At 38.6% G+C, this 269,571-nt stretch overlaps 6 protein-coding genes across 19 annotated transcripts; 3 read left to right on the forward strand and 3 right to left on the reverse strand.

The window, feature by feature from the left end:
- Nucleotides 1-9,899: 9,899 nt before the first annotated feature.
- On the forward strand, nt 9,900-115,250 carry galnt2 (UDP-N-acetyl-alpha-D-galactosamine:polypeptide N-acetylgalactosaminyltransferase 2). 5 transcript variants are annotated; one of them, XM_036574402.1, is made up of 17 exons: nt 9,900-10,186; nt 62,400-62,487; nt 64,759-64,794; nt 69,115-69,268; nt 89,860-89,958; nt 90,351-90,418; nt 90,667-90,732; nt 97,014-97,135; nt 101,222-101,309; nt 103,978-104,065; nt 105,121-105,224; nt 108,479-108,605; nt 109,499-109,591; nt 109,744-109,827; nt 110,108-110,252; nt 111,116-111,235; nt 112,324-115,250. In XM_036574402.1, exons 1-17 carry the CDS (start codon nt 10,091-10,093, stop codon nt 112,477-112,479), a joined length of 1,734 nt encoding a protein of 577 aa, XP_036430295.1. In that variant the 5' UTR covers nt 9,900-10,090; the 3' UTR covers nt 112,480-115,250. The 5 variants fall into 5 exon arrangements, with proteins under 5 accessions (XP_036430295.1, XP_036430297.1, XP_036430296.1 ...); XM_036574403.1 differs by having other exon boundaries at nt 9,901-10,186; nt 110,108-110,234; XM_036574404.1 differs by lacking the exon at nt 64,759-64,794 and having other exon boundaries at nt 69,106-69,268.
- A 2,637-nt stretch (nt 115,251-117,887) lies between these two features.
- pgbd5 (piggyBac transposable element derived 5) lies at nt 117,888-156,073 on the reverse strand. 2 transcript variants are annotated; one of them, XR_005007431.1, is made up of 8 exons: nt 155,475-156,073; nt 140,135-140,565; nt 132,149-132,283; nt 128,371-128,548; nt 125,477-125,674; nt 123,067-123,172; nt 118,727-120,667; nt 117,888-118,257 (listed from the first exon to the last, which is right to left on the reverse strand). XR_005007431.1 is itself a non-coding variant. In XM_036574407.1 (7 exons), exons 1-7 carry the CDS (start codon nt 155,797-155,799, stop codon nt 120,472-120,474), a joined length of 1,569 nt encoding a protein of 522 aa, XP_036430300.1. In that variant the 5' UTR covers nt 155,800-156,073; the 3' UTR covers nt 117,888-120,471. The 2 variants fall into 2 exon arrangements, 1 of the variants encoding a protein (XP_036430300.1); XM_036574407.1 differs by having other exon boundaries at nt 117,888-120,667.
- Nucleotides 156,074-159,875: 3,802 nt separating this feature from the next.
- Nucleotides 159,876-173,856, forward strand: cog2 (component of oligomeric golgi complex 2). The gene is made up of 18 exons (XM_036574409.1): nt 159,876-160,070; nt 160,678-160,839; nt 160,971-161,036; nt 161,169-161,249; nt 161,450-161,553; nt 161,841-161,949; nt 162,821-163,000; nt 163,803-163,927; nt 164,268-164,394; nt 164,490-164,629; nt 167,267-167,328; nt 167,469-167,620; nt 169,038-169,220; nt 169,536-169,608; nt 169,698-169,840; nt 170,567-170,706; nt 171,894-172,074; nt 173,033-173,856. Exons 1-18 carry the CDS (start codon nt 160,011-160,013, stop codon nt 173,138-173,140), a joined length of 2,196 nt encoding a protein of 731 aa, XP_036430302.1. The 5' UTR covers nt 159,876-160,010; the 3' UTR covers nt 173,141-173,856.
- A 188-nt stretch (nt 173,857-174,044) lies between these two features.
- On the reverse strand, nt 174,045-179,189 carry agt (angiotensinogen). Its single transcript, XM_036574420.1, has 5 exons — nt 179,019-179,189; nt 176,610-177,415; nt 176,235-176,508; nt 174,835-174,985; nt 174,045-174,665 (listed from the first exon to the last, which is right to left on the reverse strand). The coding sequence occupies exons 2-5, from the start codon at nt 177,376-177,378 to the stop codon at nt 174,492-174,494; spliced, it is 1,368 nt and encodes a 455-aa protein (XP_036430313.1). The 5' UTR covers nt 177,379-177,415; nt 179,019-179,189; the 3' UTR covers nt 174,045-174,491.
- A 76-nt stretch (nt 179,190-179,265) lies between these two features.
- On the forward strand, nt 179,266-234,772 carry phactr2 (phosphatase and actin regulator 2). Of its 9 annotated transcripts, none has more exons than XM_036574410.1 (14): nt 179,266-179,582; nt 179,778-180,318; nt 216,405-216,566; nt 217,003-217,089; nt 217,978-218,118; nt 221,221-221,445; nt 223,866-224,343; nt 225,461-225,624; nt 227,158-227,314; nt 228,779-228,834; nt 230,664-230,725; nt 231,676-231,813; nt 232,969-233,045; nt 233,356-234,772. In XM_036574410.1, the coding sequence occupies exons 2-14, from the start codon at nt 180,186-180,188 to the stop codon at nt 233,369-233,371; spliced, it is 1,896 nt and encodes a 631-aa protein (XP_036430303.1). In that variant the 5' UTR covers nt 179,266-179,582; nt 179,778-180,185; the 3' UTR covers nt 233,372-234,772. The 9 variants fall into 9 exon arrangements, with proteins under 9 accessions (XP_036430303.1, XP_036430305.1, XP_036430304.1 ...); XM_036574412.1 differs by having other exon boundaries at nt 217,003-217,077; XM_036574411.1 differs by having other exon boundaries at nt 179,798-180,318.
- Nucleotides 234,773-255,726: 20,954 nt separating this feature from the next.
- sf3b5 (splicing factor 3b, subunit 5) lies at nt 255,727-256,220 on the reverse strand. Its single transcript, XM_036574421.1, has one exon. The coding sequence runs from the start codon at nt 256,194-256,196 to the stop codon at nt 255,936-255,938; it is 261 nt and encodes an 86-aa protein (XP_036430314.1). The 5' UTR covers nt 256,197-256,220; the 3' UTR covers nt 255,727-255,935.
- Between the last annotated feature and the right edge of the window lie 13,351 nt (nt 256,221-269,571).

Consider the following 269,571-nt stretch of genomic DNA (forward strand, 5'->3'; position numbering starts at 1 on the left):
ACATTACTCAAGGATTTTTCTTCCACCCATTGAATTTATGCACTGAATCATGTCCAATTCAAGAAACAAAGCATGGGGGAAAAAGCATGCCGTGCCTTACAAAAGCAAGTTTTACTGTGTTTCATTACTGGCCACTTATTTTGGCTGAACAGGGGGTTCAGACTGATGAAAAACACATTTGCTTTTCTATGTTCTCATCTTAATCACGCAGAATCATGCCCGTGCCCACGAGGCATGGAAATAAGCATCAGTAGACACTCCAGCGTAGACAAAGCAAGGAGCATTTAGTGGTGCTTTAGACTTGGCTGAAAAAAGAAAGAAAAAAAATGCGTTGAAACAATCATGGACAACCTGAGACAACTAAACTGAAAGGACTAAAGCAAAACTGCACCAAAACACTCACAAGAGTAGAGGATAACAAGTGTGCGATGACGTGTCAGACTGGCCTTGAGCAGTCTTCTGGTAGCGAGCAGCAGGACAGCAGTGTGACTGAAGTCACAGTTGCAAGGACCTCCTGCCAAAGTTAAACAAATCTTTATTAGATAACACAAAAAGCCTCATATCAATACAATTAAGATTATTTTCAGAGGGCATCACATCCACATGTTCTCTTTGTCTTGTAATGGCTATAGGGTTCATAAGACAGGCAGAACATGGCAGAAAATGCCCCCCTTAAGGACAATGTCCATTTACTGTAAAACTAAACTATATTTGTAGATGAGTTCAAATGTACAGAAGGGGTCACCAGTCGTATTCACACAGTCTGGCTGCAGGTTTTCATTTCAACCAAGTGTGTAACTCATATAAGTAGTCAGTGTGAAGACTGAGACCAATTGATTAAACAGGTGGAATCAGGTGTGCTGCTGCTTGTTTGGAATGAAAAGCTGCAGCCACATCAGCCCTTTGTGGATGAGACTGGTGACCCCAGATGTACAGGATGATGATGCATAAACCCACACACTTTCAGGGAAAATAAATTGCAGCAGCAGCCAATTTTGTTTTTATAGCACAAAAATCATGTGAAGGGGCATGTTGTCCCCCTGCTGGGATACTGGGATCATCTGACTTACAGAATGCATAATTTATGTCAAATCATTTATTACCGTTGCATTTTTCAAAAATTGTATTATTATTATTATTATCATTATTATTATTAGTAGTAGTAGTAGTAGTAGTAGTAGTAGTAGTAGTGTTATTAATGATTGATTACACATCATTATAATAATCTACTTTGCAAAATCTAACAACTATATCATTTTGTTATAAATATACATGATATGCATAATAATTATTATATTTATTGTTATACATAATATGCATAATAATAATAGGAAGGAGAAGAAGAAGAAGAAGAAGAAGAAGAAGAAGAAGAAAGTGACAGAATTTAATATTTTATTGGTAAGTGCAACTGACTGGAAGTACAAATGATAAGTACACATGATACAACAACTTGTGGGCTTTAACACAGCAAGCAACATGGCTCCAAAAGTTCTTTACTAATTCTAGCTAATCTCCTTAGAAATCACATAATGCTAACGATAGTTAGCCAGTGAAACTACATGAGCAGTTTCTTCATGCTGAAAATCCAAGTAAACAATATTATTGAGGTGGTAAAGTGAGTAGCAAAGTGGGCTTTTCCCTTGCCTGGGGGGACTTCTTGCTCCAAAGAGTAAAATTTCAAACTTTCAAAATTTACTTTTTCACTTCAAAAGAAGAAAATCAAATCTCTCTCAAATCTAAATGAATTGCTTTCTTAATCACTTTCTTAACCACTGCCCATAATTACACATGAAAACAAAACTTTTTATGTACAACTTATATAAATGCATAAAGCACTGTTATCCAATGGTAAAAATAAGATCAGCTGACCTCAGACTTTTCCAGGTCGTTCAGGTGAGAATTAGTTAGATCATAGCCAGTCAGTAAATTTGACATTTGATCAGGAGAGGAAATAAGGGGGGCGTCTAACCCCGAGGGGCTTTTCCCTGTATGTTTCACTACTGATTACAAAAACAGGCCATTTGAGAAAAAATGCTTGCATGCTTACAAAATGTAGCAAACATATTTGAGCATTCAGTAGCTTTCAGTGCTAATGAGAGAACAGACAAACTCACTAGCCTTGGAAGCAACAAGTCCATGCTATCCATGCTAAAGTATGAGAAGCAGTACATGGAGTTGCTCTTATGAGGAGCTGATCATCAGTTGAGCCAGTAGGTCTTTAGTTGACACTTTCAGTTCCCTCACAGGTGGATACACCTCTAAAATAAATATTAATCATGTCATACATGTGAGTGCAGCAAGTAAGAAAAGAGCTGTCAGGGTAAAATGTCTTACCTCATGACAGTGAATAGATGTTCTGTAGAATCTTAACTATAAAAATCCATCTGTTTCTCTCTACTAATGCTTAAATGAAATTCTGAGTTATAAGCCATACAAATGAGGAGATCATAACTGCTTCAGACTCTGCTGGCTAAAGCTGTGCAGTCCCAGGAGGGATCATTTGTCTTGCCCACCCTGTCGAGAGTGTTCTAAGAAGCCTTCTTGTTAACCCCTGATTACCATAGTCACTACATCCACAGTGAAGGCCTGTCTAAGCACTATGCCTGCCTTGACCACCAAGACAGCCTGGATGGCAGGGCCCTTGATATGAGTTGTGTTCCCCAACAACCCAGTCAGAATCCCATCCAGCTCTTTGTTTGTCCAGGGACAGACATCATTTCTTTACGAAGTGTGCTCAAAGTCATTTAGCGAAGCCATAATGAGAACTGAGACATTCCGCATTCCCCTGTGCCAACAAACAATTTTCTAACACCATCAGCTCTCTCAATCATGAAATTGGGGAACGTCTCCAGATTGATTTGATTTCTGCTTTTTCAGTTGAGAAGAATTAGTCTTGAAGCCTTTAACTGACAGAAGAGAAGAAAATCACACTGAGCTGTCCACAAAGCTTCGGTTGCTAAAACATCAGAAAAGAGTACGGAAGTCCAGAGAGGCCATGAGCTGTTGCTATAATTTTCTGGATTGTTATCTTGAGATAACAAGTTAATTATCTTGTGATCTCAAGATAACAACTTTATTATCTTGAGATCACAAGATAATTAACTCCGGAAGTCCGGAGAGGCCATGAGCTGTTGCTGTAATTTTCTGGATTGTTATCTTGAAATCAGGAGATAATTAACTTGTTATTTCAAGATAACAACTTTATTATCTTGACAAGAACTTTGTTATCTTGACATGATAAGGTAATTAACTTGTTCCTAAAATTCACTCTCATGGTGTTATTTTTTTCTTTGTTTGTGAGATGGATAGTTACACTTCATGGATAGAGATGGATAGTTACACTTCATCCTCTCATCAATGTTGTAAATAATAAGCAGCTTTTACATGAGGGGAAGGCGGGGCCCTTGCGTAATTTGTGGGGCCCTATGCAACGTGCGTAGTGAGTTTTAGGCCGGACTGGCTCTGGCTTAGATTTACTTGGACTACTTGGATTCCAGAGCCAGTTAGTACAACTCTAGCTCCACTGAAAAAGAGAAAAGGATTGACATGCTTGACTGGAATGGTCAGACATGTCTTCACCTGCCGAATCTTCTCTCCTTTGAGGCCGTCTGTGATTACGCACTCCTCAAGGCACAGTAACCAACAGCAGCAGGACCATAAGAAACCTAAGCATCTCCTCCACCAGACCCTCAGCTTCCCTGACAACAGACACCAGGATTGCTGTTGTCAAACTGCTTGGAGACCTCGGCTCACAGAGAACAGAACAAAATATTTCCTCAACTTCTCCACATAAGAGAGATGATTCTGCATCTTCTTCAGAAAAAGCCTGCAGGTATCCGGATTCTTGGATCCTTCACAGCCTCAGGCAACAACACCTGACATAGTTCATCTGTCAACCAGCAACTCCTCAATGGGCCTCAGCAGCTGTCATAGTTTAGCGTATGTCTGAAAGAATGCAGACACAAGTGCCAGGGCTTTCTTCACGTGTTTTTCCGTGTTGTCTGTATCCACCCACATCGGTGAGATGAGCTTGTTAAGATGACTCAAGGATTCAGTGGTTTGGTGCAAGATGAGTATTCAGGCAGCTGTGCGAGGCTGGTATGTAAGGCTGTCTGTACGCACTATGCGATGCATTCTATATGCACCAACATTATCTCTCCAGCCTAACGGGATTCCAGATGTTTCAAATGAAACAGCTCGGCTTCACTTTGCTTTATTTAGTGTCTACTTGATGCTCGGGTCATCTGTATGGCCTCGAGCAGTAATACGCTTGTTATACTTCTCTCTTAACAGCACAAACCCACAGCAAATATGAAGAACAATGGGAGAAAAACTGAAAGCCACAGCATGAAGAAAAGTCTTTCTCGTCATCACCATGTCCGCAGACAAGCTTTGACAGAATCGGTGCAAAAACAAGCTGCTGCCTGCAGGTTTCTTGATTCTCCTTTTCATGGCACAGTTTCTTCCTTGTAAGCTGATAAGCGGTCAGGAAAGAAAAGAGCTTACTGAAGAACTGCGTTCATTTTACTCTGAATCTCCTTTTGAGAGGCTTCTGTATCTATACGCATTCTCCTCAGTCTACAACCCAACGGCATGTTTCTTAGCTGATAAGTAGGCTGGAAAAATGTTTGTAAAGTAAGGTAGATACTGAGATTTTACAAATATTACACATCTTGAGTAGAAGATGCTCTGCAGATTTTTTGAGAGTAGGCCAAGTTACAGAGCCTAGCTAAGAGTTTCAGCAGCAGCGTTTACTTAGCAGGACAGGGCACAGCGAGGACGGTACAGGTCAAGATCCCATTGCAACAGCTTAAAATAGAGGGCAAAGGCCCAAACTATGTCCTTTCATTCATAATCTGTGGAACATGAAACAGTGCTGTGGAAATCATGAATGATATTGACTTTACAACTAAAATAAGATTGAGGCAAAGATAGTTTCCATATGGTCCTAGATGAAACCTGCTTGATGACCGATAACAAAAGACCTACCTGTCAAAGAACACTTAATCAAAGTAAGACAAATTGGCACCATTATTGTAATGTATTTAATAAATAGATCTTTTTCATGTTTACAAACATGAAACATGTTCATGAAACAATAATTAAGCTCTAAATTACCTTCTAAAAAAATTAAGAGCAGTATTTTTGTTCTGAGATTGAGCCATAACAGGGCCTCTAACTTTTTTCAGAACCGTCCCAAAAAATATGTCAGCCGCCCCAAAGTGAACACTGACTGACCAAATATTAATTCCCAAAATGCATATATTATATTGATTCTCAAAAATGACAAATGTCAGCTAGCAATACACAGCATACATGCCCAGCACACACACGTATCCATATAGACTCAGACACACAGTGAATACAAACACATCTATGGTACATCAATACATTTATGTGTATACAGTATTTATGAATGTACATGTATCAAAAGCTCTGTTACTATATATTTAAAGTTTAAAAACCATTTTATTCCTTGTAATGAACTGCATTAGCAAAGCTATATCAACTCTTATGCTCTTATTATGTATTACATATACAATTATTTTGTATTAATACTGGAACATTGCCTTTTTCAGGACCAATGTGCATTGTAATGGGCATCAGAAATAACTAATAAACAGTAATTATAAACAATTATCATCATTTAGGTAGAATAAGAACAATGCAAGATTTTCATTGTGCCCTAGAACATAATTCGAGTCTGGAAGGGCGCTATGAGATCATTAACACAGCTAATCTCGACTAGTCTCTACTGTCATATGTGAGAAGATTCTAGAGAGACTGTGAAACTCCAACAAATACAGCAGGACAATCTTATATAAATGTCTAATATTTGTTATATAAAAGTCTGTTTTGACTTTAATTGTCTATGTTTAAGGCAGCGCATGCTAAAAAAATGTGAACGGACATAATTGTTAGCTTGATGCTAATATTACATAGAAATAGAAATATTACATAGAAAGTTTCTGGACTAAACATTACTACACTTAGAGTGGACATTAATGGCCATCACATTCATGATTTTATGGCTATGTTTTACAGACATTAAGTGTTAAGTTTATGTACGCAACTTAATCATCTCTGAAGCATCCCAAAGCAGTTTAAACGTTGTCCCATGCATAACAGGACAGCCTGGAGCCCTGGCCATAACATTTCCTGAGCCATGCACAATAAAGCAGGGTAATAGTCTTACCATTGCTTATAATATTTTGAGATTTCCTGCTGTGAAGAATGTAATCAAAATAGGTACAAAATCCCTCCAGCTCTACATTTGTACTTCCTGCTGAAAAAAGAGCACACACCAGTATGAATTCCATGCTGGTCTAAGCTGGCTTATGCTGGTCTGGTGCTGCATGGCCTGGTTGACTGACCAGCAGCATCTGAAACACAATATATGCTGGTTTTCTTGCAGGGCTGTAATACTACCTAGAAATAAGCAGTCCAGTTAAACAATATCTGAAAACAAAAAAAAACATGAAAGACAATGGGACAATGGGAATCTTTCGTATATTTCAGCATTTATTATAACCTCATTGGTAGGCCTTTCTCTGATACATATACAATTGTCATAAATGTACATGATACAAATTAACTATGCAACAATCATGTTTGTTCGGGCAACATATTAGTATGTGGACTTTGTCTATAGCATATAAACAAACAAAAGAAACATGTACTCATGAAATGCTAAGCACATCCAGTACCATGAGAAGCTATTTAAGGTTGTATTCTGGCCCAACACATATATACTTTTTTGTGAAAACGAGAGGTTTTGGTTCCCTTTTGGCAGACTGTAGTACGTTGTTTTTTCCACACGAGTCCTTCCTTTTTGTGGTTAGGCAGCAGTTAATAGCCCACCATCATTGCATGACTTCCATAATTGCACCTTAAGTACAATTTTGAATTTTCTGAAAGGAGATTACCTTACAAGTCTTTATTGCACCCACTGTCACATCTCATCTTCAGACCTCATCATGTCTATAGTGTGCAGCATCAGTTTAGGATCATCAGCCGTCACAGTGACAATGGCGGTGAATCGGAGAACACTGCTGAATATGATCTTCAAAATGAGACGTAATTGTGTAATGAAGGCAAATCTGACAGTTTTTACAGCCTGTAGCCAAGTGTGAACATCAAAAGACTATGGCCTGGCATTGTACCCAGGCAAGCATCCCCAAATGAACACAGCTTGATTGCAGAGATATTATATAAAAGCTGTGATTGCCTTGTTCATGAAGAAAGTGAGATGACAGACGTAGAAGGAATAAAAAAAAAAAAAATGTTTTTGTCCATACAAGCCAAGTAAATTATTAATAAAGGACAACATACAATCCAATCTAACCACTGCTGACTATATTTAATGTGTATTTTAATCTATTTCAATTATTTGTTTTTGCACTGTTTTGGATTGTTTGTAATATGCATTAAAATGCCCTTTTAAAAAGATAACAAAATAACATACACCGTCGCTGTCAAAAAAAAGTATGTCCAAAATAGTAACTTTATAGCAGAATGTAAAAACATTCTTTATGTTTAACATAAGTTAATGTGAAGAGATTTTATTCCACGTTATTTCGTAGCATGTCTAATGGTCTTTTCATCATGAAACAATATTAATGTCAGCTGCCATGTTTAAATGATGTAGAAAATTTGGCAAAAATTAACATACTTTTTTTTTTGGACAGTGACAATATGGATCAGAGGCCAAGGTCAGCAAGCTCAATACAAAAAGTCAGCTAAAGTGGTATAAAGCCCCCCAGCATTGGGCTGCCAAGCAGTTGCACTGCATTCTCTGGAGTGATGCAGCACCATTGAATACCACTGGGATGAGCATGAGTGGCGTTTGTGATCCAGAACTAATCATCCAATATCAGTACCTGACCTCACTAATGCTCTTGTGGCTGAATGCAATCAATGTTCCAACATCTAGCGTAAAGCCTTCCCAGAAGAGTAGAGGCCTTGTTAACACTCTTGATTTGTGTCTACAAATGTTTGGACATATACATGTATTTTTATTGTTCATTGTTTTTAGTCTATGATGTTAAGGTATAGAATGCCAACTTTGATTCAAGGGTATTTTCATCTATACTTAATGAATCATATTAGAATCACACATTTTTTAATTGTTCTCCTCTCTTTGTGGAACCAGTGGCGTAACTACCGAGGGGGGAGTTGCAGGGGGCACAACTTCACTGATGCCCAATGATGCATGGAGGTCCACAGCAACTGGTGCACCTAAAATCTGTATTGGGCCCTTCATATAGATAATGACACGATTGTCCCGTGACTCAGAAAGATCCAATTCCTTAACAACACACCAACACACTTCCATCAACACAGACAGCCCTGACATATGATGTATAATGCACCCACGGTAACTGTTTTCAGACTGATCCTTTACAACCTGCAACGTAATATATTCATTATTTATTTTTCTAAAATCTTAAATAGGCAGTCTATTGTAAACATTTGGGTGATAGATAGATGCTAGTGTGTGGGCTGGCATGCCTTGAGGGCATCAACTTGTTTGAGACATAACAATAGCAATTAAACCAGCAAACTACATTGTCTTTTTTTATTAGTTTAAAGTAATTTTTGTATGTGAGGATCCATATATATATTACAGAAATCATTATGCCTCTGAAGGCCTACAAGGACCTGAGGATTCCTCATTGCTAACTGGACAAACGGCTACTCAACTGTTACTGCATCATCATTAGTTTATACACAAGATAACTAAAGGAAGGTCTAGCTTTGATAATAGATGTGGATTTGTATCTGGAGTCTGTTGTTGTTGCCTCTCAACATGTGTCAATGCCAGTGAAGGTCATATTAGTCAAACATCACACACCCCAGAGGGTTTATCACAAGGTGCAAAGCAGGTTTAAGCCCTGAGAACAGAAAGGCCGGGTTACCGATTGCTTTAAAGCAGGACAGAAAAAGAAAAGTGTGGAGAAGAAAAAAACAAAGCACTTCTTCACTACTGTATTATACACCATACACACTCACAATATGACTCATCAACAAAGATGAATATATATGTTTGGGAATTTTATTCCTAAATAACAATCCAATGGCAGGCAATCAGCCAAACTCTCCATTGCTTATTGTTGTCCGTCTGAAACTCTAGGGGGAGTTCTGGGTGTTCAGCAGTTCACAGTACTGATTTAGATTTTTGATTTATGACAGTTCGTGAGGTGGGTTTATCATTATTTAAAATTGCAGTAGTTTAGCATCTTGAACTTGTTAACTCATCTCAGGCTTGTCAGTAGGGTCTGGAAAAAACAAGCATTTGCAAAGAGCACAGAAATGCGTTGTCTTTGCATATTAAAATAGCTGTTAAATTTAGTAGAACTGAGCTGGAACACTTCCATGTGCATTTGAGCAACGTTCAGAGTATTTATCAAGTCATTTTAAAGGCAGAAAGCAGAGCCTGGAGTTCATTCAGCCAAAAACGAGGCTCTATTTTCACACTGCACAAAATAACCCGTGATTGATGTGCATGGAGAAGATGGCGAATCGAAAGCGGAATTTACAAGTCACATTAAATTTCATAGAGAGCGAAATGCTCTAATCGTATGAGATAAAAAACGTGTGACTTCGGCTTTATTTTTAATTTGATAAAGTTTACTCATGGTCCTTTCGTTCTCCTTAACCTTTAATCGTTCACGCTTACGAATCTAAAGCCTTTCGTGTGATTAACAGACACGCCGAGTCGGGACCAGGTCTGTGCGGACGAGGTTTACGCTTACGCGGCCAACAAAGGCTGTGCAGTCCGTGTTGCGGAGGTCCAGGCTCGGTATAGCTGTGCCCACCCCCGCCCTCCTCCGCCGGCGTCTCTGCCGAGTGTGATTGGACTAAAGTCGGCTCCCCTTTCCCCTCTAACCCGGTGATGTTGGCCGTTTCCTGCTTCTTCTGCCCAACTAGTGGCAGAGCTTTTCTCCTCTCTCTCCAGCGCTGTAGCTACGGCGAAACACGCACACACACACATTCACACACTCTCAGCCTGGACATCAGTGGCTTTACACGAACGAAGGCAGAAGCCAGCCACTGAGAATAGCACGTCCACGGAACACAAATCACAGCGATGCGGAGGAAATCGAGGATATTACTGTGTTTCGCCGTGCTCTGGGTGCTCGGAATAGCATATTATTTCTATTCGGGAACAACGCTAAATCGAAAGGTAGGACTCTGAGCTGGTTGCTCTTGCTAACGATGATCAGTGTAGGTTAACCCACTGTTGAAGAAGGCACGCTGTTGTTGTTGTAAACCTCTCCAGCGCGGCTGTTTTAGCCAGAAACTGTTAAATGGAGCCAACACTTCACACACAGAGAGGGGCTGCTGAACAGAAGAATGTGCCAGACTCTTTTATCGGTGTGTATTTGCCCTCAGCACTGATAGTATTATCGCCGGAGCGCTTTCAAGCTCCGCTGTGATTGAATCGTGTGTGCTGGGGGAAACGGCTAGCCGCTCTCGCTAGCCGAGTACACACTACTCACATTATAAAGCACCCTTTGCTGTAATTTAACGTCTGGTAAAAGACAACTCTGGCCTCAAAAAGTCGACTTTAAACGTTACGGTGATAAAACGATGTTTGGTTTGGGAGCAGAGCTCCGTGACTGCTGCAGTCTTCGCGGTTTTACCGGCGAATGTGCTAACAAAGCTACAAAGTAGTGCCGAGCCTCACTTGTTAAAATAACCGTCCAGCGCTCCGTGCCCTGTTCTAGATCACGGAACGAAGTTGACGTTCTCTGTTAACGCTAGAATGTTCTTTCTGCATTAGAGTCAGTGCAGCTACGTCTATTCTGCAAAACAAAGAGCTTTAAAATGATGGTATGAACTGTGCGGTATAGAGGACAGAGCAGTTTCACCGAATCTCCTCACAGCTCTCTGCCTGCTGCACTGCACGCTCTGCTGGAGCTGCACACGATTTAGACGTTTCTCCTTCGTCCACCTCATCCTTACCTAGCGGTGTCTCCAGTGGACAGGCGTGACTGGATGGGCATCGTGTTGAGGATTTGTGTGAAACTTTGGTAGCTATTCGACACTCCTCGCTGGAGGACCTCTTAGCCACGATTTGGGTCACGGCATAGAGTAAAATACACACTCTTAATGTCCAGGTTCTCTTGAGAGATATTATTACTGCAGGATGGTGTTGGTTTAAGTAGGAATTCAGGATTTTTCACGTTTGCTGCGTGTAAACAAAGTCACTCGGAGTGGTTTAATGTGAAGTGGTTCATTGTAGGGAAACTTACAGACTGATTTCTTTACAGTGGTAGTGGAACCAGGGTACATGATGTGTACAATGCAGCTATATCCTATATAGCTGCTCAGATTTCTGTGTAATGTTGATAATTGTCAAATAGTGTAAACCTGAAAATAAGCTTTCTTTGGGTACAATTTTGCTTGCATGTCTGTCTCTACTAGGGCTGGGCGATACAACAGTATGTATCGTCATTGCGATAAATTATGTCACAATACAGTCTGCTCTTCTGAACATAGTCAATACTTTGTATAACACTGACCAACTGTGTGTTTCTTTATGAAGAGAGCAAAATTAGTCCCGTTTAACTGGATTTAGCGCAGAGAAGTATGCAAAATATTAAATAAAAATTCTTGTGTTCACAGTTTTTGATAGTATTTTTAAAACGTAGCACTACTGGTTCTTTCTTCTCAGTTCCAACTGATCAGATGTCTGTAAAAATAAATATTATGACCTACTGTGTGTCGTGAAAATTTCTTGAAGTATCGTGACGTTAGATCTTTCCCACATCGCCCACCTCCACCCTGAATAAACATACATTAGACCAAAAGCTTATCTCAGAACTACTGTAAAACAGTGTCTCACAGCGTATTCAGGACCATTTTGTGTAACGACTTTTTGTGTGGTAGCTTTTAGAGGAAAAACACTTTGGACATCTGGTTCCTATCACCACCTTTAAGAACAGTTCTAAATAAGTTTCTCTAGAATGAAGCATTTCACATAAATGTTTTCTTAAGTTTCAAATATTCCACATATATCAACAATATTCTTATTTTTGTTTGTTTGAGAGTTGCCAACAATTGTGTTTTTTGTGCCTGTTTTTTGACACTTATGTTGTTGGAAGTTAGCTAATAAGCAGTTTTTTCAGCTTCTGTGCAAACCTTGCGTAGACAGCGTTGTCCTATGACTTCGGTAACATCTGAGCTGTGGAGTAATGCTCGGGAAACACAACTGATGTATTCCCCTTGTGGAACGAGTAGTAGGGATGGCTGATGGCTCACTCTTACATGTGACTTGGATCTGGTGGCACAGTTTAGCCTATGCAGTTTGAAGTTGTGCTGTGAATGTGCGAAGCTGGGATTCATGATGGCAACATCATCACAAAAGCTATACTGCTGAGACACCATACAATCAATTATGCTGCTTATTGTCTACGCTTATTAAGAAGAGAGGGTTCTGCGGTTAGAGGAGCCTGCGATTAATTAGTTCTAGGCAATTAAATAAATCTCTGCTACGTAGAACCTGTGGAAGATCCTTGGTCTTCATTTTTGTCTTTGAAGCATGTTACACATTACACTGAAGTCTTTTGTTGTCCAGTCATGCTGATGTAAAATGGACTGGGCTATAATCTACGGATGGATGGCAAACTCTAATAGGAGGGTTACAGTGTTGTTGAAAGAGTTCAAAATTTTGGCTTTGTTTTCTGATGACGCTCTGAAAAAGGAGCCAGGTGCTTTGATTTTGAGGGGCTGCTGTGCATTAGAGCTCGAACAATAGGCCTGTAAAATTGCTTTCGACTCATACTTAATGATGATATTGTGGTGCATTATTAGTTAATGTTCCTTATAAGCAAACATGCTTATGCCGTTGTACAGGGAGTGCGTTTTTACCAATAATTAAGCTTTAGTTGAAGTGCTGAGAATGTCAGTTTTTCTAGGAATGCGGCTGAATCTGTAAGGGGAAGTGTGCTTTTCTGTTGGTGTTAGTCACCAGGTTCAATGGACTAATAAAGAAATTAAAATGTACTTTTTTAAAGAAACAGAAATGTGATATTAGATGCTAAAAAGACAAAGTGACCATCTGATGAATGGACATGAATTGTCCTGAGCCATTATGTTTACCAGTGTGTTCAGTTTCTGAGCTCCTGTGGTTATAGCCATATCATTTAAAAAAACAGCAATGAGAACTTGCTCAACGCTAAACATTCCTCCTTAGAGAAATCTTGCTTCATATTTCTCAGAGATGTTTTTACACTTAGTCTTGTTCTCTTGTGCAGAGCTGATGGAAACACAATCTGATTTGCATAATATTTTTGCAAAAATTGTTATTCAGTTGAATTTAATTTGACAGTTGGATGAAAACCTGGCTAGTGATACTTTTGCAAAAAACAAACACTTGGTGTTTTATAATATGGACTGAAAGGCCTCAAAATATACAAGTACAAGTCAGCAAGTTAATGTAATAGGCTACGTAACGAAATGTCATGGTGACAAAAACGTTGGGCCTCATTTACCAACAGTTCTTAAGAAAAATGTCTTCTTAAAACCCACCCACGAGACGATTTTCATATTCACCAGTGTTTTCTTATGTGGGACTTGTTCTTAGGTAAGAATAGAATCTACACACTACAGAGCACAAAGGCACAAACGATTCTGCAGTTTAAGAACACGTCAGGAGTCTGACGTAGATATTGGTAAATGAGGCCCAGTGTCAAACTAGAAAGACAAGTAAGGTTTTCTAGCAAGCTTTACACGTCCAACTGGCTTTGTGTGCTTCTACTAGTATTTACTAGCAGATATCAGGATCTGTAAAATATACGTTTATTAGTAGTAGTTTTTCAGTAGTTATCCTCATAATTGCTTTAGGTTTATAGTAGTTTTTGTTTGTGTGTGACATTTATGTGTGCCATTCATAGCTAATATATGCAAATACGTTGAGCCTGTAAGCAGGAAATGAATGCTTTTGTATACCTACATCAGTGCTTGCCATCAGACAGCAGCAAGTAAAGCAAAACTGTTGCAACTTGACCAGTCCTGAAAGCCTCATTGTGTACTGTGGCATGGATGACTGAGTGAACAGCTCAACAGCTGCTCTTCAGCTGTAGCTTGCTCATGTGTGTTGGATCTCTGAATGCAGGCTATTGACTCTGCTGTTCCACACAGCTTGTATTCCTTAACTGCATTGGGGATGATCTATTTATATCCCAAAATTACACACACTGAAATGTTCGGTTTAGTGAGGGGCTACATGTCCTCTTTGCTAACGTCGTTGCGTATCTCTATGCGAACCGTGTCAGTTATGCAATAGATTTCGAGCAGATGTTGCAGCTTGTGTCTCGGCAGTAGGAAATGAGTTCCTACGTCCTCATGAACGATGAGAGGAGGGGAAGGCCCTGGGAGAAGAGCGGCAGAGTGCCGTGTGGAGCCAGTCATCACTGATCTCACTGTCGGTAGCTCAGATCTCAAATATTTCCCCTGTTTGCCATGAGATGCTATGAGATTAGTTTGAAGGTTGTGCCTGTCCCTGGATGCAGGCAGGATGGGGGTCAGTCAGGTGGCTTTTATCTCCACTGAGAAATGTGTTTGATCTGATATCCGCTCCACAACACAATTATTGACAGGTAGATTGTTCTGCCCCCGCTGGACGGATTACTTTATTTGGCAATACAGTGATGGAGCTGTGTGGTTCTCAATCTTGTGTTCAAATTCTGTTAATGTCAGAATGCACCTGGAAGGGAACTTTCTATGCATTTGCTTTACATATATATGACACAATTTTATCAGTGGAGTCACATTCAGTGGAGTCACATTCAGTGGAGTCATTTATTGTTATCTCGGTATTGGGCTTTGTAATGCTGATATCGTAAAAGGCTACAGTATGCATATATGCGATGTGCAGTATGCGCCCTGACTAATCACAGATGGTTTGTGGATGTTTTGGTGCATTAAGGGGTTCACATGATCCAAGAAATGTAAATTATTTTGGTCAAAAATAATGCAGACCATGTAACCATGTCACATCAAGGGTTCCCCAGTGTGTATTTTACATAGCAAGGCATATGTATGTAATGTAATATATTCTAATATGATATTTTGCCCATATTGTGTGAAGCAGGTAGGTTCTGTATGTGACTAAGGACTGTGCAATATGATATTTTGTCCGAATTGTGAAGTCATGTAAGTCACAGAATCTACCTGCAGTTTCTTTTAAGCCTGTTTTAAATGGAGTTAACGATATAGCCAATTATATAAAAGTATGGTGTCATTTTAAGCATATTGGATTGTTTTTCGTAGGCTTCACTTGTTATCAGAGGGGGCTCACTTGTTTTTTTTTCATTACTCTTTACAACTGCACAGATGCTGCATCAAATGGAGAGAAATTCTAACAATTTTTTGGGAGTTTTGCTTTGTAATCCCTTATAAGTTCCTTATAAGTACCTCACCTTTTACTCTCCTTTGCTTGGAAGTTCATTCACTCCAGCAACACTAAATTACCAGAGATAAACTGACTTGTTAATGTTTTCTCAGTGATGGCTGTGCAGTAAAAGAAGTCTGACGCATGTCTTCTCATCATGGGTAAAAACAGGCAGTCATATGGAGAGCGTGTGGCTTTTGACGTCCTGACCTTTGACAAGAGTCTGATTTTATGCTTGTCCATAAAAAATCTTTACAGAGAACTTTTTTCTGTGAACTCTTTCTTTCTGGAAAAGCCCTTCGGCAGAAGAGATGACTCTGTTTGGTTCAGGGTTTATGAGATCTTTAGAGATTACCTTCCCCAGGTCTCGCTGTTTCTCTTAGCTCTGAGCTGAATGCATTAACGCGATTGAAGTTATGACTAAGCTTTTACTTCTTTAAAGATCAAAAGCCCATAGTCAGACAAGCAGTTTTATATGTGATGTGTGTATGCAGAAGGTTAAGGTGTGACGTGACCTCTGTGCTAGCGTGTTTGCTGAGTGGACAGTTTATGATGAGTTACATCTCTGTGTGAGTGTTGGAAGCATCCCATCCTGATTTGGCAGATACATTTGTGTGCAAGTCCTGCCATATAAAGTATACTATATGTCCAAACGTGTCCAGGCACACCTTTTGATTACTGCGTTTGGCTGTTTAAGGCGAAGCCATTGCTGTCACAGATTTACATTGCCTGCACAGCTGTACCTCCATAGAAAAAACATTGGCAATAGAAAGGAATGCTCTGGAGAGCTCGGTGACTTTCATTGTGGCACCATCATGGGATGCCCCCCTTTCGAACAAGTCTGTTTGTCAAATTTCTGCACTGCCGCAGCTGGTCGACTGTAAATGACATTGTTGATAAGTGGAGACATCGAGGAGCAACAGGAGCTGGACAACAAAGTGGCAGACCACACAGACTCTCAAAATGGGGACTGCAGAGTGCTGTGAATCATGCTTTGCTAGCTGGCAGCCCAATAGACAAGTCTGGTTTTGGCTAAAGAATGCTACCTGCCTTGCGTAATGCCAACAGTAAAGTGGTACTGGAGGAGCACTGGGGCTGTTTTCATGGATTGTGCCCCCTAGCTCCAGTTCCAATACCTAATGCTGTGGCAGACAATGGCAGTCTGGAGAAGTGTGCTTCCTGTTTAGTGGCAGAAGTTTGGGAAAAGCCTTCTCCCATTTTGGCATGACAATGCCCCAGTGCATTAACACAGGTCCTTACAGAAATGGCTGTTGAGAATGGACAGGAAGGACTTGACTGGCTTGCACACAGCCCTGACCCCAACCTCCCTGAACACTTTTAGGATGAATTTGAGTGCTGTTTGTGAGCCAGACCTAATCACCCAGCATCAATGGCCGACCTCACTAATGCTTCTTGTGGCTGAAATGGAATTGAATCCTTGCAGCAGCCATCCAACGTCTAATGGAAAGCATTTTCAGAAGAGTAGAAGCTGTTAATGCAGTATAGGTGGTGACAAGACTGATAGTCGGGATGTTTCCTATTGGTATGTTTAGATCTGACTGGTATCTTAGCTCACGTTTCCACTGTTCCTGTATTGGTGCATCCATATACGTTTGATTTTGGAAGAAATGTTGGATGACTAGGTATCGAGATAGATTTATAAGTGTAAATCAAAACAACCCTATAAAAAGACTTTCTTTGTGTGATCTGTTCCAGCATGTAGAATCAGGAATTGTTGAAACACATCTACTGCTGCCCCAGTGCTAATCTGCAAACACACACTGTCCCTGTCGAAACAGAAACCTCATATCCCTGAAATGGTGACTTTGATGAGGTGACGAGGTTTTGATATGACAGCAAACACGTTTGAATCGTTTGAAAGTGTTGCCATGCCAGAAACCTTCCTGCCAGCTGTAGGATTCATGGTTGTCAGTTTGACAGTTTAATCATGGTTGGAGATGGAATCTGATCCTACTGTATCATTTCTTTATTTTTTACAGTATGTGGATTGAAATCACTACCGTCTCCCCTTCAGGAATGAGATTATGTACACTTCAGTTATATTTGCAATGCATTTTGAAGACTAATAATGCCAAACATTTCATTTCCGTAACAGGAGCGTACACCTCCTTTTCTGTGAAATCAAGGGTTATACTTCTGCTTATTAGCTGGCTGATCACATGACCGGCTGTATGGCTTGTCGTGGTATCTGGACAGAGAGTAATTCATGTGTTGCTACAGCCACACAGAAACCAAGAAAGGCATTTCTTTAGCTCATAGACATCTCTGAAGCTTTGCTCCTTTTTACAGTGGAACATTGCAAATATGCTGCCACTACTTAATATTGATTTCTTTTAATATTGTCTTAAGGTTTAAAGGGCATTTTCAGAAGTATAGATGAAAAGACACTAAAATAATAGAACCCCATTTCCAAAAAAGTTGGGATGTTGTGCAAAATGCAAATAAAAGCAAAATGCAATGAAGTGCAAATTATTTAAACCCTATATTTAATTGAAAATAATACAAAGACACATATCAGATGTTGACACCGAGATTTTATTGGTCTTTGAAAATTGTATGCCCATTTTGAATTTGATGCCAGCAACACATTCCACAAAAGTTGGGATGGGGGCTGGTAAAGTTGTGTAATGCTAAAAAAACACCTGGTGGTTAATTGGCAACAGGTCAGTAACATGATTTGGGTATAAAAAAGCATCCCAGAGAGTCTTTCAGAAGTAAAGATGAGGAGGGGTTCACCACTCTGTGAAAGACTGCACGATTAAATAGTGCAACAATTCAAGAATAACATTTTTCAACATAAAATAGCGAAGAACTTTTGGTTTTGATCATCTATGATTCATAATAACATTAAAAGATTCAAAGAATCTGGAGAAATCTCTGTATGCAAGGGACAAGGCCAAAAACCAGTATTTGTTGGCCATGATCTTTGGGCCCTCAGGGAGCACTGCATTAGAAACAGGCATGGTTTGGCAGTGGAAATCACTGCATGGGCTCAGAAAAACTTCTGAAAACCACTGTCTGTGGAAACAGTTTGTCACTGCATCCACAAATGCAAGTTAAAACTGTAAAACACAAACACATTTATTAACAGGATCCAGAAATGCTGCCACCTTCTCTGGGCCCAAGCTCATTTAAAATGGACTGAGAAGAAGTGGAAAAGTGTCCTGTGGTCCGACGAATCAACATGTAAAAAATTTTTTGGAATCATGGACGCCGCGTCCTCCGGGCTAAAGACCACTCAGCTTGTTATCAGTGCACAGTTTAAAAGCCATATTTATGACTGTATAAGGGACCATTAGTTCACATGGCATGGGTGACTTGCACATTTGTGAAGGCACCATTAATACTGAACAATATATGCATGTTTTGGCAACATATGCTGCAATCCAGATGACGTCTTTTTCAGGGGGTGCCTTGATTATTTCAGCAAGGCAATGTCAAACCACATTCTGCATGTATTACAGCAGCATTGCTCCTTATTAAAAGAGTCCAGTGCTAAACTGACCTGCCTGAAGTCCAGACCTGTCACCACTGAAAACATTTGGTGCATTATGAAATGAAAAATACGACAAATGAGCCCCCAAACTGTTGAGCAGCTGAAATCCTATATCAAACAAGAACGGGAAATTATTTCACTTGCAAAACTACAGCAGTTGGTTTCCTAAGTTCCCAAACACTTACAGAGTGACATGCCCGTCCCAACTTTTTTGGAACGTGTTGTTGGCATCAAATTCGAAATGGGCATATATTTTTCAAAAAACAAAGTTTCTCAGTTTCAACATTTGATATGTTGTCTTTGTATTATTTTCCTTTAAAAATATGGTTTAAGTGATTTGCAGATCATTGCATTCTATTTTTAATTTTACAGTGCCCCAACAAATCAGACTCTGACCCCTTATTTTTGTAACTAGAAAAAAAAATTGTTAGTTTAAAAAATGATGAAGGATGTTTTTATATTCAGGAATAAATCATATTAACATTGGGCTGATTTTTTCCCTGAGCCGGTTCACTGTTTTCACTGAGATACTTGGCAACAAAGGATGTAATGCTGTAATATCTGCTTAGATAAAGGTCTCTGTGGGGATTTGTAGCAATCATTCCTGTTACTTCCAGCGCTACTCCCTGGATGTTTCAGCTGAGGAGTGGCATTTGATGAAATGTTAAAAGTCCATGCTCCACTTTCCAGTTTCTCTACTGAAACCTTTAAACAGTATTGCATAGGCTTTCCGTAGGTCTTTTAAATGTTATGTGCAAATGGCAGCTTGACTAAATCTAGCCTAAGCTGCTCAAAGTACTGAGGCAATACTCCAGATAATCCAGCACAATAAAAAAACATATTTCTGCTTGTGTGTTCTTGAGTCATGGCAAGGATGTCTTCATCAAATTTGGATTTTGCTTGTGTCTTGAGCATCTGATGAGCTTTTCGCTGAACTGGCCTGAAGACCCAGTGTCAGCTGGAGTGTAGCATATTGTGAAATTCAGAAGAAATGCGTAGTTGTCAAATCTAATTCTAACTGGATCTTTGTAAAGCACTCCCTTAGTAGAGTGTGCAGTAGATTAGTGATGTCTGCATATATGCACCATGTTCGTTAAGGGTGTTAAATTCTAGATTTTAGTTCTAGAGATTTTAGTTCTGCTGTGATAATTCAGGGCATGCTTGGCAAGACCTGAATCTTTTTTACTGCTATTGACTCAGGAACATATGCTTGTAAATCAGTGTTCATTTTTGTTTTGTGGTGACGTTTACGATGGTGTTAATCTACCATTCAGGGCCCAAGAGCTTTAATTGCATCAGAAGATGCATTATACTACCTTGGCTTTCAAAACAGCTTGTTTATCACCTTTTTATGCTCTTATTTTTCAGATATTGTATTTAAATCACTCTGTGTTAACCAGAAAATTTCTTGAGACCTGAGCATCTGCTTTGTGTTGATTGCAAACGCATCTGTTCAAACGTGTTTGAATTAAGATAACAGATTTAAGTGTCCATATGGATTTCACATATACTCTGAAGTGTGTAATCTCAATTGTCATGAATAATCTGATTAGTTCTCAAACAGACATGAAAACTTGATTCCATTTGTGGAACTTCTCTTCTAATACAGAACATATATCCTGTGTTTGAGGCTCACTGATCCCAAGTGCTCAACCTTTTCTGTCTTTTCAGGGGCAGTTAGATTAATCAAATACATATTTTTAATTATGCAGCCTAGAGTTTTTGAACTTCACTGGTGCATCATCACATCAATGAGGGCCTTAAAATCCTGATGATTAAAAGCTACTGCAGTCATTTGTGTACTTATTTTGAGTGTATCTCTGACCACGGGCTCAAGATTGCGTTAGTCACTCGCTCCCTTGCTTCACTTTGGAAATGGCTTTGTTTGGACAGATAAACCGATCCAGTCCATCAAACTTAATGTTGTTTTAGCTGCAGTCACTTCAGATGACTAAGATCAGAGAATTTTTGCGCTAAAGCTGCTTGTCTGACATGAACATTCTTTGCTCTAGGAGACGGGAGCATGACACAGATGGTGAGGTTTTCTCAGTAAGTAATACATAGATGGATATCAGCGCTTGGCTGAGACATCAGTATTAATATTTAGTGATTTTTGTATTGGAATTTAATGGAGCTGTGTGGGTGAGAACTGAAGGATGCCACTAGTAACAACAACAACAACAATGTGCTGTGCCAAGAGAGCTAAAATACACTTTGTAGTATAAACTTTATTGTTCCCATTTTCTGGTTCGATACGACTTTCAATTCTGAGGTCAGGACTCAAAGCTCTAATAATATACTACACTGATTGGCTTGGCTCAGATAAGTAAAGGCTCTCAAAAAGAACTTTTTCAGTGCTTGCTGTGCCAGCCCTCCAACAAATTAAACCCCAACAATTGCAACCCCTAGAATGTGTAAGTGACTTCAGGAAAAAAATAGCATAAGCCCCGCCCCCTCTCACTCCCTTTGCATTTCTGTATTGACATCCTGTATTGGTGTCTCATATTTGTTCCGTATCAGTCGGTCTCTGAAACAAAAGCATTGTTTCACTGTTTCAGTGCACTGTGCTTACATACTCCTCTTCACACTCAGTGAAGCATAAGACTGCTATCCCAGCATCCCTCGGGACTTCTCTTTGCCCTTCAGTTGTTCACCACAGGTAGTTCTTGCTCTGCCTTGTGGGAGTTCAGTCAGAATGCAGGCCTGGTGATCGTCATTTCTATCCTTAGTTTGTGTTCTGGCCATCTATACCTACTTCATCTTTAAAATCTCCATGTGAATAAATGTGTGGATAAAAATATCAAACATGAAAGCAATACGTAGAATCTCTAGGTAGCCTCTTTGGCCCATTTAATCAGGAACCATGCTGCCACTTTTTTCTGCACAAATGTGATGTTTAGTGTGCAGGGTAGTGTGTATTTTTCATCCTGTCACTTCCAGAGAAGAACGTTCTGCACTTGGGAATGATGAGTGTCAGATGTGAATATATTCCTGTGTTGAATCTTAAAACAGGCTGGCCTGGACAGGCCACCCAGTGCCCTGAGAGAGCATGTTAGAGGGAGAAATTGGCTGAATCCATACAGGAGACTGGCTTGCTGGGTTCATTACAGCGGCTGTGACAGATTGATTGCTACCAGAGACATGGTCCTGCCTGTGGAACACTTGTTGTCGAAATTTGCTCTCTCTTCTTCTTTTTGGACATTTCAGTCTTGGTAGCCTAACTAAAGTCTGTCTACGTTTCCAACCAGCAATTCTGTACAATAAAATGCTTTACCATGTCTTCTAACTTCTAACTGTTGAAAATGGCACAGCTTGACTCTATTTTCCCATTAATTTAAATGTTCTCTGAGCTTGCTAGAGCAAAAATCACCTGAAGAAATGTTCAAATCCATCAAAGCATTTGGCTAAAATTTGAGTTTTTATCACTTATTTCATATTAAATTCAGTCTTTTGGCCAACAGTTGGGACAGTTGAGTAAACTACTATGAAAACAATAGAAAACCCAAATTCGATTTTAAATAAAAGTTATGAAAGTTCCATGAAATCAGAATTATTCAAATAGATACTGTGTTAATGTTCATCCAGGTTACACTATATAACTATATAAATTTCATTAATTTAGACCAGGCATGTCAAATTGGGCACCTTCCGGGTCAAAGCACTGCAAAGATTAGCGTTTACCCTCATCTAATGCTCCAAATTCAGTTCACGAAGGCCTTGCTACTTTGCTGTTGAGCTGAATCAGATGTATTTAATGAAGCAGTGTGCTGAAGTCTGCAGTGTTGTGGCCTGCGAGGACGGTAGCCTGACACGTGATCAATCAGAACATACTAAATTTAGTTGTCAGACGTGAATGAATTATGGAGAAATCAGTTGTGGAGGTGATGTTTGGTCATTTCTGATAAATATCATTAACATTTTTGCACCTAATCAAAGTAAATAGTGTGTATTTGAACAGCATTTTAAACGTAGAGAGGAAACTCAATTAATGGCACCGGGTCTGACTTCTTAACTTCTAAAAGTGGCAAGCCATTTGTTGTGTAATTGCTGTGTAATTTGGTTTGTTTGACTTGATACAAATGAAGCAGCATCTTTTTATTGTATTTGGCTGATAGTATTTCATTTTTATGTACTCAACTACACTTTGGCCTTTTATTGACATGCTTTTGAAAGGAGGTTGGTTATGGGTGTTGGCATACTTTACAGCATATTCACTTTCACCATTGCTTATTTGGACATCAAATTCAAGGCCATGCCATGTTTGGAAGGGCTGCTCCCAGCCGAGTGCGAGTGCTTATCTAATTCCTTGCAGACACTTCCAAACGCTGGACTTTGTGCCAGGCCTGTGGCTTTGCTAAGTGCTCTGCATGCATCTTCATCACCTGACAGACCCACCGCTGAATGGTTTCACTTTGTCATTCAGAGAGTCATCTCGCACTGCCCCCCTCCCACTGACTCACAGACAGGAGCCCCACTGAGAACAGATCCGTTGGCAGCCATGGCACTTCTCTGCTTGGCTACTGTGCATGCAGCGCAAAGAAATGATCAACCTAGCATGGCGAGGACCAACAACTGTGCCTTGAGTCATTCCAGCTGCTGCAGGTCAACAAAGGCAAACAGACATCTGAAAGTGTACGTAATGCTTTTGTTTTCTTTTTTCGATATGTGATATGGATTGCCATGTGCAGCCATTTAAAAAAATCTGTAGTTGTAAATTGGCAGCATCTTGCATATCTGTAGGCCCAACTGTCTCATTTGTAGTGGCTTCTCTTTGCAAAGGTGGTGATAATTTTTGATTCTATTACTGCGGAACGAACTAGGAATGGTTGTGGTTATTTCAGTATTTAAATATCTATCCAAAGCCGTATTAGTGTTTAGGTTTTTGGGTATGACCTTTGTACTTTGGAGTACAACCTTTATTTGTTTATTTTTTGGCAGTGCTTGTGACATTAGATTTACAGAGAAGTAGGTGACATTTCGCCTCATGTTAGATGAAATGGTGACATCTAGATGGAGCTGTATAGTTCAGACAAAAAGAAGACCACAGCTGATCTTTCTGCAGGTTTGCTGGTAGTGTTAAGTCACATACTTTTAAAACCAGATATAACACGTTACAACTATTTCTGTTCAGATACTGATATTTAAACCTTACATTGAAACCCTGATATTAAGTATCACTCATTTCACTTAGAATGAACATCTAAAACTAGACTGTCATACTCAAACTACTCAACCCCTCTAATACCCCACAGGAAGAAACACACAGCTAATAACATCACTTCACACAATGTGATTGTGAACTATTTCGGGCTAGATTTGATACAGAATTGAATAGGATTCATTCTTTTTTTTTCTCTTTTAAAATCCAGTCCACTATTTTCTGATGATTGCTGTAACACTTGATGGCATTTGGATCGGTGCCAGCTCTACTTAAAGCAAAAGAAGTCAATCTAAACAAAAAGGTATGGATCAGCTCAGCTCCTATGCTAGCTACACAAATGTTAAACATTTTATGTTAATTATTTTAGCAATAAAAATTTGAGATTGCACTGATCCAATATCAGGTATTTGTATCAGGCCAGTATCAGCAAAAGGGTATCTAATTCTGTAACAAATCTGTCCTGAAATAGCACATACTCACATGGTGAAACATAATGGTTAGCTGGGTATTTCATCTTGTTGGGGGTGGAAGAGTGTTGTAGCATTTTGAGCACCATAGTCTATTTTTAGATGCTCATCTTAAGTAAAGGGGTTTAATTAAAAACTCATTTTAATGCAAAAACGGTTAAAACACCCATCTCCATTGGCAATAGTGTGTTAACAAAAACAAACAAAACAGTTATTGTATTTGAGTGTGGGTAGAGGATAAAAGGTTACAGTTTGTATTGCTACCACATTTTTTTTCAGGAAAAGGTCATTGTAAATCTCCCCTCTGTGTCAACACCGCAATTGATATTCCGAGTGCTCCTGCTCTGCTGGTAATGGAAGCTAAACACAGGAGATGACGCTGGTCGTGGCGGGACAGGTGAAGGACAGCAGCGGCGGATGGCTGATCTCTGAACTGCCAGACTGAAGCGCTGAGCTGCCAGGCCGTCACTTCGCACTTGTCTCTGCTCCCCAAAGTGATGGCCCTGTGTACACCCATTACAGATTAATCCCTGGAAGCTTTCCACCTCTCTGAAGCACTGCTCTGGCATGTTAGTGAAAGCAAGCCAAATTCATTGACTGGATGTCGGATCCGGTTTGGAATAAGCAGGCTTTACGTGTAGCATATTTAATTTCATCTTGAGACAGATGACCCCATGAAAAATACCTCTGGCCGTACGAGAGGAGAACATCTTTCATGCCCCACAGATTCTAAATATGCTTAGATTTCTAAATGTGAGTTCAGTGTGCATATTTTGGGATTCAGAGGATGTTCGTACACATGAGAAATGTTGTCCGAATTGTGAATGTTTCAGTGCAGTTGTGTATGCTAACAGACTTGGCAACCAATGAACAACTTATTTTGACTTCGTAGAGACAGGAATGGGGATTGCTTCTGACTCAGACCTAGTCATTCTTGTGTGTACTTGAAGATCTGTGTGGTGCAGCTGGAATTTAGCTAATTCTTGTTGGCACAAGGCAAAGAGGTAATTGGAAAATGAGCAGCAAATCTTTTGGAAAAGGTTTGTCATCCTGCAAGGAAATTGTTGCAGCTAGATGAAGGTGACCCACATAAACACCAACACATGTGGACTTGATTGATTTGATAGGCCCGCTGTTGCAGTATAGCATAGATGTTCACATTTCTGTGGCATTCATATATAAATATATGGGGAACAGTTTGTTACATCTCGTGATAATCCAAACACCCAAGTCTTTCCGCGTTTGAGTGTCCTGCTGTTTGAAAAATGTTGGTGTTTCTTTTTCTCTTTCATCTAAAGATCTAATGATGTAATTTTCTGACTTTTTCCCTATACATAAGGGAACTTCTCTTCCACTCCACAGACTGATGTTAGTTTTGGTGCCATTAAGCTTTCACTACAGATGTGGTACTGCAGATATGATCATATCTTAGTGTTTGGCTAATGCTGAAATATATGGAGTTGGATTCATGCCATTAGAAGTTTGAATTTAAATGCAAAAATCTGAATTAGAATTTATTATTTTGAATATGTATTATACTCTCTGAAATTGAATTCTGAAGGAAAATTGAATTTTAAGGTTTGTAAGAGAGCAATATAAAATCTAAAACTGCTTTTCATGGTTGACATACAGTTGAAAATCAGAGAAACATTCAGTATTTCTGTTAATTAAATTTTTCATGTTCACTTTCAAAATAACATCCAGATGTCTTGCAAGCAAAAGCAGTCGAACACCAAATCTCTTCAGCAGTGGATAATAATGCTCGTTTTATAGACAGAGTGCTGTGGAATTGCCAACAAAGTGATGCTTAAAGCACCAGACCTGAGTGTCAAACATAGTATGAATGTATTTTGTACATGGTTCTAGTGTCTGTCTGCCAACCCCAGCAATGCCAGTGTGCCTAAACACTACTAATATGCCAATACTGTTTCAGGGCCACTGCTGTGCTGAGAGTGGAACAGCGTTCAAATAATATCTGGTCAGTGGTGGTCCTGCGGTGTTCCATTTCTGCTGATAGATGGGGTGAGGGACAATAAACTGCAGTAACAGATGGGCTGCAGTCAGTAATTGCAAGCATACTTATGTAGTAGTTGTTTCTGTTGAAATGGTCATTGAGCGTAGTCTCAAATGAGGAGGGGAGGAAGTGAAGCAGGGACGAGATTCAGTGTTCGACTGCTTTGAAAAGTAACGGATGAATTAATAGAAGTAACAAAGTTCAGTTTCAGGTTTTATATTACTCTCTTAGAAACCCAGTTTCAGTTCAGAATTCAGTTTTGGATGGTATGATTCAGATTCAAAATGACATTCAAATTCTGAATTTTGCAAATTCGAATTTCTGATGGAAATAATAAAGTCCTTACAAAGTCTAATAATGTAGTCTCATACAGTCCAAACAAACACTGGTGTGCAAGTAAACATAGTAACTGCACCATTTGTATGATAAGAAATGATGTCTGATGCTTTATACAAGACCCCCTATTTTGAAATCAGATCACATCATTCTTCAAGACAAGAGGCTCAAAAGTAGAACATCTATTTTTGTATGCAAGTCTGAAGCTGAGGTCTCTCGAGGTGCTGCACTGACAAAGCAGTTAGCCGCAGCTCGGCAGCCATCTCCTCCTAAATTAAAAATGCTTCATCAGCATTTAACCTTGCTCCTTAGGGCGCATGCTTCCACACAGCAGACGATTTATCAAATTTCATCTGTCAATTGTGATACAGCAAGGCATCACTGTAACTGGCTTTACTGAAACAAGCACTCTAATATGATTACGACTGTAGATACTTCTCTAACATGGGAGCATTTGACCTGTCAGATATGCGTCAGTGCTCTGGTGGCCAAGTGGCTACCTAGGTCAAAAAAGTAACTTGCCCTATATTTTCAGTGTACAGATCTGGAAGGATATAATTTTTTTTTTGGTTTTTTTTTAAGAATGCTACCAGATGGCAATGTATATTTTCTTTCTTTCTTTCTTTCTTTTTTTAGTTAAAAGCAAGTCCACTTATGACAAACATAATAATCTGCCAACATTTTAAGCTGGTCTTACTGTAAATGGATACTTTTTCCTCCTACGCATGAAGTTATTGAGTTCTCCTTCATGTCTCAGCATGTTGTAGAGCTTTTCCATCTTGCATCTGTAATGGCTGTCCAGAAAAGCGAAATGATGCAAGCTGTGAGAGCTTTTAAAATGAGCCTGTATATTCTAGTTTTGGATTTAGGAGCTGAGAGTTCTGCTGTACGGTGTTTTAATGTGACTGGGCTAGAAGGCGGACAATATGGCAAAAATATAGTGTCAAAACAGTGCCACAATAATAATAAAAAAAGGCTATGAAAAACAGATTTTTTTTTTTAATTATATGCAGTAATAAACAATTTTAAGCTGCACTATGTGAGATTTGGTGATTTAGAGACCTCTCTAGTGCACGCGATATGTAGACAAAGGTTTTGTAACATTGTGCTTCCCAGAGCAGTTGAACCTGATGTTTGCAAGCATGTCGAAAGAATATTCAAAGAGAACTCCGGACGTGTCTTATAAGGATGTAATTATAGACTATTGTCGTCATACTTTGTCGGTATAACGTTGATTTTACATTTGAGATTGTAAACATTGAACCAGTCCTTCTTTTTGAGTCTGTGGGTGTGACATTAATACATAAAGACGTATGATGTCCAACCACACATCTCTTACTTTTAAATAACTGTTTCAGGCTTTACAGGGTGATGCAGTATCGCACACACACACCATATTATAGCGAATTTTTTTGCCTCGTGACTCCTGAAATAGTAATGCAGCTTTAAGAAGCAAGTCAAACAATTCATAGAAATAAATGGATAGAATGAGAGAGAATAAGACTTAATGTCTAGGCCTGCCGTGATCATGAGGTTTTAGCAGATGACTAATTGCCATATAAATTATTGCATTTAACAATTTGATTATTTGATTACTATTAAAGTACAGGCTTAAACTGGCCAAATTGGCTGATTTAGCTGTCACTGTGTAGCTCCCAACTGATGACAACTTGAGCTCAAATCAACAAACATTTCTCTAAAAGTGTTGAAGCACCTGTCAGAAGTTAGAACTTTTATTGCATGTGTGTTTGCCTAAAACTCATTCTGCCTCAATTCACACAATTCACAATAATATGTTTGCGTTGCTTGTGATGTAAACATGTAATTGTGAATGCTGACAACTGCGGAAAACAGTCGCGGCCAGCTCAAATAAATGCGGCCAGGCGATTATATAATACATGTGACCGGTCTATTAATGCCATCACTTCGAATTAAACACTTGTTACTATGGGATCAGAAAAACGTATTGTGATGTAGTTTGTTACAGTAGTGAAACTGCTATTTATTGTCTGTTGCTCACCCCTAACTGGACTGCAGCCATTGGGTCAGGATGTGGGAAAGCAGTTATTTAGGTCTTTTGTAACGGTGTGAGCAGAGCTAGAACGTGTGTCCTCTTTTAACTATCTGTTTTTTCTTCAGGAGCCCTGGGGAAGAGTTCATTGTGGAATGTTGGTTTTATTCTGTAAATTGAGAAAGTGAGCAGGGTACCCCACAAACATTTTTTCCATTTATGGAAAGAGTGTATTTTTAGGCCTGACTTGCTTTTCCTCCCCATCTCGAGGGCTCTGAGAATTGGTGTCCCTCTCCTGGTGAGTGAGGTAATAGTTTTCAAAATCGCACAACTGAGTTAAGTAGAAAGAAACGCGAGATGTTTTCCCAGCATACACTGGCTCCTGTAGTCTGAGTTATTTGAACTATTGACTTGTGCAGTCGGCTCTGTGATGCCTAATTCGTATGTTTGCAGTAATGGGGCAAGTGTCTGCAGTATTACTGAAACATTGAAATTTTGTTTTCAGAGCACAGGCTTGTGAAAGGTTGTCTGATCCCATTTGCTGTTTAGATTTAAGGGACTTCTTTTCCAGGTGAGTTGTGTAGAAATACTCCCATCATCTAGTGAAACCCACTCCCAAAAAGATTTAGGCCACTGACAGAATGTTCTACAAGCTACTAGGGCTGTAATGATCAAATTTCAGATGATGATTGTCATATAAATAATTGTTTTATAGTGGCCAGATTGGCTGATTAGCCACCTTACCTGCTTGCTATGTTTTCTCAGTAGATAACACTGGTTCTACTGTCACTGTTGTGCAAGCACACTTACAAAATGTCTTGAGTTACACAGAGCTGTGTGAAGTGTTAAGCAAAGCTACATGTTCTTCATGAGAGTGAAAATATAAGCAAGCCAGCATACATGCTTAAAACTTCAGAATTAGCATCATAACTACAAATAAGCTGCCTTCTAAACGTGTTAGAGCACCAAGTTAAAAGTTATAACTTTTTTCATTCTTATGGGCCCCATGATACTTTCTTTTATTTACATTTGTTTTCCCTCAATCCAACACACCCAGTTCACATTTTGATTGTTGCAGTGTAATATGACTGTGTAAAATGACTGCAGTCAGTTTACATGATTGCTGTCATGTCCAATAATTGCGATTAGGCGATTATGTAATGATTGTGACGGGCCTACAAGCGACTGTTTAATATACTGGTGATACAGAAGTTGATTGATCATTGAAAGAGGCCACTTTTGAAAGTGAGAAATCAGTAATCCATTTAATTTGTCTAAAACTGAGAACTGCTGCAAAGCATGAGTGAAAAATCCCTGTGGAATTGTGCAGGTAGAATGTGAGTCATATGAACCGGACGAGCCTATTACCAGGCTCAAATGAAAACGATAGCAGCTTGTTTAAATGCGCTGCATGCATGTGTCTGTTGGGGGGATGCAGTAAAATCAGTAAAATCACATAAAATCATTCTATCAATTTCACAGTTTTGAGGCGGTGCTAACGTGTGCTGACATGTTTTGTATAATCATATGGAAGAGATGCAAGAGGCTTCCTTTCTTGTTGGATGCCCTGTTTTTTTCTAAAGGGGGAAATGCTTATTACTGATTATTTAATCAGAGCAATAATAAAACATGACTAATGTGAGAGAGTCTTATTCATGTGTTTGCATGTTCAAAAAGGTTGTTTGTACAGCTTTGTTAGATCACTTTCTTTACATATCAAATAAGCACAACAGTAGCATTCAGAAATGATATTATTAAGGTAGTAAAGCTTTCTGTTTCTGAGTGAATCAATTTCTGCAAGTATTTTTGTAAGCTGTGTGTTGATTATTCATGGGAATTGTGGGTGGATACTAACATTTTTCATAGATCCACCCATGCTGTTACATGAACATTTCCAAATGTAGATGACTGGATTAGCATTACAGAAAAATAAACAGTTATTTGTGTTGGGTTTCAGATGCAGTAGAACAAATAATTTGCAGGTATTTTGGCATTTTAGCAGCCCAGCGTCACCGAAACCTTCTGCTCTTCCTTAGTGCAATAAATATATAATCAAATATCAATTTGACAGTCTTCAAATCTGTCTGGTCAATGTCTGTGTGTAGTTTTGATACTGATATGATTCCCATATTATCGTGCATCCCTTGTACTGTGTATTCATGATTGCTTGCCCAAGCAAGCAGCGTCATTGTGGATTCGTACTGTAATAACAAAAATGTGTTAAAATGGAGCACAAATACTGCATATAACCAATTAACTTCTTGAGATATATTTTCCTGTGTTGCTAATACCGCGTTTCGGCTTAAGATGGAGATGTGCAATCTTGTCTGAGCTGCAGGGAGAGCTGTATGTTTGACCTTCAGTTTCCTTGACCTGCTTTGTTGAAGTGTGCACCTTCTGGCTTGCCAGGTTGTAGCATTTCTGATGCACCGCTTATGCCAGAGCAACACCCACACTCGGCTACTCACTGGGAAGAAAGTTGGAGCTTGTCTTCTCAGCCCAGTCCCTGCTAAGCCCCCTGGGCTTCGAATCCGAGCGTGTGGAGCTGGTGAAACGTCTGAAACTTTGCTAGTGGTACAGCTTTCTCTCTCCTCCTCGGGCGACAGCTAGATTGCAAGTGTGACATTAAATTGCTTCACGGCTGACTTGAGCCACTGAAAAGGCGGCAATTCAAACCCCTATCACTGGCGATCGTGGTTATCTCCAGCAGTAGTAGAGTAGTTGTTCCCCTGTGGGTTTGATCTGCTGGCAATGCCAAGTGTAGTGTTATTAATGATTAGTGCGGGTTTGCATATCGCACTGGTTTAATGATCCAGTCTAAGAAAAGTGTTACACAGATGAGGTTGATATGCTGCTGTGTTTCCGTATCACACTTACCCCTCACTGACCTGGTTGTGACCTTTTTTTTTTTTGTTTTCCTCTTTTTATGTAAGGGCATGTCAGTTGCCTCATACTGGATTTCTCCTTTCCAGTTTTACTTGTCTGTTGAGTGTTTTAAATTGCTCTGCTTTGACACACATCTGACTGGTTTTCAGCCTGTGTAACCGCCATGGCTTGGTTTAGTTTTCCTAGGGGAGCTGAATGGCCAATAACTGTCTGCACTAATGACTTCTTTCACTGAAATTACAAAATAAATGATTGAAGAGCTGTGACACTTTAATATTCCTGAGCTGTCAAATGCAATTGGTATTGAGTTCTAGAGATAAGGGATATCCTGATTTAGTCTTTTTGTCCTCTGATCAGCTCAGTCCCATGAGATTGAGTGTCGGCCAGTACTGATCAAATATTTGTATTTGCACAGATAATATAGCTAAAAGTGCATAATTCTAGTACAAGTTAGTAAAAGCAATCAAAATTGGCTAAAATACTCTAGGCTGACGATTAGACGTTTATTAAAAACACCTTATTATTGGTATGTTTCTAGATTATAACCCAATTTGAATGGACTGAGCTGAGGATTTGGCTCCTTACGCATAATAACCATTTTAGTGTTGTGAACGTTTCAGTAACATGTTCAAAGTATCATCTTAATGAACTTTGCCCGTTTTCTCTGCTTTGAATGTGCTATTACTGCTAAGGCTGGTTTAAAACCAGAAGTGGTGCGGCTGCTAAAGCAGAACTGCTTAACACTTTTGTTTTTGCACCAGCCGTGACTAGCAAGTGAAAAGAGTACTTTGGTACATGCTTATGGTGACACATGGCAAGCATTAAGAGATTTAACTCAAAGCATAGTAGCTCACAGTTTACATGCAGCTAGTTAAATGGTATAACTAATTACATTACAAAGGATGTTGGCCTGCTAGTGAACTTATAACATGCATTGTAATGTAATTTCTACAATAGGGCTCTTTTCTTTTAGGTCATAGATTCTTGTTGTATCTCTAGGTAATTTAAGCATCCTTTCAGATTCTGCTGTGTCCATCACTCTGGATAGGAGCAGCTGCTAAATGTATGTAAACTCTTATATATTTGAAGTTGTAAAATGACCATGTACAGATGGACTTTGTATATAGACATCTGTGTTTTGGACATACTGTTGTATTTCATTCAAAATGTATACTGTCCTAATATTGTCCTCAAGGCAATATGTTATCAGAAACACGTTTACATCTACATACAACTACAACTACTTCTAAGCGCTTTTTATCAGTTCAAGGCCAATTTTATTGCTTTCACTGATCTTTCAGTTTCACCAGGGTTTAAAAATATTTAATTAAAAGTTCTTATTTTGACGTAAAAAGCAGTGGTTAGATGGTGAGATGCGATAGTGTTAGCTTAATCCCTCCTCTCTATATCAAGAGCTCCAAAACTGATCTTATTACAGTGCAATTATGTTATTAGTGCATTAATTAGGCCTTTATTGTAATGGTATAAAAAGATTGTTTAATCATTAAGAGTCATTGTTTGTGTGGCTGCTAATCATGCAGCGTGATCACAATTTCATAGCCTGCCCAGGCTTTCTCTTTCTACTGCTAGGGATTTGTTGTTGCATGTTTTATTTCGAGCCTCGTCGTCAGAGGCCAGATCTCTGCAGCTTCTTGAGCTGTCCTTGTGTGAAGTCATCATTTTTATGCTTGGTGACAGAGGCTCAGGTTCAGATGCGTCATTTTTTGAAAGGTAATATGCTGGAGAAGTTACCACAGGATGCAACACTCCGGTTTTACAATAAAGCTTTGTGATTCAGTGGCTGTTTTCTGCCTTTAAGTTTCTGCGACTGGACAGGAATATGCCTTATCTGTAACATAAATAAAAAGGTTGAACCTCCAACTAAGAGTAGGCAATAATACAAATAATATAACATCACAACACTTGAAGATGTTTTAACACTGCCCTACATGCATCATGGTTTTATATTTCTGAGGTTTGATATTTTGCACCTGTTAAAATGCCTTTAAAAAAAGAGTTTTTTTTCTGCCCTGCATTTCACATACTGTACAGCACTACAGCCACTTAAGTTATACTGTTTTATACTCCGGACCACAGTTGTCACGATACCATAATTTGGCAGTTGATACCAATGCAAGTGAAATTGGACAGTTCTCTGTATTAATTTGGTACCGCTGCAAAACCAGAAATGCTTTCTTTGCAAACTCATAATATTAAAACACACAATGACTCGCCGTTCTAATGCTAAACCATCAAGCTTAAGACCAGAGCACAATGACCAATCATTCTCAAACAATTACCGATATAGTAATGTTGGCAGTTGTCTTTACAATGTCCAGCAAAAGACCTGGTAAGCCCAGTGAATCAGAAGGAATTGAGAAAAAAAAACTTGCATTACCAACAATAACACAAATTTGGGTTGGTTTGGGTTTGTTTGTTACATGTGCCACTCACACCACGTCATACACAGCAGAACTCTAAAAACAATACAAACATACAAACAATACAAAACCAAGCTACTGCTGAACATGAGGTTAAGAGAACACTCCGAAATGCGTGTGTGGATATTAAATGATTATGCTGCTTGTTGGTGACGCAAGCGACAGTGTGATGCTTTGACTAGTTGCAGTCCGGAGGAGGTCTTGGAACAGGTGCTGGTTAGGAGTCCTGTGTAGTAATCAGAACAAAGAGTGCTGTACAAAATTTTCCTTACTCAAAAAGATGACTTTTTGACTTTGCAAGGTGTTTGTTTGAAGTATACTGGTGGCCAAAGTACTAAATAGGACTGAAAGATGAATTGTTTGTATATTGAAATCGCAATCTAAAAGATTGTGATTTTTTTTAAATAGCAAGAGCTGCGTTTTTTATGATAGCCTGCATTTCCATCATTATTGTCTTAACAAGTTTGAAGTGGGCAAATTTAGCCTAATAGCACAGAGCTTGTAAACCACCTGTAGATGAGTTATACTAATCAGGAGAAACCAAACGGCCATGTGACATCACAACTACAATTAACTGTCAGTCTGGGGCACTACATTTAGTGTTGAAGCCTCAAGCCTGAAAAAGTGGATATACTGGTCTTTAAGTGCAAAAAATAGACCTGGAGCTTAATTTTTGAAGAAATTACTTGCACAGCTTGTACAGGTATTTCTCAAATAAAAGACCCTGACTGTGATTTGAATATATAGAAAATAACTGCAATTTAATCACAAAAAGGTATTTTCCCCAAATTGTTCAGCTGTAGTGCCGTGGCAGTACTGGTCGCAGTGTGCATGCTGAGTTCTTTACTTGCAGCCTTTTAGACAAGATTGTGGTATCAGTTTAACTACATGGAAAACAGAATTGCATACATACATGACTGATATCACATCACAGTAAAGTATGTCATGTTCCCACCCATAGCTCCAACTTGAACTCGGCCTCATTAGCGTATTTTCTAACACAGAAAAAAATGAATAATAAATATAATGAACAAGTCAGAAAGTCAGCTACAGATTTTGAAATGTAGTTTATCATACTACACAGAGGTCCTGTGTACTTCCAACTTGTGCGAACCTCACAGAGACAAATGTGTTGTGGACAGTCTGTCATTACATGTCCTCAGATTTCCTCTCAGAAACAAACTGCAGTTATGATTGTTTTGTTTGTCTTGGTCTGTCCTTGAGCCTCTCACATTACCATCCATACCAAAGGTCAGAATTGTGGCTAATCTTTTGGAGATCAGTGTTATCTATCAGCTCTTCTTCTCTGAAAACTCAGAGAGAGGCGTGGCGCTGAGTGAGCGCCACTCTCTCTTCCAGTTCTCAGCTTCTTGTCTGAATGAGGAATGGTCAGTTACAGAGTTTTGGAACTACAGGCTGTAAGTTAATCTGCAGATTGAAGTCCCTGCAAATGTAGGTTAACTCCCCTTTTTGCCTGCAGTTTTGTCTCTAAACTGACACGACTCTTTAAGCCGTTGTCTGAATTTTTTTGCAATTCCAAGAAACATGCGCTTGAAGATTCCAGTAGTCAATCCTCGGAAAAGCCTGACTGACTTGTAGCTGGTTTTTGCCGCCCGCTCTGTAGCCTTTTCTCCCGTAACCCGGCTGAGTTCTGCCTGTCAGAGGCCTGGCTCTTCTCACGCTTCAGAAAGCTCCTCAGTCAGCACTGACAGATGGTTAGATGAGATTGGGTCAAGCCTACACACTTGTCTCAGTGAGGAACCTCTACTGTGCTCACACAGCAGTGTGACTTCTCGCAGTTTGCTCTCCGGGGAGTTTGAGCCCAGAGTTCTGGGCTGTCATATTCAGCTCTGCAGCCTGAGAGCCAATGGCCATGACCAGCAGGCACTCCTGTTTCTCGACTTACCTCGGCCTGCTGGAAGTGGGCAGTTTCAAACAGAGCGTGAAGAAAGTGTTACTGTGGGACAGTCACAGTCTTACCTTACTGCTACTTGGCTTAATACTCCGTAAGTCTCTAGAATTCTTCCACACACCATCATTGGTAACCACCTCAGACCATCTGTGTGCTAAAGCTGGGTGATAATCAGATTTTCCACCGATACTGTTCAGTGTTGTTGGCATTTCAGTCAACTTTAATGTTCAAATTGTAAGACAAAAAATTTATTATTTTAAATAAAGTAAGATCTGGGTGTTTTGTTTGCATTGTACCTCATTCACATTTACCTTTTGGAAGAAGTACTGTGATGAGGCAGGTAACAAGCAGCATTGATTTTAATAAAGGTGCACACACCACTGCTGTCATGCGCCTCCAGTCAGCATCTTTCAGTGCTGCTTGATGTCCTCGCATTACTGCATTAAATTAAATTCAGAGCCAGGCCACGAAAAGCTGTAGTAGGTGACAATATAAAAAAGGTGATATTTTATATTGATACTGATAATGATATTTTTTCTGTAAAATCAATAGGCTGGCCGAGAATAAACTAATACAGAGCTTGATGTTTTCTATGCTTTTCTGTGACACTTCCTTCGTGCTATAGCTGTGTGAAGCCGATTTCACACCAGATGCGCCATGCGTGTTAATCTGGAACCAGTCCGTGACGCTTGTTATTTCACACTGGACGCGACACGCATGTTGCGAAACAAGAGTGGTTGCTGTTGCTGTTTGTGTTGCGTTTTCACGTAATATAAACTTCTGTATTGTCCATTTATTACTCACATTAACTTTACATAGATGACACAAAGAGATCATCAATAAAATCTTGAATTGCTGCCGTAACTGTTGCCGGCTTTTTCACCAGGTGATGACGTAGGGCTGTATGAAGAGGAGATGCACAACATTAACCCACTCAAGGGATTTCAGTCAAGTCATCTAGCCAAGCTGAGTGTGTTTTATTCGTGATGCAGAACATAGATTTTAAACATGTAATTGTATAAATATCAGGACTTATACATGAGTTACGTTGGATAGAGTTAATATCGGTACTCGTAATCGGTATTGGCTGATACTGAAGGATCAGGTATTGGAAGGGATGAAGTGGTATCGATGCATCTCTAGGTGGAGCACAGAGTATAGCCATATCATGTAGGGATGAGCGATTGTAGTAAAAATATCATATGAAAGACATTCTCACAATACACAACAAAACACAGACACAATGCACAAGTGGTGCCACTTTTAAAAAGTGCAGTCAAAAGTCAGCAAAATGTGGAATTTGTATTCCACATACTGTATTGCGCTAAATCCAATTAAACAAACATACATACTCTCTCAGTAATGAAACGTGCAGTTGGTCAGTGTTCTTTAAGTAATGGACAATCTCCCTAATATGCATAGAAAATCATCTTGTTTATAACATTTGTGAATTTATCACGATCACCTCTCAGAATCTTATGGTTCTTATGAGCACATATAACATTAAAAAGAAGTTTTTATCTCTAGGTAATAGTTTTGCTGCAGGACTCTTATTTCAGAAGAGTGCGAAGTTAACTCAGATAGTAGCGTCAGTCCCTCTTTCTGTGACAGCAGGCAATCACAGCAAGCATTTTACACGTACAATTTCACTTTAATTAGTTGTAACTGGTATGTTGCCTATTTGAATTAGACGATGCTTGAAAAAAATGAGTACCGAGAACGTAAGCGGAGCAAAAACGAAACGAAACACCCAGGAAGGGTGATGTTTTTGTAGATTGTCACTCATCCAGCTGTGTACAGCATTGACAGGTTGTCTGCAGACATTGCAAAAAAAAAGGTTGATTTTATCACAAAGCAGCCACGGTAAAGAATGCCAAGAGCTTATGCTCAAGCTAAACACTAGCAGTGCTACTAGATGCTCATTCATCACCAAGGCGCTTGCGAAAGCAGCACCATATCTGCTGAACGCTAGCCTCTTATTCAGTTTCCATTCACTTATTCAAGATAATTTGTTGAATGTATGAAAGTCACAACAGTAATTATTTGATGTTTCCTTTTTTCCCTAAATTATTGTCTTTTCATATTGTCTTCTTATTCTATACTTCTCATTTGATAATAACTAGTCACAATGTAACACAGCAGTGGAATAGAGAGCCAGTTTCTTAAACACAAGGTTATTTCTTCTTTAACTTTCTTCTTGCGCATATGCTGTTCTCTTTTAAGGGCAGATGTCACATGCTTGTTCCGAGGCCCCAAGCTTTTCTTTCTCACCTCTAATTACACAAATCCTCACCAAAATTAGCTGTGTAACAAGTACAGTGCGGCGACAAAACTGAAGCTGCAAATGTGCTGCTGAGTATCAGATTCTGTTCTACACCCTTTACATTTTCTCCTCTCATTCAGGGTGCATGGTGGACGCATTCTGGTATTAGCAGTGGGTAAATATGAATACGAAAGAGATATTAAAGCCAGTAAAAGGGCACATGCCTTTCATGGAGGCGGAGAGGCATGAGGAAGTACATGACCAGAGATTCTACATAATGTTCCTGAGATAAAGATGAGACCAAACGTACATGGTTGTGGCTAGCTGAGAGTTCTGTGCTGATGATGATGACGCTTCTGTGAAATTACATTGAGGCCTATAATTATAATTACAGTAGGGTAGAATTCTGAAAAGTGGTTTCAGGCCGAACAAGAACTAAAGGTTAAGGGCATCTACATGTTTAATTTCAGTTCGGTAGAAATCGTAATTACTGGCTAGAAACTTTCAGATGTTTGTGCAAAAGCATGTAATATTTAGCATGTTCTTGAGCCATGTGAGTGCCTAAAGCCTAATCTGATCCCAAAACTTGCATGTTAACAGAGCTGGAACAGCCGTAAGCCTGTTAAATGAACCTTCCTCCTCCTTGACCTCTCAGCAGGCTAGATGGACTCGTGGATCAATGCGGCTCTCTGTTCCTCTAAACTCTGTATTGTTTGAGTTTGGGGTAATGTTTTTCCCAGCCACCAGCCTTGTAAACAAACACATGACACTGGCTGCCTGGCTCTTTACATTGTTCCATGAACCTCTTGAAATAGGCCTCCACAATAATACATATTGTTGGAGAAGAAACAGAAGAGAGCAAACAATTTTCGAAAGCAGAGTTCTCAGTATGATGGTATGAATGGGCTGTTTATGGCCTAAGTGGGTTTTTTTTTCGTTTGTGTTTTATAGCTGTTGCTCTTTGAATCGCTGATGTGTCTGTTCATTCAGGAATGAACACGAAACAAGTTGATTAAACAGGAAACAAGTTAAAGGATTCATGTAGGTTTACCATTGCTCACCTTTTTTTTTTTTCATGTTTTTGGTTAATGGAAAAAGTCACCCTCCCTTACAGGTGTGGTTTCACCTGAGTGGACAACTGCCTGGCAGCTTGGAGCCCTAAACACTGTGGATCATTCAGACTTAGCCAGAGGCATTCAGGCTGCGAGCCATTTTAAGCGCCTAGTTCCCTCCGAGGTGCTGGTTTCAGACAAGTTAAAAGTCTTTAAAAGTGCACTTGGAAAAAGGCTTTTTGTAATTTAAGGTGACCAGACAGAAGCAATTATTCTTGCTCATTGGATTCGTATTTTAGTTGCTTCTCTTCTAAGCTTATCTGTTCCATTTAATAGCTTAAGGCTTTTGAGGTCATTAAACTGTTGATCAAGACAGTACGATATTCTTTTCAGTTGCCATAAACTGCCCTCATTATTTGCCTCTTATTTCAAGACATGAAGACAAATTTCAGATTCAGAAAATATTTTAAGTGCTGGTTCCAAATTGCAGCTGCAAGGCTTTGAGGATGTGAAGATTGATGGAGTATAAGAAGAACTCAAATCTATTAAACTGACATTATCCACTGGAGAGATGTGAAGGTCATGTACATTTTTACGCCTGTGGACGATTGAGTTCTTTGCCTAATTGGCATCTCTTGAATGGATATGGAAAAACTGACTGTTGATTTAGTTAAAACCGACATGGAATTGACATTTGTTTGTTAAGTAAATTTTAAAATGTTTATTTTTTTTTTTAATAGAGTTATTTTGTGGAATAAACAGTCTTATTTGAATTGCTATGAATTTTGTTTGGAGTGAAAGGCTGTCAACTGATGTTCAGTGCCATGCATAGAAAGTAGACTCGGTATGAAAGAGAAAGGGGGTGAAATGAGGTGAACTATAAGAGGTTTCTTTCTCACATAGCACCTGGTTAGTAGTGGATCTTCTGGCATTTGTTTTGCCATAACTGTTGTACTGGTATGCCACAAAAGAATTCAGATACTGTGACGTACGAGCTGTGCAAACCATGCTAATGGTATCCCATTTGGCTGAAAGGCTGAGCCAGGGATGTTTGTCATGTTTCAAATGACAATGAAAACACGGCAGACCCTCTGTCACCTTCCACTGACTAGTTCTCTGCATCTGAATTGGTCCACTTTGTTGTTGAGGCAGCGGTCATAAAGGCCTAACAGGGACACCAGAGTATTTGTGTTCCATCTTGGGTGGCCTTCTTCTCGAAGCTGCCTGACTCAGTCAGTTGTATCAGATGAAGTCGCAGTCTCATGGCCTTGTGTGCACAACAAGCAGTAGACTAGCTGGTACTGAATCACGAATGACTGGAATATTTTTCGAATTCCAGCAGTGTCTGGTGGTCAGAGGCCCAAGTGTACAGGACACACGTATGAAACAAATGACTTGAGAAGCTGAAATTGGCTTCATGTTTTAATTTCCAGTTCTGGCTTAAATGGTACAGCAGTTACAGTCTGGCGTCCATACAGGTGCTGGAATGTAACTGCCGCTCCATTTGAGGTGGAACGGAAAATTCTAACAAAAGGCTGGTGAATAAGAAGCCAACTTTAGCCTTGTAGACATCAAAACATGAAACAGCATTTAGCACTGTGTTTTGCTGGGGCCTCTGGGCTCATGTTAGAAAATAATATTGACCTAAGTTTATCTAGATATTGTCCAGGTTTGCTTTTACTGTTTTATACAGTTAAAAAAAAACAGCTTTACTTTGGTTGTTAAAAATGTTTACAATTAGAAGGTGAAGAGACATCCCAGAATAATAAACCACTGCTGACTTACAAAAGCAGGTTTATTTAAGCTGAAATGGCTTCGTCTGACAAAATCCATATACTGTTATATAACTGTGATGTAATTTTTTGGCCATACTGCCCACTCCTACAGCTGGTTGTTATTTATTTACTATTTGCTGTGACAGCCTAGAATTTTATTTTCATATAGGCTGTTTTTCTGGCTGTTTACAAGCTGTGGGTGGCCTTTTTTGGGTACGTTTGAAATAAAGCTTGACAATACAAATACTAATCAGATTACTTATTATTTGATTACTGATAAATATTAAAGATGCCCGTTTCTGCAGGTCCTCTGACCGATAGCACTGGCTGGACACTGAGTGGCCCTGCAGCTTTAGCCAGCTCATGAGTCTTCCTGGAAGGCTTTATTGGCAAATTGAAAGCAGCGAGCGGCCTGGTGGAACAACGGCGTGCTGATTGTTTCTCAGCGCGCGTCTTTGCTTCAGGTCCTGGTTACTATAGTTACCAGCGAGCTCTGGACCCTGCGAAGTCATGCCTGTTTGATCTACCAGGGAAGGCCAGCCTGAAATCGTTAAGCGTTTAATGTGTTGTAATAAGTTACAGATAGGATTTAAAAACCCTGTTATCTGAAATTGATGCATTGATGGTGGAGTGTTTCATTGTGGCATTCGCTCTAAAGTGATTTTACTCTTCAAAAACATTTGGCAAATGTGCACACAGGCAATCAGATAAGAGGCTAATATCACAAACTGTCATCTGGTAAATGTGCACACAGATGATTGAATAAGAAGTTGAGATACCAAATTGTTTTCCTAGGGGTTCAACCACTTAGCTGTTCACTGCTTGTGGGACTGGAAATGTTCCAGCAGGTTTTTCACCAGTGGGGCTGAAACTCGTGGTAGAAATGGTGACTCAGAATGTGCAACGCAAAAGCTCATAGTCATGCTTTTTCAAGTAATTCTGTTATTAACACTAAGCTTTAATGTTGAAGCACGACCAGCTTCTACTTCTGTTTGCCTTTTATCCTTAGCGAAAAAGCAGGGATAATAAAAATGTATAACTGAGACATTTTAAAGCATATAAATGTTCTAAACTTACATTATATTTGAAATGATAAGCCGTTAAATAAAATAATCAGCAGCGAATTCAACACCAAAAAAGAAATGATCAGCTGTGTCATTATAAAATAGGAACCGTTTAATTGTGTGGATTTTGTGTTAAACAAGAGCACAAAAAGAAGACTTGTTTCTTCATGTGAAGGGAGTGTTATCTACATCAGTATCCGTCAAAATAATGTTGGTGGTTTCCTCCATAATTGCGCAACTCAGACGTCAAATTTGGTTAAAATTTTCTGTCCAGAGGGAAGTATGAGGTCACAGTTTTTAGGTAATCAGTGAAAGCCTCAAAAGATCTGCATTTCTGTTTAAAAAGGTTTTGGATCACTGTTTTCAATCTCTTAAACCCAGTTTGCTAACATACATCTGCAAAATGATTCTAATTGAATGGTTATACTTTACAGCATTATAGATTTCAGCTAATGCGTAGAAAACTGTATAAAATTAAGAAATGTTATCCAGGTGTCCAGAATGATGAAAAGAGCAGTTGATGATTCTGTTAATGACTAAAAGCTGTAAAGCATTGACAATAGAGTTATTTGGGATACACAGTGATATTGGAGTGATATCTGTATTGGCAGATATTTACATTTAAAAAAAATATTGACATCGGACAGATGCTTACAACTGATATTTTAGCGCGTTTATTGTATTCTGAAAGAGCAGAACATGTAGGTGACACTGGGCTAGTCAGTATTTTATTCGTTTTACTGCATTAGTAAGCCTCTACAAATAAATGCTTTATTTCTTTGTATTAATAATAAAGGTGGGTTTTAGTCCCAGTTTCTATGTTTTGTACATATTTATGATTAGCATTGGCAGATATGTGCATGAAAAATGTTGGTTCACAATTCCTCTATCATTGCATTACTAGAAGTGATGATAACATTAACATCCAGAATACTTCATATTTGAGAAGTGGTAATTAAATCTCAGGGCAGATATTATATCAGGAATGCACTATATATTCCTAACTGCAGTACATTATTTATCATGTAATAACTTTCTGATATTACCAAAAATCTTGAAATAATAAATAAAACATCTTAAAATGCCTTTAGTGTTTCTCGTTTTACAATAATTCAACCTAAACTGTATACGTTTTGAATAAAATAACAGCAGTTGTTAATATGACAGGTGATTCCAAACTTTTGTAGTGTAGTGTAATTTCAGTGGTTTTTCTCCAATGTCGACTTCAACTTTCATCAGAGTTTCCTGTCCAGTGGGAAGACTGCGGTAACTATTTTGCTACAATTGGGTGAGAACTGTATTTCTGTTCTAAACAGCAACATAAAAAGTAACAGTATCAGCTTCTTGTAACCTTCCAACAAGGAAAAGAAATGAGCAGTAGTTCACTAAGAAGTTGCAGGGCTGCTTTGGTGATCTCCACAAAGACTTTTTTAAAACATCTTTAATAGAGCACAATGCACACAAGCAGATTAGTTTTGTCTCTGATTATGACCTGGATCAGGCATCTGTTACCACCAGAGTCACCCAGTTTGGAGGGTCGCTTGAACACACATACGTTGATTCACTTCTAAGTGTTGTATTAAATGGCCTTATCTTTCAATTTGTAGCACTGAACTAAAGTGTAGTTCTCTAGAGGGCTAAGATAGCTTGATAGCAGGCTACCTACTGCCCGTACGTGCGGCCAGACTGCATGCTGGATGCTAATCTCCCTCAGAAGATTGACTCCAGGAAGATTAGCGTGGCTTATTCTTTTTGGTCCCTAAGCTACAACTTTCCTGCTTGGGTTATTTTTGTGTATTTCTTGGCGTGATCACAAGTCTGAAAGGAACACTTCTCTCCATAGGCTCTATAGATCCTCTGCAGTGCTTTGGAATGTATGGCCTCAGTGCGGTAGGTGCCTGGGCCCGAGCAGGCTGATGTTAACAGCCTGATAATGGAGCTATGCCCAGTGCTGATGCATCAGAAATAGATTTGGTCTGACAGCAGGATCATTACTGCTCCTGTAGTGGCAGCTTGCTACAACACTCCTGTTAAAGCATGTGCACATAAAGCTACTTCCATTTAGATTCATCATATGTAATGGGGATGTTTGTGCCAAATCTCTGGAAATGTTTAGTGACAAATATAGAAATGTACTGTGCCCGAAAATTGGCAAGGGCTAAAGTTGCACATTACTTTTAGGCTGGCTTTACATAGTAAAACTTTCATGCAACTAGTCGCATGTTATGAGTTGCCTGCAACATGTGTTATGCAAAGCAATTCAAAAACAAAGTTGCATGCAAATCATTGATTTACTCCACTACAGCCAAATTTGTAGCTTATGTCTTTGATACACCATATCATTCTTGCTGTGAAGTGATTTCATTTACATATTTGCATCATTTATCTTTTGGAAACTGTTTCTTGACATGATCATATGATGAAACTTCCATGTAGTTGAGACACTTGCAGTTATCAAGGGCTAAATATTTGACAAGGGTCAGTTTCCCAGACCCAGATTAAGCCTAAGTCTAGACTGTGATTCACTGTTGGCAGTGCAGTCTAGTCTAAGGCTAATCCGCATCTGGGAAACCAACCATAAATATTTACCATCATCTAATGTTCTCAACCAGTTAATGTGAATATAGCTTGTGTTCAGTGGAAACGTATTCCCTTGTGGAAGCATGACTGGCTGCATACAATGCTCTTGCCATTTGTTGCCCTCTGGCAGCACATCTGTGTTACTATTGATGTGGGTTTTCTGTGCAGCTACAAAGGCCTCCAGTGGACAGTCAAGCTGATGGAGCAACATAATACTCTCAGCCTTTTATGTGGAGCTGGCTGCCTTTTTACAGCTTTTAATTGTGCACAGATTTTCTCAAATAATATTTTCCAAAACAGGACAACAAAATACTATGGAATCTGAAAAAGTAACAAAGTCGTCTCTCACGATGTGCACCTTCCAAACCAGCAAGACGTTTGTACACCGAAAGAGACTTTCCTCGCATGGTGCGGTCTGTTACACACTGTGTTTTTGGACACATCAGTGCAGATCTGCACAAACAAATGTAGAGTAATTCAGATTTTGAGATTTTGGCTGCTTCAGCTAAACTTCAAAAGACAGTACATAAGGGCCTTCATTAATGCATTCCATCCAACATGTTTACAGACAGCACTGATCGTCCTCTGAGTGTGCTGACAATCTTCAGGAGTTCCTGTGCGAACAAATGCAAAAATTCCCATTGAATGAAAGTCTTTTCGCTTAATCAGTTGTGCAAATCTTAAATGGGGTTAACAGTTGCAGTTTTTTTCTTTCATTAAATATGTCTATAGACTTTCTCAGTTCCAGGCTTAAAGTGATGGCTTGCCCAGAAATCAAATTAGCCTAAATATAGTTGTTCAGTTTAGTTTTATACTAATTAGCATCGTATAAATTGCCTACATGAATTGTGCTGCTACAACAAACAGTGTTGATTTGTTAGGTAATCCGAAATAGACTAGCTTACATGGTTTCTGTCACTGTCAATAAAAATGAGCAAAAGGGACTTTTGAGTAGCGAAACCATCTAAACATGAGTCCCTGGGGTTGCCACAGCTGTCCGAATCTGGGAGTTGAAGAGAGCATATTTGGCATTACTCATTCTGGTTGGGTTAGATGGCCCTCCTTCTAATTCCCTGTAATCACTCAACACAATTTGAGCCAGTGGCTGCCTGTAGCAGAATTGATGTTTAGTGTTCTCCTCTAAGCGTGTTGAGCTGTCCAATGACCCTGTGTTAGCAGAAGTTAAAAATATGTGGTGGCTGGCTTAGTAAGTCTTAGAGGAAACAGGGGCTGCAGAAGTCTTGGAGTCGACTCTGATTCTAAGTGATGGGAATTCATGAAGTCTGTTCTGAGAATTGATTCCACACAAAAATCTTGATTCCAAAAACCAAGACATACAGAACGCCTGTCACAAATAAATAGTACAGTATTAATTATATTTGACATTAGTGAGGAAATTTGGAGAGCTGACACCAGATAAATGAACCTAGTTGACTAACAAGATGTTTTGGCGCTGGCAGTGTTGTTTGATTGAAAGCCAATTTTTTGTTACAAACATGACATTTTACTTTGTTTTTCACTTTATTCAATGTAAAATACAGCTGGACAATCAATATGTGAGTTATGGAAAGATAGTTGGTTCTCAAAGTCATTTGAATCCAGACATGATCTTTGGAGACTAAAAATCAGCCCTGCTGTGCTAAAAAGTCTCTCACATGCTGCTGTGGCAGGCAGTGGTGTATTCAGCTTCTGAGACAACGTACATACTGCTGGAAAGGATTTGATGGCATCCATGGTGTCAGCTGGACAAATATGCTTCAGGTTGCCTGGTGCTCTCTTGAACTTTGGATGGTTTAATGATGGTGTAAAAGTCTTTGTCTTCTGAAGAAGCACTACTGTTGCTTGGATGTGTCATGGGTTGATCCTTCAAATGTCATCTAATGTATTCACGACCTATATAATACACGTTGAAAGCGTAATTGCAGCTAAATTGGATGAATGACCTACAGCAATAAATTTAGCTTATATTAAAACCACAGTTAGCCACTCCAACCTGACTGGCATTAGAATAGACCTCATTTTAAAGGTATGATTGAAGCTATGATTAGTGTGAGAAGGTCTTGCAATTTAAATTGTACATATCCTGCACATATTGTTCACTTTCAGTTATGAATCGTGCTTTTATCTTATGCAAAAAATGCAAGATCTAAAGACACATCTTTTACCAAGTTTGTGGATGGCTTCATCACTTGGCTAGCATGTCCTGAACTTGGAAGAAGGATAGATGAGGCAATTAACTCTAGGTCGGCAAGCATCTGTCCAAAGCGTTTGTCAAGTCCTGCTTGAAGGGCTCACAGAATTTGGAGGGAAGATGAAGATTGTCAAGCTTAACCTTGAAAAGGGTAATTTTGGGTACCAGCCACCCCATCTGGACAGTGGTCTCTGCTTGAAGAACACCAATGACCTTGGCAGCTGGACTCATGGTCTTTGCATACTCAGCAAGACATGATAGTTCAGCAGATGTAAACCTGTCAGAAACAATGATAAGAGAGACATATTTTCAAAAACTGATTGCAATGAAGGTCAATATAGTAACACATTTGATCATGTACAGATGCTTTACATTTGTACGTACATCGGAACCTTTAGCACACTACGCACAGCTCTAATAGCTCCTTCTCTTTGCTCCCTTGTGATACTCAAGATTCTCTTCACAACAGAGAATTCTCTCTAGTATCATTTGGCTTTAGGTGCTGAAGCTTGCATTGATCTAGGATGACCTCTGCAGCCATGATGGATCTACTACTTTTGTTCCAAAGAGTCCAAAAAAAGCAGAGGGAGAGACTGCAAAAGCATCAGTTGTAGACACCAAGTTGAGATGGCAGGCACAGCAATGATGTTTCGGCAGTTGGTGTTCTAGGCCATCACCCTCATTCAACATGGATCCAACCTCAACAAACTCTATATCTACATCTGTCTGCTCTTCGTCATCTTCATTCTCTTTTTCTGCCATTTCACCCTTATGTAGCACTGCAAATTCATGTGGTTCTGGATTGTTGTTTTCATCCAGTACATATAAACCCTAAATGCCTTTATGAAGTTGGGGCCATTATCCTTAAAAGTACGTGCAGCCTTCTCACCTTCAGTACTCTGAATGTATGTCATTCAGTGAGCCAGCAGTTGCAGCAAAAGTATGGGATCCCTTGAGCTGTTTGCATATAAAGGCAGCAGAGCATCTCTCCAGAGTGTCAGGATTTATCCAGTGTGCTGTAACGCCGATGAGACTCCATCTGAACACAGCCAGCAATCTGTTGTTGTGGCAATAAAGTCAATCTCATGCAAGGCAGCCTTCAGATTCATGTCCAGTACAGCTTTTTCCACTTTTGCTTTCACTGTCCCAGGTGACATCACAATGACATCTGGTTGGAGACGTTGCAAAAGATTTTTAAAACCCAAATGCTCAACAACGCTGTGGGGTGCAAGCCTTGTATGACAAAGTTACAATAGCTCCATTAACGTTCCATTGTCTGTATCGCAGCCAATCACAGGTTCATTCTGCTCCCCACTCTCCCTCCCCCCCGTTTCATGACCAGTATTATTCTGATTTGTGCTTTATGTGCCTGAATAGAATTGCTTGATTAAAAAAATGCATAAATAAATAGAGAAAATGGATAAATAAAAAGGTCGTTAGAGCTAAAGTAACAAACCTGTTTTGAAAATGTAGTTAAAAGTACAGATTTTTCTTTTGAAATGTGATGAGTAAAAGTAGAAAGTATTAAGTGACAGACATACTCAAGTAAGGTACAGAGGCCAAAAAAAAGTCCATTAAATACAGTAGTGAAGTTCTTGGAAGTACGTCATCACTTACCGCCTGTCGTGGCTTCAAAGCCCTGAAAATCTCTTCTGCAGTGAGAGTTGGGAATTGAGACTGTGGCCTGTCAGGCTCAGCAGGACTCTGCTTGACCCTCCGCTTGTGCTTCTGCTCTTCTGAGCTGTTGTGAGGGGGCCAGGTGCTCTTCATTAGCCATCTCAGCTTGGGCCAACTGCCAAAGTTTCGTTTCCTTCAGTCAAGAGGACAACCCCCATGACAAGAAAAAAAGGCTTAGGTTATGCATGGTCATGTGCTTGAGCTGTTGTTTGCTGTACATACTAAAAATTACAAGAATTCCATTTACAGGAGGCTTAATAAATCTGAAAAAGATAATGTTCTGCCTGCACTGGCAGAGTTACAATCACTTCTGTCCTGAAATACAGCCACCTGAGATTTCGGATCAGACAGTGCAGATCATCTGTGATAAATGAATAAGCCCCCAGATAAAGCAGGTTCATTTAGGCAGCGGGTAAAATCTGAATGGTGTCAAGAGGTTTAATCCATTCAGCTGATGATGAAGAGCTTTGTGTTTTTCATTGAGAACTATTATAATCTTGGTTTCGAAGACATTTTTACCACCAGCTTAAATAGCTCATGGCTTAAAAAACCTGTCTGGGACTTTTTTTATATGTGCTATTGAAATCCACTGTGTCGTTCTCCTCGTGACTTTAGATCTGAGGTTCCCAGCCCTCGTCTTTAATGCCTTTTAATGTTTTGGTGTTTTTCCTGTTCACTTAGCCAGTGATGCATCTATACCATTTTTTTTCTGACCCACTACGAGTATGTTTTTTCTGAAATTGCCATAATGAGTAACCTAAAATCAAGTAGTTGTAAATATAATTAAGAATGTACCCTGACAATTAAATCATTATAGTCTACACTCTTAAAAAGATGGTTCTTCAAAGGTTCTTTCGTAAAGAAAATGGTTCTGTATAGAACCATGAGCACTCAGATAGCCCCCTTGCATGATTAAACAGTTCTTTGCTTTAAGAAAGGGGTTCTTCAGATTGGTGAAGAATGTGCCTCATATGGTTCATATATCACCTTTTTGAAAAGGGTTCTATATAGCACTAAAAAGGGTTCTTCTATTGTTACAAACTTGACATCATAACTATAGCAGAACCCTTTTTGGTGCTAAATAGAACCCTTTATAAAAATTTTCCATCAATCTGAAGAACACTGTCATGATGCAAAGAACCATTTAGTCATGCAAAGGGTTTTTTTGAGTGTTTGTGGTTCTATGTAGAACCTTTTTCTTTACTATAGAACCCTTTAGGAAATATCTTTTTTAAAAAGTGTAGCTGATTTTAAATTACACATTTGTAATGTGTAAATGAACACATTTCCAATAAAGCTATGTCATTCAACATGAGAATTCTGAGTCAATGTATATATGCTGATACATACATACATTTATACAATGAAGAGATTAGGACTGGACCCACCTGGATTAGCATTACAGAGAAATAAAACCTTTGTTTCTGTATGGTTACAAATGCAGTAAAATGAATAAAATCCAGACATTTTTAGTTGCCTAGTTGCTCTGCTTTACCAGAGTACAATAAATACATCATCAAATTGAAATAGCTTGAAGGTTTGAAATAGCTGCCAAATCTAAACATCTGTCCAATACATATTTCTTTTTTTTATCTACAGATATGATGCCGGAATCATTGTGCATCAAAACTGAAAAGGCAAAATTCTTGCCTCCCTGTATCCGTCCATCAAGATGTAATGACCTGCGCTTGTCTCTGAAACATCTCATGATTTTTTGATTGTCATCGTACACCAACATGCAGCAAAAAATAATAGTAACCAAAAATAATATCATGTCATATCATTTCCCACTCCCACCACCCCCACCTGTCATCGAGTGAAAACGTTCATCTGATAACGTTTCCCTCTGAAATATGACACGGTATGAGAGAAAAATGCATAATCATTTCTGGTTCATGTTGACTTTAGGCACCATCTATTGAAAGGTTCTTTAGGGAGCCAAAAGCAGTTTTCCAGTGGAGCCCTTTTTGGCACCTTTATTTCAAAGAGTGTACACAGTGTTGATATCAGCTCACAGCAGCAGTCAGGAGATGCCTGACTAATGCTGTGTGCAAACAGGTAGAGTTCACTGCTAATCCTGGCATTAGTATTTCTGTGTGCTGTAGGTTGGGGTGGTTTGGGTTGAAAGATGGTGACTGTGTGTCTGAGCAGCATACTGCAAGTCATGAGCTCAGAGACTTCAGAGGAAGGACACATCTCACTTGAAAAAGCAGTTTCACCATGAAAACAACAGCGCACTGTGTGGAGTTCAGACTGTTGGAAGGTTCTCAGAATCGCGGGTGTTTGAATTGAGTTTTTTTGTTGTTTCTTTCTGTGCTGTATTCCCTACAAGCTTTATGAGGACAAACGACAAATGCTTTCCATTTATTTTCTACAGCTGCTTTGTTTTAAAAGTACAGTAAAAAATTCTCTTTTTAAAAAGCTTCAGTACAAAACTTGAGTGCAGGCAGTGGCTGTGTGCAGAGAGCATGTTTAAAAATGGGGATAAACGTAGAGATGAGGTCAGCCGTGCTGTACGGACAAGCAGAGGAGGCTGTCCGTGCACGCTTAAGTTCAGGCCCTGCTAGTTTGGGTGACTGAGTGGAAATGTTTGGTTTGGAAGATTCTAGGAAAAAAGTGATTCTAGGTATAAACTTCCATACTATAGAATCTTTACATTACGTCTGAAGGTTCTTTTGAAGTGGAAAAGAAGTTCTTTAAACTTCACTTGCACATCTTCTGTACTCTATGATTAAAAAAAAAAAAACTACAGCTCTTTTGATCATGCATAAAGTGTGCTAAGATCAAATAGCACTTGATCTGTAGGCCATAAGCCTACTCAGATGATCTCGCTCCCTCTGAAAAAGGTAGCAGGCTAAAGGTAATGATATAAGTAGCCTATATTTATGTTTAAATAGACCTAAAGTGTGTAATTCAGGTCCAGAAACAAAATCCTGGGAAGGGTTTTTGTGCTTTCTGGACCTAAATTACCCACTTCTGCCTAGTGTGCATAACCAAAACGCTGAACAATATTGTTAATCATCTCTCATAAGGCTGTCAGATTGTCCAGTGTATGTTGTTGCTGCATAATCTGCATCCCTGCCTGATTACATTGCATTTCATTTTTACAACACTTGCTAATCTGACCACTCATGCTTATCTTCTATCATTGTATCAATAGATTATCTTAGAGAAACATTTAATCAGAGCTGCTGTAATGTTAGTGTATCATAAGCATGCCCTTTATCGCTGTTAAGCAGCGTTCAATGCAGAAACCACTCTAGAAACAGTCTTATTGTCTTCCATAGTTTTAAAGCACATAGCATTAATATCTTTTTATCTGTTGGTGAATGGGCGAAAAACCCCCTTTAATGTTATTGTCACTTCAGTTTAACATACGGACATAGTTCATAGTCTATAGCTGAATCTCAAATGGCTCTCTACTCCCTATATAGTGCGCTGCATAGATCATGAAACTATGACTTTTGCACCCAAACAGTGCACTAAATGTCAGGTAGGGAGATGTGCAGCTTTGACTGAATATAAATGTCTTTCCTGCAGACATATAGTGGACTTTTTGAGCATAGCTGTAGCTGTTCATGGAATGAACAAAGCTGTCATTTCACAGCCTAGGTAGTGCACATTACCAAAGATGTAGGGAGCCATTTGAGATTGAGTCTATATTTTGACCAGCTTTGTTCATTCTATTGTTATTGTAATGCCCATACAGGGCTAAGAAAGCTGTCATACACCAAGCAAAACCACTAAGGTAGATAATCACACCTTAAAGCTCTGTTTTCACTGACAAACAGGTAGGAAAGCATGCCAACCGAGCAGGGAAGAGTGCAAATTACACATACGGGTATTACTGGGGATTATGAATGTTTTGTTACCACTCAACCACCCCTATGAGATGCCAGCACATGCAGTAAGGGTCAGGTTGTAGTGGTTGGTGGTGGTAGAAGTGATGTTCGATGCACATGTGTATGCGTTGCAAATCAGCTGGGGACTCAGATCAGGTAAAGATAAAGTTAGCCTAGTGAGTTAACCAGTGAGGTAATGCTGAAAGTATACTTTGAAGCCTGTTTTTGCCTTTGAGCTTATAAAGGTGATACATTTTTTTATGAAGTGGTCTTTGTTGGGGTCTGTTTAGTCTTATCTTTTAAATGATTGTTTCAGGTTTTGTTTCGATTCAACACTATAAAGAACCATCTGACTCTGAAGAACTATATGGTTTTGGTCTCATGGATGAACCAGTTGGGGGCTCAAAAAGAACCTTTTTTTAAAAAAAGGGGCTCTGAAGAACTATTAAGAGTTCTTTTGGAAGCTTTTTCTAGGAGGTTGTTGAACAAAAATGGTTCTTTGTGGTGCCGTCTTTATTTTTAAATGCCTAGACAGACCTGTGCATTCAACATGTAGCAGCCAGAGTAGTAGCACGCTTCAGAAAGAGGGAGCATATCACCCTTTCTTCTAGCATCATTGCACTGAGTACCATCACCTTTTAGAACTGATTTCAAGCTCCTTCATATATCTGTGAGAACCTAAATGGATATGCTCTGAATCAGTTGTTAGGGTCATTGAGTGCTGGCTTTATGACATATAAAAGAGTAAAACACAAAGTGGTGAAACAGTTTTTAATAGTTCTACATCTAGTCAAAATTTTGGAACTCTCCAATCTCTGATATTCACCAGGCTCTGTATACTAGAAGATAAAAAAAGATAAAGTAGTTCTGAGAACATCAGACCATTTTGTTATGTGCGCTGTCAAATAAATAATATTAAATGGGCCTGTAGCCCAATTTTCAGTTATTAAAAGTCAAGTAGAAAACATCTTATTCCGTACAGTGTGTTTTTCTTGGCCCTTATTATGTACGTCTACCTCAATATGTAATGTGCTGATGAAAAAATGGTTCTCATTTTCTGTAGCCACCTACCTCTGGTTTGGATCCTGTTTTTCAGAGTGAGTGTGTTGCTCCTGTCGTGCCACTGTTCTGAGAAAACTAATTTGTTCCACTCTGTAGCCCTCAGTAATGAAGGGATTAAACAGCGCCTTTATTTTTGGTGCAAAGTAACATTTTAGCAGGTTCGAATCTGATGGCGATGACTGCTGAAGTAATATGATATGCCATCTTTTTTTTTTGTCAGTTGAGCCTGTAAACATTTTAAAGACTTTGGCCGTATTTCCTTTTTGCAAACCCACTAAACTTAATTTGCCAGTTCAGAATGATATTGTTATGGCTCCAACTCATTCATAGGCATATTAAATCTGAGTTTAAAAAGGACCTCTCTGCAGCTCAGGGCTTTCAGAAAATACATGCCGCACGTCAGTCTTACTTTGTAGCCTCAGTAAGCTTCTTGGAATATAGCCTATGAAAGGATTTCTTCAGAAATCCTATCTTCGTCTGAAATCACTTAGATTAGGGACTGGTTAGAAGCCTCCAGTCAGCCTGATGGCACTGTGATTCATCAGCCCGCCTAGCTGAATGGTCCTCAGTGCTCTAACACCCAAAACATCCTCAGTTTTGAACCATGCCAGCAGCTGCTGACAGCCAAAAAGTGTGTATTGTTTAATAAGTAAAAACTTTGAGTTTGTGTTTTATCAGCAACACATGACAGTGGTGTTGTTATACACATTTTATAGTGCTCCAATTTCAGAACATTAATTTAGCAAGAAACAGTTTGGATGGACAATGACCAATAAAAGTCTTTGGAACTGTGTTACATCATTTTTGAAGTGGAACAACAGCTGTTAGTTAAAGTGTAGAGAGTCAAGATGTTATATCAAAAGGGCTTTTAGTCCTTATCCTTGAGATTCATGCTCCATTTGAATTAGATTTGTTGGCAGAGCCACTTTTTCTCCCCTTGATTGCCATGGCAGATATATTTTGGGTGACAGCTTAAGTGTTTACTTTGTTTCAAGACAATAAGTTATATGTGAGGGGATGAGATTTCTCCAAGAGACCTTCGTTCCACACAATCAATAAAGATAATTCTAGTGCGGTTTCCTCTACTGTGTTTCACTGATGAAGTGGTATAAGTTGGATCATGGGCAATTTCTGTTTTATTTTTCCTCCAATCTTTCCACTTTGTGTCACTCTGGTGCAGGTTTTTAGAATCTTTCAGTCCAGGAAGGCGAAGTCCAGTATGTTAAGTGGTACACGGGCATGGATGTCCAATAGCACGGCTGAGATTCCAGCCAAAAACAGCAGGGTGCAGTTCTGTGTTTTTACACACTTGAAAGCTGACCTATGGGGGTAATCATTAAAATCGATAATGTGGGGGCTCCTGACTGTTGCAATAGGCCAAGAAGGTCACGTCCTATCTCTTGGAACCATGTTCGATTCCTAGCGATGACACAGCTGTCCAGGGCTGTGAGTCCAAAAGAGCACAGTTGGCCCTGCTTCCATTGGGTGGGATGGAGGACCTGCCTGCTCTGTCAAAACAGAAACATATTAGCTAATTGTGTGTGTGTGTTAGGTCACATACTGAGCTGAGCTGTATAGCTGCCATATGTGTGCGTGACAGATTGAAAAGATGTGTGGCAATGTGTGTAGCTCTGCTGAGGGATAGTGGGGAATAATTTACACTGGGGAGAAGATTAGTGAAAAAAAAAAATAAAGATGGCATAATACTACTTTTTATTTTCTGATACCGTTATTGAAACCTTGAGTAACGACCAGAGCCAATTTTTATTTTATTTTTATTTATAATTGAAGCACCTAAGATGAGCATCTAGAAATAGGCCATCATACTTACTACTGAATCAATCTACTACCTCAAAGGAAGAAATACACAGTTAGTAACATCACATCACACGGTCTGAGTATGTGCTATATTAAGATATGTTTATTGGCTCACATTTATTGTCTCTGATATGTGATCTATCACTTTCTGCTTACATTTGTTCAAAACCTATACCTGGTATTGAATCAGGGCAGTCTTTAGTAATAATCAACAAAATATAACTAGACCAGGTTTAAAGGATAATCCCACTGACTTTTCAAAACTTTTTGCATAATTCAGTTGTTGAAATGCAACCAAAGTCTTTCATAGTGATTTGGGCTACAATGCAAATATAGCCTTTTTAATTATTATCCAGAATGACTAGTAAACCTACGTGTCTTCTGAGTTGTTTACATGTGCTATTGTTAATGACAGAATAGTTGTATGTGCAAAAAAAGTTTCTTTTAAAATGTTACCTTAGCACTCCTCCCCACCATGAATGTATTTTACAAAAACATTATGAGCTGCAGCCTGATCACAAAAGTATTATAAATCAGTGTCTCAGGCATCAGACAGTTTTTAACCATTTCATGTATTTACTTTCTGTGACGTAGCTTTTCGAGGCATTAAATGCTTCAAACATCTGGTTCCTATTGGTATCACTGTAAACAATTCTGACTATATAGCTTTCTCTTGAATAAGGCATTTCACATCAAACTTCTCTGAAAGACTTTGTTTACATATTATCGATGTAACTATAAAGAGGTTTTGAAAATCAGCAGAATTCCCCTTTAAATATCCTCTTGTGTAGTTCATTGGGGGGAAAAACGCCACCCTAAAACTGGGCTAGTAACTAGAAACTAGACAAGAACAGTAACTAGACTAGGCCTAAATTTCTTAATTGTCCTGACTGAAATTCTGCTAAATGTTATGGCATGACAGGTTTTTATTAGTTTAGCATTTAGAAATTATTTCAAAATGAATAGAGATGACATATTGGTATCAGTAGGTTTTGGGCTGATATAGCAGAAAATGCTGGATCGGAGGGCCGATACTGTAACAGATCTAGTCAGAAACATGATGTTGTTAGCTGTGTATTTCTCCCTGTGGGGTAGTAGAGTGATTGAGTAGTTAGATGCTCATTTTAAGTAAAGTGCTTCAATTACAAAGCTTAAAACTTTAAAGCTTAGTACTTTTGAAAGAATAAAAGAATTTCAATAGCTGTTTTTGAGAAGTGGTATTGTGCCATCTCTGTAATCTTCCAGATTCTGCGAAACCTAACAATTACAGCTTCCCTAACTAAGGCCTTGTAAAAGGGTCACCCAAAGTCCAGGTGTTTGTTCTTAGACCGTGCTGGAGGACGAGCCTCTTGTTCTCATGAGAGCTTTGTTTATGATCTCAAGCAGCGTCGTATCTCATCCTGAGAAAGTGGATGCCCTGCCAGTGTCAGCAAAGTTTTATTTTCTGTGCCAGCTGCATCCCTCAGAATCCTGGCAATTGTGGAAAAATCATTCAGTACACATTACTGTGTTAGACATCTACAAAGTAATAGTCATTGAACCATCTGTACTGGGATATGAAGAGCCTATTATCTGTCTGCAGCACATAAATAACATATTTGGAAAATTATGTTCCATTTAATTCAATAGGACATTACTTTAACCTCCTGGAAGAGGTCATCTAATCATCTTTTTGTTTGCCCTCTTTTTTGACGTGATTAAATACACTGATAACCAGCTTGAAGAACACAGTATGAGGGGAAATGAGGTACACAGTTGTGAGTCATAACTCAGCATCTTTTACCTGAGTGCTGTCCAGCTGAGCCGTGTTATATGTCCTGATGTTTGGGAGTTTGCTTCTTCAGAGAGTTGCTGACTGGGTGTGGGGGTCCAGATGCTAAACCAAGAGGTGTTTGGATATGGTTCTGCAACAAATTCTGCTTGGGCTGTGTTTATTTTCCTACTCTCCTTTCCTGCTCTCCTCATCGGCCTTTTCTTTGAGTTATTACCAGCCCTGTGTTTTGTTGCATGCTTACTCTTTGGTTGTTTGTTACCTATTGGCTTGGCCCTTACCCCATTGTCTACATACCCGTATTTTCCACCATTTGTTATCAGTGCAGGCAACATGAATGAATTATTGCTTTTTCTACAGCCATGGGTTGAGTAATCTTCACCAGCTTTCTGCTGACTGTGGACCATGGTATGCTCTGGCTTTGGAGAACTCCTGCCTGCTTACTCTGTGATTCTCTTTTTTGTTTGTGCACTGTAGAACCTGATGAGTGAAGTCAACTCAGATGGTTTGAGGACACTGATTGCGTTAAACCATTTAATTAATTCAAGTTGTTTGAACTTTGAATAATTCCCTGAACTGAGTATGAACAGAACATACATTTATTGTTCTGTACACTTAATTGAGTATTATGGACTTGTATGTAAAAGCTGTACTAACTCAATACAATTAAATAATTCAATTAATTGCTACTCTAAACTAGACCTTCGTTGTGCGATTCAATATGAATTTGTTACAGACTTTATAATAGTGTCTTAACCAACTTAATTTTAATCTGTTACAAACAGTTAAAACAAGTAGGCACCCAAGGGAAGGTAGGCTGGGGAGAATGACGACACACAGGCGGTAGGGTAAACAACGTGGAAAGACATGCCCAGTATGCAAATGTGTGATACCAAGAGCCAGCAGGAATGATGTGAGTTTTACTCAAGGAGGTTGAATTGGCTGAACATTTATCAAGTAAAGCTGACATGTCTATACAGAATAATCCAACAGCTTAACCACTGAATCACTGCATGTATTTGGCAGCCTTCATTTTTAACATAGGTAGTTCTGAATAGGCTAAAACTAGGACTAATACATAAAGTAAGCAGTCTGTCATTCATTGCAGGTGTGGATATATAGTTAGAAAAGGGGAAAATTGTATGACTTTATTTGTGTGTAAAGTCAATTTGAATGAAAATAATGAATATAATACGTTTAAATAACGTTACCCTAACTCAAAATATGTTAAAAAAAACAATCTTACTCAAAATGACTGGGTTACTCTCTCAACAATTCATTTGAGTTAGTCTGAATTTTTCAGATTACATTACATTAACTGTGTCACATTCTGTAACATAGTTAATATAACAAGTTGTGTTAACTTATTATTTAAGATGTGCAGGTAGGTTTTACAGTGTAGCTTCTGGATATCTGTAGATTTTACTTCAGTACTGATGGTGTGTGATCAGTCAAAGCCATTTGGTAACGCTAGTTTACAATGACAAGTATGTGAAATGTATCATCTTCGCCCTTTGTAGATATCCAAGTATTTTTGAATTTCCAAAAAGTTGGTAAAAGAAAATGCAAATCAGTGTTTCCATCAACTCATGAAAATGACGTGACATGCTTGCAGTGAACAAAAGTCTCACTCACTGTATGTGCCATATACATCGGAGGCATTCGAACCTTCAGTAGCTCCAGTTAGAGCAGTTTTGAAAGCCCCCTGTCAACTATACATGGCTGTAGCCCAAACAGTTCAGACATGCCGGGAGGAGCGGGCAGTGGCCCATTTAATGAGGCCTGTCCCTGTCCCTCTTTGCCGTCACCCACCCCTGCGAACGCCACCTCAGCAAACAGTTCTGAGAGGATTCAGTGCCAAACACATGACTGTCGTTTCCGCTATGGCAGCACTTGGAAAAATCTGTTTCCATTACGTTTTTCACATTTCTCCTTTATTTATAAACCAAATTTTCCAGCTCATCCAAGTGTAAATAGACATTTGCTAGCCTGTATTTCAGCTCTTTTAATTCAAGGCTTTTCTTTCCAGTTTTTCATTTCATATTTTTAAAAATTTGCATAAAAGAGGTGACTGAGGAAAATCCCTTTAAGAGTACTTACATGTTGTAAGACTACTTTAGAGTACTTAAAGATTCCACTGGTGCATTTGTTTGAGGTGTCAAGGTTAGTGCCGTTTAGCATTATTGACAGGATTATTTTTCACTTGCATGTCCTACACAGACTGCATGTGACAGATGTTTGCTGCTGATATAATACTGTGTTAAAGAGTAAATGTTCTGGATGAACAGACACACTAGCTGTATGCAGGACACCTTATTCTACCATCAGTTTAACCTGGAGTCTGTCTCATGAAGCACGTTCAGCTTAGACAATGTTCCTGACTAACTTTCAGCTCCACAAAACCTAACAAATGCAACCGCACTTAACTCGTTTTTACGACAGTGATTAACATCTTTCTCTGTTAATCCAGCTGGTTTAGTCAAGCTGTGATTAATTCTCATCTGCATATACTTGAAAGCATGACATTTATGGCAAACAGCCAATTGCAAGAAACATCAGTACGAGTCAAGTGGCTTGTTTTTTAAGAAAGAAAAAGAAATCACACTTTGTAAATATGTAAAAAGGAAAGCATGTATAGCTGTAAAAAGCGATGCTGTTGCCATTGCCACTGTATTGGTACCTATTAGAGTAATAATTGCTTTGTTTTCTTGATATCTATGTAGTTTGACTTGATTTCCCTGTTTTAAAGGGAACTGTAAAGGACCGAAGGGGTCCACCTCCGTCAGAAGTCTGTCCCTGATTGGACCAGGAGCTGTTTATGATCCTAAATCCTAAACTGAGCCTGCCCTGGAGCAGTTTAGGCAAACAGCATGAGTTGTATCCCAGTAAAAAGTGATCCCAGTTGGGAGACCCAAAATCCAGGGTTAGTCCTTAGAAGTAATTTAGCTTAATTTTGAAGTGAAATTGATTTAAATGTTTTTATATTTTGGGGCCTATGAATTCCACAATGAAGAGAACAAAGAATCTGCTATCAACATTGAGTTTATCAGTTGTGAGTTTAAGTGTTGGCACAACTTTTAAAGCAGTTCTGATGACTGGAGTGAATGAACAAATGAAAAATTCAAAAAGTGAATGAGTTTGTAAAAGTTAATGAGCAAATTCAAATTTTTTTTTGTGATTTTATTGTTTGAGTGCAGAGTTTAGTAGAATTTTATTTCCCAAATGTCATCCAGTCTGGTTATTACGCTTGGGCAAGTGCAGAAATGAAGGCTTTTGTGCTTATAAATCAGCTTGAAATCTGCACTGGATAATGCTGAAAGTGGATTAACCACCCAATTGCCAGACGATATTTCCACTCTTATGGTTTCCCAGATCTGTCTTTTTGATGTTTTAATTTTCTTAGTATATGATTCTACTTGGTCCCATAACATTGCATAACTCATGATAAAAAGCACTGGTATTTATGCTAAAACTGCTTGTTCGGCTTTGTATACAAGAACTAGATGAATATGAACATGATAAACCCACAATACGAATAGAAAGCTTACCCTTTTGACACTGAGGCGAAAAGAAGGAAAGCATTAAACAAACTCTGGGATTCTGACTCTAGAGATCAGGCCTGAAGTGAGGAACATCTCTCTGATTTGACTTTTAAATCACACTTCAACAAGCTCAGTGAACTTTCATCTCAAAAACAGAGGCAGATCTGTGAGAAATTGACTCAGGCTTGTGTTTTTGTTCTCTTAGACTTTACATCTTTACTGTGTTACCTAAACTACTGATAGACTGATTGGCCTTTAAACTAACTGTATTGTTTGTTTTATTTCAGCTCTCCACGAGCTGTGAGATCGGTAGGGATGCACATTATTTCAGGCCTATAGAGTTTTTGATTCTGAAGTTGTTGGTGTTTACAATGTCTTGATTGTGATTATATACAGCAAACCCAATTCCAAAAAAGTTGGGACAGTATGTAAAATAAAAGATAAAAACAGAAAGCAGTGATTTACATGCATTTAACTGAGAACAGCACAAAGAGACATTAAATATTTTATCTTATCAGCGCCATTGAATTTTGTGAATATATGCTAATTCCAAATTTGATCACATTTCAAGAAAGTTGAGACAGGGACAATGTAGGACTGGGAGGCTTGTGGAAGGATCATGAACACCTGTTTTAGAACATTTCCACAGGTAAACAGATGAATAGGATACATGGTTTATACATGATATAAACGAGCTTTCATGAAAGGTACGGTCACCACTGAGGGAATAGTCTACAAGTTTAAGAACAAAGTTTTTTCATTGCGCAATTAGAAGGAATTTAGAAGGTATTTCTGCATGTACAGTCCATAACATTAATGAAAGATTCAGAGAATCCAGAGAAATCTCTGTGCATAAAGGACAAGGCCGAAAACCAGCATCGATTGCTCATGACCTTCAATCCCTCAGACGGCCCTGCATTAAAAAACATGCTTCTGTAACGGATATAACCACAAAGGCTCAAGAATACTTTAGAAACCCCATGGCAGTAAACACAGTTTATCAGTGCTGCTGACTAAGCAGCTGAAATGTTATATCAAGCAAGAATGTCCAACAACTTCAACAAAGTGTTCTTGGTTCCCGAAGGAATACTGAATGTTACACAGTGGTAAACAGGCCCCCGTCCTAACTTTTTTGGAAAATGTTGCAGGCATCAAATTTAGAGTAAGGATATATACAAAAACAATAATGTTAATTTGTTGAAACATTAAATATCTTGTTTTGTTTGTTTTCTATTGAATACGGATGAAAAGGGATTTGCAAATGATTGCTTTATGTTTTTATTTACATCTTTCCTGCTATCCCAACTGTCTTGGAGTTGGGTTTGTACATAGATTGGTTTGGCTCAGATAAATGAAAGTTCTCAAGTAGAACATTTTTCAACGCTTGCTGCGCCAGCCCTCCCAAAATAACCCCCCAAAATCACAAACTCTAGACTTTAGAAGTGACAAAAAAAAAGCCATTATATTTTGTACTATATTGAAATTGTTACACCCTTAGACATCAGTTATTACCTTGTACATTTTTTCAACATTTAAAGAATCCACATTTTTGATTTTTTCTGCTTTTTGTGCTGTTGACGTACTTAATTTATTCCTTTTTGTTTTACCCCTTAACAGGATGACTGGAGTGGGTTAAATTCAAACAGAATTCAAGCACCTGTCAACACAGACGACAGAGCCCATAGCATGGAAACGCTTCCTCCTGGTAAGAATGCACCTGAAAAGCTGTGTGTAATATTATCACTCTTATCATTATTATCTAGATTAACTTCCTACAACTTAAACCCTTTCATAGCCACCAGTAATGAAGTTGGGGGGGCTGTTTTAGCAGGGGTCTTTTGATGTAGTCAAGCTCCAAACACACCTGAGCCGGGTTTTCAGCTACAATAGAGGAAAAATGTGAACTCAGTTGGGGGTCTTTGAGGACTAGGCTGAAATTCGCTATCTTGCATGACGGGCTTGTAAACGCTAGGGTCTCTGCTGTTTTTCCATTCAATGGCCTGCAGCTCTTTCTCTTCTGTATGCAGCGTGTATATGAACTCACTCAGGAAGATGAAAAATGCAGCATGTTACGGCGGTCCCCAGGCTGATCACCCAGGCTGAAACTCCAGCCCTGCTCTTACCAGTTTGTGAGCCAGCATGCTCAAGCCAAAGCAGATCCAATTTACTGTGTCTTAAGCCTTGGGTGCCAGCATATGTTGACTTTTTATGGTCTGCACCGCAATTCTTGCAAAAGCACTATGAGGTAGAGATGGAAATTGGAGCATGTTTATGTTCCGAGATGACGACACATTCTCTCTATGGCACTGAGGCCCTTAGAGCGCTGCTCCAATTAGTTCATCATACACTTTAAACTATGAGTTGCGAGGCGGAAGTAGGGAAGTAGATTTATGCATTGTTGCATACCACATGATGTGCTCCCCATCTGTTGCTGTTGCTTTAGGGCCCAGTTTCAGGGGATTATCAATAGTCAGTTTCTCAGTTCCTTTTGTTATTTAGGTCAGACAGGCACTTGAATTTGTACGGAGTGAAGAATTCATGCAGCAGCACCTCGTTTCCGTCGCAACAGTTGAGATTTGTGACGCAAAGGCAGTTCTGCCTCATTAAAGGAGAGGACAGGTTTTCTAATTATAGGCAAAGCCTTGCATTAGGTTTTATGTTTGTTGAAGCCATTAATTTGCATCTTGAAGATCTACTGAAGACCTACATCTAAGTTGAGAGACTTGTAGCATGACTGTGGCTTAAAGGAAGGAGAGAGAGAGAGAGACCAAAAAAAAAAACACATTCCTAACAAAGACCACATTTTCATGTACAGACTAATGAGATTAGGGCAAATAGTTGGATTTAGACGGTGATGGTGAGTTTAAGCACATTATGGTTTAGTTCAGTTCTTTCATTGACACACTGTCATTTTGATTCATGTACGACCTGCTCCCTGTCCTGGTGTTCTACGCATTTTTTTGTATGTTATTTTATTTTGTTTTTATATGTTGGCACAAAGCCAGATGATTGTTTCCAGGTTTCCTGTTTTACTTTTTTTTTTGCTCCTCCCAGTTGTTATGAGTGGTAATGTTCATGTAAACATGACCGCTGTGCGTTATATAGGCCATTACTCATAAACCATGTACAAAACAGATCTAATTTATTAGGCGAATATAGTTAGTGGTAGGGATGGGCGGTATGGCAAAAGTATAATGTGTAATACTTCTAGATAAATGATATGCATTGCAATATTTTGTTTTCCTGAGGTTTGATTAGTGGGAAAAGATTGAAAAAGAACTGGACGCCAGATTCACAAAAACGCCTTAAAAAAAGAAAATCTTCTTGAATGTGCCTTTTTTTATTAACTACCTACTTAAGAAAAAAGATAAATTGTTATTCTTTAAGAAAATTCTTACTAAATTTCTTTATCTCTTTTACCTCTAGTACTAAGTGGTATTCCTGAAAAAAGTTCTTAAAAAACTTCTTAACTTTACTGCAGTCTCCTGCTTGTCTTAGACTGTAAGAACTAACAGGGTAAACCTCTTAAACTGTAACTTCTAACTGGCTTTACAAAATAAAATTGTTAAATATAAACCAAGGAGGACTTTTAGCTGTTTTCCTCCAGCACCACATCTAGCTAAATGTTTTTGAATATTTGGTTTGATTTTATTGCACTTCATCTAGCTGCCCGGAGCTGATGTTATTAAACTGAATAACCGGTTAACAGGAATATGGTATCATTTCTGGTAATCTGTAAAATGTAACATTATATTGATGGTCTACATGACAAATAATGTATAACCTACAAATGCAAACATTTAAGGTATTTATTTATTTATTTATTTATTTATTTATTTTACTAAAATTGCATTTAAGAACACTACCTCATTCACCAACTGATCGTAAGAAGAAATTTCTTATTAAAACCACTTATGCAGTTTTCACAAAGATTCTGACATTCACCAATGTTTTCTTATGTGGGATTTGTTCTTAGGAAGAACAGAATCTACACACACTCAAGAGCACAAAGGTGAGAACAATTCTGCAGTTTAAGAATGTGTTTTGAATCTGACATAGCCTTTTTTTAGGACCTTTCTCAAGAACAAATTTAAGAAAAAACTTTTATTGGTGAATGAATCTCTTAGTGTTTGCTTTAGGATTGTTTTCAATAGTTTTTCTTAGGAAAAGCTGTCATGAATCCACCCTCAATATTGCAACGTTACAAATATCAAAAACTATGAATACCAGGCTTATTTATTTAACTCAGTGGCACTCAAACTAATGACACCCTCTTTGTAATGAGACATGTCATTGGTCAGTGCTCTTTAAGTACTGACTACATCCATCATAGCCTCAGAAAAGTATATTATGATATTTATCATGATAAATATATATTGTTTGTAGTTTATAGTGTTTGGTGTTAGGTGCTCTGCTAATCTCATGGATTAACCAGATGGTCTGTTTGACTGTTAGTATGTTTGAAGTATTGTGATTTCTTTATCCTGTGCTTTTCATTTGTGGCTGTATACGGGCACATGAGCACGTGCTCACATCTCTGCATTAGGAATCTTGCAGTAGACTGTGTCGAGGTGGACTGTGAAAGCCACAGCCTAGCGGCTCTGTTTTGTCTTGAGCAGTTAATTACTCTGATGACAGCTCTGTCTCCCTCCACCACAGGACATGCCATTGACCCCTTAAAAGAGAGTCCTTCAGAAGTGCTGTTCCAGAGAGCTTCCACTGTGCTCTCTTTAGGTGTTACACATGATAATGATGACACTCTTGGATACTGCAGCTCTGTCTGGGCTTTGTCACTGTCCATTTGACCCAACATGCCCAGATTGATTTTCTGTCCTTTGCTACATGTCTGACTGGGGTTGGACGCTGGCAAATGTATTACATTATCTGATATCTGTAAAAATGGACAAAAGTTCATTACATAGCTAAAAACAGTTCTGTCTGCTTCTGTCCATTTTTATAGGTAACAGCATGTCCTACACTGTCAGTCATGCAGTGTCAGTGTACAGCATCTCTGTTGAGGTCCTTGACAACTCAACAAAGTTTGAGGCAAGTACAGTGCCCTCCACAATTATTGGCACCCCTGGTATACATGAGCAAAACAGACTGTAAAAACATTCTGTATTGCTTATTTTTTTTCCTGTCTTTTGTTCAAAATATTAACAAAAGTCTTACCTTTATTTGAAGTATAATAATTAAAAAAAACCTAAATCTTATCCTGAAATACATGTTTTTCTTAAGTCTGTATGCCCAAATTGTTGGCACACATTGAAATTCCTATGAGCAAAATCTAACTGAACTGTATAATCATTTATATTTCATGTTTTAAAGTTCATCTGAGCAATTAGGAACACTTAAATGGTCAGCCATGACTTCCTGTTTCCTGTTGGTATCACAGACTCCATCAAGTACCAGCAGAACTAAAATCAATACCTGACTACCTCAGCCAGGAAGCTTAAACTGGGCCATAGTTTGGATTTTCCAGCAGGACAGTGATCCAGAGCACATCTCAAAATCAACACAAAAATGTTTCACTGACCACAGAATCAAGGTTTTGCTATGGCCATTCCAGTCTCCTGTCCTAAACCCCATAGAAAACCTGGGATGAGCTGAAAAAACCTCGGAATCTGAAGGATCTGGAAGAGGTTCAGTGTGGAGGAATGGTCTCAGATCTCTTGCCATGTGTTCTCCAGTCTCATTAAGCATTACAGGAGAAGACTCAGAGCTGTTATCATTACAAAGGGAGAAAAAAAGGGGGGCCAACAATTGTGGTGCACACAGATTTTAGAAAAATGTTTTTCATGATAAAAATGTAGGTTTTCTTTGAATCATTGCACTTCAAATAAAGGTTAGATATTTGTTTCTGTTTTAAATGAAAGTTCAAAAATATAAGCTATAAAGGTTTTTTCCAGCCTCTTTTACATATCTTTACCAGAGGTGCCAATATTTGTGGAGGGCACTGTATGTGAAGCAATTTGCATGATCTCAGTTGTTGAGGTGTAAGTAGAGAGGGGAGATATGACAAAAATGTCACAATACTTTGAGAAGTTTTCACATGAGATATACAAACACTATGTATATACCTGCCATCAGATGAGTACAATACACGATCAAAAGCTATAAATACAGTGATATGTATTCAACAGTTCACATACTGCACTGCACTAAATCCAGATTACCAGGACTAATAACACTCTTTGTAATTAAACATACGGTAGTTCAGTGTATCATAGATACTAACGGTATATATGATACACTGATAAAAGCATACTGTGATGTAATTTATCATGACAAGGGTAAATATCATAGTATTGCCCAGGCTTTTGGTAGAAGCTTCCGTTACTTGTTGTCTACATTAGCCTTGTAGTTCCATTGCAAAACTAAAGAAACACGCCTTGGCTGATCGATCACATTTAGGGTTTAAGTTGTGTAAATTGCATTTTTTGTCATCAATTCAAGATCTGACACTGTCAGACAGAGACTGTTTAGCAATTAATGGAAGCACTGAACCCCCTGAACTCTATTAACCAAGCCAATTTTAACAGGTGTGCCCTATAGCTGTTGATTTATGCATTTATAAAACAGATTCTATTTAGACACAGTGCTACTGTAGGCACAGTAAGCTTGTATCCTGTGTCGACAAATATTGTTAGATTTGATTGTGAGTCATGCCATTTCAAGTATAGGCCAGCATTTCTTGTTTTTACCTTTCAAATGGAAAATCTCAGCAAGATCAAGCATTCAACCTTATACTGAAGTGCATAATCAACAAATGTCTTTAAATAGAAGATAAATTAGATTCCATTTTCAAAGCAAGTCCACACAACAGCTACTGTAAATGCTCTGAAAGAAAAAGAGTTTGACATTCGACTCCTACTTCAATGTGCCTCCTGTTTCCTGAGTGCTTCTAATAATCTTAACCTCGCTTCTTTTAGAGGTCTGTTTTCAAATTACCTTGGATCGTGTTTAGTCGAGCGTTTGAGATGTGATTCTCGCTCATGGCCATCGCGCTAACTAACCCTCCTTCGTTAAAGAACTGTCGTCCAAATGGCAGCGGTCAGCAATGACTCATCTTCCTCTCTTGATTGATTTAAGTGCCGTGTCAATAACGAGCAAAACTCCAATTGGTACATAGAATGGTAGTTCTCTTTGGAATAATGTTAGCGTGTGAAGGGCTGTCCTTCTTACTTTGTACCCTTTTTAGGCCTTAGCCATTGAGTCATATTAGCTTTCTCCTGGATGGTTAGCATCAGTAGCGGATCACTGTCAGACAGACAGGCTAATTATAATGCAAACGACAGCTACCGCAGGCCTGCTGTATTAATTGCTTGTATGCTTTTGTTAAAGAGTGATAACAGAATTGAACTCCATCGTATGTTTCACAAACCTAATTATCATCACAGCTGTCTTCTCTGATTAATCAATAATAGAGCCAACTGATGTTTCTCACACTGACATGGAAAATGTCCTTAATTTTTGCTGAGAAAAAGAGATGTACTGAATGGTATTCCAGTAACATAGGATTGCGAGAGTGTCCTGTACATTGTGGCTAATTCTCACTTGCCTGCTAAATCTCCCCATCACATGATGGTACCAAGCTCGGAGGGTGAGAAATAGCATGTGCTTCCTCTAAGTGACTAGAAGCACCACCACATCTTTTCCAACTGGTGCTAAGATACCAGTTGAATGCTCTTGGAGGAGGTAACCCACACTGGCTATCCTACCCACCCAGGGAAAGCAAGGCTAGTTATGCACTCTTGGACTCCCAAATATGGATGGCCATGGATCACCGTGGTCAGTCTACCGACAATAGGGTCAGCGCTTAGACGGTTGTGCCACTTGGCAGCCCACTATTTTGTCTAAGCCTCTTCAACCATTTTCTTCTTGTGTTTGGCTTATTAAATACTAAGTATGAGTTCCAAATATTTCTAAGTTACCAATATGTAAAGGAATCAAATAGACCGCCCACTTTCTTGCTTATTCTTGTCATGCAAACTGGCATTAGTGCTTTTACGTATGTGGAGATTTTGTGGAGAGCTATAATAGCCTTGCTTTAGTACCATATAGTGAGAAGGAAAGTGTCTGACAGCTTGGTGGTGTCTAATGATGCATCCTGTCATTGTGCTCTCACACACTGGAACAGATTAGTGGAAGTTATCCTCTGCTGCAAGAGCCAATTCATTTATTTACATGGACAGAAGCCAATGCAAACATTCAACCTTCCTTTAGAACATACAACCATCTGCTTACTTAGAGAATTTATGTTGCAAGAAAGTAAGTGCCTAGCTGTGTACAGTATGTACCCTGACGTCCTGTATGTGTATGGACTTTCCAGGCAAAGTGAGGTGGCAGGACTTTGACCAGGACCTGTACGTGGGAGCTACAGTGGTGAGGCCGGGACAGGATCCCTACGCCCGAAACAAGTTCAACCAAGTGGAGAGCGACAAACTCAGAATGGACCGTAGTGTCCCAGACACTAGACATGACCAGTAAGTCCCAGTCCATTCAGTTGCTTTCAGGTCAGATACATCAGATTCTGTTACTAGAGAAGGAACGATGTAAAAACTTGTTTTCCAGTATCGACGTGAAAACCTTCAGTCTTAGCCGTAATCTTTACAGATCCATTTATTTAACTTTGAATGAAGCTGTTTTTACATGACACACTTACGAAGAGCACTTAAAAACAAAACGAGAAACAGTGCATCACAAAGCACAACCAAACAAAATCTGCAACCAAATCACAGCTGTGATGTTACTCTTGATAACACATTATCCAGTGTTTAATAGTTTTTCCAAGTAAAGAAAAATAAAAGCAAGAAAATAGTTATAAAATGTTTTTATTAATGCCAAAAAGTACTAACAATGCAAGTGATTATTGGGCCTTTTTCACCAACCATTAAAACCCACTTACTCAGTTTTCCTGAAGATTCATCAGTGTTTTCTTATGTGGGATTTGTTCTTAGGTAAGAACAGAATCTACACTCGAGCGCAAAGGTGTGAACAATTCTCTGGTTTAATAACACATCACGAATCTGACGTAGACTTTTATTTAGGACCTTCTCAAGAACAAATTTAAGAAAAAAACTTGAAGATATTAGTGAATGAGCCCCACTGTTTTAATTATTAGAATACTAGATTATTACTGTTGCTGTGCATTCTGATAATAAAATGTTGCCAGCATAATACCTAGTTACTGACATTTATCTGTTAACTTGTAGATTTGTTATTGTATTTTTGCATCTATTAGGATCGTCACTATTTTTTTGTGTCAGTACACTGTTACTGTCCTTGTTTGGAAGAAACGGTGATATACACATTCTTTTAGGCACAGAAGTGCTTTAGTTTAAAAGTGGATGTTCTTAATAACAGAAGATATAGTGCAGTTTAGCCCACTTCTCTGTAGCACTATGCAACGTTGAGCAACATGTTCTTGACTTTAGTTGAAGCGTCACTTAAGTGTCTGTTGCCCACCACACCCACTCTACTCTATGAATAGTGATGGTGGGGGAGATTAGGAGAAGTGCTCGGACTCTGCAGCCAATTTCAACACAGAGGAAGCCACATCACCAGATCAGGAGGTGCTTGTGTGGCATCCTGCTGGGAGAAATATAGAATAATCACTTTTTCTAACAAATTACACCATCAATCAGTGTCTTTCAACTTTTTCTAAATGTTCCTTGGTTCTCCACGACCTTGAGCTGTTTTTTTTTGAGGAATTAAACAGAGCAAGGCTGTTCACTGTGTTCTGTTTGCAGCTTTTCCTCTTTGCTGTACGTGTTACTAATTTGGGTCGCTCAGATTTTACACATCAGTTATATTTTCCGTGAAGGCAGAATCTATTTATAGTAAGGCTGGCTAAAGCTTACACAATGGTGAGACAATTAAGGAGGTGTAGGCAGCATGTCTTTTCTTTCAATTAGACTAGTAAAAAGTGGGTGCTGTTCATTTCAGGCCTTTCAATTGCATTTATTCTGCACCTCGGAAAGGGGTTTCTGAAAGACCTCACCGAATAAACATATAAGGGACAAAAGTTAAAGATGATTTTAAGACAGGGCCCTGATTATGTTCCTTTTGTAGATGGAAGCAGAGATGAGCTTTCCAAGATCTGCTTTTTTCTCTGAGATCTTAAACCGTTTGGCCCAAAGGCTTATTACTTCTACTACACATTACTGGGGAAGTCATTGATGTAAAATATGGCTCTTAGGAAATGGTCTAATGAATAGAAATGAGACTATAAAGAAGCTCTGTTCTCATTGAGTGGTAAGGATGACTCCCTGTCAGACAGAATGATGAGAGACAATTGTGTCCATCTCTTAGGTCACATAGACAGGATTTATTGTGTTCTGATGTTCTGTGTTGCTTTAGCAGCAGACTTTGCACTAGATGTTGGACCATTGCTGTAAGGGTTTGATTGCATTCAGCTACAAGAACATTAGTGAGGTCAGGTACTGATATTGGATCATTTAGTTCTGGATCACAAACGCCACTCCAACTCATCCCAAAGGTCTTGGATGGAGCTCCATCAATCCAGAGAACACAGTTCCACTGCTCCACAGCCCAATGCCAGGGGACTTTACACCCGTCTAGCCAACAGCTTACAATGACAGTGAACCTTTTGGGAGGCATTGAATTTGTGGTTGAAACGGAAAAGAGACACACTGCTGTAATAGGTTTTAATATCTTCACAGCCTGTACTGCGTGAACTGTCATCTTAACCTTCAGTACCTGCTGAAGCGCTCTAGTGCTTTGTCGGGTCTGGTCAGGTCAGGTCAGGTGGGTCTTAAAAAGTCTCTTTTTACTGCTTGCTTTCAGGTTCAGTGTCCTTGCCAGTGTTCATGCCGAAAGATGTATTTCTTTTCATCTTTTATGCATACGTTGTTGAACATCTGCGAACACTTACCTGTATCTGCATCTGGCAGCTGTCAGTTTTAAAAATGATTATCATCATGCATTTATGTCTGAGATTTAAGAATAAAGCTCTTACTGGGTTAAATCAGTAATGGTAAATGTCAAGGAAATGTGTTCATTCTACAGCAGGTCAGTTGTCTCCTGTCTCAGAAGCGTTATTGATGGTGCTTAAAGGTCCATAACTTAACATTTTTTACCATGAAGTTTTGAGAACTTGAGCTAACCTGCCTACCTCCCATGTAGCAGGTAGAAAATGGCAATGAATTGTTGGTCTCGAGAGTGACTGAGCTTGAGCTGTGTCTGTCGTCAGTTAGGAGATACTAAATATTGATGGCTAGGAAACTGGATAGGTAGATCGGTCAGACAAATTGGTAACGCCAGAAAGGTTTAGATGTTCATATTGACCATTGTAATTTTCAAGTTGTGATCATCTGTGTCTACTGCTCCCTGACTTTTACTAAATTTTAGTGTGACATTGTGACATCAGATCATAGTACAAGGCACAAGAAAATTCTGAGTATATCTACCTCTTAAAGCAAATAGCGGTAATTTTTGAGCATTAGACTGTGTTTCATCTCTGTGAGCTGGATCTTTTTTTTTCTTGCTATTCCGGCGAGTCAGGCTTTGTTTTGGCAGCAGGTATTCAGGAGCCCCCTTACCTCAATTGAGTATTTCTAACTGGAAAGGCCATGGTAGTAATTTTGACTGTATATATTAGACCGTGAGGAGTTTTGTTTCCTGCTATTCAGCCAAGGTTAGTCAGTAGTCTACTCACCTCATCTTATTTATACAGAATATCTGGAATAACTGGCAAATTCAGCTATCCAGAACAGAATAAAACAGTAGCAACAGAATGGAACAGGTCAGACAATACAGACTGGCAGAAATTGTTATAAGGTTTTGGTTGGCTGCAAATATATGGTAATTATGACACTATATCTTGACAAAGATGAATTGTGAACACTTGGGCAGCTATTAGGAGAAAGTATAGGGTTGAACATAATTGCTTTTATGTTTTTTGTGTTCACGTGTGAAAGTAATTCATTTGAAATCCAGTGCTTTTTACAGTAAAACACTGTGAATTATATAATCTATGTCGTCAACTAGTACGGCATGGTTATGGAATGATCATTAAATAATAAAACCCAATTTAAACACATGACCTCAATGACCCTTCTAGTAGTTATGGAATTATGGACTTTTGAAATGCTTGCACTCTTATACTTGCATACAATAACTATTATTTTTATGGCAATTAATCTTAAGGGAAAATTTCATGATCATGATATGCTTTGTGACATTGAGGGTGAAAACAGAGGTTGAAAACCAATATGTAATGAAATGGGGTCATGTGTACAGCTACAGTGCTAGTCCTGAGACCTATGGTGTTGAATTTATCTTTCTGTTTTAGGCTCTTTTGCACAGCATTCACGTAGTTGCATGTTATTTTTAGAGCTGATGGCTGCTTGAAATCACCTAAAGTTTTTTTTTTAGTTATTATTAAAAAGATACTTTTAAATTTGTTCAGACTTTTTGTCCTTATTTTGGCATTTTGACTGTTTTGGGACTAAACACACTTTCAACACATCCTAGATGGTCTCACTGTTTTGATTAAGGAATAAAATGAACTGGTTTCTTATGTACTCTTGATGTGAAAACTGTGCAAGCACAGTGGTGCGTAGAGTTAAATCTGTAGCGCAGTTCTCACTGGCAGGCAGTGTCACTGTTTATCTGTTGTGTTGCTGCTGCAAAGTGACTTTAGTTTTACGCAACCCCTTTTCTCAGCATGTGTCATGTGTCCTTTAGGAGGCAGCTTGGCAGGGAGACAGCAGAGTCTGTTTGTTAGTCAGTGCGCCTTGGACTCGTTATTGTTATTGTTCCTCTTACCAAATGCTTAAGTCTGTTTAGCTGCAGAACACTCCCAGGACTGCCTGATTTACTGCTGATATGCAGGACGCTTCGTCTGGAAGAAGGATGCCCTGCCACCAGTGCTCTACCAGACACAAAGTCTTTTCTGAGTATCACATGTCTGTCAGCCTTCTGGAATTAGTCTCTTGACACTGCCATGGTCATATTACCAGATTTGAAGACTCTGAAACATAGGAAGCTGCTGTGTGTTAACCAGTCAAGTGTTGTTTCCAAAAAAAACGAATGAATGGAGTAGGCCTGGACCAGAAATTGGAAGAGGGGTATTCATTAGGGATGTGTTTCCAGTTCAGTATCCGAATATTGAAATCGCTATCCAGGTTTTTCCATCCTACCCACCCAGAGAGAGTGAGACCAGTTGTGCTCTCTTGGACTCCCGGCCACGGATGGCAGTAGCGTCACCCGGGAACGAACTTACGATCTCCTGGTGATAGGGCCAGTCGAAGGAAGAGACAGGTCTGGACTTCATGAAGGCCAGTCAAGCACATACCCACATACAATTTTAAATGTCATCTTAATGGCATCATTTGTTGCTCCAAGATGTGTTCACTGTTAATGGTGCCTTCACATACTAATACCCCCTCATACCACAACTTTACACGTGCACCTATGCCATCTGGATGGTCCTTTTCTTCTTTGGCCTTGAGAACATGACATCCATGAACAATCTTAAAAGTCAACTCTTCAGACCACAATACATGTTTCCACTGTGCATCAGTCCATTTCAAAGAAGCTCGGCCCCAGAGAAGTAGGCGGTGTTTCTTATTGGATGTAACGACAAGTGGTGTTTATTGACAATGGTTTGCCTGAAGTATTCCATGTAGTGATCTTCATCATAGAAACATGGCAGTTTTTAGTGCAGTGCGTGGTTCTGAAGATGCAGCCGCCATTACTCATCTAGCTCAAAAATGTCAATTTCCCTTGTCTGTTTTTGCGTAATAACTCAGTTTTCCTCTTTTTTCCTCTATTTTGTGCTATTGATTTATATAGCCTCTTAACACTCGCACCTAAAAAAGTAATCCTAAAGCCCTGTGATAATTTTGGCTGAATTTATCATTTTTTTTCCTCCAATATTTAGTTACCTGCTGTTAACTTCTCAACTACTTAAAACACTTAGGAATAGTCAAATATCAGAATTAGTCAGAATGCAAATGCCTTATGTTGAGTCTACACTACGCTATTTTTAGTCCGATCTTGAACTCTGATTTGCCCCTTCTGACAAGTTTTCACAGTCTAAAGTGGTTTTCCGGGTCAAGAGCTATGATGGAGAGCTCAGGTGGTTGACTGTGCAGAAGTGATTGGAGGAATTGCGATATTTTCAGACAACGTTTGATTTTTACAACTTAAAACAATCACAAGTCCTGTAATGTGAGATGAACAGCGATGTAACTAAACGAGAGTTTCAGGCAAAAGCCAATGAGAGGGCTAGGAGAGAAGGGAATAAAGGCAAAGAGTAGAGACGTGTATGCCCACTGTGTGTGCAGTGGAGATAGAGGAGCTGCTTGTTGAACACAGACAAAGAGTCAGTCTATTTACAATTACAGTTCAACAGTCAGTTTGTAGTAAAATATTTCTCCAGCTGTCATTGTGATATCTGCATTTCTCAAACACATATTTATCCACAGTTTGTGTACTTGATACACTTCTTGTGTGTGCATAAAAGCACAAGCAGGGCCAGTTTAGTTTTGTTTGTGTTGTGTGATTTGGGGTTTTGAGTGCCTTCTCAAAGCCAAAACTTGTGCGTGATACCCTCTTTTTGCCTTATTGTCTAGTGTACGTGCCCTTACGACAAAAAGACAGAAATTCAGGAAAGATTAACGTTATACTAAAGATAGTATTTTTGTCCTTGAAAAAATGTCTGGGTGATAAAATTGGTCAAAAGAAACCGACTGATTCTGTAAAGAAATCAGAATCGCCCATAGAAGTTCATGATCAGTGCACCCCTATCCAGCTGTGCAGTAAAATATCCTAACTTTTTCTACCATCAGGTTATTATTAGAAAGTCTCTTGTCAAGATGGTGTAATTTACTGTCTTGAGGAAACCTAGTTCACAAGTGGAGTTTGGTCTTTGTCTTTACAGTGTATATATCATATTGTCCTTTAGAACAGTGAGTACAGGGCAGCTTCCTCTTGCCTCTTTCTTGAGTGAACAGTGGATCTCCAGGAACAGGGATGAGCCCCCCTAGTCTTGCAAATCACACCTCTGCCGCTCACAGAGAGTCTGGTTGGTTTCAGTGATGGACATGGCCAAAAACTGCTGACAAAAAAGTGGCAAACAGTTGCGCAGTAACACCAAACAAAGTCTTGGAAAGCGTTGGTGGACGGGACTATGTGCTGTGCCAAAATTCTTATTGTTATCAAACTGTTTCGAGTGAGAAACTGCTACTGGTGACTAGCTAGAAGTTAGCTTCATATTGATTTTTTTTTATTTATTCAGCAAAGACAATACAGATAAACATAAAAATACCACAGATATTACATATGAAAGGCTTGATCAACAAGATTCTTTCCTGTCACAACCAATGCATGAAAGTGTGTACACAAAAACATAGCAGTGTGGATAGCCAGTCAGAATTTAACTGACAAAACTCTGATAGTTATGCTCATTTCAATGTACAGTATTCATTATACAGTCTGTGGACAGAGCTTTTGCGTCTAGGCTCCTTCAGGTGAAGTACATATTCCACTTGGGACACGATGAGCTCATGTTTTTCTTTGGAATTCTGGAGGCACATCAGTCAGCATGACCGTCTGTTCATATCGTGCTCTTTTGCCCCTCATGTGCGACCTTTTTAAGCCTGGCATTTTCACAGCTCCCCAGACTGAGCAGAGCTTTGGCCCTGTTATTGATTGCTTTCACAAGTCCACTCATTCTGCATTCGAGAAGAACTGAAGTCTAGGCTTTGGCTTTGGGCTTTGGGGAGGACTTGCTGTTGCTGCCAGAGTAGTAGTCATGAAGTCATAGTCCACATCATGAGTAAACGTTTATTTCAGCTTTGTGGAACTACTACCTGGACCCTATAATTTTGACCTGTATTGTCCTGCCCACACTCTATTTTGGCCCCGTTTCCTCCTTTTGTTTCATTATCTTCCCGTCCACTCCCTTTACGTGAGAGCTAAGTTCTCGGTGATTGATGCATTTATTCTGGAACGTTGCATAATGTTGGAATATACATGTTTGTCAGTTAACATAGACCCTTGTTAAGTAAATGCCTACCTTCTACACATTAAAGCTTTATGTGATTTGGTTGAGCTGTTATAGGCAGCACTGGGTATGCAGATTTACAATGTCTGGCGGCACTGAACATTTAAAATGAATGTCAAACATGTTCCCTGCAGTTTTGGCATGTGAGGAACTTGCCAACTTAGTTTTCATGAGATTGTCTGGATTTGGTGCAGTTTTAACTGTGAATTATAGAGGACGTCATCATAAGCTGCAGAAAGGGCTTCTTAATGGTGCTCCTCAACATTGCCCTGCGGTTATTTTGTTTGCTAGATGGCCGTGACTGATATGTATTTGAAACACGGCTCCTCATGACCAAAACAGGAAAGCTAATTACTGTTTGGTGGTGCAACATGTTTTACTGTAGGCTATTTTAAGAGCTTTGCCAGAATGCAACTAACCCTGAATTCTTGCTCCTTAGCCAGTCCACCGATCCGAAACGCTTGTTGTAAGATATTTTCAACATGCACCAGTAAGCATGCATTGCTCTTAAATGTTTTCATGTTTTCTATGTTTTAGTACTACGTTTAAAGATTTCTTTGTTTTAATCATTCAGAGTAAACAACTGCTCTTTGGTTATTTCAAGTAATTAAGGCCTATACGTTGTTCTATCTGTAGACTCAAAAATGCCTGCAAGGTTTTATGTGATCGCCCAAGTTCTGCAGGAAGAAAAATCAGAATCTGTGTCTAATGGACTAATGTGATGGCTTGATGAAAGAGTTTTCAGATTGCTGCCTGATAGAGTTTCTTTCCGTTTTTGGGGGAAGGGAGAAAACAGAAATGCCTCATTGTGCAGATGAATAGACAAAGACACTAAGAGGAATTTGGGACGAGGCTCAAATTGGAAGTAGAAAAAAATGTATTTAACAGTACATACTGCTCATTTTGTGGAAAAGCTTCCAGTAATGGCCTAAATCATGTAATGGTTTTCTTGAATGGTCTCAGGTTCCACACAATTCATTCAACGTCCATTTTTGCAAGTACAGAGTCGTCACAGGACACAGCCAGTATGGAAGGGTTTTTATTGTTCATTAAATTAGACATTTAGCCTTTCTTCCTTATGCATCTTTTCATATTTTGTTCTTATTTTTCCCTTCTCCATTTTATTTGTCCACTCTAGAATGTGCTCTATAGCAGTGCAGGTGTATTTTGTAGAGACAGTGTATGCTGATGCTCCCGTGTGATTTCTTACTGGCTATTTGTGGTCAGCATTTTTTGCAGTGCTCTTGTATCTCCAGCTTGTTACCACTAAAGCAGTATGTTATGCTGTCCAGTTGTTATACGGATGCAGCCCAAGTCATAAAGGTGGAGGATGTCATAAGAATGTCAAACAGTGTCTTTTAATGCGTACTTATTATACTCGCCTGGGGTGGAGCTTGTGAAAGGCTGTGGATAAGGAGTGAAAATTCCCCTGCACATTTGTTCTTATATGCTTGAATTTCAAATAGAAAGTTTTCAAGAGAAGGAAAAACATTCTTAACTTTTAGTTAGAGATGGCATATCAGTATTGAGGGTATCGATATTGGTGTTGGGTCGACATCAACAGGAAATCAGATATCAAAGGGAAAATGAATGAATCTGGTCCAATTCTCTAACAAATCTTTCCTGACATAGCACACACATTGTGTAATGGGGTGGTGTTAGCTGTGTACTTTTAGGGTAGTAGAGTGTTTGAGTAGTTTGAGCATGATAACCTACTTTTAGATGCTCTTCTTAAGTGGAGGGCTTCGATTGAAAACAGCTCATTATAAAACTAAGCAACTTTGAAAGAAGAAATGTCAGATTGGTCTCTGTATCTGCTGATATTCAAAGTTTCAATACCGTTGTCAGAAAAGATAACTTTTAATATAAATTAATGTAATTACATCTTCTATTACCATTCCTATTGGTCCATTTATCATGAAATATTACAACAACCACCAGCAACAATGACCTCCAACTAACAAACAGCAACCTTTATTTACAGAGCACTTTTCATAGCAGCTCAAATTTCTTTACAAACAAATAGTGAAATTGAGTAATAAGTAAAGAGCAGCTGGTGTTTTCAAATGATGTAAAAATGCAATAAAAAAAACAAAAAAAGTATTATTATTAAATTTTAATTGAAATTAAGTTATTATTAATGTTTTTTTTTCTTACTAATTTTGATATGGCATTTTTTTAAAAAAATGTAATTAAATGTGACAATATTTGTGTGTAACAAACAGTTGAACGCAAAGGTTTGGGTGCTCTAGGTCAAATTACATGTTCTAAATGAAAATACACTATGTGGACAAAAGTATTGGGACACCTACACTTAACACCTGCAGGAACTTTTATGGCATCCCATTCTAAATCATAGGCATTAATATGGAGTTGGTCCCCCTTTGCACTCTTCTGGGAAGCTTTTTACAAGATTTTGGAGAGTGTGTGTGGGAATTTTTGGCTATTCATTCAGAAGAGCATTTGTGAGGTCAGACACTGATGTTGGACGAGAAGACCTGGCTCGCAATCTCTGTTCTAGTTCATCCCAAAGGTGTTAGATGGGGTTGAGGTCAGGGCTCTGTGTGGGCCAGTCAAGTTCTTTCACACCACACTCACCTAGCCATGCCCTTATGGACCTTGCTTTGTGCACTGAGGCTCAGTCATGCTGGAACAGAAAAGGGTCTTCCCCAAACTGTTCCCACAAAGTTGGAAGCATACGATTTTCCTAAATGTCTTGGTCTGCTCAAGCGTTAAGATTTCCCATTCACTGGAACTAAGGGGCCAAATCCAACCCCTTGAAAAACTACCCCCATAGCATTATCCCTTCTCTACCTAACAGTTGGCTCAATGCAGTCAGGCAGGTAACGTTTTCCTGGTATTTGCCAAACCCAGACTCATCCATCAGACTGCCAGATAGAGAAGTGTGATTTCCCGTCCCCCCCAACACTTGGTATTGTGCATTTTGATCTTAGGCTTGTATGGCTGCTCAGCTATGGAAACCCATTTTGTGAAGGTCCTAACATGCAGTTCTTTTGCTGATGTTGCTACCAGAGGAAATTTGGAACTTATTAGTGAGTGATTCATCAGAACATAGGCACTGTGCGCTTCAACACTCTCCGGCCCCACTCTGTGAGTTTGCGTGGTCTACCGTATTCGTGGCTGAGCTGTTGTTGCTCATAGACTTCCGTTTCACAATATTAACACTTACAGTTCACTAGGGCAGATCCTGAACTTAATAATTAGGAGGGGTGTCCTAATACTTTTGTCCATATAGTGTACATTAACGTCCTCTTCAGGGAACAAACTTAAATATGACATCTGCTTTTAACATATTGGGAAAAAAAAATAGATAAAATGCACCATAACTTTTGCACAGGTCACATTTTTGTTTGTTTTTTTTCCCTCAATATGTTAAATTCAGCAACAGTAACTGTGCATTAAAATGTGCAGAGTTGTGTTCCCTGTAGAGGATGTGTGAACCTATTCTCATTTCACATCAACATAACAATGTAATTTGACCAGGGGTGCCAAAACTTTTGCATGCAACTGTGTAGTATTCAGTTTTCCAAAGATTGTATGCAGACAATATGCTTTTTATATTTTGCACCTCCCACACCCGAATACAAACAAAAGAAGCAGACCGTCTTTTACTGCAGCGATGAAAATAACTTTTATTTGATCTTCATTATTAAAACAGCTTTTTTTGTGATGGTGCTGACAGAGAACACATGGTCTTTGTTTATTCCTGAGAGAGCGTGTGTCTGTGTGTTGTTACCTCTCGTGGCGGGAGGCTGTGTGTGTGTGTGTGTGTGTTAATGGGGATGTTTTTGGCAAGGCCTGCTGCTGTCTCAGAGGGGCCGGAGCCCACGTCTGCCGCTCAGACAGCACTGCAGCTTTAATTAAACAGAAAAGCACACCGGCAAATTAATCTTTAATGCTGAAGGTGAGAGTGTCTAGAACTGCCATATTTGTGGAGGCGTTTAGCTTGGGTTTGTGTGTAGATACAATGACCCTTGCGTGTTTTTCTCTCTCTCTCTCTCTCTCTCTCTCTCTCTCTCTCTCTCTCTCTCTCTCTCTCTCTCTCTCTCTTCTCTCTCTCTCTCTCTCTCTCTCTCTCTTTCTCTCTCGGTCTTTAATAGATTCTGTCCCATATGTTAATGTGTATGTTTGAGTTGGCATTCAAGGTGCTTAAGAGAGGTTACAACCTAACAAGAAACGGCAAGTCATTAAAAAACATTGCGATCCAGTAAACAGAGCTCAGAGGACTGCATTATGAAATAGCCACACAAAAAAAAAACATGGTTACAGGCATCACATTATCTGAGTTTTGGCACAGCAGAGTTTCTCAGGGAGCTGTTGGATCCGAGCATGTGTTTCAGTAACAGTGGCAGTGTGAGAGAGCACTTTCAGACTCGCTGTAAGGTAGCAGGCCTCCCCAGGAGAAAGGCCCGGGAAGCATGCCATTGGGACTTGCTCTAAAAAGTGCCTGTCCTCTAGTCAAAGCTTCTATTCTATTAATGCCCTACTGCACAGTACCACCCCACACTGCTGTCAGCATCACAGCGGTGGAAACGTGTACTGCCCCCTCATGGCAGGATGGAGAAAAATTGAGGGTCATGCAGATGGACAGTTATCTACTGGACGTTCCAGTCGAGGTTTTTTGCACCAATGTCAGTCCGAGTATATGTACTGACTTCAAGCTCATGTTATTACAGCCACACAGTGCAAGTTTTACATAGGTTTAGCATTAGTTTCGCATTAAAACCAATTTTAATTTAGATAAGACATGATAGGCTGCCAGTTACTTTGAAAAGCTACAGTAAAATCATGCAGTTTAGCCATTTCATTTTCCACTTGAGAATGTGTCAAAACTGCCCCACTGCAACTTTGAAACTGGCCATTAACTTCTGGAAACATGCCTGACTGCCACAAGTTATGAGTAATGTCTGCTTGTCACCTCTATGACAGTGGCATATATGGAGTGCTATAAGAGAGAGCTTGATGGTAAAACACCCATTAAAAATGGCTTAAATATCCTTAAATGGCTTATTATTATTTAGACTGATATTTGAGTGAAATGTGTTTCCACAGTGCAGAGTTCACATCTTTCCATTGAAACACACAGGCTCTCTCAGTACATTTGAAAAAGGTCGTTACATAGCAGCTTAATTTTTGTAGGTTGTTACATAGCAGCTTAATTTTGTACGCCGAGTGAGCTTGAACCTATCAGCCCAATATGCTGAAATATGCTAATGAGAGGATTATGATGATGTGTCAGGAAACTTGCTTACAGCTACAGGACATGTCTGTGCTAACATAGCTTACTTGTTTGAAATGTTTGGACTGTGCAGTAAACAGCTGTTGATAACTAAAATTCAGATTGTGTCAAAGTTATATTCCACATCTATTTAATAAACTGTCAAATACAGCGCCCTCCACAAATATTGACACCTCTGGTAAACATGAGCAAAATGAGCTGTGAAAAATATTCTTTATTTCTTATCCTTTAGATCTTTGATTCAAAATATCAACAGAAGGAAAAAAAGAAGCACAATGATTGAAAAAGACCCTCAAATTTTATTTGGAAATAAATATATTTCTCAAATCTGTATGTGCCACAGTTGTTGACACTCCTTCATTTAATACTTTGTGCAGCCTTCCCTTTGCAAAGAAAACAGCTCTGCGTTCTTGTAATGCTTAATGAGACTGGAGAACAGCATGGTAAAGGCTCTGAGACCATTCCTCCATACAGAACCTCTCCAGATCCTTTAGATTCTGAGGTCCACAGTGTTTACTTTCCTCTTCAGCTCATCCCACAGTTTTTCTATGGGGTTTAGGTCTGGGGACTGGAGTGGCCATAACAAAACCCTAATTCTGTGGCCAGTGAAAAATTTTTGTGTTGATTTTGAGGTGTGCTTTGGATGATTGTCCTACTGAAAGATCTAAACTACGGCCCAGTTTAAGCTTCCTGGTTGAGACAATTAGAAATTGATGCTGGTACTTGATGGATTCTGTGATGTCATGTATCTAAGTAAATTGTCCAGGGCTTTTGTAAGAAAAACAGCCCCACAACATCACAGATCCACCACCATACTTCACAGTGGAGATGAGGTACTTTTCTGCATGGCTATCTTTGTGTCCACACTAAAGTCAACTCTGGTGTTTGTTGCCAAAACTCTACTTTGGTCTCATCTGACCAGAGAACACAGTCCCACTGAAAGTTCCAGTAACATTTGGCAAACTGTAGGCGCTTGAGTTTGTTGGTCCTTGACAGCAGACTCTTTCTTCTGGCAAACCCCCCAATCAACTTGTGGTGTTTGATTGTAGTTTGGGAGACATTCTGACCCCAAGACCTGACTGTCTGTTATTCTGTGATCATTGGAGATTCACTCAAACAATCCTCCTCACTGCGAGGGGTCAGTATAGACATACATCCTCTTCCCAGCGGATTCTTAACGTCTCCAGTTGTTTTAATCTTCTTAATTATTGCTCTGATAGTGGAAATGTGCATTTTCAACGGTTTACCTACTTTCTTGTAGCCATTTCCTGATTTCTGCCGCTCAACAACCTTTTGTCACACATCATTGCTGTATTCTCTGGTCTTTCTCATAATGATGCATAACTGAGGGAATCTGGTCTGTGTTTCATCTCATATATATGTTCCCCAGTGAAACAGGGAGTCATGGCTGACCATTTAAGTGTTCCTAATCGTTCAGGTGAACTTAAAAACATTAAATATGAATAGGAATATACTTGTTAAATTTCACTCTTAAGAATTTCTACAGGTGCCAGTAATTGTGGCACACATGGATTTAAGAAAAATATATATTTTGTGACAGGATTTAGTTTTTTTCTTTAAACTATTATACCTAAAATAAAGAAGGATCAAAAAGAATAAGTCAGTAAGAATATTTTTGACAGCTCATTTTTCTCATGATTCCCAGAGGTGCAGGTATTTGTGGAGGGCACTGAATGGTGTAGACCTGTTTAGTACCAGGTAGCATTCTACTGCTTAGCTTAGCTTAGCTTACTGTGGCTTCAGACAACAGCACAGGTTAATTGAGACTGACCGAAGTTTTAGTGATGCAAGTGTAGAAGATAAAGCCTCAGATCCTCAGTGGGTAAGTCTATGTCCGTATGAGTGAGGATGTTAGCTGAAGGTACTTTTGCTTCAGTATCCTTGTTAGCACTAGAAGCTAGCATTAGCTTAGCAAATAGTACTAAACAGCTTTACACACATCCACACAGGTTCATTGTGGCCCATTGAAGCTACCTGCTGCGTTCGGGTGTTCGTTAGAAGGTTGTACATACCAGATGGTTAACTACTAAATATGACTTCATTCCATTTGGGTGCTTGTTGAAAGATATGCCCACCACATGGATAAAGAAAGCAATGAGGTCTGGAGAAAACATACTCTGCTTTTCTTAATAAAAGTGAAGGTTTAGGGATGCTCGTGTGCTATTTTAGTAGCTTTTGGGCATAACAGTAATAATTAATAGTTAACAATTTATTAGACAACACAAATTGTTTTGTCTGTTTTAAACTATGACTTTAAGGGTGCTTTAAGAAAGTATCGGAGTTTGATCAGGCTTGATATAGCCAATATGGATCCTTCAAAATATGCCTGGATTGGTGATGATGCTGATCTTGCAGATTGGATCGGGACATCTCTCTTGTCTGATCTTACTCATTATATTTGAAAGCAGTGGAGAGCTCAGGGTGCCAACTTGCACATGATGAGTACCAGACTGTGATGGAGGTGGTGATGTCAGACTCTGTAATAGCTGGACAGAAATGAACCAGCCGCTCTTGAGGCAGGTTGAACTTCTTCAGCAGGCACAGGAAGTAGGATTTCTTTGTGATGGAGTTGTTGTTGTTGTCTCAGTTTGGGTCCTTGATGATTATTGTTCCCAGAAGCTTGAAGGACTCTACGGCCATCATGGTCTTGTCGAGGATGGTGAGGGCTGGCAGGGGTGGGGGGCTTCTGAAGTCCATAGTCATCTTCACTGTTTTGAGCATTTTCGGCTGCAAGTTGTTGCTCGTCACGGTCTCAAATGTCTGTGTGACATAAATGTCTCATAGTGTCATCTGCAAACTTCAGGATTTTGACAGAGGGGTCTGTGGAGGTGCAGTCATTAGTGTGCAATGAGAAGAGCAGTGGGGAGAGCAGACAACCTTGGGGGGCACTGGTACTGATCGTTTGAGTTGCCGGATAAGAATTTTCCTAGCCTCACCTGCTGTTCTGTGCCTCTGAGGAAGCAGGTGAAGTGCTGGCAGGTAGGTGAAGGCAGGGACGCTGAGCTGTGGAGCAATTCCAGAAAAATAGTATTAAATGTAGAGCTGAATTCTAAAAACGACCTGTTGGCCTGATATGCAAACTGCAGAGGGTCTGTGGTGTCCTTTGGTTTTGTTAATACCAGTTTCTCAAAGGATTTCATGATTTCAGAGGCTAGGCTGATGGGTCTGTAATCATTTAGTCCTGTGAAGGCTGCTTTTTTTTCTGGTGTTTCCCTTGCTTTAACACAGCTGATCCAACTGATCAGCTATTTCACAAGCTGTTCCTGAGTCAAAGTGGATCCAGGTGTGGAAAACACTATTGTTGTATTGATAGATCATGGTGCCTTCATGGGAATGGGTTAGATATTCTGAGTAGTGCCAAAATAATCAAATTGGATCATATTGAAATGTGTGATTTTATGATGATTAAACGATTTCCTAAATAGCTGTAACTGGATTGACCTGTCAGTGCTCTGCCCACGTATGTTTTCTTTTGTAGAAAGCCTTGTGAGTTTGGGTGATTTTTACAGAACATGGGGAAAAATCTCAATCAGCCTAGTGAATTTAAGTTGGAGTTTAGAGTCACTACATAATGTTGAGTTTTCAGTTTGAGGTGCTGTGCTACTGAGCAGGAATAGCTAATTGAAAACAGGCAGATTGGAAAAATAGATTAAATTAGAATTTTATGTTTTGACAAAAAACAAAATTTTGTGCTGCAGTTTCTCGTCGGTTCTCAGGTTGGATTTTTGTCAGTGTTCTGTAAAACTTGTCTAACCTGGTTACAGTTGCTACACAAGGATGCTTTTGTGAGCAGAGTGGTTTGGCCAATTAAATTACAGTTCTCATAGCCAGTTATGTAGTATACACAGACAGAGTTAGGGGATTCCACTGACGTGTGGTGGTGTAGTAGTGTCGAGGTGGGTATAGATGGACATACTGTGCTATCCAAGGGATCTTGTGTGCATCCATGTGCTGCAAATACATTTCCCCTCTTTTTCTTGGATGCATATAGCTATATTAGCTCTAACTGAAAAACAATCATCAGTATAACGTAACATGTTAAAGAAGCCAATATAACACTATGAAAATACATTTTTTGTTAAGTGCGTTCCTTCATGTATAAAGTGCAAGTAACACTGTAAGATGTAGCTTAAACCTTCTTCACAAATTCAAATAACGTGCTTTACTGTGTTTGCTTCATTCCCATCCTACTACTGCAATAGGTTAACTAGCAAGCTACATAGCATTACATTAGTTTTGGCAATTACCAAGTTTTATCAGTGACTATAGAGCACCACAGCAGGAAAAGAATGACATGATGCATACTGGTTATATGACTCATGATAGGAAGAGCCTAAAGTCTTTGCTCTTGACAAGGTTTAGGTTTGTTCATCTCTATTCAACACCAACCAATTTACCTCTATTGAACTGTTGACACTGATTTATTAATATCCGTTGACAACTCTATTGGCTAACTAGCTAGGTGCAAATATGTGGCTCTGAGTACATTTAACAACAGCCAGTTAGCAAAACAGCAGGTTAAGCATCATTATGTTTATTGTTACACAAGTCAAGTCAAGTCAAATTTATTTATATAGCGCCTTTTACAACAGATGTTGTCACACAGCAGCTTTACAAAGAATCCGGGTCCACGCCCCCAGTGAGCAAGCCTTGGCGACAGTGGCAAGGAAAAACTCCCTCAACAGGAGGAAGAAACCTTGAGAGGAACCAGACTCAAAAGGGGAACCCATCCTCCTCTGGTCGACACCGGATAAGAGGACAGACACAAAACAGTATAAGTGGATACAGTTTACACAAGGCTGTCAAATTCAGTAAAAAAGTATTTACATGGAATAGGGCCAAATGTTTGACAGTCATGGCGTAAGCAACAAAATGCTTTGGAATAACTTTAGATGTAACAGGATAAATAACCACAAATAGTCTAGGCTACTTTAAGGTTGAGGCATAGTTTATAAATTCATTTAGGTATTTTAGTTTAAATTAAATCATCACTAAACTGTTGAAAGGACTCATACTCACTTAAATTATCGTTGAAGTTGATAGAATGAAACAAGTAGGATGTGCCACTTAACACGCCACCAAGTGCAATGGACAAGCTACAAGCTTCTATAGTTATTCTAACAATTTGTCCTTTTTTCTAATGTTTTGCTGTGTTTTTATTGTTAATTCAGCCTTACTTCAAGTGTATTTTGCAGACTCTTTTACTCTTTAATGTCATGAGCTCTGATAAGGTGATTTAGGCAGTCAAAATATCATACCTATAGTTTTGATGCTGGAAGCATTTTCTGATAAGGTGAATTTAGGTGAATCAGAGCATCCTACCTATAGGTTAATGCAGGGGCTTCTTATAAGCACGCGCTATGGTAGGACATTCAACAACATAGGACAATTCGTCAGAACACCAGTCCAATTTAACCCTTGCCTGAGTATATGTAGTACTACACCGCTGGTCAGGCTGTAACCTCCGATTACTCTCCGTTGAGTGCAGGGGTGTGTGTGTGTGTGTGTGTGTGTGTGTGTGTGTGTGTGTGTGTGTGTGTGTGAGATGCAGCCTGCTGTCTGCCGCTGCCCCAGGCTCTCCAGCTGTTGCATCAGTCTTGATGGCATCAGCACAGAGAAGAGCCTGTGCTTTACTGCTCTTAACCACAGGCATGGAGAAAGCAGTGGATTAGCTCCATGGCTGTCAAATTAAAACCTGCAGGGCGTGAGTGGTGTGACTGTGCGTGAGTGTGTAAAATCTCCCAGGAAGGGGAGGTGGGGGTGGGTGTGTGACTGTGATGTGGAGGGTTGAAGCATGCGTGTCCGTCCCTGTCACTCACCGCTCCAGCCGTGCAGTAACGCTGCGTCTCTTGCACAGCCGATTCTCTATGCTTCAGTTTAACACGCCGCTCTTCGTGTCCCAGCCTGTACGCTTGCATCAGACACACACCAGCATTAATGCGTTTGATTTGTCACCGTGTCTGAGCTGCCTGTGCCTCGCCTGCCTTTACCAGATGCCATAAAGATACGTGAGAAAAGTGACATGCATTTCATAGTTTGGTTAGAACGTTCTGGCTGAAAGAAAGCAGAAATGAATTTGTATTAATGTGTGAACACTGTGATTCAGCAGATCTGAGGGTCAGATTACAAGGCGTGGTGGCCATTTAATGAAGGCTCATCATGACTACAGCCCGAAATATGTGTTGTTTACAACTTACTATAATTCTGAGTCTTTTAAAATGTTATGAATACACAGAGCTCCAAAAGAGCGCCTCCAGCAGAGACATTCAATAACAATCATCTGATCTGTTACACTGTTGCAAAACCCCTATTCAGATCTTTCTATCTGTCTACCTCTTTCTGTCTATCTCTATTTTTGTCTATCTCTGTGTAGAACTGTCTGTCTATCTGTCTATCTGTTTCTCTGTCTGTATCTTTTCTGTCTGTTTCTTTATCTGTCTGTTGGTCATTGTGCCTGTTTATCTATCTGTGTGTCTGTCTTTGTTTTAGTCTGTTTAGTCTGTCTAAATAGCTGCTATTTTAAATCATATCTTTATGTTTTAAACAGAGTTGCATAAAATTATGTTGCATGTGTTTTTATTTTTATTGAAAGTGCTATATGAGTATAAACTGTGTTGAATGTTGCACATTGTAAGTGAACACTGAGAGGACTTCCCATTGATAAAGGGGCTTTCCGATCAGTGAAGTTTTCTGGTTTAAACACTATAAAAGCCTTCTTTTAATGATGTAGTTTGAAGGTGGGAGAAGCTTTTCAAAAAACTGCTGGTGAGCTATTTATTCTCCACTACCTGGCTATGGCAGAAGGATAGATAACATTACTGCTAGTAAGACAAACAGCACTGGAGGTTCTCAGTGCTTGGATCAGACAATATATAGTGAGAGGAATTGCCACTGTCTTCCAGGTTTGTCAAACACTAGAGGGCGTTCCTGAGCGAGTCCAACATGAATGGTCTTCTAAGGAGCTTTGTGCAAAATCATAGTTTACAAAATTAATTTAATTAATACACTAGTTTTCTGAACACAGAACAGCATGCAGTATTTCAACACTGCTGTAATATTTATAAATGCTTTTCAACTCCAGTTACAGGACTATAACAGTGCCTCATTGACCTTAATGACTTTTGTGAGCGCAAACTGCTTCACTCGGCCAATGAACTGGCCAACTTGCCAACCAATCAGCACTCAGTAGCAGTAATGCTAATGTCCTACTGCCCAAAACCTGTTTGCTATAGAAAAACAGAGGTTTTCTATTATTATTTTTTTAATAGGTTACATCCTTCTACTTTCCAAAATTAAAGGATGTTTTCACACAAGTGTTTAGAAATATATTTAATTTTTATTTTTAGCCATTTAGCTCATTTTCCCCCATTCACTGAGAACTCGCAAGCTTTTTTTTTTTGTTTGTTTTTTTGTTTTTTTACATTATGTGAAATAGGAAGTGGCCAGGCTCCCTTGGCTGTAAGACATATTTTCATAATGCATGCTAGGTACTGTACACTCTTTAAAAAGGTGGTTCTTCAAGGGGTTCTTTAGTAAAGACAGGGGGTGCTGTATTAACACCAAAAAAGGTTCTTCTCTTGTTACTGTTACTTATTGTACTGTTATTGTTACTTATTGTTATTGTTGTTGCTTGACATCTTAACAATAGCAGAACCTTTTTTTGGTGCTGTGTAGAACCATATACAGCACATTCTCCATCAATCTGAAGAACCGTTTTCTCTCTCTCTCTCTCTCTCTCTCTCTCTCTCTCTCTCTCTCAGCTGCCGTCATAAGCAGTGGAGGACAGATCTGCCAGCGTCCAGTGTGGTGATCACATTCCATAATGAAGCCCGCTCTGCTTTGTTGCGCACTGTGGTCAGGTGGGTCTGCCTGTTGGCCTCCAGCATTTTTCAGCATTCTTCCCTCCTTTGCTGTTGTGCTCAGTGCTTTCTGCTGTGTTCATATCTATATTAAAATAAATAAAGTATGGTATATTAATCGAATAGCTGCAGCTGCAGAGAACACCATGTTATTTCCAGCCATACAAATTATACAAAGTCAACAGTATGAGACATTTTCACTGGAGTTTGTAAACCAATATGAGAGTTTTCATAATTCTGCTATATATGTTTCAGAAATATTATGAAATATGCTGTGTTTATGCAGACGTATGTATGCCAGAAGTTTGATGTAACTGGACCTTTGAAAGTTTTAGCCCTGCTCTATTGCTATGTCCTATAAGAACCTTTGAACCTTGAACCTTTCCCCACAGCGTACTGAAGAAGAGTCCTCCCCACCTGGTCAAGGAGATTATCCTTGTGGACGACTACAGTGACAACCGTAAGTGTCCTGTCTGTAGCCCTGAAACCTCACCTGCATTCACATCTCTATGATAAAACTAGCTTTATCATTCAAAGTTAAGCTTTATCTGTTATGTCCTGACGTTACTTGATTAGAAGGCTGGAGAAATGCATGGAGGGAAATCTACTGCTCTGTATTGTGGAGCTTACTTTCTATGCACGGCTGTTGGGGTATCCACCATTGTTCAGCACTTTTGATCGTACTCCATTTCACTCTTTGTCTCACAGCTGAAGACGGGGCCTTACTCGGGAAAATCGAGAAAGTCCGAGTCCTTCGGAATGATCGGCGAGAGGGTGAGTGTTTTACCCGCAATGCACAGGACACTGTGGTATGTCCTCCAAATTGTGTGTGTGTGTGTGTGTGTGTGTGTGTGTGTATAGATGATATGTGTATGTATATATATATATATATATATTATATATATATATATATATATATACACACACACACATTTTAAATATATATGAAAATGCACTTTCAATATCTATTATAATTTGTAGAAAAACATTACCGGATAATGACACCAATGATTATGAAGGTTATGCTAAACTGTACAGCTGTACTTAATATGCTGAGTCATTTAATGAACGTTCATGAGTAGATTGCAGTCTACTGAAGTGTGCAATTTCAATGCCAAAGTGGCTCTGTAATTGTCTTTGATATATTAAAATAACATAGCATATAATTCTTACTTATGACTGATTCATTCCTTCTACTGTGTAGTCCTGGCCGTCCACTGAAATGAAGATTGTAACAGTTTAAGCTCTAGACCAATATGCCATTATTATAGCACAGGAAAACTTTTTCCAGATGATTGCTGTGGTGATTTTTAAGAGCACTGTGTAATTTCATAGGGGGGCTAAGGGGCAGAAAGGTTTATAGCAGGCATAGAACTAGAGCCGGTGTGCATTTATAATAAACTCGTAAAAGCCCTGACTCAGCTCTAAATGGCTGCATGTAGTTGTGCAACCTATGAATATGACTTAAGAATTTTAACAGATTCTTTCTAACATTTCCGCTGTTTTACCTGCCTAGATTGCTAGTTAACATTCTAGCCAAATTTGCCTAATTGATCAGATTAATAGATGAGACTCCAGTTAAGCCGACCTTCAAAAAGCCGTCTCTTGATTTGATACCTTTATTGTCATTCCCCTTTAACGTCATACCTTCTGTACGAGCATGAACCTTATGAAAACACTCTAGTCCACTCTATTGAAGTGTTTGGATAGAACAGAACAGCTGAAAAATAAATGGTCTATTATGAGAGTGAGTGTATTTTTGGAAGGTGTTATGAGTATCTGTCCAGCAAGAAAATGCAGTTTTGCAGCCAAAAAAAGACCTGCTTATTGTTCTCCTCTCCCTTTCAGCGTTGGCAAAACAAACTTCCTTTAGTTGCAGACAGGCAGTTTTGGCCCTCTGAGTTGCACTAAGGTTAAACCAAGGCACTTATAAACTTTACATTATTATTTTAAGTCTTGATTAATACTACTTTGTCTAAATCAAAATGGAAAGAGGCAACAACTAAAGCTTTAACTGGGCCTGAAATTTTGATTAGAATCCAAATATAGTCTGAAAAGGTTAGACGGTGACCAGCACCGTAAAGAGCTGCTTGTTTTTAGCCTAGCTTTAAACCTTATTTTAAGACTTACTTTTTTTTTATTTTATACTTTTTCTTTTAAGATTTGTATTTATTTATTTATTTTTTTTTTATCTATTTTGTTAATTGTTAATATTTTTGTAAAATGCTTATGTGAGGAGGACTAGGACATCGAGACACTCAGTAAATAACTGGAATCAATGCAAGGCACTGCTGGAATGTCAGCCTCAGCTCCACACATCGAAAACTCGCCTCAGGACGGCCCTCGGGGCCTCATGTGTAGCTGGACAGATTGCCCAGACTTGTGGAAGGACATGGGGAAACGCGGTGCACTGGGCAACAGGGCCACCTGCGCCTGGGCAACTTCCATGCTGAGCAGAAGTCACTTAAACCAGGCAAGACCTCTGAAACTTATGCTGGGGACTCTCGTGGTAACGCTCACGCCTATGGAAAGTGGAGTCTAGGAATGCCAGCATCACAGAAGACGGCCTGGATCTCCACTGCCTTAGCCTGAACTCACCACAAGCAACAGATTCAAAGTACTGGGCTCCTCCCTTGACCAGTGTTTTAGTAATTGGCGACGCAGTTGTGCGGAACCACACTCCAGCTAAAGGTCTGTTTTATGCCTCGCTGGTGCTCGAGTCATAGATATTGCAAAACACTGCACACTATTTTCAGTAAGTATAAGGATACTGGTGCTGTTGTTGTGCATACAGGAGTAAATGACACACGAGATAGAAAGAGGAACAAACAACAGCCAGAGATGTAGTTTCTGGCCCACTACCAACATTTAGCAGAGGAAAGGAGATTTTGAGCAGACTCTACACGCTGAATGAGTGGCTGAAAATGTTGACTGAGGACAATAACTTGGATTTTATTGACAATTGGAACACTTTTTGGGAAAGACCTTGTTTTTATCACACAAATGGACTGCAACTAAGTCGCCACGGCTCTACATTTTTGTCATCAAACTACAAGTAGGCAGTCAGTAAATTGTGTGAAAAAAGAGAATGATGGATACTTCTCTATTCAAACTGTAGTAAGCAGTCACAATGCAGCACATGCAGGAGCTAAAGGAATAAATACTTGAAGTTAGTTGAAGTTTATAAGCCTACTTATTGCACTGTAACAATTTTAGAGTGCTGCTGCTTAATGTAAGAGCACTAACTAACAAAACCAGCACTGTCAGTGATCTTATCTGTGAACAGAAACTGGATTTTGTAATACTGAAACTTAGCTTAGTTCAGATAAGGCAGTGTCCCTGATTGAAGAATTATGATTTGATTGTACTGGAAGTCAGGAAGGGAGGTGGTCTAGCTGTTGTTTTTTTCCAGTATTTTTAATTACAAAAACATTTCATTAGGAACAGTTTCTTCTTTTGAATATCTTGCTGTTCTACTTAAAGGTCAGGAGCCAGTCTTGCTGGTGGTTGTTTATTGTCCACCCAAATACGCACCATCCTTCTTACCAGAATTGTCTGAACTACTGTCTGTCTGTGTAACTAATCATGACAGGATTCTTCTAAACAATGATTTCAATTTTTATGATGAAACCTCAGACAAAAATGCTACTGAATTCATGCAACTTTTAAACACATTTGATTTTACTCAGCACGTAACTAGTCTGACACCTTCATGGTCACACTTTAGTCATGTCAAGGTTTATTTATTAACATGTATGAAATTTTGGATATCACCATCTCAGATCACTAATGTGTGTTTTTTAGTATGTCTGCTTATGTTGATATGAAAGAAAAAACAGTATTTTAACACATCAACATGGCTGCCTTTAGTAACAATCTACATTACCTCCTCTACACATTAACTCAACAGTGCATGATATGCTCAGCAGTTTTCACTGTATGCTAAGACCTGTTTTAGATACTGTTGCAGCAGAAAAAACTAAAGAGAAATCCTTGACCACAAAAATGCCATAGAAAAATGAACAGATAAACCAATTGAAAAGGGACGGCCACAAAGCAGAATGGAAATGGAGGGAAACTAAACTAAACTAAACAATGCAGTGCAAACAGAGAGACAGAAACACTACTCAAACCTCACTAATGACAATGGAAACAACCCAAAAGTTTTATTTTCAATAACTGAAAATGGCCTCTTAAATCCTAAATTAACCAATGATTATCTCACTGGGGTTTCAACACCAAATGTAATGAATTTGCATTATTTTTTGCTAGAAAAATCACTAACATTCTGTCACATTGTATTACTTTAAAACTACCAGTAGTAGACTTTATTCAACAGCAAAACACGCAAAAAAATATGAATAGTTTGAAAAAGATTACTGAGAACCTCAACATGTTATCATATAGCTGAATTCCTCTACCCGTGTTTTAGATTCTATTCCAACAGCATTTTTTAAAGATGTATTTGACAGATGAACACAATATCCATTAAAATCACATTTGCTTCAGAGCAAAGCACAGCCCTGAAACTGCTTTAGTGAAGGTTGTGAATGATCTGAGAATAAATGCTGATGCTGGTGATATTTCTGTACTTATGATTCTGGATTTAACTGCTGTATTTGACACCATAGACCTCAGACTACTTCTAAATTGGCTTGAGAACTTGGCTGGTCTTTCTGGAACTGTGTTAAACTGGGAATTTACATATTGTCAACTGAAAGACAGTATTTTGTAAGCATAGGTGAACATGTCTCAGATACACGTGATATTCTCTGTTTTCAGTTTTCTTTGTATGTGCTGCCACTTGGTCTGATTATTAAGAAGCATGGCATCAGTTTTCGTAGTTATGCAGATGATACACGACTGTATAAATCTGTAGCTCCGGACAATGTTGTTGGTAATATGTCTGTCCAGGATCATAAGCTGGATGAAAAGCAATTTTCTAAAACTTAATCAAGACAAGACAGAAGTAATTATACTCTGTAGTGAAGCAAAGAGGAAAAAGATGCACAAAAGAAGAAATGGAAATGGGAAAACTTGCAACAGCAAGAATATTAACACAGACTAGAAAACAAGACCATATTAGACCAGTTTTAGCTTCACTGGCTGCCTGTTTCCTTTAGAATCGACTATAAAATGTTCCGAATCGTGATTTAAGATCATCTAGTGCGAGCCTGCTCCATATTCCACGCATAAAACTTAAAAAGAGAGCGGAGAGGCAGCGTTTTGTTTTTATGCACCAAAGATCTGGAACACATTACCAATAAACATTCATCAGGCTCCTCCTGTCAATGGCTTTAAAAATTAGTTAAAAACATATTTCTTTACTTTAGTGTTTAACTAGTTTTTTTCCATTGTTTTCCTTGTTTTTACTGGAATATTACTTTACCTGTCTTGTTAGTTGTATTTGTATTGTATTTTTATTTATACTTAGATTTTGTGCATTTTAATTTTAATTATTATCAAAACATCCCCTTTTCTGCCATTGCTTTTATTTATTGCATTTTTTGGTTTATTGTTGATTATCTTTTTTCTCTTCTTCCTCTGTTTTTACTTTGCATTGTGAAGCACTTTGAGCTACATTTTTAATGTATGAAAGTTATTATATAAATAAGAATATTTTTTTTATTTGTTTTGTTTTTAGAAATAAACTACACATTCCTAATGCTGGTGCCTGCGTAGTTACCTCAGCGACAATGTTGCATCACTTAGCGACAAAGATACCTGTCATCACATCATCAATTAACAAAATAAAAAAAAAATGCAATTACAGGCTTATTACTGTACAAGTTTAAGTTTAAAAACTGGGACAGAACAAAGGTCAGTACAGCAACATCTCAGTTTTTACTCGTACTGGCAATTTATTCATCAGTCAGAGCCTTCAGATAGCATTCCAGAAGGTTTTAAGCATGGAAAACTTTAAGCTGTGTGATTTGTGGTTCACACTCTGGTCTTATGGACCTCAGTGGTTTTGCTGCTACACCATGTGTGACTCTACACATAACCTGGCAGCAGCTGGATTAAAATTCAGGGCCCACGAATGGCTACAAGGCCCACAGTATAATATTATCACGTTACTTGAGCTGCATTGTGATTCTTTTATATATTTTAAAGGTTTGTGATATGCTAGGTTTTGCAATTTATTATGTTTGGCTGTAGATTACTACTCTAAAGAATACTTTATTCCTTTTTTTATTGAAGCAAATCAGAATTGTGTAGTAGACAGATTTTGTTCATTGATTTAACAGATGCTTTTATCCAGAGGAGTTTACAGTGGCTGGCAAAGGTATTGATAAGAGCTTTGACCAGCAGTATTTTGGTAATCTGTTAGTCTAACAATGGTTTTAATAGGCATTTAAATGATTCCTAATTAAATAATGAAATATCTGTGTATCAATACTGTTTTTTAACAATATTGCGATAATGCATTGTACTTCATTTACTTCTACCACTCCTAATAAATGCATGCCAGAAAACACTCTAAAAAGTGTCGGATTGACTATGAGAATGTGAAATTTGAACCCGTTTGAGAAATGATGACCAAACCCGACGTGAATGCCTGGGTCCTCTCGGGTCCACACAAATATTTAAAGCTGTAGTAACAACTGGCGTAAGGACTGTGGAAATTATTAGTGACTTAAATTTGATTTGCTTGTATAGAATTACTGCATGTCCTTTTATGTTTATAGGGGCTGTTAAGGGAGGATTCTTTTGACGTCTTACAGAGATTGTGAAAAGGATGATAGCTTAATGGATGAATTATTGCATTAGTGTGCTATTCAGCAGCATTACTTCCTCTCAGCGGCCGTAAGCTCCACCATTTGTCATAGTAGTATTAGGTTTTGTGAAAGTACCTGGAGTCATGGCTGTATCTGAACTGCTGGATCACCGTGTAGTTTTTCTGCTAATCTGATTAGAGTTGAGATGTGATGTCAAAATGTGCAGAGAGAAAATTCCCCACGGCGGTTAGATTAGGGGCAGAGATAAACACTGTCTGTTCTTTGAGCAGCCGCGGGCAGCATCTCATGTCTCTTTCTCCCTTTCTCTCTCTCTAGGTCTAATGCGGTCTCGTGTCCGAGGGGCAGATGCAGCCACAGCTACTGTCCTCACCTTCCTGGACAGCCACTGCGAGTGTAATGAACACTGGCTGGAGCCTCTGCTGGAGAGGGTTGCCGAGGTTAGTGTAACTTCTACAGGGCATCTAACTCATCTAGTACACACAAGCACTCTTACAGATGGACAAATCCCACAGGCTGCACAACCTGCGTTTTTCATTCTCACATTTGACAGACTGTTCCTGATTAAAATGGCGGGAGAGGAGCTCTGCTGTCATGCTATCAGAGCGGCTCAGTTCACTAGTTGAGCTTTACTGCTGCTGCGTCGTGAATATTCATGAGGGAAGTTCTGTATCTGTAGAGTTGCTTCAACCAGGCAATGCTTCTCTAATGAAATGGTGCTTTCATAGGAGACTGTTCTTTATTTCAAGGGCCCAGATCACAGGAAACTGGATTTTATTGCTTTTGTGAGTAAGAGTGTGATGTACTTTGGAAACACTGTTAAACGTATCATTCACTCCGTACAGTCCACACACAGTTGTATGGAATAGTCTGGGCATCCCTGGTTAAATGACGTTTTACCTCTTTTAAACACATCCTCTACAGAGAACTTGCAAAATTTAATATACTGGGAGGGGAAAAAACAAAGCATAAAATTTTCCAAATTATTTTGTGTTTTTATTTGAGCTTAATATGTAATATATAATAAGCAAGTACATAGAATTGCACTACAGAAAGTGGAGTACAATTAGCGGAAAATACTATATTTCAGTTTCAACTTATTTTCAGTTAGAAAATCAACACGTAATTTGACCAGGGGTATACATACTTTTGCATATGACTGTGTATAGAAACAAACCTCCCCTTTGATGTTAAAAAAACTAGCTCATTTTACATATATCTTCCTCTTCAGCCCGCAACAGTTCACACTGAAGTTATAAGGATTGTTTCAGCCTCTGCTGCTTTTGATCAAGGCACAGTGTTAGGGCACAGAACATGGTTCGTTTGCATATATTAGTCTTAAAAGCACAGTAACTAGAACAGCCTGCCTAATGCTTGGAGATAAAGAGAATTTTTTAAAATTATGATGTAAAAATGTACAAATGTCCTAAGGTGGCCTTAATAAAAAAAATACAAGAAAAGTACAGAATAAGGGATTACTCCTAGAATATGTCATATAATTAAACCTCGACTTTGACTTGACTTTCATTCTCTTGAAATAATTAGACCTATTTAATTTTTTAGAGTGCAGTGCAAAAGCTTTAGACACCTGAGAAAATTGCATTTAAAAAGTTGTTTTACTGGGCGGTAAGCATTCATTCACTCAGGAAAAACTAAAATTAGAACAAATACGAATAACATAATGCACATTAATACATAATAAGTAATGGTTTTATGTATGTTAATGTGTTAATATAACTCTCTTTGTGGCAACCCATTATTACTTGTTATTATCCAATACCTGGCTTGACTAATCAGTATTTCATTATGTTAAATAAAGTGTATTGTGCAAAAGCTTTAGGCACCTGAAAATTCGATTTAAAAAGATTTCACAATGTAAAAAGTGTACTTAAAATATTCTCACTAACCTATATGTTACTGACTGCAGTATTTTCTGATACACTGCTGTTTATTCATCATAAATGTAGTAATGAGTAGCAGCTTATTGGGTTACCTTAGATGAGGTCGGGGCAACGTTAGTTAAAATATTTTCATACTTCACTGTACCCACAGTGTGCTGAGGGTGTGTATGTTTGCCGAGCAGGTGAGTCACTCTTAAGCGAAAGAAAAGCCATTGATGAACAAACACATCCTGCCTGGCACAGGACCAGTCAAACAGACACACCTTTATAGGATAATCGAATAATCCTGCAATTTGGCTTCAGTTACCTGCAGGCATCCCTGAGCTGCAGCTCTCTCACGATGATATAGATGTAGCAGTTCTGTCACTTTGGCTTGGTTCCAGTTCTGATAACTGAAAAGCTCCTTTTCTGTTGCAGAGCATTTTAAAAATGATGCAGCGCCTCCTGAACCTCAGTTATGCTTGAACTTTTTCAGCTAGTTTAAGTTTTTCTGAAACTGTTGGAGGGAAAATGAACACGACCAATAAACACCATCACTAACAAACAGAAGTGTGTTTGCGGCTGTGTCAGGATTTGAGAAAATATATTAATTTGTTTCTCTATTTAGGAGTGATTAAGTGACTCAGAGTAATAGGTGTGTGTGCTGCAGATAAATACATATTGAATGCAGCCTCTGTGCTACTCATCCACTAAATAGAGAGTATAATAAAAGTGTTGTGTAGTTTAGTATTTATTACCGGACTTGTATTGACCACTGCTGTAATTATACCAGAACTGCAGCAGCATCTGTAAAATGGGCCACACACACTTGAAAATCTGTTTGCGCCCTGGCTGAGCTTTTGCATCATAAATTTCAGAGCAAATTCGGAAAAGAACTTGCAATGAATCTGCTTGAATTCAGTTTAACATGAATCATTTTTTAATTGGGGCTGACAATCTCATGTTTTAGATTTTTTAATTAAATTTAATTTTTATTGTCAGTTCTGACAGTATAAATTTTTTTCACAGACAGATTTTAAAGGGCCCATTTAATGGAAAAATGAATTTTGATGTAATATTGAAACATTGTTAAAGTTTCATAATGTACCTCCCCAGTCAGTATGTCCATATATAGAAACTAAGCTGCAAAAACAGCCCATTTTAAATGAATTGTTTTTGTGATGTCACACACCTGAACACATTTACATATTCAGCCTACAGAAGATCTAAAGAGCGTTTCAGTCCATGCTGCTTTTTGAATGAGGACCAATACGAATAATCCTGCAAGGGTAGCCAATCAGAACAGCCATGATTTACATATATTCAAGTGTTGTTTGTTTTACAGCTGAAGATGCTCTCAAATGTATATGTGCCCTAATATTGATTACTGTCTGTGCTGCTGTATTTATGATTACAAATGAAGAAAGTTCTCTCCTCTTCCTCGGCCCTGTGCTCTGAGCATTGTATGAGTTTCATAATGTACCACAACACCTGGAAAACAGGCCTTACAAGCATCCCTAACATCATTTATTTCTTCTGTATTATTCAGTATATCTGGTGTGATGTGTCATTGCATCATAAACATGTTTAAATAATTTAAGGGTGATTGATTTTACAAAGCTAAATGTCTTACAGATGTCTTACAAATGACTTACATATGCATCATATATGCATGAGTGTGTGTGTAAGGAGCAAGAGGGAGTAATTTGATGTCTGAGGAGTTACGGCACAGTAGTAAGTTATGGAACCGCTGCTGTAGAGGAGGTCATAATATTACATGTTATATGTTGTTTACTTAATTAATTTGTTAATTGAGAAATGTAAAAAAATGTCTTTAAAACATTCTCAGTAAACAAATATTACTGAGTTTAGTATTTTCTGATATTATGCTGTTTACTTACAGTACATATAATAATAAATAGTAGCTTATTAGGTATTTTTTCAAAGTTTCAGTCGACTTGAAAATCAAGAAAAAATCCTTAATTGCCAAATTAGTGCGAAGTGCTAAGCCCATTTTTAATGATTAGTTTTTTTGATGTCACAAAAACCTAATGAATAGACATATTCTGCCTACAGAAGTTAGGAGTGTGTCAGGCCATGCTACTTTTTGAATGAGGCACAATACAGGGTAGACAATCATAACAGCGGTCATTCATTTATATTAATCTTAAAGGGACAGAAATATAAACAGCTTTTTTAATTCTAAGCAATAAAGAGAGCTTAGAAAATGGTCATGTATGACCACAAATGTTAGTGGAATTTAGGGAAAAATGACAGTTTAAAAAAAAATGTAAGATTTCAGACTTTTATGAAACAAAAAATAAGAACAAAGAACAATAGTAACTGGTGTGTATGACAAAGTTTACATGTTTGAAAGTGAAATAGACTAGTTAAGCAGAGCTTTACTCCTTCAGTTTGGTTACTCAAAATAGCATCACGTTCCTGAATATAGTTTTCTTACACAAATCAGACGATTTATCGGTACTAGTTTGTCATTAATCTGCTTATCTGCAGTGTCACAATCCCAATCCTAATAACAAGCCTCTTTTTAGAGAAATGTCACGAACAACTTCCTTGTGTTCCTGATGGTTGATTTGTGCTGACTCGAGCGCTGGCCTCCTTTCTCCTTTTATCTCTCACTGGCAGGACAAGACACGTGTCGTCTCACCCATCATTGATGTCATTAACATGGACAACTTCCAGTATGTTGGAGCCTCTGCTGATCTGAAAGGAGGTAAAAAAAACCTCTCTCTTCAGAACTCCTGCATGTTTCTTTTGTGTGTGTCTCTTCTCTCCCTCCTTGCTTTTCCCTTCTTGTATCATTGGAAAATCATTCAGTTAGGGCTTGTGTAGTACAGTATGAACGTCTGTGTGCACCTGTGTGCACTTATATTAACCTTAAAGTCTTAGCAGGTTGATAAAGACATGAAGTACTCCTGTGTTTTTCTGCCTAGTCTTCTGTATTTGTAGTATACGATTAATTACAACATACAGTCATTTCTTAGGGCTGGCCCAAATAATTAGAATACTCAAGTATTCATTCGGTATGTTTGTATTCATAGCCTTATTTAATATTTGAAAGCTTGTCTTTTGTTAATGCTGTAGACTTCACCAGAATTCTGCAACACTCCCGTGGATTCCTGACATTTTAGAGTTAGTCTTGTTTATCACTGTTTAAAACAAAGCATTAGATCATAAATCCAGAGGGAAATGGCAAATACAACCCCATTTCCAAAAATTTGAGACGCTGTGCAAAATGTGCAGATCATTGAAACACTGTATTTAATTGACAGTAGTATAAAGCCAACTTATCAAATGTTGAAACTAGGGAATATTATTGTTTTTGTTTTTTTTTTAAATATATGTTGAATTTGATTCCAGCGACATGTTTCAAAAAAGTTTGAACAGTAGCTTGTTCACCACTGTGTTGCATCACCTCCTCTTCTAATCAACGCTCTGTAAGCATTTGGGAACTGATGAGACCAATTGCTGTACTTTTTAAAGTGAAATGTTTCATTCTTGCTTGATATAGGATTTCAGCTGCTCAACAGTTCGGGGTCTCCTTTGTTGTTTCTGAATAATTTTTTGTACATTTTTCTATATTTCGTAAAAGAACAGAAATCCCATTCTTTGAAAAATTCTTATAATAAAAGCAAAAGGGCAAATGCTTCATCACAAGCCCCTTGTGACTCCTCTGTTTAGGACAGGAAAAAAAGGAAAACTAGGGAAAAAACAGGCAAAACCCTTTTGAAAGGAACTGATCGATTTAGTTAGGGGAATGAATCCTATTGCCTCTGTATCTGAGTGTGATCCCTCATGCGGTTTGATGTTATAAGACCCAGCTCAAGTACACACTGCATAAATATCACCCTGCTCTGCCATTCTGTTTGGTCCTCTCCTCCTTCTTCATACATTACACTGATTAGACTGCGATTTCCTTTCCTGATGTAATTCCCAAATTGAAGGCCACATCCCAGCAGGAGGCCGCAGGGAATTGTGAGGTGGGCGGGAGCTAAAATTAAATTCCCATTATCTTCCATTTACTGCCCTCGAAGGCTACGTTCTGATTAAACCTATCACAGCCATTTTATTTTCCTCTTTTATTTTCTCCTAACAAGTAAAATGGCTGAGTGTGAGTTTGTTAAACTGGGCTGTGAGAGCCAGAGCACCATCAGTATTGTAGGAAAGTTCAGGGTGGTCAGAGTGTCCTTTTTCCAGCCTGAAAGCCGGGGTGGCCACAGCACTCCAGAGCTATTAGCCTTAGCAGATGGTGGCACTGAGAAGGGAGCAGATGTCTGTATTTTTATTTGTATATTTTTTTCTCAGATCGATAATCACTCTGATTTGGCCGTCTTTTTGGTTCTTAAATCACTGTAAAATAAAAATATGGTCTGAATGTTTGTTGAACTAGTCATGATGTATTTAGCACAAATAAGCCTCATTGATTTCTGTTTTCAGCTGAGCTGTTAAAGGGGAATTCCATCAATTTTTCAAACTTTCTGCATAATTCAGTCGTTAGGATGTAAGTCGTTCAGAGTGGTTTGATGTTCTAGAGAAACTGACCAACTCGTATTTCTTTACAGTGGGGGTGATTCACACTGTCTACAATGCAAATATAGCCATTTTAATGACTATCCAGAACATCCACTGAATCAACATGTGTCCTCTGAGTTTTATATGTAATGTTGATAATGATAAAATAGTGATAATTCTGAGAAAAATGTTTTATTTATGGACTGTTTTGCCTTTCATGTACCACATAACCAGGAAAGAAGTTTTAGGCCAAAATCTTACCTCACAACTGTCATTAATCAATGTCTCAGACAGCAGGCAGCATATTTATAACCATTTAGTGTAATAACTTACAGTGATGTCGCTTTCAGAGCCAATAAAACACTTTAAATGGTTCCTAGCACAGTTACTGGGAACAATTCTGTATCAGTAAGTTTGTCTAGATCGTCACTCTCTTTACATCTTAATGATTTAATAATGCATGAATTATTAACAGTGACAGTATAATTTATACCAGTTTTATTTGAACTCCTCTTAAAGGTTTATTCTAAATTAATGCCCCATGTGTTTTGTCAGCCTGCAGTGGGCCAATTTTAGTGAAGGCGTATCAGTTGCAATAAGATCTAATGTGTGGTAATTGGTTGCTTCAGGCTCATGATTATTGGTTTAGACACTTCATGACTGGACAGTTCTACTCTGAAAAGCTCCAAAACTCAGTCCCATCTTTAGACACGGGAAGACATATAGGTAATTATCCCAGTGCAGCGGCAGTGGGCTGAGCAGTCACGATGTCTGGCCTCGGTCAGCACAACTTGGAGGTCTATTTTTTTCTTCACACCAGCTATGGGGAAAATTATGACTTTCATTTCTAATCTGATGTATTTCTGCAGGTTTTGACTGGAATCTGGTCTTTAAGTGGGACTACATGACTCTGGAACAGAGAAGAGCACGACAAGGGAACCCTATCGCCCCTATCAAGTAAGCTTGTTGTGTTTGTGGTTTTTCCTCATTTTCTGCTTTAGCAACTGCCTGTAAATTCAATTATCATTTAGATTAACATAGATCATGATATATAGCATGTTCAACTGGAAGCTGTTAATTGCTACACCAATATTGCATTTAATAATGTGAAATAACACTGTCAGCACAAACTGAGATAGCAGCAATATATCAAACGCTGTGGAATAACACTGATTATCATGCTTGTTCTCCAAACAACTGCAAATTTAATGATATAATAAATAACGCACATTATGGGTCGAATGCAGAGTCACACATCCTCTCTTGTAGATGAGATTAATTCATTTGGAAAGGCAAACACACTCTTAAAATTATTTTAATAGACGCTACAGAAAGCTCTTTGTCAGCGATGCCGTGTGTTTGCTTGTGTTTGTAAATGGATCGGCATCCAGGGAGTGACTGAGGAAGGATAATTATTAGCTCAAGGGAACAAAGACTAGTGATGTCTCTGCTCTAAAAGAAAACAGCACAGCAAATACCTTTAAAAAGCGTTATATAATAGCTGCATTATAGTGTGATGTGGGCGCTGGATTTACAGTGTCTTGGTTTAGAAGTGGTGCAGTGACTTTATGAAGCTTTTTTAACACAGTGATCAAAGTACTTTGCAACTCAAAGATTTTATGAGGATGACAATGATTACTGAACCGTTGAAAATAATGTGAGCATAAAAACTCATTTGAGAGAAAGAGGAAAGAAAGAAAAGAGCAAATTCGCCTTGTGTGAGACTCATCATAAACCTTCACAGAGGTTTCTTAATCTCTTGTCAGCATCAGCTAACTTTTTATCTTTAGCTAACAAGTGATGTTCCTTTGATAGCTCAAATGGAAGTGAAAGTGTTATTTTGGAGAATCAGACTGAATAAGGGTGTCCTTACTAGGCACTGCTTCTGAGGCGCAGTGGTTCTGTACAATAAAGACACGTGAGACTAGAAACTAGGGCATGGCAGTTAAAAGATATGTTTGAATTGGCATTTTGTTTAACAAGCCATACGATGTGATTTTCCCATATCTTAGGACTCCTATGATCGCTGGGGGCCTCTTCGTCATGGACAAAAGCTACTTTGAGGAGCTGGGAAAATACGACATGATGATGGATGTGTGGGGTGGTGAAAATCTCGGTGAGAGGAAAATCTGTGCTGTCTGTGTTCAGCTGTTACACCCAGGCCAACGTGACACAACTTGAAGTAGCACTGATACATCAATCAGACATGATTATGTTTTCCATAATCTTAAAGACGTTCTTATCTACAAGCTTCTGCTTACATGCTTGCAATTTGTTTCTAAGACAAACATAAACAAGCTCTTAAAAACATAAAGGTGCCAGAGAGGGTTTTTCGGAGCAGTGCCATACACTCTTAGCAAAAAGGGTTCTATGTAGTACTTAAAAAGGCTTCTTTGACTCAGTTCAATAGTGAAAGCCTTTTTGGTGCTAAGTTGAAACATTTTTAAACGGGTTCTTTAAAGAACTATTACTGGTTTCCCATCATAGAGAAGAACCATTTGACCATACAAAGAACAACTTATGCATGCAGATGATTCTTTGAGTGTTCATGGTTCTATAGAGAGCCATTGCCTTTACTAAGGACCCCTCGAATAACCCTTTGTAGAAGAACCCTTGAGTGGATGGTTCTTTTAAAAATGAGATGTACAGTCATCTCCACAATTATTGGCACCACTGGTAAGATGATAAAAGAGGGTTACAAGAAATTCACCTTATGATGAATCAGCTTAATCTCAAACTGAAAAAACTATAATTTAAGTAAATTTATTTTTGAAAAAATCTCTTATGAAGTAAAAATTATTTTGAACAGTATCATATGTGCCACAATTATTGGCACCTCTGCATTCAACACTTTGTACAATCTCCCTTTACCAATAAAACAGCACTTACTCTTCTCCTATAGCATCTTATAAGGTTGGAGAACACCGAGCAGGGAATTTGAGACCATTCCTCTTTACAGAATCTCTCCATGATTTTGTGTTCAGTAAACCATTTTTGCATTGATCTGGATGTATGTTTTGGATCATTGTCGTGCTGGAAGATCCAGTGATAACCTGTTTTTAGTTTCTTGGCAGAGGCAGACAGATTTTGATTTAAAAATATCCTGGTATTTTATGAGTCCATGATGCTATGTACCTTAACGAGGTTCCCAAGACCTTTGGAGGATAAACAGCCCCACAACATCACAGGCCCTCCGCTATACTCAACAGTGGGCATCAGGTTCTTTGCAGTGCAGTCATCCTTCTTTTTATGCCAAACCCACCTGAAGTGTTTGTTGCCAAGAAGCTCAATTTTCGTTTCATCTGACCATAGAACACAGTTTGAGTCAAAAGTTCAGTAGCGTTTAGCAAACTCCAGGCACTTGTGTTTGTGGTTAGATGACAGGAAAGGCTTTTTCCTGGCAAGCCTTCCAAGTAATCTGTTGGCATGGAGGTGGCATCTGATGATAGTTTTGGAGACATGATGACCCCAAGATGCTACTTTTTTGTAGCTGTGTAACAATCCTCCTTACTGTGTGTGGGGGCAAAATAAACTTTAGTCCTTGTCCAGGCGTGTTTGTCACAGTTCTAGTTGATTGGAACTTTTTAATTATTGCTGTAACTGTAGATTTGGGCATTTTCAGGTGAGTAGAAGTTTTTTATAGCCATATCTTGACTTATGAAGGTCAACACACTTTCCCTTGTTTGAAATGTGTGTTCTCTGGTTTTTATATATATATATATATATATATATATATATATATATATATATACACTCCAATGAAACAGGAAGTCATTAATTACTGCTTGACAGTTCCTAGACACTCTGATTAACTTAAAGTAAAATATAAATTGAAAAAATAACTGTTATTTTTATCTCAGAATAAATTATAAATTTACTTCAGTTAAAAGTTGGATTTTGTCAGTGCAAGATTAAGCTAACTTACCCAAAGGTAAACCTTTTATAACCCTTTTTACTCATCTTTACCAGGAGTGCCAATAATTGTTGGGACTGGATGAGTTGAAGAACTTTGTTAAAAGTCATCCTAAAGATCTAAAGATTCTGTAAAGGTTGTAAACCAATTCAAGAGTTTTCCTAAAACCATATGTCTAAACCAAGAGCCATTTAGCAACCTTTATTTTCAAGTGTAATGAGCATATGTGGAACTTCAGCTTTGTTGGAAAAGCATTCTAATGAAGCTGCTTGAGTGAATGCCAAGAGAACCTAAGGCTGCACGAAGACAAAGAGGGGTAATTTCTAAAATAATCTGTAAGAGCTATAAAAAGTCTACAGTGTAAACATTTTGATTTATTTAACACTTTTTGATCTCTGAAATTTCTGCTTTCAGTTTTATTCAAATATGTAAAAACTAAGGAAAGCTGTCCTTTGAGTAACTGTGTCCTATAGAACTGCTACTATAGACCAAACGAGGCTGTGGAAAGCAGAGCTATAAGTGCTGTTGTCCACTGTGGGTGCTGCATCCCTGTGTAATGACAAGAAATCTAAATGAGGCCTGTAGGGTTTGTGGAGTTGGGCAGAAGGCTGTATAAGACAACATTGCAGTTGCATCCTAAAAGTGGGTGTATCTTTCAAGCTGCCCAGAAGAGTTTAAGTCCCTGTGAAAGAAATTTCCAGCCCACGCGTCTGCTTTCCCCAGTCTGACTGTCCACTCAGGTCATAATGGCAGATCTGTTGCTTTTTTTTTCCTCCTGTGTTTCTGGCTCACAGATCTGCCTGCCTGTTAAATAGTGCAGTGTAAGACTCCATGAGGTAGACTCATTTTCAAATTTAGAATCATGTCTGTGGCATTGATGGATACCGAATGAGGGGAAAAAGCCCTGACTCATTTCACAAACGCAGCATTTATTACAGCTGCGGTGGGTTTGGAAAAGGTCACAGGAATCCAGCAAATAATGCCTCCACTGCAGACTGGAGGAAAGTTTCATTTTCACAGATGTAACAGGCTGAAGGCCTGGGAAGCTCTGTGGAGAGAACTGCAGTGTCATGGAGTTGTAACGTCCTTTGCTATTTTTAACTACACACAGGGTCATTATGGCTTGTATGTGTGTGTTATATGCTAGTATCTACAGTCTTTACAGTCGGATACAAAAGTTTGGGCGCGTGTGTGTGTGTGTGTGTGTATATATATATATATATATATATATATATACACAATAACAATATCACTGTTATGTTGCTGTTATTAGTATCATTGTTGAAGGTTTTGATCATGTAAAATTATTGTAGCTGATATAAGTTTTAGCTCCTTATAATAAACTATATATAAAAAAAATTAAAATGTTATATTATAAATATTTGGGCCCGAATGTGCTGTAGCTGTGCTCTGAATGAGCTCCACAGCCTCACTGTCTAACTGTGTGTGTTCTTCAGAGATCTCCTTCCGTGTGTGGCAGTGTGGGGGCAGTCTGGAGATCATTCCCTGCAGTCGAGTGGGACACGTCTTCAGGAAGCAGCATCCGTACACCTTTCCTGGAGGCAGCGGCACAGTGTTCGCCAGGTAACTGCTGCACACTGTGCCTGAAACAGAGTTGAAGCTTTCTGTACTCTGTGCTTGGTACAGTCAAGTATTTCTCACTTCTGGTCCTAGGGTACCACAGCCCTGCATAGTTTATTAACTAGTTAGTTATAAATCAGTTAATGAACTGATAAATCAGCCCTGATGAATCAGGTTTATTGTAGCAAGGAGAGCACTAACCGGTGCAGGGCCAGTACCAGGATTGAGAAGCACTGCAGTTATTAAAAAGAAATAGAGATGTTTTTGAAGTAAACCTATACAGTATTTCATGTGTTCTTCTAAAAGACCTAAGCTTTCAAGTCCTTTAAAGTGTAGCAGGCAGAGAGGGGTCAGAAAACGCAAATCTAAGCCATATATAAATTGATTATTCAGTGGAGCTGAGATTTTATCAAACAAAATGGTGCCTAGAGTGCAGCATGGCTCAGTTGATGTGCTCCACCCAGTGGCTGGAAGTGGAAACTGGCCACAGATACATAGTAGATCTGAACACTAAACTCCTCCAACTAATGTGCACATATGCACAGCCTCAGTATCTCACTGTGTGTGTTCTTCATAGATGAAAGATCTCCTTCCGTGTGTGGCAGGATGCGCACCAAGTGGACTGGCTGTAGTCCTGTGTCTCTTAAATCCTCAGGAATATGCTAAACATGATAGCACAGGGAAGCGAATATGGAAACAGAGCCCATGGTGCTTTATCATTAATCTGGATTCTAGCCATTTCCCTTCAATACATCAAGTTTACAGTTTCACTTAGCTAAAACTGGCTGTTAGAGCAAAGTTAGTAGAACAAATTGCCAACATGCGATTAAGGCCTGTCAAGCAATAAAAGCTTGACCTCTCTGCCCTGCTGGTGGGTGTCCATCTGTCCCCTGCAGGAACACCAGGCGAGCAGCAGAAGTCTGGATGGATGATTTCAAGAATTTTTACTATGCCGCTGTGCCTTCTGCGCGGAACGTGCCCTACGGAAAGTAAGTATGACCCTGTTTCTGATTGCTGTCAGATTTCAGGTCAAACTGAATGCTCTGGTTAAAGGAGAGGTCTGTTCTTTTCTTTCTTTGCTGTTCTTTTCGGTCACTTTGCTTTGAATTGTAAGATTTAAAAACTTGTTGTTGCCCAACAGTATTCAGAGCAGGCTGGAAATGAAGAAGAGGTTGGGCTGCAAGCCGTTCAAGTGGTACCTCGAGAATGTCTACCCGGAGCTTCGGTGAGATCTAAGGAAGTTCACTTTACTGTGCATGCTGTGCAAGTGGCTGTAGTTCAGCTAGTTAAATTGTCATTTACAATTTAAATTGCCTGCTTCACCTAACCTACAAAGCAGGTTCACATGATCTGCACATGTGGAGTCTCTTTGTGCACTCCAGTCATTTTGTATGTAAAGAAATCAGCTTAAGCAATACAGGACCTGGAGGTATGAGTTAATATGCTATTTTGTTCACAGGCACAGAGCTGTGTTCACTTTCTTCTGTTGTTTGTCACTTGTTCAGGGTCCCTGACCACCAGGACATTGCCTTTGGAGCTCTGCAGCAGGGAGGGAACTGTCTAGACACACTGGGGCACTTTGCTGATGGTGTGGTGGGGGTCTATGAGTGCCACAACGCAGGGGGCAACCAGGTATCATTCAGGGCGCAGGTACAGTACTGTACAGTTATAGGCATCAGGAGTGCACTGGGTGAGCACATGGCTGGCGGTGGGGTTGAAGGGTCCATTCACACTCAGAGGGGAATATGGGACAATATTGAAGCAAACCTGCACTGTACTGTCACAGCAATTTGTACTGCTGTAGTTTACATTGTATGTTCTGAAATACAACCCTCGAAGATTAAATGCTTTGAGTATTTACAGTGTAATGTGGCTAAACTGTGGAGATATAGTTTCTGTACATTGTCTGTCATTTTCCGGGTCACTGATAAATAAAGCACCATTTAAAATGGATTTGGTTGTTAAGGGGGTCCTTCTATTGCTATTGCTAAAGGAGCTCTGTTTTTCGCACTTTACAGAATAGGGTGAACTTGAAGCTCCCTCAGCAGTAGTAAACAGAAGGCCCCCTTAACAGCCTAATCCATCTTGAATGGGGCTTTATTTACATTGATTTTATCAGTGACCCTGAAAATCACAGATGGGGTACAGAAACCATATCCACACAGTTTAGCTAAGTTATACTGTAAATACTCAGTGTTAATAGTCCTGTTCTTATTCACCTAATAATAAAATAATAAAATCTGCCAATAGACACAGCCATGAAGCATGGTAATGTTGAGTGTGATGCCTGTGCCATAACACTGATTTTAACATCCAGGCTACAGCTTTGCAATTCAGGCTATATGTGAAAATTTGTGGGCAAGTACATAGATACATTTTACTGTATACGCATTGGCCAAATACCAACAAGTGACATCACACAGCTTCCTAGTAAAGCTGATCCAGCTCCAGTAGTGCTCTGCTCTTAATTTGAAAGGTTGTAATTGTCTCCTCCTGTTGCTTCATTTCCTCAGGAATGGGCCTTAACTAAAGACAAGTCTGTGAAGCACATGGACCTGTGTCTGACTGTGGTGGACCGCACGGCGGGTTCCCAGATCAAACTGCAGGGCTGCAGGGAAAACGACAGCAGACAGGTCAGTGAAGTGACCCAGCCTGGCCACGCTCTGTTCAGCCGCCAGGAGTTTGGCTGTCTCGGCTGCATCTGGTAGTATTTCAGTGATGAGTTGAGTAGATTACTGGTGCACAGCACAAGCAAAAGGAAGAAGGCTGGCATCTCATTTTGCCACACAAGGGAATATGAAGGACTACTAGTATTTGAAGCATCTCTCTCCAAAATGTGATGATGAAGCCTGAGCCCAGCTCAAAATAGCAATAATGCAATATTCTGGGATATAGACTCATTCAATCAGACTTATTTATTGGGTGCATGGCAACTAATAAAATAAGGACCATGAAATATACTTTGATAAGCTGCTTTATTTTGAACATACTTTTATAATCTAATGAGCACTTGAACACTGTATGGCAATTGGCTAGTTTGAGTTAAAAAAAGGCGAATTTATTATTTGAAGAAACTTCTTTGTAAATGTAAAAAGTGGATATTTCATGTTGAGCTCTGGGTTTATTTTATTTGAACTGGTTATCAACTGAAGTGATCTGACTTACAGAGGAGCTGACAATGTTTCCATTTTTGACGAGAGACACAGACTCTGAACAGATGAGACACATCAGTTTTGAACTTGAAGTGGGAAGAAAAATGCAGTTCTCCCTCTTTTTGTAACAAGCCATGTTCACTTCACTACTCGGATAAAAAAAATGTAAAATCTATGAAAATATATGAAATCTAGCCCTGCAGCTGCCTTCGGCGAAAGTCGTTAACATAAATGTATGTGATTGTATAAACCGCAGCACAGAACGGCTTACATGTGTTCATCGGCTTTGCTACACCATTTTTTCAAGTGCTCTGTTTATTCCACTGAAATACTTTGCTGGGCTGTGGTCAGCCAGTTGACAATCCCTGCACTATGATGTGTAGTGGGTATATATGTGGGCACTCTGTAGAAGTGTTGGTTGGACCTGGGATTGCACAGAAAAGTATGACCCTAACAAATCATCAGAAAGCTCAGCTTCTCTTGTTCAACCGGAATTACTTGATACTTGATGTGTCATGAAGGTCTTGGTGAAGCTGATGACTCATCCTCTGTTTATGTCTCCGTTACAGAAATGGGAGCAGATTGAAAATAACTCTAAGCTGCGGCACGTGGGCAGTAACCTGTGTCTGGACAGCCGGAGCGCCCGCAGCGGGGGTCTGACGGTGGAGGTGTGCAGCCCCTCCCTCACCCAGCAGTGGAAGTTCACGCTCAACTTGCAGCCCTAGTCCTGTCTTCCCCCTTCCCCCCTGCCCTATCCCTTCCCCAGGTCCCAGAGCAGCCCCTCCCCCCGAACTCGGGGGTCAGCGCACTGCTGTCTGAGGAACACTGCCCCAAACGCAGTCTGCCTGCTCACAGCCCCCAGGGGCCATGGGGCCACGCTAACGGACGACAAAAACAAACACAATGACTTTTTCCATCCAACTATATACCTCACCGTTTCATTTTTTTGGTCCAGCTATTGGAAAGTGAATCTAAACTTTAATTTAAAAAAAAAAAAAACAACAAAAAGAGGTTTTCCTTCCTGTTTCTGACGCCAGCCAAAAGGATCTGATTTCTGTTGTTGCCGTTTTTTTTTCCTGATTTACTTTTTTCATGTTTCATTTTTTTTCCATCACTTTTTTCCTTTAAACAAAGGTGACTTACTCTGCTGTTCTTTTCGTTTCACGTAACCAATATTGTCGAATGTAAGTGACTCCCCGAGGCTCCCTGCCCGCGCGCCGTGTGTCTGGAATTCTAATGAAGACCGTTTCACGTCAGCTTTCTTTGCTTTTTGTCTCTTCCGCAGGGATGAGGGAGGACATGCGTGTGCTGTACGTGTGCACTTTCACGCACACTTAAGACTGTGGAGAGTCTCCAGGCCTCGTTTTTTTTTTTTAAACTGTCTGTTGTACACAGTAAACAGTATCCACACAAAAAAATCAGAGGCCAGATTTGTTTTCAGTTTTATGTATTTTTTTTCTATAGTTTCTGTCAAATTTTCATTCGTCTGTCTTGCGTCTTGAAGGTGCAATGTGTAAAGATTTGAACTGCTTCCTCTTTGGGCCTCTGGAGCGTTTCGGAGGGGAACTGAGGTGTGGAACAGGGTGCTGCTGCTGGACCCCACACCTTGTAGCACTGGCTGCTACTATTCAGCATCTGCCCCCCATTTGCTAACAGAGTTTTTCTGGTTGTCCTTCACTTTTTCCCCCCTTCATGTAATCAGACCATTTTCCTGTCATTGAGATATTCTAGTTCTAGCGATACTTCATAGTTTTTGATAATTGCATTATGTGGAATAATCAAGTCAACATGGTAACTGTAACAGTTTTCTTCTGAAATGTTTTTTTTTTCCCCCCACTCTTTGTCAGTGTCCGGGGGGTAATATCATATTAACCTCCTGCAGAAGCGTTAATGTGTTGGTCATATGATAAAACAGAATTCCAGTGACAGGAACGTTTTCTTGTTGCTTGCACAAACTTGTTTATTCTTACATCACAGTCCTAGTAGTTATTGTATTAATTCTGATCATGAGCTTCCTAGCGCAAGGCGGTGTCGGACATGTTTAATTTTGTGTATTGCACATGGTGTTGTTACTTGATAATTTCTTGTTAACCTAGTTTTCAATTGTTGAGCGATATGGGGTGACTACATCCATAGCCTTTGACTATATCCATGCTACTGTAAACCGAAAGGGCGACTGACCAGCTCTCAGCATGTGCGTCTGGGCTAGAAGCCGCTGTTACTCAACTGGACTTGGAAAGCATCTGTCTGTCTCTGTCACAGGTGTGAATCTCACAATCATGTTGCCATGTTTTCCTCCTCTACAAGACTCTTCTCGGCTTGTTCATAGCTTCGACTACGGTACTTCACATGATGCTGTGATGCTAATTAGTTCTTGGGAAGCAGATATCTTTTGTTTCACATTTTCAGAGTCAGGATAGCCCTGTAGCATTCTGTAATTTATTCTAGACTAGACACAATGAGTCTGACATACTGTAATCGCCATGTTCATGTTAGTCCTGTCCTGCATATGTTTTGTCTCCACTACACACCCTGTGTGTTCTTCCAGATACAGAGGATCATAGGTCCTTGGACATGAACTTGAGGACACTGAAAACACAAGTGCTGCCTTTAGCTTGCAGATGTTAGCGGGCAGTGACTGTCCGGAGAAGCTCCAGGTTAAGGTTGAGCAATTTGTGGAAACAAGAAAACCTGCCTGGGTTTCTTTCCAAGTGAAATAAGACTTGCTGTAGTGACGTATTGCGAGATGCTGATCTCTCTCAGCCTAACAGTGCCCAGAGCAGCAGTTCAGAAATGGCAAAAGAGAAGATGTACTTGTATTAAACTTTGCCGTTGACCTTGAAGCCACCTTTCGCCAGTTAAAATGGAGAAGCCAGTGAACTACAATTGCCTATAATCATTTTGTCATCACGATGCCAACATTTGTGCAGTGACTGAAACAGAGTGTTTTGTGCTTTGCTATGGGAGGAAACCTTCATTGGATATCCTGGAGTTGGGCCAAATTCTGAGAAATACCTTGATGATGATGACGACGATGATGACTAATCTCTGATTTGGACGAAGTGTTTACATAGCACAGTGTGCCAAAGTTATTTACTGTTGGTTCATTTGTCTCAGCATAGTTCAAGTATAGGACAGTGTCATTGACTGATGTGATGAAGGACATGCAACCCCACCAAATCCCCTCCCCCATTTACTTAGGCATAATAATTTTGGGTAGTTTTTTATTTTCTTTCTTATTTTTGGTTCCTCTAAGTCTTGACGTTACAATTAACGGCAAGGGAGACATCATGGGGTCAACAGTTGTACAAGTGTATATGTGTGTATATACAAAATGTATGTCCATGCATGTACATATATACACATACAGTTGCAGTTAATAGTGATTTGGTCAACTGTACAGCGCTTGTATTTGTTCATTGTTTTATAGATATGGCAAAAGGTTTACTTTGAATGAGGAAAAAAAATTAACTTAAATAAAACTTTATATATATAATCAGCGGTGTTTGTTGTAATTATCCACGTTTAAACGTATGATAAATAATCATGAGTGAACATCTGTATTACTTGGTGATTGTGTTTGTTTTTGGTAACACTTTATTTGGAGTGGTTCATTGTAGATGATTAATAAACTCTTAACAGATTATCAGTAACACATCAACAACATGTCAGTGAAGCAGCAGTAGTGAAGCATCTGAATACACAGATTCCCAACACAGTAAATTTCTTATAGATGTTCTATTGATACATTACTCACATTAATTAGATGTATTATTGTTACTTCCATAATGCAAAACCAACCTTACCCAACCTTACCCTAACCCTAACCCTCATATGACATGTTACTGAGAGTCTGTGGAGTGTGTTTTTTTTTTTTAGAATTGCAGCCTGATGAGCACTTTTAAAGCTCTATTTTGCTGATAGAAAAAGTGCTGTTGAGGGGAAGAAAATGAAAATGCAGTGTTTACATGTAAAGTATCTCCCCTCTTCAACCCAAAGGCAGTTTGTGTTCATGTTAGCATTGGCAGACTTTTTTTTGTTGTTTGTTTATTTATTTAAATCCATAACACCAAGACCACACCCTGGTCAAATTACATGTTGATTTTTTTTAGTGAAAATAAGTTAACACACCCTCTACAGAGAACACAATATTTTTCTGCATATTTTAGTGCACAGTTCCTATTTATTTGCTGAGTTTAACACAGGGGTGCACAATTCTTGTCCTAAAGGGCCAACACAGTTTGGTGAGTTACCTCCTCAGACACACCAGATTACAACTTATCTGTTAATTGCCAGGTTTAATGGGTGTTAGTTTAGGGAAACCTCCAAACTTTAGTGGACACTGGCCCTCCAGAACTGGAGCTGTGCACCTCTGGTTTATCATAATGGAAAAAATGAAGCATATAAAATGTGCCATAATTTTTGATCAGCCAGCGTATGTTTTATTTATATTTGCAGAATGATAAATTCTGCCATTGAACAGTAGTTGTGCATTAAAATGTGCAAAAGTCTGTTCTCTGTAGATGTATTAACTTATTTTCACTTCAATCAACAATATATGTCATTTTACCAGTACCCAAACTTCTGCATAGAACTGTATCAGTGGATCCTTCCTCTGCATTGCTGTGGCGTTGCTGAGTGCCACATTCCCCCTGCTGGACAAAACCTCCTCTGGGCATCAATAACCTGGCTCTTATTCACTGGAAAGCAAAGGGTGATGATAGAGGCACAATAGGATATCAGTGATGAACAAGAAGCTATTTGATGCCAACCCTTCACAGGCCATAACCGCCCATGCTGGAAATGAGAAATAATAAGAGATGGAGCTACTTACCTAATATTTAAAAGGAACATTTATTATTATCCTTTATTATTATCTTTTATTGGTATTGACCAAAGTTTAAAACAGTGGATTTTACAATCCATTAGGCTGTGATAGAGGCTGTTTCTCATTAATTCTCTTTAAATCCCAATGGTTTGAATGTGATGCACAATGATGTTTGATATTTGCTCAGCATGGACGGCTGTATAGATTGGACAGATATTACAAACCGATATTTACAGATGTATTGACTGAACTCCAGAAGAGCAGAGTACTTAAGTGATGCTCCACTGTAAAATTTCTGTATTATATTAATTTTACTGCATTTCTAACCCTGTAAAAATCTATTTCAGATTCCTCTGTAATGCTAATCCAGGTGGATCTTTCTACAGTTTATAAATATTTATGTACTGGCGTCAGCAGATATGCACATGAAAAATATCAGATATCAGCATCAGTCCTTAATTCCCATATCAGTGCTTGTTCTCCATTTTTGGTACAGCAGTTTGACTCTAAACTAGTGTGAAGAGAAACTGAACATGGGCAAACCAAAGCTACAAAGCTCTTGCCAGTATTTGTGCACATCTCTGAACCAATGCGTAGGATGTAGGTCACTAAGATACGACTGCCAGAGATGCAGGCATGTCACTGGACTTGTTGGCAACAAAAAAAAATGTTGCTTATCAGAATTCACTCAGTATTCACCCTTTTCTCCCAGCAAAGCTGGTCTCTTTAGCATTTGCATAATCAGGATATTGCAGTGTAGTAATAGAACATTTATATGAAGATCCTTTATCATAAGAGCAAATAACAGATTCACACAGTGGTCACTTTTAACGAAATGGTGTTTTAAAAAAAAATCATGAACATTTATTAGTGTGCAAAGTGATGTAAACTTACACTGACAGGAAAAGAGAGAAAGGACGAAGCAAGAAGGTCAGTGTGGTGGTCAGACAGGTGGTGCAGTCACTGAGAGGGTGAAGATAACATTACAGGTAACATCAGCACACAAGCAGACAAATACACTCATACAGGTTATTCATCAACACTCACAGTGGAAAGACGAAGGAAAGGACACTGAAGGCTTTTACAGCAAGAAACATTACATTCACAACATTCATACATCGCTGTGTAAGTTCATAGATACAGATTCTGTACAAGAGTGAGTTCCTGTTGTGTTAAGCGGTTATTTTTTGACAAATTTTGGTCCAGTATAAATGACCGGGTCATAAGCAACTGTGTATTTTTTTTTTCCCCCTCACATAAAGACGCTCACTAGCTTGCTAGTCACCAGCCTGAGAGAACTTTTTTTTTTTTGAGGCTGCTGATGAACAGCAACAGTACAGATCAGTTTCTCACTCGTTTTGCAAATGCTAAGTTTTCTAAGTTATCACTTTATTTTTTTTAAAGCACCCAAACCAGTGTCTACTTTCTTTCTCCTACAATATAACATCTATTGCACTACAGTACATCGTCGTAGTTACAAAACCCTGAGGTTGCCCAGGACAAAGTCCTCACAAGGAGAGGAAAGGAGAGGAGAGTCACACCACAGAAGTCGGACTAGTCCCAATCTCCTACCACTGAAGTCCATTTTCTTTCTCACGCTCCGTACACACCCGACAAAAGGCAATTCCATCCAAACCGCAGACAGGAAGTGTGGTAGTGACCCCATACAGTTGCTCTGGAAAACGTTACAGTTTTGCGAATCATCCATTGCATCATTAGTAGAGAAGCAGGAGTGGCAGTCGTCACCGTTTAGATAAGATTACTGAAAACGCAGTTGGTTAGTACAAAAAACATCGATGTGAAGTGGAAGCTATACTGAACCCAATATGTACAACAATCACAAAAAGAAGAACAGAAATGTACACAACATAATCACAGATCATTAATGAAGCATTACTAGTTCCATTAAAAGTATATCTCAAAAAAGACATCTAGAAAAGGATAAACATTTCTCTCGATTCCCAACAAAAGATACAAGTACAAAATAGGCCAAATATACTGTATAACCTCAATGAAAATATTGCGCTTTTGTACAGACTGGACATGAAACTCTGAAAGTGCATGCACAAGCTTGAACAGTACCAGAACGGACTGAATAAGAATGTGTGATAATTATTTCCTATGCATGCTGTCAGTTTTCTCACCAAATGGCGATATTGGCCAGAAGAGCAGGAGTAGATGGGAATCTGCTGTCTGGAATCACCTTCAACTACTGAGTGCAAAGCAGATGAGAAGTGAGCACTCGGTATGGCTTGGGTCCAATTAGAGTCCGTTATTTCCCGCATGTCCAGTCGTAATGCGAAGTATGTCAAAGGTGATCGCTCTCACAATAACAACTAACAGTTGCTCTGAAAAACATAAATAAATACATAAACTGCAGCTCATTTGCCATGCATCTACTTTTTACTCATTTATATGGAACCAAAATAGTATTTCAGAGTGCATCCACTGATCACTGATCAAAAGAAAGGTCAGTGGCATAGGTGGCCGTAGCACAGTGATATGGAGGCAGGGACGTTACTACCTGAGGGGACGAACCAAAGCTTAAACACTGGCTTTGCGGTAATTCTAAAGAGCCTAAAGATGGCTTTAACCAATATTCCTCTGATTTGGTTTCATATGGCATTACTTCTGTCAAACGATTCATACAGATAAAAAGAAACTGCCTGTCACATTCCTGTCAGAACTCAAGGGCAGATTTCATCAGTGCTTAAAGTGTAGGACAGAGCAGCTCACTGACGAGCTGAAATGATTTATTATGCGCGTCATTTTAAAAAGACTGCTTTTCAATGCCGTTTAGTAACCTCCACATTGGTCTCTCTTTTTCTAATAGACTCATAAGCTGGAATAATAACTTCATTCAGCCGAAAGATCACATTTACATTGACCCCCGACATCATACGCACACAAAACGCGAGGATGTGTATCTCCATTCTGTGTTGGTCTGTGGAGGAAAGAGAAGAAGGTCATTCTTCTCTGGCCTCGAATTCCAGGACGTGTAAAAGATAACTGGAGAGGACATGGAAAATAAAGGAGCCACGTCTGTCCATATGCCTCTTAGTCAGTGTGGTATTGTTTAAATGTTTATTTTGGGGTTATGATGTCATTTTGGTATGTACTGTACATTTCCCTTGGAATCAAAAGTGCAAAAATACAAGGGGGGAAAGTGCATCGGTTTTGTCACAGATATTACACTTCAGTAGTTACTGGACAAAGTAAAGAGCCACTTTACTTAAAAAGTGGCAACTTCATAAATAAGGTTGCATCAGTAAGAGATCTTCATGAGAAACCGTAGATATTTAACTATATTGAGAAAAAAGACAAGATATTTGGGAAGACTGACGTTTCCCTTTCAACAAAAGCTGGAATCTAACTGATAAATGGCACTACATTCTCCTTTTGCTGATTAGGATATTAATCGCTGTGAGTGTTTTTGCCAGTGCTGCATGTTACGGTCGATATGCTGCCGACATACAGAGCTAATCCACAAAACGTTTTACCTCAGGGTTCAAACTACACAGACACTACGTCACTCTGGTTATAAAAATCATTGCACATTTACAAGGGCACATCTTCATTTTCATCATGCAGCAGAAGGGAACACAGAGATAGATGAATGGTTTATGTACAGGGCTGCAGGAGGAGGAGCCTTATTGTAGAAAGACTGCGGCGTTAAATATGAACCCAGGTTTAGATATAAATGTACCTTTTGGAAACCAGACTTGGCACAGGTTTCAGTGTATCACAGACAGAAGGTGTTTAAATGTCATTATTGAGAGCCTAATGTGCTGAAGCTCAGTAACTGTTGCTGTATCAGTGAATAGTTGGCTGTGTTTACCAATATATGTGTGTGTGTGTGTTTGTTTATGTTAGACAGCATTTGGTCACTTCACTGGGTAGGTGAGCAGTCGTCTAAGTCCAGAAGCTCCTTGACCAGCCTCTCTCCGAACTGAGCACGGCTGTAGCGTTTGCTGTGGTAGGCGTCAGACATCTTGTAGAGGATGTAGGCATTGTTGATGGCGATGCTGATGGTCAGCCAGAACACCTGCTGCCACGTCTTATTGGGCTTGTGGAAAATGAAGTACCTGCATTTGCAATTTAAAATACATTGTCCTTTTTAACCCCTAAAACTTCTTTAATAGGCACATAAAAAGGCTCATTATTCAGTAATAAATAGAAAGCAATACAAAATGATGGAGTTATAAGTAGGTTATAAGAGTGAGTGAATGTTAAGATTTATTATTCAGCAACAACTATGAAACTAATATGTATGTTATATAGTTATGAGAGTGGGTAAATTAAAGTGTTGGCTACATTCGCATCCACAAATATAGAGTTTAAGGGTTTAATACACCTCATATTCATCTATTTCAGCTACAGTCACTATCACTACTGGGTGAGACATTTTTGGGGATGCAGTACCCTCCGGAATTATTGGCACCTTTGATAAAGATCATCAAAAAAGCTATGAAAAAAAATTCTTACACTGTACAATACTGTGCAAAAAATCCAAAACCACCCATCATTTATTCAATCTCCAGTCAAAACGGTCATTAAATGCACATTGTTATATTAGTTTTTTAGTATTTAATGTGCCCACACTTTGCCTTTATTGCAGCCTCCATTCTTTTTGGGAGACTTGCTTTCAGTTTTTCAAAGAAATCTACAGGGATATTTTTCCACACTTCCAAAGTTCAGTCTTAGAAGTTGCATTTTGTGCTTATCACAATCCAATAATCTATTAAACGGTAACTACACCATAAGACCTTTTTTCATTAATAGCTGAAATGCATTGTTCTGTAATAACAATATACAACAGCCTTGCTCGAAATGTGAACACATCTTTCCAACCTGTAAAAAGTTAATTTTATCGTGGTCAGTTCGGCCTCTGCAGCAGCCCTCTGGTTCAACTCTGCTATAGGCGCGGATGACATGTCTTCATACCAAAGTATGTGACACGTCACAGTGTGCAAATCAGTCAACCAACGTTACCACCCCCTGATGACGCCCTACTTGTGCACAGAGCCATGTAGAGAGATGGTTCTGCTCATGCCGTGCTCATAAATATGAAACCATACAAGTCTAGAGCGAGGGAGAACATCGGCGCTGTTTTGGATGTTTTTCCATACATAACGTCTCATCCCATTTAGCATATAATTTAGTGTTCTACTTAATTATTATTAGTAATTATTAGTGTATTTGATGATATTGTAGTTTTTCGCCTTTTAGACTTAACTAGCCTTATACTGATAACGTTCAACGTATGATTAGGTAACCTGACGGACCGATTAAGTGAGGATTCTTGCAAGTCTCCATAGAACTGCTGATAAAGGCCATGAACAGCTTGCAGAATGTAAGGACTTAGGGCCACTGCAGCAAACCCTGGATGACCAGTGGGGCTGTGTACGTCCAACCTGGTCTGTGAACAACTTGTTTGGTACGATACAGTCTCCCTGTTATACTACTGTGCTTGCAATCAAACAGGCAGCATGCAAAAAGCTAGGCTGTGATGCTGGTAATGCTAGTAAACGGCTAGCATAAGCTAACTAGCTTAGGCTACAAAGGTTGGGTTAGCTTTTTTTTCTGCATTAACTTTTAACATACTCCCACCACCCTACTGCAAATGTTCTCAACCAGTGAGAGATTTGTACAGTGCCCACAAGTGCACCTGTATAGAAAGAAATGTTACCCTAATGGCCTAATAGAAGTATGTTTTTTCATAGCTTGATGAACGGAACTTAGACAGAGTTCATAAAAATCCACTTTATTCTTTCGGAATTCAGTGCATGCAAGAAATCAGGACTCGGGTTATCTCAAATATGGACCTGCTGAACAGATAATTAAAAGCAAGCTGTCACAGTTTCAGGGAACGTTGTACTGTTCAGACGCCTCTGCCGCTCACTGTTAATCATTTTCCGGCACTACTTTAACTCTTCAGCGGCTTGAGTCAGTGGCTCATACTGCTGAGGCTCAAGACGCACTGCCTAATCAGAAATTCGCTCCCTCGTCGAAGATATGGCTATAGTGGAGAAAATCTTCGACCTCGTAAGACCTCAAAGTTGCATGTGCCGTTTGATTCTGTCACTCTCCATATTTCCTGGTAGCTAACATATGCTAGCTCTAAAAACACAGCAGCCCAGCCCACCTGGTTTCTTTCACAGCCCCGCCTCTAAACCCAAACATTCCTGCAGTGCACTCCCAATGTGCCCCTCCCCCTCCCGTGTTTGAGCATTTTTCAAAGTTGACCCAGGGCTGAAAATAGTGGGGTGTAGTTACTCTTTAACCGCCCCAGAAATGTCTACTGAAAATGAATAAGTTGAACTTGTGGCCATTTTGACAGGAAATTAAATAAATGCAAAGAATTGATTACTTTTTCAGTATAACATCAAGATAAACAACAAACACGTCTTAGCAAAGGTACCAATGATTTTGGACGATGTTATTTGGCAGAGCATAAAGAACAGACGTAATAAACCCTGCTTACTTGCTGTATTTGTCATCATATTTGCAGATGTAGCTCAGGTGCGCTGCAAAGGCTTCCACAGCTAGGGGACATGGAATTTCTCCACTTTTCCTCTTGATAATCACCCCTAGAACCAGAGCAGAAGTGTTAGCATGGCCTACATACACAGGATTTACATCTGACATGCGGCCAACAAGACACAGATCTTTCTTCTATTAAGCAGACTCTTTGAGTAAAAGGGCCTGGTGTGTTACTGAGTAAATACAACAAAGCTTCAGCAACACTTTGATTGCAGTTTGGCAAAATGAAACCAGTGATTACTAATAAACTAACGCTGCTAGAACGACTGAGAGCTCTTTGCTATCAGATGTAAACCATTAACAGGCCTATGATGCTCTCCGGCTAAAAGGAGCTCCCATCTGTCGCATTAAGGAGCTTCCTGTATATTACACTGATATACACTCTCGTCACAAACAGCAATGATGCATGCAGACTGGAATAAAACAGGGCACCATACAGAGTGCAGTGAGACTGGGGAGAATGTGGTGACAGCGGTTGCTCCTACGCAGCAACTTAGTCTGCTTTGGTTAAAGTGATAGTTCAATGAAAAATCTAATTTATAAAATCTTCCTTCCTCACCCCAAATGTAGTCAGGCCAAGACACGTTTGACGTCCAAAGCTGTCTCCTTATTCATGTTTAGCACTGCTACGAGGCTAATGAAGCTATCATATGCCTAAATCATTACACATTTGCCTCAAATAGCATCGAGTTGTTAAATATTCTTAACTAGACTTTTTATGTCGTTTCTGACAAAACAGCAATAGCAGCAGTCTTAAAGCCTGTTGTCCTTTTTTTACACTTCATCACTGTGGAACAAAACCATGTATCTCCAAAATGGTAATTTTATAGGAGAAGAGAAAAATTTTCTTAACTTGTAATGAAAGTTAATGTATTAGGATTTTATCCACGTTTTTCTGGACCAGTTCTGTTGCTCCATTCATCATAAAATTTCAGCACAATGTAAAGCGTAACTAGACTGTTCAAATAATGCAAACAAAAGAAAAATGACAAAAACGGACAGACAAGGTTTTTGTGTGACAGCAATGATTTATCCATTTTGCAGATACTCTTATGTGGGATTTAGATTTTAAAAAAAAGGATTAGACTTCAAAAATTTGCAAATTAATGAATTAATGAATTAATAAATGTGCAAAAATAGGCCACTGACCAGTTCATTGTAACCACTTAGTTGCCCACCAATGGCAAACAGAACTCTACTGGAGTTAGTGGAGTTGGAGTTTCAGTGTCTTTGAGCTTAGCAAAGTGGTTTTAGTATCTGCTGAACAGCAACTTTCATCTGTCGTGTTTAAACATGTACATGTCCCAGTTTTTCATTATTAGCAAAAGTGTTCAGGTTACATTTTATTTTTGTAATATGAGTAGAATTAATCAAATGGGGTGAAAGCCATCTTACAGTTTCAGGATATTAGATTAAAAAATCCAACCTGATCCCATTTTCACCTTTATTTTGCACTAGATGTGTAGGATATTTATAGAAAACCGATTCCATCATTTCTTAGTGGCTGTCAATCCAGTATCTGCCACGTAAGTCCATCTACAAACTTTAATCTCTCAGCTGCATTTTAGCTCCATCCAGCAGCTTTTGCAAATTCTGCGAATTCCATATAACTATTTAAGTGCTTCATAGCTGCTCAAATCAGAGAATAACAATTCCCTGTACAGATATCACTCTATATAGTCTTCATGAAAAGACTGCTTTAGTCTAAATAAAATTACATAATTACCTCTCCTGGAATAATGTCAAGACTTGTTATATCATAAGAGTAATTCAGAATTCAGATGAACAAGATTAACATTAGAATGCCTGAAATTTGGAGAAGTTCTATTGCATTAACAAGCAAATGACTGTGTCCTTCCAATCAGGCCAAAGACACATAGAATACAGAGAAAAATACTTCTGGATTTTCAGAAGCCCTGCGGTCTCACTCAAAAAAACTCTAGTGCCAGCAAATTGACACATCTCCTGTCAAGCTGCTGTCAGACTGGATCAGCGCATCAACTGAAAGAAAAGTGAAAAGCATGGCAGAGAACATAATGTGATGAAGCTTTGCGTCTTATAATCCATCAACTTGCTCGACATAAACTTAATCCACTCACATCAGCATAAAAACCACTTAGCTCCACTTCCTGAGAGGAAGCTAGCAAATGTGTTTTGGTTAAGGGCTTACATGTGATAACTGTCCATGTCACATCCTATTCCATTGCTCTTCAGCTGAAATGGACATTTTTGATGATGTACTCGCAGCACTTAAAAAAAGTCTATTTGAAAGACTTAAGTGCAGTAGAATCCACCTGATGTCTCCTAAATGAAATACACAGGCTACTGAGATGAAGCTGCTTGGTTCATACCTTGCTTGGTAGGGGGGTACGCATTGGTGAGGAACCGGAAGTTGCCCTTGTTGTACCAGCTGATGAGAGACATGTTGCCCTTCATCTTGGTGCGGTACTGGCCCCGCTGCTGGGGGGCCTCAGGATTGCGCAGCATGGACGGAGGCAGACCTGTACAGTCACTCTTCCTGGTGCTCAGCAGCCCACAGCAATAGATCTCTGAACAAGACAGCGAAAGGAAGACTTACAGCATTTGACTACTGTAAATGTAGTCTGCAGCATAGTCTACAAATAACTGACTGTGTTTTTCTCCAAGTTATTCATTTTTCTGATGTTTCTGAGGAGATGTGAGATAATCCAGGAACCAAAATAAATTGAAAAAGCAGGTGTTTCCAAAACTGTTTAAGTTTAAGAAATGATTAATGATTAATGATTAACACCCACAAGACCTGGTGGACCACCTGATACTCTCAGAACAATGGACTGGCCACTCTAGAGTCCAGACCTCATCATCACTGAATGTGTTTGGGGTTACTTGAATTGTGAAAAGCACAAAATGCAACCAATTTCTAAGACTGAACCTTGCAGGTGTGGAAAATATATATCCCTGCAGAGTTCTTTGAAAAACTGATATCAAGTCAGTAATAAAGATAAAGAGTGGACACACTAAATATTGAAAAATTGAAAAAAGTTTCTTAGAAATTAGTGAAATCTTCTGTTAAATATGTTTTCTTCTTTTTTACAGATGTTGAAAAATAACCATTTTGACTGGCCATAAAGTAAATGAAGAGTAGACTGACTTCTACACAGTACTGTACATCATAGTAGGAGTACATCATGTATTCTGAAAAACTGCCTTAACTGCACAACATTTTCAAAACTTTAAATATCACTGCTTGCTTCCATACTTGTTTGGCCTGTTTAATATGCATGAAACACTGACACAAACTCAACCAATAAAATCAGATTTAATTACAGAACAGTTTTACTGTTCAGTTCTACACAAAGGGACGTCTGAGCTGGTCTGTGTTGTGTATTTAAACAGCTGCTCTCCATATAGTCATGTTAGACACAACACTGACCGCTACACTGAGGCCAGTAAAGATCTGATTATTTCTCACTTCCAGCCTCCTCACCAGATCCAGCCTGATTCTGATGTTCATCAAACGAGTTTGTTTAATAGGAGAGCTGTTTGCCTTGAGGTAAAGAATCTAAAAGAAGGCTAAACTGCCATTTAACCTTGCTGACATGAACACAGTAGTGCTTACAGTTCACTGTGCCCTTGTTCTTCCATGTTGCTCTAATTACCAGAAGGTACTGTATATACCGAAATGATAGAACTAATATATGATGACATACTCCTCTACTGAAAAGTCAAGGTCAACTTTTGACTAGGTCAACAGTTGACTCTCTCCATTTGTAACTTGCTTGTCTTGTTGTGGCTAATTAAAAACTGCAGGGGTGGTGGAACATCAGCTGGAGAGGAGATTAGAGTGAAACAAGGAGAGAGAGAGAGAGAGAAAGAGAGAGAGAGAGAGAGAGAGAGAAAGAAAGAGAGAGAGAGAGAGAGAGAGAGAAAGAGAGAGAGAGAGAAAGAAAGAGAGAGAGAGAGAGAGAGAGAGAGAGAGAGAAAGAACTCTCAAAATGAGACTGAATGAATTACAGTCTGAATATTACATAAAGCCTAAGAAATGTGAACACATCCTTTTGGAAATAACTGTGGTGATGTAATATATTTTATTCATGTAGAACTGATGTATATATTTGAATAAAGTAAAATTAATGTATTCATTTTTTTTTCAGTGCATCTAAAAACATTCAAAACCGAACTTGCCAATGTTACCACACTGAAGACAAGACCAAAATATATTATTATTATTATTATTATTATTATTATTATCATTATTATTATTATTAGTATTATTAGTAGTAGTAGTATATATATTCCTTTATAGTAATTTTTTACATTAATTGTTTTATGAAAATCTTTAACGACAATCGCATAATTAAATAATATAATACTGACTAATACATTTTTGAAAAGTAATTCAGCCTTTGTTTTGTGGGTGTTTCTTCTCTTCAAATGATGCACAAAAATACAATCTGTAGGCTAACAGCACCTCCAATTAGAGAAACGTCCAACGTCACACATGTGCTCATGTAAATGGGTAAAGCCCTGTCTGTGTATTTTATTTATCAAAAAACTAGCCATTGTCTGTTGTTATAGCAGAGCTCTGGAATTCAGTTATTGATGCCTGTTGAATACCATGAAGTATTATATTTTCAGAATTTTACAACCTATCTGAATCACCAGAACACTTCAGATAAATGGAAAATGCTGAATTTTCCTCAGACTGAATGTCACACTCTGGGAAACCCCGGCATGGTTTTTACAATGTATTTTGCAGCTTTAGAGTTAACTTTTCAGTAAGTACTAAAGCCTATCTCTGAATATTACTGGATTAGCCTGTTAGTCATTTATCATCACCTGAGTTAGTTATTAAAAAGCTTTCTTACATAGGAAATGTTTACTATGGTTTCAGGCCTTTTAATTCATTTTTTAATTTATTATTGTGATGGCAAACATACTTGCAATAGTGATAGCCAGCATATTTTCCTCCTCCAAGCCGGTGCCAAGGTACTCAACTTTACAAAGCCTCTGGCTGCGCATGAGTTTATTTTATCAGAGTAGGGAAACGCAGAGCATAATCTGATTGTGAAGTTTTATGAATCGATGCAGAATTTTTCAAGAGAGAATCACCAAGCATCTAAGAATCGATTGTTTTTCTCATCCCCTGCAATACGTTCCAATGGATTTTGACACTTTATTAGGCTGCATTGTGCAATGCAAACCATGACTCGGAGAAGGAAGGAAGAGATAAAGTGATAGTGACATGAAGTGCTTGAGTGCTCACCCTGCTTCTCAAACTCCTGGAACAGGTTGAGGCTCGTGATGCTGGGGCCAGTGAAGATGATGGCACTGCGGCCAGCCAGGTTCTGACAGAGCTGCTTAGCCACCAGGCTGTGGAGCTGTGGCTTCTTCAGGGTGTCCAGACCATCTGGACCAGGGGCTTCTTTCAGATGGACATAGATCTGCAGAGAGGAGGCATTATATGCTCAGGCTTAGTTCACTGGGACTTGTTTCTTATATATGTCATGGTAAAAATGTGCCATATCCTGGTCTGGTCAATTAATCAAGACATAAAAATCTAGACATCATTCACCTGAAACTAACTGGGACAAGCCAGTCTTGGCCTGTTCCCCAGACAAACAACAGCAGTCCTTTTCTCCACTAGACTCAGATCATTATATTAAAGGGCTTGGATTTTCTTTTAGCCAGTAAATACTTGGCCAGAAAAACTGCCCAATTTATTAAGTTATTTTATAGTCAATCAAACTTCAAATACGGAAAGAGACAATAAAAACAACTGTGACTAATGGGAAAGATTAAAATGGGGCTACATTTTTAACTTTTACAGTTCTGTTTTAAAACGCAGGCCTATCTGATATGGAATAACATATTAAAAGCAGTTTTCCAGAACAGGAATAAATGATTAAAATATCACAGGGCAGCAACAAATCATAAATAAAGAATAAATTCTAAGGTTTTCTTACATCTTGTCGTAACCCAAATCAGTGTTTCCCGCTCATAGGCCCCTCCAAGTATATTGACTTATTATGCATAAACAAATGCACACTTCCCCTAACATGAGATGCAATATCAGCTGCTTGTGTTTTCTTTGGTTTCTTTGGTTCGATGCCACATATAATCTTACAATATCGCAAGATAATACACAACTTCTTTCTTTGTTTTAAAATTCCAAACCATATATGCCTTATCTGAATACTCACAATACTGAAATGAATTTGGATGTATCAGCATTTAAAAGTTTGGAGTTACTGTTCAAAGGTTTGGAATTGATGTTTTTAACAATATAAAACTAATTTTGTTGCAGACAAGGTGTATAAAATTACACTAATATGTTAGTCTGGTGCCTCTTCAGGATTTATGATGATTACTAGGACACTAGCAAGTTGTAAATAGAAACAAAGAAAGGTTAGGTGTGTCCAGCTCAGAATAGAGCTGCAGATGATTTTGAAAATGACTGAGAAAGCTGTATAACATTGAGAGGTTAAAATAAAAGTCTAAAAATCTATACTTTGTCATATTTCAAAAGTGGAGATCAAATCTCAAGATAACATGATAAAAATGAATGTAAAGGAATCCCAGTATATTATTTAGCATTTTATTCACTTCTGCTTCACATAATTAATAATAATAATAAAGTAAATGAGTACAAGTTATCAAAATAGTAGTCTAGTTATATTAGTAAAAGTCATAATTATTAAAAGTCAAGATTAACAATCAGACCATGCTACCTAAAGACAACAATCAGGGTAAAAACAACACAGCAGTGGCAGCGTTTCAAAACACAGTAGAAAAGATCCAAATGGTACAGCATATAATCATATTTGTGTAGATTAAGGCACTTCTCTCCTGCCAGTTGTTTGGTTGAGCTCTGGATGAATGGCCTGAGTAAGCTTCAGGGCAGAGAGCATTACTCAGAATGGACAGCTTGTGTTATTGAGGCAAGCCCTTGCCAACACTGGGCCTTAGTGTAAAACCCAGATACATCTCTCTCCAAAGCCATACCTCGACTGCCTCATTACACTCATTCGTTCAGCCTTATGTCATATGACATACACTGTTACTCCATACGGTCCACACTGATACTATAGCTCTATCACGCTGCTGCTTGCTGTTGTGCCCTTTCATTTTAACATTATGTACATAATACATTAGTCTAGAGTTGTTCTCTTCTCTTTCTGCTTCCAAAATGATTAAATGTCCACATTTAAACTTGACTGACTGCCAAGTGCTGATCTGTTGGCAGTGAACTGGCACTATTAGTAAATGGCTGAAGTGAGGAGGAGATCCAGGACAACATAGCAACTATGACTGCAAAAGCACCCTTGTCTTGGTTAAATAAAATGTTCTTGCATCAGTTTGCCAGAAATCTGGCAAATGTCTGTGGTGCTGATGGTTTCAATTCACTGAACAATCCTCTAAAAGAGCTTTTGGAGAATGACAGAGACCAAGGGACTCTCAGCTACAACTGCCAAGTGGACAAGCAGTCTGTTTGGTGGATTTGAGCCACAGTAAAAAATTTCAAGGAAGCATGAAATATATTGTTGCTGCCGGAACAAAACCTTGTATCTTATAATAATGTTTAAAAAAGGGTTTTGTTCCAACAGTGACAGTATAGACCAATCAGCCACCTACTTGTTTCTACACTCATTGTCTACTTTATCATATAGGTCCACTTTGTAGTTCTACAATTACAAACTGAAGTCCATCTGTTGCTCTGCACACTTTAATTATGGAATATTGAAATTTGCCAAAACTACCTACTATGTACAGAGACTGAATTTCCACACTAGGGGGCAGCCTGCATTCTGATTTGATGAGTATTTTAATGCTATGCAATGTACTATCAAAAGCACTGCAGTCACTAAGTGTAAATTATGCCGTGGTCAAGAGCCTAGCTAGTAGCACTGTCTCTACTCTGCTAGCAATGGAAACAGATAGTGACTTTCAAAAACTCTGTAGGCATGCGGTTGACTTGTGCCCTCAAAACAACTACCGAGGCCCACAGCATCCATGAAGGAGGTCCGGCAAAGTGACAGTGACCGGATCAGATGCTCTGTTACGGTTTTACTACAAGGAATTGTATTTTGGTCTACTGGACAAAACTGTTCAAGTAATCCGTGCTCAGTTTCAGGAAAAGGACGTGGAAAGCCTAATCGCACTGAACAACATTCTCAGCTATAGAACACACACTGAAGTGGAGCTGGCATTTGTTTGTCATTGCTATGGATTTCTCAAAGAGGAGATGAGTAAAGAGCTGTCCTTCGTCAACACTACGCAATCAGAGGAAATCAGCTTCGATCAACGATTAGCACTTTTTAAAGAGTCAGATCTAGGTGATAGCCTAGTAAACATCGGTAACCTCTGCAAATTGCTCCTGACAGTTCCAATGAGCAGCGCATCATGCAAAAGGAACTTGCGTCAACTGAAAACTTATATGAGAAACATTGTGAGTCAGAAGAGACTGTCTGACAGTGCAGTGATGAATACTGAACGGGACACTGATGTGGAAAAAACAATCAGTGCATTTGATGCTGTGCCTGGAGGGCGTCATCTTGCACTTCACTAAGGTAGGACATTGTTTATACTTTGATAAATATGGGTTATTTGCAAAATATAGGTTTTACATTTACTCTATAGTTGACTGAGATGTGTCCTTGAGCAAGGCACCTAACCCCCAGCTGCTCCCTGGGCGCCATGGATAGGGCTACCCACCACTCCGGGCAGGTGTGCTCACTGCCCCCTAGTGTGTGTTCACTAGTGTGCATGTACGCAGGTGTTTCACTGCACGGATGGGTTAAATGCGGAGGTCTAATTCCTTTGTGTGCAAGCACAGTTGGCCAATGGTTCTGAATTTGAATTCTAATTTAAACGTTGTCCATAGTCAGGACCCCCACAGGATCATCACAAACACATGGAAGGACAGAAGTGCCTTAATCTACAGGCATATGCTGTGCCATTTGGATTTTCTGGTTTCACACACTGCTGTTTGTGACACATCAAGAATGTGTGTGTGATGGCTGTAAGAATGTGATTGTGGTTACCTGACAGATAAAGCCAGTGGAGCTGCACTGTCGCACCCACAGGCTGAACTTCCTCTTTTTCCTCTTCCGCAGTTCCCTCTCTGTACATGTGGTGATGAAGACGGGGTCCTCATCGATCAGGGGCTCGTGGAGGACCTGAGGGAAAACAAGATGGTCAGAATGAGCACAGTGTAATCAGTGGGACACACACTGCCATTCAACAGTCAATGGTTTAATGAACAGAACTGTGGATGATTCTAAAATGACTGAGAAAACTATATACCATCAAGATTAAGAAACATTTGATACATGACCGGTATCATGATACTCTGCTTTTCTGATATTTGATAAGTTGGAGCAGACAAAAGAAGGAACATTTAAAAATACAAATCAAAAATTCATGATACAATATTGTTATTGACTATTGACTGTTCTACACTGTACTGCACTAAATCCAGTTAAACAGGATTAATTATGCTCTATCTAATGAAACACTGAGTTGGTCAGTGCTCTCGAGATACTGATAGAATCAATGATATGCTCAGAAAAACATACCATCATACAATTTATCATGATACCAAAAAATACTGTTCAAACCATTACAGTATATTATTTATCACTTAAATTTTTGTTGTACCCAAGAGAACAACTAAAACACCTTTTGATGTCCATTTCCTAATATTTACATTTTCACAGTATAAGTACTACTGCATGTCTGGGCCAGTGTGTCATATACAGTGGTACCCAAGTCAACAGTGTTTCAGTGCTGACTCACTGATCCCCGACAGCTGCTCGTGAGTGAAGTTGTACTGAGCAGTGGCTCCCTGCCAGTCGTCGGATCAGGACTGACTACGGAAATTCACTGGGATCTAGTTGGCGTAGCGCGTGTTGCCAAGGCGATGTTGCCATGGAACTGGGAAAACCAAGAGAGCAGATGGTGTTTCATTTACTCATGACAGACCAGCCACTGAGGTGCTGTCTCTCAACTGCACCACACTGGGGACCCTAAAACACACCAGTGATGGATGGATAATGTGAAGCCCTGAACACCAAGCTAATGTGACTCTTTCGTTTCACAGCTGTTCAACCAGAACGTCTATGTAAAGAAGAAGTTAAAACGCAAGCCCTCTGGCACTGACAACAAAAGAACAACCCACGGTTTCAAGAAGAGCCTAATTATCCACACATCTGCTCTTTTACAGCAAATTACATGGTCTCACAGGGGCATTTTCAGTAGGAGTAGCTGGGCCAGAAGGCTGAGCTCTGAGGTGAGGGAGCTGCTTTCAAATCATTACCTTAATTTCTTCACTCTGGTGTTAAAATTTGAAGATCAAGAAAAGAAAAACAGCTATAAAAAAGCACATATTTCTTGTCTGGCACAAAAAAAAGCACCAAGCAATGTTGGTACTGCTCACAAAGTATGGTTGACGATTCTTTCTAATTAAAAAGGAATAAACAAAAAAATCCACAGAGGATGCATTATGATATCGGAATTATTGGCAGTGGCAGATTATTGTTAAAAATATGTTATCGGCACTGGACAGATGTTTAGATTCAAGTGGTCTTTCAAACCAATATTTGATGAATGTATTTATTGCGGTCCAGAAGAGCAGATTGTTTAGGCAATGCTGACCTGCTTGCTAAAATATCTGCATTTTATTTGTATCACCGGATTCATAAACAAACTGTCATTGTCCAGAAAAGACAACATGCATCTCCACTTTTTTTGTTTTTATTTTTCTACATCATTTAAACACAGCAGCTGTCCCTTACATTGTGTGAAAATCTCATAAAGAATGGGCCAACAGAAATGCTCCAAAATTACTTGGAATAAAATCCCATTACATGTATTTTCATCAAAAGCTAAGAACTTTTTTGTCTTCTTCTATAAAGTTACCATTTTGAAGATATGTTTTTGACACCAACAATATGTTACATCTCTCCGTAATGCTAATTCATGTGGATCTCATCCCAATTACTACATTTGTAAATGAAAACATACTGGCATCAACAGATACAATAGCATTCAAAAGTTTGGAGTCACTATTCAAACGTTTGGAATCAATGCTTTCAAATATAAAAAGCAATTTGGTACCAGACAAGTGTATAAAATGGCTCTAATATGTTAGTCCTGATATGCTGTCCTCTACAGCTTTATGATTAGTATTAGCACACCAGGAGGTTGTAAATAACAATAAGAAAATTTTATTTGTGTCCAGAATGTGAACAGATTTCTAATTGATTTAAAACAACGAAGTTGTATAACATTGATAACTGTTTAAATAAACAGTTTAAACTATAAACTGTTTAAATTATAAATAATAAGTTTAAATAAAAATAATATCTATACTTCATCATATTTCAAAAGTAGAGATCAAATCTCAAGATAACATGCCAAAAATGAATGTAAAGAATTACAGCATATTATTATTTATCATTTCACTCACTTTTTGTTAACAGAATACTTGATCTATTGAATACATCATCTACAAATATCTTTTGACAAATTATCTGTAATATTTACATCAGTGTTTGAGTTGTTATTGTATATAAAATTAGAAAAATAATTAATATGGTAAGTAAGATTTTAAATGTTGAAAGCTAGTGTATGTACATGAAAAATTTTGGATATTGGCATGAGCCCAGAAAAAACATAGCAGTTCATCTTTAAAACAAATAGTTATCTGAATTTATCACTGTTTATCTTCATTAGGGCTGCCATGATTAATCAATTCAAACTAAAATAAAGTATAATTTACCTTCTCAATTCATTGTGATAAACGGATGACTTTTAATGAAGTGTTTTTAAAGATTCCTAGTTTATTTTATTTAGTATTTTGAACTTTTTGAAAGGTTATGTATGCTTTGTTGTTGTTTAGTGTGATTCACTCTGATTACTCAACTAACCATCAAAATAATCAATACATTACTCTATCTGATCCTTATTAGTGTAATTTCTGGTTTACTGTTATTCTTCCACAGATTCCTCCACAGAGACACTTAGCTCGTCAGTCTTGATTTCCACTCTGCCACACTGCCTGGACAGAGAGCAATACTGGAACGTAGTTTGGGAAGACAGAATGTGTTTCTTATCCAGACTGAGTAACACTGAGTAATACAGTGTGACAGAAATTGCTTCAGTGTGTCCATGATTTCCACTCTATATCTGGCTATTTGTTTGTATCTATGAATAGGCAGTTCAGTAAATGTACACATCTTATCCATTTATGACAAAAAGGCCTGAAATTAAGAATTCTAGGGAAAGTTTGTCACTCGTGCTTGTTTTAACACTTAAACGTTCACTTTCAGTTACACTGCTGTGGCTTTCTCCTCCTCCAGCCTACAAAAAAGCAGTTCATCTTCATCATGTCCTGCTCTTTTGATGCCACATTAATTCTTGCCCACATTCTTCAGCTTCCTGTTCTCTGCCAGTTCAGCATTAGCCCGTAATCTAAAGATCGCCTCATTTCTGGATAAAGGCGGGGACGGAGTTTAAGCTCTCAGGAAGAGAAGCCGTTTCTGTATCTGAGAGCTGGGACAGGACGTGGCTGGCGGGTCCGGGTGGGGTGGGGGGTGGATTCATGGGAAGTGCAAATGGAATTGGCAGAGTTGGCAGTACTGCATTCACTGTGGCAGGTCAGGGAGGTTATTTATTATTCAGAAACAGAATGCATTATCATTCTGCATCTCATAAGCATCAAATCAAGCACAAGGTTGCTTTCTTTACAGGAGACATCCGAGTTACAAAGCAGCATATTAAAAAACACCAGTGCTGACATTCAGATATAGGACCTATATCCTACATTTTTCTTGTATTTTATTTTTTCCATTTATAACATTTGTGCAGTTTTGTGTACGGAAAAATTGTCAGAATTAAGACATTAATTTAAGACTGATATCTGTAAATGATCTTTGCTCTGATTGGCTGCTCTGTATTGTGTCTCATGCAAAAAGCACTCAGAGCTGAAACACTCCTTAGGACTTCAGGGTGAATGGGCGTGGCTAAACTGCTGTAGGCTGAATAGGTGTTTATGATGAATATGTGAATATGTTACAAACAATGTGAATATCTTAGAAACAATGAATACAAAATGGGATGTTTTTGCAGTTTAGTTTCCATATATGGACTGCATGGACTGTGGAGTGAATTTAGAATTTTACCAGTGTTTATTTATTACTTCTTTATTTCCTTTAACTCCTCTATTTTAAAAAAAAAAAGCAAGGGAAATTCAGTTTTCCATGATATGGGCCCTTTAAAGCAGTGGCTCTTATACCGTCCTCAGGGCCCCAGGCTGGTCTATATTGTTGCTTAATTCCAAACACAGAGGGATAGAGCAAAAATGTGGACCATATGAGGGCCCTGAGGACTAGAGTTAGAGATTATAAAAGAGTAGAGAGATAATAAAGTATTCCTTTATTTCCTTAACAGAATTTTTCCTTTCATTCTTTACTGAAGGTGTTATTATGTTCCATGATAGCTATCCAGAGCAGGTAAACAATCATTATAGAGGTGGACAATATGACAATATTTTATTGTAGATGTGATAATATGAGCATATTGTGCATTTCGTACCGACCAAGAGGAAGACTGCTTAAAAAGAGAGCATATTTTTCCCTGATTAACTGGATTTTGTGCAGTACAGTATGTGAGATATAATATCTAAGATATTTAATAAATCAGTATTATATACTTTTTTATTGCTATTTTTAAACAAGGCACTATTAGTGTAATGTGTCTGTGTGTCAACATATTGAAAAGTCCTTTAAGTATCATGATACAATATTTCTGCCATTTCACCCACCCCTAACTGATTATATAAGGTAATACATGATTATATTCAAGAGTGATATCAACACTGAGTATTTCTGACAGAGAATTATTACAGCGAGTTTATTTTGAGCTAAAATCTGGTCATTTACAAAGAGGTCTGTCAAAGGAAATCATAAAAATGTCACAGGAAGCCTGTAAGCTCCTCAATTGTAAAACAGCATAACTCACCCATGAGGCTCTGAGCTAGAGTTTCAGTAACATTTCCAAATCTCAGCTCTGACAAATAGGCCATCTTTCCAACCATGTAGAGGACTGAATACTCCTCTCTCTTTCTGTCGCTCTCTCACTCACTCACTCACTCACTCACTCCTTCATGGTCGTAGTCGTACTCATAGTGTCCTTTGATCTTTGACAGAAAATGTACACGCTGTGTGGAAATTTCTGACCGTCGTGGAGAGACAGGCTTGGACCAAATCCTGTCACTGACCACATACTCTCAGCAGTCCAATAGGATAAACAATTTTGACCTGTGGAAACCTTGTGGATGAACTGCTAATTATTAAGCCTCCTATTATCTTTGGGGTCTTGGGGGTCAGTTGACCCCAATCAATGTTTAACGTCTCCAAATAAATAATTGACAATTTTTTGCTTCATATTTAATGACTTTTCCTAATTTAATGGGCACAATGGGGTAAACATAACATTAACATGATGATATGTTTTGAATGTCCTGTACACATTTTGTACACATTGGTGTTCTTTGGGGTCAGTTTGACCACAGGCTGTTTAACTGCATAAAACATAAGAAATATCAATATTTCACACACTTGTTTTAAGGATAAAAGATGTTAGTAAATTTAAAGATAACATGAGGGTTAAAGGAATCCATCAACCAAGCATGTCAACATAGCTAACAATGAAATGGACTTTCAATTAGCAATTATCAAGTCATTTGCATAATCCTTACTGCTAGATATTCACCTTCATTTCTCTGTTAGCAATGTTTGCATTCTGGGCTGAACTGCTCCTTTCAGTTCAGATTCCTACAAGCATATCGCTGTTGTCGGAAGAAAACCTTTGTATCTCCAAAACGGTAACTTTACAGGAGAAGGAAAAAACCTACTTTACTTTTAATGTAAGTCAATGGAGCCAGACTTTTTTCCAAGTAATTTTGGGTCATTTCTTTTGGTCCATTCATCATAAAGTTTGCACAGAATGTAAAGGGCAACAGGCATTTTCAAATTATGCCAAAAACTGAAACAAAACAAAAATGGAGATATGAGATTTTCTTCCAACAACAGCGATATGCTGAATACAATAACTTTAACATTGCAGAGTTAAAATACACTTAAAGGGCCCATATTTTAAGTTGTATGCACTCATTGTTTCAAGTTTCAAAACATACCTTAAACTCTCAAATCCAAGCAGAATTCACTGTTTCCATGATTTTTTGTAATGAGGCATAATAAAGGGCAGCCAATCAGAACAGAGTTCATTAAATTTATATTAGTGTTAAAGGCACAGTAAAAAACAGCCTGTTTAAGGGACAGAGAGAGGCTGTTTTGAGACTGTTTTGCTACATAAAACCATATAAATAAAATGCAAGACAAATGTAGGATATGGGCCCTCATATAAGGTGAGTCTAGTCACTTCTTATAATAGCCTTGTGAATAACCTCTGTAGGTTTAGAGACAGATAATTTGACCCTCCTTCTGGTCTCTAAAACTCTGAGTGATGAACCAGAACGTCTGACATGTGGCAAGTCTGCAAGCGCTTCTAATTACAGCTGGAGGGCCAAAGTTTCGACTTAAATCCCCAACCCACTTCCTGCTGGCACAGAAACATGTAGCCGCCTCGCTTGTCCTAGTTTCTGATGATTTAATACAGCCAAGATTTGGTGGGAGTCCCTGGGTAATGTCGTAAGCTGGCTTCTGTCAAGCTACTGCTTAACTTGTTATATGGAAAAAGAAAAGTGAATTACACATTAGAATGGTCTGAGGTTTGTTAACAGCTGTTAACATGTTCTGCTTGTTGTTTGGTTCATCGAAACAAAATCCATCGGAATCAACAGGGTGTTTACTTTAGTTTTCTTTTCCTCAGTGTACTGCTTTAATGTTGAGAAAAACAGCCTCATTAAGACGACGCCTGCTGCTGAAGGAAGTTTCTAAAGTGGCCACATAACAACAGATGAGATCATGTGAACAGCAGAGGACAGACTAGAAAAGCATCACAGTGGTTTGGACGGCTGCTATATAAAACAACTAATTTCAAACCATTTGACATGAAATGATGCGTTATAGAAAAACTTACCTAGATTTCTTTACAGTGGTGGTGAGAGAAACCAGTGGTCACTATGTCTACAATGCAAATATAGTCATTTTACTTACTATCCAAAACAACCAGTGAACCTACATGTGTTTATGTATAATATTGTGAATGTTAAATTAGGGACAAATCAAAAATTATGTGTTCTTAAATGTCCTACTGTGCCTTACAATGTCGTTCATTACCTCTTTGTTCTTTGTCTATTTTTAAAAATATGTTTTAGGCTAACACCTTATTTTAACTAACATAAGACAGTGACATTATGCAGTATATTCAGATATGTTTTATGTAATAATTTCTGTGATGTAGCTTTTAGAGGCATTAAATGCTTCAGATGTCTGATTCCTATCACCACCTTTGTGAACAATTCTGACTCTGGAAGTGTCTCTAGAACAGAGTATTTCACATCAAACAACTCTGAATGACCTTGTTTACATCATAATGAATAAGTTTTGCAGAAATTCACAAAAATTGGTGTTGTTTCCCTTTAATCATCATCCTAACAATGGCTTTCACAACAATGCAAGAGGCTGAAGTTTCTCACAAATTACTCATTTCAATTGTGTGCTTTGAGCATCCTGACCAATCACAGATGATTCAGATGAGAAGCCATGAGCATCTTAGTGCAAGACATTCAAGTGATCCAACGAATATAAGCATTTTGGTCAAAAATACCGCAGGCCCATTGTTATCCACTCCTCAAATGTGTTTTGGATAAATTGCAAGGAATACTGCAACTGCAGTATCTTGTAATGTAATCACAATTTGGTATTTTGCCACCCTAACCCATTTACCAACCTGCATCTGCCTCAGAGACAATCATCCGAACAACTCAAAGTTTCATGACAATAGTAAGTAATAGGAGCCCAACATTCAATATTAACCCCAGAACCCACGTGTGCACTACATACCTGTGTTTGCGAGGGCCGGAAGGTGCAGCTGAAGCTCTGCTGCAGTGAGTCTAGGAAGGGCTGGATCTTGTAAAGACCCTGGTTGCCACCTTGGCTTGAACGGAAGGCCACAATATGGAAGTATTTGAGGATCTTCTCGAAGCGTGCCTGGCTCATCTTGAGCGCTATGCTGCGGTTGCTGAAGAAACCGCTGCTCCAGATGCTCAAGACAGATTCACAGCGGTGCACACTGGTGGAGATGACAAAGCCCAGGAAAGCCTTCATCTCGGCCGGAGTCACATTGGTCCAACCCTCGTCGCTGCCAAAGCGTTCTTGGTATTTCTTGGCGTACATGTTGGTCTGAGTCACCATATTCTGGATCACATTGTCTGGTACAAACAGCTGGAAGAAGTCCATGGCTGTGGCAGTGGCCGGCATTTTCTGGGTAGGACCTGTTTTAGGAAATTAACAGAGCTGAGTCAGTGCGTGCTGGTACAAAAACAAGTCTACAGTGTACTGTACACCATTGTGAACTAAGATTTGAAGTAGAGGAATTAAACTGTATCCCTTAAAGCAACAGCTCAGAGAAACTGAAATTTAACATTAGCTTCACAGCTCCAGTGCAAAACTAAAGAAGCAAACTCCACGTCTTTGATGACTAACTACATTTGGGTGTAATAGGAAAAAACATGCATATTTGACTTTAGTGCTGAACCATCCCTTCAACCTTTCCTTATTCAGGCATGTACTTTTTGCTCCTAGCTGGAAATTACACTTTGCTTTTATTTAAAAGTGACTTGATCAACTGGCAGTGGTACATGATGACAACAGTGCAATGCACTTGTGTATGACATGTGCCTGGGAGTCAATCCCAAAAAGAGTCAACTCTCTGATTCCATTCATTTGGGAATCTACAATCAACTTAAAGGTTTTGGACTCTAATCCACACAGAGACATTTAAGTCAATGACAACACCCCCATGCACACGGACTGTGATACATTATGCTGTCACTGTCTAGACAGCCAGTATGAAAAATGCATCCTTCCACAACAAATGCATCAACAGACTGGCTGTATTTTGCTTTGGACAAAGTGGAAGAAGTAAAATGTTCAATTTGTAACAAAAACATGCCTCACAATCAGTTTCACCAGTGCTGAAATACCTACCTGCCCGAAGTTAAGAGAGGAAAAACAGGGTGTGTTCAGCTAATCCCCAATATTCAGCTAAGTTCATTTAGCTAGCGTTAGCTAACTAGAATTAAAAATACTCACATTGTGTATCCCTGAAGAACAACTGAGTTGGCAGTGCATGATGCCATTCATGCCATTAATCATAATAGTGTATTACGTACTTAATATTGTCCTTTTTTGTTGTCAGATCTCCATGTTTTGCTTTGAGCATTAATAACAAGAACTGAGAAAATTATTTCATGTATTATTGTGTAGATCAATTCAAATTACTTGGAATCGACATCAGAGTCAACTCCAAAATCTCTGTAATGGAACAGCTCTACATGGGCTCCTAGCAAAAGTCACATGTCCAGTCTATTCATTAAAGCACAAAGTATGCTATCTGTACTGGTACTCAGAATCAACAGGCACTTGAGTTTGTGTGCTCTGAGTGCTCCTGGTTGGGAAAAACAATGTCAGAGCCTCTCTACTCAACAAAGCTCGACAAGCTTTATGTTATGATCCTTCACTGCAACTAGGCAACTAGCTTCTCTACAGCCAGTTCACCTGTTCTATCACTGCAGCAAATTCTCTGCACCGAAAAACAACAGCAGAGGTCAACTGCTCTGCATCTAATGAGCTGATGCCCAGTGTCTTCCTAAATGGGCAATCCAGTCTAAAACTAGAGTTTAATATTGTTTATCATCTGACAGAATTCACCATTTCATATTAGTTTCATTCATTACCATTCTCTCTTTGCAGTACCCAGCATGCCCTGTACAAAAACATCATACAATTATTAGGAATTCCTGTGGTGTCAACGAATCCTGACTGCTAGCCTAGCCGCTAATCTACAGGCTAATAAATGCAACCAAGTTAGCATTAGCATAGCTCTTAACATTGTCATCAAACAAAATCATAAAGAGGACAGCAATTCTATCTTTACTGGACAAAGAGACAAATGCCTTTTTTCAAAAATTCAAAAAATGCTTTATACCTTTTTAATCAGAGAAAAGAAGCCAAACTGAGTTAAGGTATGTAGCCAGGTAGCTTTGCTAACATTAGCTTTTAACTTGTTGTCCTCCTCATCGGACAAGTCATTTCTGTCATTTGAGAAATCCGTTCTCTCCTTCATAACGATGATGTTACCACAGTTACCACAGTTATACGGCTGCAATAAGACCTTCCTAGCAGTAATGTTAGCTTTCTGATTTTAGATATTTAAAAACAGCCCCGAAGCAGTTGTAGTTTTTTGAAAACGTCCTACAACCCCAGAGGGGGTCTTAGTCTTTAAACTGGAAAAGCTCACTCTAGAGACTACTGTAGCACCCTAATTGGAGGAGACTAGTCTCAAAACACGAAGATATCTGTTTAAAACATGTTCACTGAGTTACTGCCAGTTTTGCTGTAAAAAAAACACTTACAATTCTGATTCAAGGAGGCCATTTTTACCAGCATTTCATGTTTGTACCACAGATGGAACGTAACTGAAATCCCTTATCAGAGCTACGGTACTAGATGTAGAGTCTTCTAATGATGCATGTAGGTTCTGTCATGGCGATGAAGAGATAACGAACTATGGGACTGTGTGGAACCATGGTAAACAAACTTTGGGTTAGCAGTGCTATCCAGACATCTAGCCCACTTATCTGCATGGCTTAGACGAGAGATCATATTGCATTGATATTGCTATATAGTGCGATATGCACAATGCTCAACACTTGATGTCACAAGGTTAAAGATTCGCGGGCATTACCTTCATCAAAAATAGTTGTTGGATCGATCAAATAGGATCATGATTCATCAAAACACCCACAGAAATGCAAAATCATATTGTGCATCTGATTTAAACATCTTATATATATAAAAATCTTGTGACTGCTTAAAGGGCTCATTGACATATTGTAGCCTTTTGCAATATCAGTGTTCAGGTCAGTATCTTGTGTTATAAAGTCCTTTTTGACAAACACAGCTTGCTTGATTTGCCTGTAGCGGCCGATTTCAGGGCCGAGCATCAGTCCCTACGCATTCCCAATGAGGCTGAGAGGGCGTGGACACCCTAGTCTGTTGTATTAGGACTGTATATAGGGAAGTAAACGATGTCATTATTCTCTGACTAATGCAGAAGAGATGCACAGCCTTCTGACTCACAGCTCTGCCACACCTGTTATTAAATGGTTGAAACTGTTTGCAATAACAAACCAGTGAATGTCAAAAACAGCACTTATTTCCTTCATGATTGTCAAGTGATTTTGTGTCGTCATTCTTCGAATAGGGACAGTCATAAAACAAGGCAATATGATAAATAAAGGTGATTGGAAGACCAAAGACAAACAGCATTTACACTAACAATACTAACTACTGTAAGTGTCTTTTCACAAATAGTTCTTTTAAATGAACCAATCATGAAATCATGATTTCAGGTTCATGAAATCATGAAATAAATGAACCTGTTTCTCAATGTGGCTCTCCTAATACACCATGTCTGTGTGGCAAAATATCATGATATGTATTGTTTATTTTGAAAATATCTTTAAATACTGTGATATGATTTTTTTGCCATATCACCCACCACATGTACGTTTACTGGTCATTTTGAATAGCAAATACAATGACTGCATTTCTATGACTATATATAGTCATATGCAAAGGTCTGCGCTCCTCTGGTCAAATTACACATGAAAATAAGTGAACACATCTTTTACAGAGAACACACTTCTGCACATTTTAATGCACAACTACTGTTTGCTTGCTGAATGTAACCTATTGGAAAAAATAAAGTATAAAATGTGCCATGTGCAAAAGTTATCCCTCACAAAAAGGTCATAAGTTTCAGACTTAAATAACACAAAGGTGGTTTAAACTTCTGAAAGGTTTCAGTGCAGATGAGTGCCGACAACACAACAAGGGGATACAATGTGTGGGGTTTGGCATTATCCCCAACATAGCAGTGTCACGAATATCATCACAAATGATGTTTTATTCAAAATAAACCTGGGTAATCATTAATATGTTAAAGTTACTGGAAACAAACAAATAAACATTCTCATTTGTACAAAAAAAAACATCTCCGGTGTAATTGCAGGTGTTATTATAGATCCCCACTACATCATAGCTGTTGCCTGTGATATAAAGGTCATGAGGTCAACACTGCTGCATTACATTTACCAAGAGCTTCAAGCCCGGCTGAACTTGTAAAGACCCTTGTCAAACCAGTGGCTAATAGAGGTCACTCAAGCAGCAAATAATGAGCGTACATCAGTGCTGTGCGCTGCAAGTCTTATCAGCTAATGAGTATATGCAGTCCAGGAGCAGCCATCACACAGAAAGCACATCAAAACACACTCATCTGTCTGCTCCTTCTCTTTTATCTAATGCGACTAATGGCCGTTCTGTCAATCAGAGGTGATAAAAGGAGCTCAGGCGAACATGAAACAAATAGGCTGCCCAGTTGGGGAAGTAGCTCAAGCTCAGATTAATGTATTCTAAAGAACAGAGGATGTTAAGCTGCAGTGTAAAACCAGAAAATGATACTTAGATCCAGCAGTGTGCTACCTGTTTACGCTCAGCATTATCACACACTTTTAAACATGCGCAACATAACAGGGACCTATCGATATACATCTTTCAGCTCATAAAATCTCACAAAATCTTCGTATGTTGAGGTTCCACAGATTTATCAGCATCCCACCAATAATGCATCTGGAGGTTTGGAGACCTCTCTAGTGTAATTACATGCACATTGCGTTGCAGTATTTTGTAAAGTCAGTTGCGCTCCGGCCCCCGCCCCCGAGCAGATTGATCTGATGATTGTGAGCATGATTTTTGAAGAGAATTCGAAGATAGTTCTGTTAAAGCTTGTAAGTGGGAGGATGTAAGCGAATTAGCTACTGTTATCATCATATCCTCATCAGTAAAATGCTGACTTTGCATTTGAGACCTAAACTTTGAGCCGGAGCTTCTTTTTCACTGTGTGTGTAACGTTAATGCATAAAGATGCATGACATGGTCCGAAAAACTCCCATGAACACTGACCCAACACCTCTGACTTTTAAATGATTATTTCAAGTTTTCCTAGTTTTTTCCTAGTGATGTAGTAAAGCTACTTCTTTTCATTTTAACAAAAAAAGTGGCCTTCTATATATGAAGGCTTTTGTTCTGCTTTAAATGCCACTTTTTTGGCTCATATATATTGTGGGGAGTGTGCTTTACACATACAAGAAATACAAATGCTGTATTATGATTAACCTCCCCTTTTTTAGAAAGAAAATTTGTTTTTGAAGGGGGCTATACATCAGCTGTTATTCTTTTCAAAACTTTTCATATCCAAAAACTGTTACAAACAGATAAACAGCATTTTGGAATGAACCTACTAATTAAGACTGTTAGTCTCTGCTGTTTACTTGAGTTTAGGAATTTGAACATTGAGAACTGACAGTCTTAATTGACACCTGACAGTCATATCAGTCAGTAAAGCACTGCTTAATTAAAACTACTGGAGTCTGGTATCAGAATTTTCAGCTTCTTAAAAATCAGTATCTTCACATCTGTCAGGCCCTTGAGTAGGAAGGCACTGATATTTGAATCGTGAGCCAATGTCAATAACCGATATTTTTCGTGTATATATCCTCCAGTGATAATACAGAAATATTCATAAAATGTAGAAATTGAGAATAGATCTACCTGGAGAGGCGTTACAGAGAAATACAACCTTTATTTTTGTAAAGTTTCAAATGCAGTAAAATGAAAACAATGCACAAATTTTCATCATGGTAGCCCAGCATTGCCTAAACATCCTGCTCTTCCAAAGTACAAGTTAAAAATATTAATATTTTTTAAGCATATATCTGCTGATACCGATATGATTCTGATATCATCATGCATCCCTTCAGTATATGGTTTGTTAATTGTTATCACAATATTAGTTTTTGCAATATTGATATCATTTTTTTAGTCAAAATGATGCAGGTACATTTTTAACCATGTCACCAGTGCATTTTTAACATATTTTAAAAGGCATATTACAATGGCAATGTAGCAGTAAATGCAGCAATATAATCTCAGTATGTAGCAATTTATTCATATCATGCAGCCCTGCTGCACAGTGTGCACAGTCAGAACTCCACATGGCGTCCGTGTCACTGTTGCCCCACGTCCCCAGGGGAGCATGAGAGTAATGTTGTTTTAATGCAGCCACTGTAGCTAAGTACCATAAAGCTGAACCCCTGCAGTATAAATATGATATCATAAGCCGTATGTACACCAAACAGTAACAGCCTTCTACTAGCAATAGAAGTTGAAGTGTTGTGTAATATTTCGCCATTCATAAGCTAGCCATAAGACTTCAGAAACTGCATAAGACAGGTAAAAAAAAGACACCTCATATCTAAGATAGGTTGGAATATGGTTTTGTGACTAAGAACCCTCTCTGCATCTGCCGTTCCATAACCCTGACTTGTTATATTTCCCTTAACCATTTGGAACGAGTTCAAATTTGTTTTACCTTCATAAAACTGGAATGAAATTACACTCATATGACCACACTACCACGGCAGGGTGCTCATCTCCTATTCTATATCCGCTCTTAAGCGCTGTGTACACAAAACACTATGCGAATAACTGTGTTCAGCCAAAGCCTTAACCTAACAATACAGCTATTACTCCACCAGGGAGCTGAATTCTATATATAGCTGTGAACGGGCTTGTGTTGCAGGCAGAATTACACAGCAATGATAAAGTCCTGAGCACAGCTTAAAAAGATTATCTAGCATTTCACTCATTCACTGCAGATTATCTTCTGCAAACTGGCCTCAATTAACATTAAACAGCAGGCCATTAGAAGTCGTGGTGAATTTTCTCTGAGATATGTGGATTTGCTCTCTCAAATGGACTCCTGCTGCGCACTTTTTAAAATAGTGTGAAAAGAAGCACAGATAGTTTGTCAAATGATACCGATCTAACCTCCTAAAGCCTCCTCAGGAGGATAAACCAGGGGAGTGTGTGGCCTTTAGAGCATCTAAACATTAAATTTACAGTGAAATACAGAATCAAATTGCATGTTAGTTTGACAAATAGCATGCGTCTAACCTAAAGACTTAAAGCTGAAGTCCAGCTTTCCCCAAATGCAGCCCACGAGCCAAGATATGTTTGATGTCTGAAGCTTAGCTTTTCAGTGGGGCTTCGAAGCTAATGTAGCTAACAAGCAATGGAAATGTATGATTAGCATTAGAAACTGCACTGAATCATTGTGCTCAGTTGCTAAGTTATCTCAAATAGACTTGCTTAAAGTGATTTCTGACACACCGTTATCTATGGAAATGGCCAAAAACATTAGCATAGCTAAAAACAGTATCAACCATCTTGAAGCCAGAACTGTCGCTATACTTCAGTTTTGTGACTATTATTATCTCAGAGTAAATTGCTGTATATGCAGGTCCAAAAAAGATGATGTAAAAATAGATACTACACTTTTGCAGTAAGACCCAGGATACAGATATTATCGTAGATTTCAACCCTCATCGCTAAAGTACTTTCATTGCAGCATATGCATTTTTTGTGTAATACTGGACGATATGCTAAAGTAATTATTTTTCCATTAAGCATAACCCCCTCTGTCCCTTTGATGGGCTTCGAAGTCCTGCTGCAGTTGGCCGAGTTTCTGCCACTTCCCAGAATGACAGAATGACGCTGCAGGGCGGCTCCTCCAACAGACAGAGCAAGGACTGCTTCGGGTAGAGTGGCAGCCGACCAGGAATGTAACATTTTACAAAGAAATCGTATGTTTTCAGAAATGTACTGTCCGTTGTTATTCACAACCTGTGCAAGAGAACTGGATAGTATTGTTGTTAGGCCTGTGCCCAGTAACACTTAACTGGGTTAACCAGAGTGACAGTAAAACTCATTTATTGCCGTAAATTCTTATTGTTCTTTATTAATACCACATTTTTGGTACCAAAAATGGATGAAATTGTAGAAATGCAGCTGTTGAGCTGCACTGGCTGAACACGTTCTGTTTTTTGTTTTTTTTATTGTTATCCTTCTGTTCAAACTTCTGCACCAGCTGCTTGGCTTTTCTAGTGGCCAGGTCATGCAGGAAAACAACACCTGGATCTCTTCCACAATAGTGGACAGGACACAGCTGTTAGTATTGGTGGAATATTTCTAAAGCAAACACAATCAACTGCTCAGTGTACATTGAAGTTGAGGTGGGAGACAATGCAAAAGCGAAACGTCACAATATTTGAAGACATTTTCACAACACTCAAAACGTATCACGCTATTTAGTTTGATAAGTTGGAAATAGGCCTGTCACAATTATTGCATATGGCAATTATTTGAGCTGACCGCTACAGCTGTGACGATCATGACATTTTAGCTAACAATAAATTGTCATTTAAATAATTGCAATTACCGGTTGATTCGTCTTTTCTTGCTCATTGTTCGCAATTATTAAAATACAAGCCTATAGTGTCCAAAGTGGCTTACTTGCTAGCTATGTTTGCTTAGTAGCTAACACTGGTTGTCGAATCAATACTGACTCACACAGAAATGTCTACAGTTACACTGAATTTTGTGTAGAGTTAAACAAAGTTCTTCACGAGAGGGTACCGAAATCTAAACACACTAATATCTGGCTGTTATGCATTAGAAAAAGAAAATGATAATAATAATTATTCCTGTTTTGTATTTTTTGTCACAATTAGAAAAAAGGTATCAAAAAAAGTTATTATGGTATCGATGTCGAATTGAAAGTATCGTATCGTATCGAATATTTTCAAACGATACCCAGCCCTACTGCCAGCACACATGCAGAAACATTAGAATTAGCCGCACAGCTAACAAATAAAGAATATTTAAAAGATTTATTTGTTTTCATAACCCCAATGATGTCTCAATGAATGCATTAACTGATTTTTTTTCTGTACATTTATTTGTCTCAACCCAACACACCCAATTCACATTTTGTTTATTGCAGCCTAAGAAGACTGTGAAATCTAACAACTGTGCAAAATAACTGCAATCATCCTAAATAACTGTGAGTAATTGTGACAAGTCTACTAACTACAAATCTTTCAACAGTTGTTAGCTTTCAGGATACTATTTTTACATCACGACAAACAGACAGTTAATAGGTTCATGAAGGAATAAAGTGAAATCAGCCAGCTGAACACCTGTACTTTATAAATTGCATACAATGAACATAAAAAAGACAAGATAAGATTTCATGATCATGACAGGCCTAGCTGGAGCAGACAAAAAAGCCCCGGTAGTGCCCTACTTAAAAAATAAAAACTTATTCAACGTTTCACATACTGTGCTGAACTAAATCCAATTAATGAGGGCTAATGATGCTCTACACTCAGTACACTCAAACATTGTTTTTGACTGAGCATAACCTTGTGAAATAGACTTGAATAAGCTGTACTGATCATAATAAGCTGATGCAAGCCTAACATTCAGCCCAATGTGAGAAGACAGACAACAGACTGCAGTCGTTTCAAAGCGCCAAGCGGCCCTGACAGTGAGGTATCATCAGTGACGTGGAACATGCTTTCAGGTGGTTATAGTGTAGTCTACAGTCTACACTGCGATCAGATAATACAGAACGGAACTGCGCCTGTGGCGGATTGGCTTAGGGTACCACCTGTCAGGCGCCGTGTTGGAGACCAAGCCCGGGCCCAAAAAACCCCTCAACCAGATGGCCCGTTTTCCCCCACGGTGAATGACAGAAGTTTCCGGGCCACCACAGCGGAAAGATATGGCATTTATCAACGGCCACAGCTGCTGGGTCAGATCAAGCTTTCAAACAGAGGACTGATGGGGAAGGGTAGCCACAAGGTGAGCCAAAATCAGACACTCCCTCTGTCCAAGCTCTGTCTATGCAAAACATGTAAAAACTGAATTTGAATCCTGCTTCCACTAATGGATCAATATGCGTGTTGTTTATGAACATTTTATATTAGAAATGGAACAATAGCACTTTTTCTTCTCTGATATTGAAATATGGAGTATTAGCTGATACCAGAGTCATAATAAAGAAGAGGGAGACGATTCACTGGTTGAAAAATGAATGAGAACACTCGTAACACACAACATGGCGTCTGTTTACAGGGAAAGTCCCAGCCTTCTGTAAGAAGAGCTAATAAGCTCGCTGGTAAAGCAGCAAGTGGGAAAAGTTCTCCCTCTGTGTGGATGAGCAGCAGCCAAAACAAGCTGAAAAAAAAACGTTTTTTTGTGCATTACTTATGTCAGACGCTACAAAGCATTTATGTGATTTCTGTCAGATTTCATGAATGATTTCAATAATGATTTGAAGCATTAATGTTAAAGTTTCAGGTTTATAGGTCTCTTTCGATTTAAAGAGATTGCAGCCTGGTCATGTATGACCGGAAATAACTGATAAAGATGACAAGCAAGTGAGCAGATTTTCCTATAAACACTTAACTGATATGGATCTATTCTTCTTTATTTAAAAATTACTAAGCTTTAAAATGAGCCATTTTGAGAAGGCCATCCAAAAGTACTATGATCAAACTGCTCGGACATTCTGCTACAGGAAGAAACATTTAGGTAACAGCATGACTTGTACAAAACCGCAACTTTTTTATTCAGTTACGCTTGGTCAAAAATCAGAACACCCCTAATCAGACTATTTAAAAAAAGAACAGTATTTCTAGTGTGGCTAGCTACTTGTTTTTTATTAACTATATGAGGTTACTGTTGTCATCATGTGATTTACTTTACTCTGCTTTCCGTTATGATATGTTCTGTGATATTAGATTTTGAATCAGACTGGATTTGTTCTTTTTTCCTCTAAAATCCGATCCAGAATTTTATGCTGATATTAGCCGACACTATACTGGTTATGTGCTTGTATTTCAGTGTACATTCAGGCTATGTTTCATTTCAGCTTAAAATCTGTATCCACTGATGATGGCCCTATTCCACTTCCACTTTTCCGATTGAAAACAATACCAATCCAATATTTTCTCTTTAGAACTACTAGGCTTCATAATGAGATGTTTTTAGTTAAAGCATTTCACTTAAGATGATCATTTAAAGTAGACTATCATTCTCAAGCTACTAAAACACTCTACTAACCCACAGGAAGAAACACAGCTAATAACATCACATAATGTGAGCAATATTTCAGGCCACATTCGTTACGTAATTAGATCAGATTTATTCTTTTTCTCTTTGATATATGGTCCATCATTTCTGCTGATATCAGTTAATACCCATACATACCAATACACCATCTCTAATATCCACATTTACAGCATGCGTGCACTGCAATAGTCTCATTTTTGTTACAGCCTATTAATACATGCCCAATTAAGTGCACACAAGACATTGTAGGCCTTGTCTTCAAAGCCCTAAAGGCACTACAGTGGGTCACTTGCATGATCGGAGGCTTAATGTCAGTGCTACAGCCAAGTGACTCGTCTTTGTTAACCATGCAGATCTACAGTATGAAGCCCAGGAGCTACACATGACCTATCTATGCCTCCATTGAACCACTGAAAAGTATAGTCTACATATACACAATACAGAGAAGCAAACAGAAGCTTGAAGCACAATATTCCATTTCATGATTACATTGCAGTACACTGCAGATAAAAAGAAACTTAACCGAAAATGTGGAAACATTAGTTTACAGAGAGAAAACTGACATTGACTTATGTGCATCATTGCACAGTCATAGCCAAAGGTTCAAGGCTAGCTACTACATAAACATGTCCGTATTAACTGGGCCATTCTCTCAGACAGGCCTTACTAATCTTCATAGTGCATTATGACCATGATGCTTGTCCTTATTATAGCACTGGGTTAAGTCTGAGTGGTTTCTCTTTCATCAGCCATGTGATGAGGTGTCGTTTAAGTGTTTCCATTCATTTGCCCTGCTCTCGCTCTCTCTCTGATCATCATCTATCTTTCATGCTGGCAGGTGCTCAGACAATTAGAGATCTTTACAGTCTCTGGCTCCATAGACAAACACCTTTGATGTGGACACCTTTGAGTATCACTTTGGTATGAAGTGATAGAAGGGCACATGTATTTCTCACAGCTCTCTCTGTACACCACTGAAACACACTGGATCAAAAATACATTTTAGTTTACTCACTGCTGTCACAAAACATAGCACAGATTATTGGCCTGAAGCTCCCACTAACTTTTTCTCATGAAAAATAAGGCTGTTACTAGAGGTGGGCGATATGACAAAAGTGTAATAATACGGTACCTCACAAAGTGTTCACGATACACAATATTTGTCAGAATTTTTTTTTTTCTGACATCTGATATGTTGGAAAACACAACGTAATGCTGTATGTAAAAAATGATGCCAAAAACTATGAAAACAATGATTTGTATTCAACATTTTATATACTAAACTAAATCCAATTAAGCAAGACTAAATATGCTCTCTTTGTGCTAAAAAAGACAATATACTCGGAAATATAGTCACACTCATACGATACACTCAGAAAAGTAAAATGTGACATAGTGTGAATAAATATTGTCATATTACCAAGTCTTAGCTTGTCACTATTGATGATTTATTGATATATATATATATATATATATATCGCTGCTGTCGGAACAAAAGCTCATATCATGAAATGATGTACGTATCATATTGTCATCAGCACACATTTGCTTTAAAAAATTTAGATTTCACCAATATTTCAAACAGACATTTGATTGCAAATTTATTGCATTCTGGAAGAGCAGAACATTTAGGTGACACTGGGCTACTGCGTCATCATTTTATTTACTGCATTTGTAAGCATCTACTCATTAATATTATATTTCTCCGTAATGCTAATTAAAGTGGATTTAGTCTCAATCTCTATATTTCATTATCATTCATGTATCAGCATTGGCAGATATGTGCACAAAAAATATCTGCTATTGGCTGAACAATACTATACTATGCAGGGCCTTTCAAACACTCCAAAACACTTTACTGAAAAAGATAAAACAGAAGACTTCGAAAACACTACATGAAAAAAACATGCATAGATATATGTGTGCCCATCAGTCTCTGTTCCTTACTGCAAGAAAGAGCATTATCAGGATATCTGCAGGTATCAGTTAATTCACTTTAATACTTTTTAATGCCACTTTGAGAGACTGTTGAGAAATCTCTAATGCTGCTTTGAGCCACTCATTCACAGCTGCACATATTATTATACAGCAGTATCTAATGCAGAAATCTTCACTTTATAATTACCCTGAGTACCACTGCTAAGATAATGCTAATTGAATTCTTCTATGGGGATCTCAATGCTAATTTCAACGCAGCTAACAGTGGTTTACATTAACTTCTCGCACAGGGTTTAATAACACTAAGGCCAGCTCTATTTAAACAGACATCTGAAGGATTTGAAACTTGTAACGCACATTGAAGTGGAATATTCCTCACTTTTTACGTTTTACAGTCCTTCAGTAAAGCCTAACTCTGTGTATTACTGGAGCTGCACAGCCTATATAAACAAAATCTTTTGCTTCATATCACTGTATCAAAAAAAATGTCATTTTTTGTCCAAAAGATTTTCATTTTTCTACATAATTTGAACACATCAGCTGCCCTTTACATTGTGTGACAATTTTGGGAAGAATGGACCGATCGAAATGATCCAAAATGACTTGGAATCAAATCGTTCTTACATTAAATGACATTGAGTGTTAAGAACATTTTTTGCCTTTTCCTGTAAAGCTAAAATTTAATTTTACATGCATTTGTGACATCCTGCTGGTGTGGGTTTACTCTTCTTCAGTGATTTGAGTGATAACAGCTCACCCTTGTGGAAAATCTGACAAACACTGTTTTATAATGACCCGCTAATACCCTGATTATCATTCAAGCTACTCACTAATTGGAATTTCACAGAATATACATTTTAACGGATTATTTTTACATGCCCTAATATGCACACCTACACATTATCTTATATGGGATATGAAAAAGGTGATATGGAAAATGGTGCACCATAACATTTCCATTTAACTCACTCGTGCCTGGAGCAATGCAATAGTCCGTTTTATTACAGAGCCAATGTTTTTTGAACATTGACTCATAGCTCACTATATCAGCCAAGGGAAACCACAGACAGCCCACTCGCTGCTGTCTTCAAATTTTCCACATAATTCCTCCACAAACTCACCAGGCTATCTAAAACAGAGCAGGTTTTCATCTGTAAGTGTGACTGCCTTTATCATAAGCATGACTGTGTGTTATTCTCATGCATTTATGACACTGACAGACGTTTATGACATCATGACATTGACTGAGCTGATCGTTACACATTTTAATGATATTTTTCTCTGTATCATGTGAAGTTGAGCCCTCGCTCTCTGTATGAGCTCTGAGCTGTACTCCTATCAGACAATAACAAGAGATCACATTTGAATTTCGGACAGGCACTTAAACCACATGCAATTTGACTTAATGACACAACTACCTGCTATGCAAAATGTATGCTGCCAGATAGACTCAATAAATACATTCACTATTAAGTAGAGAACTCATAGTTTATGGAGAAGCTGTATAACCAGGTATAGTCCTGCATAATATATGGCGTTAAAAATGTCCATGTACATGTTCAAAGAATTGGCCGTGTATGTGTAAATATCTCCACATACGTGTAAAATTACCATGCACATGTCAAAAAATCTCCACATTTCTCCACAAAATGACCATGCAAATTTCAAAAGTGTTCATTTGCATGTAAGAGAGGTTATGCACATATAAAAAAAATCCATGTACATGTAAAAAAAGGCTGCATATGAAAGAAGTGTCCATGTACAATGTAGAAAAGGCCTGTACGCATGTGCGAAAGTCCATGTACATGCAAAACTGCACATGCAAATATACAAACATTTCTATGCACAGGTAAAAATGTGCATGTGCATGATGTGCATGTAAATAAAACCCCAAATGTTCATGAAAACGAAAAATAGAAAATGCAGTATGCAACACCTGCCACATTCACTGGTAAGCCTGCTATCGTGCTGTTTTTTCAGGTGGTTGCACTGGCAGTCATTAAAGTCAGTTTACCTGGTAAGAAATACCCAGAGCCCATCAGCAGGCTCCTCTGGGGAACGTGACAGATGTAGCCCACTGCATTTACTCACGACCCTCTATAGCACACCATGTGGGGTCTCATCCTCCTCCTTACTGACTTACCGTGCGTGTCCTTATACTGGGCCAGGCTGATGTCTTTCAGGGTGTCCCTCCATCCCTCTTCCTCCTCCACCTCCTCCTCCTCCTCTTCCTCCCGCTCCTGCTGGCTGCCTCCCGCGGCTCCACTGCTCGCTGTCCCACTCGATCTCCTCACGTCCTCGGCCTCTCCGCCGTTGTCGGAGTTGGAGTCCCCCGTGGTGCTGTAGAAGGGGTTCTCGCTGCTGTCGTCTCCAGACTCACCGAACACGTCGTCCGATATCTGAAGGCTCTCGTAGCGCGAACGGGCCGCCTCCAGCAGCGACAGGCCCTTTCTGCCACACTCCGCCATCACGCGTCACGATCCGGCATGCAAGTGACCTCCTTACGGGCCAAAGCTCCAGCATGCAGCCGCGCTCGCCCTGCCTGCGCTCCGGCAGAGGCTGCTGCGCTGCCTGCGGTCACTGAGACTGAGAGGAGACGGGGCGGCGCTCAGACTGGAGCTGCTGATGCTAACAGAGCTCAAACAGCGCGGATACACTGAGAGGACAGCATCCAAAAACTACTGCTGAAACAGAGAATCCGGGCTGGGTGTCTCTCTCTCTCTCTCTCTCTCTCTCTCTCTCTCTCTCTCTCTCTCTCTCTCTCTCTCTCTCTCTCTCTCTCTCTCTCTCTCTCGTGTATTGAATCGCCGGCTTCCTCAGAAATCACCTGACTCGGTCTCGCTCCGCTGTCCAATAGCATTAGTGTCTGAACAGAACGTCACATCTTAACATTTTTCATATACAGGCTGAGAGAGATTATATATGTATGTATGTGTAATATATGTATAGATATTATTTTTTTTATTTATTACATTGATAAGTACACACATTCATTGAAGAGATATACAAGTATATATATACAGATGAATATATATATATATATATATATATATGTATATATTCATCTGTATATATATGTGTGTGTGTGTATATATATATATATATACGTATATATACACACATATATATATATATACACACATACATGTGTGTGTGCAGTGGACCACATTGATAATCTGTTGGGGTTTTTTCATTTAAACTTGGAAATGATAACAGAAAGTTTTATGATTTTGCAAAAATTAAAACAGAGTTAACTGAAGTAAAAAGAAGGAAAACAGTTCTGCAGTATTTCTGTTTGAATATTCAAATTTAGCAAATTAAGTCTTTCTACAAAAAGGTTAAGAAATTTATTAAGAAATTCATCTAAATATTTCAAAGATTCTACTTTTCACTCAAATTGTTATGGTGAATAATTTTCAATAGCTATAAACACTTCAGTGTGCCTTGGCCTAGGTTCTACAAGGCTCTGGAACTGCATTGAACTGCATTGAACTGCATCCCCTCAATTGGCCATGGCATATGATTTAAATCATTTGAATTACATAATAACATACTCATAAAACCATTCATGCTCTGTGGATGGGGGAATTGTCACCCTGGAAGAAGCCACTCCCATCAGGATAGAAATGGTTTTTCATAGGATAAAGGTGATCAATCACAATATGTTTGTATTGATTTCCCTCTAAGGCAGGGCTGTCAAACTGGATTCCTCTCGGGTCCCAGGTCTGCAAAGATTAAGGCCTTGCTAATTAGCTGATGAGATCAGGTGTGTTCAGTGAGGCAAATTGTTAAATTCTGCTGAGCTGTGGCCTGAAAGGAATGCAGTTTGACACCCCTGCTGTAAGGGGACAATGGACCCAAACCGACCAGCATAACAGAGCCACCAGACACCCCTACTGTAGTAGTCAAACATTCAGGCCTGTGCCATTTTCTTTGTGTACACCACACATGTGCTCGCCCACTTGCAAAGGATATGATGACTGATGACTCATCTGACCATCACTTTTATAAACAGCTCTGTGGACCAGTACCTGTGGTTTTTACACCACTGACTTCTCAAATGTGCATTCGTGTTTGTAATGAGGGTTTTATGCACCTCAACCTTACTCTAACTGATCTTTTTGTGTAGTTGCTGACTGGGCTATTCTTGCTGATGCCATGTGATCATGTCCTGCGTTGCTATTCTCACCTGAGGAACAGTTAATCTTCTGTTTGTCCGCACATATCACACTAGTGTACACATGTATGCTGCATTTAGGTCAATAAACGTGAGCTTTTGTCTCTCCCATAGATTTAGGTGCAAATTTTAGTCACTTTAGTCACTGTTGCTATTGTAACTCTAGACAGAGCAGTCTTTGTGACTGAAGCTCCTGCCATCAGTTCACCATTAATATCCTCTTTCAAAGTCACTTTGATGTTTTCTTCTTGCCATTAATACATACATACACATACATACGTGTGTGTGTATATATATATATATTATATATATATATATATATATATATATTATATATATATATATATATGTATATATATATTGGTCCATATGTATATAATTAAAGAAAAACCATGAATACATTGCACTTCACACTTGCAATTGTACGGAAGTATTAACTTTAGTGTCATTATTTTGTGGGACAACATCCAACCAAATCCGGGCAAAATGAAACTGCCACAGCAACCTATCAACACTCATTAGACACTACATCACACTGAACACCACCACACAAAGGAAACTTTTTGCTTTTATATACTTAAGTATGTTTCAATATTGATACTTTTTATGTTTACTCAAGTATATTTTTTTGCTCTATACTTCTACTATTAATTAAATAATATTTTGATATAGTATCCATATTTTTTCCTGAATATAGTTTCTCTGTACTTTTTCCACCCCTAAACTTAAAATGTCTGTACAGATATATTATTTCAATGCGTAGGTAGATGTGCTGTATATGGATCATTCTACTGAACTGGTTCAAAGTCAGAGTTGAAACATTTCAGACTTTTAACTGACTTAGACTTTGGACTAAAATCATTTTGCTTCAAATGATGCTCTTAATCATGTTTATTTTATTAAAATACTTGACTGAACATTCCATTTTGTTACTACCAAAACAATCATAACACTACTAAAACTTTACCAAATGTTCCCAGAGTGACAATTTTTGCTAATTTTGAGCATAACTTACAAACGCTAGCCGGTACATGATTAGCAAACACAGCTTTGAACAGTTGTACACACATGAAATCATAATATTTTTCCCTAAAATGCAATGTTCACATTAATTGCAGTAAATATGTGTTTCAGTAGTGACAATTCTTAATGTTACACACTGATATTCAGACTTTGGGACACATATACTTCAAAACAGTTGAATCTAACTAGGGATGCAGTCTCACGTCTCACTAAAACGCAGGGGTGTGGCTAAAATGAGGCTCTGCTTAGAAAACACATCTATCTACACACACACACACACACACACACACACACACGCATACACACACAATTTCTAAACTGCTTATCCTTCTGGGTTGTGGTGGGGTGCTGGGGTCTATTTCAGTGCTCACTGGGCAGAAGGCAGGAAACACCCTGGACAGGTCGCCAGTCCATCACAGGGCAGACAAACACAATTTATTAATTTATAAAATTAGCAATTTAGCATATCCAGTCGGCCTGACTGCATGTCTTTGGGCTGTGAGAGGATACCAGATTACCTGGAAGAAACCCACGCAGACACAGGGAGAACATGCAAACTCCACACAGTAAGGACCCTGGACGCCCAGCCAGGGAACCGAACCCAGGCCCTTCTTGCTGTGAGGCAATGCAGTACTTTAATAGTTTAATTTAACAGAAGATCTTTTTGGCTATTTTGTTTTGTTGTATTTGTAATAAGGAATCGTAAAACATAAGGTCCTTATAGAATAGCTGAAAATTAGGATGCCATGACTGGACGGATTTGTGCATATGAAATTTGCCCAATAAGGTTACTAGTTTCATAACCTTATTGATTTTACATGAACTTGTATCATAGTTTAGAAGAAGACCATCCTCTCATTTATAGGAATAGACTTGTGCAAGGGCATGAATACCATTAAGGAAATTTCCTTCCAAAATTCCTTTGAGAAAATGCAGTTACAATATAGGTGAATGATTGTTTCACTGTGGCTTCAGTTTAAAGGGAATCAAAAGGATCTTTTAAAGCCAATGTTTAAAAAAAATACAAAAAAATGTAAATACTATTTTCACAGGTGTAAGATTAGGAGTTAGGGTTCAGGACAGACACCTCCCAATAGAAAGTACCCTAAGTAAATGATGATTTTGTATATATTTAGCTATTTACTATCTCAAGTAATGCCTCGGGTTTAAATAAATTATAACATAATCCTCGTAAATATCTAAGGTCTAATATGTTTTTGAAACTTTTTTAAACCAATTCGGTGGAGTGGTCGAGATACTGTAACTTCAGGCTGGAGTGGTGCGCCGCTGCTGGAGCCCAGCAGGGGGCGCTGGAGGGGAAAGTCCGTTTCAGTTCTGCTCGATCGTTCGTGCCATGTTTGCGGAAGTGTCTACATGGAGCTGATGCACATTTATGTGATTTAGTAGAAAAATGGACTTTAAAACCTCAGATTTTCAGCAATAAACACACACTCGGAGCATTCCTGTATCTACTCAAGAATGATGAACCTGCCGAAGGGACCAGACTCTTTGTGTTTTAACAAGGAGGAATTTATGAAGGTTGGTTGTGTGAATTAGCGAGCAGCAGAGTGAACCACGGAACAGAACAGGACAGGTCAGCACGGCGCAGACAGCAGAGGAGACGTTTATTAACACTGTTTTACAGAGTAAATCCCTTTACTGCAGCTCTGAGAAGAGAAGGTGGAAGGCAGTACGACGTGTTTCCTGCTGTCGACGCTTAGCTAATTTCCAAATTTTCATTTAGACGCTGAACATCAGGAGATTTTGCTAGGTTAGCTAACTAGCTAAATACATTAGCTAAAGTTTGTTGAAGCATTAACATTTTTGGGTTATAGTCAGTAAACTGCTTCAGAAAATGAAATCCTTAGGTAGCTAACCAATCCTAAGAACGTCTACCCGTAACCAGTGTTAGATATCTTACTATGAATATTTATAATCTTAGCTAGTTAGCTAACCTAGCTAACCAATAATAAGGTCTCCTTAGTAATAGTTATTATTAGTGTGTGACTTGACAGAATAAACTCATTCTATGTTTTAAGATGGATTTGTCATGCTAATGTACAGAGTTAGGTAAGGCAGCTAGTGCACCTTTCTCCTGTCCTGTCTCTGGTCCACCCTCCCTGACCACATTTCTCTGTTTTTGCAGGATGACTTTGACGTGGACAGATTCGTGGCTGAGTGCAGAAAGCATGTCCAGCTGGAGCAGATGCGGGAGGACCTGGAGCAGTATTACAGGCTCCTCAAAACTGCCATGGTCGAACTCATCAATAAAGACTATGCTGACTTTGTCAACTTGTCCACTAATCTTGTAAGTGTGGCCTGGCTTTTTATTTGTTGTTTTCAGTAACTTCCTTCAAAAGATGAGTGAGAATTGGTGATTTAGAACATGCCATCTGTTTGGCTGTATGTGTCCGTCACCTGCCTTATTTTTGTGTTTAGGTTGGAATGGATAAAGCCCTCAACCAGCTCTCTGTCCCTCTGGGCCAGTTGCGTGAAGAGGTGCTGGTAAGCTTATGATTTTGCAAGATTATTATTTTGCTTCTGCCATTCTACAATTTAGACGTTGTATCTCTTTTTGTTTTCTGGGACTTTTTTTTTATTAGCATGCCTCTCATAGCATTTTCTTCACTTGAGCAGAGTCTGAGATCAGCAGTCAAAGAAGTAATCCAAGCCATAGACACACAGTTGTCCAAGCAAGATGACATTCAAAAGAAGAAGGTGTGTTTTTTTATTTATTTCTTTTGTGGAATGTTGATTCAGGTATGAAGATATGAAGAAAATTAATGGAGAAGGAGCATCAAAGTTATTTTGTTAGATCATGTTGGAGTAGCTTGAATATTTTTTCAACCTTGAAAGTTGTGGGTGCAGCTTCATGGTGCTTTTAACATGAACTTCATCTCCTTTACACTTTGAATTAGATCTGTGTATTAAGGCTCATCCAAGTTGTTCGATCAGTGGAGAAGATTGAGAAAATCCTACACTCTCAAAACACCAAAGATACAACATCTCTAGAAACAAGCAGGTAACTTCAACTTTATTAATGTAAGATGTCCCAGCTGCAGTCTTTAATGGTGATTATGACTTGCAAAGGCATAACAATGAATCTGAAATTATGTTCAAGGTTTCGTTCACATTTTGTTTCTGTGAAAGTGCAAAGGAGTAGCAAGCTCAGTAGATTCAGGTTAACCTCTTTATGAAGCAGTTTGCAGTAGACTAAATGAACCTTCTGAATACAGGCAGAATATCAACTAAACGCTTAGCTCACATTCTTGTTCTTTAACGTCACTGTTTATCTGGTTTCTTTTGAAGTCCTCTCCTAGCGGGTCAGATTCTGGAGCGAATTGCCACTGAGTTTAACCAGCTGCAGTTTCATGCTGTCCAGAGCAAAGGCATGCCGCTGCTGGATAAAGTGCGACCGGTGAGCTCTGTTTTCACAACCGCACTGCTTCTCTCACCATTCAGAGGAGCTCATTTCAGCCACAGTGTAGCACCATCACTTTGATATGAACCGACAGCAAAAATATCAATTGAGTATGTGGTGAAAGAAAAATGTAATAGTTTTATATAGTTAGTCCAAATCTGAGGTCACATTAAAAATCTGGGATTTCATTTAAACCTGGAAATAAACAGTAATGCTTTAGAATTCTAACCAGTTTAAGACAAAGAAAAGTTCAGTTAAATGAAGGAGAAATATTCAAGATTCTGCACTATTTCTAGGTCACTGTTCCTAGACCGCACTGTGTGAATGTGTGTGTTTTGAACACGTGTGGTGTTTAAATATATATATTTATACACACACACACAAACGAACACCAGCACAAGTTAATCAATGTGCTTTTTGTACACATAAAAGGTGAAATACCAGCTCAAGTTCAAGACCTATCATCAATGTTGCTTAACTCAGTCCTTTTTAAAGTCCTTTGGGCAATTCCCTACATGTGGCTGGGAGGTCAGCGTCCTTCCCTCTCCCACGCCAGGGAAAGTCAGGAGGAGCGCGTACCACGTGTTAGCAGGAATGGCGGCTATTCTGCCTCTCCTCCACCACAAAAAAAAAAAATACACACATGGATTTGCATATTTACATAAAAGCTCAAGTGTATTTGTATAAAAGCTCAAGGTGATGTAGATAAAAAACAAAACATGGTAAAAAGAATAAAGAGTAATACACAATGTAAAGTAAGATATATTTAGTGGAATTTGGATGAATGAAATACAGCGATGGTAGAAAAGAAAATAAATAAAATATAGTTGATTATAGATTGAGGCAGAGTGTGTTGTTTGTGTTGCAGAGGATTGCTGGCATTACTGCGATGCTCCAGCAGTCTCTGGAGGGTCTGCTCATCCAGGGTCTGCAGACATCAAACGTGGACATCGTGCGGCACTGCCTCCGCACCTACGCGACCATCGACAAGACCAGAGATGCAGAGGCTCTAGTGGGACAAGTCTTAGTGAAGCCTTACATGGATCAGGTATGTTTTTAAGGCTACTCCTGAAGTTGAATAATGTGGCATTTTGTTGGATCTTGGTCACAGAAACGCAATGAGCAGTCCATTAGTTCCAAACAGAGCCATTACTTTACATTCTTGCCTCATAAACCAGTTAAAGTGTTGTAGATATGAAATAGCCCAAAATTATTTACCAGAGGTTCTTATGATCAAAATAGACCCAAATGTAATGTTGCAAGTTAGATATGTCAATACAGTTAGTAAATTCACTGTATATAACTGCATAGACATTTTAGCTAGCTAAGTTTGTTCTTGCATCTTGAGATGATACAAACAAAATCATGTGAGAAGCACAGAAGACATTCAGAGCTGCGGTTATTACAGGATGAGTCTACTGCTTAAGAACAAAAATACCATATACGTCCCATGGACATCTGTAAAATACATTACCTAAAATCATAATAAATACTAAGCTTGTGGGCTACACTGACCAAAAAATTAACGTTATTAATCAAACATTTCTGTTCTGGTTCGGTTGCATTTTTCATTCCTAGCAAAATACCTTCCACTTCCAATTTTCATTTTCATTCTCGGGAGTATTTCGCAAAGGTGGGTTTCTGAGTTAGCCAGAGAACCTAAGCCCAAAGTTGAGAATTGTCCATGAGGAATGTCCCTCAGGCTTGACTGTAGTCTTAAATTATCTCACTAAACTGAAAAATCTTGCTTTGTTAAATAACCCCTTGCAGGGACCTTTTATTTTAACGGTACCACCTATTTACATACCTGATGGGATCTTGCTGACTGAAGCACCTGTTGTATTTAATAGGTCATAACTGAACAGTTTGTAAAGTCCAGTCCTAACGGTCTTCAGTTGATGTACGCAAAGCTTCTGGAGTTTGTGCCTCACCACTGCCGACTGCTGCGAGAGGTCACAGGAGGAACCATTTCCAGGTATGTTGTGTTTTGTTATGGAGCATTAGACTTGGAAAGCTAGAAATTCTTCTGGAACTGCTCTTTATAGTGCAGCATACAAACTATCGACATAGTACAGCTATGTTAAACTCTTGTTTCAAACCAAGGGTTTCTTCTTTTGTAAAGTTAATCTAATGTATATTTGAATTGGGTGGGGTTGTTGATTTTGGTGTAACCTCCAAAGGTGAGTAAGAAGAGCCATTGATAAAAATAGGTTTTCCGTTTTGAGGAGCAACAGCCAAGATAACTATGTCACTGTAAATCAGGAAAATGATGATAATACTGAATGTGCAACATGATACTGGATATTTTTTCCTAGTGACAAATCTGACATCGTGCCAGGGTATGACTTCCTAGTTAACTCTGTCTGGCCTGAGATCATTAAAAGTGTTGAGGGGAGGATGTCTTTCCTCTTCAATCCTGGCAACCCTGATGCTTTTTATGAGGTAAAAATAGTCATATATACATTTACATATGCAGAACTCTGATGCATTTATGCAGAATTACCTTTAACTGTCCTTTTGTTTTGGACTCCTTGCAGAGATACTGCATTAGCATGGACTTTGTACGGAAGTTTGAAAGACAGTGTGGCTCTCAGGCTAGTGTGAAGAGACTCCGAGCACATGCCTCCTACCAAAGCTTCCACAACAAGTGGAACCTCCCTGTGTACTTTCAGCTACGGTGAGTGACGGAGTGTGCAGAACATGCTTTATATTCTGGCTCTTTTTCTCTAGTGATTTTGTTAGAGCTGATGCTGGTTTAGTCTTCATCCACATGTGTCCAGATAGTTGGTTCTATATAGCATGGAAAAGCGTTCTGCTATTGTTACAATACATATAACAATGGAAGAACCCTTTTTGGTGCTATATAGAACACTGAAAAGTTTCCAACGTTCTCCGTGCTGGAGAGTGTTTTTAAAATGTCCCTATTTTTAGTGAGTGAAAATGGTGTTTTTGTGTGGATGTAGGGCCAAAGTGCAAAGAAAAAAAAACTACATTTTCAAAAAATATCCGGATAAAAGAGCATGTGAGCGGTGTGGAGTGGGAGTGAGGCAATGTGATTCTTGCTTGGGGCGCAGAGCGGATTTTCCGAGAGTCTGAGCATCAGTGTTCTCTCTCACTCCAAAACGGCTCCAGTATTGCTCCTTCCTGTGAGCTAGACGGTCCTGTTTTTCCACACTGACCACCTCTGAGTACGAAATGAGTGATGCGGCAGTGGCTCTACAGCTCGCACACGACGGCCATTCATACACAGTGTGTGCACTGCAGAGCTATTCAGCAGATATACATTCTGGAAATTCTTACCGATCACAACAAAGTCTACAGAGATTACACAGAGACAATGTCATGTTGTCCATTTTGCCGCACAAATGATAAAGTAGCGCATGTTAAAAGCACATGGATTTGTTTCACTGTAAGTATAGGCCTTCCAAAAAAGCCTGGGTAGCATAGTGTTTAACTAGTTTTTCATTTATTAACAGCCATAAATTATATAATTTATGAAATTAAGTGTGTAGTGTTTTGTCCATACATTCAAGGCATAAAACAAATATCATAAGAATGAATCATAAATTGAGAGAATAGATAAACAAAAGAAGGCAATATTTACGCTGTTAATATTACTGCTGTTATTAAATATGGCAAAAAAGAAATCTAGTGGAAGATGTGATTTAGTATTGTAGTATTTAACTAGGGACATTTATTTTAGTATAATTATTCAAAGTCTTTAGAAAGTAAAATTTGTTCTTGCCTAAAATGTGTTTAGGTATTGGAGAGGATTTTAAAAGGGGCTGGTTCTTACACTCTGCTGTACTGTTTAACTCCCCCTGATTTGTTGAAAAAGTAGTTAAACTTGTTAAACTTGCTGCGTGTCCTGGAAAATGACTCGGCTCGATAGAACATGAGTAATATTTCCATGCCCATATCTGAAATGTAATTTGTCAGTGGAAGCTCCTCATGGATGAAATATTTTATGCAGTAGGTTTGAATGGGTGAGAGAGATCGATCGTTGTTTAAAGTTTGGACAGTGTGTGCTTTGCTTTGTTTATTTTGAGCCTCCACTCGTCATAAAGTCCATTCTAGTAAACTCTGCTTGCTGTATTTGGTTTGTTTTCCAGACGTGGTTCAAATGTTGTCTTATTGTGCAATGGATTATGGCTATTCTTGGAATTATAATTCTTATTTGCCTTGACACTGGATGTGTGTCCATACTGTTGTGCATAGTGTCTGGTTCCATTTGTTGAGTTTAGTAATATTTTGCCAAAAGTCATTTGTTTGTACTGAATGAGGAACTTTTATTACTGTTTTGACATGTGTGCATGAGCTGCCCTGTTAAGTCTGATACAATAATTTGAAAGTCCGAGGCATGGGGTCAGATTTTGCAGGAGTTTTTCACATCACGTCACACTTCTTTACATAATGCAGTCATGCGACATGCTCAAAAAGAAGGTCCGGCTCGATATCTCAAATACAAAATCAACATTATACTATTGAAGATACAACAGTTGTAGATAATTCAATTACATCCTCAGAAGACACGTCCTTCATCAGGTTTTGAGTACTCTTTTAACACGCTCGGAAACATCAGATTCATGTGCTCAGAGAAGATGTTCGAAGCACGACCGATATTGCAAAATGTTCTTCCACACAGTGCATTCAAATTCCACATCATCACCAGAGAGATCTCCAATTCTTACATAGAGTAGGTTTAAGTATATGCTGCTATTATGCAAATTATTGTTTTTTATTCACTTTCAAATTTTTTTTTATTTTGCATATATTTCACCTTTCCATTTGAACAGTCATTCTAATCTACCTTTAGTTAAAAAATGTATACAGTAGAAAAGATTGCACTTAATTATGAGCGCTACACACTACATACATTGAATGGGACTGAATGGGGGAAAAAACGCTGTATTACATGTCATCTGTGCAGCATATAGTTTTTTATAAATGATTATGTAATATTATGATCATTATATTACCATCAGAGAAAATGGAAGCTGTGGGGTTTCTGTAATGCTGACATGCGGTATTTTGTAACTGAATTTAGGTCAGAGTGATATAGTTAATTCTGCAGATGATAATCGTTTGTCTAAATTTACATTATTGTCCAGTCTTACTTGCTCATATGATCATTTTTCAGTAATTGCATTCATTTTTTTGCTTGAAAAGTGAATAGTATAAATTCATAGTCGCGTGTTTGTGAAAACACCTAAACCTTTGAGGAATAAGGCTAATTATTGAGTGCAATATTTCATTTGTGAAATATACACAGCCAGTGTGGTCCTTGACCTCTTGGACTGGATCTGTTTTTTAGGTACAAGGAGATTGCTGGATATTTAGACAACGCCATTACAGATGGATTAGAAGCAGCTCCAGGTCAGTTGAATCTGAGTCTCCATACTGTGAATACAAAAACTGCATGCTCTGGCATATTTGGCTCTATTTATCATGCTATGCAAAATTAACCCACGTTTCCTTCTCTGCCTCTTTGTATATCTGGTTTTGTTTGTGTAAAGTGGGCAGCCGCTACCGGCTGCAGGTGACGGAGGTGTTATGGAGCTGTGTGTGCAGGTGTTGGGCGGAGCACATCTACCTGCCCCCGCTGGCTCATCGTTTCTGGAAGCTTACGCTGCAGCTGCTGTCCAGATATGCCGCCTTCCTCACGGAGGTACAGCACTGCAGCACAAAGGCTGAAACAGCCATTCCTGATATCCTGGCTTTAAAGCTCAGTAGCTGGTTAGAGCTGTACACTATGAGCTAGCAGACTGCTGGTTTAAATCTAAACCAGCTTTTGGAGAGACTTGGCAAAAGAGGGTAACAGGTTACACTGGTTCCATCCCTGTTTATTTAGGGATTCTGCAAGTCTATGTAGAGCTCTGTAAGCTCTCCTTTAATGCAACGTGGTCATTCTTTTTAGCCTTGGTTGTCTTTGTTGTCAGAAGTATTACTGGTGACATTATTCTGAAAACCAGCTGGTAGTATGGCACACTGTCTTCAGTGTTCAAGCCTCAAGCCAGAAAGAAATCACAATATTGGTTAGAAAAAAAACAATTAGGTATGTCTACTAAATTGTTCTGTCCTAGCTTAATATTAAAATTAAAATTAATATTAAAATAATGTAGCGAAAGAATAGATTTATATTTGCTTTAGGCTAGCTTAGTTAAAATTTGGTTAGCTAACTGTGCCAGTATAACTGGACACAAAATGTCAAACAACACAAATTAGGCTAATGCAGGCTTGTTTTATACCTGGATGTGGCAAAAAGAAATGTTACCGTGACACTTTTATACCAGTGGTTAACTTTACATTGCTGTGTTCCTATGAGGAAAAAAAAAACAAGAGAAAACAGAAATAAATGTTGGAGGCCTCACATTCAACTGGTCTTGAGTCCGCTTTGCACCAAGACCAATATTGAAACCAATGTTGACTCTGGACAAGAATACTACCACTTTTTAAAGTACACAAATTAATGTAGATGCTTAATTCACTCTAGTTGCTGCTTAATAGTAGAGTAATTAGCAGCCAGTTAACCAGCTGGTGGCTTGATGATGCTTAATAAGGGCATGATAAGTGCTCTGGGAAATGCTTAATTCCCCCTAATTACTACTTAATATTGTAATAAAGGGCAGCCAGTCAATTAGTGGTAATTGGCTTGATATGCTATCTACCAGCTATTGGCTTGGCACAGATTATGCAGCTGAACACCTAAATGTTGTGCAAAAGATTGTCAAATAAAAAAGTCCTCTGGAAACTGTTCATTTCACCCTAATTATTGCTTAATTGTTGTAGATGGTAGCCAATTAATTACTAATGACTAGCTTCTTAAGGCTTTATAATCATCACAGGGGCATTATAATGTCCCTCATACTACCCCAGTTGTAGTCGATCAGCCAAAACATGTTTGGTGCCGAAAGCGCTAATGTAGCTAACTAGTAATAGAAGCTTATTGTGACTAGTTAGACTCTCAAACAGACTCGTTTTTGTGGTTTTATTTGGTGTGAGGGGGAAAGTTTTTGTCCAATTTTTGTCCAAACCATCACCTAGTAGTATGTAATAGACTCTCTTCTTCCTCTATGGCCATGTAGGTCCTAACAAAAACCCCGCCTCCAGAAACTACCAAAGACCCAGTGAGGCCGCTGCCAAGCTCTGCCTCCTCCACATCAAGCCGCACCTCTCAAGATGCAGATAGCGAGAGTGGAGGCCCCACGGCGCTGTCCACCAAGCAGCTCGTCTTCATCGCTGCTGATGTGGACCAGTTACAGGAGCAGGTATTATGGGGAAGACATGCTATGCATTGAGGGTTGCTGATTAACAGAGATGATGAAGTATTAGTGAGTAATACACAAACACAAAATTGTTTTTTTGGTTTTTTTCTCCTACAGGGAACAATAAAGGAGAACAAACTTTAATATGCAAATTTTAGTGCACAATTTCTATTTATTTGCTAAGCTTAACATATCGGGGAAAAAATACAACATAACATATTAAATGTGCCATTTTTTGCCCAGAGCACACTTTTTGTTTAACTTAAGATCTTGTAGATCATCCTGTTGATTGTATTATTATGAATCTTATGGTTTTAGATTCCAGAAATTTCTGTGATGATCAAAGACAAACTGGAAGGAATTGGATTCAAAAACTTTGCCCTTGTTTCAGGTATGGGTCAGTGCTGATGGATAGTTTTGAAAACAACAAAGGAGCTCTGGAGCTATACCTTCTTCCCTGTCTTTCTGCTTGATTTTCAGATGCCTTGGATGACTCCAGAACCGCCTTGTCTGGGTGCATCCCAAAGCTGAACAATAGGATGAATCAAAATTTGACGGAGAGGAGCTTCCGCTTCCTGAAAAATGCTTCAGAAGTCCCACGACTTTATCGAAGGACCAACAAGGTCAGCTGGAGCACTGGGCTTGCGGTCTCTAATGACAATACCAAATAAACTAGGAATGCACCAATCAGGAAAGAAAGACCAATTCCAATTTCTTTACAGCCAGTTGATTTTTATTAATCTTTTTAAACCAAAGCTCACACTGTATAGAGTAAATGAACACATAAGCACACTAGCACATTTCCAGTACTTTCTGTTAGTCAAACAGCTGCCTGTTTAAATAACATGAATCAAATAAAGTGCTACAGTGAAAGTAAGAGGCACCTGGCTATTTAGCACAATGAGTCATGCATAATTATGCTATGACATTTTGGTGTAGAAGTTGTAGCAGCCTTCAAACGCAGCATGAGTGCACATACCTGCCTCACATTTTTTACCTCGTGAAAGTGCAACGCAAATCTTGCAAAATCAAACCTAAACTGTAAAAAGTGAAAAGCAAGTTGGCTGATTGCTCATTTTTTGCTTTGAGCAAAAATCTGCCAGCCAAGGCCAGGAAATTATTTGTCATTGAGTCAATGAATTTTTGTAATGTTTGTGTTTGATTGATTGTTGTCATCTTTCCCTCCCCCTACCCCTTATTTTCCCGTGGAACTGCTATGATGCAAGAAATATTTCAGAGAAATCTGACAGTAAAGTGTATCGTATTGTATCGAATTGAAGCACCATGTCTTTATTTGTCAAATGTTACCAAACAACACAATTAATTGCTGACTTGGTCATCTTTGACAGGAGGTGCCCACCAGAGCCTCAGCCTACATGGATAACGCTTTGCGGCCGCTGCATCAGCTGGTCAGTGACTCGACAGGGGTGGTGAAGGTCTCAATCATCCACGAGTGGCTTCGTGTTACTATTTCAGACTGCACCCACAGGTAGTTTGCATATATATATAGTACTGCACAAAAAAGCACCTAAGCACATTATTTAAGGACATTTATTTTGGCAATAAGTATGTTTGTGTGTGTAATAAAAACATATCATTAGAATAAATGCAGTAAAATATAGCAAAATTATTATTTTTTTTAATTACTTGATCTCTCATGAGTAGTAGAGGTTGATATACTGGTGGAAATTCCTCTTAAGGTATTAGTTTTATCATTACTGGTATGCACATAAATGCAGATAATGCAAGATACAAACAGTACAAAAGAGAGTAGAAGGAAAAGACTTCTCTTGGGGTTAGCTGTTAGCCCTAGCTTCTCAGCTGAAACTAATAGTGTGATCTGTTTGTAATATTTACTAAAGTCCAGCAGCATGTGGTGGTCGTGGTTTAAAGCTTGAGAGTAGGAGACACACCTATGAGACAAATGACTTTCAGATGTAAAACAACATTCAGCACTGTTTTTATGAGACTCAAGTTTGTTTCCTATTTGCCAGCTTCTTTCTCGAATTTGCCCATTGCACCTTAAATGGTGGAGCAGTTACATTCTGGTGCCTGGGGCCCTAGCTAACTTAGGCTTTGAAGCATTTTTGCAGCGCTCCGAGCAGCTGCTGTGGGCTTTACATACACTCGTCTTCATCTCAGTAGTGCTAAAAAGCAATGTAGATATCTGACTAAGTGTTGTTCATTTCTGTTTTTACTGTTTTGCCCAGTAACATTTAGATTTACTTCAGTTGTTAAATATGGTTCTTATTAAAAGTGAAGGGACATCCAGAATAATATGCCATTGTTACTCTACAAAAAAGGTTTACTTAAGCATCCAAAATGGTTTTATTTGAAACAAATATACATAAATACACTATACCATGATATATACTGAAGCCATCAGTAATCTTTATTATACCATGATATAACTTTTTGCCCATATCACCCACTACTACTCGTGAGCTAGTTTGGAAAAACAAAGTTTGGTTCCAGATTTCTCCTCAGCACCACCAGCCATCACAAAAATTTGTTAAATTCTATCACCAGGACCCTTTATTCAGCATAATAAATAGAAAGTATATGTTCAGGACGGTGACTTTATTTGATAACAGGCTGGTTATCAGATAACACTACAGGAATGTACAGTAAAGCTTCTAGCTCTGCTGTAGTGCTAGTTTCTTCTCTCTTTCTAAGATACTTTGAGACCATATCTGATGTGCTGAGCTCCGTGAAGAAGATGGAGGAGAGTCTGAAGAGGTTGAAACAGGCGAGGAAAACAGCCACAACCAGCACAGCAGGAGCCAACACTGGGCCCTCTGACGACACTAAGATCCGTCTGCAGTTGGCTCTGGATGTGGAGTATCTTGGAGAGCAGGTACAAATTTCACGTCCATTTTTATCAAAAATCCAATTTTCTAGCTTAGTCATGTGAATCCATCTTTAGGCTACTACATTTTAAAAACTCTAGCCAGGGCAGGGGAAGTGTAGCCTTCTCTAAAGTGTCAGAACATCAGTTTTTTCCTGTTATGCATTCTGCAGAACAGTAGAGCATGGTAAGTGACTAGAGCTCGAAATATCTGTCAGAACCCGACAGGGCCCAACTGCTCATGTCATTTAATGATCTAATGATGGCTATTATTGTCCACAACATGTTAATGTAACTGATGGAATCATTAGAAATATCAGGTTTTATTGAGCGATAATGGCACTATGGGTTATGATGGGCCAGTTCGGGTCAGTGTGGTACAATTTTGTTGAGCTCGGGTGAGTTTCAGACTTAGAACTTGATGTGGTTCAGGACGCACCTTGACAAAATTTTGTCAGGCTTGGGTCAGGGTTTGACCCAAAACCTGGTGCTGTGGGTAGGGTTGGGTCAGGCTCGGACAGAAAGTTCTCTGGCTGTGTTTGGTTTTCGGATCAAAATTTCAGGCCTGTTTTAAGCTGACAGTGACTCAGAAGCGCAGCTGTGTTGATTCATGCAGCTGGGGTTGATTCATTCCTACTAATAGGTTAACAATAAAGCTTAAGCTGAGGTAGTATTTTTATTGTCATCACAAAACTTTTAACTCCCATTTTTTGGAAACACCAGCTGCCTTTTACATTGTGTGAACATTTTAGCGTGAACAGACAATTAGAAATGGTCCAAAATGACTTGGAATAAAATCTTTTTTCATTCGTAAATTAAAATTGAAAACAATTTCCCTTCACAACTGAAGTTACTACTTTGGAGATACCAGTTTTTGTTGTAGCACAGTCATGTATGTATATTTTAAGTGCATGTTTAAGTATTTCACAAGGCTGAAAGCACATTCTGCCTTTGTTACATTTAACAGATTCAGAAGATGGGTCTCCAGCCAAGTGACATCACCATGTTCTCCTCTCTCCTGGACCTGGTGCAAGAAGCGCGTGATCTGGCCACAGCAGAGCAGGCCGGCTCCTAAAGGTCACCTTCAGGGTGCCCTCATCCTACGTAGACAGGAGGTGCTCAAACCGAATGGCTTCAGCAAGCACATGCTCTAAGTGGTGAAGGGAGAATCGTTCGTAAGTTGCAGTTCTTGGAGCCCTGTAGGTCGTATTACAGATATGAGGCAAAAATCACAGCTGATCCCAGGACTGTAACCTCTGCCTGTGCGGTGAAGAAGCACACTACAAGAATGTGTCTACATGTTCATATGTTATTTATTGTTAAATCTTATCTGATAATATGTGAAGAAATAGGCCTCATATCAAGGTTAACATGGTTAGATTGTATATTATGCAATGTGAATTCTAAAGGTTTTAGGATTCAAGACATGAGGACTTCATTTGAAGTGAATTGGCAGTGGGGTTAGTATGTCATGAGGTGTCATGGTGTTGTTATGACCTGTCATTCACAGTTACATCAAGTAATGACAGCTGATGTGACAACTTATGACACGGAACCTAGTCTTCTAAAACTGGTGTCACGACCTAAGCGTTATCTGTCAGAATCAATAACACTTCAGCCACAGTGTCACCTCTGAGGCCTGCCAATCAACATGAAGCCTCACTGGATCCTTCTGGCATTTTAAACACCATGTTAACATGGCTGTTAGCATTTACATGTTGTTTTACTGGACAAAAATGGGACTTCTGTAACTTTTAACCATAGCTTTGACAATAAAATGTTTGGATAATATGCCTCACTTTACTGCTTGTTAATGTTTTGCCACCATGGCCTCATAGGGTAATTAGAGAAGGTCAGTAACTGTATCTGCAAATACACTTCAAAGCTTTGCGTTTTACATCCATTTGAATTTCTGTCTCCTCTGCTGAATTTAGTGTTTATTGTATAATGTCGTGTTGTATGTGGGTCATTTAGGAAGATCACTTTGAAAAGAAGTTCTCAGACTTTAATTAAACGATTTTGCTGTACAGAGCACGTAACGTCAAACAAAAACTCATTGGTACTGCAAAATATACAATCCTGACATTGTCACTTCTAAAGGAATACTTTAGTCAGGTGTATCACACTGTAAACCCATAAGAAAGCAAACTAATTTAAGTACTGTAACCTGTAAACTCCTGAACATGATATCCAAACCATGTCGAACGTTTCTTCTTGTGAATAGCATCTTGGTGTGACACTACTTCTGCTTTATTGTCTGTTCCAACTTATCAAACGAAATGAAAGAAAAAGTATCTTGATGTTATATTTCTGCTATATCGCCCACCCCTACCTTCTATTTGTATGCTGTAATAGGTTGTAATGAGTGTAAAGCAGATGAACGACAAGCCATATTTTTCATAAATACGTTGCAGCTGTGATGTACTTTATGCAGTTGGATTCTTTATCTTTCCGAGCATAAGTATGGCGTTGGAGTTGCCTTCTACAATTGCAAAAAAGAAGGGTCTGTTGACAGTGACTTTGAGGGGAACTCTCTCATCCTGAGACTTCGGAACCTTTGTTCCTTCTTCTGACATCTCAAAAAGCACCTTGTTGAACACCTGTCAGACACACAGAGGTAAAGAATAGTATTAAAAATAAATATAGCTTTAAAAATAGTATTTTTCCATTTGAAATGAACAATGCAGCACTTGTATAATTTGTGCTGAACTGATTTTAGCTCAGATTAATGTCTGTTGTTTTTATTTCTCACTAAAGGTGCAATTTTACCTTATCAACTGTGAAATTCTCCTTGCTGCTGAGTCTCTCAAAGCTGGCATCAGAACCCAGCAGGTACTTTTCAACAGCCATGTCAGATAGCACTGATCTCAGGTCAGTCACAGCTGTCATTGAAAATTTAGGCAGTGACAGTTCCAGGTATCTGTGTGGGGGGGAACAGAAATATATAGATTTACACGTAAACATTTTATAAGTCACAAGTAGGGCTGAAGGATTTGGAGAATCTGATTAATTTCAATTTATGGACCAATATTTTGATTGTTTTAAATTGTGATTATTTTGTATAAATAAAAGGGGAAATTAAAGTGAAATTTACTGATTTTTCAATATTTCTGTAGAATTTAATCATTTAGACATAAACAAAGCCATTCAGAGTGGTTTGATGTGAAATGCTCCGTTCTAAGGAAACTTTCAAAGTCAGAATTGTTCAGAAGAGGTGATAGGACGTGATGGGTACCGGGCATCTGAAGCATTTAATACCTCTAAAAGCTCCCTTATTGAAAGTTTTTACATGAAATGGTTATGAATACACTGCCTGATGCCTGAGACATTGTTGTACTCTAGTTTTGAAATAAGGTTTTGTCCTGAAACTTTTTTTTTTTCCATTAATGGCAGTGAATTGCATGCAGTGCGTCACAAGGCAAGATAGTACCCAAAGAAACTTTTTTTTGTTGTACTACTAATTAATTACTATTATTAACATTACATATAAAATCTTAGAGGACATGTCTATGTTCACTTGTCATTTTGATAGGAAATAAAATGACTATATTTGTGTTATAGACATTATGACTTCTGGTTCCTATCATTACCACTGTAAAGAAAGAAATCGGTAGGCTTCTCTATAATGAACCACTTCACATTAAACCACTCTGACTGACTTTGTTTACATCTCAATGATTGATTTATGCATAAATGATTAAAAATGGGTGGAATTCCTTAAAGGTCGAGGGCTTTTTTCTGAGCCAAGAACGCCAGCATATCCACTTTATCTGGCTTGAGGTTTAAACACTGAACTTAGTGTGCAGGCTGCCATGTATGGTTGTGTTGTTCTGTACACAGCACATGGGTGTTTGATTGCTTTTGACTGCTTTTGACAATTAAAATTGCAGCTCTTACGATTTAAAAATTCACAAGAAAACCCTAACCTAACCCTAACCTAGAACTAGTCACAGGGTCCCTCTGTTTCGGTTGTACCCAACAGACTATCTATGGAATTATTGATCTGTGGCTGCTGCCGTAAATGTTTGAAGGCCGAGCTCTCTGGCGTGAGCATGACCCTTGGACTGCTATTCAGCTGATTTCAGTTTGACTAATTTTCTCGGTACTTCTTCCAGTATTTGGAGAATAAGGGAGAAAGCCAATTCAAAGAAGTGCCATAAGCTACTCACCTCTTCTTTAGATGATTATTCCATGTAGATATGACTTCGGTCTGCAGTTTTTTTTCAATGTCTTGCACTCTGGCTCCCTCATGTGGGAGCACTAGAAGCATGTAAGTCCGCTTGCTAAGGCTGAGTTTGACTACAGAGCACTTCCTGCCAGGGTCATTGAGATGCATGTAGTCACCAGTGTGTGTCATTAGAGGTACTTTTACAGTAGACGTCTCATCAACCTTGAAGTCTTGCATAGTAGTCACCTCTGGCTGGAAAGCGGTCCCCCAGTTGCCTAAGAATGATGATATTAAAAAACGTTAACCTTCAAATATCATCAAAGAAGAGCATGATGTGAAGAGATGATAAATGACTTTAAGCACATTAACCACACACCTTTGAAATGTACAGAGCTTGCAAACAGTAGATTTGTTGTCTGGTTGATATCTGTAAAGAGGCTCTTGATCTTGCTGTCTGATGTTTTCTGGATGAAGGAGTTGACCTGAGCCTCGGCCTCTTTGGGCTGAGAGAAGTCCACTGCTCGAACGAAAGAAGCATCTGAGAACTCCTGCATCCCACGCACAAAGTCTTTGGAGAGGTCCGCATCGCTGCGCACGAAGGTCCAAACAAGGGTCCTGAGCTCATCTTGAGGGCCGTCTATTAGTGAGTTGATGGCCTGAAGCGTGCGCAACACTGTGTGGGCGTCTATGAGGTAAACACAGTTGGTTTGTCCAGAGTCCCAGTGGAGTCCCAGCAACGCTTGGAAGGGAACGGCCGTTATCTTTGATGCCCCAAGGTACAGAGTTGTGAGGGCTCCAAAGACATTGTAAGGGGAGAGCAGGACGTTTGCATGCTCCTGTTTGCGGCTGAGGGTGTGATACATCCGCAAGCCCAGAGAGTTCTGCAGTTCAGCCAGCACAGCGGTCCGCTGGGTGAGGTTCTTCAAGACCTCAGGGCCAGTGCCGGGTCGAGGGTCTGGCTGAATGCTGTCTTGGAGGGGAGTTAGAGGGTGGATGGTCTCCAGAGGTTTAGGGTCCTTACTTTGGATGACCTCACAGCTAATGTTGTCATAGCTAAAGAGTTGGAAGGGATGGACGTAGACCCTGTTGGCCATTCCATTGGCAAGACAGGAGATCATTACAAGAGACAGGAACGCTGCGTTCATCTTTGTTTGCTTGTTTGACAAAACCCTCAGCGTATACCTAAAGGTTAAGACAGCATAGTTGACATGGAGCCAAAACTATCATGAAATTACACTGTATGTGGCTTTAGAGCATGAACTGATATTAAGATCTCTAAGTGGGTCTTGCATACATCACTCCCATTCAAACACACTAAAGACCAGGGGTCTATGTGCTAGTGAACTGTGTTGGAGGGCAGTGACCCAGCTGAGTGGGTGGAGAGCCTCGCAGCACACATCTCACACTAAGCTCAGGTGCAAGAATAAACAATCAAAAGGGCAAATATGACTCCTATGCTGTTGGTTTAGACAGTATGTTGACTGGAGTGAATTCTTAACCACTTTGCAGGAACACTGAACTGTGAGGAGTGTGATGGTTACAGTGTGCAAAGTGGATTTAGATTTTCAAATCTTAAATTTTCATCTAAATTTGTGGATTTGAGCAGAGAGAAAAATGAAGACATTTTGAAAAAACACTTTCCAAAATTAATTCTTATCTTGACTGATTTAAACCCAGTTAGCCCATATATATATCGCTGTTGAAAACCTCGTATCTCCAAAATGGTAACTTCACAGGAGAAGGAAAAAACACACTTTACTTTTAATGTAAGTCAATGGAACCAGAATTGTTTCCAAGTAATTTTAGGCCATTTCTTTTGGTCCATACATCATGAAATTTACATACAATGTAAAGGGTTACATGCATTTTCAAATTATGCCAAAAACTGAAAAATGACAAAAATGCTACAAGCTTTTCTTCCGACAACAGCGATATACACACACACACACACATATATATTATATATATATATATATATATATATATATATATATATATATATATATGTATTTCACATGTGAAGTCAAAAAACGTGATCACATGAAAAAACAATAAAACACTTGCAACATCATGTGAATAACACATCATAATACAATAAAGATGATATGTCCTTCCCTGAAACTGTATGTGATCACCTTTTTTTTCACGTGATCTGTTTCCATGTGTGAACACATTTTTTATGTGACCATACTTTTCCACATGTGATCACACTGAAAACGTGTGGGAAAATAACCAATTGTTTAAAATTCATAAATTCATGTTTTTTTTTCTGTAAGGGAGAATAAATACATACATATGTAAATCACAAGAAAATGTAAAAACTGTATTATATATACAGTACTGGAAACTTCTGAAGACAATAAGACAATTCATCAGAATCCTGTCATTATTATTTTCCTGTACCTTCATAACACATACGTCAAAGTGTGCGCCAAGTTAAAAAAACAGCTTGTCCAGCTCAAGGATATGTTTTTGTTGGGAGTTTGACAGTTTAAGTCAGGGGTGTCCAGTCTTAAAGTTTCATTCCAACAGTGTAGGAGCTCACCTGATGACTTTTGAAGACTAAGACCAACTGATTCACCAAGCAGAATCAAGTGCGTTTCTGCTCTGTTGAAAACCTGCAGCCACACCGGCCCTTTGCAGGTAACACTAGACACCCTGCTTTAACAGGTCTACCAGCACGACAAGCTTGATCATCTTAGACGAATCTAACTAAAAACCATCAGTCAGCATTTGAGACCAGCAAAGATCAGCTAGAAAAGATGTTTCTGCAGGGTTCGCTTACCTAATGATGTGCCGCAGGTCCTGCAGCTGAAATGAGGTGCACTGAGACCTGCTGTGAGTTTTAAAAAACTGGGTAAAATCATGACTAACCCCCTCAGTTACACATTAACCTCAGTGTTGAGACACCGATCCTCTTGATGCAAAGCTTCAAATTGGCTTTTGTACCTTTGTGCTGAAAAACAAACGGGAAGACCACTTTTGCATCAAAGCAGTATATTTACCCAAAATGTGATGTCAGAGGGGTTGAGAACAGTGATTTCATAGGTGGCTGACAGGAAGGTGCAGGGGAAATGAGATGAATCATGTTCTGTTTTAACAGTTTGTTCTTTTCCAAGCTGAGTGGAGACGCCTGTAGCCACTGTTGTATTTAGTCAAGTGTTTCTGAGGTTAAAAAAACAACAACAACAAAACAACAGAAAGCCTGGAATAGTATTTTTTTTTCAAAGCTGTCATCAAATGGATGTAGTGTAAAAATGCAGACCCCTCACTCTTCAGCTTTTGCACTTGTGAGGAAAGGAGAAGAGATTGTGTGAAAGCAGAAACTGAGGAAGGAGGCCTTACAGAAGTGAGTAATTAGTCATTGCAAATGTCACAAAAATGTCAGTTGACTAATATGCTGCTTGTGTTCATCTCAAAAATAAAACCTAACCCAACTAAAAAGGGAAAGATAGGCTATGGTATTACTGATGTTAAGAGAGTTAGGGAGGCCAAGCTAGTGCTGGTAGTTCGCCTTCTCACCTGACCTGTTTTCTTATGCTAGTATCTCATCTGCTGCGCTAGGATTGGCTGATTGGACGGCTTCTGAGGTGCAGGAGGCGGGGCTTGTCTGAACACAGGCTGCTTAACCAGGACCACAGATTTCTTAATGAATCAGAGGTGTTTCATTCATTTGTGGCCTTCAAGTTTGCCTAGTTGTTGCTGGTGTCTGGGCACAAGTCTTGTAAAAAATGGCTGCAGTTTAGGTTGTTTAGTGGAGTTCCTCTTCAAGCCCAACCCCCTCATGCACAGCTGGACTTCCCTGAGTTCCTTGTGGGTGGCTGCTTACACCTCAGATGAGCCACACTGCAGAAGACAGGTCTCTCTCTCTCTCTCTCTCTCTAACTCTGCCTCTCTCTCTAGCTCTCTCTCTATGTGTCTTTGTGGGTAGTGCTCACTGAACTCCTGCACTATGAGCAGTGAAGACAGTTTTCCTGATGTGCAGCCCTTCTCTGCAGGATGTCCCACATACAGATGGCGCTCTCAGAGCGACGCCTCCGGCTTCACGTCCAGGATCTTCAACAGATTACGGGGAGCATGCTCAGGTAGGGTGGCTTACATCTGCTGCATTCATGCTGGTTGATACTGCATTTTCATATTACATCGAGTGGTGGGTTTACATTTTAGAAATATACAGGTGTATCTAATAAACTGGCAGTTGTAGATACATACACAAGAAAGTATTTAGAGATTTGTGACATCCTTAAAAATGTATTCCTTGTAACAGGAAACCAAATACCAAACTAAGTGGCATTTATTTTAAACAGACCATTTAAAGACTGTCATAAAGGTTTTATACACTCGATCCCATCAATGACAACAAACTCACCAACACTGTTGTTAGATAAACCACAGACTTTGACATGCTCAGTGTTTTATAAAACCCTTAGCGCAGTCTCTTTGGAATTCTGCTCCAGGATTTCTCCACACAGAGTCTAGCATCTGCTTGAGCTTGGGCTAAAGGTGTATAGTTTATTTGATGTATGGGTTGTTGTGCCATTGTGGAGGCAAATGGTGTCTTTTCGTTTTTATTTGAAACAAAAGTTTTCATGCTTGTTTTTTTAGTTTAAATTGTAAAAACGCATCAGTGTTATTGTCTCTTCTGTGGTAAAATGGCTTTAAGAATTTTAAATAAACTTTAATATTTTTTTTTAATATTATATCTTGTTCCAAGATCCAGAAAGTCCCAGTTAGTAAATCCTCTTTTTATTTTTCTGATGAATTTGGTCTGGATATTAATAGCTTTATGCGTCACAAAAAGACAGTCAGTATCAGCAGTGTTACTAGTGTTTAAAATGGAAATAAAATAACAGAATAAAAGCAATATTTGTCATTTTCTACATACAATGTGAAACTAAAGTGGCAGTGGTCTATATTTTTGGTGTTAAACTCATGGTATTTTATACACACACACACACACACGTATATATATATATATATATATATATATATATATATATATATATTATATATATATATATATATATATATATTATATATATATATATATAATGTTGTCGGAACAAAACCTCATATCTCCAAAATGATAACTTTACAGGAGAAGAAAAAAATATACTCTACTTTTAATGTAAGTGAATGGAACCAGAATTTTTACCAAGTAATTTTGGGCCATTTCTTTTGGTTCATTCATCATGAAATTTACACACAATGTTAAGGACAACAGATACATTTAAATTATGTCAAAAATGAAATACGACAAAAAAGGTTTTGTTATGACAGCAGCGATATATATATATATATATATATATATAGTAACTTATCTGATCTGATATTCAATACAGACAACATTGTATACTTGAATTACACATTAACATTTGTACCCCGTTTGCCACTGCAATGGTATAATGATCCGTATATTAGGTATAATAATTTAATCCCCTACCTAAAGTTTTCATTTGTGATCCAAAGTGCTCTGTAATTAGTGGATAATGGTCAGGTAATCAGGGCCACTACCGGACATCTTTAGGAATGATTGTCTCCCTCGTCTTTCAGCTGAATCAAGGGGAGCCTGCAGTAAGAAGAAAATGACTTCCAAATCTCAAGTTAGGCACACAACAATGAAACATCAGCCTTGGCCTACATACAAGTTCCTGTCCAAGCTAAGGCTACCTAACAATAACCACAAAATGTTCAGCTGCTTGACTGTGGGTTTTAGCTTCAAAAATGCTGATGCACTTTCTGTTAGGCTGCTGGAGATTTTTTTTTTTAGCAATTTTAAACATTCAGCATGGGTAGATTATCGTAAACCCAAACTGGAGTAAACGTGTTGCTGATTCAGTAAAAGAATGACTGAAATGAAAGTTGAAGCAAAACTAAAGCTACCAAAATAAACAACTTGAGTAGCAAAAGAAATTGTCATGTAGGGCAAGATGATGATATTGATTATAGTCGTGATAAATTACATCACATTCTGCCACAGTGTGCTTGTCTGATCATGTTGTGAATGTCGTTACGATAAGCTGTTAAAACTGAACAGCTGCATGTTTTGTGTCAGCAACAGCATAGTAGTTCAGATGCTGTTGCCATTAAAATAGAATGAAATTAAGCTTAAAATAGTTGCTAAATGTGAATACCTAAACTGGAACTGGGTGAAAAGTAGGTTTTTCACGAATACAAGTATAAAAAGTGCACTCAGTAAAGATATTTAAAGGCTTTGTCCTTTTCATAGCATGTGTTATTAGGCTATATATGTATCATTAATGTGAAGTTTTTTTAGATGTTCATTAATTTCAATAACAGGTCCAAGTGTATATCTGAAGTAAGCTGCAGATCATATCTTCCTCAGCTGCAGACTTTCCTTGGTAACACTGCATGCCAGTTCTTTTACAGACCTTGTTTTGTTTGCACATCATAGATTCCTGATAGACATTTGTGGCTATGAGCTTTACGGGAAAGGCAGTGCTGTGAAGGCTGAGCAGTTAAATATAGTGTGGCTGTGTGACGCATCTTCCTCAAGCCACAGTCTGAAACCACTAGAAATGAGGCTTCTATTCACATCGCAGACACTGTGACCAAATGTTATTGTTGTCAGTACCCCATGACAGATAATATCAGACAAGTTCTGTCTGTATAGAAGTTCTGGCAGTCAGTGCACTGATGGTGGCAGAACTCAGAACAGTTGCCTGTTGTTCTGTTTGATTGGTGAAGATCCTGAGCTGAACCTCAGTTGAAAAGAATGGTTTACCAAAAAAACCCTAATTTGCACTGCTTTCCTCCTTTACCCCAATCATAGTCAACCAGCCAAGACGTGTTTGGCATCTGAAGCTCGCACTGGAGCTGCAAGGCTAATATACAGTCGTGTGCAAAAGTTTGGGCGCACCTGGACAAATTACCCGTTGATTTTCTATGTGCACATTATCTATAGCGAGCACACGTCTGCACAATTTAATCCATAGTTACTGTTCATTATTTAACTTTATTTTTAAATTTAAATTTCTTAAATTTTTCCTTTCTTTTTAAAATTGAACTAAAAATGAGTATTTTAGTAACAAAATATTGTGTAAAGTTATAAAAGACATTTCCTAAGAACTCTATGTGACACCAACCTACCTCCTTTAATTATTGCTGTCTGCTCTTTTTGGCTCTTGGCCCACCACAAACATTACACTTTGGCTCCCCCAAGACAAAAATCGGGGCACCCCTGCTTTAGATTAGTCTGCAAAAGAAAGAATCACTCGAATTTTTGGTGACCTTTAGGTAGTTGAGTATTATGCTTTTATCTGTGCACCATTTCTGCAAACTTGACGGTTTAAACCACTTCCTGACTGCTAACCTTTTTAACCAACAACACAGCAACACCCTCCTCGCCTTATCAGTCTGCCCTAAATACAAGACTGTCTGCTCAACATTTTCTTCAGAAGTTGTATTGCTGTTCTGTAGCTGATCTACCTCAAAATAGGCTACACACTGTTCTGCTGATAACATTTCTCATACTCCTTACTAACTATTTTGTATGATTGCTTTCAGTTGCACATCAGAACAGTGCAATGTTATTTTCAGTTTCATAGACAGGCCTGTAGTGAGTCTCTGCTGCTGAGGTGAGGCACTGTTGCGGAGGCTGTGTGAGAAATTGCTCCGTGGCTTTACTCAGTTTGTGTGCTATGTTGTATTTGGGTGCTGAACTTCCACAAGCAGCCACACGGGGGCAAACAAGTGCTTTCAACAGAATATCATCCATGGCATCAGTCAGGATTATCTGAGCATTCATGTGTTTGGTTGGTCTGTTGGTTTGTTTTGGAGGCCTTTTGTAATTAGAAAAATTAGTGACACTGTAACAAAGGAAACATGTGCTTCCTGTTAAAAGTTTGGGTACACCTAACTTTATGGTTTTAGTACAAATTATTATGCACTGCCAAACAGAAAATACTTTGTGTGGTAAAACACATTTTACCAGGTTTATTCAACTACAAATTCCTTGAGTTTAACAATGCAAAACGCAAAACAGTGTTCTACATCAAACCTCAAGAAAAACTCAAAGGTACTGTCAGGTGTGCACCAGATACTATCAGGTGAGCACAAGATACTATCAGATGAGCACCAAGCACTATCAGGTGAGCACCAGATAATATCAGATGAGCACCAGATACTACATGATAGTATCATGTGCTAACCTGATGGTATGGTATCTGGTACTCACTTGATAGTATCTGGTGCTCGTCTTGATAGTATCTGGTGCCCAGATGCCTACATGATGCTCACCTGATGGTATCTGGTGCTAACCTGATGGTATCTGGTACTCACTTGATAGTATCTGGTGCTCGTCTTGATAGTATCTGGTGCCCAGATACTACATGGTGCTCGCCTAATAGTATCTGGTGCTAACCTGATGGTATCTGGTACTCACTTGATAGTGTATGGTGCTCATCTTGATAGTATCTGGTGCCCAGATGCCTACATGATGCTCACCTAATAGTATCTGATGCACACCCAAAAAACAGACTTTCAGAGGTTTCATAGACTGTATTTTCAATTAGAAAATCAACAAAACATGTTATTTGACCAGGGGCCAAACTTTTGCATGTGACTGTACATCAAATTATTGGAGAGTCCAGGCCTTCATTTTAGATTTGAACATTTTTACTTTCAATTTTTTTACATTTTACTTGAATTTTTTTTTCAATTTAGTACAAAAAATAGTGGATTTTTTAAACCATTTCACATTTTAATGTAAAATGTAGCCTGTGTAAAAGTTATGGCAGATGTTATATTTTATAAAGTTTTAGTTTGCTCACTATGTTAAACTCAGCAAAAAAAAAATGCATTAGTATAAGCAGAAAATTGCCATATTTAAGTTTGTTTCCTGTAGAAAATGTGTTAACTAACTTACCCCTAGTTAATCAACAAAATGTGTAATTTGACCAGGGGTGTTCAAATATTTTCATATGACTGTACATGAATGAAAGACCTTACAGTACGTCTACGCTTTTAATAGCTTTGACATTTCTCTATATCTTTAATCAGCACCAATAACCATCAGGTAATAACATGTTTTTCACAGATGTGTATCAGGCTCATAGTCCATGCACTGATCATCCTTCGCCGCAGTTGTTGCTATTAGACATTTTCAATACGAAATGATTTTCTAATCAGTCGTGACCTTGAGAGAGCCTATTAAACATTTATAGTGTCCTGTAGCAGATATGACTTCCCATAACTGCCTAATGCTGCTCACTTTATTTGCTCTCTCTATCAGCCGCTGCATTACAGTCCATCCGACCACGCAGACAGTGTGACGTCCAGGCAGCGTCGCAGCAGCCACTGTTTAAACTGTTCTACAGAAATACACAGAAGTGCAGAAATAAAATGTGCCTTTGCAAGTGTTGAGAATGTAAATATGCCTTTCTGTGTTTCTAATTGTGGCGTTTGGCATTTCGAGAACAAAAGCTGCGCTCTGCTTTCCTGGTGATTTCAGAGCGCTGGTGTAAAGAGCTGGAGAAGCCTGGCGGAGGCCGGTTTGTTTGGATTAATTTGTAGGTTTCGCTTCCTTTGATGCGGCTGTGAGGATGCTTGCTGTTCACTATTAGTCACATAATGACAGAGAGGCGGACAGTGAGGGGGCTGCACTCTTCTAGCAGAGCCAGAGAGAAAAGAGACAGGCTGGATAAGGGGTGCTTAATCTTCTACGCTCCCCGTATACTCTCATAGAATCATTCAAGCCCAGTTAACGATCAGTGTACTAGAGTGCAGTGTAGGGCTGTAAACATGCATTGAGGCATCGTCAGGGATGGGAGGATTTCTTTAAAAATGTATTCTGATACAGATTACTGATTGCCAGGAGTACAGGAAGTCCCTACTTAGGTAAGAGTACTGTTACTGTAGTGATAGTAAGCAAAAGTATTGATAAAGGAAATGACTCAGGTAAGAGTAAATAAGTTATTTATTGGAAAATTACTTGGCCACGTCATTGTAAATAATCTGGCCGAACAAAACTACAGCAAAACATATTACAGAAAGAAAGTTTTCAGTCCTGAGATTGTAAAAGAGATTGCTCAGTGAGAGAGAGAGAGAGAGAGAGAGAGAGAGAGAGAGAGAGAGAGAGAGAGAGAGAGATGAGATAGAATGATGATGTTCAACATTACAGCACAACACTTTTTAAACTCTGTTCGAGTGATGCCCTGATATTTTGGCTCATCTTTGATCTGAGGTCATTTCTGTTTTGTCCATGTTCTGTTTTGCTTGTGACATAATAATTTCACATAAACAGTAAACCTGCTCAAACCCCATCGCCCACAGTCTGACCAGATTACTGTTTAGGCCACTAAGTCTTATAAAACAGAAAGTGAAAAGCCAAGTTAGCTGTTATTGTCCAGTTCTGTATTAGACACGATTTCTTGTATTCCAGCCTTATACGGCTGTTTACCTCCAAAGCTGCGACAAAGCTGTATTTTGTCCAGATAAACCGTATGGCTTGACACCTGTGTTAACTAAGGTAGCCGACACTTGCAATAAAACAAGTGCAAAACTTTTAACTTTCATAAATAGCCAGAATGTTATTCTAAAGCAACAAAGACAGAAGAAAAAAGTAAAAACACAGTACCTGTTCAGCTAAGATGAGCTAGCCAATCAGCTAACAGCTGCTCTCTTATGCTCTTAAAAAAGACGGTTCTTCAAGGTTTTTTTAGTAAAAGGAATGGTTCTATTTAGAACCATTAAAAGTTTAAATGGTTCTTTGCAGGTTGAAATGGTTCTTCAGATTGATGGAGAATGTGTTGTATATGGTTCAATGTAGAATGGTTTTGAAAATGGTTCTTTATAGCACTAAAAAGAGTTCTTCTATTGTTACGATGTCAAGTTTGTAACAATAGAAGAGTCCTTTGGTGCTGTATCAAACTGCATTTTGAGCACTGTAGGGACCACTGTAACCCGGAGACAAATTCCTTGGGTGTGGATCACACTTGACAAATAAAACTGATTCTGTAAACAATAAGGCAAGGCAAATGTACAGTCCTTAGTCATAATGACTGTATAAGCGTGTATTGTTCAACAACGTTTCAACAACATTAACAATGTAAACGCACAACTTTCAAGAGGGCAGACTATGCCCTAAAAACATTTTTCAAAAAATATGCATGTATGTGTGCGTGTGTGTGTGTGTGTTGTAGTGTTCTACACTACTGAAAAAGACATGGCTTTTTTGCACATTGTTGTGCTTTATTAAAGACTGTATTTGGCCACAGCCACACCTCACACATGAAATGGTGTTTGCTAACAATTCGCTTTAGGCTTAGCTATGTGTTGCTCATTTGGTGGCCAGCAGCAGAATGCCGTGATTCCTCTAAGACAGAGTTGTCCCAACTTTTTTCAAAAGGGGCAAGAATGGACAATATTAATATACCTGAGGGCCAAAATATTATTCAGAAATTATTTGAAATATTCAGTATTCAAAACATGAAAAATACAAACATGTAGATCAAGTAATATTTAATTTACAAACTACTGAATTTGCTCAGTTTCATATTGTATTTTAATATTAAATTAATTACAATCTCTTGACATGTGAGGCACACATTTGTTATGGCTCTCGGTGAAAAGTATTCCATCAACCCAAAATTGCTGGTTGTCACTGTCAGCTGCACTGTTTGTGTGTTGTCAGTAATTAATTTGCAGATTAATTGTAAATTAATTGTAGGTTTACAGTACTGCTGCCAATTGAAAGGAACAGTTGTAATGTATAGGCCGGAGCGCTGATTAAAATCAGCCCGTGGGCCATGTTTAGCCCTGGGGCCGGACTTTGGACACCCCTGTTCCAGGACAACCCAGAAATTGGATAACCTGCCTTGTAAAATAACCCATAAGATAAACACTAAGAAACTGGGAATTTAACATGCTGAACATTTTGTGAACATGCAACAATATGTATTGCATAATTTAAGTATCACACAGCGGCTAAAATATTATGATTCTTACTGAGTATTGCGCAGTTCAGAGTACATGGCATTAGGGGTATTTTGGCACATGATATCTCTGCTGTATTTATTGTCCTGTACTCAAATCATGTATAGTTTATTGTCTGTTTTTTTTGTAGTTGTTGTACTACTGTCACTGCTGTTCCTGCTCCTCTGTTGCCGGCCTGTGTTAGTTGTGTTAATTAACTGGGGAGCATTCAGATTTTAGGTGTGTACAGTAACCATGAAAATCTGGACTGGAGTTTAAAGGGTTAATCACAGTATGTGTAATATCTCCCAAAATAGAAAGCGTTTCAGCACAGGGTGTGTCAGAGGAATCAAATGTTACAAAGACATAAAAAAAAACTGAACAAGATTGAAGGCTGATTTTGGGCCCTGCTGTGCTGACAGAGATGATTCTTATGATGGAGCTTCACTCCTGCAGGCTGCTGGTCTATTGCTGCTGTCTGTTTCTTGCTGCCCCCGCAGGTTAGTGGGGGGCAGAAAAAGAAACAGCCCCGAAATATCTTTTTATCTTTTTCTCTCACTCGCTCACTGCTTCGCCCCCCTTCTCTCTCTCTCTCTCTCTCTCTCTCTCTCTCTCTCTCTCTCTCTCTTTCTTCTGTTGTCTTACTCTATCATTCTGTCTCTCTGAATGTTCAGCTCTCCTTTAGTGCTTTTAAGAGCTGTGGGTGTTCTCGGCACAGGTTTAAAGGCCACGCGTATTAGAAAGGCCATCTTGCCTTTCAACTGTCATTACTTTACCCCAGCTTACCTTTAGGACTCTAATTTTATGCTGTATTTAACATAAAGGACATGTTTGAAGTCACTCTGAGTGGGTTTGAGTGATATGACGATACTTTAAGACATTTTTACAATACACGACACGTATCATGAAGATTAGGTTGTTTTAGTTTTGATACACTGGAACAGCTGAACAATTTAGGGAAAATATCTAATTGTGACTTTTCTGGCCAATGTAGTGACTGCAGTTTACTGAGTATCATAAGTATGATTATGTTCTATTTTTCCACCAAGAACACCAGCACGTCCATTTTTTGGAATGCTGAATGCAGTGTGCCAGACTGTGAGTTCACAATCTCTGCGTCATTAGGTCATATTTCTCCACTTAAAGGGGAATTTCACCTTTTTTTCAAAATTTCAGTAGAATTAAATAGTTAAGATGTAAAAAAAATTTGAATGGTTTGTGAACTTCACTGTAGAGTGGAGTGTAGAGTGTAACATAAAGAGTCAGATCTGCAAATACGCTGCTTGATGCCTGATACTTTGTTTTACATAATTTTGCTGATGTTTGATAAGCTTTTGGCTCAAATTGTATTTTTTTAAATAAATCTACAGCAGAGAAGTGCATGCAGAACATTATAAGGCAAAATAGTCCCAAAGAAATCTTATTTTTTACAATAAGCAGGACCAATGTAGTGAGAAAATCATCACTTTAGGCCTTCTGGAAGTCCTAGATACATCAGTGACCAGAGTACGAGCGAGTACATTAACATAAAAAAGCTCTATATTAAGGCTTGTTTCTGAAAGAGTCACTGTGAAACTGCTACAAGGTAAAATATCTACTAATATGCTGTCACAAAGCTTCAAGTAAAACACTTTTGATGCTTTTGATGCTTCAAAATTAATGTGAATCTCCATTAACTTAGCTTTAAAAAGCTACTGGAATCCCACAGGGCTGCTAGCAGAAATGACAAAAAAATGAATTTATACAATTATGACTTGAACTAAAGGCCTAGCTCTAATAGTCACTGTCCATCACTGTATTTTACCATCATTAAAGTTACATATAAACACCCAGAAGATATGTGTAGGTTTATTGGTTGTTTTTGGTAATAAATAAAATGGCTGTATTTGTGTAGTAGCTATTGTGACTCCTTGTTCTTGTCACCACCACTGTAAACAAATCTGTGTGTTTCTCTACAAATGAACCATTTTACATCAAACCACTCCAGATTATGTTGTTTACATCTCAGTGACTGATTTATGCAGAAATTTTGAAAAATTGGTGGAATTCACCTCTAAGCAAAATATCTTCAATGCTGTTTCCTTTTTTCAGGAAATATAATTTGTCGGAATTCTCAACACTCCGACATTCTGCACACATCCAGCACTGAGTCTTTTCAAATAATGTTCATGTAAGGCTCATTAGAATAGTATGGAATGCCATTAGAATAGCATCTCATTAGAATAACAAGGAATCTGAGAGCGTTCCTGCATGCTGAATATCTCCACATCCCTCAAACTCCTTGGCCCTTGTCTGTGTGCTCTCTCAGCTCATCCTACAGCTTTCCAGTGGGGTTTAGCACAGGAGACTGGAGTGACCTTTTCAAAAGCTATTTTATGTGGTCAGTCTGGCATTTTTGCACAGAGAAATTCTTTGTGTTATTGGAAGATTCATTGACAGGCCATATTTAGTCTCTCTGTAGAGGCGACTAGATTTTGTCTCTAAAATATGCTGGTACAGAACAGTCTGTGATGCCATGCAATTCTAACAAGCTCCCTGGGCCTTTGGAAGCAAGCAACAGAACATGTCCACCCCCACGCCTTTTAGGCTTTTCTGCACTGTCTTTCTTTTCAGGCAAATGCACCTTTGGTATTTGTTAACAAAAACAACTCAGCATTGGTCTTATGGACCATAGAAACCAGATCCAGTCAAAGTTCCAATGATATGTAGATGACTGCAGGTTTGCGTTGGGTTTGATGAAAGGTTCTTGTACTAAGACTTATTTGGAAGGAGGTCATAGTTTTGGAGACTCCATAATGCTCCAGCTGTGATCCTTGGAGAAAGGTTTACCTCTTGAGCTGCCCTCCTCAGGGGACAGGGGCAAAATCCGCACAAGAACAGTACTGTGTAGAAGTCAGAGACCTCCCTTCATGCATTTTATGTCCAGTCAAAATGGCTTAGTCCTTCATTTTCAGGAGACATTTCTGAGGAGATTTGATAAAAGATGATCCATTTGAATAATAAAGGGGAAGTCAAAAGTGAAAAAAACTGGAGTTCAAATATTATTAAAAGACACTGAGAATATGAGGCTCTTAACAACTGTGCATGACCTCGTAGACCACCAAACTGTCACCTCCAGTTTGTTTGAAACTACTTGGATCGTGAGAAGTAGAAAATGCAACTAACTTCTAAGACTAAAAATAACTAAGACAAGAAAAATATCCCTGCGGTTTTTTTCTCTGAAGAAATGAAAGCAGGTCTCCGGAAATGAATGGAAGCTGTATTAGTGTCAACATACTGAATATTTGTTTAAATTTACTTGTTGAGCTTAATGGCCTGAATGACTCAACAAATAAAGGGTGGTCTCTGACTTTTTGCATAGTACTGTATGTCATATCTCTAGTCTTAAACTACAATGTTAGACGGTAGCTATTATGGCTCTTTTTAAGTTATTATCATTATATTGGTCTTTGCAATGTTCATATAGCAGAAGGCTGCAATATTCAAAGGAGTCTCTAACAATTTTTTAAAAATATTGTGCTGTGAGCATCCTGACCACCCTCAGATGTTCCAGATGAGTTGGTGCGTGTTTTGACCAAACATAAATCATTTTGCTCGTAATCATGTGACCACTCTTTAACCATGTCACACAGTAGATTTTTTAATAAATTGCAGGGAGTACAGACATCGCAATATACAGAAGTATAATTGTTTTATGGCATTTAGTCCCTATCATGTAGCTATATAAGCCCAGCACCAAAACTAAATCATGAGTGGGGCATCTGAAAACCATGTAGGGGTGATATCCAAGTGCCTACAAATACATACATACATATATACATATATACATACATACATACGTACATAAAACAGCTAAGGAAAACATGGGGGAAGAAATGTATGATAGATCTATCCAACATTCAGGAGAGAATGAACAGGAGAGCCACATTCGCAGCAAATCACCAAAGACCTACTCCTTTAGGAATCTGTCTACTGATTTACGTCCTTGCATAAAGCATATCCCTAAAATACAGCCAACACAAACTGATTCATGCAGACCTTCCTGTGTTAATTGATGCCTTTTATACCAGGTGTGCATTTAGTTGAGACCCCATAGAAAGCATGCACAAATGGGTGGGTTTAGCGGGGCATGTTGATCGGTCACAAAACCCTTGACCCTTGACTAGCAGCTGTTTTTTATGGACATTGCCTAGTTGTAAAACTCAACAACCTTGTGTCTCATTAGATTCTGCTGATACACTGTGTCCAAAAGTTTGTATACTCCTGCATATTGTCGCTGTCCAATGAAAAACAAGTATCTCCAAAATAGTAACTTTACAGGAGAAGGCAAAAACACTCTTACCTTTCAATGTAAGTCAATGTAAAGAGATTTTGTTCCAAGTGCTTTTAAAGCAGTTCTATTGGTCCATTCATCTTGAACTTTTTACACAATGTAAAGGACAGCTGGTTTGTTGAAATGATATGGAAAACTAAAAATGAACAAAAATGGAGATACATGGTTTTCATTGGACAGCGACAATATCCAATATTTTTCCGTTAATCAAGGATATTAATTGGGAGTTTTCCCCCTTTGGTGCAGAAACTGCCTCTACTAGTCTGGAAAGGCTTTACAGTAAATGTTGGAGGTCAGGTACTGATGTTGGGTGATTAGTTCTGGATCATACATGCTACTCCAACTCATCCTAAAGGTAGTGGATGGTGCTCCATCACTACAGAAAATGCAGTTCCACTGCTTGACAGCCTGATGATGAAAGGCTTTATACCCCTCTAGCTGACAGCTGGCATTGGGCATGGAGGCCTTGGGCTCATGTGCAGCTGCTCCAGACTCACATTCTTGTGGCAGTGCTTTTCTTTGGAGATTATACAAGCTGTGTGTGCATAACACCTGTGTCAACAATGGGTGCACCTTAAAGTACTGATTTCACTAATTAAAAGGAGTGTTTACAGACTTTTGGGCATATAGTGTAGGTGAAGGATAGTCAGACGGTATGTGTTTCTAGAGGGTTTGGTTTTTAGGAGCTTTATTTAAAGTAGCAGTGTGTAATATTCAGTGACATCTAGCAGTGAGTTTGCAGACTGCAACCAACTGAATACCCCTCCCTCACCCCTCCCTTTCCAAGTGTGTTGTACAACCTACAACGGCCATCAGATTGTCTGCTGTCGCCTGTCCTGATTTTGTCTGCTTCTTCATGTTTTTGCTTCTTTGACAACAAGGATTCCCCCTCCTTTGCTTTTTCTTGTGCTAAATAATACGTATGATCCCCCATTTGTCAAAATTTGGGTTCTCAAACACAAGATGGTTAGGACAGGCAGCCACTTCTATGTAAAGTGCAAAAAACACCCTCCAGGGCCAGTATTTCATTTGTCCATTCTGGCTTACTGTAGAAATATGGTGGTGCAACATGTTGGAAGATGACCTGCTTCCCAAGTAGATATGAAGGGCTCATTCTAAGCTATCGAAACCACAACAATTCATAGTTACAGGTGATTACACACTAACGAAAACATTATTTTGTATACTATATTGCATTTTCTGCTAACAGACACTCTAAACTAAATCTTACACATTGCACCTTTAAAGTTGCAGAATGCTGTTTAATTTTGTGAATGTGACATAAAAAAAATACCTTTTACTTTTCATTGCCCTTTTTGCTCATAAAGTTGGTGTAGTGCAGTGGGTAAGACCACTGCCTTCTACACAGCAGACTAGGATTCGAGTTCCCCACCTGGGCAAGCACAAAACACTACACCTTAGACTCCTAGTATTTGCCTTGATCTATACCATAATTAACTGTAAGTTGCTCTAGATAAGAGCATAGATAAGTCATGTATGTAAATGTAATCAGGGCCTCATAGTATTTCAATGGCTTTATCAGCTTTAAGCCTATACATTCTTCTCTATATGTTCTTCTCTTAACACTGCTTAACCTAATTATCAAAAAGTAACCCTGCTTGGTTAAAATGTCTCAACGTAGTCCAACAATATCCGGCAGAGAAACACAGAAGGTCATGTGGAGTCTTGTAACACCGTGTTAGTGCTGTTTTAAGAACACAGGGGCACTAATGAATTGATCTCGGAAGCGGACGTCGGACTTTGACACCAAAGTTTAAGAAACTGTCGGTTCAGGCAAAGCTAATGTAAGAGATGATTTGTTGTAAGCTGTGTTTAAAACCGCAAATGCTGGACCAAACCTCTACCACTTTACTTTTGTTTTAAAAAAGAAGAAGAAAGGAAAAACTGGCACTGTTTCATGACAGATTAAGTCATCATGCTGCTCTTAGCACGTATTTCTGCTCTTAGTGCATGTCCCTGCTGTTCGAGTTGTGTAAGGCTCCTTTCCTTGCCTGACAGCACTTACATTAGCTGCTATAACTACAGTATCTTATCAAACCATCCACCAGAAAAGCTTAAATTAGAAGCCAACAAGTTTCACTTTCACTTTCTTTAGTTCTCAGCATAAGGCAAACGTATCAGTGGGGTGCATGATTCTTTTAAGAAGCAACGTTAAACCGCCAGGCTGTTTAGATAACGAGGATGTGCATGTGATCCCAGTAGTATTTTTGTCATTCACTGCAGTCTTCAGTCTGCTTTCTTAAAAAGTCTTTACTCATAAGCAAGCCGGATAGAAGAAGCAGTACGTTTCCACATGAACCTTTCCAAATATAGCTCCAATCTCACCCCTACGCCCCCACAAAGTGTACAAATGTTGCCTGGCGGTTTCAGCCTGATCGCACATTACAATACTAAAACTAATTCTTGGCTCATATGACCACTAAGCCTCTAGGGGTGAGCTTTGAAAGCTCTCTTTAGCTTCTGTACAGCCAGCGAGGAGCATCACAAGCAATGATTCATCCTTCTTGAGTGGTGGCCAATTTTGGGCATCAAGTCCCGCTGCTGAAAATAGAGGGAAAAATTGTGGGAGGCTCTCACCCACGAGGAGCGTACCCAGTAAGGTCGCTTGTTCAAGGTGCTGTCCCTGACCAGCATATGGAAGCCCCTCTCTGTTCTCCTGGCCAGAGAGGAATGCAGAAACATGGCTGCTGTTCCTGATGCTTCTGTAAAAGCAGCTGTGTGTTATGAAGTTGTAACATTTCAGCAGAAATAGTGTAGTTTGCACTCTTAACAATAAACTGTCCAAAATGGTTCTTGACTTGGATGTACAGTTCTAGGAAAAGCTTTTAGTAGTATAGAACTCTTACATACGTTGTTTAATTTTTAAGAGTTCTTCATCTCATTTACAAAAATGGTTCTATGATGATTCCATTGGTTGTTGTGTTCCATAGCGGCCCCTGGCATAGGGCAACTTAGGCCTCTTGTCTACAGTTCTGAGCACAGAGTAACCGTTCTAGTGGCATTTACACATGGACGTGGAACGCTTACCAACTGTGCTCAGCGCAGTTTTCTCAGCACAGTTCAATAAGGTCAGATTTCTTATACAGTCACCAAATAAATGAAAGCAAGACATGATTTTCAATCCACCATTCAAGAAATGGCAAATCATCAAACTAGCAATAATTGCTATATGTTAAATGTCGATGCTAGGAAAGAGCAGCTGATTAGCTTTAGCTTAGCTAGCACAGTTCTTGCAACCAAACAGGTTCAGTTCTGACTAGCAGAACCCTGATGCAGGTTTAGATTATAATGACTCAAATCTGAGAGGCAAATTGGGGTGGTTGGTGTTGGAGGCACAGAGTTATCTAGTTATCTAGTGGCCTACAGATCTGAAGACCACAGTGCAGGTTTGATTTCATCTGGTCTGCTGTTACAAGTGTAGACAATAAGAACTATAGTCCTCATATCTGAGAGCAGCACAGTATGGCCCTGGGAGCCATTTAGCTCTACAGCGGAAAATAGGTGAGTAGCAATTGCCTTGATGTCAGCTTTCCAGGTGTGGCACCAGCAGTTATTAAACCGCGCTGCTTACCTCCACCTGCTCAGCAACAGCGCATGTTATAACAAGACGCAGGGCAAGTGGAGGTCATCGTCAAAGTTGTGAGAAAGCATGGCGTTTGCTGCAGGCAGTTCAGCTGTAGATAGCCGGGGAAACCATAAAGTGTTATAGTTCCAGCATTTTACAACTTATCTGAACCACTGGGGTACTTAAAGGGGAATTCTACATAATCACATCATTAAGATGTAAACAAAGTCATTCAGAGTGGTTTGATGGGAAATGCTGCGTTCTAGAGAAACAGAGTCAGTGTCGTTCGCAGTGGTGGTGATAGGAAGCAGAAGTCTGAAGAGTTTAATGCATCTGAAAGGTTCCTTACAGAAAGTTAGTACATGAATAGGTTACACATATGTTTTCTGATGTCTGATACAATTGTTCAATAGTTTAGAAGTATGGTTGTTGACCTAAAAACCATTATCATATATTATTATATATTTTACCATTATCAACATTACATATAAAAATTTAGAAGACACATGTAGGTTCACTGATTGTTTTGGATAGTAATAAAATGGCTGTATTTGTGTTATATCACTATCACTGTAAAGGATTGTAGAGAAGTTTCTCTACAATTAACCATTTCACCATTTCACATTGAACCACTCTAAGTTACTTTATTTAAACCTACGTAACTGACTTTTGCAGGAATTTGAAAAAAAATGGTGGCGTTCCCTTTTTTAATTTTTTAAAATACTTAGATTTCTTCTTGTTATTTGTAATCTGGGAAATGCGCAGCAGAGTGGAGGATGGGGGTGGGGAATTGGGGTGTGCTAAGTAAAATATTGCCTAGGTGAAACTGCTGGAAAGGAAATTTTTATGGTTCAGAAGACTTAAGATATAACTCAGATAAAAATGATAATGTTGATTCTCAGCAATAAACCTGAGAAGCCTCTTGGTCTTAAATGAGATATTGGTTGTGTTTCTCTTAGTTAAGCTGCAAAAAAACATGACTTATTATCTCTGCAAATCTTTATTAAGATCACTGCTAAAACTTGTGGAGACACCTATGAGATCATGAGGTCTTTTTCTCGGGAGAAACATCTTCAAGCAAAAGTCTCCTTTATCTTTCCTTCCAATCTCATTGCTGTGTGGGAAAAACTACAGAGATCTCTGTTTTGATTTTTCTTTCCTGTGGGGACTGTGGCCCTCCAGGACTAGAGCGGGACACTCCTGGATTCTGCCTTATCATGATGCAGTAAGAATTTATAGGCAGGGGAGTTGTACTTTATATGGACACTGTTGTGCAGGTGTAATTTAATTACAGAGCTGTCCCCCATTACACAGCCCCTCTCGACCACCATCACCTTTCCTTCTCTCTCTATGTCTCTCTCTCTCTGTTTGTCTCTCGCCCCTGGGCAGTGGCTGAAAGCCCCAGTGGATTGGGAGGTTCCACTTGATGGGCTGGGACTGGCTCAATCAGTGCACTCTAATGGAGGTAATGGCTGTTTGTCATCCTCCAACCCTCTCTGTGTTCTTCCTGCTGCTGTGCTCTAGCGCAACCAGGAATGCTGTGAGAGACAGCACGGGAGGGGCCGGCTGGGTAGAGAGAGAGAGAGAGAGAGAGAGAGAGAGAGAGAGAGAAAGAGAGCGGCTGAGTGAAGATACATAGGAGCAACTCACTGGAGCAATCGTTTCCTCTCCTTCCAGACATGGAGCATGCCTGTGAGTGCTTATTTCATTCTTCAACTCTGCATGTGTGTTAGTATGTGTGTGTACATACTGTGTGGTGTACTTACCAAAGTTTCTTGCCCAGTATCTGCACTGATGGACTCCTGTGGCAAAGTAAAGATTAGTAACAGTATCAGTGTCATGTGTGATGTAGCTGACCTGTAGTTATATATAGGTTCTTAGCTGATTTGTACGGTCCTGCATGGTTCAGGACTGTCTTGGGGGCTTTTCATGATCCGCTTACATGCTGCGAATCCATCTAGCATTATGTTTTATCACTGAATAAACAGAGCAGCAGTGCTGTTTTACAGTCGTGCTATATTTGGTCCATGTCTTATGATGCGGTCAACTGGGGTCGCTCTAGTTCTGTGAATGGCACGATATTACAAAGTTCCCATTATATGATGTCTTTAATGCTTAAGCAAAGCTGTTCTGCATGTAGGAGGAAACTATAAAGTGTGTAATCTCTGTGACATGCAGTCAGTGAAGAGCTGAAACTCTGCAGCTTGCTGAGAGTACAGTGCTGGCCACATTCAGTGTGGGTATTGAAATCTTTGGTGTCATGATTACTAAAATATAGTAGAAGTTCTTCTGGCTCTGACTGAAAACTGATCTATTTTTGTGTGCATTCTCATGCTGATTGGTTTGTTCATTGGTCTATTTTATGAGCATTTCATTCCTCGAAGATGAAACTGCATGGATAGGGTAAGCTAAGCAAGTTTTTGGGAATCTGACTTCAGGCTGTTTTGCAATGCAAATCAAGTGATTTGTAAAATCCTAAACAGGTTTTTGCCATTTGCATTCCCATCAAGTATGCCATTTTATCACGCCATGTAAGACAGACAGACAGACAGTTCACACAACACAGAATGTGTTAAAAAATATGCACATTTAAAGTTCTATACATGTATATTAAATAAATAGCAACACTCTCTATATATCTATCTATATCATCTGCTCATGAAAGCAATGTATAATCATCGCCATAAACATATGAATAAGCTGTAACCCGGTTACTTAAGGAAGTGTAGAACGTTCTTATTCTGATACAGTTTTACATGATTTTTTTTTTAAAGTACATTTTAGGCCCAATCCTTATTATATCTCACTCATCAGGAACTAGATATGTAACTATTTAGTACAATAACTTTCTGTGAAGAACCTTTTGGATGCTTTAAACTCTTTCTAATTCTTCCTAATCACCCCCACTGTGAACAATTATCTAGAACAGAGCATTTTACATCAAACCACTCTATGAATGACTTTGTTAATGTTAATGACCAAATTATACAGAAATTTGGAAAAATCAGTGGAATTACCCATTAAAGGTTCATCCCATGTTTAATCCATGCTTTATGTCAGGACATTCCCAGCAGTGTGGACTACCTACTAGTCCATATTTTGTTCTGCTGCCGCTCCTGACCCACCTGGGCCTGGTAATCAGTGCTCAGCAGCCCCTCATTATCTGGCTCCATCGTGTTGGGAATGGGAATAGAAATCCGTGCGCTGCGAGGGCTGGAACAGCAACCTCTGCTTTATATGATGTCTCTTCCATTCTTTCTCATTTCAGTCATGCCATTATATGAAGCCTAGACTGTCAGTTATGTAAAAGAAATTATAGTCCGTTACACAAAAGGATTGTATGGTATATTAAGCATAAGAAGAATATGACTACTTCAAACATCGGTGCTTGTTTCTCACCTTTTCATGTAAGCTCAGACCTCAGACATGCTAATGTGAAAGAGGCCAGTTCCATGCATAAGGCCTATTCATGTATTCATTGCTTACTGCAACATAAGTTGTTTGTTAGTTAAATATCACATGTATGGAATATAGCATTTAAGTACCACCACAGGAAGCTCAATTAACAGCTAGCAGTCACTTCAAGCTGCACACAGAACCACAAACAGCTGGCCAAAGGTGACATGACCATACCCTGTGACATCTAATTGCACTATATAATACTGACACTGACAACATTAAAGACAATGAGCATCCAATAAGCTCTCCATGTGTACATGTAGAATACCATGCACCATGTCTCACTTTCATTACAGTGATATTACTCTCGTATTATCTAACAAAAAAAATGACGTGATGCACTTTGTTTTTATATTGCTGCAGTGATGCAACTTGAATCGTTGCCATAAATTTAGCGCTGCTGTTAGAACGCTGCTGTAGTCTCAACTCTGTCTTTGTCCAATACTGCTGCTGTACTTGTATTGCTGGATATTTGGCACTACTGTTACTATGCTGTTGTACTATCAGTTTTGAATTTGTCACTTGGCTGAGGCATATTCTTCCCACAGTGATAGAGTGTATTAGATATGAGCAAAACATATTTTGCAGAGTGACCTACAGAGAGCAGCAGTTTAAAATGACAGCTTTCATGGCAGGCCTGGGAACCTTCACCGAGAATCCTACTGTCTCACACTCACTCCGAGACCCTGTATTTACAATGATTCTCACTGTCGGGGTGCAATGCCCCACCCCCCTGAAGAAGTATATATATATATATAAATAGTTTAATTAAGACCGACAGCTGGGATAAAACATCATGCCACACCATTGTCTTGCGTCATTAGATCAGATTCCAGAGTGGAACATCTCTGCAGAATCCATCATCCACAGGGAATGAAGCATGTCACCTAAACTCCATTAGTCTGTAAAGGCCTTGTTGCATGTCCCCACTGGCATTGGACTGCCATGTTCTCAGTACGTTTTTTTTTGTTGTAGGTCTGCTGTAGGTGCCTCTTGCTAGCTGATGGCATCATTAGCTTCCGTTTTCCCGCACTCTGAAACCTAATGCTCTCCCTGTGATGCGCTATTATTAAATGTCCTAGATTTCCAAATAAGAGCCATCCTGGCCGGGGGAAAAAACACTTACAGGCAGGATGTCAAATATTGATTGACAAGGTTTGCAGTACCTTGTTGTGCCCCAGTGGTGAGTAAAAGGCCCAACAGTAGCCAGAGTCATAGCAGATTTGTAAAACCATTTACAAACTGTCTACCGTCCAGCACTGTTGCTGACCTAAGCGAACTGAAGATTCTCAGCATCATTTGTAATGCCCTGCTTATTTCATTTGCAGTCCATATGTAATTGAAATGTGATACATTTTTATTGTTTTGAGTCTGTACTATAGCATGCCCATTTTTAAATGTACCCGTGCCTACGAGGTTTAAGTGCATAATTTGCATTCTCTTCATTTGATAATTTGATAAGTTGAGATCTATAGTCTAAATATATATAATCATCTATAATTAGATGACTTGATCTATACTGACTAAATCATATTGGGTGATATCATATAGTAATCAAAGCCCTGTAATGCAGCTATTTTCACTCTCTCCTTGGCCATTTTACTTCTAGTTTCGTCTCCACTAGTGAAGTGCATCCTCAGCGGGGTTCTGATAGGGTGAATGAATTCCACTTATTGAAAAACTTAAAAACTGCTGCAACATTGTGTTTTGAATCATTGCCCTGATTAGACATTTGCTCATATTCGGTAGTAAGGTATACCGCAATATTCAACATATGCGATATTGTATTTGTGAACACGTTGCAATACAGTCACTGCATTTTAGACAAGTTGCTGTTGCACCAGAGCTTTTTGAGATATGCTGTCACATTGTAATCCTGTGCTTTGTCTGATGTTTGTACAGCTGTTTTACTGTGTTACTGGTCTGAGCACATTCACAGCTCATGGTATCAGTTGCAGTGCTATCCTTACAGACTCAGTGTGCTACCTATAGTACAAAGGGTCTACCAACCTACCCAAAAAGAAAAAAAAAATCTAGAGGAAAACGAGAACATGATGCCCATTAAGACTATAAAAAATGAATGACTGCTGTGACTTTGTACAAAGAGCCATCAGGGAAGTATTTTTCATATCCAACATGTATAATCATCAACATGTTATTACTATTAAACAGTAACATTCAGAACATTACATGTATGCACATGTATTATACATAAGACTTTTTTTAATGTGAATACAATATCTTAAGCTGTGACAAAAGGTTAGGTTGTTTTCACAATATCACATTTCTTTTGTATTGCCGCATGCCTAGTACTGATGTGACATGAAGGGCTGTCCACTGAATTTAGAGGGACTTGCTTGGATCTGGATTGGATAAAATACCTTTGTTCACTTCAGAAAAGTGTTCCTTTTCTCCACTCTTTCTTCATTCCATCATTCTGGCAGAGGTTCATCTCATCTGTCCCAAAGATGTTGTTTCAAAGCTCTTAACAGGCCTTTTCTCTTTTAGAAACCTGCATTTCTATTCTTGAGGCTTAGAAGTGCTTTGCATCTTGTAATGAACCCTGTAAAGTCACAGCATTGTCTTTGACATATCTACGCCTTGAGGTTTAATCTTGGAGAGTGTTGTTTATCTGCATGGTTGAAACTGTTCTTCAGTGCACTGCTGTGGTCTTCTGGGCTGTGATAGATTGCTTGCTATCTCTCCAGAGCGTTCTTGCTTCTAAACAGTGTACCATACAGTTGATGCTAACATTATTCTGGCATGTTTCTTGGACACAGTAAGCCTCGTTTTGTACTAAACTGCAGTGCCAACGGTGAGTCATCACTGAAAATCTGGGTCTGGAAACGGACCCAGCGGCTAATGTTTTGTCTGTCTCTGATTGATTTATTCTAATTAGCAGCCTCATGATGGCCTCCTTTACTGGCATTGGCAATTCTTTGGTGTTTGAGTTGAAAGACAACTGCAACAGTTGTTAAACGATTAGGAGAAAATATGTAATAATGATTTTTCTTATCAATACTGTGACTGTGATTTAAATTGCGATTGTTTTCTATAAAATTAGGGTTCAGGCCTGTAATTTTGCCCAAGAAGACAAACATATTCATATTTTTTGGCTTGAATGCTGAATGTAGTGTGCTAGACTGCCAGTTAGTTGTGGTTGTGATGTCATGTACACAGCACATGGGTGTTTGGTTGCTTCTGATTGGTTTAATTCATCTACAGTCAGTTCACAAGCTCTGTGTGTTATAAGGTTAAATTTCTCCACTTAAAACTTAAAACAAGATTGTTGATAATGTAGGCTACAATTAAAACTGCATCTCTTATGGTTTGAAAATTGTGCTTTTTCAAATTGCAATTTCAATATAAAAATGGTTAATCTTTCAGCCTTAGTTGCATATGCAGCATCAAGAATCAACTCCAGACTTACTGTTAGTTCTCTTGTTCATAAACTAATGCAAGAATGCACAACTGGCAAGAAACAACAAACAGAAGGTCTATATATGATGATAGAAATCAGACATCCAGAGGGTTTTGTGCATCTAAAAACTAAAGCTTTTACATGGAACTTATACAAATCTGATGCCTGACACACTGTTTTATGATAGTTTTGGTGTTATATGTATTTTTAAATGTATTCATGGTGGAGAGATAAACACAGGGTATTGTGAGGCAACATAGTCCCCCCAAAAAATGTATTTTTTCAAATTTACTACTACTTTTACATCATCAACATAGATGATAAAAACTTACATGTACGAAGACACATGCAGGTTCACTGATCATTATGGAAAGCAAATAAAACAGCTAAATTTGTATTGTAGATATTATGACTCCTGGTTCTCATCACCACCACCTCTGCAATGCACTGTTTTATATTTGGCAGACGCTCTTATCCAGAGTGACTGACAACCTAAAACATGTTACTTAGGCAGGCAAATGTAAAATTAGGAGTCTTGCCCAAAGCCTCTTGTTTGTGTAGTGTGGTGTGCTTGCCCTGGTGGGGAAATTGGTCCACTTCCACACAGAGGGAGGTGATGTTTCCCACTACGCTACACCAACCATTTCATATTTGGAATAGTGGAATTCCTCTTGAAGTATTAGAGAGAGCTTTCAAAGTGACACACACTTTCCCATAGTGACCTTTAAACCGTGATGTTTCTTGGTCCGTCCCATCCATGGTTATCCTTTTGCATACGCCAGTGGGAAACAAAAATCTATATTTTCCAACACTTCAGAGCTTTATCCCAGGACTTGTAGTTAATGAATAAATCATCTGAGGAGAGGAAAGAACTAAAGAGCACCACTTAAACAATAATTACCCGATATTTTGTGCTGAGATTGCCAGTTAATATTTAATGACCCCCTTCCCCGCCTTTGTCAGTGCTGTTGTATTTATATTTATTGGGCAGCCCCACGCCATGCACTTTTAGGAGATTGCGCGCTTCACAGACGTCAGGGTCATCATTTTGATTGGCACTGTCTCTAGGCTGAGTCAGTGACTGCTGTGAGCAGAGTTTACAGCATACTAATGCTTCTATCAAGCACTTTCCTCCACTGCAGCTAGCGTCGGCTCTCATTATGGGAAGTAGCTTATCTAGATTGAAACAGCCGTACTCCAGAGCAAATGGATAGATTTTTTTCAGCCTCGCTCACTCAAGACTCCTATCTCTCGGGACATTTAACCACTCTGGAATTCTGACTAAGTCATTTCTGAACCCAGATGGAGGAACTACATGGTATGTGGACAAACATGCACAATATTGAATCAATTTAATGTGAAACTGAAAACTTATATGCGAAACATGATATGAGGGATGGTTGGTATGTGCAGAAGTGGTTTTTCTTCTCAGTTCAGACTTGAAAGTGCTTTGCTGAAGGTAAAGAATGATTGAGTATGTTAGTTGGTTGGTCATTTATTCTGCTTTTGTAATGTTTAAAGACAAAGACATCTGAGAAATTTGCACGAAGAAAGTAACCTGATGGCCAAAAGATGGCAGTGTTTTCTTCAAACTGGCTCAGAGTTGGAGGAGGTGCTTTGTGCGTTAGTGACTCACCAAAAAACTCTCTATAAATGAGCCGTATCAGGAATACATTATAGGATGCTATGAGTCAGCGCTCTGCTGAGCATGTAAGGGCAGTTTGTGCTCTTTTCCAAAGCATATGGTACTATCCAGACTGCTTGTGAACACTGTCAGAAACTGTCTGCTGTTGAAATAATTAGACCAAACAGTAAGGTCAATTTATTCTGTATCCTAAAAGGGCTTAAAGGATGAGATCATTTCCAGCTTATGGTGTGATTACAATGTATGTACAATGTGTCATACCATGTAACCTGTATCTAGGTGCTCTCTTTGATTACCTCTACTGTTGTTACATCATTGTTTGTTAAGGCTGGGGTTGATTAGCTGCTACAAAATTGTGTTCTTTCAGTGTAAATATTAGTGGAGCTTGATGAGGATATTATCTGACACTTGGACAGTGTACTGTTTCCCCTGTTTGCTACTGGGTAGTGTGTGTGTTGTGTATATGCAGGAAGTTTCGTCAGGGCACACATGGTTCTCTATTAAGCTTTGTCAGGGTGTTCGCTGATCAGAAACAGGCAGGGCATGATATCAGCCTGACGTACAGCTACAGTCATCCTCTGAACACTGAGGGCACCAGATGCTGACCTTGGGGGAGGTGCTGTTTAAAGCACTAGCCAGGAGAACTGCTGAACAAGTGCTATGTCCTCCTCATGACTAGAACTGAGTTTCTATGCATGGACTGAGTTTGACAGCATGGTAAAAGCCCACACTGAACATTTTAGTGGATGCTGACAGACTCTGTTACTGGAGTACCAAAAAAGTGACGGAAAAACAGAGTAGAATGAAACACAATATGTCAGTTTTCCCTTCCACTTTCCCTTGGTTTGTTTCTTGTTTTTGCTACCAAATGTGGTCCGTAAGTACCAAAGGTGTAGAACCAACATAAGAGGAACTTTTCACCCTCAACCATTTTCATTCACAGACCAGCATTTGTCTCAAACACCACTGATGAGAAACCACTTGGTGGCTGACATGTCATCCTCCACCTTGTGTGTGATTTTTTCTAAGCATGATTGTAAGTTTGATGGCCCTGTTAAACAAATCTTATGTTCTTGATCAGGGTGTTTAGACAGCCGTTGTAGTTGGGGCAGTACTGCGAAAGCGATGAAAATGCTCAGGAAGAAGGGAAGGGGTGGGGTGCAGAAGCTTGATGAGAACTCACAGCAGAACGTCATGTAAAACAATGCCTTCCATCTCCAGAGCAGGCTCATTTCCGTAAGCCTTCCTGCCTGGATCCCACCCACCACTTCACCGCTGAGGGAAAGGGGAACCGAAGGCAGCGGGGCTTTTGGCCTCTTCTGCAGGAAACACACACAACAAGCACAATCCAGACACCAGCACTAAAGATCATGGCAGCTCTGACATCAAGTGTTTGACTGCAGTGAAACCTGCCAGCTCACAGCGGAGGAAACAAAACAGCAGACATTGTTCTCATTGATCTCAAAGGGTCAGCGGAAAAGGACTCTGTTCGTATTTGCTTTGACTTGATCTATTTGCACTAAATGGCAGATATATACTTTGATTTTTAACAATGTCACCTCTTTAAGGGACTATCAAATAAAAATTATTTTTTATCAAATGTGCTGAAGTGAATGGCTGTAAACAAAGAGAAATTAACAGTGTTTTTAGAGAAGTAATGTTTAGTTGCTACTTCAAGCCAGCCATAGTCTGCTCTTTTTTTGTCCCTTGGGTTTCTCTCGCCATTTCATAATATGGAGCTTCTAAGGAGCTGCAGTTTACAAAAAAAAAGGTAATGGCATTGCATTCCTTCGCAATGGTTTTGTGTTCCCTTGCAATGATTTTACATTCCCTCACGATAATTTTGCATTCCCTCACAATAGTTTTGTGTTCCCTTGCAATAATTTTGCATTCCCTCACAATAATTTTGTGTTCCCTGGCAATAATTTTACATTCCCTCACAATAATTTTACATTCCCTCACAATAATTTTGCATTCCCTCACAATAATTTTGTGTTCCCTGGCAATAATTTTACATTCCCTCACAATAATTTTACATTCCCTCACAATAATTTTGCATTCCTTCACAGTAATTTTGTGTTCCCTGGCAATAATTTTACATTCCCTCACAATAATTTTGCATTCCCTCACAATAATTTTGTGTTCCCTGGCAATAATTTTACATTCCCTCACAATAATTTTGCATTCCCTCACAATAATTTTGTGTTCCCTGGCAATAATTTTGCATTCCCTCACAATAATTTTGCATTCCCTCACAATAATTTTGTGTTCCCTGGCAATAATTTTACATTCCCTCACAATAATTTTACATTCCCTCGCAATAATTTTGCATTCCCTCGCAATAATTTTGCATTCCCTCGCAATAATTTTGCATTCTCTCCCTGCTGAAAAAAGACTATTAAAACCATTAGGGTTAAAATATGATGGTTTTGCTTTCTAATGGGAACTGACTTAATGGTTACCATTAGAGACCACTAGCTTCCTGTAGGAACGCCTTTAGATCCCTTTGGGAAACCATCAAATGCATCTATAATCAGTCTCAGAATACCTGTTAAACCATTAGACTCTACACCACATGTGTCAGGCTCCAGTCCTCACGGGCCAAAACACTGCAGAGTTCAGCACATCAACACCGCCTCATTAAACACACCTGATTCAGCTCATCAGCTGATTAGTATGGCCTTCAATAACTGAGTTCAGAGAGTCAACCGCTGATCTCCGCAGCACTTTGGCCCGGAAGGTCCCCAGTTTGACATGCCTGCTTTATACTGTGATATCAACCCCTTAGGAAAACGCTAAATACAATTAGTGGCTACTGGACACCACCAGAAACTTTTAATGGTTTCTAAGTCTTTTTTCAGCTGGGCTCGCAATGATTTTGCATGCTCTTGCAAATACAACGGATTTTGCAAGGGAGCGCAGTATTGTTGCAATTTTTTCGCAATGGCACTTAGGGGCTCAGTATAACACCGGTTTAATCTCAATATAGAAACTGAAACACTGTTTCAGACTACTTCTGTGTTATGAAGATGAATGTAGGGCAGAAACAAGCTCAAAGCTAACGGGCGTCTCTTTGGGTTGAGGGGCTGCAGAAAGGAGGAGCCAGGCAACTTCCTCCCTGTGACCTCTCACAGCCTGCGTGCAGTGTGTAGAAAGGAATGACAGGCATTTCGGTATGAAGAAGTCCGGCTAGAGCGTTTCTTACGAGCCTGCGAAGCGTGGAGAAGCCTCGCCTGAACTGAAATGTACGGACTTTGTGGCCAGAGTTGTCGGGGGAGTGGACGGCTTTTAGCTTAGTCGGCGGACAGTCATGGGCCAGACATCAGTCTCCAGCTCGACTCAGAGAACGAGCGGTGAGTCTCCTCAGGCAACTTTCATTTGCCTCGAGTCTAGCATTCACACCGCTAGCACCATGGCTAGTTTGGTATAACTGTAAAAAGGAGGACGAATCCCGTTTGAAAGTTGTTCAGGGGGTGAATAAGTTGCTAAAAAATGCTTCTGCCTCCTTCACAATGTTCTTCAAGAAGACGCCCTCAGTGTTCATTTATTTATTTATTTATTGTTTTTGGTGGACCGTTGGAGCAAGTAGAGTAGCTTTACTGAACCGTTTAGCTTGAACATTTGTAAGCTGTAAAGAGACTTTTATGAGAACTAAAGAGGTAAACATGAAAGTCTGTGACAGGAATTTAGCTAATGCCGTGTTTCCTTTGCTGTTCTTGTGTCAGTGTGAGTAATAATGTAGCCTAAATGCTCCTTCACATTATGTTTACTACCAGTGCTGCATGTGATGTGAGGTGATTTTTCCATTCATAAGCTTGTCACTGACTTGAGGAGTTTAGGAGAACTTAAGTGCTTACCCAGGCCTACTTAATCCAACCCCCCCCGCCCCCCCCCACAAAAGCTTTCATTTTCTGGATGTGTCCGGTATGATCAGCTCAAACTGACCAGATGTTGTGACAATGTAAACTAGGCTTTAGGCGAAGATCGTAAGCTGATAAAGCAAAGACGTGCTATTGAGTGATATTGATTATGTCCAGAAATGAGTTCTCCTTGTGTCACTTTAACAGGATATTGTCCTGGCATTCTTATCACTTTATTGGAAGGGGTCATCACTGTCAATTATAAGCATTACTGCTTCTTTCCGGTCACTAATTGAACAAAGTGACCACTGAAGTGGCTCCGTTGTTTCCAGTAAGTCTTTACTGGGAATTGAAACTGTGTGATTAGAAGATGGAACTGCAGTTAAAGATTTTGAAAAAACCAACCCAAAAAAAAAAACACTTCCTTTGTCTTTGCTGTGGCCTCAAACAGTGTGTTTTACAGCCAGTGTTGAAGTTTACTGTCACTAAACTAGAGCACACGCTCAGAGAGAGAAAGCTCATCATACACAGAGCACTAAAGAGTCTGTAGAATTTCGCCTTACAAGGGCTTCCCAGAGGACGAGTCGTAAACGTCTTGTTTAAATGTATGACACGCATGCATTGTATTGTTAAGCTGATGTTCAAATGACACCTAACCCAAAGTTTCTTTTCAGAAATCACTCCCGCCCCTCACCTCTCCCCACAGCCGCTCGCTCACTCTATTTTTAGCCAATGAGGCAAGCCAATAGTATGACTAATCTAATAAGAAACATGTTGCCATGAGTGCTGATACGAACGACAGGCTAAAAAATCCTTCAGCTGAGATCTTCCAGTCTTGTGTCTCGCTGTTGTATTTCTACTGTATTTTTCTGTTACTTTTTTTGCAGATGGTCATTATGAAATTGGCATATTCTCTTTATAATAAGCATTTCCACAGAAATCTCTCATCTGAAAGTATCTGTTTCAACAGAATGAAAACTCATGGTTGAATAGCTTGACTAAACCATTTCCTTAGTTCATGCATTTGTCATGGGCCACAACGATGTAGCACTGTGGGAATGGAATAACAAACATGAACTTGGTCTTTTACGTCTGGGCATGACATCGGATTGGTTTTATTTGTAGAGATGCAGAAGTATAGCACCAGTTTCATTTAGTGTCAACCATAATTATCCAGCTGTGCCCCTTGAGATGAGTGATATTTGCCCAGTGCTGACCCAGTGAGCAACCTGTGTTTCAAATGGACTTGACCTTCTGAGAACTGCCTCCAGGGATGAACTGCATCAATCTGAGAGTTTAACGGATTCTATTAATAATCCTTTCAGAAGCTGACTGCCTGTTAACAGACGAATGAAATCATGGGTCAGTAACACCGTAGAGAGAGGTAGTCAGGCACAGTATGGACATAAAATGTGACGATAAAGCTGTCAGATATCACAATGATATGAGAAGCAATAAATTATTTTTAGAATAGTGTGCCTCTTGATTAGATGTGATGCAAGTACAGACTTTGTTTAAACAGAAATCTAATTAACTCACCATTCACCATTGTGCAATATAGAAAGAAAAGATATACTAACAAATACTTACATCAGAACTGCATCCACTTCTTTGTGCACTGAAAGGCTGAGAAGTGGTCAGCATCTCCACAGCCTTTTCTATAAACGCTACAGAACAAATCTGTTCTGTCATTGCAGCTCTTAGGAATGAGTTTATTGTGAAAACTCACATCACGATAGTGATAATCTGATTTATCACGCAGCAATAGAAGGAACGTTATGGCATTCTTAAGCCACTAATGGTCACTAATGAACTCTCTTACTATGGTGTGACTGCTAGGCTTTGTGTTTGAGCCTATGTCATAGATATGTAAGGAATATCCATAGTCACATCCTGTGGATAGCATCATTCAGATGATGGGCAGCTGGGTGGGTGATATGATGATGTCAGTGTGTCCAAATATATGTTTTCTTAAATTAGAGATGGCACAATGCTGCTTTTTTCTGATACCGATACTAATATTGAAACCTTGAGTGATGGCCGATACCTATTCAATATGTTTTCTTGAAAAAACTGCTTGGCTTTAAAATGATCTATATTTTAATTGATTCATTTCACTTAAGATGAGCATATCAAAGCAGGCTATCATGCTCAGACTACTTTACTACCTCACAGGAAGAACTACACAGCTAACAACGTCATATCACACAAAGTGAGAGTGTGATATACCCATTCTAGCATTTTCTGGTTACATTGGTACGATACAGATATGCCATCTCTATGAAGCAGTGAACATTTGTTTAAAAAACTGTAGAGTTTTTATAGCATTTTCTAAATGTAACACAACTAATGAAACCACAGAAAAATGAATTATCGTGATATGTATTGTGTACCATGATGGAATCTTACTGTCATGCTACCTATGCCTGTGTGGAATGTTGGCATGAGGAAGAGGTTTAGATAAAGATGGTAGATACCCCAGGTTCAGCATTGTTGGCAATGATATGATGAAGGCAATGATATGCAAATCATGTAAACCTTATATTTAATTAAAAAAAATTCAATACAACTTATCAACTGTTAACTGAGAAATTTTATTGTTTTTTGAAAAATGTATGCATATTTTGAATTTGATGCCAACAACGCGTTCTCGCTCAATGTAGGATTTCAGCTGCTCAACAGTTCGGGGTCTCCTTTGTTGTATTTTTCATTTCATAATGTGCCAAATGTTTTTAATGGGTGACAGGTTTGGACTGCAGGCAGTCCAGTTTAGCGCCCGGACTCTCTTACTGCAGAGCCATGCTGTTGTAATACATGCAGAATATAGTTTGGTGTTGTCTCACTGAAATAAGCAGGGCCTTTCCTGAAAGGGACAACAGCAAAAAAACAAAACCTGCATATATCGTTTCACATTTTCACAGATGTGCAAGTCACCCATGCCATGTGCACTAATGCACCCCCATACCCTCATGGATGCTGACTTTTGAACTGTGTGCTAATAACAAGCCGGATGGTCTTTTGTCTGGAGGACTCAATGTCCATAATGTCCAAAAAGAAATAAAAATTTGGTTCATCGGACCACAGAATGCTTTTTCACTTTACCTCAGTCCATCTTAAATGAGCTTGGGTCCAGAGAAGGCAGTGGCGTTTCTGGATCTTCTTCATACATGTTTTCTTCTTTGTGTGGTAGTTTTAACTTGCATTTGTGGATGCAGTGATGAACTGTGTTCACAGACGGTGCTTTTTGGAAGTGTTTCTGAGCCCATGCAGTGATTTACACTGCAGAATCATGTCTGTCTTTAATGCAGTGCCCCCTGAGGGCCCCAAGATCACGGCTATCCAATGTTGGTTGTCCCTTGCATACAGAGATTTCTCTGGATTCTCTGAATCTTTTAATGATATTATGTACTGCAAGTGATGAAATCCTCATGTTCTCTGCTATTTTATATTAAGATGCATTGTTCTTGAATTGTTGCACTGTTTGCTTGTGCAGTCTTTCACAGAGTGGTGAAGCCCTCCTCATCTTTACTTCTGAAAAACTCAGCCTCTTTGAGATGCTCTTTTTAAACCCAATCGTGTTGCTAATCTGTTGCCAGTTAAACACCAGGTGTTTACACAACTTTGCCAGTCTTTTGTTCCTCTGTTCCCACTTCTTTTAAAAAATGTTTTTTTAATTTCTCTGTTTCAACATTTGATATGTTGTCTTTATGCGGTTTTAAATTTAATGTAGTGTTTAAATGGTTTGCACATCATTGTATTTTGTTTTTATTTACGTTTTGCACAGCATCCCAACTTTTTGGAAACAGGGTTGTGTGTAAGAAGCTTGTTGAAGCTATTCGACTGACCAAAGATCCAGATACTGTGTCAGCATCAAATAGTTCCCGTGCAGAAGTCACTTCATTTCCAGTCAAAACAGTGATTACGTACATGTTAATCATTTTCAAGGGACATTTCAGAGACTTTCAGAGAAACTAAGTTGATAAAAAACAAGTTTCCAAAACTGGAATTCAGAAATGCTAAAAAGTTATAGAGAAGATGTGACTCATAACAAACTTACGAGTCCTGGTAGACCACCAAAACTGTCAGATTAACAATATACTACAGAGTCTTTGAAAGAGAGGGGAAAATCAAGTTCCACTCTTGCTTAGGAGCTGAAAAACTCCACAGGCAGCTGAGCACTATGGTCTGAAAGGATGTGTAGATGTCAAGAAACCATTCCTAATGAGACAAAAAAAGAAAAAAACATGATAAACCAACAAGCTGCTGTTCTAGTTGTTGAGGATTCTGTGTAATTTTCTGTTTAACGTTTCTGTTAAACAATCAGCCCTAAGGCTTGCATTAGTCTCTCACAACAGATGTGCTCTTCAACCTACATGTTGAGAAATAGTAGTAAATTGTTTTTATTTCTTTCTGAAAGGGGTGCCTCTAATTCCTGACTGAACATTATTCTGCCTGCACATTATTTGTTAGAGAACTTCTGCCTTCAAAGGCTACTGGAATAATTTTATAACTGGATAAATAAAACAAAATGGAAGAAAGCCTAGTAAAAGCAGTATGAATTGTACATTGTGACAGTTGAGCACAAAAGACTGCAGCTACTCTTAACATAGGAAACTATAAATGGATCATTGCCTTGCTTCATTATTCAACATGTCACTTAACACGTCGCAGACCATGAACTGAGAAAATGATACTAAGCAGGTATAACGGGGGAAAAATCCCTCAGATCAGAACCTGGAAGCATGTCACATCTTTTCTCTGTGTTTAGGTGCTTTTGCAGTGTTTTGATCTTGTCAGAAAGAGAGTTATTACTGCAGTTGATCATAATCACGTTCTCTGGGATTCCTTTGCAGATTCTACCACTTGGGGAATTGCAAGAATGTCTTACAGCATTATTGCAGTGCATTTGAGAGAGACCTCAGTTTATGTAATCTTATATCCTATAAGATATTGTTCTGGTTGTGTTAGTTGGTGTGCAGTAGAGCTGCACAATATGTCGTTTGTTTATTATTTTCCTTTGCAATTTTAATGTCACAGAAGGCTACTGCGCGCAAATGTGCCCTCAAGCAAATCACTGTATTGTATTTTGCTGTGTACAATGAGCATCCTAACAAATCGCAAAGTTTTTTTTTATGGGAGTTTGGCTCTATGAAGGTGTTCACATCAAACAGAAAATTCATCCAACTGATCCAAGAAATGATCCAACAACCATAAATAATAAAAATAACAAAATAATACATGCCATTTATTTTTACCATTTCACAACCACCTGCCTTACCGGTTGTCAGTGTATGCTTAAGAGAAGGTAAAGTAAATAAAACAAAAAGATAATTAAAGGTTTATTCTCTAGTGAAGCACAGACTCTTCTTGAACCTATCGATATCCATGGTTCTAGCAAATTGATCAATCATCTGCTGTTTGCTATAGCACATAGAGATGTTAATGTTATTTTACCATTGATATCATATTATTGGCTGTCATGAGCCATCAGTCATATTCACAAGCATCATTTAGTATTTAGAGTATTCATTCGGAAGATCCAGTCAGTATTTTGACTTTAGTCCTGTGCGGGTAACAAAACCCTTTTTGGGTGACCATGCTGAAAATAACCATAGAAAAATGCTAAACTAGCTGGGGGTGTGGTATTCTTTTCTTTCGCTTTAGTGTTTTTTTTTTGTTTATTTCTGTAAAGAACACCCATAGCAATAATAATAATAAGTATTATTATTATTATTATTATTGTTGTTGTTGTTGTTGTTGTTATTGTTATTATTATTATTATTATTATTATTATTATTATTATTATTATAGCAACAGTTTTCCATCGCTAAAGGAGCCAGTGGCTCTTAAAAGAAGAAACCTAGGCATCAGTAGCTTTTTCTGTTCTTTTTATTTGTGTCAAATAATAATTATGCAAACCAGTAAGCTTTTCAACACTCACCTGAGGTCAGCTCTGCCTTCTGCCATGCCTAATTCTTGTCCTTCTTTTTCTGTTTTTGTATCCCTATGAATGACTTTTGGAACTAGTGTTTGTTCTAACTTTTAAAACTGTGTCATAAAGAAGTGTGGACTTTACTCAGTCTGTGTCACTGATCATCAGAATGTCAGTGTCACTTTGCCACCCAGTGTAGTTTAGACTCCTTTTTCCTCTGCTTGTATTTAACACAGGGTACAGGATCAAACTGTGCAAGTGATGGTCCCTCTGTGCTGCTCCCTCCTAAATTCTCCAAGGTTGAGACATTTAGTGAACTGTGCACTTTTGATTTTATTCTTTTCTTAGGCTAAAAAGTCACTTTCACACTGATCTTCTGAAATTGCAGAACAAGTATGATCTCAACTAAATGTAAAATATTCTGGAAATCTGAGCAATAAGTCTCTTTACCCAGCAAGACTCTTTTGAGCAAAATTCAGTCTGTCTGTACAGCACTGATGTTACACCCATTCTTCAGCAAGATGTCTTGATACCATTTCAGTACTGTGTCAATTTCATGTTTGCCAAAGCTGGTTATTTCATCTGGCCGTGAATCATGACAGAAAACGGAGAAGCAACAAATTATTTCTGACCCTTTGAGTCTTCTTGATTTATTAAATAAATAAATATCTGAATCTATAATATAAATCTCATTTACTCCTCATATTTCCAAACTGTTTTCAGGTTTCTTAACTGTAGCATCCATAGTTTTCAGTATACAATTGAAAGTTTTCTTTACAGCTTGGAAGACTTGAGCCTTTGAGCTGGATATGCTGCAACGTAAAGCCCATGTAGATACTATTTGCTGCCTTTGCTTGTCTTTTTGCAGTCTCTCTATCTGATGTTTGTGTCGTCTTTCTGCACCACATTTTAAGCAACTGAATCCAGACCAGTGTGCTGTATAAATTCCTGCTGCTTTCCATTCCTCAGTGATCTGTCCTTCATCCCCTTTACAGTCACAATAGCTGTTGATAGCTGCCACTTCACGTGCATTTTTTTCGTTCGACTCTCGCCATGTTTTTTCACAGTCTCTTTTTTTGAAATTATTCATTCCTTTAAGAAATCCATTTTCTCAGTTATATCTTGGCTTGCTTTCAAATAGAATTCGCAATACATGGTCTGCTTTATGTTATCATTCCTGAGCCACACGAATTCCTGAATCCAGGAAGTATATCATCATGTGTGTCTTCCATGAGTTCACTGATGCTAAAACTCAGACTGGGGTTGAGCAGATGATCTCTTAAGCTCTGACAGAGACTGTGTGAAAAAGTTTTCACTTCATCTTTTTTTTACGCGTCAACATTCATTGCAGAAAGCTTAGCTTGACTCATTAGCTTTAGTTGTCACATTTTGCCCCTCTGGTCAAAATCCTTGGAGCATGCAGCTGTTTATGATTGATGGACACGCGATTGGACGCTACAGACATATAGTTATAAATCATATATCAGTTACATTTTAAGATGTAAAACGATTAAGGAAAAATAATAAAGAAAGAAAAAAGTAGTAATAAACGCTGTTTTGTCTGATGGCTGAAACGTGACACTGTGAGGATGTCCTAAAACTTACACCATATTATAAGTGACATTTTGCACAAGCATTATATGCTCCTACCGCAGTGGCAAACAGTGACCTGTCCTCCCAGCAGCTAGCTCAACAGTCCCACTTCTAGAACAATCTCATCTATGTTTGGTACAATAAATGTGGTAATAACACAGGACAGCAATTCACCCAGCATGTTTAAAAGTTAAAGTGTGCTCATGATTGGGAGTATTAGTGTCTTTCTGTGGTTTGCGTGTAATAAATCATTAAATTAATGTTTTTAACCCAGTGGCAAATTGGGTTTAGTGTCACTGGGGGCTCTTACTGTGGTAACTTAGTTAACTGGCACCGGGCGCAGGCCTAATTTGCTTCAAATCAAATGCATTTGTTGAGCTCTGTGTTGTGAATGTGTTTCATTTGCAGTGGAGGGACTGGAAAAAGCTTCTCTGGCCAACTGTGATGTGGTAGTCGGGGGCTCCTCTCAGCTGAAAGGGAAGGGAAAACTGTCCTCTCTAGGCAAAATCTTCAAACCCTGGAAGTGGCGGAAGAAAAGAACAAGTGATAAGTTCCAGGACCTATCCAAAGGTAAAAACTGGCCTGCTTCTCCTCACTGTGTCTGCCTGTAAAAGCTATCTAAGCTCATGGCTATCCAGTTACTTGAATAAATCTAATTTGAAAAAATGTCAGTTTTGCTGAAATAAGTGAAGTTTTTTTGGCTGTTGTTTCAGAGTGAAGTACAGAATCATCACTGTGTGCCTCAGCTTTGCTGTTTCTTAAGTGATGTCACACAATCTAACACCTCCATTACCCATGTTATATAGCCCAATGTGGCAGTCAGGTGGTGTTGACTTTCTTGTGTATGTGATTTGCAATGTACATGGATCATAAAATATACTGCAGCGTGCTGTGGCCTTCCACAGGCCTGTAATTACAATCAGCCAGGTGTTACAATAATAACCAGGGCCGGACAACCATGGCTTCAGTGCAGTAATTAACCATTTACTTGCATCTGCCTTTCTAGTACTAGAGAGGAAAATTTCCACCAGGCAGACGCGAGAAGAACTCATCAGGAAGGGTGTCCTTATTCCAGATCAAGGTGACATTTTTGGTGAACAAAATGTTTTTAATGTTATACAATTAAACTGTTAACATTATGTAACTGGGTTGAATGTGTTCCTTGTGTTGATGTTGCCTGGTTTACGTCCAGAGGTCACCCTCAACACGTTTTTCTTATGTAGACCAGAGGGCAAGGAACTCATTCATTTGGTTGGTTGAAACTGTAAATGAAATGTTTGTTGGGAAATACTGTCATTATGTAAGCAGAAACCAACTCAGAACCCTAATAATGAAAGCAAAAGTGCATTAAGTACTACATACAAGCTAAGTTGCTTTGTGTTTCTTAAATACTGACAAATATATTAAAATATTATATGAAAACTCCTAGTTTATCTGTTTTTTGCACCATTTGTCAGCTGCTGTTTACATTGAATTAACATTTCATGATGAATGGACCAACAGTAATGGCCCAAATTACCATGTATAGTAAGAAAATCTCATTAGATTAAAGCTACATAAAACTATAAGATTTTTTTTGCTAAAATTTTAAAAAGGGTCATTAGGAGAAAAGGAGGGGGAAAACTGGTGTCTGTGCGCTGAATCACATCACCCTGTAAAGCCAGAAATAATCATTTTAATTATAAAGTCAGAAGCTCGGATTTCCTCTTAGAATGCTCTTTCAACACGCTTGCAGTCATCAGATTCATCCACTCAGGGAAGGGATTTGTATGCAATTACACATTTCCACCAGAGAGGTCTCCAAATCCCCAAAACGTACATAATGTTGCTTTAGCAGGTTTTTAATAGTTTTTAAAGAATGTTATTTTCTTTCTACTACAGAGTTACCATTTCTAAGATAAAAGGCTTTATTAAGACAGTGACAATATATTTATTTATGTGGTTCAGGCTGGAGGTAAATGTTTTGTTTGCTACTCTTCAGAAGACCAGGTGAACACTGAGACTTTGAATGGGCATGCAGTTTCCAGTGGAGTCACAGAAGAGGTGAAAGTGGACATCGAGTCTCCAGACACCCCCACTGAGGAGAAGACAGAACTAGCTCCAGATACTGATGAGACAGAAGGTAACACATTTTTAGACTGCTTATGTGTGTGTGTGTGTGTGTGGTGGGTCTGTGTCTTGCAGATAAACTGTCTTTGCTTCAAGCAGTGTTGGCTTATTGCCTTACACAAATTATACATTATCATTTAGCAGCAAATCATGCTCAATATAATCAGAGAATTTAGCCTTTTGGTGTTTGTGCTTTTTGTCGTCCGTTTCATATGCCTTGTTTTCAGACTGGTGGAGTTTGTGCACTGTTGGAGCAGAATGATCAGTGGTAGGACACAAAGTATTGAAGGGCTCATATCATAAATTTTTTTTGTATTTTACTTGTATTTTCCCCCAAGGGCCACTTATGTTTGTGTGGCTTCATGTATCTAAAACATTTGTAATTAATTTTTCCATGACCGTTTTCCAACTTCTCTTTCCCTTAAAATTAAACTGGTTGTTTTTGTTACTCTTCCTTTAAGACTGTATATGTATGTGAGCTCTGTTCTGATTGGCTACCATATAATGTGCCATTCAAAAAGCAGTTCATGCTGAAACACTCAGTATAACTTAGCATGAATGGGTGGGGCTAAACTGCTGTAGGCTAAATAGGTGCATATATGTAAAGGAGTTGTTTTCCATGACCTCACAGAAAGAGGTAATTCAAAATTGACTGCTTTTGCAGCTTAGTTTATCTATATGGACTGTATGGACTGGGGAGTGAATGGTATGTTTTGAAACTTTAACAGTGTTTCTATGTTACATCAGACAAATGAAAAGAAATATGACATTGTTTTTCAATTTAATCTCCCTATTTGTAGCATATGGTTGATTACCATGGACTGTAAATTTACCTTAAACTTTTCCTGTACTTAGTAAATAAACAAACACAGTTGACAGCTCTTGCCCTATCGGCTACTGTTGTAAATGTTTCAAGTCAGCCATTTATTTGTTCTGTTCTAAGTAAAGGGAATTGATTGTCTGTGGTAATCAGCTGTACGCTACAGATGTGACAGATTTAGGTTAGGTTGAAAAACGCTGGAGTATTCCTGTAAGTGAAAACCTTGTTTTTGATGAATTTAATCAAAGTTTTGTAAGATTAAAACTGTCTCACAAACTGAATAAAATCCACAGTCCTCTGTAGCGCAGAATCCATTCATGGAAAATAGGTGTTCCCACACACAACATTGAGCTTTTTTGCAGAGGAGCTTTTTGATCGCTCTGTTATGGCTCAGCAAATGGTCTTGAGTAGAGTACATTGCCGGTTGCTGCTGCAGTTACCACTGAGTGATATACCATTTGCTAAAACAATTTGACATGCTTAGAATTGAGACCTTCCACTTTTCTTTTTTCCCCTTGTACAGTTGATCCTCCCTCAGCAATCACTGATCATTTTTTGAACTGTTCTCTCATTTAAAGGAATATTTAAGTCATAATAAAAGTGGAAGCAAATAGCCTCAAATAAGCACTGTGGATGTGACAGAATGCTAAGTGGCTGGTACTCATATCGAACTACATTAGTATATTTAGTTGAGCCATTCCTTTAAAGGGCTTTTCACAGATTTTTTACAAATTTCTGCATAATTCAGTGATTGAGATGTAAACAAAGTCACTCAGAGTGGTTTGGTGTGAAGTAGTTCACTGTAGAGAAACTTACAGACTCAGATTTATTTATAGAGGTGATGTTGGGAACCAAGCAATGTCTGATATATATATAATGTCTGTTTTATTTAATATCCAAAACCAACAGTGATCCTACTTATGGGTTTTATATGTAATCCTGATAATGTAAAAACAATGCAAAATCTGCAGAAAAAAAGTTTTGTTTGGGGACTGATTTGCCTTACAGCACCTTGCATGCATTGGTCCACCATGAATTGGTTTAAAATATGTTTTTGTCCAAAAGCTTATCTCAAACCTGTCGTACAACAATATCTCAGGCATCAGGCAGCTATGTGTAATTTCATGTAAAAACTGTCTGTGAGGGAGCTTTATGAGGCTTTAAACTCTTCAGACATCTGGTTCCTATCACCACCACTGTGAACAATTCTGATTGGTAAGGTAAGTTTCTCTAGAACAGAGCATTTCACATCGAAGTCATTCATAGTGTTTTGATGTAAGATGCTTGATTCAAGACAACCTGCCAAAATTACAAATACATTGCGTCAATCATACAACATTCTTTTACAGTAGTTTTGAGAAGGTTTTGGCCTAAAGCATAGACACACACATTTTCTAAACCGCTTATCCTTCTGGGTCTCGGGGCTAAAAAGTGTTTTTGTGTGTGTGTGTGTGTGTGTGTATGTGTATGTGTGTATATATATATATATACACACACACACACACACACACACACACACACACACACACACACACACACATACATATATATATAATTTTTATTTATTTTTTTTTAATACATACTTGGTGAAGTGGTACATGCAGGACAACTACCGAAAGAAAAAAGAAAATTATTTTTCCACTGTTTTTGCCATTATTTTACTATCAACATTTATATATAAGAAGACTTGTATGTTCACTGTTTTTGGATGCTAAATAAAATGTGTATATTTGCATTGTAGACATCACAATCCCTGTTTCCTGTCACTGACACTGTAAATAAATCTGAGTCTAAGTTTTTCTAGAATGGAGCATTTCACATAAAAACATCCTGAATGACTATATTTACATCTATTGCAACGATTGAGCTCTGCAGAACCCTCAAAAATGAAGTTCCATTTTAATGAGAGGAAGTGGAGTGTTCATGAAGTCTGTGTTTAATTTGGTTTATGCTCTGTTTGTGTGTATGCCTTGATTGTCCAGAACACTTTGCACAGGCAGACCCTTTTAGGCTCTTGATAACATTTGGCAGCAGACTTGCAAGAAAGTGTCATGCTGATGAAAAGCCTCCCTCTTAAAACTTGAATGTTATTTGTTTTTATCCACTTTGAGCCTGTTAAGTTCATCAAGCAGTACTTGCCAGCTGCGCTGACTCACCCAGATTTGTGAGGCCTTATTGCAGTTGTCACCATTACTGGTCCTTCCCAAGCCCTGTGCCTGTATGTCTGTCTGAGGCTCTGCCAGTTTGCAGTTCCTAATGCATTAGAGCACTGTTCCCCCCTCTGTGCTTCTGTAGAAAAGAAAGAAAACGTGCACAGCCCACAGGCCAGCGTGGCTGGAGCTCAGAGGACCACTTCTAAAAAACAACAGCCCCTGTCCACCAAGCCCTCAGGTGGGGCTGCTGGTCCAGGGGGCAGGAAGGATGGCAAGACAGGGGGTAAAAAGTTGCCAAAAGGGGCCAGTAAACAGGCCACTGCTCCTCCACCTAAACAAACCTCACGAAACACAACCCGTGGGAATGGTGAGTATCTGGGCTTGTAATGCTAAAGGAGCGTCGTCGTGTTTGCATGAGTGGTGGATGCACTGTGCATGGAGACGTCCTGTTTATTTGTATGTATGTAGTAATCACCAGCGATGTACCGTTAAGTTGCATCAACGGGTACTGTCTGATGACAATGAACCTTATTTTAAAGTCCCAGAGAAACTAAATTCATCACTGCTTTCTAATTAGGTTCATTTCGGCCTTGCGGGAACACATGTTTGTGAAAAGTAGACCCAATTAATATGTTTGCATTTACTTTTCCAGAATTAAACTGAGCAGTTCTAATCTTTGGTAAAGCTTTTGTAAGCTTTATTTTCGCCAGTCATAATGATGATGTAGCTTTTATCAAAACCTATGTGTTCAATGCGAGTCTGAATTCCTTGGGACGTAAATCATAAAATGTGCATCATTTTAGAGATTAGATTCTTACCCACTGTAGCAAACTTTTCTTTTATTATTGGTCTCATAAAATACAATAACTCACATTTAAAAACATGCAAAACAATAAAGCAATTCAGTAGTCATGATGCAACATATGGTGCAGAATCATTTAAGAGAAGAAAGTAAAAAGTATGAATATGTCTGAACAATAATGAATGAAAACACAAGCACAAGACAACTTTTACTTTCCTTTCAGATTTCGATGTTGATGATATTGAAAGCTTAAGTAACGGCCGATGCTGAGCTCAAACCAATATTTCTTCTTTAAAAACTACTGAGCTTCGTAATGAGCTGATTTTAGTTAAAGCATCTGCAGTAGTGCTCTCGGCTCAGTCGAGTTCAAACCCTCTACTACCCCACAGGATGAAACACACAGCTAACATCACATCATACAATATGAGTGCATGCTATTTCAGAATAGATTTGTTGCACAATTCGATCAGTTTCATTCTTTCATTCCCCGCCGATATCCGGTCCAGCATTTTCTGCTAATTTCAGCCAATTACTGACACCTGGTATCGGGTCAGTGCCGTCTCTAAACAAAACACATCTTCAGAGTTATTAAACCTTTGTTGCAGTTGCAGTTATTGCAACACATTGAAAAAAGCAGAGAAGTTCAGTTGAAAGCGACCAGGTTGTAGTCCTAGTAAGTTTACAAAAAAACGTCCTTGACATTCAAATACTTGAATTCCAATCTGACTGTTCTCATTAAGGTTCTAGGCTCTAGGACCCCACATGGTAGTGACTCAGATCTGAATTGAAAGGATCAGATTTGCGTGTCCACACAGCTCTGAAAAAAAAATCTGTGTCAAATTAGGGCAGAAAATCGCATTTGTGCCACTTTCAGTCTGGTTATTTGAACATGGCCTAATTATGTCCATATGGTGGGTGGGGTTATCTCAGCAGTTTGATCAGCTGAAGAGTTTTTCTAAAAGGGAAATGAGGAAATACACACTGCATCGTGAGCAGAGTGCATCTATCACAACTTCTCCATTTTCACATTTGAGCCTTATTATTTGCTTGGACAAGTCTGTGTACAGTGCTTTATGTGTGATATTGCTGCGCAAGCAGGTTTGTGAACGGCCACATCTGCTGACGCTTAGGGGTGCATGTGCTGGCTTGAGTGCATGACAAGTCTGGTGTTTTGCTGGTGAAGCTGTGGGACTCTCCACTGTTGCCTTTCTGTCTGATACACAGTAATAAACCAGAATATGACCTGTGTGGTTCATGTTTTGCATGCTGTTTATTCAGCCATGTAATCTGCATGTGTGCATTTTGTGAACAGGGAGGATACCTCTGTATCTGCTGCTGTCCTTTCAAACTTTTTGTTCGTTGTTGTGAAGAAACGTCTTTTATTTCCTCAAAATCTAAATGTTCATCTTTGTTTGCATTGTTTACATTTGCATTTGTACTGTGTATGTAGTTCTAAATCTCTTTGAAACATAGTGTCTCTAACAGAGATTTCTAAAATCTGAAAGAGAATGTTTGTGTTGTCATTCACAAATTATAAATATATATTATTTACTGAGACCTGTATCATTTGTTGTGGAGTCACCAGAATCGCATTGCCTGTAGAGATGAGACTAAGACAGAGACTAAATAAGACACCAGAAAGGATCATCTCTGAAGATACATAAAGACAGAGTGGGAAGGCTCTTGAACAAGCCCCAAACACTTAACCGTGATTTATTTGAAAATCAAATACCACATTTCTTTTTATAGTTTATTAAAACAAGTGTGTTGTTAAAACACAGTAAATCTGTGCTTTATGTGTGTAATATATTAATATTAAGACATTGCTTTATTTGGTTTTCTTGACTTTAAGAAGCTGTAATTTTTCTTTTGACATGTCATATGTACTGACTTTTTCCACCATTGCTACTATTATTTGCTCTTACATAGTGAACTCTTCTGCTCAGATTTGCAGGAATTTCATTCCATTCCGTCTTTCTTTACAGCTAAAGCTCCCAATCCTAAGAAAACTGCAGGCACGTCTAAAAGTTCGTCTCAGGCTTCTGGACAGGCTTCAACATCCTGTGCGAAGAACCTCAAAGATGGTGTCTCAGAACTGACTCCAGCAGAGACCAAGCATGGCAAGAAAACCAACCAGTCCAGATCTCCCCAACCTCGTTCCAAAGCCCCACCTGAAACAGACAAGACCCGAGGAAGCTCTTCCACGAAAGACCAAAAGAATGAGACTGAGGCCTCAAGTGCGGAAGAGAATGCAGTTAAGGAGACGCCTCAGGTTTGTGAAGATGCTAATAAGCAGCAAGATTCTTCTGCAGAGCCAGAGAAAATTCAGCCCCACATGAACAAAGCCACACAGGAGACGTCTTTCACAGAGTCTTCGAATGAACTTCCCTCAAATGCTGCAGCAGAGCCTCCGAGCACAGAGAAGGAAGCTGAGGGGAAGAGTGCAGCAGATGGTGACCAACAGTGAGTATACTTTAACCGTCCTGCTCGATGGTTATCTTTTGGTTATCTTCAAACACTGGAGCAACACAGTAAAAAATAGTTCCAGTTACTTTTGCTTTGTGTGAGGTCTTCTGGTATCTATTGTGATCAGGCAGAGCCAATTACCACAAATTCTTCCCTCTGCAAAATTTGTTCCATCTCTGAAAGAACGAAATATATAGACTTGATTTTAAAGCAGCACTGTGTGGGATTTTTTTACTGAGTCAGGAGGAAAAAAACTAAATGCTAAAATATGGTGTGCATGTGCTGCTGCAGGTCACCCTGTAAAGCTGAAAATAATCATGTAAAAGTCAGAGGTGTCAGATAAATGTTTACTGAGGGAATTCACTGCCTGCCCATTTTTTTTTTTCTTTTTATGAGTGTAGTTTGTGTCAAGACGTCCTCTGTTTCACTTTAAATATCGGACAGAGGTTAGGTTAAAAATGCTGGACTGTTGATTTAAGGTGCCTAACAGATATTTCATCTTTATTGACTATGTTTCTGATGAAAAACACATGCTAACGTTTGTATTGCCGAACATATTGGCGAAATCTGTTTAGATATTGCAAATTAGTGATTATTAACACTATTGTGTCACAGAATGTTGTATTTCAGATAATAATCTCTGCTGATGTATATGAAAGTTAATACTGTGTCCATGTACCTCAGCTTGACGTTTTGAGTTGGCTCATTGTGTCATGTAATGAGGGTGGTGGTGGTGGATTACAGTGATATAACTTCCTATGGTGTAACTCTGGGAGAAAGGGTGTTCGTAATGAAAGACCTACCTTGTCTTCCTGTGCACACGTGACCTGTGCCACATCACTGGTCTGTGAGTGTAAGACCACTTGCTACACAGGCCTCTGAACTTGTGCCTGTCATTGTTGATGAAAAAGCTTTGTGTATTGCTAAAGGGGATTGTTGAATATCAATATTGATGTAGCATTAAACATCATAGATGATGCAAATTGTGAGATTAGGTCGTTGTAACAACATGATTGAAGGTCAGAGGTTTTTCTGGTTACAGGTTGTCTCCATATTTGCTGTTGGTGTTGAGAGGCTACATTAAATCACTCTCTTTGTTATTGATGTGCTGCAGGACTGAAGGAAGCCGGAAGCCACAGGGGGTCAATGTGGAAAACCCGGGAGTGACCGTTATTCCTGACAATGTTCGAGAGACTCAGGCCAGTGATTCAGACTCAGACGGGCCTGTGCCCTACAGAGATGAGGAAGAGGAGGAGGAAGAGGATGAGTATACCTCCAGTATGTGTTTTCTTGGGCGGCGTAACATTTGGAAAGAAGGGGAAATGCAGACAACATTGAATTACAGTCTTTGTCAAAAGGGCAAGGTGGGGTGGGTAATATGATTTCTTTTTCATGAAAATTACATCACAAGTTTTCTTGTTAGGATTGTCAGTACCTAAAGAACACAGCCCAGCTGCATATTTCAATAGGATGAGATTTAGAAGAGGCTCTGAAATGGCAGAGCTGCCTAAGGTTTAGCCATCCCCACAGTAGCAGGTGCTCAAGAGAGCATAATTGGCCATTTTATTGGATATTGTGATGTGCTGTATGTGAATTGAATTAAAACATTGTACTTACAGTTTTTTGGTAGCATTTTTTTAAATGTGACATATTGGGGTTGTTTCAACGTATCAAACCTCATCTTATCAAGCCTTAACTTGTCAAACCTCAAACAAAACAGTGGTATGTATCATGGATAGTTACAATATCTTCACATATCATGATATTACAGTTTCGTCAAATTACCCACCGCTGCTGTACAGTTGTTTAACGCTTTGACTTTGTGTCATTGTTAGAGATACCAGGTATCGATACTGAGCTGATATCAGCAGAAAATGCTGGATCAGCCATTGAAGGGGAAAAAAGAAAGAATGACTCTGATTCAATCCTGTAACAAATCTGTCCTGAAATAGCACACACACTGTGTGATGTGATGTTGTTAGCTATGTAGTTCTTCCTGTGTGGTAGTAGAGTGTTGAAGTAGTTTGAGATGCTGTTAAGTGCTCATCTTCAAGTAAAAATAGTTCAAAAGTTCAACTTTTAAATGAAAAAATATTGGATTAATATTTGCTGATACATGATACATCAGTATTAGGAAAGCAAAAGTGGTATTGTGCCTAGTTGATGCCTTCCTTATATGAAGAAAATATGTATATACAGTACAAAAAATAACAGAATTACAGTTAAAATGTACTTTAGTTTATTTTCTAGCCTTTTTCAATTATTTTTAAAAAGATTTATAAATTTTTTGCAGAAACAAATGCCTTGAGAAAATGTGGATGATCATGCATGCTTGAACATTTGCTTGCTAGCTGTTTAGCTTAAATTTTAAACATCAGTTCCAGATCTTGGAAGCAAAACATCATTGCATTTTTAATCCTATTTATAGTTTCGTGTTATTCACAAGGTTTCTTTTTCCTGGCATCAGCCTTCTGGCATCTCCTCTTATTTATTTAAATAGAGAATGCAATGCAGAGAAATATGCTTTTAGCATTGATCTATGCAGAGGTTTTCGTAAGTAAAACATACTGTATTTAGTTAAGTGTAATTATTTTTTGGCATGTAGATTGTTCTGTTGATTTGACTTTGCCTCTGTGCTGTGTGGAAAACATTCCTCAAAGCCTGTACTAGCCTTCATTTTACTAGTAACTATGTTCTCTCTTTTTTCACTCCTCTCTCTCTTATTTTACCCGCACCCTCATTTTCTGACATTTTAATGGTGGCAGAATGCAAGTACCTAAAAGAGATTAGAATGAATATTTGTTTCCACAGGTTCTCTTGCCAGCAAAATCCGCCGCAGAGACACACTTGCCATCAAACTCGGCAATAGGCCCAGCAAGAAGGAGCTGGAGGAGAAAAATATCCTTCCAAGAACGTCGGAGACAGAGAGACAGGAACTGCGACAACAGATCGGCTGCAAACTAGTGAGGTGAGGCTGCCTCAGCACCTGAAGGATGGTTCTGTTTTTAGAGTGATTGTGTATCAAATGTTTTAAAATAAAAAATAATAAAAATGGAATTAGCTGAAGAATAACAAACCATGCATAGCATTTTGAAACACCTTATTGGAAAATTATGACCACTCACAGATGAAGAAAATAACATTAACAGCAGCGCATGTCAAGGTAAGCAAACACTTGGTTCTCATAGTCGACGTGTTGGATATAGGAGAAACAAGCAGGTGTGAAGACCTAGTCAACTTGCACATGGGTTAAATCGGTGTGCCCAGACGACTGGATCAGAGCATCTCTATAACGGCAAGGCTCATGAGGTTCTTCCGGTCAGCAATGGTGCGTACCTGCCGTCAGTGGTCTGAGGAGTTGTGCACCCAAGGCTTATCAATATGTGAGAGCAGCAAAGGCAATCCCATCTGATCCAAACCAAAAGAAGAACTTCTGTGGTCACAACACACAGTGCATTGCACCCTGCTCATACGGGTCTGCGGTTACACAGCCCAGTCAGAGTGCCCATGCTAACCCCTGTACACCGTCAAAAACACAGTAATAGGCATGTGAGCATCGGCACTGGATCTTGGAGCGATGGAAGAAGATGTCTGTTCTGAAACGGTGACGCCAGGATGCACTGTGGGAATAAAACAAGCTGGTGGAGGGAGTGTGATGTTCTGGGCAGTGTTCTGCCATCTACCTAAAACATTGTTGCAAATGTTGCACCTCTTCATAGCAATAATGTTCCCCACTGGCGGCGGCCTCTTTCAGCCATGCACATTGTTTGGGAATGATTTGAGGAACATGACGAAGAGTTCAAGATGTTGTCCTGGCCTTCAAATTTCCCAGGTTTCAGTCTGATCGAGCGTCTGTGGGATGTGGTGGAACAAGTCTGTTCTGATGCGACTCCACTTCATGACATACAGTACTTAAAGGATCTGCAAGTCTTGGTGCCAGATACGGCAGGGCACCTTCGAGGTCTTATAGAGTCCATGCCTGCGCAGGTTGGAGCTGTTTTGACACACAGAGGACATTGGGCCTCAATGTCTTCCTAAGTTTTTTTTTTTTTTTTTTTCTAATTTTTTTTCTTGAGAAAGGTTCTAAGAAAAAGTCTGTGTTCTGTAAACATGTAAATTGTGACTGCTGAATATCTTCTGAAACTTATAATGAGGCTTTACTGTAACCTGTGGCATCAGTTTGTATCAGTGCCTGAATCACAAAAAGAACAGGATGTGCATTTACCATGTTAAACTGATGCATTTGGCTATTCCTAATTGGAGCTTATAATATCACTCTTGTTGTGTTTTTCATCCTTGTAGTTGTAGAACATTTCCTTTGTAACTTTTCTTTTAGTGCTCAGTGTTTATGGGGTCACTGTCTTGCCAGTACTCTTTGAGAGATTTGTTGTTAGCACTCTGATTGGCTTTTTGGCTCGTCTTCCATCTACAGACGGCTGAGTCAGAGACCCACGACTGAAGAGCTGGAGCAGAGAAACATTCTGAAACGTGAGTAAACACTTGTTTATCCTGTACTGACAAGGAGATGATCACATTTGCATAGCCCCTGGAATCTAAGTAAGGCTTTAATGTTTGCTCTCACTTAGCCTCGCCTCTAGCCTTTGAGGCTGCTGAATAAATAAATAAATTTGTTTTGGTGTGATGTAGCAGATAGGAGTTAGCTTTAAGCTGTATTGAATGATGCCCTATGAAGCAGGCACAGATTGTTCCTAATTTTGCTGGTTGTAGATCGTTTCTCTAGTCTAGCTTTGGGTGTTTTCATCAGAACCACCAACGTGGAAGACTAAAGGCTAGCACACCTTGATACATGTGATGCTTTGCAGTGCATCTCTCAGAATTACCACCATATACCAAGTGCCTACTTATGCTTGGAGGAGAAAACTCATGGCTTGCCTGTGCTACGTGAAAGGCCAGTAAGTTGGTATTTCCAATTTTGGTTCTTGAAGACAGCAGGAGGCATAAACAGATTGACTGTGCACATACAGGCTGTGTAGAACATCTGAAGAGGTCTGACTAATACCAATTTCACATATTCCAGATTTAGAGTACCAAGAAAAGTGAAATGTTTGATTAGCTGAAATGTAGTATCAAAATGATTGTGTTTTCTGAGCACTGAAGATTGAGGAAGATTGAACAAGCTGGTGGATGGTTAATGCAGGGTGACTGAGGCAGAAACAGTGTGTCTTTGTGCTCTTGACCACTCAAATAGCCTGTGCACTCAGTGTGTGTAAGCCCGAGACTGAGAACAAGGTTCATATTCACTTAACAGAATGTCGGCCAGTCACTGACTGTCTGGTTTCCCACTTATTTTCTATTGTTCCTTTAAAACTGTTTTTCAGCATTTCATCAAATTCAGCATTTTTGTTATTGCAGTGTCTTATGCCCTATTCGGATGGGATTGGTTTTACAAGAGGAGGTGGGGTATTGTGTTTTATTATTTACAGGTATTTCTCTGTGATTTTAGTTTCGTCTGAGAGCACCATGTCCGTCATGTTTACCAACTGCACACTCCTGTGTCCGTAAAGATTCCGGCATCTTTTACCTTCTATAAAACCATAGAAGTAATGTCAGGTTATATTAATCCTGTGTGAATTGACATGTAGGTAAAAATGCTATGATGTACTGTGGAAAAGTACAGAATTTTTTTCACAGAAGAGTTTTAAGTATTACTTTAAGTAAGAGGCACTTAAAGAAGCATTTACTTCTGTTCTCTGTGGCTAAAGACAAGCTAAGATGTACTGTGCTACTTCAAGTGTCCTACCTTTTAACTTGGACCTTTAAAAGATGTGTAAGACACAAAAAGTATTTGATTTTGTGCTGTGATGTTGACCATTGGCTGTGTATTCCTAAGCTAATAACAATTCTAATGACACTGCATTTATAGCCTAGCAAGATAGATGGTTAGGGTAAATGAAATAAGGCCTAAATTAAATGTTTTACATTGTTTTCTATTTGATCCTGGAAAAAAGGCAGTAGAGGTAAACATTAAAGACGTTCTCTGGTACGCTGGCGTTATCCCACCTCCCCATGGAAAACAAATCCTGTTTGAAGAGGGCCATGTCAGAGATCAGGAATTAAGCATTTACAGGCTGCCACACTACTACAAGAGGTAGTTTTCAGCTAAGGAATGTGAATCAGGTTTATTAGTCATTTTTGTTATGTGTTTTGTGTGAGCTACACGGCATCATTTCTTTTGAATTAGCTAAAATTAAAAAATCAGAATGAATGGTTAATTTAATTAATTTCCTGTAAGAGTGACATAGACGTCATGCATCTTGTACAATGTGAATCATTCATTTTCTCTCATGTCGCTGCAGAGAAGAATGAGGAGGAGGAGCACGAGGCCAAGCAAGAAATTAAAAGGCGGCTTTCCCGAAAGGTATGGACCTCCACTAACTGCATCTCCTTCAACTTTTATTTTGAAGTTTTCCACAGTTTAGACTATTAGACTATTAGACTATAAGAATCCTCATTATGTTCTGCACATTAACCTCTGTTTGTCATACCCTGCAGTTTCTCACTCTCCTAACTTTCTAACATACTTATTCGTTTCATAGATTTTGTAGTTGCTGAATTATAAATCTTAATAAATAGCTGAAGAATAAACCTGGAGTTTACAGGGTTAACCCAAGAGGTATTTTTAAGTATTTTTCTTTACAGTCTTATACTGTCTGACTTGAGCACAGAATCCCCAAGCATGATATCATCTCCAGCAGAAAAAGAATTTGTGGTGCACTGCACCCTCTGGTGGATGAAAAGTTAAATGATGTAAAGTGTGCTACGTTTTTATTAACAAACAATATGATTTGAATTTCACAAACAGCATAAAATGGTTTAAATGCAGTATATCAAAGTCCAGTATATTCTTATTTAAATAAGCTTTGATATTAATATCTTAGTTTTTGGTGTACCTTTCTGTTATGAAATCTAAAAGGAATGGTTAATGAAAAAATCAATTTCACTCACGTTTCTCATTTTCATTTTCTTTGGTTAATATAACAGAAGTTTAAAAGAAAAGATTTTGGGTGGAATAGACGTCCAATACATTTTAGCCACATTAGCCTCAAAGATCTAGTGCAAAACTAAAAGAGCAAACACGTCTAACTGGTGGGCTATTTTTGGGGTAAAAGGAAATTTGTTTCAATTTAATTTATTAGAACTATTAGAACTATAATTAGAACTGTATTGGTGTGAGTTTAGTGTGTTTTTGAGATGGATACAGGGTTGTTTGAGTTAACTGTGTTAACTGGATCCTGCAAGAAACAGAATTGGAGGAATGGTAGAATGTTTCAAAAGATTACAAGTAATATAACGTTTTTCTTTCTGCAGCTGAGTGTCCGGCCCACAGTCGCCGAGTTGGTGGCCAGGCGGATCTTGCGTTTCAATGAGTATGTGGAGGTGACTGAGGCGAAAGATTATGATCGTCGTGCTGACAAACCCTGGACCAGGCTGACGCCCGCTGACAAAGTAGGCCATTTTCCTCTTCACCTCTGTTCCTTTATGCACTAATCATGGAGTGGAGTGCTGGTGAATGGAGGCTTGAGAACCTGTCATTACACATTGGTTTAAGAAAAAGCAGCAGGGAGCACAGGAGTCTCTTGACAGTGATGAAAAACATTGTGCTCAGGTCCAGACTGAGGAGACGAACCACTCACTCTGGGCGTATTTACATTCTCTTTTAATATTAATTGGCTAGGGTACATTTATAATTCCTCTTAAATCTAATTAGAAAACAATTGAGGTAAGAGCCAGAAATGTTGTAAAACACTCAATACACGCACAAACTTTGACTATTAAAAAGCAATATTAAAAACCCTTCAGACTTTTACAAGAAGAAAAGTACAAACATAGCTAAGCACTGCTTTAAATTACCATCAGTGTAAATTTTTAGGTTAATACAAACAGTTAGGTTAATCACTAGGATATTAATTATGCTCCAGATGAAACAAATATTAATCGTTATGTTGGCTGGAAACAATAGCCTACTGATAACAACCTTCACTGCTTGCCAGAGGAACAGAATTTAATTGTAATGATTGTTAATGTTAAATGTGATTATTTATTGAACATTAGTGTATTTTATCATGTTGTATTTTGTCACAGTTTTATAAATGTTTACAAATGTCCTGTCAAACCTCAACAAGAGCAAAGTCTCTATAATGCATGGCCTATGATGGTTTATTGCTTTATCGTATAATGTTTTGTGTACATGGAGTCCTAATTTTTACAGTTTAGTTTCATTTTATTGCTATTTTTTTTCTTTCTGTCATATGTAGACCAGTATACAGGAAAGTATCATTAGGGCTGATCTGTAGTCACAGGATCATCACTCTTATTCCAGGTGTTGATTTCTCTTAAGATTAAGGTGCCACCTACTGGCCACTGCACCCAGTATTACAGATTTTTAAGTGAAAATAAGATTTACCTTTTCTTTTCATTTAATAAAAAACATTATGTTAATTGTGGTTAGTCATATACAAAATGTTGAAACTAAATCCTAAAACATTTAAAACATGATCTAGATAGACTTTGCCGTCTATCTGGATGGTTTAAACTTTGCTGAAGACAGTGCTCTTCTGAAAGAACAATGCAAGTCCTCATGTTGATCTTTCTTTCTCACAGGCTGCTATACGCAAGGAACTTAATGAGTTTAAAAGCAAAGAGATGGAAGTTCATGAAGAGAGTAAACAGTTTACCAGGTAAGTCAGCTGCCAAATAGACCTGATAAATCTGCTAATAACAACAGTATAGTGCAATTAGTCTTGCATCAGTATACAATGCGTTTAGGCCAGCGTATATGTAGTATATGATTCATTGCACTTATTTGTTTTGTTTGGATTTGTATTTCATATAATATCTACCTTTGTTTTTAATAAGAGGTAGATGCCAATAAGGGGAGCTTGTTAGCTTCCCCCTTTGTTTTCCCATAAATTTTAGTTAGGTCTGTTTTCCCAGCTTCCCGCTGAGAATGGTGCTAAAATAGAGTCTGCTCCTTATGTGCCTTGGCAGGTTCCATCGGCCCTGAGGCGGTCTCCTTCGTGAGTTTTCTGGACCGCTGCCCGCGCTGGGCTCTCTCTTCCTGTCCCTCCACTACGCTTCCTGCTGCGGGGCCAACAGTTGGGCTCCTGTTGCACATCGGCTGTCCTCTGGCGCTGGCAGCGCTCCGGCTGGCCTGTCTCTAGCCATCGCTGTCAACTGCCCAGGGGACTGGAGCACAGCTGAACTGCAGAGACACAAAGAGAGAGACTGCTGGACATGAACAAATGTGAACGCAGACAGGTGCCTTGGTCTGTCCTGGGATTTTTATTTTTTTTTTAAGTTTGATGTTTTTTTTGTTATTTTTTGCACACACTAAGGACAAGACTTGTACATTTTTTGCAATTTACCACGGCCATCAAGGAAGATTCGCATTATGCCTCACGCATACAATATAAGGGACAAACAGTGACTTCTCCTTGACAAGCCATTGTTGCATATCTAAATCGGCAGTGTGCTGAGGATATTTGTTTTGTATTTGTAACTGTTTTTAAAGCAGTATTACAGTGTGGAGTCCCATAGTAGCTCTGAATATTCATGCATGTGGAAAGCATTTTAAAAATCATACTCACTTGATTCTTACCATTACTTTAAACCAAGCTGAAAAGGACATTTAAACCATTAGAACTGTTTATTAGCGTTATTATTCTCTATCCAGACTGGTAGTATCCATAAAAGTGAATCAAAGTAGTTTTCTGTTACATTCAATTAGCAGTTTTATGTGAAAGGCTGTAACTTTTCCAGAAAAGACCAAATGTTTTCATACTGCTGTTTACTTTTTTTTAAGATTATCACCATCTTTTGGTTTTAGAGTTACAGTCTCTTATGATTTGACCTTCAGTTGGACTGAGCTAGGGCTAAATACTACAGGCAGCAGGTTTAAGTGACAAAACTGGACCCCAAAAAGAAAAAAAAAAAATAAAATTTTCTTTGTGAACAGAAACATCCAAACATACTACATACCAGGTTTAAACAAAGGCAGGCAAATGTGATATTTGCATAAGCAGGTTGATTTTTGCATGTTGTCTCAACAAATGAAACCTCATCCTTTCACTTCTGATCTGGACCACTTTGGTGTGCTCTCAGAACACGTGAAACAAATCAGGTAGAAAAAATGGATTTGGATCATCAAGAAAACAACAAATCCATTTTAAACATAGCTTGTCTGTATAAATATAGCGTTATTACATTGCATTGTTATATGCTGTGGGATCGAACTATCTAATGTCAGATGATGTTGCCAGACATACGTACGTTTGTCAGATGCTGAGAGTATTATTTTATCATTGTAAACGCGTATCCTGGAAAATGTTTAAATTATTTTTAATCAGTTGTTGTACAGAATGTGCATATAATACATGTGAATACATCCACTATGCTGTGAACCAGACTGCTTGTTTTAATGTAGTTTGAAAAGGTTTCTTTAGATCAAATGATCACACTGCTCCTCCATCAGACTAAATGAGCTTGGGTGTATAGTCAGCTCCACAATTATTGGTGCCTGGTAAATAGAAGAAATAGTGTTTAATTAGCACAATCTCACACTGAACATAGTTTAATTTTAATTGAAATTTAGTCTAAGAATTTTGAAAACTCTAGCCTATAAGCACTCCTTGAATTTGTCATGAACAAAACGTAACTAAAATGTGCTCCCATTGCATTTTCTGCAACCTCCCTTTGCCAACATAACAATGAGTTATTATCCTGTAAAGCTTGGTGAGATTGGAGAATACAAAGGAAGGAATCGGAGAGTAGTTTAGTTATTCTCTTTTGAACTCTTCTCTTCAGCTCACCCCTCAGGTTTCCAACAGGGTTTAGGTCAGGGGGCTGCCAAAAGCTTAATTATATGGCTGTTTATGTGTGGATTTGGATGCATGTTTTGGATCATTGTTCTGCTGGAAGATCCAACCAAGAACCAGTTTAAGCTTTTCACAGAGGCACCTACATTTTCGTTTAAAATCTGGTGCTTCATGTAGTCCACGATGCCTAACAAGCCCCAAAACATCACAGAACCATATTTAACAGTGATGATAGGGTTCTTTTCTGAATAATCGTCCTTCTTTTTATGCCAAACCCACCTTGAGTGTTTGTTGGCATGGAGGTAGTGTCTAAAAAGCAGTAAGCCATGAGATGTTGTGTGTTACTGTGAATTATATGCAAAATGTGCTAAACTCCCTTCCCTGTGCTAAAATCACAAGAAACCAGGGCTTTTACTGGCTACTGCTTTTATAAAACAGCAGTAATGTTGAACATAATAAAACACACACATTTTCGATATATAATTTATAATTAATAATAATCACAATAACCTTCAAAGAAATGTAGTTTGTTTAGTGTGCTATTGTTGCAAAGCAATGGACTGATAAAGGAGTGGAAAAACATTGTTACGCATTAGTCATTTCATTAACACTGTCATTTTCATTCAATAATGCAAATAACATAAGCGTTTAATGCAGAAACCTTAAAAAATATGAAAAAAACAAGAAAACAGTTTTTGCTCAACAAATTACTGCCACAACAATAATGCCAATATATAGCTTACAGTGGTTTTCCTGTGTTGGGTTAGCATCAAGCTAACGGTGCCACACATGTTTTCCCACATCAGGTTTAATACTACTTAAGACAGATCTACCAAAAACACAGACATTGAAGTAATATATTCTTCACTTTTTACTAATAATATCATTAATATATCATTTATTATTATTATTATTATTATTATTATTAGTAGTAGTAGTAGTAGTGTATATACTTAAATATAAAAATAATAAAAATTTATATACACTTATTATACACACTTACTGAGCACTCTATTAGGTGCACTTGCATTGTATCTACACTCACTGTCCATTTTATCAGCTCCACTTACCATAGAGGAGCACTCTGTACTTCTACTTGTACAGACTGTAGTCCAACTGTTTCTCTAAACACTTTATTAGCTCCTTTTTGCCCTGTTCTTTAATGGTCAGGACCCCCACAGGACCAACACAGAGCAGGTATTATTTGGGTGGTGGATCTTTCTCAGCACTGCAGTGACCCCGACCTGGTGGTGGTATGTCAGTGTGTGTTGTGCAGATACGAGTGGATCAGACGGCAGTGCAGCTAAAGCAACTGCTCTGGTTGTTTTAAACTTCTTATTTTACCTAATAATGAATATGCGCACTTTCAGGCATGCAGCTATTTTTATAGTCATTGTCTTATTTATGAAGGTCAGCGTGGAGGACTTATAAATGGGAAAATGCTTTTGTTACATTTACATTGTTTCATTTCTAGGGGTGCCAGTAATTGTGACACAGTTTTAGATAAGATTAGATTAGAGTTTTTGTTTTCTTAGCCTAATTTAATGCAAGAGAACGTTACCTTTCTCTCATATTGTAGGGGTGCGACTGAGTTAAATGACCAGAAATTTTTATGACCTTTTTTCTTCCCATCTTTATCGAGGGTGCAATCACTTGTGGAACCGATTGTCTGAAGTATTTGCGTCACTGGACGCCAGAACCAGGAGTCACAGTTCAAGATGATTGATTCTGATGATTTTCAGGATAAGACTGTTTGTTTACATGAATTCCCTGTTTGTACACAGAGAGGTCAATAGTTTCCTGTTTGGCTAATACTGTAGGAGTTAAAATGACCATACAGATAGTAGGTCCAAAACAAGAGGATAGTAAACTTGATCTAGCATACTTTTTATTAAAAATGTTTTAGGATCATTAACTATGTTTATCTCAGTGTATATTATATCAGGTTTGTTTAGCTTATGTGAATTATTACCGATCCTTAGTCTTAGTCTTCTTTTCTGACTGATACAGGCTGTTTTAGACTGTAGGAATTTAAATGGGCTTAGCTGATTTACAGCATAGAAAATAAAATAGGCTTATCTGATTTGGACCGCAGTAAACTCTGTCTAGGTCTAGCTGACTGTAAGAACTTCTGTAGGCCTATTTGATGATACTTTTAGCCAAACTGTGGTTTTGCTGAGATGTGTCAATTCAACATTGATTTCCAGGTAAATCTCACTGGTGTCTCGTCAATAAGCAGACGTGTAAAAAACACAGACTGGACAGGCTGATCTAATGGTTAGTAAAACAGATTAAGGACCGGACCTTGAACAGATGTCTTTTTCAAGTGACTCATCACTCAGTGGTAAAACATGTTCACGACAGTAATCAGTTTCAAGGAACTGACTGACAGAGAACACCTTAGAGACATTATTCTGATAATTCTGTTAATAGAAAAAAACATTGAATCCATGGCTGAAATATGTATTGCTGATCTGTAATTCGGTACAGAATGTTACCCTCCAGCAGCTATTCCTGTATTCTGCTCAGTGCCTCTGTGTGTCTTTTTAGGTATGACTCACCAGTGAGACTTTTCTCAATTCTCAGAGACTGCTGCATCTGAGAAACATGGACCCCAATAAAAGCCAAATTTCTAATGAATAAAAATATCAAACTGTTATAAAATCTTCAAACCTATATTATACCTACACTCACTGGCCATTTTATCTGAAACATGCAAATATACATATTTCAGCCATGGATTCAATGTTTTATTTATATATATATAACCCTGCTGTCAGAAGAAAACATTGTATCTCCTTTTTTTGTCTTGGAAAACTTGGATAAAGGTCTGGTTCCATTGACTTACATTAAAAGTAAAGTAGAATTTTTTTCCTTCTCCTGTAAAGTTATCATTTTGGAGATGCAAGGTTTTTTTTCCAACAACAGTGATATAGCAGAAGTGAACTGAACTTCAATTGGGAAAGAATTCTTTTAAATCTTACTCTACATTTTATTGGTATTCTAAGTGAAAATAAGTTAACACATCCTCCACATCTAGGAAAATGTGGCCTCTCCAAAAGTTACGGCACATTTTTTTTCCTGTGAGACTCAGCAAATAAATATAAATTGTGCAGTAAAATTTGCAGGTCATATTTAAAGTTGCTCTCTGTAGAGGATGTTAACTTATTTTAACTTAGAAAACAAACAAAACATTCAGTTTGACCAGGCTATTGAGCTATGAGCAATTTGTAAGTTTACAGTTACTGACTGTAGCTCATCTGATGCTGCACAATTGATCAGACACACTCTGCCCCATTCATCAGTGGAAATAGACCACAACAGGACCACAACTGATTTGGCTGGTGGACCATTCTCAGCACACCAAGGCGGTAGTGGTGTGGTTAGTTTGTGCTGTGCTAGTATGAGTGTATCAAGCACAGCAGTGTATAAGCAGTAATTCAATCTTTATCAGGGCTTTTAGGCAGCTGAATAATTTACCTTGTGAACTGTCTGTTCTCTTCATGAAAACAAAACAACCCTAAAACCTCAGGATATCTATGCCTCTCTCATCATTATACTGGCTTTTTAACGTTAAGGCGTTTATAGACACTGAGTCGCTCTAATTGCCAGATGGCCTACTGTATTTGTCTGCCAGTTATCTCTGTCCACCATTACCTCCACCACGACCGGGCTTAATGGTGATAAAGTGCTGGCAATCCAAACACTGGAAATGCACTGGGCATGTGAAAGCTGCTTGGCCACTGGAGAGGAAAGTGATGCATCAGAACATCCAGATAGTCCAGCTCCTCTGGGAAGCGTGCTGTAAAACCGACAAGAAGGCTTATAAAAGCAGGAGAGCTCAGGGAGTGGCCCTAATGGCGCCATCCGCTTTTATTCAGGTCTCGTGCTTTGAATGCAGATGGTGTTTGTCTTTAAGGGATAGTTCAGTTCAGGAGAATGCTTAATCTGCTGCTGTACACATTACTGTATCAGCACACTGTTCGGTCCACTAGGATGGATTTTCTCAATGATCTATTTAGAAAGTAAGCATTATATGATAGTAGTAGATGTGGAATGTATGATGGTGATATGCGAAGGCTTTCAGTGTGTTCAGATATGGTGATGTTGGATGAGACCAAAGGAAGTTGGCCAGATATTTTCTTTAGGTGCTGATTACTGCACGTCAGTGAAAAGTGTGAAAATCTGCTATTTGAGGGAAAGTAGATACTTACAGAGTCAGAGTCTTTTCATTAGACGTCTGAGTTTGAATGTCAGTATTTTGAATCTGAATCATTCCATCTGAAATTCTGAACCGAAATTGAATTTTAAGATTAGCTGGGGAGCAATATGAAATCTGAGACTGAATTTTACAGTTCAGCATTGGTTTTACACTTCCATCAGCTGCTTTACACATCACTTTACTGGCTGTTCCGCACCATTTCTGTGAAAAGAAGCGTTATTATATGGCGCACAAGAGATTCAGTGTTTTTGCCTGCAAGACACCCCAGTGTTATTTTGAAAGTTCATTGAAAATATGAATTAATATTAAATCTAAATGCTTCTTAGAAACTAGAATTTCAGGTGTGCAACTTTAATATTCAGTTTCAGATTTCATGTTGCTCTCTTACAAACCTTAAAAGTCAATATATAAAATAATACAAAATTCAATCCGTCCAGAGTTCAATTTCAGGTTGTATGATACAGATTTAAAACAACATTCTAATTCAGATTTTTGCACTTAAATTGAATCTAATCTGAGTATGATCTCCTTAATAGACTTCAGTATTTGAGTAGAAGCTGAAGTCTTCTATTTATATTTCTACTCTAGCTAATTGTACTGCCTTGTAAATCTACTTAATGGAGGTGCATCAATCTTTGATGATTGCCTTTAATGAATCCAGTTCCGATTTCTTTACAGCCAAATTGGCCGAGTGAAGATTTTTTAATTCCCTCGCATTGTGAGGGTGAACTTGAAGCAAAGTGCAGCAACATAAACTACTAAATATTAATATAAAAAGTATTTGCTAAATGAAAAATCAGTTTTATTTAAATAACATGAATCAAATGAAGTGCTACATTGAAAGTAAGAGGTAACTGGCGATTTAGCACAATGGCTCATGCATAATCACACTGATATTTTGGTGTAGCTGTAGCGGAAGTATTCAAATACAGTGCGAGTGCACTTACCTGCCTCACGTTATTTACCTCACATTATTTACCCTATAGAATAGCAACGCAGATCAAAATCAAAATAAATTGGCTGATTACTAATTGCTTGTTTGTAGCAAAATTGATTGTGTACCGCTAATGCTTAAGTATTACAAGTACTGTGAGTTAATGTGTGGCTTTCCTGTGCATGCGCAGGAGGATTAATCACAGCCTGAGTATCTAAACCTGGATTAACAGAGAAAGCTGTTAACTGTTATAAAACGAGTGAACCACTTCTGTGTTTGTTAGGTTTTGTGCAGCTAAAGCTTGGTCACAACTCAAACCTGATCCATTAGACAGGCTGAGATTGACTTCTGGTTGTCCAACTTCAAGCCAAAACAAACTGAACAAACTGCATAATGCAAACACCACAAAAAATCTTTATTTTTAAGCTTTTTTTTTCCCTCATCTTTTTCATCTCTGTTTTTCATCTCCGTATGCGTGCATTCTTTTTTGAGATATGATTAATCAGTTGTTTTTTCCCCCTCACTCGAGCATCTTAGATAACATAATGGTACAATAATAACTGAGAAGTTGTGAGGTGGGACCCTGGTAGCAGCGGGGCTCTAATGAGCTGCTTATGTTGCTAATTATGTAGGGTCTGCACTGATGAGAAAAACAATAGAGAATATTATGGCAGAACACACCTAGGGAGAATGAAAATACGGTGATGCAGAACACAAATACATTACAGTGAATACACCATTAAGACAGAACACAACAAGATTAGAAAACATTAACTAGCAGGTTTTTGTGTTCTGCCTTAATGTTTGCTGTGTTCTCATCTTTTGTTTGCTTCCTAAATGCTGTTGTGTATTGACTGTCTGGGCCACCGTAGAGCAGTGGAATTACATTCTCTAGAGTGATGGAGATGGAAGGCAATTTAAGAGTGAGGACTTATTGCACAACATCAGCACATAACCTCTGCATACTTTCATACATACAGCGTGTTTTACATTAAGTTACCTACTGCTAGTAGGCTTATGTTAGTTTTGACTGAAATGATGGGCATGAAGCTGTTACTGATGGAGACTGATCATTGAGCTAAGTGTGTATGCAAACGGTGAATAAAATATCTGCATACAAACTAATGCTTTAATATAATGCTGTGATTGTTCATCATCAGATGAAGGGTAATTATTAGACCTGGATCATCCCAGGGGTTTTCTCAAATGTCTGCTTAATTTTTTTCAATCACTGGTTAGCAACCGTTTCATTATCTGCCAATACCTTGGTCAAGATTTTAGTTTTTCTGCGGCAAGCTAGCATTCCTATGCAGGTATTTTTAATTTGAAGCTCCAGATATACAAATTATCTACCTAGGGGAACTGTAAAAGCAAAACATAATACTCTGAAAAAGTAGAAGATGCCAAAACACAAATAAAAAATTGTCAGACTGAACTAACTAATGTTGCTGCATCATGTTCAGCAGTGATCTTCAAAAGTAAGATACAAATGGCCCATAAACATTTTCCATGCCTGTTGCAGTGTGCTTTAGCTTAGGATGCTTAACGGTTTCGGTTTTAAGGTGGTTGCTGGTGTTGTTTTGTTCATATGTGTTGTTTCAGCTGTCCAATTTTGATTCATGTCCTCATCACTCTGTAAATGTTGTGCTTATGAAGCGTGATTGCATGCTTTGTAAAGAAGTGGGTTTATCTGTATGGGGTACTGATGTCAGCAATAGACTATCCTCCTGTCATGCCACAGCACAGTGCATTTGGAAAGTATACTTTGGCAACTTGCTATTGTGTATATGCAACCAGGACAGGTCAACACAGTGCATTCTGGATGACAGCATATAAATGATGAACCTTTTGCTCTGACATTTTTGTGTTTACCTGCTCTAAAACACCAACTTCCATTCAGGAAGGGCTTGCTATTTAACTGATTAGTTGGTTCAGGTGTGTTGGGAGCAAAGAAAATGTTTGTATACTTAACAGAAACATTTCATTCAAGAGGTTTGTTTCTAGAACCACTTGAATAAACTGATAAACTGATTACACCACAGGCCCCAGACTAAGCAGCTCGATCAGAACTTTTCAAAACATTCTTCCAAAAAAAAAAAGAAAATAAATGAATAAAAGCAGGTTTATTGCAGTGATGTGGTCTATAATTTGATGACCCAGGCCTGGCCATTACACTTTAGATACATTTACCATAGATGCATAGGTCAACCACTAGGTAAAACTTGCAAAAAAGTTTTTATGAACTTCACTTGAGCTATTTTGTGTGTCCTTAACCTCCTACTGGACTTCCTCAAACTTAATATGACCCCTACTAGCTTTATAGTCAGTCACTTCAGCTGTAATTTTTATTGTAGCTGAGTCTACACTGCTGAACTGTGCAGTTAGCGCAGGAGTGCAGTGTCTGTGCTAATAGATTACTGGGCATTTTTAATATATAAAGAGAATAAAATACAGAATAGAGAGCAATAGCGCTCTTTTTTTATTAAATGAACTGCTGTTGCTCACTGTGTCTTAAATTGCACGTCACCAGGGTTACTGCTACTGAAGCACATTAAAGCTGAAGTCATTATAGTGTCTCCAATAGCCAATCTGAGCAATCAGCCTGGGAGTTATCTGCACTAATAGACTGCTGGGTATAGTGTATAGCCAAATAGAATGAATTGTACACAGAAAAGAAAGAAATAGCATTTTTGTTCTAGCCTTGATGGATTAATCATATTAATATTTTGGTACCAACAACACATGGAAAGAACAATGTTAGCGTGGCAGTAAACTCGGATACTGGAAAGTGAAGAGGCTTGTACTAGATCACTGGGTACACGCAATTGAAGAAGGGAAATGGCATGAAATTTGACATAATTAGATCAATTAAATTAATATTTTTGTACTAACAACATAAGAGTTATAAACAAAATGTTAGTGCAGCAGTGATCTTTTATTCTGGATTGTGAAAAAGGGTAATTCAGATACACCACAGCAATATGTCAACTGCACCAACTACACCACAGCAATATGGAATCAACGCGAATGGGAAATCATAATGCAATTTCCTTCAGTTCAGTGATGTATTTCTGAGTAAAAAACAGTATCAGTGAGGGTCTCTGAGCTGGCTGAGGGTTTCTACATGATGGGGGTTTTTGCATGACCTGCTGGTACGCAGTAACATAACCAAAACTCTGGAGGTATTTTAGAGGCACACAAAAGTTATTACTTTTTGATGTAAGATTATGGGAAAACAAGTAATTTGAAGTTAAAAAAGGTCAGTTATGGTTTCAGGTTGTCTTTAAAGGCCCCATATCTAGTATATCTAGTATATCTTGTATTTTATTATTTCACTTGAGGTCAATTTGTAGCATTTGTGTGGTTTTATGTACCAAAAATGGTCATTCATTCCTACATGACCACTTTCCAACCTCTCTTTATCCTTTAGAATTAAATGCCTTTTTTTACTGGGATTTTAAAACTGATACATGTGAATGATCTCTGTTCTGACTGGCTGCCCGGTATTGTGCCTCATTTAAAAAATCACTCTGAGCTGAAACACCCCCTGTAACTATGACTATGGGTATTCTGGCTCTTTTCAGTGAGCCAGATCGATTGGCTCAGCATAATAAGAGCTTGCTCTCTCGGCTCTCAAATGGGTTTTCATTTGGAAGCACTGTCAGTATTTTTGTTCCCAAAATTAAGTTAGCAATATTATCTAATATTTAATAAAATCGTAGTCTACCTTCTAAGTAACTTATGTTCTAAAAGGGTCTGTGATGGGGTTGCTGTGATTTACAGCAACATTGTCATAAGATTTATTTAGTCCTTAACTCTTGTTTTTGGGTTTAAATTTATTTTGTCTTACAGACACAAAAATTGGCTCTTGAATAAAAGTCGTTCATACACCAGTAATTGTAATTTCAATGTGAATAGATTGAGCTAAACTACTGTAGGCTGAGTAGGTGGATATATTTAAGTGAGTAACACTACTGTAGGGTACTGTTAAAAAGGCTACATGACACCTACATAAGCGTGACATGACAACTAAACTAACCCTATATAAATGTTTAGAAATGCTTATTCCATAAAGTCATAAAGGTTGCTTTAGCTAACCTTGATCAAAATTGGCAAATATAACCTTTATAACAAGTGACGCCTGTTGGCATAAGCTTTTATAAAAATATATTTATTTATTTATTTAGTTGTCATGAAAAGCTTATGTAGGTGTCATGTAGCCTTATTAACAGCACCCTAAGATAAAGTGTTACCTTTAAATGAGTTGATTGTTGTGACATTACAGAAACAATACATTCCACTCAAGCTGTTTTTTTCTTTTCCATGAAATGAGCGCTTTAAACATTTAATGAAATGCAAAATCAGCAACAACACCCAACACAAACAGAGCATTGAAAAATACACAGCATGCATATTAAAATTGTATTTTAGATGTCATACAAGTCCCAGGCTGAGGAAAGGCACGAAGAGAAATGTCAACATCGCTCCTTAAACAGGTATTTGAATTGTTGAATAGAATGAATTAAATGTCAGACACAGACCAGCACGCCGCTGTCACTGACAACTAACACCTCCCAAATGGTTTCATGCTTCAGATTTTTTCCTGTCAATTTACTGATGAAACTACTGGCACCTCGTGTCCCCTGCAGATCTAGTGTCACTACTGTTAATGATTTTATTTTCCGCTGTAAACGTCATAGTGCCAGAGTGGATTGGCTGCCATTTATAAATTCATAGACAGAGCTCTTCAGGCAAGAACTCATTATCAGCAAATTGAAGAAATACATTCTGGAAGTCTAACTGCTTTGTTTCCATTATAATTGATGTAAGCAATGGCCTGAAACCCCCTCATGATGACTTAAAAAGCTAAGTCAGGGCAGGTGAAGAATTGTTTTTAAGAATAAATGCAAATATGCAAAGATGGTGGAAACACAATAGTTTTAAAAATCACAAAGTGCGTTTGCATGGCTGGATATAACATCAGTCAATATCGAAAGCATAAAGTAGCCTATTACAAAAAGAAACAGCACTTTTTTCTTTTAAAAATCACTTTTAAGTACATTCCCACTGATCTGATGCTCAAAGCTCACACCTGTTAAAGATATCTATTTACAGTGCAGTTCAGAGTTGGGATATTATAGAATGTAAATATGTATTCAGGGTACAGAACTATATCTGTATCTGTATTCAGTGCAAGTTATGTTTTTCAACGCTTGTTTATTAACGACTTTATAATGAACTCACAGTATGTAGTAAACATGCTTGTTAGACGAACTCCAAAAAAGAAACCAACCAATTCTTTGCAAACACTGAAGTTTCTACTAAAGCTGGAGTACACTGATAAATCAAAGTGAAAAGTCAGTTATTAATATTAGTGTTACTGAGTTTCTGCTGTGAGACAATGAATTTAGTTCTAATTTTAAAACTATTCTTGTGTTACTGCATTCTGTATATTAGTGACTTTTATTTTGACAAACAGCTGTTTGAGGTTGTACGGTGAGGTTGAATGGAGAAACTGCCACTCTCCTGCTAAAGCCTGAGTAGACTAATAAATATATGCGATGACCAGTTATAAATCCCAGCATTACTGAGCTCTGCTAAAGCCTGAGTAGACTGATAATGTGATGATCAGTTATTAATCTCAGTGTTACTCAGCTCTGCTAAACCCTGAGTAGACTGATAAATCAATGTGATGATCAATTGTTAATCTCAGTGTTAAGCTCTTCCGAGGTTGAGGGATGACTGAACTGAACAGTGTCCTCAGCAGTGGACATTCAGGAGTGATAAATGTACATCATGAATGATGTACTTGTGTGTGTGTGGTTTGTTAATGGGATAAATTCTTTTCAGAAAATATTTATTAATTTCTTTTAATTTTCTAGTATGCTGTGGTTATTGTCAAGCATAGAGTACTGTGCAGAGGTTTTAGGCACCTAAACACATTATATCAAACACCATATATCATTAGAATACATGATAAAAATACAGTAGAAAGTAACAAGAATTTCTTGTTTTTAAAAAAGTAGTCAATCTCATGTGAGCTAGTTTGAAGAACAAAAGGTTTCAGATTTCTCCTTAACACCCCCAGTCATCACATGGATTTGTTAAATTTCATCACAATTGCACTTTAAGATTTAAAGCATTGAAGCAATGATTAGCCAAATTAATACTGGGCTGCTATGAGGAGAGCCTTGGAAATGGTTAAACAAACACACTACATGCATAAAATCAATACTTATTACGTTGTTTGTATTTCTTGTAATATTAGTGTCTTTTCAGAGCAAATAAACACCTACTTACTAGATGAACTCTTCTTAAATCTAATTTTCTTGTATGCTTAAAACTTTTGCATAGTACTCTATGTATTGTCAAGCTTAGGTTTCTTGTTTCTTTTTTATTTTGTTTTTTTTTGACAAAAGTGGGTTCTGTCCCACTTTCATTCATGTCAAAAAACATTTTTTTCCGATATGTTTTTTTAACATTATTTGAACACAACAGCTGCCCTTTTCATTGTGTGAACACTTCATGATGAACAGATCAACAGAAATCCTTCAAAATTACATAGAATAATGTCTTTTTATATTGACTTGCATTAAAAGCAAATAACATGTTTACTTTCTCCTTTACCCTTTTGAAGATACTATTTTTTTGGACAGTAACAATATACTAGATAAAGTGGGGCACATTTTAACCCCTTAACAGGTCAGGGCCCGCCGGTGGGCCTAAAGTTTCGTTACACCCTTTTATTCCTTAAGAATAGCTCAACCAGTTTGCATTAAGGTCCCTGTAGATACTAAATAATAAGTCTTAGTATGAAATAAGCCTGGGATTTTAAGGGTTAGAGCCATTATGGATTGTTATGAAAACTGTTATATCAAAACTGTTACACTTTACCTGAAAACACAGTTGAGGTGAAAAACTATGCCGAACTGTTCCAGAGTCTATAATGTCCAAATAAAACTATATTCAATTCAATTTTAAAACAGTAACATTTAGGATGCATGTGATGACTCACAAAACAAACCATATATGAGTACATGGCTTTTATTCGGGTCCCCTGATACATTTACTCACAATGTCCCCATTTTGCATTGTTTATGAGACAGGTGAAAGTCCTGCTTGGGGTGGAAGCAGCAGCAGTAGACCGAAGCATTTGATGAGAGCCAAAATTACTAAAAAGCATTAATTAAAAATTACAACAGTTTTTTTTTTTCCCTAGGTGCTTAATCAAGATGTATTCTTAATGTATTCTGAATATGTTACACTGTAAAGCCTAACTGCACTTAAAGTATCAACACAGCTTTTGTAACACAAACAGAAATGTGGAGTCACTTAAGCTGAAAAAATATTGTTGAGATAATAACTCTTTATTAGATCATTTTTTTTTAGCATATTTCCAGTTATTTGTGACAATAAAACATATTCACTAGTTTTCCTTACAGGCAAAAGACAAACAGGCCAATAATGGATTGTTGAAGATTTAGTGTAGCTGCTTTGTTTTCCCCTCTTCTAACTATAAATGCACACTTGTAATGAACAACTGTTTACTCCATCCTAGTTTTGGCCTATTCAAAATTACCTGTGCGAATTGATGATTGCCAAGTGCATAAAATAGCCTCACCTCAGCACAAGCAGAATGGGTTCTAATGTTCTCTTTAGCTAAAACATCAGTTGATTCAGCATTTGAGCCGATGGAGTATTCTGTATCAGTGAATTTGTCTGATAGACTGCATAAATGTTTACATTTAAATGTTTTGGACTGTTTTTCTCCAAACTTTTTTGACAATATTGCATATTCAAGTGGGATCTTTTAGTTAAATCAACTAAACACCATTCAGTTTAATCTCTTAAGATTTCTCAGCTTAACTTCATAAGTGCTGGGTCAAAGCAAAACTCATCATTCCCATTGGCTCTTGACACCATATGTTTGCTTATTGGGTGTGTTTTTCCACTTTGTTTAACCAACCAACCAACCAACCACCTGTGTATTGTCATTCTCTCCAACCTACCTCCTCTGTGGTTGCGGGCTTGTTCGTTATATATTGATAAATCATCCATAATGTTTCCACATGATGAGTGTGGTTTTGTGGTGACTGGACACTGCTTTTACAGTCTAGGCTAAACTGTCAGCATATGGTAATATGGTCCAGAGTGGTTTTAAGTTAAATTGATTAAGATGTTATTTTAGATACATTTCTGTGTGGAGTTGCTACAGCTATATCTTAATTTTTAATGGAAAATTTAATGGAAGAAGTTCAGCTTGAGTGGCAAGATTTGTGCAAAGGCAGTGAATTTATGTTACTCTCATAACTCAAAATTACTTAACTGTATTGAGTTACAGTCTTAAAAAAGATCGTTCTTCAAAAAGACAAAGACAGTGGCTCTATATGGTTTAATAAAGATAATGGTTCTATGTAGAACCATGAACACTCAATGAACTTTTACATGCTTAAAGGTTTTTTTTGCATGGTGAAATTGTTCTTCAGGTTGATGGAGATTGCACTGCATTTAGTTCTATATAGCACTTTTTAAAAAATGGTTCGATAAAGGACCAAAACGTGTTCTGCTATTATTACGATTTCAAGATTGTAACAATAGAAGAACCCTTATTGGTGCCCTATAGAACCATTTTCAAACAAGTGCTATAAAGAGGCATATACAGCACATTCTGCATCAATCTGAAGAACAATTTCACCATGCACCCTTTAAGTATGCAAGCATTCTTTGAGTGTTCATGGTTCTATGCAAAACCCATTGAAGAACTATCTTTTTAAAGAATGTACTACAACTATTACAAGTTCAATAGTCATTTTAAGATCAACTAAATAAATATAGTTAGTTTGATCACACAATTTACTTTAGTGCATTTGTTCATACTCATAGTTCGTAGTTCAGGAGATAATTTATAGTCAAATGATTTCGGTTACTTAAATGGTTTAAGGCAGGGGTCAGCAAACACATCACTTTATTTTTGTTTTTAAAAACAAGGTTGTAAATGTGTCTCAGTATGTGGTAATGTACTAGTATAGGCCAAAAATATAATATAAACTAAAATGCAGACTTACTTTGCTCTGCTTTAAGCTTTAGCTCAGCTATAGCTGCTTTTCTCACATCTCTGTCAGGAAACCTTTCCACAAAAGCTGAATCATTTCTTGTAAAATGTCTCTCAATGTTTGACTTTTTACGAGGCTGAAATCAGCTTCTCTCCAGCTTCTTGTTCGAATTTTTCTGTTCCAACTTAAATGGTGCCTGAGGTGCCAGAATATAACTGCTGCACCATTTAAGGTGGAACAGAAAAATTCGAACAAGAAGCTGGTGAATGAGAAGCTGACTTTTAGTTACTTTTTAGTGTTTGACAGTTTCTCATTGCAGATTAAACATATCAGGAACCCAACTGAGTGCTTATAAATGCAAATACGTCTGTTAGTCTCCAAATTATCAATATTCGTCTTAAATTATTCTCTTTGCCTTTTCATTAGCAACTAGCTAGACGAGACTGTTGTCTGCATTGCTATATTGACCAGCAGGCTAAGCCAATCTTCAGAGTCAAAGGCTTAATTAGCAGTTGTATATTAACTCCAGTGTTTAAGACCATTTATTGTTAAAACTGTGTTAGAACGATCAGCAGAGCTTTATTTTACTACTGTGGAGCCACAACAGGGCAGTAAAAGACCTGTATGCAGCTCTGGAGTCACATGTTGCCAAACCCTGATTTAAGACAACCAGTTTCCTCAAACCATTTGAGTTTACTTAACTCATCAGCTTTTACAGTGTACTTTTTATTTACTGTAACAGAGTGTGTGACTGAATACATTTATTTAGCATTCACCCATCACTTTTTTCAAAGTATTTTAGCCAACACTGTTCATGAGTAATTAGACAGTGAAAAAATGTTTGTTGTGTTGCCTTTGTATACTAGCATACTGTATTTCAAAGGAAGCAATGACGCTTCAATTCAAGAGTATTTACTTCTATACTGGGTGAATCATAGCAGAATCAGAGGCCTTTTGTGCACATTTATTCCAGCACAGTGAAACTAACTGAACAGTGGACCACTTAATTGTTTCTTGATTGGCACAACATTCTAACATTCTGCAGTTGAGCTTTATAGTCATTGTTTTAAATCCAGTGTCTAGGAATCCAGAGACAAACCAGCAGAAATTGTCACAGTCCAGTTACTTTCAGACTGCACTGTACATCACTGACTTTTTGCTGTGCCCCGTCCAAGCTCTGTACATAAATTTTAGCAGGCAGCTTCCCTCTAACCCCTTCCTTTAGTGTCATCACATAACTTTCCTCAGGTAACTTTCAGCTTAAACTGCTAACCTTTTCACTCCTGCAAATGATATTCAGCCTGCATGCTGTGCAAAAGAGAACAAATGACTGTAATAGCAGACAGTAAATCAGAGCGCTGCAGAAAGGTATTAAAGTGTAATGTGCTTTTGAAGAGTCCTGCCTTTTTCATAGGTGCTGACCAGTGCATTTCCCTGGTAGGGAGACTATGGCTAATCTCATTTAAGAAAAACACTTAGGGTAATGCCTTCAGGTTATAAAACCATGTGAGTAATGGGTTATGAAATGTTCATCTAATTACATTTCAATTATCAAATAGCTTTAGAATGGAGCAACAAGCAAGACATTGCAATGAATCACTTTAAAGTTCAATGAATGGATTAATGGAAAACTTAAAGCAATTGGTTATAGTATAAATTAATTGTTCATAAAGATCATTAGACCATGCAGAAGCAAATGAAAAACAAGATACGTTTTAGCAATGAAAAGCTGCATTCTTTGTTTATTAAGTGACAATGTGAGATTTATTTTATTTTTTGCAAAAAACAAATGCTCGTGTCACATGCTACTTTATGCGGTGAAGAAGTGTAGAGGCTTTTATGGCTGACTAAATGAACTGCCGTTGCTCACTGTGTCCTAAAATGCATGTCACACCAGGGTTACTGCTACTGAAGCACATTAAAGCTGGAGTCATTACAGTATCTCCAACAGCTGTTTTAAGTAGTCAGCCAGGAAGTTAGTCGGGGGCTGTGATAGAATAAAAAAAAAAATCTTTGAGAGTGAGTTAATGCAGTTTTGCAGTGAGCAAATCTGCACTCAGCCGATAGCACTGTTTATTGCACTCAGTTTGATCATTTCAATTAGTGAGAGGCATAAGGAAGCTGGGGAGAGCAGCAGTAGCAGTCTGTCTGCTATAAAAAAGCTCACTCATTTGGACTCGGGAGCTGAGAATACTGCAATCCGCACAGGCCACAAAAACAAAATGTCTTGCCCAGCGTGAGTGTGAACATGGAGAAAAGCAGAAATGCTGGCAGCACTATGCTGCGTCTGACACAGCACAAATCATGCTACCGCCACCGTGACTCAAACTGTGGGGACAGCTGGTTAGGATTTACCCCGTCAGGCTGCCCGCAACCACCCACACACGTACACCCACACAACATAGCTGCGGACACACGGTTTTAGACCAAAAAGCTGGTTTCTTTCTTGTCGCTGGAGCTAGCCATTTCTATTGTAGAGATGTCAGTAGCTACTGTGCTGTAATGTGTTGTAACAATACATGACATAGTACATAACTTAAGCAATAGAACAAGAGAGGGAGTGTGTTATCTCGAAGGCGAGTACAGTAGATCATCAACTGTGATGTTATTCCCAGTAACACATCAATTCTAGTGTCCTATTGCTTTTATACAACAGTTCTGCATAATAAAGAAAAATGTAAAGCAAAGAAGACGCAGACATTGTATTAAATGTGCTTTGATAATGCCAACAAGGGTGCCACCAGGGGTTTTGGGCCCCATGAAAAGATCTGGGCCCCACCACACCAGCCATCACTAGACCACACCAACCCTGAAAAAATAACACTGTGCAAAGATGCGTGCAACATTCTGCACACCTTGGAATTAACTTTTTGATGCAAGACTGATACCCTCTATAAGAAATGTACTGAATTTTTTACAGTTTAAAAAAGAAATTCACTGACCCCCTGCCCACTAACATGTTATTCAATACAATACTGTTCAGCTTGTTTATTGGGAGGGGTATCAGGATGGGAAGACAAGGCTGGTTCATCAGGAAGGGTATGGGAATGGGAACAGGGCTGGTTCATTGGGAGGGGTTTGGGAATGGGGGACAGGGCTGGATCATTGCGAAGGGTATGGGAATGGGGGACAGGGCTGGATCATTGGGAGGGGTTTGGGAATGGGGGACAGGGCTGGAATATTGGAAGGGGTATGGGGACGGAGGCAGGGCTGGTTCATTGGCAGGCTTTTGGAGATGGGGAGACAGGGCTGATTCATTCTGAGGGGTATGGAGATGGAGAGACAGGGCTGATTCATTGGGAGGGATATGGGGATGGAGAGACAGAGCTAGTTCATTCAGTCTGAAGCTGCATCTGTTGTGCCTGGCACAAGGCAGGGGCAGAGACAGCTGATTTAGTATGAACAGCTTGCTAAAAGTTTGCCTGCATTGATTAAATGTTGGCTAAAAGAGAAGCAAAATATAAAGTAATTCAAATATAATACTATGATAATTAGAATTGTCTTTGAAGATTCCGCAACTACGCAACTAATGTTAGACATGAGACACGATGCCCAACCAGCACTCCTCACTGCTAACAAGTACTGTTCATGCCTGCTTTGGTGGCAGGACCGAACCATTTCTTGTAAATAAAGTGGGGGGCTGGGCAATACAGAGGCTCTCTGGATGTTTACTTTTTGCCTGTTAGTTTTATATGTTAGCCTAGATCGTGAATAAAATATTCTATTAATGAAGATTGTAATGATGATATTGTAAATGTAATATTTGTAATGATGATATTGCAATGATGATTGAAAATGTAATTTTTCTAAAAAAATGATCATCATAATTTTTTAGGGCCTCTGTCAGTCAAAGCCCCCTAGAATTATCCTAAGCAACCCCCCACCCCCAATACAGCACCCCTGATTCGCCAATCCCTTCTGCCTAAAGATGTAGCAGCTTTTTGCATCACAGACAGATCCATAAACCAGTCACAATATCAGGTTCAGCTCAGCTTTTTCAGCATTTGCCAGGTTAACCTGCAATGTTGTTTTGCTACAGTCAGCCTTTAAAGCTTTTCACAGCTCGTCCTGTTTGCTATATTTTATCCTGTTCGTTTCCAGTCCCAGCTGTTCTGCCGTCACAGCTGCCAACTGAAAAGCTTTCTGGGCAGAATCTGATGTAGAGGTGCTGTCACACTCTTCTTCAGAATCAGTATTATACATATATGCCCTCATCTTACCTCCCTTGGTTTCGGGTCACAGTATTTGCAATATTATTGAGTGAATCATACATATCAGAGCCGTCAATCAACAACTCTGGTAGCCACAGGCAGATATGTATGTACTTGACTTTTTGTGAACTCGAATATACTTACAAATAAACGCCACAAAGATAGTACACGACTGAATAAAGATCAGTGGCAAGTTGAAGAGTGAAATCTGGACAGGAATGTGAGATTAGCTTTCACACCGGTAATCAGCAGAATGGAAGTTACAGTGAAAAAACTAGTAAAAAGCTTCTGTGCTGACAGAACTAATCAACTAAGTTGTATCCACTTCATTTTTCTTGTGACCACTGTATTTTGAGATAATGGCCAAAATATCTGGATGGAGAATGGAAGTGTCATTCATTACTGTTTTAGCTAACAGTTAGCTCAGTATGCACCAATAAATGTTTTTGTGGCTTTTCTGAGACAACATGCAGGTTGCAACTGTCAGTAAAGCCAAGTGAAGCTGAAAGTGTGGCAAGAACAGCGATGACTATAAACCGCTGAAGAAAGTGCAGTGCTTTCAGTTACGTATGAATGTTGTCATCACTCAAGCCCAGTTGTTAAGAGAAATTTGTGCCCATAAAATGCAGCCAGAACCGTCAGTGGAACATCACTATTTGCTGCTAGCAGACCCTCTTTAGAGGTGCAGTTTGTAAGATTTAGAGGGATTTATTAGCAGAAATGGAATACAGTATACAAAAACATGTATACATGTTGTCTACAAAAAGAATTGTGTTTTTGTCGGTTTAGAATGAGTCCTTCATAGCTACATAGGTAGCAGGTCCTCTTCCAGCAGAGGCCGCCATGTTTCTATGGTAGCCCAGAATAGACAAACCAAACACTAGAGTGTGGTTCTAGAGAGTGCCTTTCGTGTTTATACATTGAATTGGCAGCTTGAATGTAGTGGTGCTGTAGCACCGGTTAGAAGGCGCAGAAAGAAGAATAATCAGCGGGTGCTGCCGGTGCTGGCTAACGATTTTGTGTTGTGAGAAGTTCAGGAACCCACATTTTGACAAATTAAGAATCATACATATTATTTAGCGCAAGAAAAAGCAAGGGAGGGTGAATCCTCATAATTAAAGAAGCAAAAGTGTGATGGCCACCATAGTTCTACTACACACTTGGAAAGGGAGGGTTGAGGGAGGATTGAGGGTGTTCAGTTGGTTGCAATGCTAGATGCCATTAAATCTTACACACTGCACCTTTAACACATTTATACATTATATCCTCTGTAACTGGATATATTCTGCGCTCACTAGAATAGACTGAGCAGGTTAGCAGAAAGCTAACCGGCTAACTAACTTACAGGCTAACTCTAGTATCATACTGTACGCCTGCTGCAAGCTCAAAATATCAATGTAAACTAAAACTGACAAACTTGACTACAGTGCTGAGCTAATCAGAATAGCTTGGCACTAACCATGATGTACAAACAAGGAGCATTAATACAAAGATGATTAAAAAAAAGCAATTAATGCTCAATTAATTAATGCATAATTTTAACAGAATTTAATCATTATAATTAATGCATGCAATGCCATTGCTTTATGGTTTAATGGCTTTCCTGGAAGCTGAAATAAGATGATCTTATTAGCGAAAGTATTGTGTAGGCTATAAGTAGAATCCTCTGACTAAAGTCTCTAAAGTTTCTCTCATGCAGGTTGAGGTTTCTGCTTATAGATCGGCACACAAGCATCAAAGTATCCCAACACTAAAGATTATTTGTATTTGTATTTATTCCCACATTTTTATTGCATTAGGATATTTGTATTTAACATTTGTCCATTTATGCTTACTAAGTTCTGTCTGTAAGCCACTCAAAGCATCATGGGGCATAAGATTAATGTGGACAAAATGCAAAAATGTGACATTAATGTTGGTGACATCAGCTACACTCTCTTAATTATTCCATACACGATTGCATTTTATGCTCTGGTAGGCATAGAACTAGACTAAACCAGTCAACATTAGCAGAAAAGTGCAATGAACCTTCATGCATTTTTCATTTCAGTCCCCATTTCTACTCTCCCACCGGAAAATAACAATTTTCGGCAGTCTGATTATGTGATGAGGGGGAAAAAAAATATGACTAACCCATAGTTTCTAACTTTATTTTGTTCAGACGCAGTCGTGGGTCACGTACAAAATGTAAAATAGCACAAAAAAGAGATCATTACAATAATTGGTCAAAAAGTTTTTAAAAAAAAATCCCCTTTGCTCTCCACTATACACACTTGAATTTATTCTGACACACAGCAGAGAAAACCAAACAGAGTCCGCTCAGTGGGCTGCATGCTAGGCATCCTCAGGTTTATCTGCAGGTGGACCGCAGGGCTGCAGCATCTTCTCCATTAAGTTGAAACGCACACGAGCTTTGCTCTCGTTCTCAGCGATGGAGAAATAATTGAGGAGGTCAAAATGACCCATGTAGGAGCAGTACGAGTCTCTATGTTGATTCACCAGCCATTCCCACTTGGTGGTGTCTGCGTGGCCTGTGCCAATGTACTTGGACTGCAGATGCTCCAGCTGGCTGTGGATGTTGTAGCGGTCTGTCATCTTCAGCTACAGATGTGGGTTAAAGCTGAGGATGAGGAAAAAGGATCGTATAGCACTTATTGAAAGGATCATCACAATCATCACAATCATCTGTCTGCTTCAAACACTTCATGGAATGCATGTCTTAACGGGTCTTAAAGAAACAAGATCTTACTTTTACTTTATCACTTTAAAATTAAAAGGGAAGCACCTTCACTCAACTTACCTGTTTCGACTACTAATAATAATACTTAATTTCTAAAGCTGACTTTGCGTATATGCCTTAAAATGTATGGCAGACCAGTTCAAAGTCTGCTCAACAATAAGAATGAAAGACTCACAGATGATAAATGAGGTGTTTAAAGAGTGACAGCCATTCTTAAAGTTTCTCCAAGGACATTCAATCAATTTCTCAGGATGACAAAATCTAAGCTGAAAAAGACGAACAACTGGAAGGCAGCAAAAACGGAAGAAATGGCCCGAGAAATGAGCAGTCAGGCAAAAAGTGCTTGCGGAGTTGAATGTAAAAAATGACTTGGAGAGCTTTAAATGTCTACAAGTGATAGGTACCTACAATAATAAAATATATAAAATAAAATAATAAAACAAATAATGTACTCAGAATGTTGCCCAGTTTTAATGTACTCTCAATTATTCTATACCTAAGCAAAATTGTCTAGAATCTTCTCCAGTCTAGATCTCATTTCAGAAACAGTAATAAAATGATGGAGAGGGAAAGCTATTACTGAAAGAGGAGTAGACCATAAAGAAAGAATTGGGCAGTGACAGCTCTGAAAAATACATTTTATAACCTTCACACTGCAAAGCTGCTTTCAAGCCATGAAACATGACAATAACTCCTTAAAGCTCCTTATTTTATTACAATTTAAATTAAAAAGAAAGTACCCTGACACAGCTTAGCTAATAATACGAACAATAATAATAATAATTATAATTAGTATTTTTTATTATTATAACCACTAATACTAATAAATTCAATTTACAAAGAACCTTTCTCATAGTCAAGATCTTTGTACAAGCCACCTTTTTGTCTTGGGTTCACATAAAGCACTGTGAAAATAAAGAATTAATATTATTTTCACTGTTATTATTATTATAGCCTTTCTGACAGAGGAAGCACAAGCATTAGCATATCAGCATCACCAGAAACAAAGAGCAGTGTGTAGTCCTTCTTCCAACCACAGTGGTACAGATGCAAACACACCCACACTCTCCTGTAGTGCTGGGCTGGACTGTTTTGTTCCGTTTCCCTCTCTTAAAGGTAAACATTTATAATACTGTGTAAAAAAAAAAATAAGAATACAGAAACCACTTTCAAAGAAATTAAACCTACTATTTAGTTAGATTTCTGTATTTTGAATTGCCTTTTTAAAAACACATTTTTGTTACTCATCAATACCACTACAACTAAAAATCGATATTGTCGTGTAACGTTAACACCAATGCCAGTATAAACATCCAGCACATCAATGTAGGTGTATTTGTTGACACTGGGGGGCAAAAAGTTGTCAAATTCACATGATTCAAAAGCATACATTAGTCCGTACAAACAAAATATGTCACGTCAACTTAAATTATGTAAGAATAATTACGTCCCAACATATAGAAATATGTTACATGAACATAGTTTCATTCATGTGACGCTAATGTAAACATTTGAATCATTTAAACTTAAAACAACTTTTAAGCAACATTTTTCAGCACAGCTTACAACAGAGAGGTGTCTTACCATCATCTCTGATGATTACCTTTTATCATTCACATCCATTTTTTATAGCGTAATTTAAAAGCACCATGTGTGCTTGTGTGAACAGTGTTCAGCACATGGTATTTAAACACAACTGTTAACTGTTTACACTGTGGAGAGCTGGATTATGCTACACTAAGCCATTACTGAGGATAATGAGCAAGAATGATAAGACTTCTGGGTATCACCACACACTTTATACTAGGTGCTTGTCAGTCAGATGCTAAGATTATGTAACAGCATAGCACCTACTTTCCCCACAGATTTTCAGTTAGATACTGAATAATAAGAGATCATAGACAGTTGTTTAGGTTCACTTAAGAACATAAGTTTGGTTGCTGTGTTCATCCAGACAGAGAGATGCAGCCTGTGTACAGTGAGCGCTGAGTAATCATTTTTATAACAAAATCACAATTTCAAAGAGTGCAATATTCAACTGGCAGAACCTGGAAATTTTAAAGAAATTTTTTTAGGAAAGAATTGCAATTTAAATCATAGTCCCAATATTTAATCAAAAAACCCAAGTGTGCTAGATATTTCACTTGAACCGTTCAGCCCTTTGTACCTACATGTTGATAGTGATGGATCATTTAATTTAACACAAAATTTCCTGGAATAATCATGAACATAAGTATAAGATTAGCAGAGGTGGAAAATACTTGAGTAAATGTACTTTGTTACTGTACTTAAGTACTGCTTTGGAAGGTGTTTCACAGTATATTTAAAACTAAAAATGTATGCTTTTACACAACTGCACGTCCAAAAAAATAAAAAAAACAAACACATGCATTTTAAGCCTTACATTTACAGTTAAACCATTTCATTTACATTTTTTAATCAAAACATCCAAGCGGATTTATATCATTGTAAAATGAAACTGCCTACAACTGTGCTAATGTGTAATTTTGTGAGGACTGCCAATCAGTTACTGCATCACACAACACCAAACAAAGAAAAAATACATAGTTTGTTAAAACATTGTTAATGCAACACTTTTTACTAAAATCACTTTTGGCATTACTGATTAACTGAACCATAAAAAATTCTGAAATTCTTTAAAAGGGAGTTAGCCAGCCTACGATATATATTTTAAAAAGATGGTTCTTCAAGGGTTCTTTAGTAAAGGCAATGACTCTATTTAGAACAATAAGTTCCATAAAGAACCATTTCACGCTTAAAGAAATCTCTGCATGGTGAAATGGTTCTTCATATTGATGAACAATGTGTTGTAACATTATAAAAAACCTTTAGAAAATCGTTCTATATAACTAAGCTGTACACTATAACTATTGTTAAATGCTGGACATTCTAAACAGAACCACTACTTTTACCGCAGAACCCTTTAAGAACCACCTTTTTAAGTGTGAACGGCTGCAACATAAACAAAGTTAGTTAGTTAACGTTTTAATGAAGAGAAGCTGAAACAGACGGTGTTAAAGCGGACAGTCAGACAGCGCCGCGCTCTCTTTCTCTCTCTCACGTTACTGACCTTCGCCAGCGTGTTTAAAGTTATGGACTGACCTCGTTTTGAAGAGGCTCAGTAATAAACTTAAGCTGTGTTTTACAGAATGTGTACGGCTCCGTGAAAGAACCGTGTCGGTATAACAAACATGAGAGCGGAGCGGAGCGCCGTGCCTGACTTAGCGCTGCTGCTAAGCTTAGCAACCCAAAACTGACTGTTCTTTTAACGGAGCCTTACTTTGAAATAAACTGTTAAACTCTCAGCTCGTCTCTGAGAACCACAGTACCTTCTTCCAGAGTTTCTCTTTCCCAACGGGGATCCAGTGAATTCAGTAACTGTGAAGTGCTCGAAGCCTTTAGTTGTAAAGAAGCGGTGATATACAGCGGAAAGAGTTACTGCAAAATGCGTCTGGGTGCTACAGACATGAATCATCCGAAGGTTCCGCGCACAGTTCAGTATAGACACAGCTCAGTCTGTCAGCTCAGCGGAGAAGAGACGTTGTTATCCCCCTTTATCTGCAATTAGAAATGATTTCATTATATTATACAACAAACAGATAAGAGTGTTTACCGCGACACTGTGCAGTAGTCATTTCAGCGTCGTCTCTCGCTGATTTACAGACGGATTTACAACGACGGAATGTAAAGACTTAAAAACGGCTCCGAGTGCCAGCTTTGAATAAACAAACAAACAAATAAATGATATTGGGTAATCTTTCCACAGCTGTGAGACGTTAGTGAGCTGTTGAGGCAATAACTATGGCTGTGTTAGTATTAAAGTCTCTCTATATATTTACTCTTTCTCAGTGTCGTATCATTTAATAAAATGTTAATGAGACTGCAATCTCAGTAGACGTTATGCTTACATTTTGCAGTCTTGTAAGCAGGTAGGCAGTATTACATGTACAGCAGCTGTAGACTAATGAAATATATTTTTGTATAAAGCACTCTTTTGCATTTGTTTTCTCTGCACTGCAGGCTGCAGATGAACTCCAAATGTGCTTGTTTTATTTTATTGTATTTTATTTATTACTGTTTTGTTTATTCATTGTAGCTGCAGGCAGAAAGCAAACTGTTTTGCCATGGTTGAATTCAGGTGCCATTTGTTTACATCAAAGTTTGTTGTTTGAGTCAGGTTAGTTCTGAATTTTGTCCATTTTCAATTGAACGCCTGAAACTAGTTGAACTGCTTCAGTTTTTGTTTTGTGTTTGTGTATTTTGCTGCCTCAACAGTAACGTGTCCACCAGCAGCATCACACAAGCCCCAGCCTGATGGGCCCACTGGGTTGATCCATTAGGCACAGCGGTTATAGCTCATCAAGTGTTGTTTTGTCTCCGGGGGTGTAACGTCTGAAGGCAAATTTGATTTCCATCCTGATGAGATGCCTGTCTTATACCCATTCCTGCTTTCATTCTTCTACAGATGAGGAATGTTTACTTGTGTGACACATCATTGAAATTTATTGTATTTGGCATTGTAATAAATTGATGCATGTTATGTTAATGAGGCCTTCATGAGGAGACAGAGAGATGATGCAAGAGAAATGGATAACAAAAGGTGCCATTTTCAGGACACATTATTCATCCGAATGGCGTTCCTCTCTCATTAATGTAATTTAGAGGAAATGAAAGAATCCATTTCATTAGCAGAGCCATAATTTGCCCGTATATCATCCTTGTAATGCACAGTAATTCCTAATAGAGCACATAGTCCCATAGATCCTGTTTGCAAATTGTTGGTAAAAAGAGAAGCTGATTATAATGGCCTGGATAAGCAAAGCTTAGCCGCTCAGATTAGGTTGAGCTCTGTTTTTTTTTCCTTACTACGAAAAACATAATGCCACAAACAGAGGACAGAGAAGACATCTGTGCACTCCAGTACATATCTCACATGGGTAAGACCAGGCGTATGTGTCCTGTGTCCTGCTAGAGTGGCCAAGTTTTGCGTAATTGATTATCTGCACAGATTATCCAGGACTATGGAGGATTTGTAGTATAGATTTACCAGTAATAGAGGTAAAGAGCAGAAGGTTTATCCAAATCTTGAGCTAAGCTATTCTCAATTATTTATGGATATTAGATGATTTTAAATAAATTGTAAATAATAGAAACTGAAAAAGTACCCAGAGACTACACTGTAGAACTTAACCCTATGAACCCTGGGCTTAACATTCAGTTGTTACAATCTTAACCCACAAAGGTTAGTAAATAAGTTAGTTTGAAGCTACTAGAACATACAGCTTTAGGGTTAGATACAGATATATATTTCAATTGCATAATTCATTAAGGAAAGTCACTCAGTGTAATTAAGTCAATGTAATTAACCCTTAAAAATATTTACAACTTCTGGTCAGCAGTGGTGAGTACCTACCGACAGTGGTCTGAGGAGAGACAAACCACAAATCAGCGACAGGGTTTTGGGCAACAAAGGCTATCCTGCCTGGCTCAAACTGACAGAAGGGCTGCTGGCTGAAGTCAAAGGAATGTTTGATGATGGTTGCAGAAGGAGTGTGTCACAACACACCGTCCATCGCACCCTGCTGCATTTGGGGCTGTGTAGCCGCAGACCGGTCAGAGTGCCCATGCTAACCTCTGTCCACTGTCAAAAGGACCTACAGTGGGCACACAAGCATCGAAACTGGACCTTGGAGTGATGGAAGAAGGTCAACCGGTCCTGCTAATATCTTGATGCTAAATACCACAGGGCACCTTCAGAGGTCTTGTATGGTCCATGCTTTGGTGGGTCGGTGCTGTTTTGGTGGCACATGGAGGACTAACAGCATACTACTTTCATGAGCATAAAAAACAACTGTTGGAATTGTTTTAACTTTAGGGTTTACAGTGTCCTGTGAAACTATGCAAGTTATGTAGTTACAAGATTGAAGAAATTAAGTACAGGCCCACATACAAGCCTTTAGAGTTTTCTGAGAGATTATTTCTGACAATAAGGGTTATTATTATTATGTTGCTATACATTTGATTCATATTACATAGTTATACAGATGTAATTACACAATACCTAATTAATTAGTTACATAATAGTTGTTACATAATTGTTACGTTTACATTTGATTTTCTATCTGTATTCATCACTTTGAGTCTGCACTTTCCACACCAAAAATGCCAGAAGGGTGCTTTTCCATTCCATAAAACTGTGAGCAAGAACACACAATAACACTTATCAACCTCAAATCATAATACATTACCTCCTATTTTATTCACTATGAATTGAAAGTTTAGGATCTGCACTTTTAGCCACATTTCTACACTTGTTTTAATGAGGTGCGAGTGAGAAATAAAGAAACAAAGATGAGAGAAGAAGATTTGATCGCACACACTGTAGGGGACTGAGAGGTTAAGGGGTAAGTAGACTGCTTATGGCACCAGTGTGCTCAGAGCCAGCAGTCTGATCAGGCCAGATTTCATGCACTGCAGTGACGTACAGCAGAAAGTGTGAGCTACACTTGCTTTACTCCTCTGACAGCTTCATTTCCTTCAGCGTCTCCCTCACTGCAGGGTTTCTGTCAGGGAGATTAAAGGGCCTGGTCGCTGCTGTGGCTCCTTGGTTGCTGTTAACTGCTCCTGTGATGAGTAGCCAGATGTCCAGAACAAGGCTTACTCACTGTAAACACTGAATGCATTGGTTGAAACGGTGCTGATTAATTGCTTAATTTTCTAAGGAGTCCCTGTTTCTATTGGATGGGTGTGTCTGGTGGGGGGGGCTGGCTGAGAGACAGAAAGACTTGGACTCACTTGGGAAATACAGTTCACACAATTCTTTGAGACTAGCCCAGTGTCGCCACAGAATATAAGACTTTAACTGCAAAAATCTCTGGAGTGGAGATAAGGAGTCTTAGGAAGAGCTGTATAGAATCTTTCTTTCTCCCCTAGAAAACCAACCAAGGCCACATACAGGAGGTTACTCCCTCTTTCCCCCCAGATATCAAAAACAGAATCCTGCAAACAAACAGAAAATGGCATCTCTAATTGCCTATGGAAGCACACACGAGGCTCCAGGCTGTTTGGTTGAAATATCGAATCTGTGACGGTCAGCATTTTATTTAATTGAACTTTGCGGCCAGCGCTGTACTCCTGTCTGGCATTCTAAGCTGGGAGACTTTCCAGGGATCTGTAGAGAAAAACAGTATTTCAGCTTCTGGTCTGCTGGGAAAGCCACAGCCAACTGATATTTGCCAAAACCAGAAACAAAGGAGACCAAACAGGTACATCTCAATCCCTGTCTGCTGAATTTATCACTCTGATTGAACAAAAATAACAAATTAAAAATATAATTTGAGTGGACAAGAATAAAAACTGAAAAACCTTTTAAACCCTGGGGTTATTACGCTGTTTATTATTCAGTAAGTACTATAAATGAAGGGTTTTGTTCCTAAATACATTATAGACCACTTTCAAGAATTTTCTGTTTTTCATGATTTTTGAGAGTGGGCTTCATATATCACTGCTGTCAGAAGGAAACCATTTTTCAGTTTTTGACATAATTTGAAAATGCCTGTTGCCCTTTACACTGTGTGTAAATTTCATGAAGAATGGACCCAAAGAAACGGCCCAAAATGACTTGGAAAAAAATTCTGGTTCCACTGACTTACATTGAAAGTAAAGCATGTTTTGTCCTTCTCTTGTAAAGTTACCATTTTGGAGATACAAGGTTTTCTTCCAACAACAGTGATATACAAGAAATATCAAAGCTATATTATGTTTAATACTACTTTTGTCAGAGAAATGAAAATGTTATACATCAGCTTTTTTTCTTTTCGAAAAATTGCTATATCCAGATTTTTTAATAAATCGACAGCATTTTGGAATGAAACTCTTTAAATTATTCAGTAACTATTTTGAAACTTTTATGCAACTTAATGCAATTGGCCGATTCATGCTCCACCAGCAAATGCATTCTCTTATTAAAGCTGTTGTGAGGAATGTTGGCAAAGCTCCTGTTCAACATAATGACAAACTGTGAAAATACTTACATTTAGAATGTATAAATGTAATTGGAAAATACTTACATTTAGAATGTATCATTTCAAACGATATTTATTTTGTATGTATGTGAAAGGTGACACTGTTTTGATCCATCAGATATAGAACTAACATTAGCATGATAGCAGATTCGACGTTGTCGTGGCCTAGTTTTGATTAGCTGCAACAACACAGTCTAGTTCAGCAGCATTTTAAACTAGAAACTCAATATTATAGAGCGACTCTAAACAAAGATCACTGCAATTTCTCATTCGTTTTTACAGGGTTTCTTTGTTCTGTAAAGCTTGTCCAGCAAAGCAACAAAATGTTGGACAAGGATGGACAATAGAACACATTTGTGGGCGGAGCATGGATAGGTCAGCTGAAGTTTGGGTTCACACACAGGTTCTTGCAGTTTAACCCCTTATAAGTCCAGGGCCTGATGGCACACTTCTATAACCTAAGAATAGCTCAGCCAGTTTGTATTGAAGTCACTGTACTTATTGAATAATAAGCCTTAGTATGCAATAAGCCTGGGATTTTAAGGGGTTAAGGAGATAATTTTCCTTGTTTTATTTCCATTTTCATAGTTTCGTATCTTACACAGTCCATTTTTATATCATGGCTGTCGGAACAAATTCCCTGATGAATGAGCTGACAGAAATGTTCCAAAATGACTTGGAATAAATCGGATATTAACCAACATTAAAGTTAAGAATCTTTTTCTCTTCTCCTATATAGTTACCATTTTAGAGACACAAGGGTTATTTTTCTGACAGGAATGATACACGCTGTGAGAGATCTTTACTAATTGACTAAAGCTGTCTCATGTGGCGCCATGTAGGCCAGTTCACTCTTCTCAACAGAGTCAAATATATATAAGACAGGTTTATGTAATTGAATATATATAACACGAGCTCTCACCCCAAGCAGCAGGTCTTGGCTGTTATTGGCAACATTTAAATGGTTTTCAACATTCGTTATTTCCCTGAAAGTACATTTCACCTCATGAAGGTCAGCACACAGTTACAGGAAAGCTGCTGCTGATGTGTGTTTAGTGAAATGTTGTGTTACTCTGTGTGTGTGTGCGTGTGTGTGTGTGTGTGTGTGTGTGCTGCAGTACAGGACTGGATCTCCTCCAGAACAGCCAGAGAACATCACCATCACCTACAACATGGCAATTAAAAAAAAACAAACTCTAAACTATTCTCAAAACCCACTTTTTTATTGTTTAATTAATATTATTACCCTCGCTTATTATTCAATAACTACTAAATGAAGTTTTCTATGTCCAAAACATATTATATTATATTAAACATTATTATTATATACCACTTTCAAGAATTTTCTTTTTTCCGTGATAAATGTTGTTGTGAGTGGCTTTACACATAAAAGAAACATCAAGGAATAATTACAATTAATATCACTTTAATTTAAAAATTTGTATTATATATGTATATATATAATTTGTATTATATATGTATATATATATATATATATATATATATACACACACACACACACACACATATATGCATTCTGGTAGGTACTGTTTTCCTGGCATCTGTCAAACCTAGATTTATCCATTAGACGGCCAGATAGTGATAGTGATTCATCACTCAAGAGAACATGTTTCCACTGATCCAGAGTCCAGTGCCAACGTGCTTTACAGAACTCCAGCTGATGCTTGGCATTGCCAATAGGGATCCTAGGCTTGTGTGCAGCTGTTCATTCCAAAATCAACCCTATTCATGAAGCTCTTGACGCATAGTTCTTGTGTTGAGGTTACTTCTATAAGCTGTTGTAGAGAGTGATGGGTAATTTTTCCATACCAAGTGCTTCAGCACTCTGTGGCTTCGCTCTCTTGGTGTCTGTAGGAAAATGCATGTATGAATAAAGCTATCATTTAATAGTTTTATTCATACATGCATGCATTCATACATGCAATATACATTATATTATATAATATAATATAGTTATTATTATTATTATTACATTTATGGCATTAAGCAGACATTATCATCCATAAGGACTTACAAAAGTGATTTGGTGTCCACTCAGAGAATGTATAGTAGCTAGCACAAATAGGTTTGTGTCCAAACTACTCTTGAACTCAGACACTGCCAGAAACAAAAGCCAGTGTTGATACCTAAAGAAAGACATAGCAAGAGTACAGTACAATGTGTTTCAATAAGCACTTTCAATAATGGTTGCTTAAGTACTTTACAAAGAAATGGGTCTTCAGTCTGCGTTTGAAGACGGTACTTTTGACCAATGCCATAAATACCTTATGGAGGGGTTCATACAATTTTTGGCTTTGTAGGCAAACATAAGGTTTTCAGATCTGAAATGGGCAGCTACAGCAAGCCAGTGAAAGGAACACATTATTATCATTATTGTTGTTGTTGTTGTTGTTGTTGTTATTATTATTATTATTATTATTATTATTATTGTTATTATCACCAGCAGAACTGGAGGATCCCTTAGGACCATCCAGACAAGTCATCCGCATACAAGCACATATAAAGATTCAGCATGCTAATGTTCAACTGGATCAGACCAGAGATTGCTAAGAACAGTTATTTGCATGCTATAGTGCCCCTCAGTAAGGCAAGTCCACCAAAATGACAACATTAACCAAGATTCCCATAGGGAACAAACTGTGATGTTTCATAACAGTCAGTCAAAATGTTTTGTAGTTTTAATTTGTGTAAATTATTTTCATGATTCACACATCATAAGTTCCACCCATGTTTTTGATTGGCATCTGGAAATTACAGATTCCAAATTCCAACATTTTTTTATTGTATAATTAATGAAGCTCAGATTCTCACGATTCTTTTGACACCAGATTTGAACACGTTGTTAAGACTATGTATAAGAGGAGGAAGGATGTCAGTATTCATTTTGTAAACAGACTAGAACTGCTTGAATGTGTTGTTGCTGAATGCAGACTCCCACAGATGCAGCTGTACTGAGGGGTATTTTCAGCTTGCTGAGATCCTTCTTGTTTTAGCAGAGTGTGTGATGAGTTGTTTGTCTCAGTGTTGGCGAGGCTGCAGTGCGCGAGACAGAGCAGAACTGTTGGCTGTGTGAATTGCATATTTGCATATTTTTTGAGGAGCAGTGTTTATCGTTTGAATATTGTTGTTAAAAATGGTTTAGCGCTGTGTAAGATGCCTTGGTGCTGTTGTGATTATTTGAGTGACCACATTGGCTGTTATGTTTAAATGCTTTAAGCAGTCAAAACCAAACAGACCAGTGCTTTATTGTATGTCTGTGGCAAAAGGTTGGTACATTTTTCCATGGCATTGCTGTAAAGTATTACAAAACTACAAAATGTTAAACTATAGGATTAAAGTATTATGCTTAGAAATATAAAGCCAGTAGCTTTGACAGATTCAGTATAGTACAAGTCAAAAAAGTGGCTCAATTTTCATATTTTGTAATTTTTCTACATCATTTAAACAGGCTGGCTTTCCTGTCAAAATTTCCTGACGAATGGACCTAAACTGATCTCTGACTCTTGCTTTGTTAACAAAACCACATATCATATATTATGATGTCTCTGTGAATAGTGGCAAAGCTTTGAAGGTAAGGACCAACAGGTTTGGTAGCGTTTGCTTATTCTACATTATTATATGTTGCAAATGAGACGACCGTTACTGCTGTGAATGACGGATCATAAAATGGTTTGTGGGAATCGAATCCTGAGATTTCAAGCTTTCCAACAGTATGTTGCATCACTGTATTGCTGATACATAAAATAATGTTTTAAAAAAGGGAACAAGCGTTTTAACAAATCGGTACAGTGATGCAGTAAAGAAAAATTCCACCAATGTTTAAAAATGCATCCGTTGGTAAATATTTAAGATGTAAACAAAGTCATTCAGAGTGGATTGATGTGATATGTTACGTTCTTGAGAAACTTTCTGGGCCAGAATAGTTCACAGTGGTGGTGATAGGAACCAGACGTCTGAAGCGTTTAATGCCTTTGAAATTTACTTCACACACTGTTATTGCATGAAATGCTGCTTGATCCCTGAGACTGTTTTCTTCTGACAGTTTTAAGATAAGGTTTTGCTTTTGTTTTAAAACTTTTTTAACACATCCTTGGCAGAGGGGTACATGCAGGGCATTGTAAGGTAAAGTAGATTTTCCACTATTTTATCATTATCAACATTACATATAAAAACTCAGAAGACACGTGCAGGTTCACTGATGGTTGTAGATAGTGAATAAAATGGCTATATTTGTTTTGTAGACAGTGCGACTCCTGGTTCCTATCAGTACCACTGCAAAGAAATCCTAGCATGCTTCTCTGCAATGTACCATTTCACATTAAACCACTCTGAATGACTTTGTTTACATCTCGGCTATTGAATTGTGCAGAAATGTTGGATTTTGGACACCAACTTCCTCTGTATGTTGAACTACAAGGGAGAAATTAATTGAATTGAAATACATCATGCTTTTATTATTATTACCAATAATTCTGGGTTCTATGTTGACCCACATAGTGTATATTCATTTATACGTACACAGTGATTGCATCCGTTGCATATGAACAGACATTATGACCTCAATGTCTTTAATTACATGCATCAAATATCATACTCTCCTAAATTATTGTGAGCCTTTCATTAAATGTCCATTAATACACAGTATCATGCAAAATTCTGTGATCCTTCATCTATTTAATTTCCAATTACAACTTTCATGAAGTACAAGATATTTTTCAGGAGACATTTCTGATGAGTTTAGATGTAAGAGGAAGGGAATGGAAGGGAAAAGTCAAGGGAAAATAAGTAAACAAAATAAACAATAATTTTCAAAACTGGAGTTTGAAAAATGAATAAAAGTTAAAGAAAATGGGGCTCCAACCAACTGTGCAAAACCTTTTAGACCACCAAAACCAATGAACTAATGAAATCATTGAAGGGTGGTCTCTGACTTTAACACAGTACTATAGCTGGTCTGTGCTGTATTCTCCTTCTGCAGGCTGTAAACCGGAACAGGACGTTTTACAGCGTGCTAGTATGAGAGTTATGTAAAAGCTCTGTCCTCCAGGCCCTTTTCCTCACCCTCCTCCTCTACCCCTCTGCTTCAGAGCACACATACACCAGCTCGTATTAAGATAATGAGAGCACACAGCACCTCTGTCTTATGGCCTGAGGGTATATCTGC

This window comes from Colossoma macropomum, unplaced genomic scaffold, assembly GCF_904425465.1.
Source record: "Colossoma macropomum unplaced genomic scaffold, Colossoma_macropomum, whole genome shotgun sequence".
In the NCBI taxonomy this organism is placed as follows: Eukaryota; Metazoa; Chordata; class Actinopteri; order Characiformes; family Serrasalmidae; genus Colossoma; species Colossoma macropomum.

Excerpts from the sequence above, each read along its gene's own strand:
- galnt2 (XM_036574402.1), top strand. The coding sequence starts at position 10,091 with ATGCGGAGGAAATCGAGGATATTACTGTGTTTCGCCGTGCTCTGGGTG. Across the intron at positions 69,269-89,859 it reads CCAGACACTAGACATGACCA|CTGCCGTCATAAGCAGTGGA; the intron begins GTAAGTCCCAGT and ends TCTCTCTCTCAG. Across the intron at positions 104,066-105,120 it reads AACCCTATCGCCCCTATCAA|GACTCCTATGATCGCTGGGG; the intron begins GTAAGCTTGTTG and ends CCCATATCTTAG.
- pgbd5 (XM_036574407.1), bottom strand. The coding sequence starts at position 155,799 with ATGGCGGAGTGTGGCAGAAAGGGCCTGTCGCTGCTGGAGGCGGCCCGT. Across the intron at positions 128,549-132,148 it reads CCACTGGCTTTATCTGTCAG|ATCTATGTCCATCTGAAAGA; the intron begins GTAACCACAATC and ends TCCTCTCTGCAG. Across the intron at positions 125,675-128,370 it reads CCAGGAGTTTGAGAAGCAGG|AGATCTATTGCTGTGGGCTG; the intron begins GTGAGCACTCAA and ends TGTCTTGTTCAG.
- cog2 (XM_036574409.1), top strand. The coding sequence starts at position 160,011 with ATGATGAACCTGCCGAAGGGACCAGACTCTTTGTGTTTTAACAAGGAG. Across the intron at positions 160,840-160,970 it reads TCAACTTGTCCACTAATCTT|GTTGGAATGGATAAAGCCCT; the intron begins GTAAGTGTGGCC and ends TTTTGTGTTTAG. Across the intron at positions 161,554-161,840 it reads ACATCTCTAGAAACAAGCAG|TCCTCTCCTAGCGGGTCAGA; the intron begins GTAACTTCAACT and ends TTTCTTTTGAAG.
- agt (XM_036574420.1), bottom strand. The coding sequence starts at position 177,378 with ATGAACGCAGCGTTCCTGTCTCTTGTAATGATCTCCTGTCTTGCCAAT. Across the intron at positions 174,986-176,234 it reads AATAATCATCTAAAGAAGAG|ATACCTGGAACTGTCACTGC; the intron begins GTGAGTAGCTTA and ends CCCCCCACACAG. Across the intron at positions 174,666-174,834 it reads AGAATTTCACAGTTGATAAG|GTGTTCAACAAGGTGCTTTT; the intron begins GTAAAATTGCAC and ends TGTGTCTGACAG.
- phactr2 (XM_036574410.1), top strand. The coding sequence starts at position 180,186 with ATGAGCAGTGAAGACAGTTTTCCTGATGTGCAGCCCTTCTCTGCAGGA. Across the intron at positions 218,119-221,220 it reads AGATACTGATGAGACAGAAG|AAAAGAAAGAAAACGTGCAC; the intron begins GTAACACATTTT and ends GTGCTTCTGTAG. Across the intron at positions 221,446-223,865 it reads AAACACAACCCGTGGGAATG|CTAAAGCTCCCAATCCTAAG; the intron begins GTGAGTATCTGG and ends CTTTCTTTACAG.
- sf3b5 (XM_036574421.1), bottom strand. The coding sequence starts at position 256,196 with ATGACAGACCGCTACAACATCCACAGCCAGCTGGAGCATCTGCAGTCC.